Raw genomic sequence first — 254,708 nt, forward strand, 5'->3', positions numbered from 1 at the left:
TCCCGCACTCACCAAACCTCGCAGCCAAGAATTCAGCGCAGTCGTTCCGCTGGAGGCAACCAGTCTTCACACAGGGCTCGTTGCACTGCTCCCGGATGGTCGTTGAGCTGCTCAGCATACAGTCAACTGCATCTCTTCGCTGCTGGCCTCCGTTGTCGCGATCTCACCGCTGGCAGACAGTTGTTGTAATCGCACCGCTGGCGCGAGTTGTTGGGAACTCGGCGCTGACGCCCGTTGTTGCACCTGGGTCGCAAGCCCCAAGGGTAGCGTTGGCCTGGCGGCCTGGGGTACAACTGGAAGCATCCGAAGGTCCCGGCAAAGCATGAGTCGACTAGTAACAACAAAACAACTTGTTTATTCTAACATCGCAAAGAGTTGGCGGTCAGGTTGACCGAAGTTGAGAGACGGGAGTGCACGTTACTCAACAGAAGAAATCGGAGCCTCTTTTTGGCGTCCGGGGGCAGCTGCTTTTATACTCTCGCAGTTGAGGGCAAGAAGGAACCCCTCTATAGACGAGCACGTGACTGTGCCGCTCGGGAACAATGGGATAAGGTGGCGCAGCCGTCGTGTCGGCGCCGCTGGGGCACAATGGGAGGAGAAGGTGGACGCATCCGTCGTGTCGGCGCCTGTCAGACCCCCTCGCTTCACAGTTGTTGGGAGCTCCTCTCCCCGGCTGCCGCGCTTCGACAAGCGTGGGCACCAACATGCACATACACACACACACGCACATGAAGACACGTGGCATTGGAACATGCCTGGACGCGCTTGGCGGGGAGGCGTAGCGGCGGCGCCGAACGGGCCAAAATGTCTGCCGCTTTGAACGAAGCCCCGGCGTCCGTTGCATCCGCGCCGGCTTTACCGCGCGTCGTAGGCGAAACGTAACACTACCCATGTGTCGGTTAGGCTCCTCTGGTCTCCTTCAAGCCTCTGGGTTCAGGTATAGCAGGGAGGAAGTAAGCATGTCCGCAATATAGATCAGAAAGAGGCGATTGTAGGTTTGGTTGCAGAAAAGTAGGGAGACCACAAACAACGGAGGTGCACGAAAAAACAAAGTGCACAATAGTGATTCAGAAAGTTTGATGCTGGAAATTCTTTGTTCGCGTTTTTGTTTTAAAGAATGCAGCAGATCCAATGAATTGGAATCTATATATAGCGAAGCTTTGTGCGAGTGCACAAAGAATCGGAACAGGAGCACATGCACGCACGCGCAAAAGCGCAGCCGCACACAAATTATGCCGAGCCTTTTGTTAAGCGGAGTTGCCTAACACTAGCGAGTCCGACGGACGTCTTGAACGCATCATGGTTTCAGTGGCAGCATGCGCATACGTACGTAGCGCAAATGGAATCCATTCTACGCGCACGAAGCGTTTACGTCCTCAATACCATGCAGCTGCTGATGCGCGGAGGCGAGCGCCATCTTCTGGTCGTCCTATTCGGCGACAGAACAGCCGCGCAGCTCCCGCGGTCATGAAACCCGGAGAGGTTCGCAAAGTAAAGCTTTGTTTTTGAATAGAAAAGCAATAGATAAGGCAAAAAACTAAAGTAATGTTTAACAGTCTCGGAAGAGAAAAGCAGTTTACGATAGGTAGCGAGGCACTGGAAGTGGTAAGGGAATACATCTACTTAGGACAGGTGGTGACTGCAGATCCGGATCATCAGACTGAAATCATCAGAAGGATAAGAATGGGCTGGGGTGCGTTTGGCAGGCATTCTCAGATCATGAACAGCAGGTTGCCATTATCCCTCAAGAGAAAAGTGTATAACAGCTGTGTCTTACCAGTACTCACGTACGGGGCAGAAACCTGGAGGCTTGCGAAAAGGGTTCTACTTAAATTGAGGACGACTCAACGAGCTATGGAAAGAAAAATGCGGGGTGTAACGCTAGGGGTAAGAAAAGAGCAGATTGGGTGAGAGAACAAACGCGAGTTAATTACATCTTAGTTGAAATCAAGAAAAAGAAATGGGGGGGGGGGGGTCATGGGCAGGACATGTAATGAGGAGGGAAGATAACCGATGGTCATTAAGGGTTATGGACTGGATTCCAAGGGAAGGGAAGCGTAGCAGAAGACGGCAGGAAGTTAGGTGGGCGGATGAGATTAAGAAGTTTGCAGGGACAACGTGGCCACAATTAATACATGACCGGGGTAGTTGGAGACGTATGGGAGAGGCCTTTGCCCTGCAGTGGGCGTAACCGGGCTGCTGGTGCTGCAGATGATGATGATGAGAAAAGGCAAAATAAGAACAGGAGCTTGGTGGCGCAATCAACCGCCGCGTTTCAAGAGGGGACGCTCATAGCATCCATCCATCCATCCATGTATCACCGCAATATTCAGCGGGCTTGGCGAGGGGTAATTTAAGGCAACAACGTCGGACTGTCGACTAGGCAGCAAATTTTATCACGTTATCTCTTTTATCTCTTTTACTTTCTTCAGCTTGTCAACATTTATGACCTAGTCAGCGCCTCTAGCACAATTTTTGCAATTTTACTTTCTTCTGTGCTTAAAGACCCAACTTGAAGCTTCGAGCCTCCCTCTTGTATCTGCTGTTGAGTACGTAACTTTCTTTTAGCGCGAGTTGATTAAGTGCCCTTCCAGCGTCACTAATAAATTTACTGACGTCCCTGTTTCTTCCGGCTTGGCTCTTTCTATTTGATTCTTTTTTCCGCACATGTACTGTTCTTGCCGCCTTTCTTTGAAGCCATTGGGTCTACCACAGGCAGCTGCCAGTTCCTCTGTGAATCCTTTCACTTAAACCAATTATTATCATTATTATTATTATTATTATTATTATTATTATTGTTGTTGTTGTTGTTGTTGTTGTTGTTGTTGTTGTTGTTGTTGTTGTTGTTGTTGTTGTTGTTGTTGTTGTTGTTGTTGTTGTTGTTGTTGTTGTTGTTGTTGTTGTTGTTGTTGTTGTTGTTGTGCAGCGCTTTGCGATTCTTAGATTAGCTCTCAAGATAATCGACTAAAGCTTTAGTCGCGTTTAATATTTTTATCTCCACCAACTCCATGAGGTCACAAGCGAAACCAGGTAAACGTTGCAGTCAACGCCTCCGGTTTGTTTGTTCAACAGCAAGAAAAACGACAGATAGTGCTTCAATGTTCCGACTGAGAGGGCGCCATTGTGTCTCCGTGACAGATGCCACGCATGCACGCTGCATTTCAGTGCAGCTGAGAGAAAGTCCACCACCACGCGAAGACCTCTTCAATGCAGCTAGTATAACCTTTTGTTTTGAAAAATAACTCTCTACTACTATGGAGAAAGTTAACGAATGCTCGCACGCCATGTTAGACTGTTCGACTGCATTCGAGTGAGCTGTATTTGCTTGATATGTCTAGTCAGGCAGTATTGCTGCCAGGCAACTGTCCATTGAAATCGCACAGTCTTTTCTTGTATTTTTCTTGTAATTTTGGTAATTTGATATTCACATCATGCAAGTTTTATTTATTTGTTCAGGTCACGCACCTAAATATATCAACAAATCTGAATATTCAATTGAATATTCGATTGAAAGAATTCGATTACACTGGTGAAAACTTTTTTGTCACCGCCAGGCCCTCGTCAATTAACAATGCTTGAGTGCCTGGCACACCCATGACGCTTCCGTAGTACTACTGCAACTAATAATAATAATAATAATAATAATAATAATAATAATAATAATAATAATAATAATAATAATAATAATAATAATAATAATTGTTACACAAAAAATATATATTCATCATGAAGCCCTGTGCTTGTATGTACAATTATATGAAACGTAAAGAACTCACGGTGGGCCGCTAAAGTTGGACGACAGAGGTTAAGGCCGGTGTACGACCATTTCAGAAGCCTGTTTTCCTTTTCCGCGCTTTCTCATGCATATGCATGAACAAACTTTAATGGAGGACGCAGTGAGTATGATTCGAACCTCTTTAAATGCATCAGCATTTCCACGCCTACCCAACGAGAAATTTGTCCGTCTGTCACGCATGACGAATGCAATGGCTCGTATCCCCTTAAACAATGGCTCATACCAACGTAAGGCAGAGGCTACGAGCGCTCAGCAAAGTGAAGCTAACAGTGCATACATTAATTAAAATCTCCCGTACAGCACAAAGAATAGCATACGTTTCAATAAGGAACAAACTGAAAGCGAGCATCCGAACCATCAATAAAGCATTGCATACACCCCTCAGCAATTGTGAGGGTGGTTTTGCTACAGCTTCGTTGGACATCCAGGTCGATAAAGACCTATAAGAGTTGATAAGGGTCGGCTCATGTTCGATGAGGTTGACAACGACCGATGAGGGCTGATAAGGGTTTATGCTGGTCCAATCAAGTTTCAATACATTGATAATGACACCGGGCTGCGTGGACACGAGCAAGCGGCACAACGCTTACGCATGCTTACACAACTTCCGGAGGAGTTTCTGCATGAATTTTTTTTTTTCGGGAGATTTCGTCTTAAGAAATTAAGATTTATCTGTGTAGCCTTGACCGTTTGTTGCAGGCCACGCCACGTTCAATTAAAAGAAACTCATCTCTTCATTTTCAAGGCCGCACAACGCCCGTTCGGAAACTTGCATAGATGGTGGTGCCAGATTTCCCTTTAGGTAATAGGGTAAGAAACTCCGTGGCTATGAGAGCCTGCAACTGTCGCACTAAATTAGTTCAAAGCAAGAGTACTTACAGAGGTACGTGTGGACCCAGACCCAACCACAAGATGTATTTCTGGAACCGAAGATGTAGCCGTAAAGTGATGCAACGCAGTCGCTTAAGAGAGCAACGACTGGGTACACATTATTCTTCACACACACAAAAAAAGAGCTCCTAAAACGGTAAAAATGCATATACTTGTCAATACTTGTCTACAACGACGTGTTGCGTGTATGGCTCCGTTTTCGCGACTGCTCATGCGCGAATGAAAAGCCACCCCGGACATGTAGTGGATCGTTTCGAAACGCATGAATAAAGATATTGCGCAACAAAGTAGGACTGCGCAACTTCTAACAAAAGCTCAACTTTTGCTGCCGCAAGCCAAAATGTGTCAAGTAAATATCGAAATGCTATTTCACTGCCGGAATCCGCTGAGCCCTCACTCTTCAGAAGAAGAGAAACTTCATTTGCGACTGTAATATATTGTTCCGAGGCATCATCTTCATCAAAGTAAGAGTTCGGCCACTATTCCCCTTGGTCTTCATAAAAAAAATAAAAGACGCAGTTTCGCCCGAAAGGCTAAGCATCGATTGCGACAGCAATTGAGCACACAGTCATACTAAGTAAGGATAGCACTTTGATCGGCCGCATCAACTTGTAAACGTTCGATTGCTAGCTAAATTAATAAGCATGGTGTCAGCAGGCACAGCAAACATGAATACACCACACTCGATGACAGCGGACACGCTGTATACACGCTGGCGTGAGGAAAGGCGGCAGCAGCAGCACGGGAAGTGACATTCGTGCTGTCTATCGCTTCAACGCAAAGCGAGTGCCGAGGACAGCACGCACACATCTACGAGCCGTCGACATACCTAGACTCTGCCCCCAACAGAGATTGCTGTCAAGCGCGCGAGCGCACGCAGCGCCGCCTCTTTCACGGCGCGACTGCGCATGCGCCCTGCCCTAGCGGATTAGTCGCAAAACGTTTTGGAAGAGACGCGCGCGCGCGGCCGCGCGGCCAGATATCGGGGGAAAGTACCCCGAAAAAAAAAAAAAAGCGCTTGGACGCGCACTGTTGCAAACGTTCGTGCCATGTACCGCGTTGAAACTCGACTGGTAGCTCGACGCCGGTGCGGTGCCAAAAACGTGCGCAAGACTGCAGCTCCACTTTCAAACAGAAAAGGGCTAGGGCTTCGTCCGGACTGCACCGTGAACCACGTAGTTGCCGCCTTGCATTGAGGGCTGTGAAATTTATCGATAAACCCCTGCGTTGCACTTCGGCGACACTTCAAAAAGACGTTGCGGACGCAGTCTTCTTGCAGCGTCGGCCCACTGTTGCTGGTGGTGGCAGTGTGTGCCTGACTTCATGTACTATTTCAAGGCTTGGTAACGTTGGGTCGATAGGAGACCGACAAGACGCTGACGCCGACGGTTGGCCGAATATTCAGCACTGTGTCACTGAGACCATTTGATCGTAATAGGCCGACAACGACACAACCGACGGGTGCGAGTTGTCGTATAGCGCGACAGGCTTTTGTGTCGACAGCACCGACAAAATCAGCGTGCCGACCGTGATAGCTTGACCGAACCCTACGTGATCAACCATCGAACCGACAACGCGATAGCTGCAGCTAGTTCACTTGTAAATATAATTATTAGCGCTCAAAATGCGTCGACACGCCTTCGAAGTTGAAATGCACAAGCTCAAGTCCTCTCAAACAGTGCACGTGAAGTTTGAGTCAATGTTGATCCTGTTTAGCAAAGTTTGGGTTAGGCCTGACCCCGTCGAGTTCGTGCTACCGATGGAGATGGACTTAAAAAGTAAGCAGTCAGGACGAAGGAAACCGCTGTTATAGTTAGGTTGCGGCCCTATAGCGATTTGATAACTACTCTTCACTTCGCACGGCACGTACACAATAAGCGGCAAGCGGCGACACAGCGCTGTGCCAACATCTTGTACATTGGTCACCGTTCCCGAACGCTGCCGGTCGCATTCCCGTAGATGGTGGGTGTGTGTGTGTGTGTGTTGTTATGTTGACATTTCTTAATTCCAAAGAAGCATTGTTTACCTCTGCGTCAAACAGGAAAGAAGAGACAGTGCATTCGATACAGCAGCATAAACTCGCTCAGTTGTCAACGGTGTCAGCGATGGCATCCGCCTTTTCGCGAGAGAACTACACGGCATATAAGTGGGGACTTATGCCGAGCACGGTTGTCTCTAATAATACTTCATAGCACGCGCAAACTGTAAGTATACGATGAAGTTAAACAAAAGCGAGAATCAGTAGTAACCGCCCGTAATATATATGTGTCTGGATAACAGTTGCAGTTGTTTAAGGGACTCGGCTGCTCATGCTGACTCGTTTGTATGCTTTGCTGCGTTTTGAGATTATTTCACATCAGCGATGCGCTGTTTCTACAATAACCCAAGCTTACAGCGATCTGAAGTTGTAGAGGTAAAACAATGCACCGCTTTGGCAAATCCCACGTGGAAGGCTGCGCTCGGAGGCTTCTTGAATATGCGAAATGGTTAGTGAATGTGTAACAGGAATACAAAAAGCGATGTGCAATCGCAGACATCAGCGACAACGAACTCAATGCAGCCGCGTCGGCAGACGGAACTCGGAGTGCCTTTATCGGCCGCGCTGTTGCCACAACGTTGTGGTAACAGCGCGGTCGCTGAGTGCGCTGTACAGCGCACTCGGGCCTGTTCACCCACTATACTCGATGGGTGAATGACATGCTGCCCCGGAGAAACCATTAATAATTAATGGCGATCCACGAACCGCACAACCGACGCACACTGAACATTGGCGCAGGTACACAAATCAACCGGCGAAATCCCCGACACCCTTCCAAAACGTTTCCAACGGCGTGCGTCAGAGGGAAGCACAGGAACATGAAAGAGGCGGAGACAACGCCGCCCTCATCTCAGCCCCCCCCCCCCCGGCACCTCGCAACCTTGGGTGCATCGCGCGAGAGAGAAGACGGCGCGCTTCCTCTTCTCATTCGGCCCTTTCGCGCTGGCCAGATTGAGCCGACTATCGACGGTTCCCCTCGCACGCTTTCACTCGCACGTACAGCGTAGGGCGCGCGGCGACGCTGTTATCGCCCTTGGACTTTATACGTAACCTCACGGCGACGCCTACGGCAGAAATGTGCTTACAGTGTCTATATAATTGCTATCGCAACAAAACTTAAGTTCTGCCGAGCTGCTTTCACATAAGTTTCACCATGGCGCGCGACCGATCGTCGTGACTTATGGCGGTCGTATGCAAACCACCACGCGGGCGCTGGTAAGTAAGAGACTGCTTAGACAAACTGACGTGTTATATTTCGCTTATACATAAGCATCATTTTACAATTATAAAAAAGAAGAATACAAGACTGAAAAAAGTTCACGAAATTACAGTTCAAAAATCTTGTGGTGCTGGTGCTGCTGGCCGCCAGCACCAACACCACAAGCCCGCTTGATCTTCTGCTGCAGGTTCCTCGCCAGCACAGCTGCGGCGCTTCACCAGCGTCTGCTCAGCGCCAGATGGTGTGTTGGAGACCATGCGATAGCGGCAGCCATGGACACCGACGCTGGCTGCTCGCTACGGGACGACCCAGGGAGCACCAGCCATGAATTTCTGTGGCCCGAACCCCGGCACGGTCCTCCGGCTGCGCTCACCCACGAAGCGTTCCCTCTCGATGACGTCGTCACCGCTGTGCTTGCGCAGGTTTGGCTTCCGGAAGGAGCTAGGCACGACGTTGATCCAGCCTCTCGCACGCCGTCCTGCTGGTCGTGGCGCTCGGTGCGGCGTGCGCCGCGCGTAGGAGCTCCTCCCAGCTGGCCATGATTTCGCTGGCCAGAGCAGACGATGTCCGGCACCAGTGGTCCACCTTTCTGGGCGAGACGAAGCTGCAGGAGTCCTCGCCGGATGCCCCAGTGCCGACGAGCACGTGAAGCTGCAGGCCGGCGCCTGGCATACGCGCGCTGTCGCGTCATGGCGCTTTGACGAGCGAGCAGGGCGCCTCGGACTTGCAGGGAAATGATTTCTTGCTGGACGTTATCCCCGCTTAGCACGCAGCAGATGAAGCTTCCAGGCGCGTGCCGAGGTTCCTTTTCTTTTTTTTATCGTCGTCTCGATCATACACACATGTGCGCGTGATCATGCACGAGAAGAAATAGGAGAAATACTATTTGTGAAAAGCCATGTGGCGAACTCTGTGCTGTATCTAGAATCAAACATAGCAGATTTAGCGTCGATATTTCCGCTGCCAACAATACAAACATTTTCTTAGAGCATATGAACATGTTCCCGGGACAAGTTACTCGGTGTTTGTTGTACAACCGGCACTATTTTGTTTCTTTATTCTATGTGGCCAAGATACAAACTCCCCCAGGTCGTGTTTACGCAGTCTTTTTAGCAAAAATAAGCGTTAACCTACGATCACTTGAGTGCGTCACTTCAATAAGAACATGTAATACTTGTAAGTTTGATAATGTTTTTCCGAAGAATGCTAAATTCATAGCCAAACAGACACTAGTCGGACTCTTGAATAAGTATCTGGAAGATTTTCACTCATAGGATGTAGTGTCCACGGACGCCTCACAGAAAGATGAGAAATTGGCCATAGGCATTTCCTCTGAAGCACTATCATGGAGCTTTGCTATCCGTCTTCCGGATTATACTCCAATTTATGTGGCCGAATTCATAGTCATGTGATTGGCCGTATACAATATTCCGAACAACGCGCGTGCCATATTATTGCTCGCAGGCTGTCTGTCAGTTCTTATGTCGCTAGATAGCACAAATAATTCACGACTGCGACGGTCGCTACACGATTTTCATTCAACCTCATGGTAAAGAAATTCGGTTTTTGTGGATACCTGCACATTTGTGAACTAGCACTTAATGGGATTGCAGACAGCTTGGCAAAGGCATCGCTTGGTCGGTCAGTAGGCTTCTTTATACCCATCCTTACTCTTATGGTGGTGACAAGATTCCGAAGACGACGACAAGTCATATATGTAGAAAAAAATGAACCCCTCCTTGCTGCACCGGATAACGGGCATTTAGCGTTCCCTAGGAATGTCCGGTAGTGTCCCTCTCGGCAATGAGAAGTTTCGATCACACTATTAGGATGTCTAATACTAAACAAATAATTATATAATGACATGGTTCTGAAAGAAAGGTTTACTTAGAGAATCCCCTATTGCCTATGGGCATTCCTGTCTCGGTGATAACATTTTATCTTTTGGTGCAAGTGCCCTCGATCGAGCCCGAAAGGAAGTGCGTCAGATTGTGCACGACTACGCCATTGCTACAGGGGATTCTCTTGTCAAACACCTTTTCTTCATTATTAACAATGAATCGCATTATTTTCATAATCTAGCATCTTCCTGAAAATTGACATGACCATTTTTCAAGAAAAAAATAAACCACTATTATTTAAATATAAGTATAGTACTGATCAATTAGTTAAAATGAAGCAAGAACTTCATATTATGTTTCCATTGTGAACCATGGCTATTGCTCCCTTCGTGGGTATGTGCCATAAGATGAAGGGAGAAGAAGTAAAGGCTTGGCTTGTTTCATCTATCATTCTCCAAGAATTTTATTCATCTATGCCCCCAGCATTTACGCCTCATCCGTTTAGCATGGGTACCAAGACATATGGGACTCACTTTAAACGAGTCAGCAGAAACACTAGCGACGGCATCTCTTAAAGGCCCAGTACTGAGGATCTTAAATCCTTCGGCATACACCACGGCTGCAAGATTTTAAAAAACTGTGTTCAAGAAGAACATGCCGAAGCATGTGTATTAATAACACCGATTATCAGCACCTTAGATTCTCTTGACACAGCAGATGTTGTTCAACAAGAAAATTTGAAGTTTCATTGACCAGAATGCGTTGCCGAATAGCAATGCTTAATTATTATTCCCACGGGTCTGGCTCGGAACCTTCCCGTCAATGTTTTTATTGCAAGGAACTTGAAACTATGGAACAATTCTTTATAGAGCCTCGTAGGCTCGACGTGCACAGAAAACGACTTCTAAAAGGTCCCCTTCGCCAACTTGGATTTGTCCTTAAGCTCCCTGTGATACTGTCTCTTGGGGCGATGGCACTAGGACACTGCAATAGGAACGTATGTGATGCCATATTTCATTTTGTAAGTGCAAGAAAGAGACTGCCATGTTACTTTTATCGCTTTACTTTCCTAAATATTAGGACAAAAATATTAACTTCAAATTTTAAAATATTATAGCCTGAAAATTGATATTAACGATTATTATTCGTTTCTTATAATTGTTAAAATGCAAAATTCTGTTTAAGTAATTTTCCCTTGTTATCTACTGCCGCCAGATTCATGGCCGATCCCTCGTAGTGGGTTGAGTCATATCCGTAGGCACCAAACAAAACCGAAACGCATGGTTTGAGCAATTAACCTATAGTCGAAAGTCTAAAGCAAAACGAAAGACAGGGGTCTGAGCCCAACCTAAAGCTACAAAGCACTTATTTCCATTTCATTTTATTTTCCTAAAAAAATTAATAACAGTTTCTCCACCGCCCGATTCATGGTCGATCCCTCAAAGTGGGTTGCGCCATTTCACTGAGGAAGAAGAAGTTAGGAGCCCTAAGTGCAAGGCCTGCCCGCAGTTGCTTGAGAGCCTCTTCAAGAAATTTCGCCATGTGCGACGTCTACATTCTAGACTAGAACGCTTGAGTTGCGTGCTGCAAGGCGAAGAAAGTGATATCTCTAAGTTGCCGCTTGGTTTTACAGGAAATGCTTGTGAGCGAACGTATCCACCTAGACCAGGTAGGCCACGCAGTCTCCAGCCTGATATCGTAGACCAAGTACCTTCCTCGGTTATTGCTAGGCTTTGTTTGCCTCGTTCCAGTTACTTCGCGGTAGGGTAGCAAGGTTTTGGTCTCGCCTCATTTCAGGCTTCTAAAATAAAAAGAAATGGGGGAGCGATGGTGGACTCGAGTAACCGTCTTCAAGCATAGCATCCTGATGCTCGAATAATTAGGCCATGACCGCTTTTTTTTCTTTATTGCATTTTTAAATAGTCATTACAGTTACACGCTAACATCCCAGTGACAAAACACTGTTGAAGGATGTTCACCGATCTCAGACCATGCACGAACTCGCACCCAATTCTCTCGGACCAAAGCCAACCATCCCTTTGAGACGTTCGGCGTTTGTGTCACGTGCCCGTTTATCGTATTATTCTGTCGCGGGAGCTAGCTCTTTGAGATGCTTTGTTAGACTACACGACCTTCGGGATCGGCCCGCTTCTCCGCATTTTTCCTTGCAGAAGCTTGCGCTACGTGTAAGTTGCGCGACATTAGATACCACATTCATGATCGGGTCAGGTTGATTCAGTTTTAACGTTTCTTCGCCGTGCTACAAAGGCTTGTCTTCGTTTTGAAATAGGCCACATAACATAGATATAGGTACGTATGACTGTATTCAAGGAGCGAAAGCCCCCAGATTTTCTCTCTCGCGCCCGCTCTTACTCGCGCCTGCGCACAAACGGCGGCCGATTCCTGAAATACTACGCCCCACTGTGCTGCCTAGCAATTGCAAAGTCACGGCCGGGAAAGGAAGTTTTGACGCAGGCTCCGGCCTAGGACCTTCGGGCTCTGGTCGGGCTTGAGCTTCAGTCGGCCCCGTAATAGGCCCGGCTATAGTATTTCTAAATTGGCAAGACTGTCGACTGTAAAAATTGCCACCCTTGCAGGATTTTGGGTCAGTGGCGTCTGTCGGCCAACGGAAAAGCAAAAGGCAGGCCACGACACAATAGCGGTACACTCCACTGTGAATGTATGTTAGGTGATGGCCGAACTCGCGCAATAAAATAGAAGGACGCTCGTAACGGTGCACGTTAAGGGAAACCCAGTTGGTCAAAATTATTCCGCAACCCTTCCCCATACGGCATGCCGCGTAACCCACTGCGCAGTTCTAGGAACACGTCATTTATTTTAAGGCATTCTTCTTCTATTCGTAATGTTTCTAGTCGCCGCATACACGTAAAATTAGAAATGCTATTTCATGCTGCTTCACAAAAAATGTTTTGACCCATTGCGGTGACTTAGCGGCTATGGCGTTGCGCTGCCAAGAACGAAGTCGCGAGATCAAACCACGCCGCGGCGGCCGCATTTCGATCGGGGCGAAGTGAAAAATCACCGCCCAAGCCCTCCGTGCAGATGGTTCACCAGCAAAACTGAAACGTGCGGCCCGGTGCTTATCACTGGGTTATCCCGACGGTTCGTTAAACGACGGCTTGGTAGGCAGCCAGATCCTCAGCACGCAGTTGCTGCTTGCGCTCGGCAGCACAAGCCCGTTCTTGTGCTCAGTTTGCAGCATCGGCACGGAGTAGACGAGCTCGTTCCCGGTTCTGCTCGTGGCCTTGCTGATCGAAAGCTGTCTGCTCCTCAGGACTACGTATGACACGTGGTCTACTCATTTCGGAGCCGGAGAGGAACTGCTGCGCACGCTCGTTTGCGACGGAGAGCAACGACGCCACTACTGGTGCAGCCAATCGCACATCTCTCTTTCTTTCTTTCTTTTTTCGCGCATGGGCATGGAGTTGCGCCGGAGGCGTTTTCGGTGTACAGGAGACAGATGGATGCACGGACGAATCGGCTATCCATACACAGCTTCACTGTAATTGGCAGTTTCGCCCGAAGGCGAAGCACTGAAAGCGATAGCAAAGTATAGCACTGCGCTGAGGGCGTCCCAAAACGCTGGCGGAATGAAGAGCACCACCAGCAGCATTGCAGGCCTCGATGGTGCGCGAGATGGAACCGAAGGAAAGCCAGTTCGCGTTTGTACGCGCCCAAAGAAAGGATTAGACAGATTTAGATTGACGTTTCCTGTCAGTTCCACTCAGACCATTGTATAAGCACCACCGTGTCCCAGATGCTCTGCTGGTATGACACAGCTGATGCCTACGCGGGAGCCAGAACGCTGCCCTGGCTCCGGAAGTAGCGATTAAGCGGAACGTGACGGTGCGTCGCCTTGCCTTCATCGTTTTTGCAGCCAAACGTTCTCTGGAGAGCTTTCAAGCCTCCACGCGCAGGCCCCGCATGCACGTTGATATTAGACACCATAACGTTGATACGGTGACAGCACGACGTTGCCAACGGCGGTACCGACGGCGCTAACGCGCAATAAAAAAGTCGCAGTTTCGCCCGAAAGGCGAAGCATTGATTGCGATAGCAAATTATTAGGCAACTATACGATGTAAGGATAGTATTATCGGCCGTGTAAACTTGGAAACATTCGCTCACTAACTGAAATAACAAGCATGGTGTCAGCGCGCACAGGCAAGCAGGAACACATCACACTCGATGACCGCGGACCCTCGCTGCCAAAGCGCTGGCGTGAGCAAGCGCGGCAGCAGCAACGAGCGAAGTTACCTTCGTGCTGTCTATCGCTTCAACGCAAACAGCGGCGAGAAAACACGACGCACAAAACTATGAGCCGTCTGCAGATCGCTTTCAATATACGGCGCGCGCGACCGCGCGCCGCCGCGCAAAGTACGCAGTTGCTGGCGGAGTAGGAGCCGCTCCCCACCCCCCTCCCTCCCGAGCTGCCTCCCCACTTTTCTCCATTTTCCGTGCGAGATTGAACTACGATCGTCAATGCCCCTTGCGCGCGGTAGCAAAATACGCGAGTACCTGACGGAGCCCAACGAACGAACACAGCATAATTAGCAGATTTTTCTTTTAACGCGATAGCGTTAAGGAGCTCGTGTCGCAGAAAAGCCGGTGTCGTCGGCGTCGGCGTCCGCGGCGTTGGCCGTGAGCGATAAATCACGGCAGGCACTTCATAAATAAAAAGCAACTTCCAAGATGGGCTGGGTGGGAATCGAACCAGGGTCTCCGGAGTGTGAGACGGAGACGTTACCACTGAGCCACGAGTTCGATGCTTCAAAGCGGTACAAAAGCGCCTCTAGTGAACGCGGTGTTACATTAGAAGGCTCAGGCGTGCGTCGCTTGCTGAGGCGCGCATTTCGCTGTCGCGCCGAACGCTGCGTTGCTTGACGCTCACCGCGTCCGATGCGGGGCGCGTTGTCGCTGCGCCGTAGCCCAATACCCCTTGGCGGGTCGACGGGAACGCTGTCGCGTTCCACTCTTGAAGGCGAAGCTTAAGCGTCCTCCAATTTTTAAAATGTGGGGTGTAATTCCCTCAAACTGCACAGGGACGCGGTATTATCGGGGCTCCGGATTCATTTCGACCATCTTCCTGTTGTTTAACGGGCACCTTAAATGTGAGTACAGGAGCATTTCTTGCATTCCACCCCAGGGCAACGCCATAGAATAAAGAACCAACCTCCGTGGCGTTTTCGCCACGGAGGCGACGCGGCGGAGGCTTGCTTGAGCTAAAGGATGGATGTATGGATACGTGTTATGAGCGTCCCCTTTGGAACCGGGCGGTGGGTTGCGACACCAAGCTTTTGCTATTATACTGCTTAATGTCCTACCTATAGGGGGGGAGGGGGTTAAACAATAAAAAATAACGCTATGAACTCCCACAACCAAATTTTCTGATCCTCTATTGGAACTGTGCTTTTGTACGTCTCCGTTTTTGGTCGCTTCCCTACTTTTTTTTCACCAATCTTCCAATCGCCTCTTCGTAATCCCTATTGCGGACATGTTTACTTTTCCACTGTTCTTGCTGAACCCAAGGGTTTCAAGGAGGCCAGTGGTGCCTAAATCGATTGCCCAGTAGACGTCTTCACATTCTAATAAAACATGCTCCATAGTTTCCCTAGCTTTACCGCAGCAAGCACATGTTTCTTCTTCCTTCTTACATCTCGCTTTATAGGTGCGTGTTCTAAGGCATCCCGATCTCGCTTCGAAAAGTAATGAGCTTCCCTTTGAGTTATCATAATTTTTTCTTTCCTGATTTCGCTTTTTCCTCGTAAGTAGTTACTCATGGCAGGTTTCTTTTCCATTGTCGCCACTCAAGAGATTATTTCAGCCTCTCTGACTTTCCGCTTGACGTTCTTTGTTGCTGTGTTGCCCACCCTACAGGCCGCACACTTGCTGGTAAGCTTCCTAGTTATCTTCCTCCACTGTGAACAAGCTAACAATTAGGGCGCAAGCGCCATCTGTTTCTAGAGCGAACTAGTCGAAGGGACCGCTTTGAAGGTATCCCCTGCTTGCTCTTTTTTAATTCTACGCTAATTCAAGGCGGACTTGAAATCGTGTGGGGTTTACAACGCACGACTCCAACGTGAGCGATCCAGGATACCATAGCAATTTCTTTTTTGTCTCCCTCGCGCAGCTTTACACGTTTTATACGCGTACGGAGTAGTAGAACGTCGCACTCTAGCGTAAGCATACATCAGGTAATTCCAGTTTATTCTTTTTCATTGAAAGTTCACTTTGAACGCGTACACGCAATTCAATCAGCGCCTGCGCGCATAATTAACGTTTTGGAGCGGTGTGCGCCGATTCCAACTCGTGCCAGGGTCTAGCTATGAACGAAGAAGAGGCCGCGCGCAGTGTTCCTCGTGCAACGGCTCGCTGTACGAGTGGCTACGCTTCCACTGCAGGCGAATTTGTGGACTCGTACTTTGACGTGCAATCGTCGGGAAGCATCGGGAGGGAGCTTCTTCAATGATCTGATCAATGGTGGGCCGGAGCACACGGAATTTCAGGTACAGATGGACTCCGCGGATAACACCCGTGGCCAGGTATGCTTTGGCAGTGGCCCCAATACTCAAGGTCAAGTTTATGAAGATTAAGCAGAGGCTGCTCTTAGCTCACGAGGCTATCGTTGCTGGAGAGCACGAAGATGGCCCCGAGATTCAAGAGGCACTGTGGGAAGCATCTAGAATGGCCTCGACTTTGCAGCATGCTGCGCAGGTGATGCGGAAGGAGGCCCTGAACGTCAAGGCTCGGGTAATCGCTGTGAAGCGCCGACACGCTCGCCTTCTCAGCACAGTCTCCCTCCCTCGTCGAAAGTTGCTGATGAAGAGACGCCGTCCTCGGATGTCTAAGCCGGCATCCGCTGTAAACAACCAAGATCCTGCTTAGAACCGAGCCACCCGTAGCAACACCATCCTGCTCGGGCTCCTAGAACCGCAGACTCGGAAGCCAGCGTGCCCCAAGTGAAGTCAACGCCGGAGGCACCCGGCGCCTCTCATCGGACTGAACACAGACAAGAAGTCACGCCAACGGGGACATGCTCGCGAGCACGGAGACGCTCCCAAAGGAGAACATGCATCCCTACTGCGGCACGGAACATCACTTTCTGGCTTCGAATGGATTTCTCGCTTCTTCACTGCACCATTAAATGTAAACTTGTTCTTATATACTCGTCTTTGTAAGATACTGTGATCAACCGGGGTCGCTATAACGTAAAGCTATTCCGATTGTTCTTATTCCATTTCCGACATTAGCGCTTCGTGGTTGGTCGCAAATTTTTGGGCCACGCCTACTTCGCCTGTTTGTCCCACAAAGTCACGAAAGCCGAAAGAACACCCCGTCTCAAAATGAGATGAAATAAGATGAAATGAGACGGGGTGTTCATTTGGCTTTCGTGACTTCGCTGTTTATATGCATGAAAAGGCCGAACATCAGAAAGCAAATTATTTCCGATTCTACGCTTTGTCATTAGGCCTCCGCGATCGATCAAAATATTTCGAGCCACACCCAGAACGCCAGTGTCACAAAACCGCGAAAACACGCCACATCAAAGCGATGTGTACGCATTAAAGGTCCATTATTGTGCCGAAGAAAACTGAATATTCTTTCATAGTCTCATACTGCCCCGTGTCAAAAGGAACAGAAGATGGCTGCCGGCCGATAGCTCTGGCGCTGCCTGTTCGGAGCCACCGGCCGAATTTCTTTGTGTATAATAAAAATGAAATTCGGGACGGAACACGAAGCGACATATGTTTTCTGACTGAAACACCATTCATTTATTTAGCCTAGGCCTGCGCGCAACGAAGTTGCGTAAAACGGCGTTTGCTCACTTATTTCTTATGGTTTTCCGTTTGATTGCTGCAAATACAATTCTTCTTGATCGAAAGTGCATCTCAGAAGCTGAGACCTCCATTTCAAGGAAAGGCTACGCGCTTCGTAGAGCCAGAGTCCTTCCATGTTTTTTCTGGTCACGAAACTGCCGCCTCAGTTTCATATTGGCGGCGAGGAGTTACGGAGTCGCCATCTATCGGAAGTGCCTCGCTGGCGTAGTATGAGGGATCACGCGGCGCGCTCCTCATAGGTTTTGCTGTCAGCGCTCACTCAAAACACCACGCGCGAGCTCTCCCGGACATTTCTGGAAGTACTTTCGAAACGAGAGAAGTTGTTTAGTGTCTAAATAATAATCATCGGCAAACTGAAAGCACACAATCGTTTACAGACTCTATCTCTTTACCGAATACGTACAGCGAACGCCACTGCGCGCGGTCGCCGCGATGGAGTCTCCCGAACCGGCTTCTTGCGTGAAAGGTAGGTAAACGCTGAGAGCAAACTATGTGAAATATGTTCTTATAGTGTTTGTATAACTAAATGGAGCGTAATAGAAAGAAGCCTCAATGCAGTGATCGCGCAGATTCGCAGCGACCGACTGCGCGTCTGCATGCTTGTCCGCGCACTGTATCGCTTTCTTCGCGCGCGCGTTCTCGCACCGTGCCATGAGCTTTAGGCCGCAGAAAATGAGCATTTGACAGTATACAAGCAACCACTGTTGCGTGGGAGCTATCAGAGCTGTTCAAAAATAACTTCGTTGTAGAGACTTCGACGCCTACAGGGACTATGCTGTGCCGTCGCGACGATTCAATCTTTTTTTTCTTCTTCTAAATTCTTTGACTTGTCAATATTATTTTTCGAGTTGCGTCGCACTATATGTGTATCGGTGTTCTCAGCGTGCAATTTCCCGTTGATCCTTTTTTGTAATCCAGTGCATTAATGCTTTTTTTAAATGTGCTTCTTACCACTGCCTTTCCACTCCACTGAACTTGCCAGTATCTATAGCATCGACAAGTTCATAGACCAAACTGTCATGACATTAGTCGGGCAGCGGACTCGGGCGAGCGTCTCAGTGCGCGTTTTCAGAACATCGCAGACCGGGCGCCGTAGCAGAAATCTTCCTCGCGTCTGTGCTTGCTGCATAACCGAGTTGTAGCCGATGACTGTTTGCCGGTTTTATGTTTCGCGCGCCAAGCCTCACGCAGCTTCATGTCGTGCGGCTACGTGTGAATAAGGCTGACACCGGCCTCCGTTACGTGCGTCCGGCCCTGCGGCACCGAGCAGTAGCCTACCATGTTGCGCGCCTTCAAAGGCACCCACTCCCTATTGTAGTGCTTTCAAGCGTTGTAAAGGAGACACTCGAAGCGGGAAAATTTCGCCACTAAATGAGGACCGCAGCGTACGAGGGAATTCAAACTCGTTTTCAGCTTGCTTCGGCGCTCCCGAAGCAGCCGACGCGGCCGCTGTGTCCACGTGATCCCTCCTAGCACGTCACGCCGACGGTGGCGCCAGCTTTTCCAGTGGTGGAGCTCGAGGCCAATAGCGCCAGCGCCCGCCGCTAGAGGCGCAACCGTGCATGAGAGGGCATGCGAACGCCGCTGCCGCTGTGGTTGTGTGTGGGGCAGCCTCGGTATTCTAGCTTTCTCAACTTCCTCAACCATCGCTTTAGTTTCACGTAACTATTTTTAACATTGAATATAATTAAATTACTGCCTGAGCGTGTCTTCTGCGATGATATGAGCGCACGGGACGAAAAAAAAAGCCGCTCATAACATGGAGCTTGCGGTGGTCTCAGACCGAAAAAAAAGAAAGATCTGGAATTTTAATAGCCAGAACCGCGATACGATTATGAGGCACGCCGTAGTGGGGGACTCGGGATTAGTTTTGATCACCTGGGATCCTTTAAAATGCGCCTAAATTTAAATAAACGGGTGTTTTGCATTTCGCCCCCGTCGAAGTGCGTCGTCTGTACACGGCCGGGCGGTCTCGGTCCGGATTTCTTCATCATCGCCGTTCGCCTCAACGCTTCGGTGGGCTCCGCTTTTTAATATTTGCCTTAAATTAAACACCGCGCATTCGCAACAAAACGCCAGTGGTCCCACTTATCACCAGATGAGTAAGCGCCAATTCTCCGTTGCGCATAGCGCCAGATTGTTCGCCGAGCACAGCTGTTCAGTTTCTGTTAAACTGTGGCAGAGAAGGACTCTGTGGGCAGTATCTTATAACGAGATCAAAAGAATGAAATTGCTATTGCAAAGGGCTGCTACCGTAGAATACTTCATGACAAAGAAAAGCGAACTGAGCTGCTCCATGCGCTTAAGATTTCTTGCAAAGCGATGCCATTTCTGAATAAGATAATGCAAGATGAACTTCGCTACTAAATGTCTTCGGTGCGGCTTTTAACAACGGATTAAGGCGAACCTGAAGTGTTAGGTTCAGTTGAAACTAGCTGTAATTAGGCAATTGCCTTAGCAAGCAGTCGTTTAGAAGCGTCAGTAAGCCCAGCACTTATTCACGCTGCTCGTGGTTTCGACGCAGAAACGACGAGACTAGGTATTTTGGTTCTTAATTCGCAACTATTTACAATGTGTTAAAATGTTGCAATCACCGGTCCTGATATTCTTATCATGGTCGAAAAATGAAAAAAAAAAACAACTTTATAATTCGATTAAGAAAAGAAATAAAACGTGTTGGTGCAAAAACAAAATACAAGCACGATCATTTATTTATCATGTAAAACAAGCGGAGCGAAATACAGATAGTACAGAGGCGTCCGGTCATAAATGGTCCACCATTCACAATGCAAGAAGTTTGTTAAAAGCATCTTTGAAACGGCGTTAGTCTTCAGCGTCGGCTTCTCACGCTCCAGGGACACGTCGTCGCCGTTGATGTTGAAATTGTACGCAGTGACGATGTCCGAGGCGTCAAAGTGTTTCGCGCACACACGCGTATACTTCGATTCGAAATTAAAACCGCCACTTTCCTGCCGCGGTATGGCCCGCTTCCATTTCTCGCGCTGCTCCTTGTTATTAGGTAAACAGAACAACGACACCTTTTCGGTCGTGCCCTTGTAGCCGGAACGGCACCCAGGCACGCAACACGTGTTCGGCATCGTTGTCCCACCCCGCCACTTCAACCAAACAGCCCAGCACTCGAAAAATAGCGCAGCACATGCACATGACGCACCCGATCGCTCAGCTTGCCTCGCACTGCGCGCGCGTTTCGGTACGCGAACGATGCCCTCTGTGGCACAGTGGCGCCGCGTCGCGGCACCTTTGGGCAGCATATGAACCTCTCCCATAGCGTGACGGCGGAGTTTCGTGACCAGAAAAACATGGAAGGACTCTGGTAGAGCTATGGTCCCTAGAATATTCTAGGGACCATAGCAGAGGTGATCAGCTGTTTCCACAGTGGCTGCCATCTTGTGGGCGCTGGACGACATAGATGGAATGCAGAATCGGTGCATATGTTGCTATGGCTTTTAAAATTGGCCTACTTATATTTATTTAGAAATGTATTCCAACCGCTTTTGCGTTCAAAGAATACAAAACGTTATTTCCAGAAGCGCGCAACTGTTCATTTATTAAACGCTTTTGACGAAAATGAAGTTCATAATGTCCCATTAAGGAAAAAAGCTATGCAGAAACCACCGGAGATAATTATCTGAATGATTATTGAAAATGATTTTCGTGGAACGGTCGGAGCCCCTTTATTCCAGGGCCCCGCTGGCCTCGGCCGCCCACTTGACCTGTCTTATGAAGGCCTGTTGTCCCGCCAGGTCTGAGATGGTTAGCTGTACCCGGCTGTACCTCCCATTGCTCCATTGTGTGGCGTGTTTTATCAAACGCGGGAGATTCAGAATCCCATGTAACGTACTGTAATGTTGGTATGCCGCCGCACCCACGGGAAGTCCGGCCTGTGGCGAGTGGGCAGGCAACATGGCATTCAGACCGGGGAATACCCCGGTCTGAATTATGCGCCAGCTGGCGGCTTCCTCTCCACTGAGTTGTGGGTCCGTGGTTGTGGGTGAGGGGGAGTTTTTTTTTTTTTTAACGCTGATGACCGAGAATCTCTCGGACATTCGTTGGATTGGAGTTATTACGGTGGCTTCCCGGGACCGTTCCAGTCGAGTCTGCCCGATTAATAATACCTCGGGCTAGCGAATCGGTCAGTTCGTTCCCTTCCAGGCCCATGTGACCTACGCACCATACGATCCGGTGATGCTCGTCGAATTTTGCTGGTACTATTGAGCGACTTGTTTTGGTCACGTGGCCCTTAATAATACCTCGGGCTAGCGAATCGGGCAGTTCGTTCCCTTCCAGGCCCATGTGACCTAGGCACCATACGATCCGGTGATGCTCGGCGAATTTTGTTGGTATTATTGAGCGACTTCTTTTAGTCACGTGGCCCCTGAGAAGCATGCGACATGCTTCTTGTGAGTCTGTGATTATGGTGACGCTCTTTTGTGTGCGTTCCGCGTGGGCGAGGCCCATTGCCACGGCGAAAGTTTTGGCAGCCGCCGGAGTCCCTGCTCTAACGGATGCCGTAAATTGCTGCTGGGCTTTCGTGTAGACGATTGCCATTGCGTACATTTTGTTCTTTTGTGCTTCGCTGCCGTTTGGGTTTACGGTCGGATACATGACTGCGTCCGTGTATATTGTATTGTAGGTGGGTTCATTTTCATACATTGTTCTAATATATGTTGTGTGCGTGCCTTGCTTTATTGTATTCCGGGTACTTGTTTTTGGGTATGGAGAAGCCACTGTTATTAGAGCTCGCGTTGAGTTCAGTAGTGATACTACGTACGTGTTCGCTGATGAATTGTGGGTGCTGGGGTACACGTGCCCTTGTCAGTAGGGCCCGTTTCGAGTGAGTGTAGCTCAGGCGTTCCGTCTGGGAGATTAGTCTGGCTTGTTTTGGCTCTTTGAATGTGTTATCCCTAAGGCTAGCAGACGCTCTGCGGACGTCCCCTTGAGTAGTCCGAGGGCCGCTTTATATGTTGATATTATTATGATGTCTACTTGCCTCTTATCATGACTAAGGAGTGCTTATCATCACTAGTGCTCGGACGAGCCTTAGCGTGTCGTGTTCTTTCATGCCCGCTTTGCCATAAATTACACGGCGGTTCATTTGTGCGATGTTATTTGTGGTAACTTTGAGTGTTTGGATGGTGTGGGACGTTTTCCCGCTATATACTTTGGAGCCAGAAACCCAGAATCTGCATCGTCGTGACTTTTTGGACCATGTGTCCTTCCATAACGATGTTGACAGGTCCGTTAGATATGTAGCCCCTCGATTTTTCGGGGGCACATTTGAGGCCACTGCTCCTTGAGAATTTGTCTACTGTCTCGGCTGCTTGTTGTAGTACGTGTTCTTTGTGTCCCAGAGGGCCCCTTGCTGCCTAAAGCGTTATGTTCACGTACAGTGTGTAACCCAAATCACGGATTTGGTCCAGCTGCCACGCCACACATGTTGAACAGCAGAGGTGAGATTATTGACCCTTGGGGCGTTCCTCTACTGGGCACCCTGAACTCATTGGGAAGCAATTTGGCCGATGCCTGTTGTGGCGGTGCGGTTGGCGAGAAAAGCCCGCACGTAGTTGTACCGACGTTCTCCGCATGCCGTCAGTTCGAGTTCCTCCAACATTGTTTTCTGAGAAACGTTATCAAATGCACCCTTGAGGTCTGGTGCGAACACTAGTCTTATCTCCGTGGGCGATATTCGATATAACTACTTCTCTGATCAGTAAGAATTCGTCTTGATAGGATAGCCCCGTACGGAATTCTATCATCGTGTTTGGGAACCATCTTATTTCTTCTAGGTACTGTTGTATATAGTCTTATTTGTGCTCCTCGTTCGAACGGTTTGGCCAGACAGGAAAGGGAAATGGGCCTCAGAGCGCCCATTATGGAGGTCTTTTTAGGTTTGGCGATGATTTTAGCGTGTTTCCATTCCAGGGCAACTCATTGTCAGCTTGAGCCAGCTCTCACCATTGAACAGTTCTGTGATTCTAGTCAGGGCGTCCACGTTTCGATGCATCGCGTTCGCGATTGCATCTGGGCCGGGAGCCGAGTTTTTCGTGGCCGCTCGAGCTGCCTCAAGGACTTCTGCATATGTAAAAGGTTAGTCCAATTTGGAATTCGCCTTCCCAAGATATAAACGGGTCTCGTTTGGGGCGTCTTGTTTAGCGATGGTCCTGTGTATCGTTCTTTCAGTTTCTCTATTGGTTCTGCGTCTGTGCCTGGGAAACTGTCCGATACGATTTGAATCGCTTTGACAACTCTTTGGCGAGGATCCGTTTTGGCGACGATCTTAGCGCTCCGTCGCACGCCGCCGCGATCGTCTATCGAAAAGGCCCCGCAAGCTATAAGGCGAATCTGACCAATCTAGACGCCAGCACCGCTACGCTCACTTCTGCCTCTCCCGCGTCACACCGGCGTGACTTAGCGTTGCTCGGACCAATCTGGTTCTTGTTCCTTAATGAAATGGTGCAATCCACTATGGGGTATCAGCCATAAATCGGGAGGGAATTTTTAGAGCGCCTCTTAGGCGCCCGTTCCTGCTGCGAGCGTCGGCGTCCTTCGTAACGAAGGGAAGGAGCACAGCGAAGAATGAAATGGCGAACGCGGAGCGCAACGGGGGTGAAAGACGGTGAGAGCGAAGAGAGCGCGAGGCGGAAAGCGAAGGAGATGACGAAAGCATGAGAAGCGTATTGCCGCGCAAGACAGGCTCGCGGCGACAATGGCTACGAGATGGCGCCAGGGTAGCGCAAGTCGTCTGTTCACCGATAACGCCATCGATACCATATATGGAAACAAAGCACTACATGAGCGGAGGTCCATCTGGGGCGGCTGCTGTGAATCGCGCCCACGCGTCACACACGCGCGGACTCTCGCGATCTGCCAATTAGCTAGGAAGTTGCGCTACACTTCGCTCCATTTGCAACGTGTCGCACAAGACAATGTCCATGCCGGCCAATATATCGCGACATGAAAACGCGTATAGAGCTGCACTCAAATTTTGCATTGGGGAGTATCGTAATCGTCGGTGCATTTTTTAGGAAAAGGTGAAATGACGTAAGTACCTTGTAAATGTGAATTAAATGTCTACTGTTACAGATGTGAATGACCAAATATTTAAGTATTACGGTAAAAATGATGTGAGCATAAGAAGCAAAAAGAACAATAAAGGGATAATAAATGATGATGATGATGAACACCTTTAGCATGCAGTCCTTTTTGTCTTGCACAGAAAGTTGCAGAAGGCTTCACAAACGTTCCTGTGGCTGTAATCCAGTACGGTAGCCCCAAAGGAAAGAATTACAGGAAAAGACAAATTCAAGCTAAGCTTTTGGAAGGGTCGTTCTAAAAATATTTTCCATTGAATAATGAAACGGCAGCATGTCAAAAAGAAGTGCTGCAGAGATTCGTTCTCATTACATAAAGGGCACAAAGGCGATATAGCCAGGCCAGACCTATGGAGGTAAATGTTCAGTGGGGCGACTTGGCACCGTAGTCTTGCAATCGTTACTTCAATTTTCCTTAAGGAACACCATTTGTTGTTCCAAGGAAAATTGAGATGTGGGAAATCAAATGTTGCCAACAATGATTGTGCTAATTTATTTGCAGTAGTATATTTTCAGAATCGTGCCGCAGTGATGAAAGATGACATATGTAAAATGGGGATTATAGGACCATCGTGGCATGCTACTGTGAGTGCATCTGCATATTGGCTTAAGGATAGATATTTGTGGCCTGGCACCCACCAACCGAACGAGACGTAAATGCTCTGGGAGAAGAGAATATAAAGTTTCTAATGAATCTGACAATTTGGATGTGGTTAGTGAAGAGCATACAGACAGGCAATCAGTTAAGATTACAGCTTATGACAAAGATCATGGTAATTTGCATAAATCTAAGACAATTTCCAATAATTCCACCTGAAAGAAAGGCATGATATCAGGTAGTCGAATGGAAAAAGACCAATTTAGGTGTGGTGATACAATGCCCACACCTGCCTTTTCGTCACAGATGGAAGCATCAGTTGCTATAATGGTCTCTGTATCGAGGTGTGCAAGATGGTCTTCCAAAATACTATTCAAATATTGATTGGGAAGATGTTTAGCATTATTTGGAAAAATATCAAATTAAATTTTAGAACCTAGAACTAAGGAATTTAGTAAGACTGCCTCGCATAGGTGAACATTTAATAGGTCCAACAGTTTTTGTACGAGAACTTGAGGGCAATGCGAGTAATACTATTGATAGTTAAAAAATGAGGCCAGTTTATGACGAAAACATATTGTGATCTCCTCTGTGGTGATGCATATATCTTTAGAAAAGTTTGTACTGTTAGGATATGAAATCAAATGAGAAGGCAAGCGTAATTCTTGATAAATTAGCGACAAATTTAGGAAGCCCAAGACACAGACATAATGCCTCTCGTTCTAATAGAAACAGAGGTCCGCCAGAAAACAAAACGCAGTCAAACTCTATTATCGGGCGAATATACATGCAATAGATCAGGATGGCATGCCGATGCAATCCTGACTGATTGCTGCCAAGTCTACACAACATTCCTACTGCGCGCGCTCCCTTTGAGGTAATGTGCTCTATATGTGGACCCCAATTAAGTTTTTCGGTGTATAAGAGACCCAAACATTTGAGCGAATTTGCCTGCGGGATACCCTCTTGTAGATAAAGAATTGAAACTTGTAAAGGAACGCTTTGAGGGAAAATTAGCATGGCACTTTTTCCGATATTAAGAGAGATTAATGCCATCAGGACACAATTTAAGGCTACTCCTACAGGACTGTAGTGTTTGGTACAATGCATGTATATCTACCAATGCAGCAAAAAATTTGATACCATCGACGTATACGTACACATGCACATCCTGTTGCAAAGTTAAAGTCAGTAAAACAGCAAAGAGGAATGGCAATAGGACTGATCCTTGCGGTAGACCTCTTCACTGTTTATACGATAATGAAGTCTATCCACCTTGAGAGCAGCAGAGTTCCCTGCCGTTTAAAAATTCACAAAACCATGTGACAAAATAATTCGCAGACCTGCATTCTAAGTGAATAAGCCAGCATATTTTTTTTCTGCCTTTTAAACATTGCTGCCGTGAACTTAACAGTCTCTCCAATTGCGGGGACACTGGTCTTTGCAACGCTGCTTTTCTTATCTTGTAATCACGTGAGCACTGTGTTACACCAAGGGCTAGAAGATGCACTTCTAGTGGCGTGCACAGTGCATTGAGACTTCTTTATGGAAACTTCTAACAGAAAATTAATTTATGGCCTTTTCTTTTACATTATACCATTGCTGGTTAGACAAATCAGCGTGCAAGACCTTTTTGAATGCGCTGAAATTAACAAAGGTATCTGAATGCATGCAGAGCAATTTGAGTCAATGGCCATACAACCAGACCACTCGTAGACGCCGCTTAGCCCTTCTCTCCCGGTGATCTACTTTTACTCCGACAGCTCGGCCCTACTACAACCCTCCCCACTTCTGCACACTCTTCTCTCCTCAGCTGTTCAGATAAGCGAAACGTGTCAAAACAGGCAATGCTATTCACTTTAAAGCCAAACAAATGGAACCGCTTGTAAATGAGGAGAGCATTCGAGTGGGCGGTTAAGGAAACATTGCATGTCACCGCCGGCGCTTGCATCGGTGGTGACATAAATTTGACGTCGGGAGACTGGAAAAAAATCATAATGTAACAACTTTACGTCATAGCACACCAGGGCCGTTATTCCATAGCGAAGCCTTCCACTCAATCCTATGTCATCCCATTATTCACCGCTCACGGCCAGCTGATCCCACAGATAACGTGACGGAGCGTCACCCCGACTACAGATGAAGCGTGAAAAGGCAGTGGCATCAGAAAAGGCATTGCTACAAAATGGCACCCAAGTATTGAAGCTTGCAAAGGGGCTACTAGGTCTTCCATGACGTAGTGAAGGTAGCACTACACAGGTTACAATAAAAACAGGAATGAAAGAGGCAATTCGTTGAGAAATGCTTCTTTCGTTCGTATACACTTTAGCATAACCTATGTTCAGATAGCATTAAAGAACTTGCATTTTCATTTAATGCTGAGATTAGTGCAGCCTGCCCCCTTCAAATGCAGGTTTTTCTTGCAAGATACTGGCTGCCATGTACATTCTCTTTGGATTTCAAACTATTGAAGCATATGTGTTGTATCCACTATATTAGTAGTTAATAAAATACCAGAAAGTTGGCTTGGAGTCATTTTCAAAGACTACATGCGATCACGAGATGCCTGATCTCAGCACTTTTCCTGCACAGTTATACCACAATTCATGCAACATGTGGACGTGTATATTTATTGGAAAAAATAAAATACAAATTTAGTCGCGTTCCTTTAATGTCAGGTAATAGTAAAAGTAAGGATGCTCTAGAACTAATGGGGACTTATAACACTATGAAAAGAGGAAATGCCTGTGTGAGTGACACTTCGATGTTGCCATATAGCTACAGGATATCCTTCCCGGATTGTGCTGATGCGTTCTGTCGCATTCTGTCTGCACAATTGCACTATACAAACTGTGTCGATGTATGTTTTTGGACATGATGCACTCGGTAGGTTGTGCTCGTCCTGTCAAAAGGCAGTTTTAGCATAGTTACCGTCTTACCACTACCGGCTACCACAACAACGCATGCGTTGAGCTTACCAGGCTCTGGCATTTACCGGACGGCTCCCACCGGTTACCATGACTGCATAGCAACATGGTGCTTTGATCCTATTCGCTCGTGTTACTTGCTCTCCGTCACAAGAGCAAGACATAAATAATGAAATCAGTTGTCGCTTAGTCTCATCTCATGCTGAAGACAAAGTATAGGCCCCATTTCATTATTACTGAGGGCAGTTCTTTGTTTTAACATTGCTAGGCTAGAAGGAAGGCATCGGGGCAGGAAAGTGTGCCAATTTCCACCTAACAGATGGCGTTGATCAATGCTGCTCAGTCTTGTGGTTGGTTTCCTGACACACCAGCTGCTTTCAAATGAATGGGCCTGGATCAACGTTGCTTGTAAACACTTTTACTGCAAAAACACAATGACCTCCATCTTCAAAGCAAAAACTAAGCACTACAAACAGAGTTGCCGAGTTTCAGAAGTGCTTCTGTGTGTGCCAGAGCCAAGCAATGAGGCCACAAGGAACACAAGTTTTTACAAGGGGAAGCAGTGATTTTGGTAAAATTATCTGCATCTTCTAAGAGATGCACACTTGCTAAAATGCAGAGACAAAGCTGTGACATCAGAAAATGCAACCTCTGCTAGAACACAAAGCAAGATTAGAAAGAAGAAAAGCTATGACACTACATAACAGGAATGAACTGCTTAAATAACAATGCGCGCCTTGGAACAAAATGTAAAATCAAAACAAAATGTAGTCAACAGTGCATCACATGCTCAAGTAACAGTGGGACAAGGTATCATTGAAAACAAATGAAACTGTATCTTTCATGCCACAGCCATTCCATGTCACTATGCTGTTCTTCAATACTGCACGCCTTTTCCCGAACCTACATTGGGTCAGAAACTTAATGCAAGTGAAAGGACTGCAGTCGAAAAACGGGCCAGTAACAACTGAATTAACTAAGCACAAGACAGTACGGTACTGGCTCAATGAAGACTGCAAGTCAAATAACATCATTAAAGTCTAAAAGATTTTTCAAGAAACCACCACAGCCCTCTCTACACCACTGGCCTTAAAGGGGGACGAGGCACTTCAAAAAACATTTTCACTTTTTAAACAACTTCAATGAAATTTGCACAGTTATTGTATTTTTATGAGCTGATTTGAAAAATGCAATTATCTTTTTTCTATGATAAATATTTTTTATGATATCCAAAAGAGGATGTTCTTTGTTTGGAGCCTAATTGGCTAATTAGCCGCAACTTGCACGGCAATGTACAGCACACGGACTCTATTGTGAATGTTCATAGTGTGTTGTAAGCTGTAGATTATTGTTTTAGGCCATTTTGAAGCAAAGTTATAGGTTGTCAAACTTAGTCATAAAAAATGCTCACCTTGATAATCGAAAAATATCAATATGGGCATGTTTTATGACTAAGTTTGACAACCTATAACCCTGCTTCAAAATGGCCTAAAACAATGATTTATAGCTTATAACACACTATGAACACTCACAATAGATTCCGTGTGCTGCACGTTACCGTGCAAGTTGCTGTTAGTTAGCTAATTAGGCTCCAAACAAAGACTCCTCTTTTCAATATGATAAAAACTATAAAAAAAAATTGCATTTTTCAAACCGGCTCACAATATACAATAACTGTGTCAATTTTATTGAAATTGTTTTTTTTAAGTGCCTTGCCCCCCCCCCCCCCCCTTAACTTCGACTTACGCAGAAGTAAAAGATTTCAGTGCTGACAATGTCAGTTTCCAAGAAGAGAAATAACTGTCATTCTCTTTCCATCTTCTAGCATTCCGGTACAACTGCATAGATTCACACAATTATAGCCACTATAACTGCTGCATCAGTTACCAGACATTCGTTTCTGTTATTTGGAACAAGATTAAAAAGAGCAGCCAGTGGCCTACTTTCAGACTCCATATAAAACAAATGAAAGCTTCCCTTATTAAAAGAAGACTGCCATCATCGACATAAAATACTTGCAATACATTGATTTGAAGCCCTGGATGTTTAACAGAGTTGTGTGCTGAGGTTACATTTCTTCCTGGGTGCATATAAATTTAAAAACAATATTTTAGTATTCATTCATGCATAAACTATGGCAAATAAGTTTCATGGTACTGGTCATAGAAAACTCGCCATTAAAAGCTCTCACTGCAATGCACAGGCATTATTGATGCACTTTTGCCCATTCCTGCACATTTCTTTCCCCTACCTACATAAGAGTCGGCAAAAGTCTACTCACTGGCCTACACTTATAATGCAAGAGCAGTGTTTCTTGCACTAGAAAACTACTTTCTCTTGTGTGAGCATTGCTTGCTTGATCTTTGCTTCCTTGCAAAGCAGCCTTCAGACATAACCAGGAAAAAAAGCAAGTAGTCACTTGAACAATGCATAAGCTCGTGCCTTACATCATCATTCTGCAAACCTTTCCAAACGGCGTTGCTCTAAAGAGGAAGCCACAGCGCCTAAAAAGCATGGTTAACTTAACCACCGAAAGAACAGCAAATTTCACCATACTACTTGCTTGTACTCTGCTGTTCCACAGCTCAAGTGCACCTCAAGTGCTCATCAGCAATATCCAGTACACCTGCTCAAAAAAAAAAAGTTTGCTGACCACACGTTTAGCATCACATATAACAGCAGTGAGCAGAAACAAGTTTGCTACATAACGAAGGCCACACAACACACCAATGCAAGGAAGCAATAATGTCAGACCGGAGGGGCCTCATCTTCAAAGACTGGTCACGTTTGTTGCTATGCGCTGCAGGCCTATTAAACCTCCACTGCAATGATAAGACACTGGTGCTTCACAGGGACAAGTTTGCATGACAAGAGACTACGCTCTTAGTGCACAATGAAAAACATACTGTGCAACAACATTCATTAACACGGCATAAAATCAGGCTGCTGTTCTCGTCCCTGAACAGCACGCAAGAGTTCATCCTGCTGTTCGGGGACGTGGCCGTTTCTATCAGATCTGCTTCACAGCGTGTGGTGCACGAAGCTAGCGAAGGCCCCAGCAACTGCCAAGATGTGCTGGTGCCGTTCATGAAAGCTGTGGCAACATAAAAGGCCAATTTTCTAAAAACGTAAGAAGCGTGTCTCGGCTACAAAAGGAACGATCAACAGCAACAGCTCTGTCATCCACTTCCTTATCTTGACTTGGATTTAAATATAAAGGTTCCTCTCCCTTCCCTCATTTTTAACCAAGACAGCACACTCAAGCAAAACTGTCGTTGAGAAGCTTCTCAGACTCTTTCTTGTGTGTGTGCTTGCTGCCCGTCGCCGTTGATGGAGAGACAGCACGGCCCACGTACCTGTAACAGACACACAAGCTGTCGCTTAGCAACAGTAACTAGGGAATGAAGAACTCCTTCCCCCATTCTTTTATCACTTTCGTTTGACATGTCCCAAGCTACTTTGCCCTTTCTGAAAGCAGACTACTACACAGTGTACATTGCAATTCCATGGATAATTTCTATCCCTCCCATATGCATGCACACATGTGTGGCACAAACAAGGAACAGAGAAGAACCATGGAACCGACATGCACTACTTGGGCAAATGTTCGCACTAGGCACGAGATGTTATGACCCTACTGCCCATCAAAGAGTTGCCAGCTTCAACCTCTGTCCATCTCCTATTGATGGTTTCAATTGAAACTACAACATGGGCGCAGAGCACAGTGGTCATTAGCCCAGCTGAAAACAGCAACACAACATATGAGCCAATGCGCCACAATTCAAAATACAGTGCGATCCTCATTAGTGTGAACACCACATTAACAAACTTTTAATAAATGCCATGCTTACTGCTTATACAGTTTCAATGTAAAAATATTTCAGTACTGCGAACTCCAGATTACTTAACTTTTCAGATTAATGATCGTTATTCTATTTCAGGGTCAGGTTAAACAAAAAATTATAAGGTTTTATGCACCAAAACCACGATCTGATTATGAGACATGCTGTAAGGGGGACTCCAGAAATTTGGACCTCCTGGGGTTCTTTAACGTGCACCTAAAGCTAAACGTTAACAATGCCTCAGCACTATGAACTTATATTCTAAAATCCGGGGATTCTTAGATTTCAGTCTATCCTTGACAGCAACCGAAGCAGTAGGCTAGGGACAACATGGCAGAGAAAGTGTATGCCTTGCAACTTGCCCCCAGGGAGGTGTGGGTCATGAGCTCTGAAAATTTGAGACGATGCAGGAGGAGAAAAATGCGGGAATGGGACTCTTTCTGTTACAAAGGTAAGACACGTTAGGCTGAGTGAGCGGGGAGGCACAGAGGTGCGGGAGTAGTTCTTTGCAAGGGCAGGGGGCCCCGCACCAGAGTGTTCATACAGCAGACCCTCGTGGATAAAATTCCATTACATACGATTTTCTGGCGGCAACGTTCACAATCGAGAACACAAAAATTTACACAACTGAGTTACGCTTATTTTTTACCAGTTCATACGTTCCCAGAAAACACAATCTTTCAGCACCAACATTCAGTACGTTGTCAAACGGCTATCGTACAATACATTTTCCAGCCGTTTGATCTCATGTAAACATGAAAATATGCGAGGTGCGCACAATCGAGAACAGTACCCGCCCACCACAGCAGCTTCACCGCAATACTTGGCCGCCTATCCCGCATGAAAACACCGGCATGCACTCAGTTTCTTATTCCGATAACAGCAAACCTACTCCCAGGTCACTGCACGCCACATCCACAGCTATTGCTGCCAACCCTACTGCGATAGGCATCTCCACTTATCTGTTTTACAGTGAGTGGGGTGTAGTGCAGTCGGAAGCATACTGCACGGTTTTAGTAGGTGATTACCCAAACGCGCCGCCGTTCCCCGCTGCAGGCAGTGCGAGGTGAGAGCCACGTTTCACTTTGGCAGCATACGGTGTAGCCCGCTAGCTCAATTTCGCTTAGGTTTCCCGTCGCCATCTTCAAACACTATGTAATAGGAAAATAACGAAATGCATCTCGGGTTGCTGGTGCAGCAACGATTCGTGCAATGCTTCACATCATGTCGATGTAAACTACAGCTGGGGGTGTCAAATTTTGAAGTGCAGCTCTTAGGTGCCCGGTTCCTGCGTTAAGCGTTGGCGTTGGTGTAACCATGCAAATGCACTTGTGCCACTACTCGTGCATTCCTCATTGTCTTTTCCAACAGCTGGCTCTGATGCTGCTCATCATGCTAGCATTGCCATATTGTCCTCCCCTCCGCAAAGGTGCAGAAGGCACTGACCCATTGCCAGGCGGTGTGGCGATTTCAGCCTCAAACTCTTCGTCTCAATATATTGTGAAATGAAAACACTATGGATGGGCGAATAGTGAACCTCGAAGCGAATTCGAAGCTAATAGCGATTTGGTCGAATAATTTCGAATCGAATGGTTCGAATAGTATATACCACATATTTTTAAAAATGAGGATTTTTATCATGACCCAACTGATTTACACCGCTTTTACAGAATTAGAACACATGTAGGCACAGCATTTTGTGAAATTGACAACTATTAACAGTTGAATTTTATTCAGGAATCACACACTGCTTTTCTTTACTGCATTCACAAGTTTTCATGCAAACCTACCAGCTGCTCCACGTGGTCTGGGAGCAGCAGTTCCCCCCAGCTGCTAACAACATTTCCTGCTGTTGAAAACAGCCTCTCGCTCCTTGCCTGTGTGGCAGGAATCGAGAGGTACTTTTGTGCAACCTTGGCCAGCGCTGGGTACAGCCGGCTGCCGTTGCTCTTCCACCATTCCAAAGAGTTTTCTGACCTTGGAAGCACAGGGTTAGCCAAGTAGTCTGCCACTTGGGAAGGAACACTTTCACGTGCATTATTTTGCACTATGTTGGAGCTTAATGAAGAAAAAACACTCCCCAGAGTGTTAGCTGGAAGCTTCTCCATGTCTGGTTAAAAGGTTAACAAAAACCCGGGGCACTTCGCCGACCAAATAAAGATTTAAAAGAAAAGAAGACGTTTCGGCTCCCACACGGGAGCCTTGTTCACAGGTAAAAGGTGCAAAAGGTTCACAGGTGCACTCCATGTCTGGGCAAACAGATGTCCGGGCACAATTGTTTTGGGCTGGCATGAGCTCATTTGCTGCAGTTGAAAGTGTGGCTTTTGCCCACTTTTTTTGGCTCTCTTCAGTGTAGCAAATGTTTTTGTAGTGAGGGTCAACTAGCATTGCATTTGCTGGAACATGTGCCATGTTTAAGCCAGAGAACCTTGTTGCAAGACTGCACAGATGGCTCTTTCCAAATGATGCTGCTTCTTCACCTTCAGACACATGCCGATGCAGCACCACTTATGTACAATGCATTAGAGGTGTCACTTGAGAAAGTGTAGGGTAGCGGTCTGCGCACAGCTCGGTCGTTGCTTGGTCTAGGGGCTTTAAGACTTTTTCAGCTGAATTTCCATTCTTTGGAGTTCAAGTTGTCCACATCACATTCGCAAAGTTCAACTGAAATAGGGGCACGAGTGTGACGAGTCTCTCCATCATGGGGTACTCGCTGTTCCAGCGTGTGGGGACATCTTGAATCACTTCATGCTGGACGACGTGCATGTCCTCTTGAATGTCCATAAGCCGTGCATGTGCACGCACACTTCTCTTATAGCGACCCACAGTCGCTCGACACTTCGCACAAAGCTGGGAAGAACTTGCCACTTCTCTTTTAGCATCATTCATACACAGCTGCAGGGTATGCGCAAAACAGAGTACTCCTGACCACTGCGATTTGGCAACAGCTGAAATGAAGTTCCTGCCGTCGTGAGTAATGACAAAAGTCAGGATTTTATTGGGCAGACCCCACTCTCTGATCACGTCTTGGAGAAACAACTATATTTTCTCCAGTATGCTCCTGTGGCATTGGTTTGCAGGTGAGGGCGTATGCGTGCTGTTTGAAGTCGTGATCCATCATGTGGGCTGTAACACACGTGGCCGCGCGTTGCGTCAGCCTCATGAATGCAATCGTCGCGACGAGAACAGTACCCCGCAATGAAAAGGTGCCCCGCAGCTTTTGCAACGCTACCGCGCCCGCGCAAGGAGAATATGCAACATTAACGAGGAATCTGCAATGCGAGTGTTTGCCGAAAAGAGGAGGCTGGTTGAAAAGCTGGCTCGCAGCTTCAGTAAGTTTGAGGCCACTGTCGTCGCTGCTAGGCTGCCGCAGCATCGAACGAAAATAACACTTTTGTTGCGCGAAGTAAATAAATACTGCACGTTTTTTCCCCTTTCATCACACTCTCTCTTCCGTTTTTGACAGGTAAGTGGGCGATCTCATGCTATTTCGGCTAAGCAGTACTACCATTTAGTACATACTTTTTCCGAGCTCCGGCCAACTAAGGTTTAACGAAGTTTGACTGTAGTTTCATATTATTTTATGCTTAGTATCGTTTACTGCTCTAGTGCAGCTTCAAATATGTGACCACTAGTCGTGCTCATGAAATGGCCAGAAATCACCAGCAAGCAAGAGCCACAAACGCACTCACAGCATGAGTCACGAAATAGTACCTTTTTTTTTTTGTATCAGAACAATAAGCACCGCGTCAGCTTTTGGGAGTAAGGAATTGCAGAGAAAATATACTGTTACTGCATGTCAATATATTAATTCATCATTATTCATCATCAGTCTATTTTTGTGTCCACTGCAGGGTGAAGGCCGCACCCAGCGATCGCCAATTACCCCTGTCTTGCGCAAGCCAATTCCAACTTGCGCCTGCAAATTTCCTGATTTCATCACCCCACCTAATTTTTTGCAGTCCTTGAGTGCACTTCATTTCCCCCTCGGCACCCATTCTGTAACTCTAAAGGTCCACCAGTTATATCTGCCCTATGCATTACATGGGCTACCCAGCTCCATTTTCTTTTTTCTTTTAATGTCAGCTAGAATATCAGCTACCCCCGTTTGCTCTCTGATCCACGCCGCTCTCTTCTCGTCTCTTAAAGTTATGCCCAACATTGTTCATTCCATCACTCTTTGTGCAGTCCTTAACTTGTTCTCGAGTGGCTTTGCTAACCTCCAAGTTTCTGCCCCATATGTTACCACCAGTAGAATGCAATGATTGTGCACTTTTCTTTTCAATGACAGTGGTAAGCTCCCAGTCAGGATTTGGGAATGCCTGCTGTGTGCAATCCAACCCATTTTTATTCTACTGTAAATTTCCTTCTCATGATCCGGGCCCCCTGTGAGTAATTGACCTAAACATACTTGTGTGCAGATTCTAGAGGCTGACCGGTGATCATGAATTCTTGCTCGCTTGACAGGCTATTCAACATTACCTTTGTATTCTGCATATTAATCTTAAACCCCACTCTTAAACTATTTAGGTTAAGGTTCGCAATCATTCGTAGCAATTCATCCTCAGTGTTGCTGAAAAGATGGCGAAATGACGACCTAGTGGCTGAGGTGGATGAGAACGGGCAAACAGATTGTGTCTTCTTTGATTTTAGAAAGGTGTTTGACACGGTTTGTCACTCATTGCTCCTTCAAAAACTTTATGAGGAAAATGTTAATCAGGAAGTGTGTCACTGGAGTGCCAATTACTTGTCGCAGCGTCGGCAATGCGTAATACTCAACGGCGCTACTTCTCCTTGGGTCGAGGTCACATCGGGTGTTCCTCAAGGGTCTATTTTAGGGCCGCTATTGTTTTTAGTCTATATTAACGATATTCCTGCCGGGATATTTTCGCGTTTACACTTGTTTGTCGACGACAGTGTAGTGTATAGAAAAATAAATAATGAACAGGACTCCATCGATATGCAGGCTGATCTTACTAACATTGTCTCATGGTGTGAGAAGTGGAAAATGCAACTAAATACAAAAAAATGTGTTCATGCGTCTTTCACGAAAAAAAAGGAAAATAATAGAAACCCGTTATTTTTTGAACACTGATATTATTGACCAGCAATCTATGTATAAATACTTGGGTGTGCCGTTTTCAAGTGATTGTTCTTGGAACGCACGTGTGAGCAATGTAGTTGCAAATGCTGCCAGAGCGCTAAATTTTATTCAGCAAAATTTGAAATCTTTACCTTTTGCCCTAAAAAATACTGCTTATATTTCATTCGTTCGTCTGATCTTGGAGTATGCGTGTCGTGTTTGGGACCCTCGCCAGAAAACCTTGATCGACCAAATCGAGAGAATACGAAACAGAGCGGCAAGGTTCGTTCATGGGCCATACAAGCGAGAGGAGAGCTGCACTGCAATGAAAAGTGAGCTCGGATGGGAAGCGCTCTCGCCTCGCCCAAGGAAACTGCGATTAAAATTGCTATTTAGCATATATAATAACAAAACTGAAATTAATAGAGGCACTTGTTTTAAACCACCGCACTATGTATATAAGAGAACAGATCATGACTTTAAAATTCGAGAACACCGAACTAGAACGAACCTTTATGCCAATTCATTTTTTGCCCAAACTGTAACAGAGTGGAATCGATTATCTTGTGACCAAGTGTGCTGTACCAATGAAGATGTTTTTTTTTTTTTCCAAGTTGTAACCCCCCCTGCTTGCACGCCCCCGGGCAAAGCGGGGTATCTCTGAGTAAAGAAGGAAGAAATATATCTGAATGAATTGTTGTACAAATGTGGTGTCACTTATGTTTAAAGAGTTATTTGTCAAGGTAGTCCTGAAGCAAGGAGTGAGCGTGATAACTAGCAGACCTTACAACACATATATGAGATCTTGTGCTGCACTTTAAGATGATATATGTATTCTGCTTCTCACGAGAGTGAAAGCTAGAGTTTGTAATAAGACCGCTCCCATAAGTTAGAAGTAGAAAAATAGTGGCACACAACAATATTATATATAATGGTACACAACATGATTGTATAATGAGGCAGAACAATTCATCATATTTAACAAAGAGTTCTGTGTTTGTCACGTCTAGTAAAGGAAAAGATGAGCGCTCAGTATGAGTCAACAGCAAGTGCAGACAAGAAGACGTGATTTAAATGAGACATGCCATTGAAAGCGATCTCAAGCGTTCCTGTATACAGTGGTGCCATCTAGTTAAATTGCCTGAAAATGAACCATCTCAGTAATGACTCAGCACAGTAAATGAGAAAAAAAAAAGCCATCAGCTCTTTCTAAAATATATATTTATGGAATTAACTTTACACATAGTCCACATATACGTGCGACAGGCAAATGGTTATTTTTGCATTATATTTCGAGTACTTTTAGCGTTACATAAATTTACTTTTAGCCATTCTGGAGATAGTTACATTGGCCACAATGTATTAACACAATGACACCCTTGTGATAGCCAAATTTTTCACGCCACTTTCTCTCTAGAGTTATTATACTAACTCTATGGGTTCTAAACATGTGCCATGCTCTGTGCACCGGCTGTGCAAGCTCCACCCAAACAGGTGTCACCTAGCAATGAAGGCGCATTCCTTGCTTCTTTCACCCTTCTTTTTGCACTAAGTTATTGCACCAAGCCTACAATTTCACTGAAAAGATTGCTTACACTTTCCTTCCTGAAACTTTCAACACTTCCTGTGTGTTGCTAGGCTCTTGTTTAGACATCACAACAGAACATCTCTGTTGATCATCCACCTGAGCCACCCATCGTGCGGTGCCTAGAATGGTCCAGCAGAACCACAACATATACTGCACCAAAAGAGGTCAGAAGCATGTTTGCTGGGCAACTGCGTCTGCTCATGCACATGGCGCAGCATGCACGTCAGATAAGACAGGGGTATTGCACATGCTTACAAATTGAAGCTGCAGTTTGGATTGATCTGAAACATCCCATTAAAAGCTCTGCAGTAGCTGCAGTGCTACACCATACACCATCAAACTTAATAATGCTTCAATAGCGAAAAAAGTAGCACTTGGGGTGATCCACTAAGCATCAACAAGTCCTGCTAAACTACCTGAAGTGCGAAGAATGTGCACATGCCGAGGCCTAACTATACCGCAGTTTTCCCCTGCAGTTTTCCACACCCCAGTCATGCGTTCGGGCCAGAGGCAGTGCTGGCAAGGACCACTTACTGGATGGGTTTCTGGTGGGCAACCACAGTCTGCAGCCGTGGCTGGACAAAGTACCAGAAGCCCTGATTCTTATGCTCCTCCTGGACCCAGGAGATCTCGGCGTTGGGGTACCGGTCAACCTCTTGCTTCACCAGGTCAAACGGGAATGGGCAGAGCTGCGCAGGGACAGCACCATGATGTCAACTGCAACTAATCTCGGTTGTGCCCTACAGCGCCTACGTTGTCTGCCTTGCTGTCTCCTGACTACTGCATCATTATTGCCATGCTTAACTCAAACCAACTAGCCAAATTTCGCACACTTGTGCAGCCTACTCACATTTATATTTGAACTGCTCAAGGCCATAGTATGTATGCAAGTAACCTGGAGCAGAAGTCCCCAAAACTGAAACGAAGAGAGAACTTAACCCAACTTTATTCTATTCAATACAAATTTAAGTTTGTCTGCCACTGAACTAAGTTATCAAATAAAGTTATGGCCCATGAAAGAGAAAGAGTATGTGTGTGCATGCATGCATGCACATAGAACAATTTCTTTTCTTCATGTTAAGCCACCACTCCATAACACTCAAGAACAAGCACTCCTCATCATCAATTTTAGCTTTCACGAAGGGGAACGGCACTGCTGCAGTTAGCTTATTTTCACTTCTTTTGTTTTGCTTTCTCTGCCCACCCTGCTCAATGTTATTCCTGCAATTCATGAACTGGCCCCCATTGTTCCATGACATTTGAGGGCATTCAACGAAGTCACTTGCTTAATGGTGGGTGTCATCCTGCAGCACAAATAGCAGCGAAATTTCAGGAACCCACAACAAAGAACACTCCACCTTTTGAATGGGATTCTAGATTCTCTTCCATGTATGTCCACGTTTTCATGTAAATGTTACCTAATGAATGGGCAGGCAAGTTTGCTACAATCACAAGACAAGTTGCAGCAGCACCCCTTCAATATGCAGGTTGCAGAAAAATACACAGAAAAGGCAGGCAGGTTACCTGTTCGACACGGGTGATGGCCACTTCAGAGTCGAGGTTGCGTGCCCTGCGCTCTTTGGTGAGTTCGTAGTACACCTTGCCCGAGCACAAAAGGTGGCGGCGCACGGCCGATGCGTTGTCCTTAGCTGGGCCACTATCTGGGATGAGCCGCAGGAACGATGTACCTGCAAGCAAGCCACAGACGGCGCTGACCTTTTAGCAGAGGATAACGTCCTCTGATGGTGCTCTTTTTCTCCTATGGCTACCTGTAACTGATAATCGCTATTTCATGAACAAAACTGAACAAAGCAAAAAAAGAAAGCAAACAAACTGCAAATCTTGTGCACTACTACAAGCTGGAACTATACTGGCACCATTTTTTTAAAAGCAAATAACTTTCTTAGCCTCTTTTGGCTGCTTTCATGGTCGGTGGCAGTCAGTGGTTGGTGGTTGATGGTTGGACTTACAACACAAAGGCAGTGAGGGAGAGGCACGAGCTCTCACACAAAAGAGTTGTGGGGAGGGGGAGGGGTCTGTTTCCCGCGAGTTTTGTGGAGCCCACGGCAAGGAAAACGTTCGTTCAATAGCTTGTCTGTTTGTTCAGGCTATTTACTTACATTACAATCGTCTTCGATGGTTTCCACACAGTTATTTTTCTCTGACTTGTATTCGGTGCACACGCAGTGGTGCTAATCATTGAGCCAACATTCTAAAATTGCCTAACGAAGGGCTGAAGAATAATTTCATTCCCCTTTGCCCATTTGAACACTCGCAGACACCTTAGCACAAAGATGTTTCCGCACTTGGCCCCATGAGTGTCCAATCCGCAAGACCAGGTACAACACCCACAACCTCAGCAGCCATGGGCTTTCGTTCACTGACTGACTGCAATATAAAGTTTGGTTTCTATTTATCGCTTGTTTGTACAAAAGAAAAGGATGAGTTTAGTGCTTTGCTCTCTGTGTCATGAGAAAGAGCTAATTACACCACTAAAACGACTAACTGATAAAGGCGGTACCCGACACGAACTTGAGCGATGTGAGCACTGGGTGCAACTGTATTCCTCCCAACATTCCAGAATTCATTAATAAAATCATTTTAAATTTTAACTCCTTTGGTGATTACAGAAAATGCAACATAATGGATTACTGCTACCAGCAGCACTAGTACACTATACATTGCAGTGCGAGTCAAGAACCCACATACCTTCAGTCATTTCACTGAAGTGCGATTTGGCCTCTGGATGCCGAAGCAGCGACTTTGGCGTCAGAAGGATGAGCTGCAAAAAGGAAAAGTAACAGCCTTCACCTCTTGGAGCAGAGTCCACTGTCTCCATGTTAACCAACTGTTTATGTTTTTGTTTACCGGACTGGGCTTCCGAAGTGGCCTTAACTGACATGACAGCATTTGTATTTTTTTCTTGTTTTTCACCACCAATGTAGTGCTATAGTCGCAAAGTAGGAAATAAAGCAAGGCTTTATTACACTACAAACAAAAATCTGGGATAAGCCGCAGGAATAATGGTGGCAAAGTTGACCAGCTCTACTACAGTCCTAAATCATCGGCTACATGTTGGAACATGACAAGGCTTGAGGAAAATATATATCAAAATCAAAACACTGCATAAAAACACGATGGGCCCCTTTCATTTGCAAAAAAAAAAAAAAAAAAAGGGAAGGAAAGCAAATCGTAATGCAGTGCAGGAAATGCAGCTAGTAGCATCACTTACATGGTCCTGACAAACGCAGGCCAATTAGGGTGGCTCAATTTCAGCAGGTTAGCATATGTGAGGTCCAAGAAACCAAGGGACCATTTTGGTATAACTCAGTCAGGCCCCCAACGTATTATTTGGCATGGCCATAGCCAATGAGAAGTGTTCAAACACAAAACCATAAAGACAATCCAACAATCACTCAGCTGGCTATGGGCAGTGACGTGGCTGAATGCCACATTATCACACTACTAGCTTCTCAGTTTATAAACCGCCCTTGCTCCATCAAACAAAGAAATCAACTCATAGAACAATCCTGGCAGCCAAAGGCAATAGACATGGTAGTTTCCTTTGCACTCTCACAAAGTGAAAGGAAATGCCACCGATCACCTGATTTTCCTTTCTCACATGCCAGCGGAGACAATTATTGCTGGCATGCAAGGGGTTCAAGAGAGCTCTGTCTATACTTGTGGATAACTTTCTGTGGCAATGAAGGGAAAGCTATGGGAGCAGAGCTTCCACCCATGTGTTGCAGTGTCAATTAGACAGGCAGCGTTTGGCAGCGCTTTTGGGTTTCTCGGAACTCGACAAGGCTTCCACGTGTGATGGTTACCAGTTCGCCCAGATGCAGAAAAACCGCAAGACAAACAAACTTGAACGCTCAGAGGTGTGTTTTGTGTTATTTAGCTGTTGCAAATAAGCTGCTTAGGTTTTCTTTTTCCCCGATTAAACTAAAGCGTATGAATATGTAGGAGTACTTTCAGATGCTCTCACTCGTGCATGCTTTGCCTCCGTAGCTTTCCCTTCATTGCCACAGAAAGTAGTCCGCGAGTATAGTGAGTCTATGAGGCGTTGTATTTTCTCGTGTATGTAATCCACCCCAAAAATTAAGAATGGATGCTGTACAGAAATTTTACCTTCACATCACAGCTTCAGTCACAGCAATGCAGACGAGTGCATTGTCATGAAGCTGCACTGCCTATCAACAGAAGGCAGCAGTAGAAGTGGTGATGATTTAACATAACAAAACTAGCTTGTCCCTGGAGCTTTGCCAACAATTAGGCTGGGTTAATTTTTTGTAACAATTCAGATGTCCACTCAGTTATTTACAGTTACAGTAACAGCAAAGAAGTAAGGCAACTCATATGTCCTTCAACAAACAGAGCTACACAAAGTTTTTAATTCCAAACCAGTTTCCTTGTAGCTGTAGATAGGGTAGCGAGAACATAACATTGATTAAATTCAACAAAGGATTTGACTGTTCAATGGCAAAATCTTGCCATCATTTTAATGCTGAAATCTCGAACACACTACTTCTTGCCTGTTTTTTAAATGGTACCGGAGTGATGGTTATATTCAGAACAGTGTAGTCAAACAGTGTTATCAAAACCTCCCCCTCAAGCTTTGCAATAAAGCGCCTTAGCCACTGACTTAAACAGCAGCTATGCCACCACAGCCACCAATATGCTAACTGTGCCTACGCAACCAATAAACCCCCCAATTCTTTGACAACCACAGAACATTGCTACACCCACACCTAGTCATTGGGGGAAAGGGCAAAGATAGACTTCTGGTATACATTTATATTGATGTGAGCATTAGCTTGGAGCAGTGGCAGTAGAAAAGCATTCTCGACCCTTCCTGTCCTTACAATTTAAGCACACTCATAGCCATAGTAGGTCTACATGCTCTCATATATGTGCCTTGTGCGTCTGTTATGAATGCATTGCCTCTTGCGCTGCTAAGAAACAGCATAACTTTTGCTCGTAAGAACATCAGCCACAACATCAGCCACAAGTCAAAAGCTGCTGCAAGTGACAAATGAGAAAGCACAGCTTGTATGAACCAAAGAGTTGCCTCATAGTTTTGCCTAGAATCTCTAGATTGGTCGAACAGACTGGCAGACATAAGGAAATGCTAGTATCTAAATACAAGGCAATAAGCATGTACAAATTATTTAAAGAACACTATCAAGGTCATTTCATCATCTATGGTCAGCTCATGCCAGCTGACTCTTCCCTGTGCCTTCCAGTTTCCTAATGTTATCACTTTGTCTAATCCTCTGTTTCCCATTCCTTGGTACCTGCACTGCTATTCTAATAGATCACCGTCATCTCCTTTATGCATTATGCAACCTGCCTAATTCTTTCTCTCAATGTTGAGTAGTGTCAGTTACCTACATTTGCTGTCTAAACTGTAGTGCCATATTCCTATTTCTAAACGTCACACCAATTATTTTTCATTCCACAACTCACTACAGGGTCATTAGTTTCCTTTCAAGGAATTTTTTAACTAAGCAAAATGATGCCTCTGCATATGGGATGGCAATGAATTACAGCATCACCAATAGCATACTTTATTTTTGCTCAACAGTAAGGGCAGAATTTGCAACGGGGGCGCAGGGTGGCATGCGCATATAGTAGTGGAGGTTGCATGACCTCGAGTTTCGGAGACCTTTAAAGCGAGCAGCAGACAAAGCGTTCAGTGCCCGCTGACAGCCCTTACCACGATAACGTCGTCCCAATGTGGGCGACACTATCAGTCGCGGGGCCCGAGTGGGCGCAAAAGCGTGCTAGGCTTCACTTCGTACCGCTGATGTGAATATATCGTTGACACGGTATGAAACCATATCTTTCGTTGCCGGCTTTCAAATTCAACAAAATTAACTTTTTTTCTCAATCAGATTTGCTTTTTCAGATTGCACAATAATTTAAAAAATTTAGCAGTTCCTATCACGTAGGAAAAATTTATCAACAACAGTACTTATTTGCATAAAAGGTCGAATTTCAATATAACGAAACAAATTGCCAACTTTACCGACTTCGGTATACTATTGAGGTTTAACTGCGTGAGCATGTAAGTGGTGAAGTGTTATATGTTCATGATGATTGGTTACTATCTAGAATGTCACTGGAAAAGCATAATCATCAGTATCCAGGTCATTCTGCACATCTTTGCTAACAAGTTGCTGCCGAACAATATTAAAGTGGGATGGCCTATACCCTTGGTGGCCATGGAGGCTTCCCTTTGATTACACTGCAACTCACGAATTATTTTAGTGCAGCTTATTATTAAAATCAGATAAATGTCAGTGCTCTGCACCACGCAGCATTTCACTTTCTATATACTGACATTATGTGGGCTGCCACCTTCCAGCACCTAAAGATTATACATAACCCTACCAAATTGTGGTCATAGTCTCTTCACAGAAAAATATGTACATTTTCCTTTTCCTCTGCAGACTGGTGGCAGAAGATCCATCGATATACTGGTATATTCGGTAAAAGTGTGGCGTCTGCTATGAGCCAAAAGGTACAAGTCAGTACTCCTCAGAAGGACAAGCATCTCTCATATCATGCAATTACAGCATGTCTTTGGAGAATTCCTATGGCTGATATTGAAAAGGCTTTCCTTGGTGCATGCTTGTCTGATTCATCCACTACAACAGAATGTTTTTGCCAAAAGATTTACAGAAAGCATTACTAAATCCCCAAGAAGAACTTGCCATCCTGTGTGGAACTAACTGGACAAATAACTACCGTGTGTCTGCTAAGCAAAGGAAAGCTTCTCCAAGTCAATCAGTGGAATTCATCTTTACTTACTGCTGTGCTGCTAGCTGCAAGTCAGAGGCAAAGAGAGAGAGGTGCAAGGTGTTTGATTTCACAAGATCCTAGTGACCCTCACATTTGTGAAAATTTCCTCTTTGTTTTGGCTTCCTTTAAATGCAAAACATGCGCTTACGCCTTCGATCACGAGAAAGCTTAAGTAGCGAACGGGGCTTTTAGAAATTCCCTTCTGTGTTTACAGTGACAGGCACACAAGAGTGTTTGTGCAGTAGCTGTGGACTGTGAAAAGATGTACAGAAACTAAAGCTGTAAGAACTGGAACCATGTGAGTGTATTTGAACAAACATTTTACTTTTATGTCTGACTTCCCCTATCCCCCCGAACACACACAACAAGAATAAAATTGTATATATGCTTGAGATAGGATGGCACGTAGCACAATGTTGAAGTTAAAATACCACTCAGCACTGGCCTGATGCAAGGACATGGTCAGATCTGTGGTGCCAAGTCCAGCTGCTTCTGGACTCAGATGCACCGATGCACATACTAGTACATACAGTCGAACACCGCTACAACAAAATGACCTGTAGGTTATGGTGAAGAATTTTGTATGTCCCAGCCGAATTCAAACCTGTCAAGTGCATTGTGAACATCTATACCACGAAGACCCTTACAACGAATTTGCCAGCCCAATGAAGTAGGCGACCCTGAGGGCTTATTCCTTCCTTTACAATGAACGCAGATAGCAGTGCCACCACTTCCCCCTCTGTTGACGCCACATAACGGCGGTGCATGTAGGAAGTGCCACCACATGTGAGGGTTCAGACATCACAGTAGAGCTGCGGTGAGTTATATAACAAGGAGTTATTAGGTAACAAGACAAACCAGTTATGAGCAAAGTTAGTGCAAGCTCCCCTGCATATAGTGTTAAATTTTCTTTACAAAAGCGAACGATGCTGAAAACAAAATCTCAATTCTCTTTCCAACCAGAGTGTACAATGCTCTCTCTAAAGAGATTCCTAGCCGAGAATGGTAGCCCAGTGGTCAAGTAGCTCCTACATGTTATGAGCTAACTGTCCTGCACACGTAGAAGATGCTGAAGTGTAGAGCAAACAAGAGGAGGACGTAGTGAGGTCTATTGTCTGCCATCTTCGTTGTTGCAGCCACATTTCTAGTCTCCTTGCACATAGTGTAAATAAACCCCCTTTTCTGTAGATCTCCCCGTAACATTTTGGTGGAGGTGCGGGCTACATCATGATCCCATCACGGAATTTCGCAGCGGACATCTTGTGAGTCATTTGGCCATGTCGACTGAGAGGCCCTTTGCTTCAGCTACCACAACACCGATTGTCTTGACCAAACTCCAAGATCCTGGCTCCTTCTCCGGCACTGACACCATGGAAGTCGAAGAATGGCTAATCAAACACGAACAAGCCAGCAAGAACAACTGGTGGTACCGGACTATAACGCTGGCAAACATCATCTATTACCTCAAGGGAACTGTGTTTGGTTCCAAACACACCAGGAGGAATTGACCATTTGGGACACCTGCAAACAAAAGCTACAGCAACTCTTTGGGAAGCCAGTGGGATGCCAGCGAGCAGCCAAAAAGGAACTTTAGTGCCCGGCCCAAACAACTACTGAACCGTACATTGTGTACATTCAAGATGTATTAGCACTCTGCCAGCGAGTCAATGACAAGATGCCCTAAGTTGACAAAGTCAGCCACATTCTTAAAGGAATTGATGACGCCTCCTTTAAGAATGTGACTGGCTTTGTCAGCTTCGGGCCATTGGGAAAGCACAGTAAATAGTACTATAATGGGGGCTATAACTGCACAACTTATCTTTGACAGTGCCAGCGTAATAACACAAGAAAAAAAAAGTTGGTTTTGTTTAGGTCGTTGTTAGCACCAGGCGTGTTCCTCGCTCTTATTTCTTGTTGTCTTTGCCAAAGGTATATCTTTTTCTAAATGCTTCCACAAGGTTAAATCAATCATTACATATTAATCGATCAATCAGTTCACACAGTTTCTTTTCCTTTTCTATGCAAGCCCATTCTGATCTAAAATCCAGTTTAACTCATACAACAGTCCATTCTAAACATAAGGGCCCGTAGGAAGAAGGCTAGCTGACTGCTCAACAGAGTAATAAACACTGTATAGTATTCCATTCAACTGCCACCAGAAGAAAGGCAACCACTAGCCATTATTAGTGAATGGCAGCCATGGCTGAAAGGAAAGCAAATGAACTCGCTGCAGCATTCCATGGAGCATGCGTCAAGGAACCTCAATAAAAATTACCAGTGAATCTATCAATTAGCAGTATAGCCTCAGCCCTTCATTCGGGGTTTCCTAGTGTCTAAGCCCAGCAATGGTGAGGATGACTGTGTTGCCAGGCAGAAACCATGCTCATGCATTGAGGGCACAGTGAAACCAATCAGCTGAAAAAAAAAAAGAAAGAAAGAAAGAAACTGCAATGCCAATACTCACTGGTTTCCTGAAGGGTAAGGTAATCTGCCTCCGCAACACATGGAAGTAGTTGGCAGGCGTCGTGCAATTGGCAACAATCATGTTGATGTCGTTCAGCTGACGCATGGGAAAGTCCTCATCGATGGTCTGTCAGCAGAAGAACGCAGAGCCACAACTGAGAGGGGGTGCCACTAATTCCTCCCAAAGCAATGCAATGCTGTACTATATGTGCAAAATTTAGAAAGAATGTGGTTTCACAACCTAACCTGTATCAATCGGACAGCACAATTGGCTCACCTTCAACTGTGGCACATGTATGCTTAAGCATGGGTGTTACACGGCCCTCAAATTCCCAATCATGCAGTATGACCTCAGGAATGTGCTTCATTTACTTTTGCCACAGATAAGTACAGTAGAATCTCACTTAATTGAAACTCCAAGGGGAGGGGAAATTTATTCAAATAAAACAGTTCGAACTACTGAGAGCTCTTTCAAGTACAGCGCCCAATCAATTATGCGGTACAGCGCGCAAAACCAAAAGCGTCACTGAGCTTGCATTGAAAAAGTCTTAGCTTTCCTCCATCAGCACATGTGCTAGAAGAAGCCTTGGGTTCAGTATCCAAGGGCAATAAGATTGCTGTGGGAGTGAGGGAAAATGTGCGAGAGTGAGCCAAGAAGATAGTGGCTTGACGCGAGCCCAAAGTTGGAGATGACGTGGTCGAGCGCATGCTAGGAGGCGGGTGTAGGTGAGCACGCAGTAACGTGATCAAGCGCACGCTGGGGGCTCCTTCCTGCTCCTTCTAAGTCGGATGTGAAAGGAGGGTGTGCACTGTTCTGCTTATAGGTCTCAGCTTCCTGTATGTCTTTCCCCATTATTTTTACACCAAACATTAAGGTAGCTAATCACAGATCGAACCTTCGCCTTTGGCTCAGGTTTGTCCGAAAAGTTGTGCATGGGAGCAAGAGATATTGTTTGAAATAATCTTTGCATGGTTTTGGGAGTTGGAACTAATAGACGCTTTTCTCTATTCTAATATATATAGGACTTTTCCAGGACCAACAGAACAGTTTGAATTATCTGTCACTTCGTATTGAATTATCAGTATTAAGTAGCTTGACCTCCAGCACCATGTTCCACTTACTTTTAGCGCTGATATTACGCCAACACTGAAGCTCGGTAAAAGATCTCAAATGGATGCTTCAACCTCAGAACAATTTTCAATTAAATTTTTTCCACATATACGGGGGTGTCTTGCAACTCTTTTTCAAAATTCCCCACACTTTTACAGGCCTTCCATGACTTCTGGAGTGAAAATTCCCAGACTAAAAGAACTTCAGTAGACAGCAACAGATCTTTAACACAATTTTTCTCACAATATAAAAAAGAAATTCAGGAATCCAGAAGAAACTTGAGGCAAAATTTGCACCTTATACCGTGAGCCAGCTATTCTATGTACTGCCTTCAGTCTATTTACGCTGACGTCCAATGGTTGCAGCAAGATAGCACTGCCACCCGGAATAGCGGCCATGTCTGTGTGGATATGGTGCAGTTGTTCCTTAACATTATCTGACAACTGATTGCGGAACCTGCCCACAAAAGCCAACGCTGCTGATTCTGATAGCCGATATGAATATATCCAGTTCACAAAAGTGTGACAGAAGCTGGAGCCACGTTTTATGCAGATACAGCCCACCAGTTCCCTAACATTACCCGTCAAGTGGCTGCGGAAGCTGTCCACAAAAGCTAACTGACGATGCTGATGGCGATAGCCGATGTGGATAGATAGAGTTCGCGAATGTGAGAAAAGCTGAAACCACGTTTTGTGGGGATACAATGAAGTTGTTCACTCCCTAACATTGTCCATCAAGTGAGTGCTGAAGCTGTCCACAAAAGCTAACACTGGTGATGCCGATGGCGATAGCTGATATGGATAGATAGAGTTCACGCAGGTGAGAAAGAAGCTGAAGCTGCATTTTTTGCAGATACGGAACAGTTGTTCCTTAACATTATTCGTCAAGTGAATGCGGAAGTTTTCCACAAAAGCCAACGGTGCTGATGGCAATAGCTGATATGGATAGAGTGAGTTCACAAAGGAGGGAAAGAAGCTGAAGCCGCATTCTCATGTGCTATCAGTGGGCGGAGCCTGGAAGCTTGTGCACGCGCGCACGCGCTTTGACGGCTATTGGCAGTGTGGGTTGTGGAAAGCGATGGCGTGGCCCTTATATGAATGTTTTCCTTTTTAAAATATTCTTTTCAGGAAAACAGGTGTGGCCTGTACATAGGCACCGCACTTACACATATTTGTATGTTAATGAAGTTCATCGTCATTGCTCAAAGACAGCACTTTATTGCTGTCTATGAAGAACCACAACATGTTCTATGTACGGTCTATGGTGCATTTGATATTCTGCATGTATCAAACTCTGCTACAATTGCAAACAAAATGATGGCCTAGGCTAACCACTTCGCTAGTTTGTCCTGCAATGCATGCAATTCTCCAGAATGCAAAGAACACTTGGTGCGACTTGTCGCTGCTAGCTAAACACGTAAAAATAAACTTATTGTTTGAATGCACTTTCGTAATAAGATTGAAAGTGGTGCATCGCTGTCATGCTATGTGACATAGAGTTAATATAACCAACTCTAGAGGAAAAGCTCCCCATAGCGCCCATTATAGCACTGCATGGGCCGTATTTTTCAGGCCCGAGCCCGAAAGTGCTATGTGGTGGCTTGCCCGAGCCCAGCTCGGTAGTTTCAAACCTTACCCGTACCCGGCCCGGACCCGAAAGACTTGGGCCTGGCCTGGCCCAGCCCGGCCCAGTTCAGCCCGTTAGCCCATGAACTTAAGCGAAGCATGGTCCAATCCTTGGTAATTGTGAAGATACGATCTTCAGCACAGGACATTTTCTAGAGATAGTTTTCACTGTGTCCACGTGGCTGAGCCCACTCAGTAGATACTTAGGGGAACTAGCAACACCGAAGCATATAATCTGGGACTGCAAGCAGGACAAGCCTCCTCCTAACCTGATGGCCTCTCCCTGACCCTGAAGCAAGGGAGGCCGTCGTGAGCAGTTCTAGCCTAGACACACAACTCCAGGCCATAGAACGAGCTGAAGAAGTCGCTATCAAACATAAATTTACGGCTATCTGGCCCACCTGAAGAAACCACGCCTAATCACCCCGCCTAACGCTGATGAAATAAAGTTTTTCCTACCTATAGCAAGTAGTTTTCAAAAGTCATCAATAGCATATGCGACCTATTAAGGGCCTGACGAAGACCCGGACCTATTACAGGACGGATCGATGCCCGAGCTCGAAGCTCCTTGGCCCGAGCTCGGCCCGGGTCCGCAATAGAGATAGCTTGCCCGACCCAAGCCCGGCCCGAGCCCATGCAGTGCTCTAGCGCTTATGTAATGAAATCAGTAACTGCAAGGGCACCACCATGTTGCTACTCGGCAAAGGTGTACAGGCATAGACGACGAGATATGATTCAGATAAGACGCGCAATCACCGTATCCTAAGCCTCCTTCAAGATGGTAGCACCATCTAGCCCAGGTGCCTGCAAACACATTCATTCATGCACCATAAATTTACATCAAAATTTTATAAATAGCCATCGGACGCTTATGAAAAATATACGGAATGAACTTTACACAGTGTTAATACTTGCGTGCTTTGTGTAAATACTTGTTGTCGCATATTTCTGAATAGATTTGGTGTTATGATATTGAGAGGTAGCAACATGATGGTGCTTTTGCGGTTGCCACTTTTTTTGCCTAGCTTTTTCTCTAGTTAGTATACTGACTCTATGCTATGTGAGAACTGGTTCTGTCAGCATCCATGTTGCCATCTTGCGATAGCAATGGCAATGACACTGGCTAGGCTGACTGACAGTAGACTATTGCGAATGCAGTTTGGTTTTGGTTTCGTATTGGATTGCACAGGCCAAACAAGTTTTGGGTGATCTTGGGAAAAAAATGGTGTGCTATATAACCAGTTATATACTAAAATTCATTGCGAGCCACTGTTTTCTCTTTAAAACCTTCCCAAGTCAGGATGAAAATAGGCATTTCGACAGATGATGTGTGTTTGAGTCATTTAGCGCTGTAAAGACAGGCACTCCCACTATCGGAGTCACCAACTGTGGTTGCCGTTGGGGCCGGGCGCGTGCACGGTAACGAGCCAAGTTCAAATTATCTGGCAAAGGCTAATTTCAAGATTGAAATAACGAAAATTTTGTCTCACAGAAATGTTTGGGTGCCAGCCGAGACCTCCAGTAAGGATCGAATTAACTGAAAGATTGAATTAACTGGAGTCAAATTATCAGAAGTCTACTGCAATAGCCTTTTGCTCAGCCTAGCACTGCAGCATAATATCTACTCAAAAAGTGAGTCATGGCAACCCTGTGTCAAGTATACTGGCGCAAGCAATTTGCTCTTGAATGTCATACTTCGGCCACATACCTTAGACGTACACACACACACGCACACACGCACGCACGCATGCACACGCACGCACGCACACACACACACACACACACACACACACACCATATAGACTCGTGTAAAGGCCACAGCTCCAACTTGGCAGCCCAAAATTTGGAGAAAAAAGATTTCCAACAGAAAAGCAATTGCGCTTGGTGATCCAATGCCACACGCGCACTGGCGAATTTTTTCACGACGCATACTTCTGCGTGCCGCTAGTAGATGGCAAGAGCTGCGTGTTGACCTCTAATGCAATTGTACATTAGGGGATCCGGGGTGCGCACTAGTCAAGGCTATGCTGGAACCATTTTGAACAAAAGGTTTGGTCCCGTGTAAACGCCACACCTTGTCAAAATTGTAAGAAAAAAAAAAAACACTGTGGCCCCTGCACGAGTGTCTACGGTACCGTGCATGTCAGTAACCACTAATCACAGCTGTAACACTTGAGAAGAGAACCCATATGTCAATCCCAGATAGTATTCCTTGTTATTTCTTAATATGAATGCAGAAGGATGTCTCCGAGCTTAATGCCCTAGCCATGAACTCAACCCCCTAAAATTTCTATTCCATAAAATGTGGCCTATTACTGCACGTAAGGTTCGAAGTGCATTCCTAAAGTATATATATATATATATATCTGCCGGACAGTTTTGAATGCATGAAGTAAAAGAAAAACTGCAAGAAATATACGTTTGATTTTATGAGTACCAACCATTTCACGGGCAATTTAGAGAAACTGTGCTTTGATATTTATTGCTGCATTCATATTTGCTGTATTTATCGTCAAAGCAAAAAGCACAACCTGGATATTACACGAGAATTATATGGTATATTGTGAATCCTTGATGGTACTCACTGGAAAGACATCGGATTCTTCACTGCAGAGCTGGAGGAAACGTTCAGGCCTGCCGCTTGAGTGCTCAGGACCCTGTGTAAATTTAAAAAAAGATTTCCTGAAATACTCTGCAGGGGACTATGGAGGGGGCAGCAAAGGAATGATGGGGCATCACATCAGAATTTGTACGCAACCTGAGAAAAATGAAAGCTAGCACCAGGAAGTTGCACCATATCATAAAAAAAAAAGAAATGCATGTTGTCTACAAAATATTTCCCAATTTAGGTGTAAGGCAGTGTTGTCTGGAAGATTATTCAATAATTAAATAGCCGGAGGAAGTGCTGTTGACTTAAAAGCTAGTGTTTAGTTATCCCCATTAAATTACAGCACAAGTGTATAAAAATGTACAACGTCTACTAAAACAACGTCCACTATGGTTCAAGAAAGAAATTTATGAATTACTGCAATGACAACATGTGACAAGGACTGCCGATACACAGTACAAATTAATCTTTTTACTAGTACAGTCAAAGCTTGATATAATGAAAACAAATATATCAAATTATCAGATATAAAAATGTAAAAAAATATGGTTGTCCATGCTTCATTTTCATGGTGTAGTCCATTTCCTGCTATAACGAAACTGAATATGCGGGAGCCGACATGGCATCGGTTTTAATGAAGCAAATTTTAGTTTCCACATGGCTCAAAATATGTAATATGGAAACAAACATCTAAAAAAAAAGTCACTGACCAAGTTTTCAGGTGGCTTGCTTTTCAGACCTATGCGATTATGCTGACTTGAGTCACCTACCCCTAGAATCAATGTTAATGGCAACCTAAATTTCTTATGTTACATGGTGTGCTACTCAATTTTTCAGACATTTTTAATGTCTAAAAAGCTGCCGCATCATTGAAAAAAATTATCCATGGAAAGTAATATGTGACGGGTAAACTCAGTGAGTTGCATTTCACAAGAGTCAAATTTCTTAAAAATGTGTTGATAGGGAAAAGGGAAATTGATTTTTTTCCAAGTAATTCATGACATTGGAGGCTATTATGTGCTCTCGGAGCTTAGACGAGATGCAGGTATCAGTAGTTGGATAGTAATAAACAGGGGATGCGCTATTGGCCGATTTGAAAAGGAGGGTTACCCTTAGCTTTTTCCCAGTTGCTTGAGGAACCTGTCTATGCTCCAGTGTTGTGGAGCTGGCACCAAGTTTCTCATTATGCCACTTCAGCTCTGAAATCCCCCCCTAAAATCTACACTGAATCTCATCAACCACTCCAGGCAAGGGGAATAGCTGCCCTCCACTTTCTGGACTCAAGGTCGAGTGTGGTCTGTGGTCGTGTGGTAAAAATAAGGTGGCGGTGGTTACCACCTGTGTGTCCATCTACAAGGAAAATTCCCCGACAGATGGCACAATGGCTGGCGATGAGCTACCCATCGGTAATCAAACACAAGAACACACACATGGGCTAGACTCGCAGCCAGTAGCGGAGTTTAGGTACACATGTGGCCCCCTCCAAGTCTAAAAGATTGGTTGATGACTGTGCTCAGCAAGAGATGCAATAGCAACTTGAACTGTCTCTTTGAAGCTCCTAAGCACTCGACATTCAGGTACACGTATGCACATCTAGGCCAGCAGCTTGGCTTGGTTCGACCACAGCCAGCAAGCAAAGTTGCTGATCCAATGCGACCACACCGATTGCGTGGTTGTGTTATTGACGGTGCAATGCAATCGTTTCCGTGCCATGTACAGGTATGGCAAGGCGCCGATAGGCCATCAAAATCCACCAAAGACCATTTGCCAGCCCATAGGAGGCATCACGCTTGCATTTCTTTCACATAGACATGATCTTAACTTTATAATTGCAATGTCAATGTGTCTGCTGATAATGAATATTGGATATAACAAAGGCATTTACATATCGGATGCAACTTTGTTGTAATGAGGTTTGACTGTATTAAGTTAATCATGTTACTAGGCTTTGAATAAACCACAGGATTTCAAGTACAAGCATTAGCGATGTTGGTGTACCGACTACCGTACCATCCAAAATAGAATCTAAGACAACTTCCTCTGTCCCTTTAATTAGGTATTTCAAAAAAAAAAAATTCTAAACAACTGCATGTCCTAATCATGACTACTAAAAATTGAGGCAACCAGAGCCATTTAAGTACCGTAGTTCAAAATTTATTTTAGTTGGGACTAAAAAAAGGAAGATCTGATCAGCAATTCAACGAGCACACTACCACCTTTTTACCACATGACCACAGACCACACACTACCTTGAGTCCAGAAAGTGGAGAACAGCAATTCCCCTTGCCTGGAGTGGTTGATAAGATTCAGTATAGATTTCGGGGGGATTTCAGAGCTGAAGTGGCATAATGAGAAAATTAATGCCATATTCACAACACTGGAGCATAGACAGGTTCCTCAAGCAACTGGGAAAAGCTAAGCTAACCCCCCCTCCCTTTTCAAATCATCCAATAGTGCATCCCCTGTTTATTACTATCCAACTTTTGATACATGCATTTCGTCTAAGCTCCTAGAGCACAGAATAGCCTCCAATGTCATGAATCACTTAGAAAAAAATTTCCTTTTTCCTTATCAACACATTTTTCAAAAATTCTACTCTTGTGACTATATTTACTTGCATAATGATCGCACTTTTTTGCCAGAAAAATTGACGCGAAATCAGGGGTGCGATCATTACGTGCGTTAAATTTCCCGCGAAAAGAAAATTTCCGTCCCGCGTTTGCTGCGGGACACCAAAACAAGAATGGCGGCCGGCGGAGCAAGCCGAACGCGCCGAACGCAATTTTTTTTTTTTCCCGTGAGTACATTACGTGCACTGAAACAGTTTCTTCCGTATCAGTAATGAATAATATCGTTAATATTGGCAAGTTTGCGGCAATAACGCAGCCATGTCCACTTTGAGGGGACAGAAACAGATAGGCACGCTTAGCTGCCAGTGACATAGAAACACATGGCCAGCATGCTGCAGAAATTGCGGCATCTGTCTTCGCTACTATCCTAATACAGCACGTTTCCGCTAAGGGTGGGTGAATATCTTAGCTGTGTTACAAGTGTCGGCGTATGAATAGGGTACACTTTTAACGTATCAGTGTAAACGTGGCTACTATCGTTGCCGCTCGCGATTTGTTGCACGCCCACGAGTGCAGATGAGAAGAATCGAAAGGTGCCTTTTTTGTTGTTGACCACAACCATTATAAAGCCTACACATAATTAAGGCAAGTGTGGTTGCAGCTTTTTTTAAGTCATGGAAGTGCAGAAAGTGATGAAAGTAATGAAATGAGGCATCTACTTAAGAATGTTTGGTGCGTGCAGACTGCTTGGTTTGTCTTGAGTCGTTCGCGTAGCATTCGACAGATGGTAAGCGCGATCATTATTAGCTAGACTTGGCACACGACATATCGCTGCGGCAAGTTCGGAGTGCGATCATTACACGGGAAATAAAAAAAATCGAATTTTGACGACAAAATTCAGGGGTGCGATCATTATGCGAGTAAATACGGTGAAATGCAACTCACCGAGTTGACATATTACTCACCCATAACATATTACTTTCCATGGATAACGATCTTCAAATATACGGCATCTTTTTAGACTTTCAAAAGGCATTTGACTACATTCTGCATAACCACCCACTCATAAAATTAACTTGCTGTGGCTTGCTTTCTAACTTAACTAGATTGAGGAATTCCTTGAAGACTGTACTATACAATTCACCTCAGCCAATAACTGCCAATAAACACCAATCATCACTCATTAATGCAACATCAGGAGTTCCACAGGGTGATAGCCTATCATCACTACTACTCCTAACCTACATAAATATCTCCTTACTAAATCAAACAACAGACTTTTCATAGACGACTGCATCGTATACTTGGCCATCCAGAGCCCTGACAATAACACCATTCTGTAGGATGACCTTAACACAATCACATAATGGTGCAATAAATGGCTTATGCCCTTAACTTATCAAATGTAAACTAATCTCATTTTCTCACAAACATGGTATCATCCACCACACCTTGTTCCTGTAAGCATTGGCATTTCCTATAAGTACTTTGGCATTCATATGACACCATTATTATCATGGGCACTGCACATCGATGTTATTTGCTCCAAAGCTTCCAGAACTCGGGTACCTCCAACGAAATCTGAGTCTGCATCCACTGAAATAAAAAAAAACTGGCTTACCTCACCTTCGTCTATCCAAACCTCGAATACGCATCATCAATGTGGTACCCCTGACAAGCTTGTCTAGTAACTTATAAGCCATTCAAAGTCGCGCTGCTTGCTTTATCACCTCACAATACTCACCCAAAATCAGCATCACAATTCTAAAACTGTCCCTACGTTCCGACACTCCAATTGCATTGTCATATTGCCTGTCTATGTCTCTTCATCGTGCATGCTATCATTCAAAATTAAGGCACACATTATTGAAACCACCTAACCTAATCTCAACCAATCCAATTGCACGAATACTTAAATGGCCAAAAGTAATCTTGTACAAGCTCCTTTGTTTTCCCAATGCTATAAGTGTTTGAAATTCACACCTGACGACACAGTATCAGGCTCTGACCATACACCTTTCAGGAAAAAACTGGATGATCATTTCGCACCAATCCCAACTTGAACCTGAATTGTATACCTTTTCTTTGCTGTGTTAATTTGCTTTATGAACGAGAAGAAAGGAAACCGAGGACCCAACTTTTATTAGGCATATCATAAGCCAACAAACAAAGACACCAAGGTCACCATAGAGAAAATTACTTGCACTTATTAATTGAATTGAAGAGATGATAAATACATGGAAATGAAAGTGGATGAAAAGCAACTGGCCACAGGTGGGGCATGAACCCACGTCTTTGCATCATGTGTGATGCTCGTGATGCTCTCACCAATTCATCTGCTGCAGCAAGAAGCTTCCATGTGCCTACTCGGCGAGAATAGTTATGGCATGAGACGACACCGACGCATGTCAAGCTAGTGATGTCCGAGAGATTCGCATTGTTGCATTCCTTCTGTGCAGTGTTTTGAGACAGTGACGAGAAACCAAAATGAAACAGAGTTTGTGAGGGACTCCGGAATATGATGCCGCCAGAACAAAAGATGACACTCACTTCGTGCTGCCTGCAGCAGGGAACAGCAATGCATTTGGGCTATTCCCTATTAAAAGCGTGCAGTACAGTTCCAACGGCACTATGCCACACGTGACGTAAAATAGACAGGTAAAGATTAGAAATGTGCAAATAGTCCAATATTCCATTTCGAATCAATAGCAGCCGTTTGAATAGTTTAATTCACAAATTGCATATCTAATACCATTAAATTTCTCGAATATTCAATTTTTAAAATATTGGGACCTTCGGTGAATGGCCCGGTGGTGGTCAGTGCCTTTACATGGGCAGCATTCCCACGGCACGCAATCTTTATCAGTGCAAGGTTTGACCAGGTCCACCAGACCGATCAAAATGATTAACGCTACACGAACAGAGGGCACAACAAAAGAAGCACGCGTGGAAAGCACGGAAGCGTGTGTGATGATTGGCCCAGGCCGATCAGCGACCAGAAGGCATGATGATGGCATCGAATATGCGAATTCAGTGTTCATGCACGTAGATTCACGCAGTCTGGAGCCTTCTACCCACATGCGAGCACACAGACTAACTTGGCACACAGTAGTTGCCAGCTGATCGACCGTGGACCTGAGTGCTGCATTAGCAGCCGTCAGGCTGCTGTGGCGGGTGCTCACTACTCTCGATTGCAGGCACCTCGTGCCTTTTCTTGTTCCCATGGAATCTAGTGGCCGGAAAGCATATACAGTCACAGTTTGGCGATGTAATGAATGTCGGCTCTGATAAGACCCTGTTTTCAGGGAACGCATTAACTGGTAAGCGTAAATGAAATGGATCACTTTTCGTGTTCTTGATCACGAACATCGCAACAGGAAATTGTGCGAAACAGGATCATATCAACGAGGTTCTACTGTATACTAATTTGGTGTTCCCCTAAAACAGTGGACTGTACTGTGCTATGCTCAAGAAGCGATGCTATCCTTCGCTCAGTGGAGCTGAGGAAGAACAAGTTGAATCCTGGCTCAATACAAATGATCATGCGGGACAAGTAGCGCTGCATACCATGCCCTCCATGCCATGAGGCAGAAGCATGACGAGGCCACTCTGCCGGACCCACTTGGCTTGCCCGCTGCTGATGAACTGGTCGATGATGCACTGGGCAGTGTTCATGAAGTCCCCAAATTGGGCCTCCCACATCACCAGCGCATTGGGGTTGGTCATCGAGAATCCCAGCTCAAAGCCTGAGGCGGAAAAGTACAATTCATGGGGGCAAGAGAACAGAGAACAAACACCAGAAAACAAGAAAAGATCTACGCAAGAAGACTGCAGGAACTAACAAAATTATGCATGTACAGGATAGACCACTCTTATGGAAACAAAGAGAGTTCTATACCATCAATTGCCGCCGGCATGTGACATGAAGGCCTGCAGACTACCTTTTTATGCAGAGACGTCTGCCTGAAGCTTCGTATGACTTTTTCTGATGAAGTTAAAGAAATGTAGCAATTATATTCGCTTTAACTCTACAATTTCAGTGTTCACTTTAACTCTTTCATTACCACGACTACAGAAACCGATCAATTTGATCATAAGTTTTTCGTCGCATGCTTACACATTTCTATTGGAATTATACTAGCAACATTATGCACCATGCGAAATAGTGAGTGAACTTTAACTATTTGTGATTTGAAAATTTTTGGCACGTAAGAAATAAACATCCTACTGGAAGTATCGTAGGAGCTAGCCGCCAGTGCTCCTAGCACTTCAATAAAAAAGACCTCAAATTTGAACTTTGGCCCACTCTGCAACAATCTTTAAATGACAGCAGCTGTGAAGTTGGCCGAAGTTGGTGAAGCTGTGAAGTGTGTACACAGAAGCTTCCCTCGGGTTGTCAATTTTCTGACCCAACGTATGACTGGACGATGTCTCAAACAACTGTAGATGCTTATCAGCATGTTATTTTGATTGTGTTCAACTAATATCAAGTGCACTTTATTTTCCCCATTGTGGATTGCTTTTATCCATCAGAGCTTATACAGAGTATTACAAATTATTGCGAGGAATCCTTCCCATCTTATGGGATTTTCACTTACACAAGAACACTCAAGCAACGTCAAGATTTCGGACCGACCTTCGGCAGAAGCGTGACCTCATGCGTTACTGTATAATATTGTGCAACACTCCACAATACTGCATAACACTGTACAGAAACTGAACAAAGCACATGGAGGCTCAAGGTGTACTAGACCAGCTTGATTGCACAGAAGAAATGATTGAACACAATAATCAAGCATGAGGAGGCTTCTGCATGCTCCCCAACCCAACCATTGTTGTGCAAGCCTAAAGAATTCAGAAAAGCACAAATCAGGCACCTCCTGCAATGAGTAAAAACAAATGCACCCGGTACAATAGGAACTTGCCTGTTTTCACATTTGTCCCGCATAGCATGGGCGTCACTATGTCTAGTATTCACGCCAACAAATGTTAATAATTTTAGAGCGCAGCTCTCAGGCGGCCGTTCCTGCGGCGAGCAGCGGCATCGTACCTTGTAACCGAGCAATGGAGCACAGCGAAAGAGGAGAGCGAACGCGGAGCGTAGCTGGCGATGAAAGACGGCAAGAGCGAAGAGGGTGCAAGGAGGAAAGCGGAGGTGGAGGGCATGGCGAAAGCGTGAAAAGAAAAACACAAAACGAACTATGGTGACGATGGCTAAGAGATGGCGCCAAAGTAGCGCGCTTTGTTAGGGTGCCTCAACGCGCTCGCCCGCATCTGCTCTGTTCTCGGCGGTGTGCGAATCGAGGCGCTGTTCGTCCGTCGCTTGTTCATCAAAGCAGTGCATGAGCGGAGGTCTGTCTATGGCGGCTGCTGTGAATCGCGCCCACAAGTTGCCTATCGTGACACATGGGAGTGCCTGGAAAGGCCTTGACATATTACAAGCCCATACATAATTGCACGTCCACTCATGTTAAATAGGCAGTGAGAGGCATGGCTTGCAGACGAAGGAAAGGAGAGCCAAGTGGCTCTCCTGGACCAAGCCCAGCGAGCCGTTCGCGCCAGTGGAGCCCTGGACCAAGGGCCCAACTACGCTCGCCTACTTTTCTTTTTGAAAAATAAAGTTTCTTTCCCTCCTTCCTGCCTATCGAGATCTTCCAATTAGCAAAGCAGTCGCACCACACTTCGCTCCGTTAACATGCAGCACGAGGCAGACTGTCCGCACCAGTCAATATATCGCGAAATGAAAATGTGTAGAGAGCTGTGCTCAAATTTTGCATTAGCAAGTATTGTAATTGTCAGTGAATTTTTTTCTCCGTGATCTGACTTACAAAACTTTGGAACTAGAAACTAGGTGCATATTTCAGATATTTTTTTTTTACCCTCAGTACTTATACCAAAAATAGCAAATTATTAATTTCATGTGTGTTCCTTGAGGTGCTTCTTCGAAGTTTCACATAAGAATTATCAAAAATTGTCTGTGCAATTATTACTGCTATATATACATTCAAAAATCCAGTGATGTATTGTATTGCAACCTATGGGGTGATCATTTTTAAGTTTTCTGGAACTTATAAAGATCACCTGTAGCAGGTAGCACAATTCTTGTCCTTGAGCTCGATTATTCGAAGAGGCAGACATTGCTGACACAGCAAATAGAAAAACAGTCAACTAATTAACAAAACAATCACTAATTAATTTAATTGCATTACGGCATATATTACAATTTATGAATTGCAGTTGGTGAGTTTGCAAAGTGCCATCATCATCATCAGCCTGGTTACGCCCACTGCAGGGCAAAGGCCTCTCCCATACTTCTTCACCCCCCCCCCCCCAACCCCGGTCATGTACTAAATACAAGGCGTATCCGCTTGAAATGAATCTCTAGGATGACACTAGTTTCAAGATATTATTTTTCCCAAGTGTGGGATGAAATACACGGGCGTTCCAGTTACTTTTGTGCTTGAATACATAAAAGAGTGTTTTGTTAAAAAAGAAAGTGGATCAATAGTGCATCTTTACGGTGAGTTTGATGGTGCATATTTCCAAACTGGTGTCATTCTGGTAATTCATTACAAGTGGATACGCCTTTCAAACTCACCGGGTACAATTAGTAAATTGCAATATGTGCAGTAATGCCATTAATTAGCTCATGATCTTTTTAAACAAGCTGAATATGCATTTCGATTTCTCATGCAAGCAATGTCAGTCTCTGAATAATCCAGCTCAAGGACTAGAATTACGCTGTCTGCAACAGACGATATTTAAAAATTCTGAAAAACTTGAAAATGATCACCCCATAAGGTTGCGACTACTACGTTTTGAAATAAAATGTTAAAACATAAAAGCGCCGAAAAGGAGCACATTTCCAGCAGTAACAAAAGAGTTAACCCTTTCTGGTCCGAATTTTTCAGATGAACTGAATTGTTATATTACATGCATTTGAATGACAAATGACCACTCGAAAAGATGTTCACGGGTTGGGCTTCCAGACTAGGACGACTCATGTGGGTTTCCTTTGTAGCATCATTCAGCTCTCAGGTGGATTACAATTTTTCATTTCATGCCTCTATGACCAAGCATGTACAGACTGGGAATTATAACAACATCTGAGCAGTGCACAAAACACACAAATGCACATATAAAATATACGGGGGAAACAAACAGCATGTAAAAGGGCTTACCAAGTACACCATACTCTGATAGGGAGCTGTTGCAGACGGTGTAGGGTGCCTGGTCTGGCCAAAGGTGACACAGAGGCCGGTAGGTCGTCTTGTCGATCGTCTGGTGGTGCAGCACATGATGGCGGTGACTATCAAAATAGAGGCAGATTATCTCAAAGCCTCGAAGACAACAAACAATAGAATGTGGGCTGAATGAGTGCAGAAGGGAAGCCGAAAGCATAGATTTTCTGTTAATCATAACTGTATAAAGTCAACAAACAATGAAGCCTAGGAAAGCATAGGGGAAATCAGCTGTGGTTGGAATGTAGAAAATAATGAAGAAGAAGGAAATGAAAGTGGACAGAAAGATAACTTGCCGCTGGTAGGAGCCGAACCCACAACCTCCGCGTTACATTTTTGTTGCACCACCAATTGTGCTACAGCGATGGCCACCAATCCGGCCACTATCTTGGGTGCATATGTCTACTATAGATCTACACCTAGGGCTGTTAGCCAGCCCCACTCAGGACCTTGGTGGGTGGATGTGGACCATCTTTGTTTTGCCCGATGGCGTCACGCAACACGTGAAATTAGAGAGTAGGAATGTGGCTAATAAACCTTCGTATGCTACCTAATGGCATCAAGGCTGCCAGATTCAAGACCCTCACTATGAATGAACGAGCGAAGAAGGGAAACCGAGCGGCTGGACTTTTTTTTTGTTAATTATGACCATATAAAGCCTAAAGATAATGAAGTCAAGGAAAAGATACCCGCCTGCCATGGCCCCGAGTGATGCTGGCTAACACTCCTAGGTGTAAATCTAGTAAACAAATTCCCAAGATAGTAGCTGGATTAATAGCCATCGCCATAGGACAATTAGTATTACAATGCATGCATAATGCTGAGGTTGTGGGGTTTGGCTCCCACTGGCGGCAAGTCATCTTTTCATCTACTTTCATTTCCCTTTTCTTCATTTCTTTTTCTATGTTTCAGTTTTAACCACAGCTAATTTCCACTGTGCTTTCCTTGGTAATGCTTCCTTGGTAATGCTTTCCTTGCTTTCCTTCATATGGTAATGTGAGCTGAAGCAACATGCACTCGAACACTTTTCAAGCCAGTGTTTTTCGGTCGTAGATTGCGTCGATTGGCGGTTGTAGAGATGAATACAACAAGAATGCCAGCGATAGGGGTACGCAGTGCCAAGTTATTCAGACGAGGAATTTCAGAATACAAGAAAAAGAATGCACTCTCAACTCAAATTCTGTGCGGTCTTCTGCCCCCATTTCTCTCCCCCACTGCTGTAACACCTCACTGCTAAGGATAAGAGCCTGAAGCGCCTACGCAGCAGAAGTTCGCACTCTATGGTTGCCTACATGTTCCACGTTCACGGATTCCAGTTACTACAGTGTGCTGATGATACTGGTTGAACAACCAGGAACTGCGCAATGTATCTTTTCTTTAGTTCAGCTTTAGTTCAGTGCAGCACCGCAAACAACAAAAAGGGTGTGGCAACAACGCTGCATCGAGGTGAGGAACCTGCACCCCAAGAACGTGCAAGATGAGGCAGCGAGGTGACAAGGCTGATCAGGAGCATAAAAAAGTGAGAAGAGAAGCGTTTGTACTCAGAGGCTGGAGGTATGCCACTATACCAGAGGCGAAAGAACAGCCAGTGCTCCTGCCTAGTTTTGTGGTTGTAGTAATTTTTTTTTATGGCTGTATCTGTTTGTGTCACTATAAAGATTATAGAAAACAAGAATAAAATAAAATTATTAATCTATTAAGTTTTTGCTGAAATGCAGTGGTTATCTGCAACTTAGTTTTTAAACTAATCAGGGAGCAACAAGTTGTGACATCGATGATGGTTCTGGCAAGCGCCGGTGGGCAATGATGCGGTTAGCAAAGATGTAGCGATTTGTTCGAGTGATTAAAATATTAAATATTTTGAGAGTGCTGCTTTTTCCTACGCTAGAAACACCTCCAACTGTCAGTCTACGCAACCTGCAACAGAAAGATGGTGGCTTCAAAAGTGTTCGAGGGCCCCTTAATGTAACCTTGGGCTGCATTGGCAAATTTTCATTGGCTAATTGCGCTTCATGATGCCCACCATGGCAATTATTTGAGCATGGCACCACTACGAGGCAGTGGCACCCCTGGTCTTTTGTTTTGCACCTTCCCGGCTCACTGAGCCTCTTTGCACGGTAAGGGTGGCTTTCTTGGTATTGTAGAAGAATGATTTATTAATGCTACAGCTCATTTTTCCCTTTTGTATCCCTTCAAAAGCATTTGCTTGAGTAGGGATGCTCGAGAAATCCTGCATTCCCTCTGGCACTGAAAGCTCATCCAGGGCAAGGGGGCAAAGAGGGGCGCACCTGAACGTGCCCCGTTCAACATCCTGCCCACTGAGGCGCACATGGATGCCCTCCTTGAGCAGGGAACCAAAGGCCATGGCTTCGCCCAAGGCCCAGTCGACCGTCTTCTGCTCAACCATCTCAGCGCGCGCCTTGAGGATACGCCGCAGGCCCGGGTGGATCTTGAAGTTGCCCGGCGGGGGCGAGCTGAACGCCGTGCCTATGTGCTGCAGGACATCTTCAGGCACACCCGTCGGGTCGGACTTGATAGGATCACGTTCCCCGAAGAAACCTGCATTTCGTGTCGCTAATGATTACCGGACCCACAAAGACGTGCACTAGCTCTGAATATTTCTGGATTCCAAAAAGAAACATATGGCGACAGCTTGCTACACCCATGTTTTGCTATTTCCAATCAGCCATCGTGGAAGCTAAGTCTGTTCCAATCAAGAGTACTGAAATCTATTTATTTATTTATTTACAATACCTCAAATACCCCTGCTGGAGAAGTTTTACACGAGGGGTCTCACGAGTACAAAAATTAGAAAAAACAATACTACTGCAGCATTGTGCAATACTTATACTACCACACAACTTTTTAAGCAAATGGAGGAAAAGTGTACAACGTCCTGCTGCATGCGATACTTAGTGCTATAATGTGCCCATTACTTGATGTTTGAGGAAGTACATATTGACAATGACACCCTTGTAAGGTTTCAACACTGGATAACCTGGCACAGTATGAAATCTAACACCGATTTACTAGGCACGTGGCACTGGAGAGCAGTTTGTGATAATGCTGAAGCAACTTGAATGCCACAGCCAAAGAGGCTATACTTAAGATTAATTTGGTTAATCTTTCTCCATGAAGGGCCGCTGAAAAGACTGGTCGCATTTGCTGTGTCATATTACGTCCTCAGGCCCAGTCGCCAAACAATGAACCAGCAGCGCAGGACTCAGCGAGATATTAAGAGAGCCTGAATGAGATATCACGTAAACTAAGTCTATGAGCAGGACTGTTCACCAAGCCTGGTGAACCTAACTCCGAGCTCTGCACCTGATGAAAACTTTCTGTGGCAACACAGCCAAAACTATGTGTACACGCTTGCATGTGCGTAGCTTTCTCTCTTGAGTTACTACGCTAAGTAGTGCCAACGTTTGCTGGCAGTTTTACAGGACCAGGAAAACCAGACATGGATACCACAAGGCCAGAAAACTAGGAACACAAGAAACAAATATCTTTCCTAAGCAAGGTTTTCATTTGTTATGAAATACATCCTGAACGAAAAATAAAAATAGGCGGTACAGTTTATTTTACAGTACGTGGCTTCCAGTTGCTTACATTTGCCGACTACATGCAGATGTGCAGTAAAAACATGTGTGCTTCGGTTCCATAGCTTTCACTGCACCACTTCACACTTTTCAACATGGGAAGAGGCAGCCCTTTTTGCCCCTGAGCAGAACAGGTGTTACACAAGGTTGTTCGATTTATCCAATGGCCAAAGGCACATCGTTAGTCGGACAGTGGTAGGCCATTAATTGCCAGAGCCAAGTGTAATACTAATCATTGTCAGCGTATCCAAAGAAATATGTATGGTTAACAACTTAGCAGAGTGTAAAACTCTTTGGGAAGTGGAACAATGGAAGCTGTTGGATGGCATGCTGTTTTCTAAATTAGATTTATAATGGGAGGCCAACAATATTTTGCTACCTTAATGATGTGCAACGAGTCAACTGGGCTCCAAAGTTAGTGTTTCACATTGAAGTTACCGGCAATAATTACAAATGAGTGCAAGATGCGAACGATGCAAACTTCAATTTCATCGAGCAATGGTTCGAGTGGAGCATGAGGTGCACGGTGCATAAACTGCAATGATGACAAATGAAAAACCAGGAGTCGCGAACTTCACCGCTACAGTTAAATTTAAAATCTGGGGTTATATCTGCCAACACCACAATATTATCATGAGGCACGTCATAGTGGATGGACTCTGGATTAATTTTGGCTGCCCCGGGGTTCTTTAATATGCACCAAATGCACGGCACACAGGCATTTTTGCAATTCGCTTGTATCGAAATGCAGTCGCCATGGCTGGGATTTGATCTCACAACCTCGAATTTCGCAGCACAACGCCAAAGCCACTAAGCCACCACAGCGAGTCCCTCATCGCTACAATAGACTGCCGCTGATTGGACTCCAGTTAAAGATTTTTCGGTTGATTCGATCCCAACTGAAAGTCCCGGACAGGGCCCATGCATTTCTATAGCCAAACTTTCATTGTTCCGGTCCTAAAATTGGCCTTTACCACACAATTCAATCTTCACCAGTCTGCATGCATGCACCTGACCCCCTATGGTGACCCCATTGCTACCCTTTAACGGCACTGTGTCTTGGCAGAGTTTAGGGGACAGTGAATGCTCTGAACACAGGTCAAAACCTCCCATCAAAAACACCCATTTTTGGCCTGCCCTAGGAATATTTTCAAGCAATAACAGTGGCTCACAGTGCTCGATTACGGTGTTCATCCGATTCTAACGCGTAACTTTTATTATTTTCCGTGGAAACTGTGCCTCAAAACCGTGCTTGCTGCATTTGTGTTAGTTAATTCGAGTTTTAATGGCACAAACGCGACTAAGGCCATGCTGCGCAAGTCACAGGACAGTACAAGATCCAATGTTAAGGCAGCAATAGCTGCGTTACCTTAAAGTCTATGTAAATATCCAGTTTCATCTAAAAACTCGAGCAAGTTTCTGAATGGCACTAGCAGCTCATCGCCCCAAAATAAGGCAGGGTGTAAAGGTATATGCAAGTAATACAAATTGTTGACACGTTTCCACCTCTGTGTTTCAGTATGTGGACATGACAAAATTATGTGGTTTACTGTAAGCAATTTATTGCATTTCTCGCGAGTTGGTGGGTTTTATTTTCAAAATAGAAAATTGTGCGTTAGATACATGTGACCAATTCGAAGTCGACATAACATCACCTCATAGAACCGTTCTTGGTGTCTGCATGATTTCCACTCGCCAAGCAGGGGTTTTGTCATATGTAACTTGTTATTTATGCACGAGTTCCATTCTTGTTGCCATTTTGATGTTAGGGTCTTGCAAACCACTCAGATACTGCCTTTGTATGGAAGTGTTATGCGAGTTATACTTTTGTGCGCTGCCATGGATGTGCTTCTACCTGCCGCTTCATTCCCTGGTATCCCAACATGGCTTGGGACCCAGCAGAATCATATGGTTCCTCCGTATTTCTTATAAAGACCATGTTTAAGATATCGCCAAGCAGGGGTTCAGACGAACAATTTAGGTTTAGAGCGCTCGGGACACTTAACGAATCAGTATAAATAATAGCATTCTTCTGCTTGTCGGTAGTAATTTTCTTAACTGCCATCCATATCGCATAAATTTTGGCGGTAAAGACTGAAGAAAAATTATTTATCCGAATGCTATTTTCCCAATTTTTTGTTAGAATCCCGACGTCTACGTATTCTTGTGTTTTAGAGCCGTCAGTGTAAAATTCCATGTAGTTTTTATATTTTTCTTGAATAGCTCGGAACTCTTGTATTATGTATTCTTGTGGAATCTCTTTTTTCTTTAGATGTGCTAGTGTCCAGACACATAGCTGTGCAAAATTGCACCACGGCAGCAATCTTGGTGGCCTTTCAGCAACCTGCAGGGCTTCATGAGGAAAATGACAAGTCGGACAGTATTCTTCGTGTCGTAAGATGAGTGGCCGAATCATATCCGGTTTATTTGTGTAGTGTACTCGTGATTTGCACTGTGTTACGACATTGTATCATATATGTTGTGGTGATGACCACATTCTTAATACGTAGCAAAGTGTAAGTAGTGCTCCGCGGTGCTGTAATGAAGGCTCCTTGCAGTCAACATATAAACTTTGGACAGGCGATGTTCTGTAGGCACCGCTCGCCAGTCGGAGGCCGAGATTATGAACTGGATCAAGTCGCTTAATGTAGGACTGCCTAGCTGCACCATAAACTGCACTACCATAGTCGAGGATGCTACATACAAGGGATTGATCTATACGTAGTAGACATGTTCGGTCAGATCCCCAGTGCTTGTGCGATAAAACCTTGAGGATATTTAGTGCTCTATTTGCTTTAACTTTAGTTGCGTTAATGTGGGCCAGGAAATTCAGTTTTGTGTCAAAAGTTATGCCTAAAAATTTATAGTCTTCTTTGACCGGCAGCATTGTACCATACAACGTGTGGCATTTGTGTGGTTTGCCACACAGCACGGCAGTATTGCAGCGAAGCCGACTTTAGGAACTCTGCCTTCATTGTGCAACACATTTAAGACCCTTGCCCAGTTTTCTAGCTAAAAAATAGGGTGTGCATTAGATTTCTACTTTGTTTAAGAGTTTTAATGTCATTTTAATTTTCTGCTTTGTACACATCTTGTTTAATATGATCCACTGGATAATTCCATCAATTTCCTAGGTCCTGTCAAGGCCGATCTCCCGTCTCTCTACTTCGGTCAAACCTGACCGCCAACTCTTTGCGATGTTAAAATAAACAAGTTGTTTCGTTGTTACCAGTCGACTCATGCTTTGCCGGGACCTTCGGATGCTTCCAGTTGTACCCCAGGCCGCCAGGCCAACGCTACCCTTGGGGCTTGCGACCCAGGTACAACCACGGGCGTCAGCGCCGAGTTCCCAACAGATCGTACCAGCGGTCCGATCAAAACACCGAATTAATGGAAGTCGACTGTACTACTACCAATTCTGAAGTGTGAAATATAAATATGTCACATCCATTAATGGGTGCTAATAGGTCTACTCAGTACATGTGAACAACGCGTACAGTTGAGTCAGTCAATGAGATCACTCTGGCAAGCAAATTGATTGTTACAGAGTTAGCACTCCTCGTTCTGCAATAACCGACACAAGAGACGTTGTCTACTCTCGTCAGTGCAGCGACCTGCACAGCACTACAATTGCAGCAAAAGTTACCCTGGGCCAAACCTGAACGGATCCTTCAAAAAGTTCAGGTTCAGTTCAAAGGTGGCAGAAAGCATATCCGTTCAATGTGGTTCGTATTCGGCTGAAAATAACGGTCCAGCTCTGATTCTTCGTTAAGTTCCGGCTCGGTTCAACACTTGGTGGCTGTGAAGAATGTTCGCGACATTCAATTTGCCCCTCATACTCTCGCTTTCGCTGGCAAGACGATTTCTCAGTTTCTTGAGAGCCGCACCGGCACTGCGAATAGATTTGCATCGACTTGACACAAAACTGTAACCTTGGTTGTTAGGATTACCATGGTGGTGGGTGGCAAACCGTAGCAGGTGCTCTGTGGTTGTGCCAGCTACGAATAGAGCATAGTACACTGCTCCCAGTGTCACATGAAAGAACATATTCCTTATCTTTAGCTACGCAATGTCTGTCTGTGTAGACCTAACCCATGCAGTTCAGTAAACATTGTGTAAGTATTCTGCGAAAGGTTTCCCATTAGACCCGAAGGGTGAAGATTCATATTTCTGAAAAGCAAGTCTCTACAACTATTCATTACTTGTCCGTTGTTAGATTGTACTTTGATTGCATGAATAATAGTCAACCTTCTTCGTGTGAGCCTGGGTGTCACTTATTCAGCAAGAGCATGGCCTGCCATAATCAGCTTTGACTGCACTTTATCTGCAGTCATAGCACACAGTATGTGGCTTGCAAAGCAGTAGTTGCAATCATGATATATTCAAGCCCCTATATATTAGCCTGACCTTGATACTGTAGACTGACAAAGTCTAGAAGTATAGCTGCCTCACACAACAACTACGGCATGCACTAGTCCTGTGACTGTGGTCGGAACCAAAGGAAACCCATGAATCTTCCTATCAGTGGGTTAGAGCATTTCACAATGCTCCTGAAGCACCGTTACTCTAACCGAACTCAAGCAAAGCAAAATGAATGAAAAACAACAATGCATGGCATTTAGCTCAAAGCAATCAGTACATGCAAACTTTCTTGCAAACTTTCTTGCAAACTTCTTTAAACCAAAAGTGGTCTGCTGCAATGTGCATCTCAAATGCCTACTGGAACCAATGTGCCCAAGACAGCGTGCTTCCGAGTGCATGCTTCCAGAAAAAGCAGGACATGGTTACTAACTAACACTTATTATGCAATGAAAGACAACTGTTATATGGCTCATAAGACATGCCTTGATTTTGAAGTCGGGCACCTACTCAGGCTCTCTGACGTAGGGGTGGAGTTGGCGGTATAAGAAAGCCTTTCAAAACCTTGCACAATGTGAAATGTAAGACACAAAGGTTCGTCCATTCGTCAGTGAATGGTGAAAGTAAGCTGCACTGAATGGCAGATAATACAGTGGTGCAACAGCCATTTGACCTTTTGGAGAAGATGTTGGCACAGTATAGAAGATGCATATATACAGCATATGGTCTCAATATTAACCGAAATAGTCAATAAATATTGTCGAGCCTTTATGCACGACAATGTGAGATTAGGGATAAAAATTACCATACTAGTTTCATCAATTTTCGATAAAATGGCTTTCCCTGTGTGTATACATATTAAAAAAATTACATAAGGACGTGTAAAGAAGACTAGGCCCTATGTAGCACAAGCACGACTAAACCAAAGTTACAGCGAAGATGTCCAGAGATTTCTTTTACTTCTAAAATAAAAAATCTCTTCTGAACAACTGTGCTTTGGGTCATGTGAAAGCTGTTTAAATGACAACCATGTGATCTGCTCATCCGTTTCTGCAGAGTTGCAAGGAGGGTCCTCACTAATAAATTATCTGACAGCAGTTGAGTAGGTGTATTATGAGGTATATTTTTACAGCAGCACCATTATGACCTATGCTAAACAATGTGCAACCGGAGATCATCCGAGGCTTCTTTTTGATCCGAAAGACTCCTTGAGTGAGCTCTGTGCCACACTAGTACAAGGAATACAGAACTGCAGCACAAATGACATCAACAACAAGACAGTACAGGGGCAGTACATTGGGACTTCTGCCGGAGAGAAATGCAACACAACAAATGGAGGACCAATGCATCTCCAGGATGATGATAGCGCGTTTCAGGTTTTGGTTTTACTTTCACTTTTAACAGAACCAGGTTTTCATTCTTTTCACTCTTTTGGTACAGGCTCGGCATAATTTTCCACTAATATGCCATTGTGGAGCAGGATGGCGCATAGGAAGGCTCTCGGCGCAATCTGGCACAATTGATACAGCTGTTCCACAACCGATAGTACAAATGCACTACATAGCACACCCTCTCTACACTTTCAATAAAGCTGCTCGGCTATACAGAAGGCACTGTAAGTGTGTACACTATTGATATACTTTCTCAATTGGGGCAGGTGGTGTGAACGTCCAAAGCTAGTGTTTGGCATTGAGGTCCAACAAAAACAGTGCCTGCTGAAGAGATGGGAGAGAGCAGAAAAACAAAGCAAAATAAAACTGCACCACTCCAAGGCGAATCGAGCCAGTCCCGGTTGTAGGACTTGTCCGCTTTCTCGGCGTTCTTGTAGGCCTCTGCCAGGATGCTTTCATACCGCTCCTTTTCCTCCTGCATAGTTGAAATCAAGGTCACTGCAGCCACTCCAGAACCACTGTTAGGAACAACAGTGGCTTATGTTCAAAGATGCTGATTGATAAACCCTTTCAGAGTCACCACCAAAGATGTACGGCAGCATCTGAATGTATGAGAAAAATAAGCCCTTTCGGAGCAAAGTGGCAACTAAACCTGCTCCAGAGGTGCTGCATAACCTCTAGAAAAAATTTCTCCTGTGCTGCTGCCCCCCCCCCCCCCCCCCCCCGGCTTCCACCAAAACTGATTTATCACTTCCCTCTGTGGTGTCTGCCATTGCGGTAGTTCGGGAGTATTTCCGCTTCGCCTAGTTTACTGCCAAATGCTCACACTCGCACTTGTGCACTTTATAATCAGCATTCTCGTGCATGTCGTTTTCAATTAAGGGCGTCGGCAAAATGGATTTCTATAACTTCTTATAACTCAAAAGCATTACTGCGAGATGCTCACTCTCATGGCTTTACTGCAGGCATGCGATTAGTTTGTTCACAGGCGGGCGCTCTCAAACCAGCAATACTGCCCTTTGTGTGTCTCTTTTTGCCAGGTGCACGAGGACTGCCAAAATCTAGTCTTGCAATCTAACATATGATTGCTACAGGTTTCTCATTAGCTTCGTTTTTATGACAAGTGCAAATTACTGAACTTGCTTGCAGGCGCTCACATGGCATGCCTCACTTTCGCTATGGCTGCGCATCCCTGGGGCTGTATTATTGTCATTTTCCATTCTTCTGGCCCTTCAACATTGGTTCAGACTTGCATTGGAGGCTGCCACACCCTTGCTGGGATGGCAAGCTTGGCGCAGTGCATGATAAATAAGGAAAATGAAATGGAACATTTAAAAATACAGGCCCTAGTTGTGCCAAACTTATTTTAAAGCATAAAAATAAGTGGTGTGGATATTATTACACCAGTCAAAATTATTTATGGGAGTTTTATCCATGTACAATGAACCATGTATAAAAGTGCCGACATTTAAAAAAATTTGTTGCTTTACTGTCACATAAAAAATTTATTCGCTAGTCTTTTTTTCTCAAAGTAAGTCATTCTGAAGAATTTAAATCTGCAATAAAAAATACTTGAACCTGGAGAGATGCATTTTCAGATAAAGATGTGACCCTCAACGGGTTCAATAACTAGGGCTGTGCAAATATTTTATAATTTCGAATACCATAGACTTTCTCATACTCATATTCAATTTGAAAACTATATATTCGAAAATTTTCGTATATTCAGCTTGATACGAATATTCTAAACAAATTTATAACGTTTATTGATGAATGTGCGGGCACAAACACAGTCCTTGGTGTTCTATCTAATCTGCATGTCTGATTTTGGGCTCAATCTTGTGATAATTTCATGCTGCTGGCAAAATTTCGCCTGTACAGCACGCTCAGCCACTGTACAGCTTAGGTGTGCGGAAAAGCCAGCCTATCATTAGCAAGGGGCATGGGTTTGCAGACAGTGAGAGTGCACTTAAGAGCACAACAAAAGGCTGCTCAGTGCAGCACAGTCAATGACCTTTTAGCTTTTCTTCCATCAGTCTGGAGAAGCAAAAGTACTGCAATGGCTACTCTGCCACATGGCAGCAGCTCCTCAGAACTGACTTTATTATGCGACTACAACTGACAAGACGAAGCTACTGCATCATGTACGTCGGAGAATATCGCCACTATCCTGTCACGACTATGGAGTGCTGCTTTGTTTCGGTGTTCCCATGCTGTTGGAGTGTGCTCCCCACAATGCTATGGCTCTTTTAAGGGCCTTGAGACTTATTAGAAAAGTACCACTAGTCCATTTGCTGCCTCAATGATTTTTGTTATAAAACGAGTTTATTGCACATTTTTTTTTCATCTACAATTCCACAGCGGAAACACCAATGACTTTGCAAGACTACAAAGTCTGCACCTCTTGCCAGGTGACGATACTAGATCATGAAAGCTTGTGTAAAAATGTGCAATTCCATTTTATACCCTTGCCACTTGCAAGTAGAGGACAACAAGCTGTCAAGAGGGAAACAACAATACCTCAATCTCCTTCTCCGAGACGACGCCTTCGTCGAGCAACTTGCGTGAGTAGATGTCGAGGAGGGTTGACTGCTTGCGGATTTTGGTGTACATGAGAGGCTGTGTGAACATTGGTTCGTCCACCTCGTTGTGGCCGTTACGTCGGTAGCCCACCTGTGATCCAAGCGAGAGCAGATACAAAGCCGGCAATGTGTTACAGCAGAAAGTTGTTCAGGCAGCATACTAAACATAGAGATTCCTAAATACACTGTTATTTGGAGCAATATTAACTCCCGGCAACGGGAGCCCTAACTAATGGCAAACACCATGTCGGACTAGAGTGGCAAAATGCTCTTTCTCAGCATCAGTTTAGCAGAGAGAGAAGACTTCATAACAGAGCAAATTGCAATGAAAAAAAAAAAAAGCTGAATTTCTATTCCTCCATTGTTATCCACCATTTTCTAGACAGACTGCTCCAGCAGTGGCAGCCCTGCACAATGCTGCAGATTTCAGTTGTTTTGTTCATTCGAGTTAATTTTCTGCAATAGTCTACAAAAGCTGGTGTCTTATTTTTTTTTCTCCAGAATGCAATTCTTTCGTTATTCAGCAATCAACAAGCCACTGCCACAATTTCTAACATCACAAGAAACTGCTTCTTGTTTAAGTGTTAAGGAGGCATACTTTGCATAAATTTTTGGCAAGTAAGTCTTTTCAGTGGTTTACAAATGCTTAGAGAATGGAGTCCCAAGGCTAAATTTTAAACGGTGAGAGCAAAGAATATTTTTACAGCTGACAATAATGGCTGCCAAAGTTTCACAGTTTCAGTGCTGGATCACCTACTCTGTGCTAGGAGTACACAACTGTTTGTGTGATGTCACATTGTTTTCAGAAACAGGCAAAAATAGATACTGTATTTTTCAATCTATAAGTCGCACCTCCCACTTTTTGCGAGTTACGAAGAACAGAGTGGCATACAAGCTGCACCGGTGTACAACATGCAGCTATTTTAATTCTGTCGGCATTATGAAATGCAATTATGCACGATTGTACACTAATCACAAAATGTCGTACTTACTCCATTTCAGGGCACTAAATTTCCGTAAACGAAATTTTTACGAGCCGTAAATTCTAGTAGAAAAACTTCAACCAACATTGGGTGGATTCCGAAAACCAGCAGTTAATGCACTTCACTCAAAGCCATCGGAGGCCTCTGATGATATTCTGAAGGCCTCTGAATAACTTTTATTAGATGTAGGCACACCACCGGCATTACGTCTGTGGTGTGACATGCACGTGAATAACATGCAAATGATCATAACAGACTGCCCGAACCTCAACATGCCTACAACAGTTAAATGGCAATTGGAAGCGGGAAGCTCTGCAAGTTCTCTCGCAGGCAACTGTTAATGATAACCGAGCAGTGCTTTTTGTCATGGGTATATCCCACGTGCCACAACGTACAATACAAAACTGTAGCACCCTTTTCTTATTTATTGCGTCAGTTCTATGGGTTGAACCTTTTCGCTGAGAAAAATTAAACGAACAGCAAACCAGCACCCGTAACCTCCAATTACACAGGCACCCATATCAGGGAGGCCAAGCTGGCCACCACTGTGCTGCCTCCCAGGCAAGCCCTAGGAGCTAACATATCTCGCCACAGTCACTCCACAGTTAATACGAGGGCGAATCAGAATGTCTCTGCCCCTATTTTTCTTTTTAGCCAAATTATGGCATGAGTACGAAGTCAACATATCCATTCCCAGCAGTGGACCTTTCTTGGACTGGCCCAGCTTTATCTGCCAGTAGCTCCGCGGCACGGCGCCATTTTCAGTTGTTGAAGTTGGCGGTTGTGCTTCACACGTCCTTGGTACACGAGCAACGAAATACAATTAATTTTCTATAGAGCAAGGGATGAACGCCCATAGAAATCCACAGGGAAATGCTGCCCACACATGGGGAAACGTGTCTCGCTTTAAGAAGTGTGAGGTGGTGGTGCTGCAAGTTCACAAAAGGCAGTGAAAACTTGCATGACAATGAGCGTTCGGGGAGGCCGCACGAATTGCCAACTGACGACAACACTTCCCGCGTGGATGCAATGGTGAAAGTGGATTGGCATGTGCCCCTCAAGGACATTTCTTGGGAGCTTAGCATTTCATATGGGAGTGTTTACGACATCGTTCACAGGTCCCTAGGGTACTGGAAGGCTTCATGGCGGTGGGCGCCTGAGCAGATGGATGACATGATGAAAGGCAAGCGAATGATTGCTTCACTGAAGCATCTGCAATGATATGCCGAGGAGGGTGAAAGTTTCTTGAACTGCGTTGTTACTGGTGATGAAATGTGGATACTGCATTTCACGCCGGAATCGAAGAAGCAGAGCATGGTGTGGAAACATCTGAGTTCGCCTGTGACGTAAAAATTCTGTTCAGTGCCATCTATTGGGAAAGTGATGTTAACAGTCTTCTGGGATCGCCAAGGACCGCTCCTGCTGGATTTCATGCCACAAGGTGCAACCATCAATGCCGACAGTTATTGTTCCACACTGTCAAGTCTGCTGGCTGCCATCAGGCAAACATGCCAAGGGATTCTCAATGTGGACAACGCAGTTAGCCTCCATGACACTGCGAGGCGACATGTGGCAATCAGAACCGCCGACAAGTTCCGGTCATTTCATCGGGAGAGTCTGGACCACCCATCGTACAGTCCGGACCTCGCCCCTAGTGATTTCCATGTTTTCGGTCCACTGAAGGAGTTCCTGGCAGTACAGCAATTCACATGCAATGATAAAGCCAAGACAGCAGTCCAACAGTGGTTCCACAGTGAGCTGGACGAATTCTAGCACAGGGACATCTCAAGTTTAGTGCTGCGACGGGGCAAATATCTGAACCGGTGTGGGAACTATGTGGAAAAAAAGTGTGAGGTACGTAGAATAACACGCATATTTGTACAGTGAAACCTCGAGATAACAAACTTCAAGGGATTGCAGTAAATTGTTCGTTATTCTTAAATATCATTATTGTGAAAGCCCCTAAATTAACCATTTTGCACATCAACCCATCAGTTCATAAGTTGTCACCATATGAGCTATCCATGAAAACGTCGCTGTTGGCTCTCGGCATGCGCTGTTGCTATTTTCCATTGATTCCACCGCCATGCACCACTGAAGCACCGTATAGTAAGAGTGACGCACACAAAACAGACGCTCATGCAGCAAACACTACCGACAAAAGGTAGTTACATGTCACCTCCAAAGCGCAATGTTTCTTGCTTTTTGTTTGTTTTTCACATTTCTTGCCCTGGGCACCGCAGCTGTCTCGCTGGAGGCGGAAACCTGAACTAAGTCAAAGCGCAAGCGCAAGTAAACGACACCATCTGGAAAGTGCAAAGTGCGAGCATGTGGCATCTCCACGAGTACGGAGGTTACATTTCACCGCGCGCGTAGCTAGTATGGCCGCAGAAAGAAGTGCGAAAGAAAGAGGTGTGTGCAGAAAGAAGGGTGAAAGAAGGAAGAGACGTGCCTCCGTTGCTAGGCGACACTTTTCTGGGCAGAGCATGGGCGCCCAAAACCTGATGCGTTGTCGCCTCCACTCGCCCGCCAAAATGTACGGTGCGCCAGTGCAAGCACACAATGAGAAAGGTGCCGTGCTGCAACCGGCCTCCTCTCTTATGCTTCTTTCTGGACATGCTGTGCCATATAGTGGCACTGCCAAGAAGTCTGTGCATGGCCTCCAAGATTAGAAGCGTGGCGCACCAGTGCCTGCGAACACTGAGAGTTGTTCCCCTGCTTGCTGCACACTCAGTGGCACACACTCAGTGGCACACACTAAGTGGCACACACTAAGTGGCACACACTCAGTGATCCAAATTGGCGGGAGGTTCATTGAAGAGTAGCAAATACCCAGTGCATTCATGGCGCAGCTTGCTAAAGCGTTGCGAGGTTGCTGTACCTGAGGAACGCTTGTGACGTGGGTTCTATTCTACTTAGCATAACAATAATTTATGGTTTCTCATTGTAGAACAGTGCATCCCCAGTGGCATATACCTAGTTACCCAAGTTGTCATCAAAGATGTTCTGTGAAGAATGGTACCCACCTACTCACACATACCCAGTAACCCAAGTTGGCATCAAAGAGTTTCTTCGAACAGCGGTGCCTACTCAGTCCTGCATCTACAGTGATCCATGTTGGCACCCGCCACAGTGGCTTAGTAGCTGTGATGTTGCGCTGATAAGCACGAGGTCGTGGGATGAAATCCCAGACGCCGCGGTGGCATTTCTATGGGGGCGAATTGCAAAAAATGCTGATGTCCCGTGCATTGGGGACAAGTTAAAGATTTCCCTGGTGGTCAAAATTAATCCAGAGTCCCCCACTACAACTTGCCTCATAATCAAATCGTGGTTTTGGCACGTAAAACCTTAAAATTTATTCATTCACCCATGTTGGCGTGAAAGAGGTTCATTGAAGAGCAGCACATATGTACTCATTGCCACATACTCAGTGACCCACATTCATCTCAAGGTTGATTTCAAATCCTGTTACCTCGTCACGGCAGCTTGGTGCACTACTCATTCGACCACTGACTACACGTTGACCCAAGCAGGTGGAAAAATGGTTAGATACAAACATACATAGTTTGATAGATTGAAACATATGTATCCCCGGAAAGCATGTGAGATACCTGAAGAATGCTACCACATTAAAAAAAACGCTCTCATTGGTCACGCCAGCATGCATGGTCTTGTGCATATACAGTCGAACCCGTTTATAACAAACTTGATAGTTCCACGAAAAGTGGTCATTATATCTATAGTTCGTTATACATGAACTCAACCTTAAAGTGCTTAAAGATTAACTGCACTGAAGCTAGCGTTAGCAGTTACAATTCGGTAGCACTATAGGCCCATTTAAAACGTCCATTTAAAGAACGAAATGCAGCATTGTGTAGCTCTTTCAAAACCGTGCCTTGCTCTGATCACCTGTTTTCAAAACTGCAAGCACAGCCGTCATTTTTTATTCCGGAGCTTGTGATATATTTTACTACCAGCAGGACATGACAGTATTCTGCACACGAGAGCGAAGTGTCCTAGTTGACAGGAAGCGTGAACTTCGGAAACTACTGTGGCACACCGCTATTCCGCGAAGGTCTCGGGCACAATAGTCTCGACATTACGACTGCACGTCTGTCACAGAAGAGCCGTAAAATTATGTTACCTATGTTGCTTCAGGCAGAAAAAAAAAAGCGATGTCCGAAAGGTAAAACGTCACCACAAACCGTTATCAGCAATCAGCAATGCATAGATGAAGCGCTGCTGAACCGTGATCTCCTGATAATGGCGTAGTAACTGCCAATCCTTTGCAACGTTACGTCACGGCAGCGCGTGATGAAGCATTTTCACTGACTCGGGCTGCGTTGACATGAATGTTTGAGTGCCCGTTGTACCCATGACGGTAATACATAGGTGGTCGTTCCAAATCGTTGAAACATTGAAACAGGTGTGATGAACATGGTGCTGCACGGACAACTGCATAAGAGAGTGACGCTGCTGTGGCATCCGATATTGCAACAGTGCATGCCTCGCACCATGTTGTTTATGCTGTACATGGCACGCCTTCTCCCTGGAGACGTGCCTTGGAAACGCGTGACCACGTTTGACTATCTTTGCAGCTTTCAAAATCCATGTGAGGCAGTTGCTCGCGATCATCTTGAAGGCCATATCATCTAGTGCTTGGCGCATGCTGCTGTGCACCCAGTTTGGTCGCACTTCCATGCTTTGGCACTTTACCTGTGCCCTCTTTTTACTGTGACTGGGTTCAAAGCGTTGGTTGTAGTAGTACTGAGAGTTTAAAAATGTTTGCTATATCTGGAAGCAGTTTCCATAGGGAGGTTCGAAAAATAGTAAATGCACTGAAATGTGGTTACTATAACCAACAGATCATTATATCTGAGATCGTTATATGTGGGCTTGACTGTATAAGTTGCACCATTGTATAAAACGCAGACAAAAATTTTTGGAAAAAGACTTCGCTTATAGTCCAGAAAATACTGTACTTGCATGATATCAGCTGCACAATGTATGTATGCAGGTTCACACCAGTACACACTGTGCATGTTGGGGAACCATTACTGTTCTACAGTTAATTACAAAAGTTTTCAAAGCCCAGAAATTGTGAAAATTTGATTTCCTAGCAACATCACCACTCATCCTAGGATTCAGGCAAGTAATGCGGTAGTACGTTCATATTTGCCTTAGGCATCAAAGACAATCGTCCCAGAGTCATTAGGGTATGCTTAAGGGACGCAGGTTACAAATAGTTTAGTCAACATCCAACTGTGTGCTGCAAAAACTTCTACGGTTGGTAGTATTTTGTACAGAAGAACCCCGCTCATACGTTTTGGAAAAAAATGTGGGGTAAAGCATACTTACCTAAAGTTATCTATGTAATACAAGCTCGCTTGCCACCGCAGAAAGCAGTGAAAAACTGGTCCAGGACAGATCCCTCCCACGACACAGAAAAGCTGCCACCGCGAGGCAGCTTTCGCAGCGCGCATTTTTCTGCTAGTGTGTATGCGCCTTAAAGCCACTTTATAGGGCGGAAGTTGTGCTGCAGTGAAGCCACACCTTAAGGCAAAATTCGTGTACGTACCGTATTTATTCGCGTATAACCCGCACCAAAATGTGAAAAAACGCGTTTAAAAAGTGGGGGTGCGGGTTATCTGCGAATTTTTTCCTTGGGAGGGGGGGGGTCGGCTTCACCGCAATGTGCGGCGGCCTCCCCGTGTAGTCCGCCATCCCCATCGTCATCGACGCTTGTCAAGCCGATGAAGGGCCAACGAAAGGCCAGCATTGTTGAGCCTCGCGTTAGGCGCTGTTTAGTGTACTTACCCCAGTTTGCACTGTTTGCCTGCTTTGTTTTGGCATCATGAGTGCGACTCGACGGCAGTGTTTCACAGCGAAAGAGAAGCTAAAGATTATAGCCGCTGCCGAAGAAATCGGCAACAGAGCTGCTGCAAGACAGCATGACGTCGACGAGTCGTGCATTCGCGACTGGAGGAAGAAAAAAGAGAGTCTCGAAGCAACGAACCGGAACAGGCGAGCGTTTCGGGGTCCGAAGACTGGCGCGTACCCCCACCTCGAGACGCAGCTTGCGAAGTTCATTGAGGAGCAGAGAAGTCGTGGCCACGCTGTTTCGACTGAGATGGCGCAAATGGAAGCCCTGAAGTTGGCCCGGGAATTGAACATTCCACGTGAGTTTCGTGCAAGCCGTGGATGGCTTCAGCGCTTCATGCGAAGACATGGATTTTCTATGCGGCGGCGAACAACCATGTGCCAGCGGCTTCCTGAAGCCTACGAGGAAAAGTTGTTGAACTTTCAACGATATGTGATCGCACTTCGGAAGGAGCACAGCTATTTGCTGTCTCAGGTGGGAAATGCTGATCAAACACCTGTGTACTTTGAGATGCCGATGGACACGACCATGGAAAAAAAAGGGCTCCAAATCAGTCAGCGTGCTGACCGGCGGAAATGCCAAGCTGCGCTGCACAGTCATGCTATGCGCTTTGGCTGACGGCACGAAACTGCGCCCGTATGTGATTTTCAAACGCAAGACGCTACCTAGCATTCCACTGCCCCCAGGAATCGTTGTGCGTGCGGAGTGGCCTAGTCGGTGACTGGCTTCGAGTAATCTGGAAGCGAAGACCAGGTGCCTTGCTGGCACGCCGGTCGATGCTCGTACTAGATTCCTTCAGAGGCCACTGCACTGATGCGGTGAAGGCTCGCCTTGCCGAGACCAGCACCAACCTCGTCATAATACCTGGCGGCATGACGTCCATGCTACAGCCACTCGACGTGTGCCTGAACAAGCCGTTCAAGGCACACGTGAAGCGGCTGTATGCCCAGTGGATGGCCGACGGCATGTACGCCCTCACACCGACGGGACGCGTGCGAAGGCCTGATATTCCATTGCTGTGCCAGTGGATCGTGGATGCGTGGAAAGCGATACCGGCCGATTTGGTGCGCAAAAGCTTTAAAAAATGTGCGATCAGTAATAGTCTGGATGGTTCCGAGGACGACTACGTCTTTGAGAGTGGCGATGAAGCCTCGGATGGCAGTAGTGAGAGCGGCGTCGATTAAGAATCGGATAACCAGTGACGTGGTGGCGGTCGTTTGAATAAATGTTCTGAAAACGAAATGATCACTGAGTGTGAGTTGCATCTTTCTAGCGCTCATTTTTTTTTTTTCAGGTAAACGTGCGGGTTATACGCGAGTTTTTTTTTTTTTTTTTCCGCCGAGTTCAAAGTTAGGGGTGCGGGTTATACGCAGGGGCGGGTTATACGCGGGTAAATACGGTATATGGTGGGGTAACTTCAAGGTTAAAGATTCTAGGAAAAAACATCACCTCATGTTCAAATAAATATGGTACTGACTGTTTCTTTTCTGCATCCTCACCACCAAGTTCTGTTACAACTAGAAACTCAAAATACTGTGCTCTTGTCACTGTGTTTGACAAAATACAAGTTGGGGTCTCGATTGCTTTTCTAGGGGATAATATAATATGTGCCGATGTTCAACTACACAGGGTTCATGCAATGTTTTTATGCTCGTTATTATCTGACTGAACTTGATATCGGAGAACCTCATTATTACATACAGTTGTGGCCACTGCTAGAGAAACACGGGAGCCATGGCATCACTCTATGGTGAGCCCCAATATTGGCGCTTCATGAAGTCTTGTGGCGCATGCGCAATCAAAGCGCTTGGGTTTACTATGGCAAGTCGTCTGCCAAGACTTCATGAGGCGCAGTTGGTGGCCCTCCGCAGAGTACTGCCACGAGCACCCGTGTTCCCGCTAGCAGTGGCCGCGCCTTTACCTCAGGGGGACGAAGTACAGTGCAGTCCATTTATAACGATACCACATATAACGATATATCGGTTATAACGATGGGTCAACATGAGAGTGTCATTTTATGCATTAGGTTTATGAGGAAAAAAACCATTTATAACGATAGGTTATTCAACGCATATCGGATATAACCATCAAAATTTTGCCGTCTGGACGGCGTTTTCCGTGCCAAATAATCGTAGCATTTGCGTTGCTTGGTTCCCTGAAACTGAACAATGTCGAGACGAGGTGATGTTTACCTCCATAAGTTTGTATCTGCCACCATTACCGCGCAGCACGTCTCGTCCCGCCCGGGCACTGGAGAATAGCTGAGTAGGTGCAGCGCGCCACAAGATGGTGCTAGCTGCTTCATGCGTGTCGGCCACACTCGCTCCGAAAGAGAGAAAAAAAAAGCGAAAAGCAAAGTGGCGTGGGGGCACCCGTCCCGCGTCTCTCTCTCTCGCGATGGCAGGCTGACGCCACCGAAGCAGCATGCAACCAACGGTTCAACCATGCTCAACCCAGTTCAAAAATGGCGCCGACAAAGCGCAAAGCTGTGTCGCTTGACACGAAGATGGATATCTTGCAGGACTCTCGATGCGGCTTCAAGGTGAGCGCCCTTGTGAAGTAGTATGAGCTCGCCCAGTTAACGATATCAACCATCTTGAAAACCGGGAGCACTGCGATTGTGAAGGCAGGAGCTACCAGCAGCCATGCCGATCAGCGGAAAAGGGTTAGAGACCCTTTGTACGCCGATGTTGAAGAGGCGCTTTACCAGTGGTTCATCACCAATTGCTTCAAAAAGGCGGGCTTTGTGCGTAAGGACGAACTTCCCCAATCCACTGAGACCAACACGGTGGAAGCCGCTGACATAACCGAGCTTTGGGAGCTCGTTCCTACTGGTGACACAGGTGGTGCGTCGAAGGAGGAGTTTTTGACTGCAGACAGTGCTGCCCCGTTCTGCGATGAGGTCACCGACGAGGCGATCACCAAAGATGTGCTGTCTCGACAGACGGCAAAGTTGTGCGACGGTGGCAACGGCAGCAGCGACAGTGACAACGAGATTGACAGTGGCTCCTTGACCCTGACCACGATGTCCACGCAAAGTGCACTGTCGTTGATCGACTCCTTAATTGATTTTACGCATGCTAAAGGATTGCCGCCAGTGTTCGCGCAGCAGCTGGAATCCATGCACACCGCGGTTGTGAAGCTGAAGCTGCCGCAAAAGCAAGTGCAGATTTCGGACTATTTCAGCGTGTCTAACCCTTGACACAGTCATTGGCGCTAGAAATAAAGTGTTTTTCCCGGCCTACTTTCTACATCATCTATTCTTTAGAGCAAGTAGCGAATTCGAGTTCGGAGCTGCAAAGGTATGTTCCGAGTTTTTAAAAAAAATTTTTTTTTATAACTCCAGTCCAGATATAGCGATCATCGGTTATAATGATCATATTTTTTGTCTTTCTTGATATCGTTATAAGTAGACTGCACTGTATAACTACTCACTAAACAGCAGTATGTACTAACCAACAAATAGAAATTAAGCTATCTTTACGTGCTACGTTGCCAACAACAACAAAACATTTGATGCTGCAGTACGTGTTGCCGAAAATACACACTAAGAGTTCTCGTTCCTTTTCTTTTTTTTCTTTTTTTTCCAAAGCTGTGATAAACGATTCCAGCTCTTTCTTATAACCATGTGATGAAGGACAGGCAACACCAAGCGGCATTTCGAAACTCTGGTAGGGAGCACAGACACAGTGGAGAATGTGTCGACTCGTCCAGCTTTCCATGACACATGTGTATGCGTTTGTACAATAATATACTTAGTCAGAATTGGTGCTACTACTTCGAATATGGTTCCTGCTGCTGTTGCATGCACAACATCGCCTACTAAATGCAAGCCGCCCTTCCACTGAGATGCTTGCAGTATGGCGCTTGTTTGCAAGTAGACTGCACCCACAATTCGTGCAAGTGTTTGCACAGCGAGTTGTCTTCATGTCCATGCTGCTCCTGGCTCTGCGTGCAGCGCATGAGTGTGGGACGAAAGTTTTAAGCCAACACAATAGAGAATGATGGCGTGTCTGCATTATCGCCTATTAAAAGTGCGTAGTACACTTCCGACACCCCTACAGATAATGCCAAGCAAATAGGCAAAGATTCTTATCGTAATATGGATGGATCATAATGGCACAACTGTTGGGGGCTAAATTCTTTGCCAAGGCTGCCGCCACACCTGCTTGCATTTCCTATTTTTACTGTACAGCCATGACTGCTCCGATGCCGAAACCAGAATCATGGATAGACTGGTTTCTACACTTTCCAAAAAGGTGGAAAATGTTTTGCGGCACAGCACAGCATCAGCGATGCCGCGAGTTGAGGCAGTTCATTCAGCCTTTTCGTAACAGAGTGATCAAGATATGGACTAATTGGTTGGCATACGACCAGCCACTATGGCTTAAGATCAACAAATACATAAGCCTCTATGAAGACTGTGTCAGGATTGGTTGCTACTACATCTTAAATGTTAGTACCTTTTAAGCATGTACATATTAATGGGGTTTTAGTTACCTTGTTCTGCGTTATTATTCTTTTGTAGCTCACTTGTTTTGATACTTCTTTTCATGGCACCCTGTTTTCTGCACATTCTCTCTCTCTCTCAAGTAGTATGCTTGACACTTCCTGACACCACTGCTAATTTTTTTTTCTTTTTTTTTATGAGCATTCTGACTACTGCTGTTGTAGCTTGTCCATGACTAAAACTGTCAAGTAGGTGCAGCTTTATGCCAGCATTCTTACCAGGTCAATGACGCAATCCTTCCCGTAGCGACTGCGCCACTCAGCAGCCACCGTTGACACGTGCACGACAGCTTCAGGATCATCGGCATTCACATGAAAGATGGGTGCATTGACGACACGAGCAACATCCGTACAGTAGGGAGACGAACGTGCCACCCGGGGATCAGTGGTGAAGCCAATCTGCACACAAACACCATTTGTTACATCACTCTACAGGTTCACTGAAACCTGATTGCTGAGACTGTTTAACGACTGCTTTCCTAACACAAAGCCTCATTGTTAGAACTGTTCAGAGGCCCTCTAAATATGCCCCAACACCATGATGACATGAAATAATAGCTTGAAGCCACCATTCTGTCAATGACAGTTCATCCAATATATGAACAGGAAAAGCAGGACTGGTTGACTGATTTGTTCTGTGTCCCAAAGCTGCACAATGAGGAAAGAGCAAGTGGCCAGCACAGCTTGAAGCAATTCCTCCTACCCAAGTGCCAACACTACGTGGTCCACGAGGGATGGCATTACTGCCACCATGCTTTTTTACCGAGATTTCAAGTTAGGCTACAAAACACAGAGCACAGGGGCAATGGCACAACAGGATGTGAGTCATGGTTGCAAGTCAAGTCAGCTACTGACGAAGTCATCCACACTGCACCTCCCTCTGCGTTCACATGAACCCAGTCTTATCGAGTCAGAGAGCAGTGCCATTGCTCCAAGTTAATGCGGGCCATGCATGATGCTGAGAAAGACTCAGCAATTATGTCTGCGATAATGTAACAATTCTGTACTAGCTATTTCGCTTTGTGTTTCGTCAGTGGTCTGAGATGCACTCTGCCTTCACTACAGCCAGGATCAACCAGTTGTAAGCAGTGGATAATAAAGAAATAGAATCAAGCAAAAGGAACTGCTACACTATACTGCCCCATTACATACTTCTAATGTCTTTGGTCTCGATCAATGTAAAGCATCAGGTTGTGCAAACACACAGATTATTACATCAAACTGGAAGCGATGCCATACAATACTTTTAGAGGAAGGATGCATGTTCAAGCAAATTCAAGGAGCTATACTGCCTTCCTAATGTAGCTGGGCTGTCACTAGCACGCAGCACCAGTGCCTCTTGCGAGTTTGTTCCCATGCATGAGCATTCAGCTGCCTTGCCTGGTTGTTGACGACTATGTGGATAGTGCCATGGGTAGAGTAGTCGGGCAGATCACTCAAGTGGAAGGTCTCGTAGACCACTCCCTGTCCAGCAAAGGCTGCATCTCCATGTAAAAGGATGCTCATCACCTGGACAAGAATCAAGGGGCATGCATTAACCATCACAAATCAACAGGCGACACCAATCATCACGCACAAAATCTTGCCTACACTACCTCAAGGTCAAATTTGGTGCACAACTGCAGCAAGTCATGCAATGTGCCCTTCTTTAAATCCATGTATTTGAATCCCACTAAGCAAGAAATTGCAAAAAAAAAAATGGCTGTATAACAATCTTTTTTTTTTCTCATTCCGTAATCAAAGTAGAAAGGTGAAAATCCACACAGTGATGATGTCATGTTTGAAAATTGTTCTTAACACTTACGTTGGAAAGTAAGCAGCATCTTATAATAAAACTGTGTTGTTGTAAAGACAATCTGGCTAGTTACAGTTTAAGCTAACTGAGATACATGCACATACAGTGCATATAGAGCTCTTTTCCAGCAGCTAATGAAGTTAAACCTTGATATAATGAACTTTAATATAACAAAAATATCAATATAAAAAAAGTAACTTTTCATAACCTCTTGTCCATAGAATGCCATGTATTCAGAATCTCAATGTAAACAAAATGTGTTTGTATGCGATTTCAATGTATAACAAAATTTCACTGTTGCCACAAAGGAATGCCGAGACAATAAATGGAAGCTTCCGTGGACTTAGATTGCCAAATGATTGAATTACAAGCGGCTGCTTGCCGACGCAGCTCTCAAGTCACACCCCGCGCAACAAGAATCACTGCCGAAGTGTAACCGCATCATGTTGCGTATGAAGTCCAAATGCACTAAGATCCTATGATGCCCCATGCACAGTGTGCTTTAGGTGAGTGAAAGTGTGCGAGAGTGAAACAAGAAAGATAGTGGCTTCATGAGTGCTGCCTTACTGCGCGAGCAAAGAGTAAGAGGGGGAGGGGAGCAAGCTCGCGCTAACCCGATGAAGCGCGTGTGAAGGGGCTGTGAAGGGGGGGTATAGTGGGGGGAGGGGGTAAGTTGACCCGCATCTTGGCTCTGGGTGCGCATGGCTGTAAGCACGGCTGAGTGTATACACGGTTGCACACCATGCTTTACAGGTAATTTGCCGTGTGTGCAAAGGGTGGGCATGTGGCGACAGCATGGCACCATGTGAGCTTTCTTCCCGCACGTTTAGTATTGGAGGTTACATAATCTCAAGTTTCGGTAGCCCATTGAAGCGAGAGGCAGATGTAACATTCGCTCCCCAGTGCCGGCACATAACCTCATAGAATCGTCCCAGTGCGGGCAATGCTATCAGCTGCGGGAGCAGAGTGCACACGTAAAAGCGTAGCTGGCTTCACTTAATTCGTAGCGCCGATGTAAAGATATTGTCAACGTACGTGGCATGAAATTGGATCATTCGTCGCCAACTTACGCATTTATCAAAATGAATTGTTTTCTCATTAAAATTTAATTTCTTTTATTGCTTAATAATTCTGAAAATTCTGCGGCCCCTTCCGGGTAAGAAAAATCGATCGGCGACTTAACTGCATAAAAGGTTTAATTTTAATACAATGAAATTGCAATACAATAAAGCAAACTGCCAATATTACCGAGTTCGTGATATCAAGGTTTAACTGTATAACGAAATTTCACTGCCACGGCAAAGGAATAAAGAGGCAATAAATGGAAACTGCCATGGATACCTTTCCTCTCCTAGCCTGGCTGTGGACGTGCATGGCTGTCTGCCCAGCTGAGTGCACATGCGGCCCCTGAACCCTATCTTGAAAGTTGTCTGCGACGGGCGCAAGGTTGAGTGAACCAAGATGGCCGCCATGGGTTCATGTGCACTGCCTACCCATGCATTTAGTGCTGGAAGCCACGTAATCTCAAGCTTCAGAGACACGTTGAAACTAGAGGCAGACAGAATATCCCCCCCCCCCCCTCTGCATGCCGTCATGATAGAGTTGTTCCAATGTGGGCAACTCTATCGACCACAGTGGCAGAGTAGATTCAAAAGCGTCACAGGCTTCGCTTTGTACCATTGATACAAAGATACCGTCAACACAGCATGAAACCGTATCTTTGGCCACTAACTCTCAAATAAAACAAAACAATTTTTTCTCATTGAGCTTGGTTTATTCTGACTGATAATTTGGAAAATATTACAGCCCTTTCTGTGTAGAAAAATCTGTCGGCATCTGTACTTATTTGCATAACAGGTCAAATTTCAATATAAAGAAATTTCGATATGAAGTGTAGCGCCAATTTTACCAGCTCCATAATACAGTCAAACCTTGTACGAAGTTGAATTTGCAGCGAAAAACTTTTTTAAATCATGAATTTCGTTAATTCAAGGTTTTAAGGTTTCAGAAAAAATAATTTCGCAATTTCCCAGGACATTCCCGCGAGATCTTGTCAGTAAGCACTTATAAAGAAATCGCAAGAAGGTCAGGCCATAATGTCGTGGTTATGAGTGCCAGCGCATGCAGTGCAGATCTCGCCAAGAGTAATGTATCGGCATGGCTCATGGCTGTTGAGATCTGCATGTGAAATCTAGGAAGCCATGGCTGATCGTGCTTAGTGCCTGCAGCCATCATCAGATGGCGCCCACAAATTAGAAGCAAAAGTGTGATTTAATGAAGCAAAACTTCATTAAACAGAAACTCACAAAATTACGTCGTTAAATATAGAAAAAAGAGTTTTCATGGAACTAAGATAAGGTAATCAAGATAGTTCGTTACACTGCGAATGTCGTTACACTGAGTTTCATTGTATCGAGGTTTGACTGTATTGAGGTCTAATTTTAAAATATTTTTGAATTACCACTGGGGTCCACATTCCCATTACACACTAGGAACAAAAACGGTTTCAGCAACGGATCTAAGAGATTGGGCTCTCACAAAATTGCTTTCCCAGAAAGAAGAAGGTTTAACTTTGCCCATCCCCTATGCGCAAGCAGTCTGCATTCCTTCTTATAAGCTAATATTGCCACGTGGTAGTGACGGTGAAGGAAGCAGAAAAATTGTGAATGGTGAAACTAGTGTTTTATTGGGCGAACCTGTGCCCTCAAAAACAGGCTACACTCAAAGCACAAAAATAGCAGCGAACACAGTCGGCGATCGGCGAAATTCTGGAAATATTGAAATAGAGCAAAGCCCACAGTGATAATCAGTTGAACCAACGAGTACAGTAAACTCTCAGTTGTACGAACGTCGGTTTATCAAATATTTCAGAATAACAAACTTTTTAAAAATCTCCGGCAGTTTTCTTATAGATTCTATGCAAAAATGTTTCCCTTAAACGAATTTTGGAACAGTCAACATTTCAGTTTAACGAACTCGCTCAGAGGACCAAGGCTTGCACTGCACTGAACTGCAGGCACAACCGATGCCCGCCCTCATCAAACCGCCGCTCCAGCGGCAATGTAACGTCGCTGGCGCTACAGTGCCCCTGGGGCAAAGCGGCGGCGCGGAAAATGAGTGGTAACGAAGCATGGCTTCCGAGATCGCCTGCACAAAACGAGCAAGCATGTAATCTCAGAGGCCATGATCAAAGTAACATCGCTGGTGCTTACAACGCCGCCAGAGCAAAGCGGCGATCTGTCACACCACAAACTATGTGGTGTGTGTTTTTTTCCGACTGGGTAGTCGTGGCATGGTCGTCGTCTCTTTCTTTCCGGTCTCGTCGGTTTCGCGTGTGCATACAAACGACCCACGTGGTGTGCTTTTCATTGAGATGTACAAATTCCATTTCACACATTTCTAACACTATGGATGCCATGTCCTTTAGCTGCATGAATTTCACTTCAAACTTTTGACTCTGTATGCCATGTCTTATGTTGGTCTAGTGAATATTCAGTTTAGTGAACTTTCAGTTAAGTGAACTATTTCCTTCTTTATTCTTTATTCAGACATATCCCCGCTTAGCCCGAAAGCGTTGCAGCAGGGGGGTTACAAGCATGAAAAGAATACATCTTGATTCTCACTGCACACCTGTTCACATGACAGTCTATTCTACTGAGCGATTCCACTGGTCCCTTGAAGTTTACTCAAGTGAGAGTTCACTGTACTTTGCAACTAGCAAGCATTCCCTTTTTCTTACTGGCCTTGTAGTAAGTCCTTGCAATGTGATTAATGTAGGAGTGTATGCATAGTGATTTTTGAGACCGAACTGAATATGAATCAAATAGTGCCAGATGCGAATTGTTTCAAATAGTATTAGAGTAGTTTTCGAATAATGAACAACCGTTACCCCAATTAATACAAAACGATGTTCACATCCCAGTATTCTTAAAGTTAACAAGTTACTGTTATTGCATAGTACATTATGAAGCGTTGTTTACAAAAAGCCCACATGTAGCATTAGAAGCAAGCAAGTAGTTTCTTCGCATGCACAGGGTTTTTCAGAGAGTGTGAATGATCGCTGTGCAGCTTGTAAACTATGGCTACCTAAGTGACGCAGCCTGCTCCAATACGCATTATCACTTTTATGCCCATACAATGCCCTCGGGGGTCAAGATTTACCTTACTTTTGCTCCAATTTTATGTTTATTTGGGCCCAGTTGACGTTCAGAAATGTTCTAGAAGTATTTGTATTAACGAATAGTGACTATCTGATTTGGAGATTGAATTGAATAGGGCATTATTCTATTAGTTACTCAAAAGTTTCGAATATTCGCACACCCCTAGATTAATGTTATTTTGAGAAATACTCTGGGTACAAGAGTGGCACTTGCCCCCCGAGTGCTGACCAAACACACCTTCTTGCCTTGAGTGTCGCCCCGGTAAAATTGCTCGGCACGAGTCTTGCCTTGGACCACTGGATCCACACCTACAACAGCAAAAAGAGAAACAAATGCCTTGCATATTATGCACACAAATACAACAAGTTCCACCACAGAAGTTCAAAGAAGCCAAGGGTTAACTGGGACATAGACTGGAAATGATAAAGAAATTTCCAGTGCTTAGTGGAAAAAAAGGTAAAAAGATAAAAAGCAGCAGAACAGAAGGAACGCTGGAACCTGTTGCTTTTGATCGTTTTGCTTTCTTTATTCTGCTAAGCACTGGAAATTTCTTAATAAGGCCACAGTTCCAACTAGCCCAACTTTCTGTATTAACTATTTGCGATCAACAGTGGGCAAAAGAGGCAAGTGTCAGGCTGGTGCCAACCTTTTGACAAAAGGACTTGGGTTACATCAGGGTTATCCTGATGACAAGTCCCCTTTGTCGAAATGCCAGTCCCAGCCTATGGCTCGTCTTTTTCACTAACTGTTAAACATTAAAATCTGTTTCCCTACAGGTCACCACGTCCACTTAAAAAAATGGGGTGCCAAAAGTAGCAAGGAATATGGCACCACCATAGTTGAGAATGCAATGAAAACTGAAAAAGAATAGAGAAATAGAGACAAGGATAGTGTATGCATTCTACATGACTTCATCGCAACACAGTTGTGCAATACATTGAAGCATATACTGTATTGCAGTGAAGAGAAGTGTGAATTTGTGCGAGTACAAAATTTAACGTGCCATTAAAAGCAATATATTAATGCTCGGGAAAGTTTAAGACATCAATATTATCACGAACAGAGCTTTAATAATAAAAAAATTGAGGTAAACGCAGGACACGGTTAGAGACTCCCCCGGGACATTCAAGTACTAGCCCAACGATGAAGGCACTCCTCATTATGATTCTGTCACTAGTCCTCAACCACTCGTAATAAAAATATGATTGTATTGCATTATAAGACGAAAGAAAATGTTAGTTGTCTATTTCTGTTTGATTTTTAGAAAGAAGAACTCATTGGCGTTACCCTTGCAACGACAACAACACGGGTGGTCGAAAGACTTTTCTCCAGCATGCGCCGCCCACGCTTTCATGTTTCAGTAGTTTCGTTACTACACAGTGCTGTACTGGTTTTGCTGCCTTGTGAAACTCACATAAACTGTAAGTAGTAGAGAACGCCGTGAGATGTCAGGCATTTGTGTTTTGTGCAGAAAACCATATCACTATCTGTCGGGCGCAGTTTTACTAATCGGCAGCAGTAAAGGGGGGGTAGTGGCTTATGCAAAGTCACCACTCTCCACTCGGGGGCGGGCAATTTCAACTGCACTAAAGCATGCGGATCCTTCAGATGCAATGTTCTCGTCTTGTAAACAAAGTCTTTTCTTGGCATGAAACAAACGCTGCGAGGTCTCCAGAATGGTATTTCACAGTCTACAATGACTTAGCATTTGCCTTTAGTGTCCCTTTAATATACTTTGCCGGCACCTCCAGGACACTAAAGCTGGAACCCGGACTGATCCCCGAGTTGGGAGCTCATCAAGGCTATTATAAGATTGACTGCCCTGGTTCCAGATTTGACCTCCCCGCTGCCCGTTGGGTGCCCTGTTGGAGATCCTCAGCTGCCGGCTTTATTATAATTTCAGGTGCTCTCCTGAGGCCTCTGTTTGCCGGTATAATTTTTTTTTATTTTCCCATGCTAAATTATCTCACTGTAACACAGTATGTATTGCGGTGAAGCTTGCTGTAATGGCGCATTGGCCATTATGGAACGTATACAAGACCCTTGCCGAAAATGCATCACGTAAAGTGCAAATAAGCAAGTTCCAAAGTAAAATTCTGTGGCAATGAGAAGTAAAGCATTACAAAGTCAAATATGCTCCTGCAACTAAACAAACATAATACCAATGAGTTGCGTTTCACCTGTGCAGCAACATCATTCAATGACAGACATTCAATGACAGTCATTCAACAATGGGCGTGTCCTGATTAGCTCAACAGGCCAGAGAGTGAAGCATTGAACGGATATTACTCTTCCTTTTTTTCCCGAGAGAAAGTTGTGCAGAAGGTTGACTAGACTGCAAGAAGACATGACGTTCAATAAAAATCAAAGCATGCAATTTAAAAATGAAACCCGGGATTGAAACAAGTAAACAGGACAGTGTTTATCCAGTTCACTCATCTTTACTTTGTTTGTCTTATTCTAATTCGTGCACATCGATATTCTTCAGTACGGTTCGAGTCGACTAGTGCAGTAAAACACGTTGTGGGGCTAGTTGGTGCATAGCTTTCAATAGGTGAAGCGCCAATAGTGACGGCACACAAGAAGTAACACAGACAGGACAAGACGACTAGTGCAAGGATTAAAGTTTCCCTTATTTGGAAGATGTCCAGAGAATCTAGAGGGCTAGATAATATTACTGCTAATGGGAGGCACAACACAAAGAGTTATCTAGCCTCCCAAAGCAACCACAAAATTCAACTGGCAAATGACAGGAAAATTTTGTGGAGTCAGAGCAAATGCTATGATTACATCAATGTTCTGGAAGCTGTTATGAAGACCTGCAAATCACTAGGTGGCTGCTGGAGGCAAGATGTGTCTGAGCAGGACCTCTTTCAGGCATGCAAAGGCCATGAAGATCCAAGCCTGTCCCTAAAGGTGGTCTCCCAACTTCTCACCCTTTTCCAGCCTAAACTTCAAACATTCTTTAATTCACATACATTTTCTTTTGCAGCACAGTAACAGCAACAGTAAATAAAAATTTTGTACAATCAACTCTTGTTACTTTGATCTCACCAACATATACAAAATCCGAATTAGACTTACATTCAAGTTTACCAGTGACTTAGAAATTCTGACATACAGCAATATATCTGTAATTTAGCCTTCATAAATTTGCAAAACGTAATAAGTTAGGCTCGCCATCTGGTCTTGTCCAAGGAATGCCTCGCCTAGGGCATCTGGTGCTATTTACCTAGGTTGGAGGTGTTTGCCTGGCCACCAACTAATTTGTACAATCACTGAAGTTGCACCAATGTAGTAGCAGTGCTAGCATACAACCGGAACACTGCAGCGCCATTTCAGTTAAACCTCGATATAACAAACTCAGTAAAATTGGCAATTCACTTCGTTGTATCGAAATTTCGTTATACTGAATTCGACTTTTTATGCAAATATGTACACTTGCCGATAAATCTTTCTTACACAGGAGGGACCACAATATTTTCTAAGTTATCGGGCAATTGAAAAAAGCAAATTTGAATAAGAAAAAATTCATTTAGTAGAATTTGAGAGTCAACAACACAAGTTATGGTTTCATGCAGTGTTAATGATACCTACAGTGTGACAGTATGAAGCAAAGCCACCCACGCTTTTCGCGTGCAGCGGGGATTAAATGTTTCGTCTGCCTCTCGATTCAATTCGTCTTTGAAACTCAAGATTACGATAGCGTGCGGGAAGACAGCACCCATGATCCCCTGCCATCTCGGCACACCCACTCTTTGCGCACGTGGTGCCAGATATATGCGCTCAGCCGTGCTGACAGCCATGGCAGCCACAGCCACGCTAAAGAAGGAGACACACGGCAACCTGCTCCCCCCCCCCCTCCCTCCCTCCCATTTACCCTTGCTTGCACGGGAAGGCAGCTCTCATCAAGCATCATCTTTGTTGGCTCACCCTCATACACTTTCACTCACACCCAAAGCATACAGCGTGTGGGGCAAGATGTGATCTTATCGCACTTGGACTTTATACGGAACATGACATCGCTCTGCTTTGACGGTTGCTCTTGGTCGCACGGCACGCAATTCAAGATGGGTGTTCACAGGCAGCCACTTGCAATTTAACCATTTGACCATGTGCATCAGCAGTTTTCATTTATTGACTCGGTATCCTTTCACAGCGGCAGTGAAATTTCGTTCTACTGAAGCCGTGTATAAACACATTTTGTTATACAGTAGACTTCCGTTAACTCAGCTATAATTAATTCGATCTCGACCAAAGCTCCCGGCCAGCGTCCATTCATTTCGTGAGCCCTTTCGTTATTTCAATCCTCAAATTAGCCTTTGCCGGATAATTCAAACTTGAACAGTTAATATGCCTGCGCTTGGCTCCTACACGACCCCAATAGCAACCCTTTTACTGGCAGCGTCTGTCTCAGTAAAGCTCAGAGCTTAGGAAACAATGAATGCATTGAATGTGTCAAAAATTTCCCATCAAGAACGCCTACTTTCGGCCTGGCCTAGGAAGGTTTGCAAGCAATAACAGTAGCTCACGATGTTTGATTATGGTATTTACCCGAGTTGAATGCTCACCTTTTTTTCTCCCGAAAACTGGGCCAAAACCCACAATTGCAGCATTGGTATGCTTTGTTGCATAACACGACCGTATTGCCGCGAAGCTGACTTCAGAAAATCGACCACCACTGTGCCACACATATTAAACCCTTGCCCATTTTTCCTGCTAAAATATTGAGCGTGTGTTAGATTTCTACTTTGTTTAGAAGCTTTAATGTTATCTTTACGTTAGTTTTCTACTGTGTACACATAGAAAGCGGGTGCAGGTTTGATTTGGGACATGTTAGGATCGGGAAACTACTGCCAAATGAATCAGTGGTGTGTTTTGACGTTTTTTTCTGCATCTTGTTAAATTCGACCCAACAGATAATTCAATCAGTTTCGTCGGGCCCATCAGGGTCGAATTAATGGAAGCCGACTGTATCATATTTGTCCGCTTTAAATGCTCACAGCGATGCAGTTTACAGAACTTCAATATCTGTTTTTGCTTCAGAGTTATGAATCTCCAAACTTACTTTTAAAAAACTTTTTGTGCGCAAGCCAACAGGGACGAAGAAAAGGAGCAACACAAGAACGAGCGCTTTCTAACAACTGGTTTTATTTTCGAAGAGCCACCTGCTTAAATACCCTTAAAAATAAAAAATAAGTATTCTTAAAAGTAATAAAGGTAAAAAATAAGTTCGAAAGTAAGGATGATGCAAAGAAAGAATGTAGTGTTAAACATCCGCGTAAGAACCACTTTGTCGATTGCGCGAAGAACGTCGTGTATCAGATTCCCATGACGTGTGGTCATGTGTACGTAGGGCAGACTGCGAGATGCATTAATACGAGACTAAGGGAACACTTGTCTAGTCTGAAAGGTCGCCCTAGTACACATTTGGCAATGCATTGTCAAGAACATGATTGCTCACCTTGTCTTAGTGGCAGTGACATTTTGTATAGGCCTAGAAATCAAACCACGAGAGAAATTGTGGAAGCTCACTGGGTTGCAAAACAAAAGGAAAAATGCATCAGCCATCCTTCCCTTTCATTGTTGGATAAAGAGAATTCGCTTCTGTCGTCATATCTTTAACACATTTTCATCGTAAGTGCTCGTTTTATGCACCTTGTTTTATGTTGACCGGGTGGCGCTGTTCTGCAGCATTTTATCACAAGTGTTGTTATATGCACTATAGGCGTGCTCTGTTGACTAGATCGCGCGGATCTGTGGGTATTTAAGCAGGTGGTGCTTCGAAAATAAAATCAGTTGTTAGAAAGCGCTCGTCCTTGTGTTGCTCCTTTTCTTCGTCCCTGTTTGTCTGCACACAATAAGTTTTTAAAAATGAATCTGTTCCAACTAGGCCGACTCGCAGTTATTCTGCAAACTTAGCGTGTGCTTTTCAGTTTACAAATTTTGGGCAATTTCTGGCAAATATTAAAGGTGCTAAATCAAAATTCTGCTTCCAAGAGCAGCTGCAATTTAACTTTTTCTCACAAATGCAACAATTTTCATTGAAACTGGTCAAACAGTTGTCTCATAAAAGCAATTCTGTGTTGTGTACTATATGCATTTGAATGGCCACAACCACATATGAATGGCCACAGCCAGAGTTGTCCCAGTACTAAAGCTTCTGTTAACAGTGGCACCGAGGTTCTGCTATAGTGGCCCTTCATGATTTTTTGGGCACAGTGTCAAAAAAAAAAAAGAGCCATTTATAAATGTGTGCCACTACACACCTTCCAGATGCGAAGGGTTGGCACAGACCGCAAGCTTGATATTTCGGTTTGACACTCTGTTCAAACGCTCATGGCTCATTCCCAGGTGGTACTTCACATCCCCAGAGCCCTGCAACAGACATGAGAAGTAGAAAAGGCACACATATGTCATGCTTTGAACCAGTCTAGCAAGCAGCACAGTAAGAAAAACAGACAAAAAGCAGGACCAAAAATGCCACACGTGCACCCATCATAAGACGCATAAGGTATAACAGTGTTGCCAACTAGGTGAATTTTTCTTTAAATGTAACTAACTTTACCTTGTTTAGCAACAAAGATCTTCTTATATCAAATATAAAGGGATTTTTAAATGAATTATGAAAGCTGCTTAACAGAAGCTGGTTTCAAGTAAAGTCAATGGTATCATGAATGTTTGTGCTTGGCTGAAAGGCACAAGAGAGCCTGTTGTTGAGCATGGACTTCCAAAAATCAGGATTCCTACTTATTGGCAGTACAGATATCTGTGCAATGGCGAGTCAGCAGTTGACTTTGAATGGTCAGGTAAATGTGCAATCTCTGCAGATGGTCAGCATTTTTTTTTTGTCTTCGGTTAATAATCCTGCTTTCCTATCCTTGAATACAGTACCATTCTTTTTTTTTCCCCTTTACATACTTGTTTCAGCTACTCCAGCTCAATTGAAACACCCTGGTCCTGAGTGCACAATAAATAAGCAGGCATGTTCAATACTATGTTCATTAGAAAACAATTGAATATTTGAATTTAATTTATGCTTTCACTATTTTCACCATTTGACATCATTCAATTCAATTTTGATATGAGCTCAAATTTCACGATTTGTGCACCCCTTCTTATCGGCAATTCCCAATCCAATGTAGAGAAAGAGGGCAACACAAAGTGAGCAAGCTCCAGCTCAGCGATGTCATAAGCAAGCAGTGCAAGAACAAAAAGGTTTCCTAAAATTGTTAAATCCACTGCCCCCCCCTCCCCTTCACTCTTTGAACCTGAAGCAAAAGAAATTTCTTCCTGTTACAAAACCATTCCTCGCTGGTAGTAAATGTGCCAAACTTAGTGTTGGCTTTATCAACGTGTCAAACAACTGCATCACCTTTTACAAGCAAATATGCAAGTCTGGTAGTGAGTGCAGTAAGCACAATGCCAGCGACAAGCATGCACTTGCCAGGTTTGCAACAAGTCTCACAAAACACAACATAAACAACACAAAAATCACAAAAAGCCAATGCAATGCGGCATCAACGACTTTATGAACAAGTGCACTGTGTTGCACTGTCTTGCTCTGATTTTGTGCTCTTGTCTACGTGCAGCGCCAACTAGCCTCTTGATTTATGAGCATGATGAGTTTTAAGTTTCACTTTGTGCAGCCCATGTTAATAGATCTACTTCTCTTTTTTGCCGCCAAATTTAGGCACACAGAAGAGCTCATGATGGTGACCTTATGTAACTCAGCATTTCCTTACTGCACAGGGGAGGTCATGGTGACCATGTGCCCCACCACAATGCTAATGATATTGTCAACCTGCTCACGATGGCACGCTGGCAGGAAGGCAGGCAACAAATATACTTTTCATTGGGAAACTTGTGCCCACTAAAAAAAAGTGGGCAACAGCAAGTGTGACCAGCACTTTTTGTGGCTGCTGGACAGAAACATTCAACATTGCAATCAGACCCTACCTTACACTGCCTCCTAGTGCGTTCTAAGTTAACCAGTCATAATTGCAATCTTAAGCTCACTACAACCATTGCATACTATCCGGTTATACACGCCTGTGCTTCTAAGGGGCAATACCGTGAACAACGGTATCGTGAACAACGGTACCGTGAAGAACAAGAACCATGAGGTAAAAATGACTAGTACATTGAGCACGTCTCGTGCAAGAATAGAAACAACCCTGACAGCAATGCAGAAAAATAAGTGCTAAGAAAAAGAACATGCACTAATTTGCTATTTCAAACATCTGTGGCCTGAGGTTTACCACATACAGAATAACAATAAAATTCAATTTTGGGGTTTACGTGCTAGAATCTGATCTGATTATGAGGCCACAGTGGAGGACTCTGAATTAATTTTCACTGCCCAACGTTTTTAAATGTGTACCTAAACCAAAGTACACGTGCGTCTTCTCATTTCATCCCGTTTAAATGTGCCACAGTACGAGTTCACTTAAAGTGAATGAAAAATGTGTCTTGCATTGTACAAGCCCAGTTGTACATTTGAGTCATTGCAATGCAGCAGACTTCCATTAATTCGACTCTGGTTAATTACATTTTTTTTTTAAATTCAATCTCGACCAAAGGTCCCAGCCGGTGCCCAGACATGTCCCAAATTTCCGTTGTTTAGATCTCAAAATTGGCCTTCACCGCATAATTCAAACTTGACGGGTCAGCTTCGCCCCAATACAGCTACAGGCCATAGTAAGCATTTCTTAATTATACAGGAGCGCACGCACTGTCTCTAATCACAGTATGAGCACCTAGACATCTAATGAGCATACTAGCAGCCATTCATAGTTGCTTCTGATGTTGTCGTGGCAATTTGAGTCTTCATTTCGCCCGTCATGCGCGTCTCATATTTGCGACTGTTAATCGGGCCTGTACGTGTTCCTTCATTATACACATGTGCATGCACTGTACACTGATAAGCAGAGAAAAAAGCCATCTGTGTTTTGGGAAAGCTAGTGGAAAGGAAGGCAGTAAGATGAAAAAACTCAGATAGTCAAGGGGACATTTAATGCGACCAAAGAGTGGGGGTCTATCTAAAACTCTGAAGGCCAGCCAGTAAACTTGTTAGGCATCTTAGTGCTCGTACTGCGACCGGAGACTGTGCATGTGCATGTGTAAATTAAGAAAATACGCTATGTCCCATAACAATGGCACCTTTTCTCGCTTAATACACTTTACCGCATAACACAGCTGCATTGCGGTGAAGCGAACTATAAACGCAATACTGCTAAGTGAATTAACGGGATGTATTGCCGTTTTTTCTGCCTTTTCTTTCATTCAAAACATAGGGTATTTAGACTAGTCTCATCGGTCCCGTCAGGATCGAATTAACAGAAGTCAACTGTACCACATGTTCATTTTGAGCTGCAATAAATGTCTCACCTCATCAGCAGGCTCCAGTCCGCTGAATTGGGTAAAGATCTGCTCAAGAGGTTTGCGGCAAACATTTGCCAGGACGTTCAGGCGTCCCCTGCACACAACAAGCGCGTTGCAGAGGACATCACGATGATCTAACCCTCCATGCTTCTTCATATCCTTGCTTTTCTTCTTCAAGTGCAAAATAACAATGAACAAAGAAGCCCACCACCACCAAGGAAGCACACCAACCCACCAAACTTTGAATTTTGTTCAAATCGTTACCCTTTCTTGGCACAAGACTACAATCAAGATCATTCGGAACAGTTTCATGTATTAATCCTTTGGCACACAATGTTAGGTTAGTTGAGGACAAAAAATTTTAAAGTTCTAAGCTTGCAAAAATTAAGCAAGCTGCATATTCTTAATAAAAGGAAAATCCAACATCCACTCATTTGTAGCAATTGCTACAAAGGAAAGCCATATGGGTTCCTCGAAAGAAAAGCCTCACAGTTGAATAAAAATTCGTCCTGGTCCGGGACTCGAACCCAAGACCACCGCCTTTCCAGGGAAGCCACTCTACCATCCGAGCTAATCAGGCGGCTAGCAGATGGCAGGGCAAAGTCGAATTTGTCGACAACACGAAGCAAAGGCAAGTGTTTGACGTAGTACTTCTTGAGCACCATGAGCATTTATTTGGTGCATTGAGATCGTCAGGGCAGTTAGTCCTGCTACATAGTATATTTGCAGGAAGGCACGTACCCAGGGGGGGGGGGGGGGGCAACCCAAGGTAACTTTTCTATGCAAATGAGGAGGGGAGGTGCCTATACTAGTACAAATGTGAACAATGTCCACCATTCGCCATAAGACACGTAAACCCGCAAATGAGAGCTGAAAAAGAGAACTGAAATTTAGGGGGCACGTTTGTAGTCTAACGTGCCACCTAAATATGCATTACTCTAAGAGGCCTCTCTCAAAGCAACTACAGGCAGACTTAAAGCAGCATTCTCGGGAAATTTGTTTTGGAAAGCTAAAGTACTCACCTATGAGGCATACCCATCACGATACTTTCAATGCCGAGCTCACTCGAACGGTCAATGATGGTTTTCATGGCAGGAATGAGCACCTCACAACCTTCTAATCCGAACCGCTTCTCTGAAACCCACTTTTTGGCCAGGAACTCCTCGAATCTGCAATAAAAAACCCACAGTAATGAGGGCTGCTGTTTAGTGCCCTTTGTAAGTGGCATCGCATTTTTGCTTAGGTTCAGTGAGCAAATGCTAAAAAAATTATGTTCTGGGGTTTTACATGCCAAAACCATGATATATTTACGAGGCACACCGTATTGGGAGACTCCGGATTCATTTTGACCACCTAGGGTTCCTAACGTGCATATAAATTTACACACATAAACTCTGTTGCATTTCGCCAACATCAAAATGCTTTATACATTTATTACAAAATTCTAGCAATCTCAAACCATGGCATCATCTAGTTTAGCCTGTGCAAGTTAAGTGTTTGCTTTCGTTTCCAAGAAAACATATAACAAAGCATGAACTACTGAACAGGGTTCTATGAGCAGCATTTATGGTTTCCGTGAACACCTTGATCCATGACTTCACCCCCTTCCTTTTCATTTAGAACTTCTTTTTTAAAATTTATTAAGCAAACTTTGCATTACAGCTTTAGTTTTCTAGGCCTTCACAAATTATTACATCCTTAATTCAGCAACCTTTGCAAAAAAGACTGGCTGGGAACTGCCATGCAAAATAAATGGTTACACTTTACAGTCAAACCTCGATGTAATGAACCTTAATTTAAGGAAACCCACAATGTAACTAACTGTTTTCATTTCTTTGTTTCATTGAAAACCATGTACTTTTTTTCTGCAATCTTATAAAGTAATTTCACCACACGGTTTCGATGTAACATCTTCAGCCATTTCAAGCATATATACTTGTAGCTTCTATGGCTAGTAAATCTAGCAAAAAAAAAGAACTAGAAAAATGTTGGCCGAGGCAGAAGTCATCATTTGCATGCATCCTTCAGCCTGAAAAGCTTGAGCAGCAAAAAGTGCCGTTTTGCAAATGGGATAATCGGGTTCATTGAAGCCTGTGCGCCAGAGAGCAGTATTCGGGAAACATCGCTATGCCAACTGTCGCCTAAGTGAAGAACTAGGAGAGGCCGCATGACATGAGCGTATTGTTTCTCTCTAAAGAAATTGTGCTTCTTTCGTGTGAATGATGATGCCCGTTTTGTAATTTTGATTTTATGCTTCTGCCTCATTTCTTGCCTTCTTTGTCATTTGGTTGTCTGCTCCTCTCCTCCTTTTCTGTTTACTGGAACTTAAAATACTGCTGTGTGCGCTATAAAAATTGGTTGAAAGTCAGCGCTTCATCCGTTTCCTTCTTTTCGTCCTGTCCCGCGTGCTGTTACTCTTATTTTAACTTGAACATGTATTAACTGGCTTAAGTCAGCATTCTTTTGCCATACTATAACTGTGCAGAGCATTGCTTCCTTCGTTACTCATGGCTGCCTGTCTACAAGAAAAGGTGACTGCCAAGCACAGATGAACGCACTTACCAGCTTGGCGAAATATAGCGCACCGCTTTTCCGAGGAAAAGTGCGGGAAAATCTACAGTGATGTGCTAGTGGCATCCACTCAGTGTATTCATTTTTTACACTTCTATATCTGCTCCTCAAGCCAGCCAGAAGAGGGCATTTGTGCAATGATGGCTTGAATGTGAGTACAGTAGAGCCTCATTGATACAATGCCCCATTACGTACAATTTCCCAACACCAATGTTCGCGATCAAGAACACAATGACCTAATAGAATTATCTTTTACCGGTTCATACGTTCCTGGAAAACACGATTTTTTGGCATAAATGTTCAGTACATCGCCAAAATGTGATGATATGATACGCTATCCAGCCGCTGGATTCCATGTAAACAAGAAAATGTGCGAGGCGCACACGATCGAGAACAGTAGCCGCCCACTGCAGCAGCTTCACCACAATACTCGCCTGCCCGTCTCACATGAAAACATCGGCGCACACTCAGTTTCTTACTCTGGTACCTGCAAATCTCCTGCTGGGTCATCGCATGCCACATTCACAGCTATTGCCGCCAACCCTATTGAGATAAGCATCTTCACCTATCTGTTTTATAGCACGTGGGACGTAGTACTGTTAGTAGCGTAATGCATGCTTTAGTAGGCGATACTAATCCAAATGTGCCATCATTCCCTGCTGCAGGCAGCGCAATGCGAGCACCACATTTCACTTTGGTGGCATCTGGCATCACCCACCAGCTCAATTTCATTTCAGTTTCTCGTCGCCATTTTAAAACACTATGCAGTAGAAAAACAACAAAACATGTCTCTGGCTGCCGGAGCCAAACCAGCTCGACGCATTGGTGTCTTGTACTTCGTGCCATGACAATTCGCACAATGCCTCACCTTATGTAGATGTCAACTACAGCTGAGTCTGTCGAACTTTTTATTAGTCTCTTCAGATCGTAGGTTTTTTGGTTAGTACGTTTTTCTCGTTTTTTTTTTCCAAAACGTATGAACAAGGTTCTACTGTAGATGCAAATGCCAAGTAAGGCTGATAGGGGTCCTGCAGTTCAGGAAGTTCAAACTTGCTGTTGTCAGAACTACTACGCGTATCACTGAGACTACAAGCTCCTTCCATTAATCTGATCCCACATATCACATTGAAGACAGCGGTAACTGATGGGGAATGATGGCATCCTTGGATGGTTGCTGCGATTCTCTGACACTGAAGGCACACTGGATCCAAATCCGAGATTTCTTGCACCAACCAAACAGCCAGCTGCTTTTCGTAGCAGTGAGAGGGAAGGAAGTGCAAGCTGAGGGGAACTTCTGGTAACGCAGCCAGTGTTGCCATTAATGATACTAGTCCTCGGCGTGAACCGAGCAAAAGTTCCCATTCACCAGGGCAACCATGGAAAAGGGCGAGGTCACATGACCGGAAAGTGACCAGATTTCTTGGATGCCCCAACAGTAATAGTACTGAGTGTTGACGTCAGGAGTCAAGTGATCAGAAATAATTATCTGAATGTAGCCGGAATGCATAAAGCCAGCCTTTGGGAGTGCTGTAGAGCACTCAAATACAACCATCTGAAGATGCCATGAGTGTTCTTGGTTTGTTTGCTTGCTTTAAGCTTGTTTGCCTGTCTGTTTGCTGTGAAGCCCAATGTAACGTAAACACCAAAGAATGGAGAAACGTGGACATTCAGTGGCAAGATTTGCAGGTACAAGCTTGACAGGTACAGGCTCGACAGGTACAGGCTTGACAACGGTAAGTGGTTTGGATTAAGGCAGAGTTTTGTCATGATGATCATAATGATGGTCCCATATTAAGAGACTGTGCCTAATGCTTTTTGTGCAGTTACCACAACTATCCAAAAACCACTTTCCCTTTCAGTGGAATTATTTTGTTTAGAGGAGAAAGTTTGCAACTCACTTGGTGGACCGAACAACACGCGACAGCAGCAGGCGCTTGCGATCCTTGCTGAGCCGCATGACACCAGGCGACTCAAACTTCTCCCTAATCCAGTTGCACTGGTCCAGGTCATTGATGAACATGTATTCCACGCCAATACTTGTGCAGTACACGTTCTGGAACACAAGAACAGAGCACAAACAATTAGTCAAAGATGGCAAAGATTTCTCCGTCATGTACAAGACAAAGCTGACACACTCTGGACAGGATTGCCAAAATTTCCTTTGCTGAAACTTCATAGATGAGAAGAACTTCACTTTGGCCTAGTTGGTGTTTACTGCATATCATATTGACTGCAAATAAAGACGGGCACAGAGGGAGGGAACACATAAACAGCACGGGCGGTAACTTTCAACTGTTTTATTCACGGCAGCCCGTGGGCATATATAGGCATATAGAACATGCGCAGATCGCAGCAAACAAGAACACTTATCAGCCTAGCATGGCAACCAATTATAAAAAAAATCTATTTCCGATTGAAGCAACTTAATGGAGGTGTCACTAACACAGTCTTGGCCTTTCTTTTTTATGTGAGGCGCCTGAATGATCGAGCCAGGGAACACGAACAAAAGTTAACGAAAGATGAATTGGTGCACTTGCCTGCACACTGCAATGCCTGTCGCTGTGCACCTCTTTTTAAGGAGATAAAGATTCTGGGGAGAAGCCATGACCAGACTGCACGCGAACTGATGGAGGCTTATCACATAAAAAAGAAAGGCCAAGACTGTGTTAGTGACACCTCCATTAGGTTGTTTCAACCGGAAATAGATTTTTTTTTAAATTGGTTGCCACGCTAGGCTGATGAGTGTTCTTGTTTGCTGCGATCTGCGCATGTTCTATATGCCTATCTATGCCCACGGGCTGCCGTGAATAAAACACTTGAAAGTTACCGCCCGTCCTGTTTATGTGTTCTCTCCCTCTGTCCCTGTCTTTATTTGCAGTCAATATGATATGCTTTGTAGATGAGGACTAGAGGGGATGCAGTTAATGAAGAAACATTAAAAAATTAAATTGTGGGGTTTTACGTGCCAAAACCACTTTCTGATTATGAGGCACGCCGTAGTGGAGGACTCCGGAAATTTCGACCACCTGGGGTTTTTTAACGTGCACCTCCTGCGGGGACGGTAGAGTATCCGTCTCCAGTGCAAGAGGACCGTGATTCAAATCCCGGTGCCGCGCAATTCTCCACCGGGAAATACAAAAAAAAAAAAAAAAAACGTGTGTTGAGAAAATTGCACAAACAGGCCTGGAGTGCGGCCTGATCCCGGTGACCAGAACCGGTAACGCACTCTCTCACCAGAGCAGGATTGGCCACCCTGGTGCAGTACTTGGCCACAACCTCCTATATGAATACAACAATCAAACCCCGGCCCTCAGTCCCCAGCAGCCGCGAAGCAACTGACCACGGCGGCGGCCAGATCTGTAACGCTGCAGAGGGTGCTAAGAATACCTGGCTCCGGACAGGCCGCCATTGGAATCTGAACCTGGCAACGTTTAACGTTAGAACGCTATCTAGTGAGGCGAGTCTAGCAGTGTTATTGGAGGAATTAGAGGGTAGTAAATGGGATATAATATGGCTCAGTGAGGTTAGGAGGACAAAAGAAGCATATACAGTGCTAAAAAGCGGGCATGTACTGTGTTACCGGGGCTTAGCGGAGAGACGAGAACTAGGAGTCGGATTCCTGATTAATAAGGAAATAGCTGGTAACATACAGGAATTCTATAGCATTAACGAGAGGGTGGCAGGTCTTGTTGTGAAACTTAATAAGAGGTACAAATTGAAGGTGGTACAAGTCTATGCCCCTACATGCAGTCATGATGACCAGGAAGTCGAAAGCTTTTATGAAGACGTGGAATCGGCGATGGGTAAAGTCAAAACAAAATACACTATACTGATGGGCGACTTCAATGCCAGGGTAGGCAAGAAGCAGGCTGGAGACAAGTCAGTGGGGGAATATGGCATAGGCTCTAGGAATAGCAGAGGAGAATTATTAGTAGAGTTTGCAGAACAGAATAATATGCGGATAATGAACACCTTTTTCCGCAAGCGGGTTAGTCGAAAGTGGACGTGGAGGAGCCCGAATGGTGAGACTAGAAATGAAATCGACTTCATACTCTGCGCGAACCCTGGCATCATACAAGATGTAGACGTACTCGGCAAGGTACGCTGCAGTGACCATAGGATGGTAAGAACTCGAATTAGCCTAGACTTGAGGAGGGAACGGAAGAAACTGGTACACAAGAAGCCAATCAATGAGTTAGCGGTAAGAGGGAAACTAGAGGAATTCCGGATCAAGCTACAGAACAGGTATTCGGCTTTAACTCAGGAAGAGGACCTTAGTGTTGAAGCAATGAACGACTATCTCATGGGAACCATTAAGGAGTGCGCAATAGAAGTCGGTGGTAACTCCGTTAGACAGGAAACCAGTAAGCTATCGCAGGAGACGAAAGATCTGATCAAGAAACGCCAATGTATGAAAGCCTCTAACCCTACAGCAAGAATAGAACTGGCAGAACTTTCTAAGTTAATCAACAAGCGTAAGACAGCGGACATCAGGAACTATAATATGGATAGAATTGAACAGGCTCTCAGGAACGGAGGAAGCCTCCTAAAAACAGTGAAGAAGAAACTAGGAATAGGCAAGAATCAGATGTGTGCGTTAAGAGACAAAGCCGGCAATATCGTTACTAATATGGATGAGATAGTTCAAGTGGCTGAGGAGTTCTATAGAGATTTATACAGTACCAGTGGCACCCACAACGATAGTGGAAGAGAGAATAGCCTAGAGGAATTAGAAATCCCACAGGTAACGCCAGAAGAAGTAAAGAAAGCCTTAGGAGCTATGCAAAGGGGGAAGGCAGCTGGGGAGGATCAGGTAACAGCAGATTTGTTGAAGGACGGTGGTCAGATTGTTCTAGAGAAACTGGCCACCCTGTATACGCAATGCCTCATAACCTCGAGCGTACCGGAATCTTGGAAGAACGCTAACATAATCCTAATCCATAAGAAAGGGGACGCCAAAGACTTGAAAAATTATAGACCGATCAGCTTACTGTCCGTTGCCTACGAAGTATTTACTAAGGTAATCGCAAATAGAATCAGGAACACCTTAGACTTCTGTCAACCAAAGGACCAGGCAGGATTCCGTAAAGGCTACTCAACAATAGGCCATATTCACACTATCAATCAAGTGATAGAGAAATGTGCAGAATATAACCAACCCTTATATATAGCTTTCATTGATTACGAGAAAGCGTTTGATTCAGTCGAAACCTCAGCAGTCATGGAGGCATTACGGAATCAGGGTGTAGATGAGCCATATGTAAAGATACTGGAAGATATCTATAGCGGCTCCACAGCCACCGTAGTCCTCCACAAAGAAAGCAACAAAATCCCTATAAAGAAAGGCGTCAGACAGGGAGATACGATATCTCCAATGCTATTCACAGCATGTTTACAGGAGGTATTCAGAGGCCTGGAGTGGGAAGAATTGGGGATAAAAGTTGATGGAGAATACCTTAGCAACTTGCGATTCGCTGATGATATTGCCTTGCTTAGTAACTCAGGAGACCAATTGCAATGCATGCTCACTGACCTGGAGAGGCAAAGCAGAAGGGTGGGTCTGAAAATTAATCTGCAGAAAACTAAAGTAATGTTTAACAGGCTCGGAAGAGAACAGCAGTTTACGATAGGTAGCGAAGCACTGGAAGGGGTAAGGGACTACATCTACTTAGGGCAGGTAGTGACCACGGATCCGGATCATGAGACTGAAATAACCAGAAGAATAAGAATGGGCTGGGGTGCGTTTGGCAGGCATTCTCAAATCATGAACAGCAGGATGCCACTATCCCTCAAAAGGAAAGTGTATAACAGCTGTGTGTTACCAGTACTCACATATGGGGCAGAAACCTGGAGACTTACGAAAAGGGTTCTGCTGAAATTGAGGACGACGCAACGAGCTATGGAAAGAAGAATGATGGGTGTGACATTAAGGGATAAGAAAAGAGCAGATTGGGTGAGGCAACAAACGCGGGTAAACGACATCTTAGTTGAAATCAAGAAAAAGAAATGGGCATGGGCCGGACCTGTAATGAGGAGGGAAGATAACCGATGGTCACTAAGGGTTACGGACTGGATTCCAAGGGAAGGGATGCGTAGCAGGGGGCGGCAAAAAGTTAGGTGGGCGGATGACATTAAGATGTTTGCAGGGACAACATGGCCACAATTAGTACATGACCGGGGTAGTTGGAGAAGTATGGGAGAGGCCTTTGCCCTGCAGTGGGCGTAACTTGGCTGATGATGATGATGATGATGAAATCTAAGTGCACGGGTGTTTTCGCATTTCGCCCCCATCGAAATGCGGCCGCCGTGGCCGGGATTCGATCCCGCGACCTCGTGCTCAGCAGCCCAACACCAGATGAAGAAACATGGCAGTGAAGTTGACATTCATCTTGTTTCTGGAATTCTTATTTCATTTAATGCAATCCCTCTCATGGCTAATTGCTGCTTGCAATAGTGCATCACAATGATTTCTTCTAATACAATTGTGGAATTTGTCATACCTGCAGCACAAGTTAACTTGCTGCGTAGGTGCCCGATTTCCGTAGTCTCTCAGTAAACCTTCATGACAGAAAATAGTTACTTTGCTAAAATGTTGCTTACAAGAAAAGGAAGAACAAACTGGGCAAAACAAAGGCAGCTTGGGTCATTGTGCAAGCTACACATTTTTTGAGCTGCCTAGCAAATCCGTGCTCAAAGAGAAGATGGTAGCTCCAAATCTCAGCAGGATTTCACCTGGATGAAATAGTTGTTCCAACAGGGATAAGTTGGGCCTCGGAACTTTTTGGTAAAGCATGCAACAGTCCAGCAATATCCGTGGAAGTTGGCAACCCCAATTCCAGAAGACGTGGCAGCAAAGCTTCGTGGCAAAGGCTTGACAATTCATGCATTGAGCATCTTTATAATGCCTACAAGTTTCGGAAGACCACAAATGCTGATATTGTAACAATGCTGAAACAACAATTGCAATATAGGCTGCACCCGTTTGCTCTCTAATCCACACTACTGTTTGCCTGTCTCAATGTTACATCTAACATTTTTTGTTCCATCACTCATTGCGTAATCCTTAATTTCTTCTCAAGCTTCTTTGTTAACCTACAAGTTCCTGCCACATATGTAAGTACTGGTAGAACGTAATGATTGTACACTTTTCAAGGATAGTGGCAAGCTACCGGTCATGATTTGGTAATGCCTGCCGTATGCGCTCCAACCCATTTTTATGCTTCTGTAAATTTCCTTCATGATCAAGGTCGACGAAGTAACTGACCTAGATGAACATACCCTTGCACAGATTCTAGAGGCTGACTGTCAATTATAAATTATTGTTCTCTTGCCAGGCTATTGAACATTACCTTTATTTTCAGCATATTGAAGGGACCCTAAAGGCAAATACTAAGTTGAGGTGTACTGTTAAAATACCATTACAGAAACCTCGTAGTGCTTGATTCCATGCCATGACTTAGTTTACGAGAAAATTGCATCTGAAGGGTCCACATGTAAATCTTCAGCGCAATTCAAACGGCCTGCCCTTAATAACCTGACCATGAGTGGGGAGTGGTGATGGCGCATACCCCATCACCGCCCTTTACTACCGTTGGGGAGTAAAACGGCACCAGACAGACAGGGCTACGGTTTTCAGTGCAAAATGCAAACGCACAGCCATGGAGAAACCAAGCCAAGACCGAGCGTTGGATTCACCACTGCTCTTGGTCAAGTGGTGTGGACTGTTCCCGAATGCCACACCATCACATGGATGTGGCATTCTCTGCTAATTGCAGTTTGCCAGAGTTTCACGAACCAGCAAAACCAGCACAGCCCTTCGCGATAACGAAACTGCTGAAATGCGAAAGCGTGGCTTCGTGCGGAGTGGAGAAGACAAAAACTTTCGACCACCTGAGTCGCTGTCAAGGGTAATGTCAATGAGTTCTTTCCTAAAAATCAAATACCACTTGACAAGTAACATTTTCTTTAATCTTATAATGCAATACAAATATCTTTTTATTATGATTGGTTGCCTCATAATGAGGAGTGCCTTCGTCATCGGGCTAGTACTTGAATGCCCCAAGGGAATCTCTAATCATGTCCTGTATTTACCTTAATTTCTTGATTACTAAAGCTCTGTTCACAATAATATTCATGCTTAGATGTTCTTGAGCACTAATCTATGACCTTAGCTTGACTTAATATTTGCCTCTAGTGTTCTTTTAATCTCCAACACAACTCTTACACTTTCTCAGCGACTCTTGACTTATACATGTACTATAGAACCTCATCTACAGTTGCCATAATCACAGCCACTTCCAACACATCACAGGGGATTCTACATGATGATGTAGTCTAGCCACTGCTGACAAACAGCAGCCACAGGCAGTGCCAAATCCGTAGGACCCCCCCCCCCCCATAAAAGCTATATAACAACACACAGTTCAAGTGTGGAGATAAAGAGTAACAAAAGCATAGTGGGCAACTTTTCAAGCCTTATCATGCTACAGCAGCAAAAATAAAGGTTCAGCGTCAAATGTAAGTAGCACAATTTAGTCGACCATCTCCCTTGGCACCGCTGTCATAAAAACTGCCTTTCCCTCCACAGCTGATAAGCTGAATCGAACAAAGCAGATTTCTACAATCCTAGCATGCTACAAGTACCATAGCTGTGTTAGTGTACAATTCACTGTTTCTAGAGCTGTAAAGGCTAGCTGAAATGGTACACAGCTTCAAGGATGATAGCGTGTTTTCCTTGTGTGTTGTGCATCTTGAAGTTACCCAGACACCTAATGGCAACTTTATTTCAATTTATCAAAAAGCATCAAGATACTGTAACATTTCTTGAAGGGTGCACAACATTCTGGGAGGGGGAGGGGGGGTGTTGAAACAGACTTTGCACTGTACAATTTGATGGGCAATTTGTGAGTGCTACGATTAGCCCTGCAGCACCTACCATCATAGCTGCCAAGTTTGGCTACTCTGAGCTTACACACCTACTTAATGAAAAAAATTTCAGCTCCTTCACTGCTGTTACATTTGCTATATTTGACATAGTTATCAGGCTCTGCAGCAATACCACAAAATTCCGGTAATAATTGCATCTTGCAAGAGCAGTCAATTTGCACTATGGCAATAGTATTCATTCTTCTACACTTCATATCACTTCTGTCTTACACGATAAAATAATACCTAGTAATTGTTCAATTTTATCTCTCACATTTGCATTGAGCAGTGCACAATGCATTCCTGTGACTATTCTGTTTCACCACTTTCTTAGCTGTTTTTCTGATTTGTAGCCTAGAATAGTTCGTTTTCAGTTGTTGTGGGGAATTTTTGTGGCTACTTCTTGAGCTTGTGAACTGGCAAGCCTTCTCTCATCACCACTAGTCATAGCATGTGGGCAGTCTGCAGCGGCATGTGTTGCATCCAGACTTGCTTCAGGAAGAAAGAACGAATGCAACTAGCCTGCATAATCTCGAGATACCAGAGCCACCAGACTGCCGTAGCTACCAGCTGCCATAGTTACTAGACTACACAAGTGTCTTTTCTCCCTGCGTATGCCTTTCACCAAAAAATTACACATGCTGAAGAACACGTGACAGTAGCTCCATTTGTTGAAGAGCGAGGGTATCACAAATTCTCTGCACCCTACGGAGCTCTGACGAACTGGGACACACTACTATACGGATCAGCAATAGCTCCAGTCAAGCAAATAGAAGCCCTTCCTTTAAACAAAAGACACTTTTCAAACCTTCTCGGTAAAATAATTAGGGTCAAAAAGTAAAGAAACAAAGAAACAAAAAAAAAAAGAAAACTGGCTATTGCCACGTGGACACGGCTACCATGGAGTTCTACCTGTAAATAACAGGAGGTCCAAGAATTTTCAAAAAATACCGACTTTTTGCATCGCGGCTGCACGTTCGTAAAAGTAAGCATTTCCTTTTACCCCACAAAAACAAAGATTAATAAAAAGGCTTATTTAGCCTATATAAGTTTCAGTGTTCCCATGTACACAAAAAATATTTTTTCTCATGATTTCACACAGCATTTGTACCTTCCATACAGAAAATCGGGGGATAAAAAAATGGCAATTAAAACGGTGTGCAGGTGTAGCACGAGCTCACACTTGCAAACTGTAGGCCTAATAATAGCATTGAAACTTCCGAATGGACTAAGTTGTAGCAATAGATAATGTTGAAATCGTCACAGTCCATTACAAAAAAGGATTTTTTTCTGTGGTTACCTCGTCATGAGCTTTCCATAGAACAAGCTTTCTTCACTGCGCAGTGCTTTCCCACAAAGATGATGGCGAGAAATAAATGAGGCCAGAAACAGGGACATACCAACACACAGGACAGGTGCGGTCCTACGCATTGTGTATATGCATGTTGGTAGCCTTTCTCTAGTACTATATTTCGCACTGTTTTTCCTTGACCAGGCCTCAAGCCACAACTGTTGTTGTGCTGCATTTCTCTTTGGTAAAATTTCTTATTTTGCACTTTCTTCGCATGTTCACCGGAATGTCAAATAAACATCAAACGGCTTACATAATGCAAGGGAAACCTACAGTATAGCAAAGCTTTCAGAAGATGCATCACCACATGATCCTAAAATTAAAGAGCGCAAAAAGCTGCTAAGTCACATGATGAAACCATAGCAGTTCTTGATCCTTTCCATGACACAGGAAATGACGAAAAGTGTGCCAATTTTCACAGAGGTTTCCAAAAATGTGGCCTCATGACAACTATACTCGCCACCGGCTATACGGTATAAATTCTGGTGACGACTATACTCATAAACAGTAGAGAAAGTGTGAACGCTACCTCAAGCAGGCCAACCAATCGATTTGCAGATGATTGGGAAACAGCGCAGACAATGAAATTGGCGACGCTTATTAGCATTTCTTTTCTTTTTTTCTTTAATGGCTTCACATACTCAAGCCACTTCCCAGAACGCCAAGAGGCAAACCACTGAATGACAAGTTTTGGCAGAACGTCTTCGCCTTGCTTCCTCCTACTGCAGAGTAATCTACAGATTATAATTTTGTCTCACTTAGAATCACCAAACTTTTCGCCTTTGGAACCGCTTGCCTTAGAAAGTCTAGCACACACAAAATGCCGCCCACCCACCTCTAGTCGCCGCAGTATCTCCCGCAGCGGCAGGGTGCTCTCCTCGCCACCAATGAATGTGGTTGCAGGAAGCTTGAACAGGCGATCCATGTCTTTCTCCTCTGCAGGGGAACAGGAAACGGGGAGGGAAGAAACGAACCAAGGGAGAGACCAAGGGCACCCGCACAATCAGAAGAGTGCAGAACCAAGCAAAGCTGTGGGCAAGGCCAAAAGCCAGCCAAAGAGCTCAAACATGCAAATTCCAACTGCATTTTCTTCCACAGAACATTTAGTACATCAACTTCTTGCCACCAATCACAATGCGAGATCAGCACAGGCACTGACACTTATGAAAGTGCAGAACTTATTTACATTGGGATTTTCGTTTTTAGAGCCATAAAATCTAGTACATATTTGACAATGGCACAAAATCATAGAACACGAAGAGAAAGGTTTGAAGTGAGTTGCAGATGATTGGCAGCTGTGACAGACACAAGAGTACAAAATGTGGGCACTGTAGCACTGAGAGCAAAGCGAGATGGGCTCCAGTGGGGCTAGTTTCCTGGCCCCCCGCCTCGCTTGACCCCAGCAAAGACATTTAACAAAGTTTTGTTTCTCTTTCTCTCTCTTCTACGAGTTTTTAAATCCCACTATAGGAGCACTATAAAAAATTAATGCTGAAACATATGTTAACAAGAGAAAAAAGTATTAGTAAGCAATGCCAAAGATTTTTTCACGAAAACTAGCAACTCAACATGGAAGCTCTCCAAGACAGATGCACACCTCCGTGAAATACAATGCTGATGCTGAACAATCAGTTCATTAGCAAAATTGATGCGAGACATCTCTTACTTCCTTTTTTTCTGCAACATAACAGTCTTCTGCCTCGAATTGAGGGGATTTTTCAACTCAAGCACTTACTGCAACCATATGTGTGCTGCTACGTGAAGTTGTGTCCATGCCCTGAACTCAAAGGCAGCTTTTGACACTCCTGTTCACATTTTACTGCATTTCAGCCTTTCCTAGTACCTTTGTGGTAAAGAAGCAGCTAAGTAGGCAACAGGCATTACAAAGCCCCTTTCATGTTTACAAATTAAAATCAGACTGGATGCAATTTCTCAGTCATTCTATGCCTACAACTTTTCAAAGACCATCCACATGTTCCCTTATTCCACTGTTAAAGCATAAAACTATGGCAAAATTTCAGTAAATGCAAATCGCTTAAATGGAATTGCCGCTTAAACAGAACAGCCTTATGGTTGGTTGGTTTTCCATTAAGGCAATGCAAATAAAAAAAAAAAGTGTTAAATGGAACCACATCTTTTCTAAGTCCAGGTAAACAGAACTAAAGATATCAACCAAAATTAAACTAAGCGCCTTTCCTGCCCCCCCCCCCCTTTTTTTCCGTGTTTTCTCGCCATTTTTCTAAATTTTTGCTAAGGTGACTTTTGCTGGCTTTGTTGGCTAGTGTGGCTCTCTTGTGGCGGTAGCTTGATGCGATTTCTTTTGTGTTGACAATGTCAGTGAGCTCAGAGTTTGCTTAGCATTTCCGATGTAGGTATAGAAATGCCCACACAATGTGCTCACATTAGAGACAAAGATCAAATGAAAGGTACTGAGGACTTCAAGAGTGGTTGCTTTAATAATTGTTTTTTTTTAACTAAATGACCTTTTCTGTTTCTGTAATTACATTCTTTTGCTGCTAGCTCTTGTCAGCAACTGCGTCAAAGTAGAAAATTTGTCACTGTCACATCATTACCTACCGTCGGCAATAAAGTATCTGCCACTTTCAAAAGATTATATAGTGTATCCTTGAGCTCAAACTTTTTAGTAAACTGAACTCCTAATAAATGTAACTGATTTCCCTGGTGTCCCTAGAGGTTCTGTTTCCTTAAAGAGAATTCACTATATCGTGACACACACACACACACACACACACACACAAACACACACACACACACACACACACACACACTTAGATTCAACATTCAACATGCCCCCTCATGATGCCAAATAATACGAGGCACCACAATGAACTGAACAGGTTAATTTTGACAAGCAGAAGTGCTAACTAGACAAGGACGAAGGATTACAACGGAAGCGTGCTCATCTAGTTAGCACTGCTGCTTGTCAAATATGAACTTCCACCCAACTCAGCCAAATTTCCCAACTATTGCTGAACAATTTACAATAAGTTTGAAGTTTCAAGAAGCCAAGATTACAGGGAGTCTCATCCAGAAATTTCGCTTCACTGTGTGTCTGCAGAAGGGGGGGGGGGGGGGGACATTGTAAATGACTGAACATTTAGTCATGAGCATTCCATAATTTGGAAAATTGAACAAATTATCCAATGGCACAATTTTCCCAAGGGCACACCACACTAGTGGAAGTGCCACCACCTTTACATAAGACAAAGAATGAGAGGCATGAGGGCTTAAAAAAAAAAAGAAAAATGTATGTACAGCGTACAGGAGTGTGGCAAAGACAACTGTTTATTGCAAAAGTTCGCAGTGATGAGGCGAGCGCTCAATTTTGGTGCAAGAAAGTGGTGAACCACATGAAAATATCATGCATAAATATCATGCATGCACTGTCTTGCTAATAGTATTTCAGGAGCCATGAAAACTGTATTTCGAAGCAGCTGGCCTAGTTACCCCAATAATTTACACAGAAATGACACGAACAACAAAGCACACAAAGGAAAACGGTGGCCCAAGGAGAAACAATCACAATTTTTATACTCGATGCAATCATCATCATCATCAGCAGCAGCTTAATTTATGCCCACTGCAGGACGAAGGGCTCCCCTGCAATCTCCAATTACCCCTGTCCTGCACTAATCGATTCCTGCTAGCGCCTGCAAATTTCTTCATTTCATCACCCCACCTAGTCTTCTGCCATCCTTGACTGAGCTTCCCTTTTTTTGGCACCTATTCTGTAACCCTAATGGTCCACCAATTATCTAACCTACACATTACATGACCTGCCCAGCTCCACTTTTTTCTCTTAATGTCAATTAGAACATTGGCTATCCCATTTGCCCACACCACTCTCTTCCCGTCTCTTAATGTTACACCTAACATTCTTCATTCCATTGCTCCATTGTGCAGTCCTCAACTTATTCTTAAGCTTCCTTGTTAGCCTCGATGACTCAACGTAACGTAGTTGCGTAAAGAAAAAGAAATCCGAGGGCAGATGGTACCTCTACACAGCCCGCTTTCTTTCAGGAGGGTAAATTAACACTTGGTGCCCCAATTATCCACTTTTCTTTTTTTTTGAAGCACCTTGTTAAGATCAGGGAAGAAGGTATCTTCTGATAGAGCCCAGCTTTTCCTGGAACCTTGTTGCAGCTTTGGTAACACACACACCAAACTGGCGAAATTTCTGGATGAGAATGGGACAGAGTGGTGGTGTATCACAGGCTGGATAGCAACTATGCACTTGCTGCAATAAAAATACCTCTGGGCTTCACTAAAGCAATCAGTCATGTTGTACAAAAGACAAAAAATAATCTGGAGGGTCAAAAGTACCGTACATGCTCAACAAGACAGCACGTTTGAAAAAAATATATGCACAAATCTTACAAACACAGACCATCATTTATCACCAAGCGTGAAGTGGCTAAAGATGCTCATACGCCAACGTCAAGGAGAAGCTTTAGGTTGCCGACATATGGCTACTGGATAATGAACACTCGTGTTCAACAGCTGCCTAAAGATATATTACTTAAAATTTTCTGCATAAAATGAAGTCAGAAAAAACATAAAGCTGCAGTGACTCACAGGAATACATTTTACTCTCACTTTTACAAATGTAATTTTACATTTTGCACAGTGCACAGGCTCAGTAGATGGCACAAAACAATAACTAAAACAGACTATTGCATGCATTCAGACAAAAATGTGCAAAACCACAGCGTCCAGCATGCTCAGGTAGACAATCTTTAACAATGCCCACTTAAAACCAGATCCCTGCTCAACTTAGCAGAGAATAGATACACCAATATATGGTATTATCTTTCACTACTCCTTGTAATCTAAACAAATTATGATTACTGAACAACATAAAGTGTAGCTCAAAAACAGGAATGAGCATGCATGATATGTTCCACAGATGATGGACAGTTTTGTCCTACATCTTTGATATGCCACATATAAAATGAATAACATCTGTCCTCCTTAATCAAACATCCATGAACAATATCAATTTTCTGGTTTCAGTTTCAGTTTATTATTCGTTCATAACAATTTGTTACAAAAAATGGTATACAGACAAGGGTCCCAAAGTGCCTGTATATGTTTTTTAGTAAGCATGATAAAGTGTTACTGCTCGGAAAAGGCCATGTGCAAAGGCCCTTCATCTACAACAAGGTTGGACCATAAATGTAGGAGAGGAGGGGGGGGGGGTTAAGGAAAGTAAGTTCCTCAATAACTCTGAAAGCTATAGTGGGGTATTACCAGATAGAATAAATTGTATTTTTATGATGCAAAGATAAAATATAAGCAAAACTCAAGTCCAGCTTCATCCTGTTAGCTTCTATACCTAAGTACGTTGTCTATTTAGCTGGTTATTCCCGTTCAAAACTCAAATGAATGGCTACTTCAAACTGTGAAAGACAGACGGCAAAGCCCTCAACTCAATGGCCTGTCATCAACTGTTGGAACAACAAAATAAAAACCAGGCTAGACAAAGGCTCTACGAAGAAAGTATAGAACATAGCTCCAACAAATAAATGGCTACAAAAACAACATGAATATCTGTTTAACCAAAGCCAGACAACACCACAAGGCCCACTGCCTTACCAAGATTGTGGTTGGTGAGAAGGATTTCCATCGGATCAACTTTGGCCACAGTGATGCCCAGGGGATCAAGGGTCGCATAGAAGTGACCCCGAATCTGTAGACGGAGGGCGCGGGGAAAGAAAGCACAGCAGGGGCAACCGACAAAGTAAAAAACAATGCCAGGTTCATATGAGCAAGGTTGCTTTTTCTTATCTTATTGAGTGATTGGTTGATTATAGACCGATTGTAACAGGTTGATCGATAGACTGACTGACTGAAGTTTCAATGTCCTAAAGCCACACTTGAGATATAAGGGGCTCAACAGTGTATGGTTATGAACTAGTTTTGACCACAACGGCCTTCCTAGAACAGTATGTTGAAATTCAACACACGTGATTCTTGTACTCCACTCCTACTGGAATGCAGATATAATGCAACTATGGCAGCAGGAGATGAGAACCGTGACCATACACACAGCAGCAGAAGACGACAGCTACTGAGGCACCAGGGTGGTTAGAATGCAGTTTGTCAGTACTGCAAACCAATGATTGGCTAACACATCATTGGCCAATCTCTGAGTCGTCTGAGTGGTGAAGATGGCCAGATCAGGCACAAAGACAAAAAAAAAGTACAATGTGGCCCCTCATGAATGGCTGAAGAGCAGTCTCCCCCAGTTTACCGTTGACCACTATCAAAGCATGACTGGCTGGAAGTCAAAATTGTAATTCACAGGGCCATGTCCGGTGGTGGAAAAGAGAAAGAATAGAAAGAAAACCAAAGAACCAGTTAATACAAAAACGGAACAGCAAACATGCACAACAGAATGAAGAGTGGTAATAGAACCATGAAAAAAAAGGAAACAAAACCACTCAACAGAAGCATGCACTTCATAGCAGGTCCATGTTGTAAAGGGAGAGCAGTATACAAGAGGTATGCACAATGAAATTGTGGACAAGAGGTCCACTTGTGGTGTTCAACCAACCTCAGGCAGAGATGAGATAAAGAGTGTACTCAAAAGGACAGAAAGAAAGTCATTTTTCCTTGAAATCATACAAGGAGGTGAGTGTTCAGTTGATGTACAGTGAATGAAACCTCGCAGAGAGATGTCCAGGCCTCGCCTGCCCAGGAGGCAGCTATTCAATGAACATAACAGCAGCGTATCCTAAACAAAATAAGTGCGCATTTGTAATATGCAGACCAGAGCTGAGTTATCATTTCCATGAAACGCTAGGAACAGACAACTTCAAGGCTGAAACATCCTCACAGCACCTTTCCTAACAGAACTTGCCACGAACCTAGCTATGGTTGGCCTTCCTGAAATATTACCCAAGACAATTCACCTATCAATGTACGCTGATGATATTTGTCTTTGGTCTCATGCAGCGACTAGTCTTCAAGTGCGCGCAAGAATTCAGCGGGCAGCCACCCTAACCTGTTTGTATCTCCGCAAACAGGCCTTAGAGTGTCCATCAAAAAATGTGCGTTAATCACGTTTACGCGCAAACCCATGGCACCGTACCATGTTTCTCTCAATGGCCAGGCTATCAAATACCAGAAGTCTCACCGCCTTTTAGGTGTGATTATTGACTGAGGCCTTTCGCGGAGCCCCCACTGCATCTACACAAAACGGCGACTAATTTCGATTGTGCATATACTGAGGTTCCTGGACAGAAAAACTTGGGGCCCATCGGTACGGTCCATGCTACAGCTGTACAGAGCACTGTTTCTGGGCTTTTTATGGTACAGCTTGCTGGTTCTGGCGAACACATGTAAAGCAAACATTCGTACCCTCGAAAATTTGCAAGGCCAGGCTCTGTGGAGATGTCTTGGATTACCACGATGCGCTTCGACTCATGCAACAATCATGATTGCTAGAGACTACTTGGTTCCAACATATATAACGATTGACAGCCTTAAAGCACACATTCGACATCTGTGTCGCGTACCTAGTCATTATATTGCTGCCTTGCCAGCACAAAGACCTCAAGCCACATTTTCTAAACTTGTTGCGACACATCAAGGCTACCTCCCGTCGGGCTTTCACCAGCAGCAAGACCACTGTTAACCCTGTGGTTCCTAAGACAACCAAAAGTACGCCTCACGATTCCGGAAATGAGATAAGACCCGTCATTCAACAGTGGCTCTACGTCAGTTCACACTGTCATTACTGAACGAGGCGTATGAACAAAGAACGCACATTTACACCGATGGATCTGTCTCAGCCACCACCAGCTCCACAAGCGCTGTTATCATCCCGCCCTCACAAATTACAATTGCTTTCAAAGTGTCCCATATAACGACCTCTACGGCAGCAGAACTTGCTGCTCTACGTACCGCTGTTAATTACATTGCACAAGCCAAACCTCGAAAGTGGGTCGTTTTTTGTGATTCAAAGGCAGCCCTTCAGAGTATGCAGTCAACCTTACGACGCAAGACCCACGACCAACTGGTGTTTGAGACCAGAGAGGTTCTCCATCAAGCACTCATAAACGGACATGACATCTCCCAATGGCTTCCGGGGCACTGTGGCATCGTCGGAAATGGCTTTGCTGATGATGCCGCCCAGCCAGCCCATAAAGAAACCCTGACACTTCCTATACCCTTATCAAGGACAGATGCTGCGAGGGGTCTTCGTTTGCTTGCTCAAACCAAGACTGAAGCTTTGTGGAACACCCTTATTTTCTCCAACTGCTGTCTCCACCGGTTGGATCCCACATTGAAGCTGCAGATTCCATCGAACTTCTCCCATTGTGATGCAACTTTACTGTGCCATCTCTGGTTAGGGGTGGCTTCTACGAAAGCCTACTCATTCCTTATTGGAATGTCCAACACACTAATCTGTGACTCGTGCAACTGTGAAGAGACGAGTGAGCACGTGTTGTGTTTTTGTGATCTCTATGACAACAAATGCGACATTCTTCAGAGGGTGTTAAACCGTTTCGATAACAGACCATTTTTAGAGACTAAGATTCACTGACCATGGCCCCATGCGTTGCAGGCTTACAAAGCGATGCGGGCACTGCTACATTTCATGACAGCGACTGGCCTCAGTGAGCGATTACAGGCGTGAAGTTATGGGCATCCGCATGCACTCATGCCGATAGTACCTTCTTCCATACCACTCCTTTCTTTTCTTCCCTTAAGCCCCTACCCCTGTGTATGGAAGCAAACCGGACAGTCTCGCTGACTTCCCTGCCTTTCCTTCCTTCCTTTTCATCCTTCTCCTCCTAGCCACAAAGATGATGGATAGGTAGTGACTGGACACTAGCAACATGAATTTGATCCTAGGCTAGATGGAGGCAACTGAGCACTTAGTCTCCATTCGGTATAGCTGAAGTAAAACATAGCCCACCTAAGCAATTACTGCAAGAGCAAAGTGTGCATCTGCCTCGGTCACTACCTGCGACTCTGGATGATGTCGGGTTAGTGTTAGCGAGCCCACAAGGGTACAAGACTTGGCCGTACCTAGCTTGTAATTTCGAAGCACCACCTCGGGCGAATGCAGCTGCTCTCGATTTAGGGGCGAGTGTGAGCTGGGGTTGACGATTCCAAGAGGGTCGAGCGAGGCAGCCAGGTGTCCCCTCACCTGAGCACAACACACAGAATACAGTTCACAATGCCACGCTCCAGCTAGCAGAGCAGGCACGTGGTGGTCACGCAAATCGGAGCCTAGCTGAAACACTACTTTCTCCTCAACAAGTGTTGCCAACCTACAGATGTTGGGGTTTAAGCAGAACGAAAACTTCCACTTTGACAGCAACAACTTTGTCCTCCACATTTTAAGGTTTAGGTGCTAGCATCGCAATACTATTTAGAGCATGTACCAACTGTGTGAGGTGAAAAACATTTGTCATTATTATTGTTTATTTTTTTATCTTTCTTTCTAACCAATTCCTTTGTTTACCTTCCTTTCAATTTGATACAGACTGACTCCACAATTCACTCCTTCCATTTAATGATATTCTCAGCAGTTTCTCAGTACTCTGCACTGGCTAAACTTAGTCAAAATTAACATTATGCTCAGTATGTACCTGAATAATGCTTATCTTGATGCTAATTAAATGTGTAACACAATGCAATATTTTCAACCGGGTGCGCAACACCTCATAGCAGGACCTGAATCGAAACGCTAGTGTTATTTAGCCTTGCATTGCAGCAAGTCAAAAGGCACTAAAAACCAAGACTGGAGATTTGGTTGTTCATCACACAGTGTCTGCTCCTGAGGTAATCAAACAAATTTATCATGAAACAATGTACACCAGTGCAGCCGAACTTCACAAGTGTGGTTATACGATTGCTTGACACATGGCATTCTTTTGAATGACGCGATGGCCTATGCCGTCGAGTTTTCAATGCGAGAAATATTTAAACGAGCTGCCATGAATGATCCAACTAGGCACACGTCATAATGGGCTACATGTAAGAGGTTACGGCTATACAAAGAAGGATGAGGTTCAATTTGTTCTGGTAGAAATAAAAAAAAAGAAAGCTGGCACAACGGGAAGGCAGAACAGAAAATGAGAAACAAAGGAACATGCTGCATTGCAGAGCACATGCCAAAAATTAAGCAAATAAAAACAAAACCAGTCAGACACCACCGGTCAGCAGCACCATCCGAGTTTGACGTTTCTTGAGCTGTAGTATACACACAGAAAGTACTGCTTCCTACCAAGTACTAAGGCTGCGCTCATTTTCAGTTGCAACCTTATCCGTGGGCATAAAGCAATGTGTGAGGACCAAGAACAGGCATAGAGCACGTTTCTTCACATCCAAGAGAGCCGCAAATGCTAAAGTCAGATCCCCGAGGAAAGCAGCGAAAGGGCTGTGTAGGAAAGCACTGCGGGAGTACTTTGGGACTTGCACTATTCACAGCAATGCAGCCCTTGACCAGTAACATATTGGTTTTGTAGCATTAGTGGAGCAAAACCAAACTGATGTACATGTTTGGGAAAGTTAGTTGTAGTGATCCATTATCATGTGGTATTTTGTACAAAGCTAGACAAAGCATGTGAAAGGACAGACCATAAAAGAAGCGGGTGTTTATCCTTTCACATCTTTCATCTAGCTTTGGGCACAACACTGCGATAATATAGATAAAAACCAACGCATATGACAAAAGAAGACATTTTATAACTGTGATGCAAGCAAATCCCGCCAAGTCTATTATTTTTAGGCGCAACAACTATTAAACCTGGGAGCTGCCTGCCCTCATTTTGGCAGTGCACTATTTTGCAGCAGTAGAGACGCAAGAAGCAGAAGAGAGCACCTTTGGTTAAGGCTGCTTTGTGTGGAACCACATTTACAGCTAGACCACCTGTGGCACTCTTGGAGCCCTAGACCTCCGAAACCCAAGAATGATTTATCGTTCTCGTGTTCCGTGTTTTAGTACATAAGCATTTGCGTGCCAGATGGCGCAACTGGCGCACTGCTATATCGACCGGAATTAACTCTGGTGGCCCGCCTACTACTTCTGAAAAGGCATGTATACTCACCATCAAAAGAATGCGAAATACAGGTTCCATGCAAAAGTGCCATTCCTGCTCAGTTTCAGCATGACTGTTGGTGCGCAAACACTGCTGTTGAATGCAACTGAATGGATGCTAAGTTTTTTCGCTGGTCCAGTACCCTGCCAAGTTTTAATGCTGATAGCACATCTATTCAACTGCATCCAGGCAACTGAGTGTGCAAGACAAACGCTGGCTGAAGGCCATGAAAAGGCACTCGGCATTGTAGAACCCATGCTGTGAAGAATGTGTGGAGCTGCAGCTACCATCACAGAGTCCAGCAACAGAACACCTAGGTAATCTTTTGAAAACAGGCAGAGTATAATGCAAGAATCCCTTTCACTTAATTCCATTCCTGTGCTACTGTTCACCATACATGACCGGCCAATCCTGGTGATAGCGTGGGTCGAATGCTGCTAGGGCCACTGATGAAGCACAAAACAAAATAGCAATGAAATAGGATCGTTGCATTATTCCAGCCCAGCATCGCTACATCTGCTGGTGCAGCAAGACACCTAGGCTGAGTGATGTACAGAAAGCTACACTCACACCCTTTACGAAGTTGCACCAGCCTCTTCATACTCTCTATTCTAAAAAAAAAATTTTCAAATTGTGCCAAAACCACGATATGATTATGAGGCATGCTGCAGCGTGGGACTCCGAATTAATTTTGACCAGCTGAGATTCTTTAATGTACATCCAAATCTAAGTACACAAGCATTTTTCCATTTCGCCCCCATCAAAACATGGTTGTTACGGCCAAGATTGAACCTGTGACCTTGAGCTCAGCAGGACAATGCCATAGCCACCAAGCTACACTGGCGGGTCCTCTATTCTCAGCTTTTATACGCAACTCATTTCAAAATTTGCAGTATCAGAACAATTACTACATGATGGTTTGGGGTTACAGCTATAGGTGACAAGCATGAGACCAAGGACTACACCGACAATGAAAGTCGAACTCCTTGTGGCCGTAGCTTGTGTGAGGTCAAGTGCAAGCTACGCCACAGGAGTCGTCAACACTATTAAACACAATCCTACAAGCACTGTAAGGTGTTTAGCAACAAGGTTACATTACGTTCCCCCTGAAACGCATTTTTGGCAGAAAATGAGAGGAACCTTGGGAACCTGCTATCACAGGTTTCATCATTATGAGTCTAGGGCATGTGTAAAGCCAATGTGAACTCGGTCAAGTTACAAAAATTCGACAAAACAGACGTGGCTTGTTAAACTACTGACATGATCACCAAAGGATTTCTAAAGCTCAGCTGAGGGTGTGGGGAAAGTAAAAATTTTAAGAATAACAAATTAACTAAGAAAGGTTAGCTTTATTCTCATAAGGCTACAATGTCTAAACAGCGTTGCAATTTTAGCAGACATTCTGTTAGGTCTATATGATTTCATGTCTTCTTTAGCTACAAATAAGGTCTGCTATAGTCTGCTATCTTTCAGCAGATAGACTATTCGGCATATTTTGAATGCTGTTCAGTGGCTAACAGCAGTGACAGCAGAATTTAAATATTACTACGAAATATTCAGTCGTATATGAATGCTGCTAACAGATACTAAGTACACATAGTATCAGGGGCACAGGCATTTCAACACAGCCATGCACAGTAAGCTCCCTTCAGTGAAGCATGAGAAATCGAAACATATATTAAACTAATTAACAGAAATGCACTAATGAACGTCCTAATTACATTACACCACATATCGCAATTTATGAATTGGAGCCTGTCAGTTTGCCAGACATACCCACTTGAAATGAATTTCCAGGATCACACCAGTTTCGAGGTATTTCCCGAAGTGTGGGACGAAATACACGGGCGTTCCAGTTACTTTTGTGCTTCAATGCATAAAAGAGCATTTTCTTTAAAAAGTAAGTGGAACAATAGTGCAATTTTATGGTGACTGATGGTGCATATCTATAAAGTGGAGTCGTTCTGGAAATTCATTCTGAGCGGGTACGCATTGCAAGCTTACTGGCTGCATTTCGTAAATTGCAACATGTGCCTAAAGTAATTAAGAAGATAATTAGTGAACTTTTGTTAATTAGTTGAGTATGTGTATGAGTATGCCTGTAATGTCTGCCTCTTTGAATAATACAGCTCAAGAAATAGAATTATGTAATCTGCAATAGGCAATTTTTAAAAATTCTGTTATACTTAAAAATGATCACCCTGTAACGTGCCTTTCCTTATCCATCAAGGCAATGTAGCCAGTGTGCTGATGCAACCAGTTGCCAGGTGTTAAAGCTGTTGTACTTGCAATGCCAGCCAACCTATTGTCTTCACACGTGCTTATGCAAAAGCAGAGAAGAGTTTGTGCCGCCATGAATGGACTGAAGACAAGTTAACAAAACTTGCTGTAGAAGCACGATACTTTCAATCACACTGGCAGTTTCATCACTACACTGTCTGCTGCATTGATAGATGAAGAGAACCATTATTTCAAATGAGCAAGACAAATGACAACAACTCCTTGGAATCCATTCAATATTAAGTGCCAGTCTTACTCCTTGACACCTTGGTTGGTTGTAGTGCCATGCTTCCATACATGTGAGCAAGAAGAAAGTGTAGTTGTCGGCCACTTCCATCACGCAAATGTTCTTTACTACATCCCTTGCCTTAACACATCGTTTTACTGTCCCATAATGATGTAAAACAATAAAGACCAGAAAAAAAAAAATGCTCGCACATTGCATGTACGCAAGAGACAAGGCAAACTACAAAGGGGGCTGATTATCAGGAAGCAAAGAAAACAGAGGGAAATATTAAGCTGTAGGTTAACATAGATATTATATTTGTGCTTGCATCAAAGACAAAGCACAAGAATGTCAAAGTAAAGGCCAGTGGAAATTGAACCCACAACCTCAGAAAATCCTGTCCGTTGACGTGCCAATTCAGTTATGCCAGCAGGTCTCCCCTTGCCTTTACCTTTGTATCTATGTGTGTAGTGTGAGCGTCAGCCAATGCTGCTGTGAGGATGGTAGGGAATGTGGAACTGCAGGCACTACGTGCTACAATTTTAGAAAGATCGACATTTGAGCAAGCTGGTAAGAATTCATCTTTGACTCGAGCAGCGCAAAGAAAAAAGGAGGGATGGATAGAGCATCGGTGCATTGTCGTCTTCTATTACCTTCCGTGCAGTGCTGAAGTCAAAGATGGTGGAGTTAGAAGTAGGCACATGCCTTGCAACAACCTAAAGCAACAGAACAGCCAAACCCAAGGCCCTCATGGCGAAAACTGCAAGTAGAGGGAAGTGAGCTATCGCTCCCTTAGGCAGCATCTCATTTCCCCCCCTCATTCTCCTCGTGGACATTGCGCAAAGGAACTAGGTTCCCTTCTACGCGAGGAAGTGGCATCACCTGGTAGGACCGAATGATCGCTTGAACAGAAAGGTGATCATCGATGTCCCTCGGCGCCACCTGTGTGCTCGGAAGTTTGGACGGGCTGGGTGCCGGCATTGTTGCAGGAGCTACCCGAGGCACGGCCACTGTTGACATGGCTGAAGCCAGGGCAGGGGGAGAGCTGTAGGCCTCGCCCGGGCCTAGCCCAGCCGCGGCAGCCCGGAAAAAGACATCCCATGACTGCATGAAAGAAGATTACAGAAACAAGGTTTTGTCAACCACGCTAGGTCATACCAACATTAGCCCTTTGTTCCTTTACATTGTTACATGGACAAATAATTTGAATGGCTTCTTTTAGGCGTTATTTATTGTCCTAATTGCTCAACATTGTTCATGAGAGTTCATTTCAAGGTACAATGAACACTGTTGCAAAGAAAAGGCTAAACATGCTTCTTTGATTAAAAGAATTAGGAAAACAAGTGCACTAGCCAGAACCATCTAAGGAAATTGGAGATGAAATTGAATAGAATTTAGAGATGTGCTACAATAGGCAAATTCTGTTTGAACAGAACGCAAGTATTTGAAAGAAATCGGCTTTGAATATCATAGCAGTACTGAATATACTTTTTCGTATAGAGGTGTCAATGCATAATGGTCAAACAGGCAAAACATGAAAGTGTGTCCAAACATTAAAATTTTCCTAATTGAATCAGTCATGACTAGCAAGAAATGCTTCACGTTTAATAGCAAACTGAACATGGCCAAATAGTTCAATATATATAGAGAAACAACAATCGAAGATGAAAATGGATAAAATGGGCCAATTCATATAGCCTAAACAAGAAAACAATCTGCAAGTGGAAGTGAATGCACACCCAAATGGGCGGCTGGCTGATAAATGACATATGACAGGCTAATGCAAATCCTTGTTACCCTGACAATGAAAGCAATGAACCAAAGTAGCAAGCAAGATGTGAGGCACTTTAGTTTCTTATAATGTGCAAGGGAAAATTTTCATTCACAATGAAAACTAAACAGAACTTCCCAATACTACATGTCAGATTTAGTCATGATGATGTGTGATGCCCCCCCCCCCCAAACACGCACACACATCACATCACACATAGTACGGAGATCCTTATGCACACACATTGCTAATAGTGGTGTAAACAATAGATTCCACCAAGGGTATAAGATTCAACTTTACATGAATTTAATCATCTGCAGGCAGCATATAAAACCACAACAATCTTGTTCAAATCTAAGCAAACTATCACAAGAAATTTCAGCCATTACTCACATTGTGCAGCAAAAGCAGTTGCTGAAGCAGAAATTATGCCCTCCACTCAAAACAGATGTGAAAGGAATTTCAGCTGCTCACAATGACATTAACCTGTCCACATGCACGAAAGAACTTTTCAATTCTTTCTCTCAAATGTAATATTGCCATGTGTCACACTTTGCAAGCACACAGGTAGGCAATATATGTCACAAATTTCTGATAAAGGCCCAAAAAGACTAGAAATGATAGTAAAATTATTATCGCCCTTCATTAACAGCAGTGTGCCATGGAACACCTTGTAGACCGCTGCAAACAAAACTGAAGTGGAGCCTTTAAACTGGAAAGGGGCACATTGCCAACTGTTGCAAGAAAAAAAAACAGTCCAAGCACTGAACCAACAACTTTAGGAAAAGACAGCTCCTGCACCTGACAATAGACACCTAGTTAGTTGTGGGTGGGTGCATCTTGGCAGCACGTAACTCCTATGCTGCCAGAAAGGAATGTGCACGGTGGGGAGCAAAGGTCGTGGCAAAACCTAAAAAGATGTCTTCACAGATCCTCATGGACCTTATATCTCTGCAGGTCCCCTTTTGAGGGCACTCAATTAGCACTACCAAAAGCCAATTTCTAGAGAAACTGGAAGCAGCTGCAACAGCAGACGTAACTTGCCTTCTTGATACTTGCGTAGAGCCAGGAGAATTCATATCTCAGTAGTGCAACGAAATTATTTTTACTGTGAAGCTGAGCGATACCCTCACCATGCTCATACTATTAGAACAATGTAGCCACCAGCATCCTGGGTCAGTGCTGTAGTCCATTCCAATGCACGGCAGTCTTCCCTAGCTGCGTGCTCACAAAGCGAAGCGCTCCAGACGCAATAACAGGGATTTGGCACTTCTGTCTAAAAAAGCCGGCATGACGTGCACTTTTAGCTATTTGTCAAACAACGGGTGCACGAAGCAATAGGAACAAAAACAATATACTTACCCGCCCTAAATATGCCGCACAACCTTTTTTTTTTCGGTGCCTTGCGCAGCTAGTTAAGTAAATTTTTTAGAGGTTTACACTTCAGCTATCCCAGTTTGACCAAGGCCACTTTGGAAATTCTTAAAAGGTCACGTTTGAAATATATGGCACTCCCAAACCCGACAGACAAAAAAAAGCGTTGCTGTGGCTCCTTATATTCATATGCGATTGCACAACTTCAAGAAGATTGCCCAGCACTCAAATGCATAGTTGCAAGCAATACGAGTGGGAACATCAAATTTGTTTTCAAGAAACAGTTACTCGTGATGTTTGAACTCGAATGTTACATCTTAACATGCAGCAAGTAGCTCCCAGTAACATTTAGCAGCATTGAGCACTTTTGTGCTGGGAATGTGCGTCTAGCCACTGCAGCATTTTGAAATATTTATTTTTTTCGCTTTCTTACTGCTTGAGGGGATCCAAGTTGTCCTTTTAGCACGAAATGAGCTGGTAAGGCTGTGAAAAAATACCAATCCAAATGTTACTTACAAACAAAAGTGCGAGAAAAAGCATAAGAATAAATTTGTTCAATGTGTGAAGTGTGTTCCATATACCATTGTCGTACAATAGATTCTACGCAGAACAAATGGGACACTGCCCGAATATATGGCTGCAAAAACGTAACCACAACGATGTAAACAACCTTCCAGCAGTTGGGTTGCGACTGATTGCAATGAGTGTGGGTGTACATGCTATGTTTCACCAGTGCAGTGCGATGGGCAAAGCCGGAAAGCGGCCAAAACATGAGTTAGTCGACGCAGCTAATATTCAAAACTTAGTGGACAAGTGTGTAAATCCCCTAGCACAATTAGTATTGAAACTGTCTTTCTTTAATCGTCATGCACAGTGCTCAGCAACTGAAACATGATACTCATCGAACTTGGTGGCCGGTGTTTCTTACATCACCGGTGGGTGCTATACGATGAAAGCAAGAGCCTCTGTGATGCACTTTGAACGCGTTTGACCCACCAGCAATCATCCAACGCTCACCGGTGGCGCAAAAAGTGCCAGCCGTCATGCAGGCAGATTATTGCATTTAGATCGCTGTTCAGAAGAGTATAGGCTTGGGCTGGTTGGTAAAACATGGTTACACTGGAAGCATAGCGAGCAGAAAAACGAACCACAAAGACCAGACAGGACGAGCGCTCGTCCTGTCTGGTCTTTGTGGTTCGTTTTTCTGCGCGCTATGCTTCCAGTCTAACTAGAACGCTGTGCCCTGTAAATGCGCCACCTTTGACATATTATGCCCTGGATGACATATGCAAGAGGTCCATATAAAAATGTGCATGTATCTCGAAATCAAGAGTTGGATGTCAGCACCGAGTGTTATTGTTATGCATGTCCTTGTCTTTCTAGCACTACTTAGGATACTGGTATCAAGCAGTGGCTGCCACCCTGGCAAACTGAACTGGACAGTTGATTTCTACTATTACTTTACGTAGGGATACGGGACCCATGTCTTCGGAGTGAGGCTCTATGCAGAAGCTCGCTAAAACTACTGGTACACACATTTGGTGCTTTAGGTCCAACTACTAGATGCACATCAAATGCGAGAAAACTAAGTGGGCAACAGAAAGATATGCTCCCAGTCATTTACTATGGCTAAGCTGAAGCTGTAACGAAAATAGACTCCTACTTCTCAATGGCCATTGAAACAGACGCCCTCTTGGAGTCCTGTTTGCCGAGCCCGTAATAATCATTGACTGCACTGTAAGGCATGCTACACCATTTTAAGGAATGTAAAGTAAAAGTTAAAGGAGAAAAAAGCACAGCACAACTGCCGATTGATGAGTAGAGTCAACTCGCCATGACAATGGTTGCACTGCCATGCAGTTTTGACACCCAAATAAATAATACACAATGTCTCTTGCTACTCTGTTTCAACAAGAGCAGCAAAAGGGATTCCCAGTATCAAACCTTATAGAGAAAAAGAAAAAAATATGCAGGTTTTCAAGAACCTCCACACTTTTTAACAATTTCTTTCAATTTTCTCATGGCAGTGAAAAGGCTAAAAGAATGTGTTTTGGGGATAGTTGCTTCATACTTGAAGGCTTAACAACGGCACACCTTAAGATGGGTTGGAAGAAGGCAGACACCTGACAAGCACTAACTCGTAGCTAGATTACTTAAAGTAGACAACACACATATACAGAAGCACAGAAGCAAGGAAGAGTGTTGCCTGCTCCAAATAATCTTTAGCTACGAGTTAATGTCTGCCCTTTATCTGCCTTCTTTTGTCCTATCTTAAGGTGTGCAGCTGTTATACATGCAAGCAGAGAGAAAAGAAGACGGAATGAACTACATACACAACTATGTTTTATTAGAACTAAAAATATTAATGGCACAACTGCGCTTACAATGAGAAGTGGGCACACGTGCCCCATCTCGCAGTCATCAAAACATAATTTCAGTAGAACAAGTAAAATGTGGAGGTCAGAAAGGAAAAAAAAAAAAAAGACATTGAATATCAGAATGACCATATCTGCTGCACACACTTCCTGAAATAATTACTCAATCTGCACTGAAGAAATTGTAATATGGGACATAACTGAACTGCTACCTCTTCGTTGTAACCCTGCCTGACTGAACCAAGCATTCATCAAGTTTTTCCAGAAAGGCTGACAAGGAGTTGAGAATGCAGGCTTTCTGAGCAGGACAATTCCAAATGCAAGACAAAGGAGATTTCCAATGGTAAAACGGTGTTTCTAGTTTTTTACCTGTGAACAAGGCCCTTGCGTGGGAGCTGAAACGTCCTTTTACTATTAAATATTTACTTTGGTCAGCGTAGTACCTGGGGTTTTTTCTACTCTTCACACTGTAATGCAAGATCAAATAAATGTGCTTACAACGAAATATGCAAAAATTTAGGGCAAGTTTGCTGTACTATCAGCAAAAAATTGAAATCTGAACAGCGCAGCATATGCCCGAAGCATAACTGAAGGTACAGTCTGCACCGTCGGCCAGTCATCACCAGAGACAGGCGCAAACATCCAGTTTGTGCATAAGGTGTAAGGATGCTCGTGCTACTTGATAGTTTCACTTATTTTCTTCGATTTTCATTTTCTCACTCTAAAATAAAAAAAGAATCTACAAAAACAGGAGCAGAACTATCGCAGTAGGGCGAGCATCCTTGAATTCTGCAGGCAAACCTATGTAAGTGCTTGTCTCCGATGGCTGGCTGACAGCATGCATGTTTCAGGCAAGCGGTTGGCTGTTTGCTTTTCAATTTTTGCTGTTAGTACACACTCGATAAGCGCAGCCTTTCTCAAAGGATAAAAAGTGTCATCACATTAGATTACCAGAGTTGCCTATTTCATATGCAAGGCTACGCCCAGCTTGCCAGGTCACTCACAGGGCTGGGACCAAGGAGCCCCCCTACCAAAGCTGATGTGGTGGAGCGCTAAAATTCAAGCTAGACCAACAGTATTGACAGAGTGCTTCACAAAACATGCTAACAAACTTCTTCCTTGTCAACAACTTTTAGTTGATAAAAATTACCATAGGTTATAGGTTGACATCTGTTCCCACAAACACCTCTATTCATTACATCGCCGCCCCTGTTTCTACTTCATGCCATGTACAAGTAGCCTTGTCTTTACTCAAAAGCAGTAATGCTTTGTTTCACCACTCACAGTTTCGTTTCATCAGAGTGACATAAAAGAAATTGCAATAAACAGACACAAACTTACATACATACGGGCAGACACATACATCTGAGAATTTATTTCATCCCACAACTACTCATCCCAAACTTATATTCAGCACAGGACTGAGAACTTGAAGTGGCAAAGTCGCAGGATAGGCTCAAAGACTGACATGCAAATGACTAGGTAATGTTCAAGAGCCTGGCAAGGCAACACAGGTTTCTGTAATTGGTAGTAAGCCTCCTTCTTGAAGTTTTCCAGGAATGCAGGCCAAATAGTCACGGCTGGTCACCCAGATGATGAGAAACAAATCTCCAGATGAATCAAAACTGGGTTCAAGCACATACAGCAGGCATTCTGAAGTCAGCTTACCATTATTCTTAAAAATAGAAGTATACGATCAGTGCATTCTACCAGCATTGACCTGCAATAAAGAAACTTAAAAGATGACAAAAACTTTAGAAAAAAAAAACTAAGGACCATACTAATGAGTGATGCTCCAGAAACTGAACTCATGTGATGCCACCTACCTAAGTGTGGACCTAGATGACATAGAATAAAAATAAAAACATGCAAAAAGCAATGCAACGAAAAAAAGTAGGTGTAACCTTATAACAGACACGAAGCCAGCAGTATAAATGAGAGAGTAAATAAGTGCGGCTGATAATGTAGTTAAAATTAAGAGAAGGAAGTGAAATTGGGCAACGTAATAATAATAATATTTGGGGTTTTACGTGCCAAAACCACTTTCTGATTATGAGGCCCGCCGTAGTGGAGGACTCCGGAAATTTTGACCACCTGGGGTTCTTTAACGTGCACCTAAATCTAAGCACACGGGTGTTTTCGCATGAAATTGGGCAACGTAATGCGTAGAACAACCTGCACTCTGTTCAAGTGCTAGAATGGTTTGTCAAGGAAAGTGAAATGCAATTGACGATGGAAGAGAATTAGGTGGTGTAATGACATAAAAATTCCAGGCTTAGGATGGATCCGGCTGATGTAAGACATCACTGGGAGAGAATGATCGAGATAAGAAAAATTCCAGGCTTATGATGGATCCGGCTGATGCAAGACATCACTGGGAGAGAATGAGATGAGAAAAGTTGCAGGCTTAGGATGGATTCAGCTGATGCAAGACATCACTGAGAGTGGCCTTCGCCTTATTTATACCTATTTTATTTATCAAATGAAACGTTTTTGTTTGAGTGATATTCAATCAGATGAGCTTACTGTTTGAGATGCTTTACATAAACTAGACACTTACTGCACAAGCATTCAGGCCCTACCAGTAAACTTAGCACTTTTTTAAATAAAGCTTAGTTGTGAGTTTGTCAATTGTACTGCGTAGTCTGTGCTTTTACCAATAAGGTCAGTCCTTTTTAAATCGGCCAGTTATCTGACCTGCCAGGCTATTTCCCCCTAGAGGATAATATACTGGCCTAATTACTTCCTGATGCCATAAACAGTAACATGACTAAATCCAGTTCAAGAAGGCGGCGCGCCCACCCGTCCGTCGGCTTACATCTGGTGACAGCCGTAAAAGAGGTAACGTTTCAAAGGTCAGCAGAGCTAGCCCTGTTTCGCAACCGCTGTCCCCATGCTTTCAAGGCGCTTCAGTCGAGCATGAAGACGGCGAAGAAATTAGGTCAAAGCTCGTCAAGGACAACCACGCCGTCGACGGCTCTGCAGGCGTTCACCTGTAAGCTTCCGGCGGCCGTGCGCAACGGCGACAGTCGTCACAGGAGACGACCGTCTCGGCATTTACGTAAATTCTGTCACAGTCACCGCAAAGTGACCATCCATACACTAATTACCCTCAAACAGCGTACAGCGCAACCTAAGTAGACCCCGTTAATGGGAAAGGGGGTGTCGTCGTGAATTATCGTCAATTGGTATTGCCAGAATGCAATTTCAAATCGCGCAATGAACGAAATTTATACGGCTCATTATTGAGAACATTGAGTGGGATAGATGAGATGGTGCATACCACAAAACGAGGTATGACATACGACAAAGCTACGGCGCTAGTTTCGAGCTGACACAGATGAAAAACTAGCGCATGGACAGCGCATGGGTTGTTTCTGTTCAGAGGGCACCACGAATGACGCAAGCGGTAGTGCGCCTAGATTTCTCGTGATCGAGCTGCACTTCGGCACTTAGACCACAACTAAGGAGGCTGCACACATGGACTGTGATCTACTCCCCAACAAGCTCCCGGAGGCAACACCATAGCATAGTGACGCGCCGGAAAATGAATCACACGTGCGACACGCTAGTTTGTCCCCTTAACCCCCACGTCACCTCCAGGGAAAATGCCGCCAAGTACGGCAGTTTAGCACGGGACTGTGACTCGTAACAAGCGTGACAAGAAACAAGGAGACAAATATTCGAATACGCACTGTCCGCCTAGGATGACCACCCTGCGATATACGCAAGCTACGCGTGCCAACCTCAGCTGTGTAGGGCATTCGTCCAGGTAGTATCGGGCAAGGTATTTATAGGTGCCGCCGGCAGCACGATTGCGCAGGTCATAAAATGATCCGGTTCGCAAAGTCTCAACGCACCTTGTGCACGGAGTTTGGGTCCTTGGTCCAGGCTCGGTACATCTCCTCGACGTATACAGACGAGCTGCCGTTGAGGAACGGCTCGGCTGCAGCGCGGGTCACATAGCCCCGCGCGGGCACCTTGAGCAGGTGAACGCCGAAGTGGCCGGTGTTTGCCAGACGCGCGGCACCGCACCTCTCGGACAGCAAGGCCCGGGCGAACGGCGTCAATGACGCGGCTAGAGTCCTCGCTCGATCCATCGCCGCCGAATGAATGAATGGTCCGCGACCCCCGACCAGCGGACACGGACGCAAAACCGCGCACACCTCTTGGCGCAAAGAGCCCGCTACAGTCGCTACAGTTGCCGCTCGCTTTACGATGTCGCTGCTGTGGGTTGTGGTAGGTTATAGTTTTGTTATTACGTTACATCCTACCGCCACTCGTTTGTATCATTGTTGCCAGATTTGTTTCTGCGAAGCATAGAGTTTCAAAATGAAGTGAAAAAACTCTATGTTGCGGAGCTTAACAATAAATAGAAACAAAACTAAATGCTTTTTTCTCTCTCTGCGTTTTTGTAGCTTAAATGCATTTAAAATCTGCGAATTTCACATTCATTGTAGTGTAATAACTCTTTAAACAGGCACAGTGAGGCAACATCAACCACTTCATCTGAAATCGCATGTCTGAAACAGTCTGAAATATCTGAAAACCATTTCTTAGCCATATTTATGAAAGAAATTGTCAAACTATAAGAATCGTGATATGAGACAAAGGTTGTCAATTGCGTCACATCAGCTCAAGCATGGGGTCTATGGTTTCAAGAGGAAACTCTATGGTTCGAAGCGTTTATTTCATAATTAGGTTCTCTTTATCTGTCGCTACAGCTTTTCAGTAAGCCATTGCGGGAAAAGATTGGTACACGGAGCATAGAAAAAGAAAGACAGATATTTGGCTGGTCGAGCAGTCAATTTTCACTCTGCAAAATGCTTGAATATCCGTCAAAAAGAAACTGCCATGTTATAAACTTCTGGTACCGCACGGGCATGGCACGGGTGTAGGCGGTGTAAAGAATGGACTGTAACCATAAAGTAATATAAGGTAATATCAGCAATATGCCGTATGACGTAAAAGTTGAACCCAAGGTGCTGCTTTCGGCCTTGATATGAGCACTTACTCATTTTGCCTTTGCTACAAGCGGTGAAATGTGACGTATTCGAAAGGCAACCATCACGTAAAAAAAGTTGTACATATTTCGAAAAACATTTTTGCAACACGTCCTTAGAATTATTAGCTCACGTTTAGAAAAAGTACTCTCAGTTGGCAAACATTAAAACCGAAACTGAAACTGTCGAGCGCAAAGTGTTCGTTTTGCTGTAACCATAAGCTGGTTCCCTGGCGCCGGGCTTCTCGGCCATTTACCGCAGAAAGACGACGCAGAGGTTGGGCGGGATCTCACGTGGCCCCTCGCGATTGTGTCTTCATCTTTACGTGCGTTGTCGTCCCTTCTCGCGACGTCGCCAGGCGTCCTGCCGCCTCGCTAACGCGATCAGCAGCTCACGTGGTGACCGTGACGTCGTGCTGTCGCTGGAAGGCGCCGAGTGTTGTTTACCGACGGCGAGTCGCCGCGGCAGCTTTGCCTGAGCTATCAATCACCGCGCACACGGGCACTGCGACTTGGTTGAGCTGGGCTGCTGCGGCACACCAATCTTGGACCCGTCATTCCAACCCCGTGGCTGGAGCGACAAGCATCAACTGAATTTTGCAGGCATCCAGAATTCCGACGTGTCGTAGGGCCTTGATCGTCACGGTAGCATCATGAGCGGTTATTACCCTCCGCCGCACCAGAAGCAGGGCTATCCTCAGGTCAGTACCCTCCTTCGTTCACTGCGTAAGCTGCCCTCTTGTCAGGTACAATCGGCACGCATCTCAGCACAAATTCCTTTGACATTACGGGCTTGTATAATGCTTATTGCGATCGCTACGTTCTTTTCTGGCACGCTTGTCGCGTGAAAACGCGTCTGTCAAAGCTGTCGGCAAAAAGCACGAATCGTGAAACGTATGTATACGGCGTATAGAAAAAAAGAAAGAAAAAAGAACGTCATATTTTAATATCTTCACGCGGATATTAAAATGTACGTAGCTATGCCTTTGTCTCGCTTTACTGGCCCCATTGCTGCTTATTGTTTGGCCCCTCTGTGTGATATCAAGCCGTCAAATGCGTTGTCTCTGCAGTATATTTGAGCGCAGATAGGTCCACGAGTTGCGCGGGAAAAAAAAAAAAGTAAATAACTACGAATATGTTTTTCAGTGATTTCGCTGTAGGCGCATTTTAAACCGTGATCGTTCCGATTTCTGACGCGCTTTGTAATGCTTCAGTCACAAGGGGACTTACGATCGCGATTGAGCCTGACGGAAATTGAATTTCTCGATCACAAATTTGTCGATTGACTCCCTTTTGCAGCTTGCCAAAGGAGCCCAATCACGATCGAGAAACTCAATCCAAAGCGCCCCTGTGACACCGGCTTGTATATCAAACACAAATTTTAGGGAGTGGAATGCGAATGCCTGCTACATTACCATGGAGAATACCTTCAGCAAGCTCGGCAGGCCGACCTTCGTTGGCAGTTTGCACGGCTAGGTTGCTTCAAAAGAACAGACTGGTGGGCTAGTTGGTACTGCATAACTTGTAAAGCGCAAATGAACGACAGATGGAGACGAAGACACATGTGTCTTCGTCTCCATTTGTCAGCCATTTGCGCTTTACCTCAAGTTAGGTTATTTCATCTGTCGGGTGAACGTTATGTTTGTAGGCCCATATAGCCCAACATAGAGATTTTTTTTTTAACGCGCTGTTGGCGCTGAGAATATTGTAATGAATAAATAAATAAATATGGACGTTCACGGCTGCATGCTTCATTCAGATAAGCAGTTCTCTCTCGCTCTCTCACTCTCTTTTTCTTTTTGGCTCCAAGGCTCCGATATTCTTCAATGAAATTTCAAAACATAGAGTCAGCCATGCGCGAAATGCGCCTCGAGCACTGTTCCCTGGTGTCCTTCATATTTACGTGGCCACTGCTGTACCAGCTCATCTGCATTCCCATCTCGTCGCACAGTGGTATAAGGGTCGCTTATCAGCGGTGGGAAAGCGAACAGCTCACTGACAGTGTTTAAAGCTTTGTACGAAGGCATTGCAAGAATTTTGTGTAAAAAACACCTCTTGTCACACTTGCTTAAAAGGCAAGGTTGAACATTTTAGAGGCCACCGTGTCAAGTGTTGTCTTATATGCGGGGTGAAGGCGTTAAGCGGGTCTAACTGCATTGTTCGTTGCCCACCTGAGACGAGCTAAAAAATCGCAAACCAGCACAAGACCGGCTATATGAGCTGGAAATCTGAGAGTAAACCACTTCACCTGGTCAGATATTATCAGCTGGAATGACAAACTTTTTATTGAACTCTGTTGAAAAAGAAACGCAGCTAGCTTATTCAGAGCTCTTAAGCTGCTGCTGACTCATAGCTGTCGTTCCTTTCTTCGAGTCTTGAAATGTTTCCCTTGTATTTTGAATGGTTATCTGAAACCGTACACTCATGTGGAATTGGAAAGCAGTTGTTTAAAAAGCCCGTCTTTGTCTGCCCAAAAGGAAAGGTGCATTCGGATCGCATGCTGAATTCGAAGTTCGGCTCACTTGACAAAATAAGGATGCGTTTCCATGGTGTGTGTGTGTGTGTGTGTGTGTGTGTGTGTGTTTTGCAACAACCCTGCTGAATGTTTTTCTCTTTCTTGGGGGGGGGGGGGGGGGGGCGGGGGGGAGCTGGATGGCCATGGCTGCTTTTTTTTTTTTTTTTTTTTAAATCTCGTTCCTTCGCAGCTCCTGCGCTTTGGGGTTTTCTTAACCTGCCTTCGTGGATCCAGCGGAAGCACAGGCGCTTGTGCTTAGATACATTTAGGTGCGGGTTAAATAACCCCGGATGGTCAGGATTAATCCGAAGTCGTCTACTACGAATCGTCTCCGCTGCTGGTTTGGGACGTAAAACCCGTGCATGATAAGCTCTCTCTCTCTTCCTCTCCATATCACGCTTACCCGTATGAATTTCTTTTAATCCCGCTACTAAATTACGCAGGTGTGTTTAATTATGGCATATGTAGCATGGTGTAGTTGCAGCCACAACTGACGATGCGCCACCAGTGCAGCCGAAAAAAATTTTTTTTTTTTTTTTAATAAATGCGCCATTATAGCTGCCGGAGTAAAACACGGGAGCTGTGTAGGGGTTATCAGTTCAGTGGAGCGCCGACATATGGGGGGCCGAAGAGTCGGAGAAAAGCGCGATAAGGTCCATATTGCTCTCGGGGGCTGATATGGGCTTCAGCTGAAAAGGGGTCGTGACAGCCGGCATATCAGTACCGTGCAAGGACGAGCCGATATAGGAACCGGTATAGGTTGGCTTCGTATCAGAGCTCTGCTTGCATTTCTCGCCTATATGCATGAGGCGATGTTTCATTATAGTCGAGTGGCGATAAGTAATAGCCGACCTTTCTCATCTGTAGAGCTGCTGATGTGTTGTTCGCAGCCACCCACGGTCGTGCTATATATCACTGCTCGTAAACTTGCGCGCACTGTCTGAACGTCTACCGCGAGGACCCCGAGTACGAAAACGCCCGTGTGCTTAGATTCAGGTACACGTTGAAGAACCCCAGGTGGTCGAAATTTCCGGAGTCCTCCACTACGGCGTGCCTCATAATCAGAAAGTGGTTTTGGCACGTAAAACCGCATAATTGAATTTTTTTTTTAGGACCCCGAGAAAAAAAAAAGAAAACGTTTTTCTCGACGCATGATTTCGCTGGCCATGCATGCCCAGTGGCTCGGATCAAGTGGCTGAGCGTGTACGTTGTGTGTGCGCAACGAATGCGCTGCGTATTCTGCCTGCAGGCTTCACGTGTATACATGCGAACCGCGAGCAATGTCTTCATTACGTCTCTCTTGGTATCCAGAGTCCGTACTCGCAAGACTTCTCTTGGGTATGATGAGCGTGAATACGGGCCCTGATTCGCTGAGCATTCGTAGACATATGTGTTTGCTCTCAATAACGATAGATTCAGTGAGTAAAGGGGAAGACGAGGCTTCGCTGATTGTTCAGCAAGTATTGGGTGTCACACCACCGTGTCATAACCTGGCTGGATTTACGAAAACTTTAGGAATATTTCGTGTAGTATCACTGTAATAGATGACAGCGCTCGTGAACCGAGAAAAAAAAAATGCTATCCTCTGGGGCGGCAGGCTGAAAAGCAAACAAGCCTATTCGAAGAACACAGGACATTTTGCCGGGGCGAAGAAACATTAATAATAATAAAGGTCGCGTGGTTTTTTGTCACGGCAAAACTGTCGCCTGACGTCTTGATACGACAAAATAAGGCTATCTGTAGGCAGTTTTTTGGTCGCTACAAAAGGACATCAGATCCTCCCGACAATGTTCTTGTCGTATTTTTGGGCATTTTCTATCGTTTCTTTTTTTTTCTTTTTGTCTTTTCAAGCGGGAACTAACGAGTAAACAGATGTAACACCAGGGCGGGGATCGACGAAGTCATTAGTTGCGCTAAGACGTTTTGCAAGAACGTACATCAGCCGATCGCGGAAGCGAGCCATCCAAATGAAAGAACACTTTTACGCGAAATGAAAAAAAAAAAAAGTGTCAAGATGTTCTATCTCGTTCGACTATCACGAGAGGTTGGCGTGTACGTACAACCGCTCTTGCACGCAACGATAGCTCTTTCTTGACATCCGTTTACTGCATTTATTGGCATCCTCCACGGAGTCTATAAAGTTGACATCGATTGACGTAAACGTTGCTCGAGTGACAGGTAACAGCGGCGCCAGGAGTCGCATGTTGATGTTATACAGCATGTATAACACGAGGCGCCGAAATCAAGCGTGTATGTTTTCCTTCGCAACTTTTCCTAGGAGCGACACTACTTTCAGACCCTTACTAGAAATAGCTGACACAACCAAGCTTGCGCCCGTCGGTTGAACAAAATGTAAAAAAAAAAAAAGTGGGCTGTGTTATAGTTACCGTGTTTATAGCGTAATTTATACTTTAATAAGCATGACCGTTGGCGTACAGGTTGGAACCTGCGCATAAATCCCTTGAGTCTGGACACACCGCAATTGCTCTTGTCAATCCATGCTGATTGCCTATTTTTGTTCTGTGTTGAGACGCCGTTGACTTTTTTTTCCCACTTCGCCATTCTTTGTGTTCTTCATTCATTTAGGCAACATCATTTATTTTAATTTATTTGTCGCGGAAATATAAGAAGCAGTAACGAATCTGCTCCATCTTCCCCGATGCGAGGACCTGCATATATGCATCAAAGTCGTACTGTTATAAACAGACCGGTGGCGGCTTCCTTGGAAACGACAGTATCTTTTGCTTTGGTTCATTGCCTCCGAGATCGCGCGCGCAATCTCGGAGGCCATGGTTATTCGTCGCTACTGCAGCCCAGACGTCGTTCGAAACCTCGGGAGCCACGCCGCAGGAACCCGAGGTGATCGTTAATTGAAGGGGACAATTAGGAATGCCGCAGAAACGAGGAAGTCAGTACGGACGGTGCCGCTACGTGGTGCTGAAACGTATATTGTCCCTGCGCTTCCTCCGGCCTTCGGACATATATAGATATCGACCTTTCTAAATGGCCCTAAAGTGCTTCGTTGCTTTCCGGATGAAAGCAGCTGCCGCGAGGCGCAGCTGTTGCCGCGTGTGACACACTGTCGTGATTTGCTTCGCTCATTCGAAAAGGCAAAACGGAAGGAGAGCACTTGTTCGTTCGCATTCGGTTCCGTTCGTGCCGGTCGCCGGAACGACGTTGGAGTCGTTTGATTCTGTGTACTCATTTATATTGTGGTCGTTTGTTTACTGACTCTTTATTCGTGGTTATTCAGTCGCTATAGAGAGAGATGCGTGGTTGAGGGAACAAACGTGTAAGAGAAGCACTTGAAAGTATGCAGAGTACCCCTATACTAAAGGAGCAGATGATGGCCACAGGCGACTAGCCGTGGCTTGCACGGGTGGGGCTCTGCGATGTAGGCTGCGGAGCTTGCAAACGGTGCCACACAACACCAGGGGCAGAATAGGCAAAGAAATACAACCACGAGGCGTCGCTATACACTCTCCAGCTTTGTGTCCTTCGTGTCCTGTGGCGCCGCTCGCAAACTATATATTTTATTTATTTATTTATTTATTTACAGCATACTGCAGGCCGTGTGGCCCAAGCAGGAGGGGCATGGTAACAAATAAAAGTACATGTATAAAAGGCAGAATTGCAAAAATATGAAATTCAAGAAATGAAACAATATATGACAAACCATGCAACCAAACAATGCGTTCTGATTGCGAAGGCTCGAAGGCGATTTCAGGCTAAGGTGCATGGTTCGTGGATTACCGATTGTTGAGCTTTACCGCGATGGCTGAGTGCGTATATACGGCACTCTGCTGTTGATCACAAGGTCGCGGGTTCGATTCGTGACCGCGGCGCGGCCGTTGTCTGATGGAGGTAGAATGCAAAAACGTCCGTGCCCCCCACCATGTCGTCCACCATAACCCACCGTGCAGCTTCGGGACGTTAGACCTCATAAATTAATATTCACGGGACGGCAACTTTGACTGTAAAGATGTAATCGTACATGGGCTCAAACATTATAGGGCCTGTTTTGTTCTCCTTCCGACAAAAAAAAATTGAACGTGTGGAAGTCATTGTCGTTGCAGTATTTGGTTTGCACCGACATAGGCGCTACGTGTCTTTAGCGAGTGCCGACACAGTAGTTTACGCACTCGCGCATACCGAAGAATTGCAAGAACTGACGTGTATACGCCGGACATGCGAGTCTCTACCACGTTGCCACCACGCCTTAGAAACCGTTGTGTTTCTGTCGATCGTGCGCAGACACAGCGTGAAAAGATCGCAGGGTGATTGACGCGGGTCGTCATGGTAGACCTGCACGTTGCTATACAACACGCTAAAAACACCGACGCGGTTTTACTTGGATCGCTTGCCCTACTCCAAGAATCGACCCGCTGTTTCTTTTTGTTGGTATACTATATTACATCGGCCATTCCTTGGCCGATGTAATAGCGTCTTGTAGATCGCCTGCCGTTAATTCTTTATTTAGAAGTTTGCGCATGTGTGAAATCGGAGCATCGAAGTCTATGAACCACCCAAGGAATGCCGAAAAAATCGATTTGTGTAACCACATCGATAGCGATCTTGTGAACTGACTGACCTGGCGTATGGTGTTCGAGGTGGAATGCAAGAATGCTAGTGCACTGACTTTTCCATGCGTGTGTTACAGGGATTACAAGCGCTACTATACTTGTATGCCATTCAGAGCTGCGATTTTGTAGCGATGCCTTTCGCTTGATTCTATGCCTTTCTTATCCAGCGTTCACCGCCGCCTGATCCCATTGATAACGCTGGTGGAGCGTCGCTCTGACCACTTATGTAGCGTGAAAAGGAATAGCATCAGAAAGGCATCGCTACAAATATTGTCACTCGTTCAACGCAAGAAAAAAAAGAAAGAAAAAGATTTCGATGTTTGGAGTAAAAGTGCAGCTGAAACGGGGAATTTTGAATTTCGTTCCTAGAAATCCACAAAAGTCAAATTACGTGACGTCAGGCATGACGCATTACGGGAGCGTTCTGCGATTGGGCCGCGAGATGTCACAGCTAATTGAGGCGACTCGTACACCAATGAAAATTAATATAGAAATTCGTATATGGCTTGTGCCTGCACCGTCCTGCGTGCTCGCTGCTGCGCAACAAAAGTTATTCTGGAGCAGCTGAATCTAGGTGACGTGGAGGGGGGGGGGGGGGGGGGGAGGGGGGAGGTATTTGGTAAGCGGGCATGTCCATTTTGGCTGCTGCTGAAGTGCTGATTGGCTGAGCCCCAGTACGAGCGAGAACGAGGCACGCCCCCCCCCCCCCCCCTCTGCCTCCGTCTGCCTCTTTCTCGCTGCTCCAGCCTATCAGCGGCGTCCGAAATGGGCAGTCTACTAAGTAGACACTTGCAGAATAGCCCCCCCCCCCTCCCCATATAGAACTCCCGTGCGTATTCCCCCGCCCAGTATTTCACCAGTTCTTGTGACGTGGTTTCGGCTTTTCCTTGTGGGCGGATTTGTGGCGCCATATATATCCTTCATGCTGTACACCACAATGAAGTTTCTCCAGGAGTGCTGTTCTGGAAATTGAGAAATTCCGTCGCGTGTTGTCAAGCTTATTGGTAATGGCTACATGTTGAGGCAGTCGGAGAGGCTGTAGCAGCCCCCTAGGCCATCGCAATCGGTGCTGACAAGATGGCGAATTCGACAAAATGGCGGAATTCGTCAGTGTCCAGAGATGATAGCGCCCCTGGCCTTACTATCGTGCCAGTTTACTTACGTTGTGGCCCCGACTCCAGAAAGGAAAGAAGCAGCGCCACATTTCGTCGTAAGTGGTCAGCGTGGTTTAGTATATAGCGATCCTGGACGATTCCCGGTGTAAATTTTCACGGCTGTGTGCTCTCAGCATCCAGTCAGAGGTCAGGACTCTCCAGCTATTTTTCTTCAAGGAACGTCTCGTCGCATAAATCGCTGCAGATCTGTCGTATTCGGTGGAGTCGCAGTAGCGCTTCGAATCGAGGTTCATTTGCGACTTTCCAAGGTTGACGTGGCGTGTCAAGCGTTGGCGGTGCCTTGCGCTAGACTTTTCCGCTGAGCACGCTCGCATCGTGGGCTAACCACTGTCTTCGCAGAAGCAGTTGTTTCGACACGTAATATACTGCAAGGGCACTCTTGTTAACGGGTGATGTCCCAGTGTACCTTGTGGAAGACGAAACTACGCCTCCGGCCTGCTACGGTAATTTGTACATTTAGTTTTTTTGCCTTTCAAAGCTTTGTGCATTCGTTGGGTTGGGGGACCAGCGCTGGAAAAAAAAAAAAAAGCTTTGTTCATGACGAACCAACTTACTCCAAGATAATTCTGCTGCGCTTATTGTTTGCGATGATGATGATGATGATGATGATGATGATGCTAAAGCTTTGTTTGGCCGAGTGACTAATTGCCCTATATATAGAGTAGAGGGTTTGTTGATTCAGGGAGTATTTCAGTAGAGTTACTGCACATGGCTCCCGCAGGAAGCTCCGGGAGCCATATGTAGCAACTCTACATTCCACCGGGCCAGCTATCGAGAAATGCACTTCACATCACGCTGAGAGTCCGACTTTGCCTATAGCGCTCTCAAGGTCGGCCTTCGCCCAGGGACCAATCCGCTCCTCAAAGCTGGCCACTTGTCCCCCGGTGCTACCGCCGGAGGGCGCAAACTGGAATGCATTTTTTACATATCCCCTGTGGCAGATAGTATAATTCTTGTCCTTCAGCTGGAATATTCGTAGAGACGGACATTACTTGCACGAGAAATTGAAACCCATATTCGAGTAATTAACCAAAATATACTAATTAACTTCATAATTGAATACTTTGCGGCACATATTTGCAACTTACGAATTGTACCCGGTGAGCTTGCAAGACACATGCACTTGAAACGAGTTTCCAGGATGGCACTAGTTTCGAGACAATATTTCAGAAAGTCTGGAACGAAATACATGGGCCTTCCAGTTGCGTTTGTGCTTCAATGCATAAAATGGCATTTTGTTAAAGAAGTAAGTGGAACAACAGTGCGTTATTACGGCACGTTTGATGGCGCGTATCTCCTAACTGACGTCATTCTGGAAATTCATTCCAAGCGGATGCGCCTTGAAGACTCGCCGGTTACGATTCGTGGATTGCAATATGTGCCGTAAGGTAATTATTTCAAAGGATGACTATTGAATATTTGTTAATTAGATGAATACGTGTTTCGGTTTGTCGTCCAAGTAACGTGCGTCTCTCTGAATACTCCAGCTCACGGACTATAATTACGTCATCTGCAACAGCATATTTTTAAAAATTCCATAAAACTTAAAAACGATCATCCTGTATATTTAGGATTTACGAGCCTCAGCCCACCCGCCTGCATATACCGGCATTGGGTCATTATATATATATATATATATATATATATATATATATATATATATATATAGAGAGAGAGAGAGAGAGAGAGAGAGACATTGGTAGTGGGTCGATAGGTGTACCTGATCTTAAGGTTATTTGCTCGCTTGTCGCAGCTCTGTCCCTGGCAAGAGCGCTATATCTCCTATACACTCTACAAATCTATAGGCTGAATCGATTTTTTTTTTCTTTTACAGTTTGCGCCTCCGGGTGGTCGAAGTTTGTCCGATATCTCTTTCACCTACAGCGTCGTTCTGTGTGCTTATATAGGGGCATTGTGGGCGCCTAAACATTCGTCGCTGCACTGGCAACGACATTGCGACACGCCCGCGCTCGACACTCAGGCGCGTAGCAGCATTTCGTACACACGAGTCAATTGACCTCGCGTGTGTGCGCTTTGCGACGCTATTTCGTTTCCGCTGCGAGATTGTTGTCGGTTCTTTTTTCGGATATATATATATATATATATATATATATATATATATATATATATATATATATATATATATATATATATATATATATATAGTCGCCGTCGGCTATTATGTGGGCCCCGGGTTTTCCCTGCTGCCATTGTCCCGCGATACGCGACCGGGGTGTACACCCCCTTCTTCTTGGCTAAACAGCGGCCTTTCTTCCTCGCTGCGGCCTCATTGTCTTCGTTACCCTTGGTTACCAGCCCTCGTCGTCACCCCGCGGACGTGCCGTTGTGAAAGCTAGTGCGCGTACGAAACGCGTTGCCGCTCGTTTCGCCGACTGCCGGCGCAGTTCGCAACCGCGAGCCCATGATCGGGGGCTTTCGGGAAAGCGCGGCGTTGCAGTGCCTCCTTGCGGGGGACGTATTCTCGCACGAACGCCTATCGGCGATATCACTTTCAGTGCGCGGTTGGCTGGTTGAGGAGCACTGCGCACACATGCATGCCAAAGTGATCGTCCGAGAATACGCGCAAGTTGTGGCGTGGTTCTCGATCGGGCGAGCGCGCAACGCGGTGGTACTTAAATTATGGGGTTTAACGTGCCGAAACCACTTTCTGATTATGAGGCACGCCGTAGTGGAGGACTCCGGAAATTTGGGGATCTTTAACGTGCACCTAAATCTAAGCACACGGGTGTTTTCGCATTTCGCCCCCATCGAGATGCGGCCGCCGTGGCCGGGATTCGTTCCCGCGACCTCGTGCTCAGCAGCCCAACACCACAGCCACTGAGCAACCACGGCGGGTAACGCGCCGATACTTAACGCTGCGGTCAGGTGGAACACCCACCATTCGCGCCGTTGCGCGCGATTGACGAAATGTAAGCCCGCAAATCCATCGTGCGTCTCCGTCACGGCGCACGAGGGTGTGTGTCGTGGCGTGCACCCGCCGCCGTGGTTCCGCGGCTGTGTGGCCGCATCGTTGCTGAGCTCGAGGTTGCGGGTTCGATCTCGGCTGCGGCGGCGCCGTATGTCGATGGGGAGCGTAACGCAAACACGCTCGTCATTTACTTCGATTTACGTGCACGTTAAGGAGCCACAGGTATAGTCGAAATTAATCCGGAGTCCTCCAGTACGCACGGCGTGCCTCATAATCGGATCGTGGTTTTGGCACTTGAAACCGCAGATTGTTGTTGTTGTTAGCACTAACTGTGAGCGCTAGTATATGAAGTCACCTTAGGGGGCGCTACGTTACCTGCATGCTGTCCTCCTCGCCTCCACCATGCAGACATTCTAATTGGCTTAGTGGATGGCTGCTATGAGCGTCCCCTTCGAAACGGGTTGTGCGGCTTGCGCCACCAAGCCCTCTTTCTTATTTTGTGGAATGTCTTACCTTTATTATTTATTTATTTGGTGGCGCACTGCGTTTCTGCGCCACCTGACGTCGCTTTTGTTATCCATTGTTTATACTACACACACAGAGTTCAAAAGTAAAACGGACGCCGGCCAAAAACATGAAAAAGAAACGAAAACACGTTTTCGTTCACATACGGGGGGCTTATTCAAGATCATGTCCGTTTTACCTTTGATTATGATTTGATTTAGGCAATCCCGACCAGACGAGTTCTCATCGAGCTCTGGTTTGGCCATTGTAGATAAGCGTATGCTTCATACGCTCAGGACCGTGTCTGCAAAGTATACTACAGCGCTGCGCGTCCGCGAAAACAGCTTAAGTTTCAAACTAAACGCTGCGCGCGACCTTCTTCTCGAGGAAGCTGCGCTCCCAGCCAGAGAGCCAAGTCACTCGCACAAATGTCATGGCGTAAAACGCACTCCTGGCTACGCCACTCAGCATGAAATGCGACTTCGGTAAATCCTCCAATGCGGAACGCGCAACGAAAGCCGCCACCCGAAATGCGTCGCGCAGCAACAAAGGAAGAGAGAGAGAGAGAGAGAGAGTCAACTTTTACTGACCCCAGTAATCGCGGGGAGGGCGCATGCCTCCCTCCGCCTATAGCAGAAGGCCGATATCCTCTGGGTCTCAGCGGCTGCCTCGGCCAACTGGACGGCCCAGAGCTGGTCTCGTTGGTCTGAGCTGAGCGGGAGGGTCTCCCACTGGTACCGGTCTTGAATTTTGCGGCCCTCGAAAGGAGCTGCCTTGGAGCATGTCCATAGGGTATGTGGCCGACGCACCCTGCCGTTATGTAGTTCGTATTGATCGTGATATTGCCCTGGGTAGAAGCTGCTATAGGCCGCCGGGTTCGGGCGCGTGTTTGTAGGAGGCGCCCGGCCACCCCCTTTTTTTGTTATCTCGGGATGAGCTGCTGGGTACCGGGCCCTTCCCAGCCGATAGTGATTGGTGATTTTTCTGCGATATCAATTATATGAGCACTACAGGCGCATTTATGTCGTCGGCGTCGCCGTGATGTTCCGTAAAGTCTTAAGGGCGATAAAATCGTCGCCGCGCGCCGTATGCTGTATGTGCGAGGGAAAGCGTGCGAGGGTTAGCCGACGATGGCGGCTCAACGTTGCGCGCGCAAGGGTGGCAAGCGGGGAGGAAGCGCGCAGTCTTGTGTCGTGCGCAAGGCACCGGGGGGCGGCGAGGAAGGGGCGGCGGGTAAAAGGGCGTGGGGAGAGGCCCTTCGGGGATATGCAGGAATCTTGGAAAAAAATATTTGGTAACAGATAGCATGATGCCGCCGTAGTAACCAGATTCATATATCTGCCACAGGCGATTCTATAAGGACTGTGTATGTGTATAAGGACTGTGTATAGGTATAGGAACGCTGTGTAGAAAAAGGTTGTGTTAGTTTTGGAAACCCGAGTGGATTTTATCATGGTCTCTTAATCTCTGGCGTCGACTCTTTGGCGTTGCGCTGCTGAGTCCGAGGACGCGGCATCAAATCCCGGCAGTGGCGGCCGTATACTTCGATCGGCGCGGAATGCAAGAACGCCGCCCGTGTATTGGGTGCGCGTTAGAGTACCCCAGTTGGTCAAAATTAATCCGGAGTTATAGCGTGGCTCGGAATCGTATCGTCGTTTTTGGCACGTAAAACCCCATAATTTAATTTTTAACCAGGCGCCACTGCAAATTTTGGTTATAAACTGGAAATTGTAAAACGCCGCCTATAGGGAACGAACTAGATGCATGGTGTGTGATACAAGACCACAGAGTTGCAGCGGGAAGAGGTTCCGCGATGTATTTGCAGAGTTACCCGTAAACGCGCAGCGGGCACTGGACACAGTGAACGTGCCATACGTAGTGCCGCTTACGCAGGTTGTAGGCAACACCGGAGAGCTCATATACCACCTTATCAGCGTGGGCCATTGTACGCGCGAGGTATAAGGGTGCGCGTAAAATGCTGCGATGTTTTTTTTTTTCGCTAGCACGTCACTGAGGACGAGATAAGCGAGGCCAGTTGATGTATAACTAACCGACCGCATGGCGCGCGCGCACGCACACACACACACACACACACACACACACACACACACACACACACACACACACACACACACACACACACACACACACACACACACACACACACACACACACACACACACACACAAAGAAAAAAAAACAAAAGTGTCGCAGTTCAACACGCGTGCCCGCGATGTGGGCGAGGTTATCTGAGCTCTCGCGCTTCGTGTTTTTCTTTTCTTTTTTTTTTCCCCGCGTGCCTGATATGTGAGCCATACGAGCCAGGCAGCTCGTAGAAACAGCTGCTGGCCAATCGCCGTAACGAACTTAGTAATAGCGAAGGCGGCGGCCAGTGACGTGCCACATAAAATAAATGAAGACAGAAAGAAAAAAGGGCTACAGAAACTTTGATTTCGGAACTTCTGGCATGTTTTCATAATCTTCCGCCACTAATGTAGTGCCATTCCTTTAGCTGGAAGGCTCCCGATTCCTTACGCGAAATATACATATCTTTCCTTGATTTTTTCTTTTTTTTATATAGGGAACTAAAAAAGAAAAGTCACTGGAGTCCGCATTGCGATGGGTGTTCAAGCTCTTCGAAAGCACTCTCTCGAATGGCAACCTGGGCCGCACGAAATTTGTGAACCTGTGTCGTGCAGTCCTTGTCGTTTTTTCACGCTGTCCGCTCGCAGTTATTGAAGAAAGCACCCAGGCTGCTCACACCGATTGTAATTCGCCCGTGATACTTGCTCTCCGTAGTGACAAGAAACAAATTGTAAAATCGGCCATCGCTTGCTCTCACCTCACGCCGACGACAAAAAAGAAAGAAAAAGCAGTTTTGTCGTTTTTGAGATGGGTGTTTGATTCGACTCTGCTAGGCCTAGAGCTGTGTGGCCTAGACGGACACCGTCAACCCGAAAAAATGTGCCGATTTCTATCTAACAGATGGCGCCACATGACTGTACAGCGTTGCCAAATGCCGTTTTAAGCCTGAAATGCATGGAGCGATATTTCACGACGAACTCCCGCGCGGAAAAACACTCTGCACGACGCACGCAGAGTGTTCGCCGCATCAGTGTGAACAGAAAGAGTACAAAAAACATTTTGCTTGCACCATTCCAAGGTGAGGCCGCACTTACTCAAAAACAGATAGTAGGCACCATACAATGCGCGTATTTAGGCGGCAATGATTAATTTCTGCTCGTCAGTTTGTGTCGCCCTACAAGTTGTCCGCCATTGCAAGCAGACGAACCGCATGCCGAAGCATGACATTGGGAGCAATTCACTGCGCGGATTGGCTCATGTTCCCCGCGCGTTGGACACGTCGTCGTTCGCCCGTCTATAGAATATCTGGCTCGGGGTGCTATTCATAGACATCTTCCAGTTCCGCCATATTGTAGAATTCGCCACCTTGTCAGCTCTGATTGGCACAGGGGGCGGCTACGCGTTCTCTCTGACCGACTAAAAAAATGACAACCATTCCACTCTGTGAAGATGGAATGGCGGCAAAAGCTGACGACAGTCAAAGCTCTCAAACGAAAAGCAAAGTGCTTTCGCTGCCATTCCATCTTCACAGAGAGGAATGGTTGCCCGGGCTCGCCGTTGTCGTTTTCGTTCAGCATCGCGGGAACGTTATCCGTCTGTGGTCGTTTCGCGCCGGCGCCGTTTACATTCTCGATGCTGTTCCCTCCGGCACTCGCATGTTGTTCTTCGGATGTACGAACTATACGTGTCCGCCCCATAGATAACGCAGCTGTTTTTAGCGCCGGTACCTCTCCTGCTTATATACTGCGATAACCTTGACGTCACGCTATTGTTCACTGCGAGCGTTCTAATAGCCGCCGCGGTTGCTCAGTGGCTATGGTGTTGGGCTGCTGAGCACGAGGTCGCGGGATCGAATCCCGGCCACGGCGGCCGCATTCCGATGGGGCCGAAATGCGAAAACACCCGTGGTACTTAGATTTCGGTGCTTTCTGTAGTTGTCTCTTATGCTGCGGCTGTGCGGCTCTTATACCGGTGAGAAGATATCCCTCCAAATTTCATGTGTGCTTTAAAAAAAGCGCTCTTGGCGTAGAGCTTTAAACTTCCCAGCACTGATACGAAGTTAGCAAGCAAAATCAACGAACCTACTCACTGAAAAGCCAGTTACCGACCGTTCCGGCCCGACACTCGGCTTCTTTTAGGAGGAAATTGTCCTGGGGATGGGAGCCCGCGCCTTGCCAGTCATTTCGAATCCTGTGGGTGCAACAAAACCCTGAAAAAAAAAGGGGGTCTGGGTCGCTCCCCATTGCGGCAATTACGTAATTACGTGTGAAGTATTCGCCACCGTTGCGGTGAAATGGATGTCTCTCCCCAACCCGAGGGGGGTGGGTCCCCACCCAATATGTGCATTGGGACGCCACATGGGAAATAAAAGTCCCTTTATGAAGCCGAACTAGCGACCTAATGGGAAATGGCGGCCATGTTCAGACCCCCACGGGTCACGTTTGCGCTCACGAGTGTTTCTAGGGGCTTTCAAGGCGCAGGCTTTTACTGCCCAAGCATGTCCCCCGAAGAAAGCCAAGTGCCAGGCCGGGGGTCGCTTGTGGCCATTTCGGCGAACCGGTGAGTGAGCGGCAGCAGCGAGAAACCGCGATTTCCTGCAGTCGAGGCGGGCAGTTTACCGCGAGGCCACGACTGCCGCTTTTGCCCTTCTTTCCTTTCTTTCTACCTTTTTTTTTATGAAGGCGTTACAAATCAAATCCGAACTGCCCCGCTTTCGGCACTGGGGTAGCTCAGTGGCTACATGGGGTTGCGCTGCTGAGCACGAAGTCGCGGGTTCGACTCCGGCCACGGCCACCGCATTCCAGTCGAGGTGGAATGTAAGAATGTCCGTGTACCGTGCTTTGGTTGCACGTTATAGAACCCCAGGTGGTTAAAATAAGCCGGAGCTTCCCCTCATTGCGGCTTCACTCGTAACACGCTGTGCAGTTTCGGGACGTTAAATCCCCGCAATTTAATGTTTTCTTTATTTTTAACCGCGCCACTCTTTGCAACCCCCCCCCCCCCCCCCCCCCGAAGCTGATGTGTTTGAGCGCAGGATCACATTTCTTTTTCGCAGATGGTCAGCCATGCATTATACTCGCAGTTTCACAGCCTTGTGTGTTTCGTTCGTAGCCGGTTGCGCAGTGCGACGTCAATGACACGCCTTTTTTTTTTTAGTAAAGGGTATCATGTATTCAGGGATCGATTACGGCGTAAGAGAACGTTGTACGAGGAGAAGGTGGTTCCCTATTCTCTAGTGTTCCCTCACCAGAAGGTGCCCGCGATAGGCGCGCTGCACGAACAATTTGTACATGCTCGCGCGATCACCTTCAAGAGGTCGGCAACTGTACCGGTTAAAAGTCAGCCGAGTCACATTTCTTTATCAGCTGTAGCGCGACCGTCCACCGCTTGTTTCCCTGTTTTGGTTGCATGTAATGAACGTTTCCTAATTATTGTTTACATTGCTCACACGTCCGCACTCTTTTAATTAACTGCTTGCTCTCTTTGTATAAATGATTATGTAGCGTAATCATAGGAGGTCACGCTGTTATGTTTTTTTCTAAACGCTGGGTCTTCCTGCTGTAACATTTGTTTGACATGTGACTCCAACATGGTCTTTGAGGTAAACTTGCAAGTAAGCTTCGTCTTGCCAGACAGAAAGTACTGCGACGTTCAAACGCGTTATTTATTTATCTTTTTTTCGTGCGGTAATAGGGCGCGGCTAAAACTATTTCTAGGTCTCCTGTATGTACATCCTGCGACAGCTCTTCGCGCACTGCATGCTGCTGTGACCAAATAGCACGGTACGTGTAAGCACGCATTCTACTGCGTCGGGACTATTTGTAACGCAGCGCGACCTTCTAGTGCGATCCGCTCCTTGCAAGGCGGGCACGGACGACTCCACGTTGGGGTGGAAAGTGCGTATATAGCACGATCGTTTGTCCCGAGGGAGCCGGCCAAACGACGTTCGGAGACGTGTCTAACGCCGTAGGTGAATACACATATCCATTCTGTTAGCGGTCACCCGCTTGACTACAGGCGCTGCGCCGTGTGGCCTTCTCGTCGCTCGCAGTGAAGAGAGAAGGGTCGACAACCGCCGTCCCGCTTCGGAGCTGCCCGTGTCTCCCGAGAACATGTCCGTGCCGGGCCAGTGCTGCATCGAGTACTGCCTTCCGCACTGGTGCCTGCGGAAGCTGCAGGGCCGGCGCTCCCGCTCCGCGGTGTCCTACCGCCTGCACGTAAGCGCCGTGCCCGCGCTGTCGTCGAGGGCGCCTCCGAGCGCGCATTCTTTAACGTTCCTCTTCTGCGTGGCGTCCTCCCGCGGTCAGCTAACCATATTGTGTGCTGTACTCCGCATAGTACTTCGAGTTGCGATGTTTTCACGCTCGCTTCTGTATTGCGGCTTCATTGATTGGGAATGCGAGGAATGCGACGAGAGGAGGGAATCTCGCGCGTACGCTTTATCGCCTCGATCGCACTGTCACGGCGCGACTTTGATGAAGAGACGCAATCGCTTGACGTTCGGGGCGACAGTATTTTGACGCCACGGCTACTGCGATAAAAGACTGAACTGCACAGTGCGGTCTGACATCGAAGGTTGTCTTTTCTCGCGGTTACCGGGTGTCTTCAGAAACTGCTGCCAATGAACTGTGGCAAACTAGACAGCAGACGACGCTTGGCCGTGATCAGCCACATCACCGCCGCTGGAGATGCTTGAAGGCGTCTACGCGCGAGACCACCGGCCGCCTTTATATACACGCCATCGCGCATATGTCGCCGCCACATCGTTGTCAGTCTGCTTGTTACTACGCGCGTGCAATATACTTTCTGTACTGCGACGAGAGTTGCGAGCCGCTTTGGGTCGACCTCTCCGTGCGTTGTGTGTGGCTAACGTTACCTCTGGAACGACTGTCTCACTGTCTGGCTCGTGCTAAATACGCCGTTGTCATAGGTCTTGCAGGAACGGCTGTAAAGGAACTAGTAAGCCACACACAGGGCCCGATTGCTATAGCGCAGCGGTGGAGAAACATGCAGCTTCTTTAAAAAAATTAATAAGAAGGCGATGGAGAGAAGGTGTAGGTTAAACAAGATTTGCAAAAGATTGGACGAAATCGCACATTATTATGAGCATCGGAAGAAATCGCAAGAAATTGAGTGAACTTGAACAGATTTCCACACGCTTACGTAGAGGGAACTTCATCTTTCCTTGCTGTCGCAGTAAACGAATCTAAAAAAAGGCCAAGCGGTATCTTTGGAATCAGCTTCACCATTTTTCTCTCTTCAGTGCAACCCGCGATACGGTTGGCGTTTTTCATTGGTTGGATGAATTTCCATTGCTGGCGGCTCCGATATGTTTCAATGCTACGTCTATGTCGTTGGCACGAAAGGTTTGCGGGGGCGCAGGCTGCGACCAGAAGCTGAATTACCCCACCACTTTGTGCTTGCAGGCAGTACGTGTATAAGCAGTGACACGATAGTTGAAGGCTGCAAAGATTAACAGGAGGCTGCGTAATATGTAGCCTTTTTGTGTACATCCAAAACTTCCGGAAACTTCTGGCGTCGGTAGTACGTTTTTGTCTGAAATGGAAAAATTGGTACCTACCTTATTTGTAGCACGAAGCCACAGGGGAAACCCATACCGGTTTCTCCGAAAGAAAGCCTCGCAATTGAAGAAAATTTTGTCCTGGTCCGGGACTCGAACCCGGAACCAACGCCCATCCGGGGCGGTCGCTCTACCATCTGAGCTAACGAGGTGGCTACACGATCACAGAGCGAGGGCGAATTAATCAACAACTCGAGGCACTGGGACACTGAATATGGAAAATCAGCTATGCGGCAGCACGCAAAGTGGAGGAAAGTACATGAAAGGGAAACATTGGGTTGCATCCACCCGATCTGTAGGCTTCCGCTGAACTGATTTGCCGTATTCAATGTCCCAGTTCCTCGAATTGTCGATTAATTAGGCCTCGCTTTGCGATCGGCTCAGATGGTAGAGCGATTGCCCCGGGAAGGTGTTGGTCCCGGGTTCGAGTCCCAGACCAGGACGAATTTTTCTTCAACTGCGAGGCTTTCTTTCGGGGGTTTCCCCTGTAGCTTCGTGCTACAATTCGGATGGATGCCAATTTTTCCCTTTCATGTACTTCCCCCAACTTGCGGGCTTCCGCAGAACTGATTTGCCACGTTTTTGTCTGTTGAGTTACGCATAAGCGCAAGCACAGGACGATCAGATTTGGCTAGCAAATAGGTCGTCGACCTCACATATACGAAGAAGCGCACACGCTATACGTAGCTGTATCAACATTGTAACCTTTATTTTATGTACTTGGCGCACTGTAGTGATATGTGACTGTTGCAAATTAAAATAAGTAATATATGCAGAATGGGGAATTGGTATGTCAAATGACATTTTTTTTTCTCTTTTTTCTTTGTGACCGATTGCCAAGCGAAGCTTGGTAGCATTCGAACACAAAAGAAAAATACAGTCGACTCCCGTTATTTTGGCATTGGTTAACTGAAATTTTTTTTTAATTCGAAAGCAATGGAATGTCCTCGCAAGAAACCGTATACATTTCAATGGCAGAAAAAAATCGTTTAGTTTGAATTCGAAACCATGCGTCTTCGCTTAGTTCGACCTCCGCCGACTGGATGATAATGTGCCTCGAAAGCGACAATTGGCCTCCACGTAAAGGTGCTCATAGCAGTGCACACGCTAGCACGCGTGTGGGAGTTTGTGCTGCCCGCGGCGATTGCCAGCAGTTTGAAGAAATGTGGCTTTGTTGTCTAAACAGATGTCGCGTCCCGCATGCGCCACCGAGTGCGGCTTACGTTGATGCTGGGCTCAACGCTGCAGAACGTTTCTTCGCGCTCCAAAGCTGAGGCAGCGTTTAAACATGTCGCTGCGTGCTGGTTCAGTCGCGCTTCAAGAGGAAGAAACAAAAATGCATTTCTGACTTCTTGAAAGAATAATATATACATTTGAATCGCTTCATTTTGCGGCCGTTTGTTAATTCGACTTTTCGGATGATCCGACCACATTTTGCGGTACCGCAAGGGTCGAATTAACGGGAGTCGACTGGGCGTCAAAGGCATCTAGATACGAAGGCCGACCCAAGTCTTTGTTTGGAAAACGCGTGATTGGCTGAACGTGAATACGAAGATGAAATGCGATGATTATACTACGTAAAGAAGAGTTTTTAAAAAGTTAGATCCGTTGGTTCGGTGTGTTCAATAAAAATACGCGTGTATAGCACCGGAAGTGGATTCAACTTGCGTATATTTACTGCAGGGCATGCAATAAGAAGACCGCGAATCCGATATAGTGTACAACAAATATCTTCCATTCGCCGCACGGTGTGCTAAAACCACGTGAATTAAAGCAATGTCCTTCAAGGGAAACTGAATGTATAGGAACAGGACACCTAATTTTGTTGGCTTAATGTTTACCTGAGTGCAACGGCAGCTCTTTTCGAGCCATGTGGGGTTAGTCTTTGCAGAACACACGGCACGAAAGCAATGAGAATTCTCATTACTTTCTTCATTTGTTGCATTCTCATTACGAATCGATGTTGTAGAAGCAGTACCTTGCTCCTAAAGGAGCAAAGCAGTGCTTCTGTAACCCTATGGTTTGGCATGTTGGTTGCTAGGAGAGAGAGGTAATAAATACCCTGCTCGAGAAGAATTGCCGACACCGTGCGTTGGAGTGGCCTTCGCATCCCCTTCAACCATGGTGCGCACACACATACGTGTATATACAGTGTCTCTTCTTTTTTTTTTCTTTTGCTGCATCAAATTTTTAAGAAATTGCCTATGGCAGATAGCACAATTCTAACCCTTGATCTAAATTACTCAATGAGGCGGCCATTGCTTCTACTTAACTGAATAATTAACCTAAACACGCGAATTAACTTTTTAAGCAATTGTTTCACGGCACATATTTCAGTCTATGAATTATATAGCCGGTGAGAATTGGCAATGCGTATACACATGCCAGCATGACTTCTGGGGTTTCGAAACGAGAAAGCGTTTGATTCAGTCGAAACCTCAGCAGTCATGCAGGCATTACGGAATCAGGGTGTAGACGAGCCGTGTGTAAAAATACTGAAAGAGATCTATAGCGGTGCCACAGCCACCGTAGTCCTCCATAAAAAAAGCATCAAAATCCCAACAAAGAAGGGCGTCAGGCAGGGAGATACGATCTCTCCAATGCCATTCACAGCGTGTTTACAAGATGTATTCAGAGACCTGGATTGGGAAGAATTGGAGATAAGAGTTAATGGAGAATACCTTAATAACTTGCGATACACTGATGATATTGCCTTGCTTAGTAACTCAGGGGACCACTTGCAATGCATGATCACTGACCTGGAGAGGCAAAGCAGAAGGGTGGGTCTAAAAATTCATCTGCAGAAAACTAAAGCAATGTTTAGCAGTCTCGGAAGAAAACAGCAGTTTACGATATGTAGCGAGGAACTGGAAGTGGTAAGGGAATACATCTACTTAGGGCAGGTAGTGACCGCGGATCCGGATCATGAGACTGAAATAATCGGAAGAATAAAAATGGGCTGGGGGGCGTTTGGCAGGCATTCTCAGATCGTGAACAGCAGGTTGCCATTATCCCTCAAAAGAAAAGTGCCTAACAGCTGTGTCTTACCAGTACTCACCTACGGGGCAGAAACCTGGAGGCTTACGAAAAGGGTTCTACTTAAATTGAGGACGACGCAACGAGCTATGGAAAGAAGAATGATGGGTGTAACGTTAAGGGATAAGAAGAGAGCAGATTGGGTGAGGGAACAAATGCGAGTTAATGACCTCTTAGTTGAAATCCAGAAAAAGAAATGGGCGTGGGCAGGACATGTAATGAGGAGGGAAGATAGCCGATGGTCATTAAGGGTTACGGACTGGATTCCAAGAGAAGGGAAGCGTAGCAGGGGGCGGCAGAAAGTTAAGTGGGCGGATATTAAGTTTGCAGGGACAACGTGGCCACAATTAGCATATGACCGGGGTAGTTGGAGAAGTATGGGAGATGCCTTTGTCCTGCAGTGGGCGTAACCAGGCTGAAGAAGAAGAAGGAGAAGAGGAGGAGAAAGAAGAAGAAGAAGAAGAAGATACACTTGGAACGAATTCTCTGGGCTGCACCAGTTTCGAGATATTAATTTTGAATGTGTCCGACGAAATGCATTAGTGTTCCAATTATTTTTGTGCTTCGCTGCATAAAACAGTGGTTTCTTTTTTAAAAAAAGTAACTGTAGCGCCAGTGCATTTCGTCGGACATGTGATAATTATAATTAAATTGAATAATCAACGTGGCTGCACTTCAGTTCAGCGCACTGAGTATATTGCTATACACACGACCCCTTCGTTGAACTCGCTACTGCATGTTTTTAGTTGATGTTCTAACGCGCTGTGTTCCTATAGCGAAGGCGAAACAATTCTTTCCTTTCTAGTAATGCTTGCAGTGAATGATTAGTCTGTTCGTGTTATTTCAGCCCGCCAGTCAGCCCTCTTTACTAACAAAGAAGAAAAGAACGCGGCGTGGATGATTGTACAGTGAACTGATACTTAATGAATGTGTAATTGTGAATACTGATGAGAAAATGCCCACATATATGTAGCGTGGTCTCACTGCATCGACATCTTCCGAGTAGCCTGTAGCGGTTTTGACACGTTTTCCGGTGTTCCATCATAGATGCATAATTCCTGGCACAGGCGGTATGTGTGCCTTGCGCTTTCCTCGATTTGGCTGCACTTTCTTCGCTATAGTGCACTCATATACGGGCGCCCGTGGATAACCACGCAGCGCGAGTTGACGTATCGGGCTCTTGGGGAACCGTAGCCACTTATAGTCGCTTACATAACGTCCCACCTTTACGGCGAATGTTTGCGCCTCGGAGGTGCTACGTCATTTTTTTTTTCTTATCGCTGTTATCTCCTTAGCTGTAGCACTTGCGAGTGGCAACGATGTATGGAGGCCGGAGTGGGTGCGTCTCGCTCGTCGTAAATTGTGCAGCGCGTATGCAAAAGGCCGGCCTGAATGCAAAGGGTTAGCACACCATAAGATGAGCCTTTACAAGCGTGCCCCGACAAACGTCCTCGATAAAAATGGTACAGGTGACCTACGCTGCATCGCAAATAGAGTACGAGAGTGTAGTATGGTCTGTGAGCAGGAAAAGTCGAATTTAGACTGCCTTCTAGCCAATTGTATACGGACGATAAAGAGAAACTCGAGATCGGGATATATGTATGCTCCCTTTCGGAACTCTCTTGGCGTCCGAACAGCGGCGCTTGAATGTTCTCGCGCAGGAAAGGGCAAGAAAGGCTTACATAAGTTTCCCGCATGAATTTTCGTCTATTTTTGAATGCAGCGTTTTTTTTTTCTCTCTCTCTCTTTGTAAACAGGTCGGTGTCTACTTTAGGATGCGCAATGTGCCGCCGCCATATTCTTTTTTTTTTCGTAACCGTGGATAACGTGTTCGGACCGTTTTGCGCCGTTCCGCATAGGAAGACGAAATCCACTACCCAGCGATCGAAAGACAACAGGAACCTAAAGAAAATCAACGGGTAATCTACAACACAAATCGTGCGTGCACCGAAAGAAGTAAATAAACGGAATTTCCTATATGCGGTGGACCCTGGCCGTGATGCGCAGCCGTCCGACTTCGCTGCCAGACGCGCGAACCGCTCGGCGACGCTTTTATGCGCGAAGTGCGCGCCACAACACGCAGACTATACTAGAAGAAGAATAGAATAGCTTTATTTCCATCTACTTGATGGAGGAGGCTGCAAGTAAAAGCTGCTCCAGTAGAGGCAGCTTGACGAGGCCCGCAGCCCCCCCTACAGAATTTTCGGCAACAGCATACATGCAAACACATATGCATCATATATATATATATATATATATATATATATATATATATATATATATATATATATATATATATATATATATATATATATATATATATATATATATATATATATATATATATATATATATATATATATGCATACATATATATGAACGTCTACTAAGGAGCCGGCAGCAAAATAATTAGCCTCTGTAGACACCGTTGCGGGGTCGGCACACGTGTTACTCCGCGAAGGTGGCTATCGCTAATGATGAATAATGATTAGAACAACAAAAATAATCGAAAGAAAGAACGTGTCGAGGACAAAGAGGTCGACGCTGGCACGAGCAGAAGACTAGTGTACGGGCCTTGCGCAAGGTCAACAACTTTGCAGCGTCGGACTCGCAGTAGAGACGACGAGTTCTTGTCGTCGCGTGTCTCCAGTCTCACCGCGTGAAATCCCCATCCTGCTGGGCGTGTACCTTTGGAGACTTACTACTTGTCTGCTTCTTGCTGAACAACGATTCTGCATTGAATTCTGCACGCGTACCGGTATGCGAGGTGTTGCGTATGGACGGTGACGTTAAATGTCCTACGCTTGCTGATGATGACCACTTTAAAGAACCACCTTGCTATTTGAAAATTATTATTTTTTAAGGGTGTTTGCGCACCTCAACCGGTTAGCTGTCGTCTGGTGAGAAATCGAGGTTACGTCAATTTCTACGAAAAAAAGATCCGGAGAGCTTGTTTCCGGTTTAGAAGGTGGTGTAAAAGCGCTGAGCTCCTAATATTTTGTTGCCAGTGGCAAGTTTTTATGCTATGGGCGATAACCTTGAGAGCTTTAGTTCAATAAGTTGGATGTCCATATCGATCTATCAAAAAAAAAATGGATTCGTAGACGCCTCAGTTTGTGCTGTCGCCCTGAATAATACAGCAATCCGTCGCACAATTTCAACGCCGTATGCTGGAGATTTGACTAACAAAACATTGCTGTCAGAGGGTTGTGCAGAATTAAGACTGGAGTGTTGAAGCTTACTTCGAAACAGGTGATTATACCAAATCGTAGTTGTAGAACATCCAATTTCACCGATGTTATATACGTCTGCGGTTGTAAAGCTTCCTCTTTGAGCCGCTCTAATTGGTTTTTATTTTGGCAAGTCGTTTGCAAGTTCTCGAATACACATATGTACAGAATTATACCAGATGATCCAGCATTTCTTGAACTCGATTGCGTGTCACGTGATCGAGTTGCCATTATTCGTTGTGATGTAGCCCTTTGCCTGAACAGCATCGCCGTACACAGGCAGCGACTACAGCTTTGACAGTTGTGACAACAATGACAGCTTGAAACAGGAGGTGTGGGTGTGTTTGGGGGTCGTTGATTTAGTGCCTGGGAGAATGGCGGGGGTCACGTGTTTAAATGACGTCGGTGCGAAACGCACCCTGCTGGGCGTCGGTTAATGAGGTCTGCTGTTCTTACCGTGTAGTCACAGCAGTGAACTTGTTTCCCTGAAAAGTTACCGTGCATCAGTAATCACTGCCTCCCCGGTGATGGAAAGCCATGGAGTCGTGTTTGGAACAAACTCAACACGACGTCAGTGCATGCTTCCTCCAGCCTATCTTGATCGTGTTCTCTCAGAGGCACTCTTTAAGACTACGTGGCACTTTTAACCTGTAATTGTTCAAGGAAGGATTAACGCTTCCACTTGGCACATTGTCCGCTGCTATGGCGGCTGACAGTGTCAGAAATGTTCGTGCGAGCCTGTACATCAGGATCACCCGTAACGAGCCATTGTGGAGCTGAAACTTGGCATACTTCGACTGATACCAGTTCCAGCCACGCCGTAAGCAACACCGCTTAGTAAAACTAACGATAGTCTGTGCCAGAGTTCTCGAAGAAGCCACCTCCTCCCGCTTCCGTCCTCCTTTCCTCACTCATTGGATCGCTGAATGACAAAACTTGTATTTAAATAAAAAAGCAAAGATTCTATATCCAATTAGCATTCCATAAAAAAAAAAAACGAAAAACGGTTGGAGCAGTCAGGGTCGGCGTGCATGCCCCAGTCCTTTCCTCGTAGCAGATAACGCTACGAAAACGATGCGCGATATTGTACCGCCTTCGGGATTGGTCGAGGTTGTGACGGAACACGTTGAAACGTTCCTGCGGTGTTGTATAAAGACAGAACAGTCCTCGAGCCGTCGTCGTCGTGCTTCGGATGTCACGCACAGGCTGCGCCACCCGCACAGTTCCTTGCTTTACACAGACGCGTCAAGGTCGATGGTCGCCAGTCTTCGGGCTAAAAGGGGTCCACGACCTAATTGTCACCGACACCAGCATGGCCGGTTATGGGAGCAGCGGATTGACGCGCGTGGAGAGAACAAACATTGTTAATGAAAAACAGTTTTTTTAAGGAAGAACAAGACACAATTGGAATATATTCAACAAAAATGAAATTTCTAATTAATTTTATAGAGATGCGATGAGGAAAGAAAATAATTCTTTAACTTTACAATTAAGAATGAATGTCTGTTTTTCAGCGCTCGCTGAAAAGATTGCGTCCACGCCGCCATCAGTTGCAATGCAATGCAGCTCGTGTGTATGCAGAGAGGTGCGCTCGTAAAGTTCACCTGTCACTGTAACGTCCCTTCACATGTTTTGTTTCTCAACGTTTTGTCTGAGTTCTCGTGTCGTTGCGAGGTGTGTTTCATCGTGCTATACGTGTTCAGTCGGAAGTAGTATGTTATGATCGCGATATAATTTTCACTTAGCAGCCTTCGTTCCGCTGCGCTTGCCGACGGGCTCGGCATCCGACAATGCGACAAGCACTCAACACCCAAAGTTATTTTTCGATGCAAAAACATCAAATGGCCCCATTGAGCGAAAAAAAAGAAAGGCGTATGTAGCAGCGAAACGGTACCTCGATTCCCATTTGCTACGCCGCTATGTCACGTGCGCACCCCGACTGAGCAATGCGAGCGAAAAGGCACGCTTGCTGCTCCACTGGCGCGCCAGCTGTTGCGTGAGGGAAGAGGGCATCATTGTGTCACCCTCTCTCTCGGAGGCCTGTGTTATACGCGCAAGCTCTCGACTGCGTTCTAGCTTCGCCTCTGTAATCGTTCTAAGTAAATTAATATATAAATAAACTGGATAAATTCGAAAGAAAAAACGTTGGCGGTAGGTGAGTTTCGAATCTACGACCCCACGCTCAGAGCCCCGAGTTTCTTACCCACTGGGCTAAACGAGCGTCTCCTAGGTAGCAGGCATATGGGCACTGCTTTATGACATCATGCTACTGGGACTGAAATTTCCATTGCCAAGCACGGCGTGACGAAAGCGGTGACGTCAAAATCGTCGCAGCTTACTCGGGAGTGTCCCCATTAGATTCTATGGCAGTCGAGCAAGGTAGCATAAGGTGACGGATCGATGGGCACCGGCCTTGTGCTATCCAGGAGGCATTGGCCAAGCGTCTGGACGCGCTCGTTTGCCCGCTAGGAGTTGGTAACTCGAAGGACTGCTCAGCGGCGTTCAGTTGGACGTTGATGCTTTCGCATTCGCAACTCATAAGTTTATGCGTTCGATTGCGACAGCCGTAGGGTTGGCGTTTCGCGGCATCGCCTTCAGCGCTGGAGCTCGAAACGGCCATCGTGTCGAAATGCGGGACACATGAAAATGCTGCCCTAATGTCAGGCCACGAAAATAAATTTCGCATCTTTGACAACTAAATGGCGTCACTTCCTTTTTTAAAAGAGATATGGAGTCACTTTATTTTTGTTCCGCCCGAATTGTTCCTTCGTCACACAGATTGCGCTAAGCCCCATGAACCGCCGATGAACCGCCATGTTGCGAACGTATGGGCTTCTGTGGAGGCTTCGCTACCAGGTATACTTACCTTGTACACGTTGGTTCATCTGGTAGCCCTCTGAAGAAGTCCAAACGATCGATGCTGGATAGCCAGCTACCTGCAAAATGCTTCGCATAACATCTATTTCCGCAGTGCGTCGGATCTGTATTTTTTTTTTTTTTCCTGCGTGCAAAAGCTACCGTGCCGTCCCATCGTGCGTGAATCATGGCGCGCTCTAGCGAACTGACGCTCACGAAGACAACGCGTTCCCCCAGTCGCGACTTCGTCGCGGCGTTTCCGTGATCTGCTTTCGAGGCGATGTCGAAAGCGATGCGCGCATGGAACGTCAAGCCGATCGCAGGGCATGCGTGCGCGTTCGACCAGATCGACCGCGACTGACCTCTTGACGTCACGGGAACAGTGCGCTGCCGCCGAGCACCGTTTCACTGAGTAGCGACACCATTTTCTCGCAGAGTCTTGGCGTTGTTTTGACGCAAGTGTGTCGGTTTCCACCGCGGAAAAAAAAAGACGTTGGCTGCTGGGGCAAGTTTCCGCCCGTCGCAGCCAGGCGCTCCCACCACCGGCCCGAGAACGATGACGCTCGAAGCCTATGTATACGCGTGGAGAGTGATTTCCTTGGATAGTGCTTCACAAGGAAGTCGATAAAGTCGCGCCTAGTAAATGGAGGATGGGAACGCGTAATGGGGTTAGCTGCGTGCTGGGACGGTTGTGTCCGGGAGAATGACGCAGTGCTTTGCCAATGCGGCCACGAAGGTGGGAAATGAATTGCGGCTTTCGACATGTACCGCTGTTGCAAATGTGGAGGTTTAGCATTGAAACCCCGTGGCCTCAAAACGTATTCGTACTTGAGTTGTATCAGAATATTGCGATACGCGTACCGTGTCGTTCACTTCTCACCGGGGACATGCTTGCTATATAGGCATGCACTTGTGGCGACGTCTGTGCACACACAGACACGCACGCACGCACGTCAAACGTAGCAGGCGAGACACCGGCTGAGACAGCATGGCCAGAGAGAGAAAGAAGTGTTCAGAAACCATCGATGATGATCGTCAATGTAAGCTACTACATTGTACGGGTTTTTTTCGTCTCCAAGTAAGCTAAGTACCTTGTGCAGAAGCGCTGACCCAATTAGGCCAAAAAGGCTGGTGTGTGATAAGAATGACAAAGATCCGTTCGTCGGATGCGCGGTAGGGGTGGTCTATCGTATTCCGCTGTCATGTGGTAAAAATGCTACATGGCCAAACCGGAAGATGCATCAATGAGCGCTTGAGAGGAGAGCAGAAATAAGTGTCAGAGTGTATCAGGCGACAGTTTTCTTGCTTTTCATTGCAAAACGTGTCCATATCGGTCATGTCGCCCACCTCTAAAAGATGCCACTATTATAGATAGGGATAAGAGCGAGTGTGTAAGCTTACTAATAGAAACTGAGCAAATGCTTAATGAGAGCAGCATTCCGGGCAAGTTGGTATTCCATTAGTTAAATGATATTGCGCGACACTAAAAAACGACACGGGCGTGAGAGAAGACGACACACCAAGCGCAAACTTTCAACTAAGTTTATTGTGCCACTGCGTCAGTTTTATACATGGCAGGCAGCGTAGATCGCGCATGCGCTTACAAGGAAATGAAGAGCGAATTCATGTAACATGGTTACGAGTCATGTGATGCCGCGTCCAAGAAACTTAATTCTTTTTCTGTGAGAGCCAGAGACGGGAAACTAACACACGTGTCACCCAATTTTGCGATCATCTGCGCTTCAGATATTTCACGGATGAACTGCGTGCTGCCACGGTAAACAATCATGCATTGATCCTCAAGTGGCTTGCATCCATGATCGCGACAGTGGATCGCCAGCTTGACAGCTGGCGAATGCATCAGCAAACCGTCACTGTCATTGTCCGCGAGAGAGTTAGATTATTTGCGCATGCCATGAAAGCTGGCCGCATTTGCAATACGTCATTTAGATTTTCTTATGTTTTCCTGATGTACCGGTTTTAGATTGCGTTCGTGCCGTCGTGTACGTGTGTCTTCATGATTGACATCGCTGTGCACGTGGTTGTTTGGGTGCATAAGTATGACCGATCCCGGAAGTAAATGTTCGTTGTTGATAGTTGGCACTTCGTCTTCGATTCTTCTTGTGTCCGTGTTTTGCTGGGCTATCCGTATACATTTCCATGGTGACCGACCAACATGCCCATATCGCCACCCTCGCCGCCACGGGAGGAGATGGCGGCGGGAGAAGAGGAGGGCAACCCTTTCCGAGCGCTCCACCACAGCGTATAAACATTCAGACGCCGCAAAGTTCTCGAGCGACAGCACGTGCCCAGAGGCCCTTACGTGCATGTTACGAAGGAATGTCTTTAAGACGACATTTCACAAAGTGGGGGCCACGAGCGATTTCCGGGTCCTCTGTTATCGGCGTACAGTGGCCACCTGCGGACTGCACCAACATCCACAGCTGCTACCTTGCGGTAGCCTTTTGCTAGGTTCCACATATGTTTTCGTGTCCTATAGCGCGCGGACCTAGCATGTAGGATGAACTTGCGGGTTCTCATTACGGCGTCGGCCTGTGCGTTGTTTGTTTTTGCGAAAGATATGGCAGCCGCATCTGCCGATTGACCACTCTAGACAAGTGGGGTTCAGGCTGTACAAGCGTTCCCTTCGCATCCCAACACTGACGAGCCGGTGAGGCGGTGTTGTGCTGCGTTCCGCTCCGCCGTCGAAATCCCGGCCGTGGCGGCCGCATTTTGATGGGGGCGAAGTGCAAAAAACGCCCGTCTACCTTGCATTGGGTGCACGTTAACGAACACCAGGGAGTCAAAATTATTCCAGAGTTCCCCCACTACGGCGTGCCTCATAATCAAATCGGCATTTTGGCTTGTAAAACTCCAGAATTTAATTTGTAAGGTGCACAATTCACTCTACCATGACGTCATGTGGTGCCGCCCAATAGCATCGGGGCATCAGCGGGAGTCGGCGCGCCATGGTAGTCAAGCCTGCTCAGCCTGTTGGCGTTCCATGGCCTCCGCAATCGGTCGGCGAGCGGTCTATAACATCGGAGGCCATGGCGTCGCTGTTGTGGTTACAACAGCTTCCGCGAGGCGACCGTTGGCACGCCGACGTGCTCGTCATGTGATGCGTCGTTTTTTATGATTGCGCAACACCTGGCCCGCCCGTGGAGGTTCGGTAGTTAAAATAATTGTAAAAGGAAATGCTGTAGCGCGTTTCGCAGCACTCGCAATGTATAGTGGGAACGCAAATCGCGCAAATCACCGTCATCGCGGCACTCTCTTCACGCCACTACAGTGTACTAGAATTGTTTTTGCACTGTTTTTCTGTGTTTTGGCATACTGTGTGTAGTTTTGAAGGTGATCCCTTTTACTTGGCGTCTTTCCTACCTGTTTTATTCCTTTCATAGAAATGTAGGATGTCGTTGTGTCTCATACTCGCACATGAGTCTGACGTTCGGGAGCACTTCATCATGTAAATAAAAAAAATCACGAATAAACTATGCAAATGTAGTTGCGGGGAGTTCGCCAAACAGAATGAAAGAACGTTGGACAAATGTTTATCGCGAAGAAAAGGTAAATGCAAAGCAGGGAAGCTCTTTGGATTTGGGCTATGTACGTTTATATTGTTTTGCCTTCTCTTCTACAACAGCTGCTGAGGAACTAGGCGCTTGACGTTGGGTCGCGGATGCCGCGCTGCCGCTTTTTTATGAATGCGAACCGCAAAAGAAAATGTGTGCACCTGGAATCCAGGTTGATTATAATCAATTCGATATCCTTTACTACGGCGTTATTTCCAGCCAAGTTTTCCGTCCGAATAATTTCTGGTTACGTGGCAGCGTGGCTCAAACCAAATTTAACGGCTTTACGCCACTACGTCGGTGTCTACAAAACATTTGCTGTCAGGTTAATAAATCCGTCTAATGGGCGTTGAGATGCGCTAGGAGCGCACATATAATTCATCTATTATATGAAGTGAGTTTCGGAGATGCATCTTAACATCCGCCGAGCATTTGCACGTCTTCATTTGACTGCGACAGAAAATGATTATCAAAATAACATGCAGCGCCGTCCGTTCCGTACAGCCCATGTTCCTACAGCGCCATCTCGTGCTATCTACATGAAGCGTCTCAGCGGCGAGAGCTTCCTGAACACATTCTAGTACACTGTCTACTACATAGAGTTTCCTACAAAATTGAAACTCTATGGTCTACTAACGCCACGTCCTGTCTACGCAGTGCACAAAATCGCCGCATCGTGGCGACGCCGTCGGTGTCGCGCAACAATCTTTCCCTGGCGCGTTGCAGGGCCCCTTTGGAGCCCAAGTTTTATACCGTCGAATTTTCGCCCATTGCATATCTTACAACCTCCGGGAATAGCCCGGGGTGTTTAGTGGCATTTGACGGAATATTTATTTTAGCGTTGCAAATGCCATAATCTAAAACTGATCAGTTTATGAGAAGTACGTTCGCAGCGAAACTGTTTTAATCCGATGTATTTGCTGTTAGCGGTGAACGCGCCCCGCCAGTCGTAAAAGGCGGTGAGAGTCCGACGCCTAAAAGGGCCGAAAGAAAAGCTATTCGCGTTAAAAATTACGCGAACCTCAGGCGCTCTGGGAATCGCTGTAAGCGTAGCAAGCGTTCTCTCTTTGGTGTTTGCGAGAAGCGCTGTTCTTGTCTAGCGACCGTTTGCAGGTATATACAGTGAGTTGTCGTTCTAACGAAGTCATCGGAATAAGAAATTGACTTCGTTACAAGCTTTATAAGCAGAGCGGATATAAAAGATTCCAAGTCATGTTTGGCCTATATACCACATCCAGCAGCGCGGGAGCTTGTGAAACGTATATCGACACAAACGCGCGCTCGATCGACAGTGCGACACGAGAGTGGCGAAATTCTGTTAGACGTCCGTCAACAGCTGCATCGTCTGTCGGTTATCGTCACGCGATACAGTTAGCTCCGAGAAATTGTCGCCCCGTCGGCAGTGCTATTTGTCCCGGCAGGCTAGTACGACCAAACGCAGAGTGTCATCGTGTATGCTGTATACCGACCAATCCCGCGTCAGAATTTCCTGTTTCGTAGTTTGTAAGTGGTATACTGCCAACGGCCGAATTTAACCCAGTCTAAATACATGCGCTATGGTAGGCACCACAGAAAAAAATCGAATAAAGCGATTTCGTTGTACCGAGGATTTACCGTATATATGGACCACACGACGAAGTTGTATACGTTTTCACCGGGAAGCGCATCACTGAACGAAAACGTGTGGCGCTCGAACACGGGCCTGACAGAAATCAGTGTATACAGCGCATATTCTACACACTGAACCGAACTCGTCGGCACGAGGTGTTTCTTAACGTATACTGGTTTGCAACCATAAAAAAGCACGGGATGCTATTGTGGATGGATGGATGGATGGATGGATGGATGGATGAATGGAAAACTTTATTGGGGTCCTTTAGGGCGCGCACTAGCGCGTAGCGAGCCGCTCCCACGTCGGGACAGAGAGGCCGAGCCTCTCCGCCGCGTCGCGGACCCGTTGGACAGCCCATGGGCTATTGTGGGCATTGGCAAATTCGGCCATATTGTCAAATTCTGTAACGGCGGCATTTTGAACCAGTCAGAGACGTCGTACGTAGCATCAGCCCTCTGAGCCAATCATCGCTGACAAGATGGCGAATTTTACAGTGTCGCGGTATTTTTCCAAGTCCAGAATAGCACTGACGGTCCCGTTCCGCTGCTGTGTCATGGCACTGCGTACCGACGCCGCCCGGCTACGCATTTAAGAACAAGTGTGCACTGGCGGTTAATTGGAAGCCGCTCCAGGCCATTCTTTGCTGTGTATAGTCAACGCTGCTCCGCTTCGCGTTTCTGGTATAGAGATGTTCACTGTATAGAGCTGGCATCTGCGCTCGGCTTATGATGGTTGCCCTGGGCTGCCTCGGTTTGTACTATCTCCGGTACCGTTCCATTGTGGAAGACAGCAGCCGGCAAAGTGGGGGCGAAGGGCCAAAGAAAGCCTCGCTTTTTAAAGGAGCTCGCTCAAGATTTTGCTTTTCATTTGTCGCCTACCACGCATGGGACAATGATACAGCACGTGGCACAGCAACGAATCCCTCTCGTAAACATGATGCCATATAGCCGCATGCGGCGCACGTGCAACTTATCCGCTGAGGTTGCGCTAATGATTTCCGTCTCTGTGGACATTTTCTTTTCGTCGCATTTATTTGTCATTTCTGCGAGGCCGCGGGTGCGGGTCTTGCATTCTATTCGCATCTACTTTGCATATTCGTCGTTCTCTTGATAAGGGTGCCCTGGCAGTATGCACAGTACATCAAGAGACCTTCGCGCGGGAGTTGTTATAAAGTCTTGCGGAAAATTGCGCTGTAAAAATCATACGTAAGGTGAAAAAAAAACAACCCCAAACCGATATGTTGACGGAATGTTTTGAAATGAGCCAGATCGTTAGACGCGCATACATATATTGTGATTGCCAGTAGGATACGATTATTCAGAAATGGGACAGTTAAGAAATGGTCACGTGCTGCTCTCACATTTACTGAGGCGCATCGGTAAAGGTGAAAAATGTCTGCATTGGCTGCTTTACTGTAAGAAGTTAGGCCTCGCTCTGTATCACATCTCTCCCGGTCATAGGTGTTTGCCACTGTTTGTATTCGGGCTTCAGAACACGTGCTTCATGGACTGTTTGCGAGCAGCCGCACATGGCACGTGTCCTAACCTTCCTGCAGAACTTTTGAGCGGCTGCTCACGCACGTTATATAACATCTAGTCCAGCGCGGATCATAGCTGCGTCCAAGCAACTGTCGGAAGGGTGTGTAGGCGTATAGATGCTTCTTTTTTTAAAGTTCCGCAACTCCTCTTCTCGAGCGGGGCGCGACCTTTTCCTAGGGGGCTGTGAGGGCGCTGCGGTCGAGCTTTGCGCCAAGTGAGCGGCGCTGCTCTGCTGACGTGTGCACGCTGGTTGCGGTTGTTTGCGCTGCCTGTTGTGGTGGTAGCCGATTTTATTTTCTCACTGCGTGTTCCTAGTCACCGCCCGCGTGCACGTTGCCGGCTGTAGAGGTCTTTTGCGCCCAGTCCTAGTTCTGCGCTCACGGAGACCCGAGTACTTGCGACAATGCGGGTCACCGAGTATTGATATTGCGCGCACCACTTAGGTTTGTAGGCCCACTTTTTTTTTCGCCTCCTGGGAAAAACCTTACTCCTGCTGCCATATTGTATGCCATTTTATACAACTTCACGACAACATGCCGACGCGTTTCATGCCTGTTTACACCAGCAGGTACAGGAAATCTCCTACAAGCGGCGCTTACTTCTCCCCGCCGTCAGACCTGCGTTGTTACTTCACAAGTGGCAAATAGCCATTTCTTGAGCGGAGAAAGGTTTTGGGGAAATTATGCGAGGTTTTTGATGTACACAGTTCCAGGAAGGTGATGTATTCAGTCACACGTCGCATATCCTATGAGCGGCAAGGTCGTGGGAAGAGAGCGTGGGGCATGGACATGCAAAAAGAAGCTGTACGCTTCCTTGTTTGTTTCCAGACGTTCCAGTTTGCTTTGGCTCCCACCCAATAAGTAAAAGGTCGCCAAGATAAAGAAAACTGGTGCATGATGCAAGTACCAGAATCACGTTGCGGCCTGTTTGGAAAATCTCCGCGAGAGTCATCCTTTCCTTCAACCGTACGCTTCAAAAAAATAAAAAATAAGAAAAAGATAAAGAACGGGAAAGTAAGCAAGAAAGAAAAGAAAAACCGGTGGAAACCAGTACTGCGCTCCCGCTTTTTTGAAATTCGAGGTCGGCGAATCCGGTAGCGTTTTCCGTTTTGTAACACGCATGCACTTTTCACACGAATGAAATAGCAGGAAAATGACCATACAGAGAAAGCGCAACGGGAGGGTGAAAAGGCCAAACAATAATGATACACTTGGAGAGAGCCATCGACTTTTGTGTGCTCGTAACGAGCGCTTTGCTTTAGTAAAGGTGACATATTTTTAATTCTGAGTGCTCCTTATAACTTGTGCGTGAGTGGTAAAGGTAGGGTGCTTTTCTTTTTTTCTTGAGCGTTAATTTTGGAATACTGTTGAACCTAGAGCTAGCTACAAGGCGTGTTACGGTCGCACGAAGGGTATCTACGTGATGTTTTAAGAGCATGCATATTCGGATCGCGGAATTATCTTTTACAGTATTTTACGACAGGTGAGTGCACCAATGATATCTGGAACATATACCATCCTCCAAATTTCTGCAATAAAAAGCACAGCTCCACTGCTAGCTAGCTAGCTAGCTGCCGTCTGAACAGAGCGGCTGTCAGCTGTGGATGCATCTGACACCAGATAGCGCCACAAGTTGCCCGCGAGCCCTGCATTGGGTGCACGTTAAAAGAGAACCCCAGGGGGTCAAAATTAATCCATAGCCCCCCACTGCGGCGTCCCTCCTAACCCACTGTGCAGTTTCGGGACGTTAAACACCACAATTCAATTTATAGTTTTACAAGTACTGGTGAGACTTCACAACGAGTTTTGGAATGTTATGATGAGTCCGAAGATAAACGAACCAGCCCCTTGGGCCCAGCACGTGCACCGTGACAACACAGACAAGTCGACGGAAAGGTGAAACCAACCTGGTTTGGACACTTGCTCAGGAACATGTTAGAGCAAGGGACAACTATAGTCGCTATTCCACGGAGGACGGAAAAACCGGTCCACGACAAGTGTGGAGGAAGTCGCATAGTATTTTTCGCGGTAGCGGCCATGTTGTCGGGGCATAATGGCGGTTTTGTGTGCTGCTCCTTAAGTCTCGTACCGTGGCAAAGGTGCCGTGTGTGCAGGTTTGCATTAATCGCCGTGTTTTGTGATGCCGTGTTAGCGAGACCGTGTTCTCCCTGCTGTTGTTGCGGCGGCAGGTATCTCGATGCAGTGAGAAGCGTGAAACGAACGCGCATGCAACGCCGTACACCACGTATTTTGCCGTCTTCGGTGGATTCGTGTCAACGTGCCGCCTCAGACCGAATCCGCTGTGCTTCAGAATATGTACCATAAACGCTTTGCAGGTCAGTGACAGTTGTGCAGTGTTCCTGCTTTTGACAGCGGACGATGCATTTGTGGCACGCGAATACAGCCATGCGGATTGGAGAGAAGCGGCAGCTGTGAGTAATTAACGGACGGACACTGTTTACAGCAGACATCTTTGCGCCCGAGGGGCGCAGGGAAGGGAAGGTTGGCGGATGCGGTGCAAGATTGAACAAGGCTTAACAGAAGAACGGGCGCCTGCGCGCACATCGAACGGTTTGTGCTCGCACGTGGCGGGCCCTGTAACTGCACGCACACGCGCGTACTGTTCGGCACTGCGCGGCGGATGCCGCAAAACTTTCGTTTCCGTGAAGCTTCACTTACCGTGAGAAAAATACACCTCAAGCTGCTGTCTAGTATCTGATCGTGTTCTCTTCTGCTGGCCTCCTCGTCGACGCACTGTGGCCATGGTCGCATTTCAGCGGTGCGCGGCCGCCCGCAACTTGTTCAGTAATGCAAAACAATGCCTCAAGCCACGGCTGGCGTATTTGTTTGTTTTAAACTGCGCAGGTGGGCTATAGGTCGATGTGTTGTGATGTACGTAGCCCGTGCAGCCGGTCATCGGCTGTGTATTCTTGCAGTGCAGTGAGAATAGTACAGATTTATCTCCACAAAAGCCGGCAAAAGTGGCGGGAACCGTGGCTTAATTTGCGGGCTTCACTGTCAACTTCTTTGAACGCTATAGAGCACAATACTCGGACGACATGACTTTGGCAACGGTACCGCGGTACCATGCATCACGATTGAATCCGTTGACCGGATCGCTACGGGGCGTGCGCGCCCGCACAGCCAGACGGAGTTAGGGCAATCCTAAAGCCTCTCCATCAGCTTAATTCACAGCGGTAGTAGTATGTAGGTGGTTTAGACCACCCTAGCGGGGTTGCGCGACGTAGGCGAGAAACGTTGACGAGAGAATCTGCCCCGACAAGATGGCGGAGTAAAGTCGATTTCCGGCGTCACGGAGGCTTCACAACGAGTGACGTCAGGGCCTCTCAGTTTTTTTTTTCTTCCTTTATGAGCCGTACAGTCCGCCTCACAAACTGTTCAAGAATTGCCACTTGCACATTTTGTACATGACTGGTTGACACGCAATCGACCTCGCCGTCGCCGGCCATTTGCCGCCGATACCTCAGGTCGGCGGTCTTTCTTTGCACGGTCGTACAGCTCCTTGCAACCAGTTTTTCAAAACACTAGGCCTTTTATTCCCAGCCTTTACTCGCTGCTGGCCGATCGCAGAATGTTTTGAGAAGCGCGATCACCGGGTGCTTACAGCCCAGCTGCGTACCATGGCCAGGCGGTTCGCAAGACCTGTGGCGTCTCCCACATAACCAGTAAGCCATCAGACATGAGAGGAAGTCATCGACGGGAAGATTCGAGGCGTCTGACGGAACAGCGACGTGCCGTTGCATGGCCACATGTTATTTATTACGGCAGCATATACTTTGTTCACCGTGCACATTACCGCCCGTAAGCGGGTCAGATCCTCTTCCTCCTAACTTCTTCGCACGCTGTCGTGCGAAGGGGCCCAACATCGGTGCATACGCTTCGCGCGCGGTACGCGCGCGGTGACCACCCTCAAGAAAGCATTCGAGAGCTTAGTGAACTTCCTTAAGGACACAGTCCTGGCGACGCGACTAACAGTATGTACTGCACCGCTCTGTACATGTAAAGCCCCTCCATACGGCGGTGGCGCGTAGATGCAGGGGCTTTAGGTACATGTGCGCAGCGTGTTATGTGTTTTATGTACGCTTCTCCCCTCCCCCGCGGCTGCGCGGACAGTTCAGCTGCCAGTGCAAACGCGAGACGGTTACGGTACACTGTAGTTACGGTGCCCGCGGCCTCCTTTTGCCGATTACTCAACAGTAAAGACCGCGCGCGGGACACCGCGCCCTGAGAGGGCGCCAGAAATTGCGATCCGTTTACCATCCTTATACTCTCTCTCCCTCTCTCTGGTTTCATCGCCGCGTTTAGGTTATAGAGTTTCATAGATCATCACTGACGTTCCGGTGCACGGTGAAAGCAACGAATGTGTTCCTGCGCCTGCGACGTCTCTTCGCGTTCATTCGTGGCGTCGTCCGGAAAATGTCGAAAGCCGGCTGCTACTGCCTGCACGGTGACACAGTTCCGTGTCGTCGGCTCGATAAATCCGTTCGCATTTATTGAATTTATATACATGCATGAAACAGCCGAAGGAGAAAGGTGGACACGTGAATCATCTTGCCATGTCACGTGCGAAACATCTCTTCCATGCACGCAAGCAGACGGAAGCTTCGCGGAAGCTTGCTCTGACGCACGTCCTTTTCTTTGTTCTTTCGAGTATTTCTCGGTGTCTTTTTTTCCTGGTATTTTCCTACAATCTGGGGACTCGTCATATGCCGGCATGTGTTCACACTGCAGGCAGTGACCTGATGGATGCATAGAAATGTCTCCGGAGAGCTGTGCTGTTATCGATGCCACTCGTGCAGTGTGACCTCCACCGTGCCATAGTTGACGAGGACTACTTGAAGTGCCCAACTGTCATCACGACGGGCACCGCGAATGAAGCTTGGCATGGTGTAGCAGTGAAGAGGTGAATGCTTGCGCATTATCGAGATCAGCGTTGATAGACAGCTCACCGCCAAAAGGCCGCTTCTTTTGTTCTTTTTCTTCTTTTTTTCTTTTTCTGCCGGGAAAAACAAAGCTGCTGCGGGCTGAATGTTCGCTATTTTATTTATCTTTATTTGTACATATTGCAGCCAAACATTTATAGCTGGCGTAGGAAAATAACAATGAATTTCACATGTACACTATAACTATTAAATAGCAGTAAGAAATTCATCTAAAGAGCATTCGCGTACATTCCCGGCCAAAGCATTCCAGCACTGACTCGTACGAGGAAAAAAAAAAGCTGTATAAAAACAAATCTGAACGAGAACTATACGGAACAATATTTAGAGCATGATATGGACGAGTATTTGAGGGGGCTGAAAATGAAATATAATCCTGTGAAGAACAACGTGGTGAATTTGCATAATTGTGCAAAAACTTCAAACAATCAAAGGGGGACGTTTCTGGAGTGTGATTAAGTTCAGGTTACAAAGGTTGGAAGAGGGTGAAAAATGTCTATTGTAGCGACGACAGATAAACCTTGCAGCCTTTTTCTGTACTGATTCTAACAATTTGACATCTTTTTCATGATGAGGATTCCATGTGATAGCGGCATGCTCCAATATCGGACGTATTAGGGCTGTATAGGTTAGCAGTCTCGTGTGTTTTGGTGTGGATCGGAGCGTGCGCTGCAAATAACTGAGGCGTCGAAGAGCTTTCTTGCGTGTTAGTTCAATGTGCGAAGACCATGACATATCGTGCGAAAAAAGAACTCCAAGATATTTGTATTGGTTAAATCTGTTGAAGGTTTGGTCGTTAAAGGAGTATGTAAAATGGGATGTAGAACGACGCCTTGAAAATGATAGAAGGACATTTTTGCTGATGTTGATGGTCAAATTCCACTGTTTGCACCAGCTGCAAAACCTTTCGAAACAAGTGTTAAGAGCGACGTGATCAGATGGACATTTGATGACACGCCGCGGTATATGACGCAATCAGCGGCATATAAGCGGATTTTTGAGGAAGTAATAGAAGGGAAATCATTTATATAAAGTAAGACCAGGACAGGGCCGAGCACGGAGCCTTGTGGTACACCTGAGGATACACCTACTGTCGGGGATTTACTAGAGTTAAAAAGTACATATTGTGATCGTTGGGAGAGAAAGCTAGATAACCAGTTTACAATATTAGTTATTTAATATACTTTGACGTTTATGCAAGAGTTTGGTGTGAACTACTCTATCAAAAGCTCTGAAAATCGATAAATAAAGCGTCAATTTGGTCACTGACATCGAGAGACTGGCCTATGTCGTGGGCGAATTCTACGAGCTGTGAGACTGTGCTGAGGCCTTTTCTAAAACCCTGTTGAGAAGCAGACAGGATGTCCTTAGACCGCCACCTTCGTTATCCTCCAACAGTGTTCACGAGACGTCATTCTCGGCATGGACTTCATGAGCCAACACGGCGCAATCATAGACCTGAAGTCAAAATCGATAACGCTGTCGGAAGATCAAGCGATACCGCCGGAGAGCTCTCGTAGTCACCACGCCTTGAGTGTGCTCGAAGATGAAGTGAGCATCCCGCCGTGCTCCAGCATTATTTCCGTCGGCACCGAAACACCCGCTGACGTAGAAGGCGTCATCGAGGGCGACCAACATCTACTGCTCGACCGTGAAATTTGCGTCGCAAGAGGGATCGCTCGACTCCACGGAGGGAAAGCGGAAGTTATGCTCACCAACTTCAGCCAAAAGTTCAAGCACATCAACAAGGGCACGACAATCGCGTACATCGAGGAAATTGTGGAAACCAGCAATGCCTTTGTGCTCTCGGATTCTGCCGCATCTACCCCGATGAGCATAGTCCCCGAACCAGACTTCGACGTAAATCCAAGTCTTCCTATCAGTAAGCAGCAACGGATCAGAAGTCTTCTCCGACGATACAAAGACTGCTTTTCGACGTCATCGGGGATTCGACAAACACCAGTTGCAAAGCATCGCATAATAACTGAAGAGTGCGCTCAACCACTCCGCCAGAGCCCTTACCGAGTTTCGACGCGAGAACATGAAGCTATTAGGCAACAAGTCGACGAAATGCATCGCGACCACATCATCCAGCCGTCGAAAAGCCCGTGGGCATCTCCTGTAGTCCTGGTGAAGAAAAAGGACGGAACCCTAGCTACGCTTCTGCGTCGATTATCGTCGACTGAACAAGATCACGAAGAAGGGCGTGTACCCCCTTCCACGGATAGACGACGCATTGGATCGGCTATGCAACGCTAAATACTTCTCGTCGATGGACCGCAAGTCTGGCTGCTGGCAAATAGAAGTCGACGAGAGAGATCGCGAAAAGACCGCCTTCGTCACGCCAGACGGCCTCTACGAGTTCAAGGTCATGCCATTCGGACTGTGCTCGGCGCCTGCAACGTTTCAACGCGTCATGGACACGGTGTTAGCAGGATTGAAGTGGTAGACGTGTCTTGTTTATTTTAATGACGTCGTTGTCTTCGCCGGAAATTTCGGCGATCACCTAAGGCGGCTTGCGACATTATTAGAGGCCATCAAGTCGTCAGGGCTCACTCTGAAGCCGGAAAAGTGCCGCTTCGCTTACAATGAGCTTCTATTCCTAGGCCACGTCATCAGCAAATCTGGAGTACGCCCCGATCCGCAGAAGGCAGCTGCCATCGCAAAGTTCCATCAGCCAATCGACAAGAAGGCAGTACGCAGATTCCTTGGCATGTGTGCCTACTATAGGCGCTTTGTCAAGGACTTTTCACGCATCGCGGAGCCGCTAACACATCTAACCAAATGTGATGTCGAGTTCAAGTGGGAAACGCCGCAGGCCGACGCATTTCAAGAACTCAAACGACGCATGCAGTCGTCGCCGGTACTTGCACACTTCGACGAGGACGCCGATACCGAAATCCACACTGACGCCAGTAGCCTAGGCCTCGGTGCCGTCCTAGTCCAGAGGAAAGACGGACTTGAACGGGTGATATGCTAGCCGGTCGCTGTCAAAAGCGGAATGCATTTATTCTACGACTGAAAAGGAATGCCTCGCCATCATTTGGGCTACAGCAAAATTCCGCCCTTATCTCTATGGCAGGCCATTCAAAGTCGTCAGCGACCATCACGCGTTGTGTTGGCTAGCTAACTTAAAGGACCCTTTAGGATGGCTGGCGCGGTGGAGCCTCGGACTGCAAGAATATGACGTCACCGTAATGTACAAGTATGGAAGAAAACACTCTGACGCCGACTGCTTATCACGCGCCCCCATCGATCCCCCGCCGCAAGACGACAAGGACGACGACGCCTTCCTTGGAATAATAAACGCGGAAGATTTCACTAAACAGCAGCGAGCAGACGCGGAGCTAAAAGGCCTCGTCGAGTGTTTGGAAGGGAACACCGACGTTGTCCCTAGGGCATTTAAGCGCGGGTTGTCTTCGTTCACGCTACAAAACAACCTGCTCGTGAAGAACTTCTCACCACTCCGCGCCAGCTACCTTCTTGTACCGTCAGCGCTGCGTCCAGGAGTACTACACGCCCTACACGACGATCCAACCGCTGGGCACCTCGGATTCTCCCGGACGCTGTCGAGGATGCAGGAGAGGTATTACTGGCCACGTCTGACCGCCGACGTCGCCCGTTACGTCAAGACATGCCGAGACTGTCAGCGACGCAAGACACCATCGACAAGGGCAGCAGGATTACTACAGCCGATCGAACCTCCTCGCCAACCATTCCAGCAGATTTGGATGGATTTGTTGGAGCCGTTTCCGACGTCAACATCCGGGAATAAGTGGATCGTCGTGGCGACGGACTATCTCACCCGCTTCGCTGAAACTAAAGCTCTACCAAAAGGAAGCGCAGCCGAAGTGGCGAAATTTTTCGTCGAGAACATCCTGCTGCGACATGGGGCCCCACAAGTCCTCATCACCGACAGAGGAACGGCTTTTACAGCAGAGCTCATCCAAGCCATTCTGCAATACAGCCAGACAAGCCACAGGAGGACAACTGCCTACCATCCGCAAACTAATGATCTCACGGCGCGCCTGAACAAGACCCTCGCCGACATGCTAGCAATGTACGTCGATGTCGAGCACAAGACGTGGGACGCGGTCCTGCTGTATGTAACCTTCGCTTACAACATGGCGGTGCAAGAAACAACACAGATCACGCCGTTAAAGTTGGTTTACGGCAGGAACCCGACGACGACGCTCGACGACAGGCTGCCGCACGTCACTGACGAGGAGAATCTTGACGTCGCTACCTATCTCCAGCGCGCCGAAGAAGCCCGACAGCTCGCCCGCCTACGGATCAAGAACCAGCAGCGTACAGACAGCCGACACTACAACCTCCGACGACGCTTCGTCGAGTACCAGCCCGGCGACCGTGTGTGGGCATGGACCCCGATACGCCGACGAGGACTGAGTGAGGAACTATTATTATTGAGACGCTATTTCGGACCGTACAAGGTCATCCGACGTATTGGCGCACTGGACTGTGAAGTAGTGCCAGACGGCATTTCGCATTCACAGCGGCGCCGCGTACGATCTGAAGTGGTCCACGTGGTGCGTCTTAAACCCTTTTACGGACGCTGACGAACTTTCCTTATTTTGTTGTTTTCTTTGCTACGAGTGCTTCTTTATTACTTTCGTTTGTGTGCAAACGAAAGTAATAAAGCAAGAGGCTCCAGGTCCGAGTCGGAGCGGGGAGAGAGAAGGAACCGAGGGCCGAGGGGAACTTTTGGTGATGCCCGACTGAATGCCGCCGCATCACATAGCGCCACGACGAGCGAGAGCGAAAGCCTAGCAAACAATAGTGGGCTACGAAAGCGACCACTTCAATGGCCGTCGCATGCAAGACGGTGCCAGTGCAGCACGTTTTCAACAATATATATATATATATATATATATATATATATATATATATATATATATATATATATATATATATATAGTGTTGACCGCCTAATCCAACCTAGTCTAGTGATGTTGGCCTAAACGGCAGAACTGAACACCGGCAAAAGCGCGCGGACGGAAAAAGGTCGCGTGATCGGAAAGCGGCCAGATCTCGCGATTGCTCCAACGTCGCCGGTGGGAGGAGCATTTCTGGGCGCTCCGAAATGCGATCCAAAAGAACTAACCGAATCTAGTCGGAGCGCCCTTATCGACCACACGAACAAGACGACTACCTCTGGAGTGCTCCGAAATTACCACCCGAAGATGCCATTGGGCATTTTTTTAACGCGATAGCGTTAAGGAGCTTGTGTCGCAGAAAAGCCGGTGTCGTCGGCGGCCTTGGCCGTGAGCGAAAAATGGGGGCAGGCAATTCATAAGTAAAAATAACTTGCAAGATGGGCTGGGTGGGAATCAAACCAGCGGCTCGGGAGTGTGAGACGGAGACGCTACCACTCAGCCATGAGTTCGATGCTTCAAAGCGGGACAAAAACGCCTCTAGTGAATGCGTTGTTGCCTTAGAAACGAGCCGTAGAAAGTTATACTGCGGTGTATATCGGTAATTATGAGCATGTAAATTACAGAAGTCGCAGTTAAACGCCCAGCGAAGTACGTTCCCGCTACATTTCTTCTGCGCTTGGCCGCACGCAGAGCCATCTTGCGGCAAACACAGAAGACCCCCTCCTCGCAATGTACGGCGCTGCCCCGACAGGTGGCGCGCCACTCGCCCGCGCGATCCGCGCGACGCGGCTCCTCTTTCCGCTCACCGCGCGATTCCTAGGTGCAGCGTCCGACACGGGACGCCTCTGACGGGATCGCTGCGCCGTAATGCGTCTGGTGGGAAAGCGTCCCCTGCGATGTGTGCCGGGCTGCTGGCGAGGAGTCGTGCGCCTGCGTGGTGCTCCCAAGTGAGGTAAAGGACGATCCCATCGAGGCGTCAGCCCCATGATCGCGTCCGCCTTCATGGCGCGTCGCGGCCCGGCTGTCCGTGCTGATAACGACGTTTGGCTCGCGTAGATCGTTTCTCCCTCCGAGGCACCGAGTTCTCTGGTTCGTTCCGCTTGCTCAGGCGTACGTTTCGTCTTTGTGTGACTCAAGAGCATGCCGAGCGACTGAGTGGGCGGTGCGAACGGGGTGCGATAACGCTGTCGCGTTCCACTCTTGAAGGAGAAGCTTAAGCGTCCTCCAGTTTTTTTTTAATGTGTGACCCTCTGCAGCTATTGTGCTTTGCTTTGAGAATAAGCGCCAGCGTATCAGCTGTGCATTCGCACTAAAATGCATGGTGTCAGGATTGGGGGCTCAATCCCATCGCTCGTAACCCGTTGTCAAGATTGGAGTCCGGCATGAATTCGAAGGTAGCTGGCCCATGCCGTCGTCCAACTTATCCACGCTGAGGACGTTGATGAAGGGAAGGACTGCTTCTAATCGAGAACGAGGAATACGGGTTTATTTACAGTATTTACATGCAGTTCATCAGGCTAGCATTACTGCGAGAGAAAAAGTACGTGAGTCTAACACCACTGCTTGAGAGAGTGTCTCAGTCCAACATGACTGCTTAAGAAAAGTGTCGAGCATCCGCACAACAGCGGCTTATAAGCACTCGGTCCCCCCTTGATTCCAAGGGGACAGAAACGTTCGTCTAGTCATTGTAAACACGCCGCCTCTCCCCGGGACGGGTTACACACACACACACACACACACACACACACACACACACACACACACACACACACACACACACACACACACACACACACACACACACACACACAGGTGCCCGGTCCGAAGCCGACGTCGGAGGGGCTTCGTACAACTCGGAGCCGATCCGGGTGGCGCGCCTGGGTAGCACGTTGTCTTGCGTCTTGGTCAGCGCCTGGGAAGGAGCCTACGACGACGTTCCCGCGGCAACTCCCCCACCCGTAGCAGATCAGGTCCGCGTTGGGGAGTTCGGTAACAATAGTTGGCCAGCCGAACTCATTCAGTCACAACGGCGACGAAGCTAGAGCGTAACGGTGGCGGTTTCAGCACAAAGCCTGCTTCGTCATACGCATCCTAGCTGAAGCGACGGAGAGTGGAGGGCGCGCGTATTGTTCCCGACACAAAGTCGACTTTGTCACGCCGTGGCTAGAGGTTGGCGGCGGCGTGCCAAGATGAGGTTGCCACCGCTGGCGTAAATGGCTGGCAAACTTGCACTGCAGCTGGCCGTTCTTAACAAGGAGTTTAATGTTTATTTTTTTGCTTTTCGCGCTCCGCCTGCGTTACCACCGGGATCTGCCGATTGAGATCTATGGATGATAATAAATATTTAGCTTTATGAAACCGTGCAATAAACGGAGCCAGGAGGCACCCTACGGGAAATACTCCAACCACGTTACTTTTGGTAGTTAAACGATCTTGGAAATACCGAGGGGCTTTCCGACAAAGTTTCGTTACGGTGGCTAGAGGGCCACCATAGTTTATTCGTGAACCTCTTGAGATCGCTAGACGGATGCCGATAACTTATCCCGTTTTCTGGGAGTTCTGAGAAACAACATACTGGTTTGTGTGTGTGTGTGTGTGTGTGTGTGTGTGTGTGTGTGTGTGTGTGCTTTGACTCTCTGCCGAGTAAGTTCTGTACAGAATAAACGGTAGTGTATAAATGCTGTAAGTGAGCGGTGAGGAGGACACGCGGAAAACGCGCGTGCATGTGTAATTGTATGGTCGTCCCTAGAATAGTCCTTGTAAGTGTTTATGAGAGCGTGTTAGGGTTACTGGGGCGTGTCATGGTGACTGCAGGCGACTGTCGAAAAATAAAGTACACTCGTGTTTTTCTCGAAAAATTGATGAACATAGATTTTAGCCGTTCGATGAACGGGATGCGTGGAAATATTTTTTCGTGAGCTACGCTGAGCCAGTGGGCCCTGTCATATGATTTCTCTCCCTCTGGTTCTTTCTCTCTCTCTTTCTCTCACCCGTGCTTACGCAAAGGGGGGGGGGAGTGGATCCGCATATAGAGGATGTGCTGTTTTCGTTCGCCTAACATTCGCAGAGACGTCATATATGTGTCATAAAAAAAAAAGGGCTCATGCATGCTCGCCCGGAGATTGCCTCGCCACACGTTCCGTTTTTGTTTATTTTCTTTGTTTTTTTGCTTTGTTCTCGATCTGCGACAACGGTTGATGCGCGCGTGACATGGAAAGGCGCGCGCATGTTTGCCTCGGAGCGCGGCGTTTCCCAACGCTCGCTGCGCACAAGCGCCCCAGCGCGTGATCACATAGGGACAGACATTGGCGCGATGCTGAACAAACTCCGCGGGATTCCCGCAGCGGCGAAGGGCCGGGCGCCGCTCTGGTTGCGTTGTGATCGCAGAGACGACGCTGGGGCAGAGTGCGTGTGGACCGCTCCCGAAAGAAATTTCGGGCTACGCCGCTGCCTGCATGCGTGTGCGCGTCATCCTGCTGGCTTGCCTTTGGCGCCAAGATACGCTATGCGAGGAAGTCGACTGTGGTGGTGGTGGGGCGCAGGTTAAAATAAAGAACTGTTCAATTTCGGTTGAAACGCATTGCTTTTCATAAAACGTTATTACTGAAAGTTATTATATCTGAATCTGTAATGCCCTATTTTCGGCGCATTTTTTTTTTTCTGTCGACCACCTAACACTAATGTCTGAACATCTAGCTATAGGCCAGAATGTTTTCTTTTTTTCTAAATTCAGGATTGTTTCTTAGAGCCAATGTGCAGGTGCAAATAAAATTCTAGCAGATAGTACGCATTAAGGACAGTTCTTTAAAAGTAGTTTCATGTTTCTTTGCACCACCACTGTTAGTGAATAATTTCTCAGAAACATTATAATTTGGCTATATTTAACTGCATTAAAGGAAGAAAAAAAAATGTATGAAAATGTTTACTGAAAGTACAATGTCCCATCATTACAAAAATGCAAGTCTTGCACCAATATGTGCAGCATTTAATTTCTGCAGTGATTTCCCACGCACCTGGTTTCCTGTTGTTTCGTGAAATTCAAATGACCTAAAAATATTTTTGCCCAAAATGTTTTGGATGTGTATTTCTCTAGACCTTGTAAAAAACTGGCATTCTAAAGAAAGAAATAGAAGAGAATCAGGTTTCCAACCAGTGCATTTGCTCTGGAATTACTCTACGCCAGAAAGGTTAACAAAACGAGCTTCCCAGATGACGCAGCAACATCCTCAGGATGTCCCGAGTATGCTTTTAAATATGTAGGCTTGCCTTAAAGGTTAAACAAACAAGCTTGGTGGTGTGTGCCACCACGGCCTGTTTCAAAAGGGATGCTCGTGTGACCATGAACCGGTGGTGTGTCTGTTATTCTCTCAGGGTGCGTGTACAGGGACACCAGTGCACAGCTCTGGATCGTGCCTATGCACATCTTATTAGAGAGTTTTAGAATAGGGGCCCCAAGAGTTTGTGGCCCCAAAGAGGTTTGCGGGTGTTAGCATTGGGGGCACGCAGGAGTGAAGAGTTTTAGATTAGGGATTTGCGTTTGCAGATAGCGTCTTGCACTGACACCGCCACTACGGCGTCAAAGAAAAGCTATTAGAAATAATTAAATAAAATATACCGTTTTATGATGGGAATAGTAATTTTGACTTGTGTGTATTTACGTTTAATCACAATTTGACGTAGTAGTTCTGCGGAAACCCACAAGGTGGAGAGAAGTAATGAATAAAGGGAAAATCAGACATCCACCCGTTCGTAGCAATTGCTACAAAGGAAACCCAAACGGGTTCCTTGAAAGAAAAGCCTCATAGTTGAAGAAAAATTGTAGTTTGATTTGGTTTCCTTTGTAGCAATTGCTACGAAAGGGTGGATGTCTGATTTTCCCTTTATTCATTAATTATAATTTAGAGGTTATTCTATAAGCAGCAAACAATTAGTTGCGCTTGGTTTGCTCAAAACTAACTTTACGTGCCTTCACCAGCTAATCACTTGCATGGAGTTTGTACTTACAATAGGCAGTCTTTACTTTGTAAACACCTAAATGAACAATCCATGGAACATAGAATACATTGAATCATTTTACTGTTTTATTCTCAGATATTTCAACAATTAGAATAACTTTTCTCTGTGATACTCTAATCAAAAAAGCTCACGTTCTGCTATTTGTTTGTGCTTTGATACAAGAAGGGGCATATAATTAAGTTACTTATCCTCTCAGTGGTTTGTATGTACCCATTTGCTGCTTATTTCTAGCCAGTGATCAGATTCTGGGAGCTGCACGAGAGCAATAGAGGATACTAAGCACAAAATAATGTGAAACTATGCTATGAAGTGCAACAGCATTAAGCAAACATTATAACATATACAGAGGTCCAACAGCAGCCATACAAAATGATAGCAATTGACTTCAAGGAAAACTGAGTCGTGTAGACAGGTACTCCAGATATTGTCAGTACCTTATTTAGTCTACGTTTGTTGATTTGTGCTCTACATGAAGCGTGCGGTTGAAAAAGGCCACTGGGAAAAAGGATGTTCCACATCCGCTGCCATGACCATGAATGGTGCTGGCTTACCCTCCCAGGTCTAAATCCAATAAACATAACACATATGGCCAAGAAAGTGGATGGGCAGGCAGCCTCCATTGTAGCTCAGGTGGTAGAACATCGCAAGTGTATAAAATTTGGGTTCAGCTTCAATTGACAGGAAATTGTCTTTCTCTCTGCTTTCATTTACCTTTGCCTTACCATCTCTGCATTTCAGTTAAAATAAGTTAATTTCCTCAAAGTTTTCCTTGGCTTTCTGGTTTGTTGGCTTTGTGTGGCTGTAACAATATAGAACACTAATGTAACTGCAAAATATTTCACTTCTGCCAACCTTGCCAGTCAGCTTAACTTTTGATATGCATCAACACATGCAAATCACTTGCTGCACATCACTTCGAGCAGAAGTTTAGATGGCAGTCATGACTTACCTTGCACAGGTAACATTGAGAAACCTACTCAGCAATATCATGTGCAACAGCCTGCTTTGTAACAGTAGTCCTCCGAAATGTTATGATGATAGTGGTCAGTTGGTCCGCACAGATACACAGAACTAAGTTGACAGATGAAAACTCGCTAAGTTTCACTAAGTTTGGCAGGCATCTCAGCAGCTGGTGATCATAAAATTTATGCGCCATGGCGGCATGCGTGCAGTTTCCAAAGCCATGCATAGGCATTACAAAGGTCATTTCCTCCAGAATTGGTAAGACTAAGTCATAGCTAACTCATTATCTAACTAAGTATGCATGCATAGTTAGTTATACTAAATGTAGGTCTATGGTACTTATTGACATGAAGTGACACTGCCATCTGGCTATGTGTACGATCTCCCTTATCACTCCTCGTAGGGACACTGGATAAAATCTCAGCTTCAAGCCAGTCAGGTTAACCTTGACGAATTCTACAATTCGTTTAACTCACACCTGTTGGGTTCATGTATACAAGGTCCCTTTTCTTCTCTTCATTTCTTTTGCTGCACAGCACACTTAAGTGGCAGTTTTGTGTATTCTACAATAAATGATTTATGGAAGTCATGTACGATAATCAGTGACACTGCTAGCAACGCATTTGTTTTCAAGGCATTTGTGCATGTGACCTTGATTCTCAAGCAGGATGGGCAGAGCTCCCTTGAGGAGAGGGGCATACAGTCTTGTTTGAAATTTCGGCTGTTCTTGTGCCGTGTAGCAGTCACATTCTTTGCAGACGTGATCGTCAGCACATGATCTACGTACGGCACTTGTCTGTTTGCAATTCCCAAATCTGGTGTAGGGCCCTTTAAGATGATAGTATATCACTTATTTCTTTAAAAAGCCATAGCAGCAGCGCTACCTAAGAATGGGGTAAAGCCTATTGTGAAAGGTAATTCATTGAAAGAGGGCCTTGTTTCAAAAGAATGTATGTTATAGAGTGTATAGAAAAACATGCCATCATTGTTGGAAATTGGTATGATACTTCTTGGTCCAGTGGCTCAGGTGAACCTTTCAGAGGTTCTTTTTTTCCTTTTCATTTACATTTCATTTCAAATTTTGGATTATTGCACCGATTGTATCCTCTGCTGAAATCAACTCACCTGATCATCATGAAAGATGTAGCAGTTCATTAAAATCTGGTTACATATGGTGCAGCAAGTTCAATTTAACCTTAAAGTCAGTTAAACTTTCTTTCAAAACAGCAATGCACAATACAGCTTTATTGAGGGCACAGGAATAAAAAAAGACTGCAACCCTGTAGATGGGCAGAGTATATCACCTAATCGACGTCTAGAAAAAATGACGATGGCAGCATGCGCATAGTGCATTTTATAATTTCTTTGCCTCATTGTTGCCGTTCATCCAGGCTCCCATGCCCGGTGCCATGCCAGGGGCTGTGCCGGGAGCCATGCCGTATGACCCTCCACCACCCTACTCGCCAACTGCTCCAAACACATGCCAGACTGCACAGCCCATGGAGCACCCGTCACGGCTGTATCCGGCTCCTGGCCAGCCATACCCTGCACCAGCTCCAGGACCATACCCAATGGCCTCGTACCCACAGCAGCCGGGCCTGTCGCAGCAGGCTGTGTACCACGTCCCGGATGCCTTTGACGCTGGGGCCCGCTTCACGCACAGCAAGCCTACCATTCCAGTAAGCTGGCATTCTCATTTGCTTGTTTAGTTATTTCATTTGTTGCTCTGTAACTTAAGCAGGTCAGTTTGGCAAAGAATGAAAGCATTCTGTGGAGATTGCGAGACAGATGTTGCTGCTAGTTCATTCAAAGGCTTACACAGTACAGTCAACTTCCATTTATTCAACATCAGTTGACTGACCCTGTTGGTTCGATTGAGTGCATTAAAAAATTTTGATAAATCCCCATACTTTTTTCTTTGGAGCAATAAGCAAGTTATTTCAAGTATTATTGTATCAAAAGGTCAGATGACTAGAATGTAAAGAGTGCTGCTGATGGGTGGATTATAGGCGCAACATATCCTGTCAAACGTACCAGTAGGGGTATTTTCTCTTAAACGTTGCAGAGAACGCGCCGCCGACGCTCCTAGCAGTGCACATTCAATACAAAAAAATAAATAAATAAAGGAATTGCTTCACACATGGAGCGCAGGCGAACACTGGAGGACAACACAGAAGAGAGGATCTCCGCAGTAGGTTTAGTGGCTACGGCGCCAAGCTGCTCAGCATGAGGTCACACGTTTGACTCCTGGTGACAGCAGTCACATTTTAATGGGAGCAGTATGCACTCTTGGGGCGCACGTAGGGGAACCCCAGGTGGTCAAAATTAATCTGGATGACTCCACTGCGGTCTCTCTTGGGGCCTCCGACATTGGAAATACAAGCTCCATCAACTATCCAGCATGGATGAGGGAAGGAGGGAGACCAATAATGGCACGGTAAATAAACTAAGGGGAAGCGTGAACCGTGAACTGGAACTGACTATAGAGCTTTGTAAGTGGCTTTCTTTAGTTGGAAATATCTTCCAAACCATTATCCCTTTCAGGCTGCTGATGGTGTCTGTACAATTTGTGTGCAACGACAGTGCTGACCAGGTGTTGCAATTTATGTCAAGACTTCAAAGGGACACTAAAGGCTAATATTAAGCCAGGCTGAAGTGACAGATTAATGCTAGAGAAAATCTAAGGCATCAATATTATCGAAAACAAAACTTTAGTAAGTGAGAAATGGGCCTGTAGGGCACAATTAGAGACTCTACCGAGACATTCAAGTACTAGCCTGATGACGTAGCGACTCCTCATTATAATTCTGTCATTAGTACTCAACCACCCTTAATAAATAGATCATTGCATTGCATTATAAGATGGAAGAGAATGCTACTTATCTACTTGTATTTGATTCTTAGAAAGAAAGCTTTTTGGTGTTGCCCTTGACAACGATGCAGATTGTCGAAAGGTTTCGTTTTCGCTCGACTCTGCGCTGCCCGCACTTTCACGTGTCAGTAGTTTTGTTATCATGCAGTGCTGCGCTGTTTTTGCTGGCTCTGAAAACTCAGACTACAAATAGCAGAGAACAAAGCCCATTGCGATGAGTGTCTAAGATTGTGTTTATGAGGTGGCGAGTGCTTTCCTTTCCTCTTTCTCACTGTCGGCTCTGTCTTGACTCAATTTCTGGCCGCGCTTTTGTGTTGTGTGTACAAAACCGTAGCGCTGCCTGTTGGATGCTGTTTTACTCACCGACGGAAGTAAAGGGCGGTGATGGTGCATATGACATTGCGACTTCCCACTCGGAGGCAGGTGATTTCAATTGCACTGGAGGTATGTGCACCCTTCGGACACGATTTTCTCCTAAACTAACTCTTTTCTGGGCACGAAACAAGCACTGTGAGGTTTCTGGAATGGTATTTTAACAGTGTACGTTGACTTAATATTTATCTTTACTAGTGTCCCTTTAAGGCATTTGGTATAGCGTCCACTTCAGAGCACAAGTTCTGGCTGTCATTGCAAGCTTTTTCAAACTAATAAGTGTCTCTTAGAAGTTTATTTGTCTGCAAGTTTCGAACTCATTGTTTAATTTGAACAACAGGTAACTTGAAATTATTTTGCGGGTCCTGACAACGTGCAATCAACAGGTCGGCTGTATTCATGTGATCGTCATATATATGAAGTTGGTAAGATAGTTTCATTATGTGTGAGCATGCTGGCATACTCTAGCTAATTTGTTTCCACCATATGGCTTGTTTTGTTATTATATTCTTGTGTATCTATATTTCATGCTATATTATCCTTAGAGGTGATGGATTTTTTTTTAATTGTTACGAGCACTGTGTGACAATGCTTGGTTGAAAGGGCCCTGAATCACTTTTTTGTTTGAAGTGGAGAAAGGCATTTGAAGTGATAATAGGCTATTTCAGAAATACTTTGCTGCAAAAAGGTACTTCAAAACGTTCAGTAGGACCGGAGTTATTGGCAATCAAATACGGCCTCCGCTGTGCTCCTATTCCTTCTTCAATGCCTTGCACTCTGAAGGCTACGGCGTGGGCGTGCCTACAAAGCTCCGCCTTCTAAATGTCACTGTGGTGCGCAGTTCAAATTAATTTTGGATCTAAACGTAGACGCCACGACTTCCGCCTTTGGTGCCTATGATGCGCTAAACATAAGCCAAACGCGGTTGTCCTCAGCAAGCCGCAGTGCACTTAGCCAGTGGACTCGTGGCGAAACCCCGCGGCGACCACAGTATCTAAGCCATGTAGCTGACTGCAGCTTTGTCAGCTATCGGCTAATAGCGGCTGTCTAAATGAATAATGAGATAAAGCGTCCAATGATGAAACAAGGTGTTCAGAAGAGAGTGAGGACAGGACCTTCTGTTGAAAAGAGCGTTTGAGAGAAAGGTGACTTCGTGATATGCTTGTAAGCTCCAGGCACCGCGTACGACCGCAAAACTTGGCTGAGATGTTCACAGCAGCGTATGCTACCCGCAGACTATTGTTATTTCACCAAGCCCAAGGGGTGGTTCAGGGCCCCTTTAGCTGGCTATGTGTTTTATTTATTCTTGCGTAGCATTCATACTCTTCATGACTTTTTAACTTGATGCTATGCACAGTACACCACTAGGGTGTTAGCAGAGGCGTGGTTAGCACTTGAACGACATAGAAATGGTGGTCTTGAAGGAAGACTCATCAGAATTGCTGGCAGTGTAGGTGGGGAGGTGGTTCCAGTCAGAGGCAGCCTTTGGTATGAAGGAATTTGTGCACTGATTTGTGTGGCACCTGGGTACCTGGACACTCAGACTGTGGCCAATGCAGGAGGAAATGTATGTAGGGGCAGCAACAAGCTCACGATTTAGCTTTGGACTATGATAGAAGATTTGATGAAAGAGGCACAGTCTGGCACCTTTCCATCTAATTGCTAGGGTAGGTAGTTTGAGAAAATGCTTGATTGATAACACGCTTGCATTGCGGGCACAATTGTGCACAATAAGACAGGTACAGGCGCCGACAAAAGTGGTACACTCCACACAGCAGGAGCCGGAGCATTGGCAAACTGCATCGCAACGGCATCTACAGGTAGCATCTAGGATCGAGACAGCCAATGGGTGCCCTTTATTATCTGCAGGCATGTTGCTTGACTCGTGTCAATGTAGATGGCGTCGCGATGCAGTGTGCCACTGCTCCGGCTCCCGCTGCGTGGAGTATACCACTTTTGTTGGCGCCTGTACATCGATTTTGAATTGATTGAAGGGAAGAAGATAGGGTAGAACAGGGATCCCAAATACATGAGCCAGATTCAAGTTTTTACCTGATAAAAGTTTTGTCGAGAGTTAGTTTTAAAGAGGAGAAATTATGGCAAATGAAACTAAGGCTACAATTAGTGTTATTAATTACGTAGTCAGTGTTCATTTTCCATGAGAGCCTATTGGTAATATGGATACCAAAGTATTTATACGAATTAACTGAATCTAGGAGTACACACTGTTAAGCACATATGGGCAAAGATCAAGAGGCTGCCTGAGCATGATATTCTCATAGACTTGCATTTACTAATATTTAGCAACATCAAGCATTTGGAACACGAATGTGAGACATTGTTAATATTGGTTTGAAGGAAGACATTATCATCAGGGTTGGTTATTTCATGGTAAATAACACAGTAATCAGCATATAATCTGATAGATGAGGAGAATTCGTTAGACAAATCATTAATAAAAATAAGAAATAGCAATGGTCCCAGGAGCGAGCCCTGTGGTACTCCTGATGTGACAGAAGAAACGGGTGTATTGCACTCTCTAGCAGAAACAAATTGGGTGCGAGAGGTTGGAAAACTTTCAGTCCATTTTAGCACATTCGAGTCGATGTTAAGTTGTGTTAACTTTTAATGGAAGAAGGTGGTGTGGGACAGTGTTAAAAGCTTTACGGAAGTGAAGATAAATGCAGTCAGTAAAGTATCTTTTAATTTTAAACTGAAGTATCTTTTGTTTTTACCCTTCTCTTACATCGTAACATCTCTTGGTGTTAGATTTAAGCTGCCTTCACACAGTGCGTTCAAAATACCACCTGTCTCTTTTATTTCAGTTTTTAAATTGTGTATCATATATAGTTGAATTCTACTTGCACGACTGGGTTAGTTGAAGAGACAGGTGCATGACAAACCACATGTTTTTAGGTGATAAATTTCCATTGAATAATTTTAATTACTTTAAGGTGTCTGTTATGATTGTGAAATTGAAGACATGCCTACTCAGTGGAAATCCCTGAGACTTGCACTTGTTTTGAGGATGTTTGACTCCTATCTTGGGGTAAAATGCATTAGAAATCCATCTACCGAGTGTTGTAGGTATTTGAGGATGCAGCTTCAAATCGCCATAGACATTACCATTCTCATTATTAGAGACCAGATGTTTAGGCACTAAAAAGTGTGAGCATTATATTTCCCCTTCATAATCTTCAGCTGTATATATTCATCATCATGGCCAGTGTCATGAGCTTGAGCACGTGGCCCTGCTGAATAAAGCGTCGAGGTTTAATAGCTGCCTCGCAAGTGGTGGAGGTTGCTCTCGATCCCTTGGTCCTCTGCACCATCAAGTATCCTTGGATCTTCGTTCAAGTCGCCACTTGCTCCGCCTTTCCGCCACCATGGCCAAAGAAGAGCAACCAGGAGCCTCCTGTATCACCGTCTCTGCCCAACCGGCCGGTCCCTCAGTAACCGTAACCACTCATCAGCATTACCTTACCATGTTCGCTGGCCTCTGTGGAGATGACATTGTAGGTTGGCTGGACAATTACGACCGAGTGAGTCACTTTAACCGGTGGGATGATTTTCATAAGCTTCGAAACATCACCTTCTAACTCACTGACGTTGCCAAGACCTGGTTTCTTAACCACAAGAGCACCTTACTTGACCGGGCAGTGTTCAAACACCAGCTTCGGAAGATTTTTGGCAGTCCAATCTGCTCTCAGGTCGCCAAAAAAATGCTCGATGGACGCGTGCAGCTTCCTGGCAAAACATAAACATCTTATATTGAATGAAGATGTTCTCGCTCTTTGCTGCCGTATTGATGCCACCATGAGAGAATCTGATCGCGTTTGTCACATCCTAAAGGACATTGGGCACATTGCATTCAACGCACTGGCGATCAAGGATCCCACAATCGTTGACGATGTCATCGTGACTTTCCAACACCTGGACGCACTGCAGGACATCCGTTTACACCCTGACGCCTGTGACACGCGTCCTTCCTCAGATACGTGCCTGCGTATGCTTATTCGAGCTCTCATACACAAAGAGCTCCAAGCACATGGCCTGCTCACTCCTCCCATCACTCAAACTCAATCTTCAGTTCCTGGGCTGCGCGACATCATCAAAGAGGAACTCTCCTTCATGGCCTGTGCTGCAAGCTGTGCCCCTCCAACACTGTCGGCCTCGTATGCTCAGGTTACGGCCATGCAGCCAGCCATCATTGAGACAGCGCCTCCTGCCCCTTGTACCACTCATAACCTCCTCGTGTCTCTAGCACCTCGTGCACCTGCCCCTGCAGTTTACCCTACCTGGCGTTTGCCCCGCCCAATTGGTTATTGCGGTATTCGCGGGCATATAGTATTGCGGTTTTGACGAAAACACCAACAGGACGGACGCCATGGCTATGGTGCCCACAAAAGAGACCCGTTGCTTTCTCTGAGTCAGTACCAGTGCTGGCTTGCTCCACACTCTCCCTCCCATCTCCAACGCTCGACATTGCCCCTGCAACTGGCCACCCGCACCCTTGACTACTGATTGGAAAACTATAGATGGTGCAGTTTTTGGAGGGAAAGCTGCATGGCTCGCACAAACTACAATTCTTCAGAGTGCCCAACCAATACTTTAATAGCGTCTCTAGGCGTGACAGTTCAAGCATTCATTGATATAGGAGCTGCTATTTCCATTATTCACGCTGACTTGTGCTCTCATCTATGCAAGGTTACTACACCTTACAACGAACCTCTTCTACGTGGTGCAAATGATGTGATTCGGCCATCGGCGCAGTGTACCATTCCAGTGTCCATTGATGGGATACGCCACCATATTCAATTCACAGTGCTGACTTTTTGTGCTTACATGCTTATTCTAGGGTGAGACTTTCTTCCATGTCTGCTTTCATCTCGTGCCGACACCTTGTTCATTTAACAGGCACCAACAATTTAGATGACTTATACCAATTGCACCTTTGCTTAAGAACTGGTGACAATTGTGTGGTGCCACCTGGCTACAAGCAACTTCTTGTAGTTAACTCTGACATCACCAATAGTGACATTCTAGTTATGCCGTCAGCCTGTTGCCTATCCAAAGGGATTGCACTAGCACCCAGCCTTGTTCGCTTCACCAAGGGTATGGCCACTTTGGCTGTACTGAACATGGCCAATGAGCCCATATTGCTCCCTAAAGGCCCTGGTGTCACATGCATCGTCGACACTCAGCCTGCCTTTGTGCTTGCCTTGAATACTGAAGTTTGACAACCACCAACAGCTATAGGTGCAGTTCCTGCTTCCGTTCTTGCCAGTGCAATCAGCACTGATCTGATGCCACAGCAGACGGAGAAGTTACTGGCATTGTTGTCCAAGCATAAAGCTTCCTTCATTGTGCATTCTCTGCTTATGGGAAAGACTTCTACAATGGCTCTACACATACACACAGATAGAACTTAATCATGCATTGTCGACCATATTGAGTCTCTTCCACCAAACGTCAGATCATTGACACCCACGTGGCTGACATGCTGAAATGAAGCATTGTCCATCCCTCCTCGAGCTCTCGGTCATCACCGGTCGTTTTAGTGCGTAAGCAAGATGGGTCGGTGCGTTTTTGTGTAGACTACCATGCTTTGAACAAAATAACCTGAAAAGATGTATATCCATAGCCCTGAATTGATGATGCACTAGATTCATTACAAGGCACGGAGTATCTCTTCAGCCTTGATCTACGCTCCGGTTACTAGCAGGTCCCCATGCACGAAGCCGACAAGGAAAAAAACTGCCTTTGCCACACCCAATGCACTTTACGAATTTAATGTAATGCCTTTCGGCCTATATAACACTTCCACAACACTTGAGCCAACGATTTACACTGTACTACGGGGCCTAAAGCGAAAAACTTGTTTATGCTACCTGGACGACATAGTATATTTTCGTCAACCTTCCGTAAGTATTTGCAGTGCCTCGACGAATTCCTGACGTGTCTCTCAACTGCTGACCTTCAGCTGAATGCAAAAAAGTGCCACTTCGCCAGTAAAATAATTAAAGTACTCGGACATTCGACCTGACCCCGATAAGATTACCGCTGTTCTCTGCTTCCCCAGACCTCAACGAGCCAAAGACTTACGTGGCTTTCTTGGTTTAGCTTCGTATTTCCGGTGCTTCATATTTAACTTTGGCACCATAGCTGCACTGCTCCATCAATTCTTTGCTTATGGAGCTCCCTACGTATGGTCGGATGAATGCCAAACTGCTTTTTACACCCTCAAGCGTGCCCTCATGTCCGAACCTGTGCTTTGTCATTTCGACTGCACCACACCCACTCTTCTACACACTGATGCCAGTGGCCACAGTATTGGCGCTGTTCTTCTGCAACATCAGGAAAATTGGGAAGAATGTGTGGTCGCATTCAAGCTTTGCCTTTCATCCATGTCACTCTTTTGGAGCCTACCTCCTGAAACTTTCTGTTCCGTGGGAAAGGGGGAGCAGGCTTTCGACTCCCCAAAGCCGCCCCCCCTTGGCTATGCCAATGGAGCAAGTGACCCTGCTGAATAAAGCGTCGAGGTTTAACAGCTGCCTCACAATATATAGGTGCCAATTACTGTCCTTTAGGCATGGATAGGCTCAATTAATAGGAACTTGCACTGTGCATCTGCGGGTAAATTATTGTGAGGAATACAGCCCACTGAACTGCCAGTTTGTGGAATTCGCTTGATTTTCTAGATAAATCAGAATGAGGCAACTTGCATAGGTGACAGCATTTATCAGAAATTTAGTGTGACTGGACACCATGAGAAAAGTTTTGAAAGCAATGAAAAACAAGCACCATCTCAAGATTTTTGCATTTCGTGTTGTGTTTTTTCACTGAGTATTAGCTTGTTTGCAGAAAAGAAACGTTCAACGTCCATCGAAGTTAGGGACACATATTTGTTCGTTGGAACGTTCAGTGATTCAGTGCCCTCTGGAATTCCGACTGAGTGTTTGCTGGTCAGAACCTTTCTCAGTTCTTTCAGTACCCAGAACCCGGCAGTTTTCATCCAAGAAAGGCTGACATTCTGAGCTAACTCTTATCAGCAACTGGTCTCTCGGGGATGAGGCAAGCTTTTCCTGAACGTATGGAATGAGCCCCACATTTTGGGTTAAATTTGTGCCCGAGCATTCAAGTGTCTTGATGATGTCGGCTAAGAATGTGAAGTGATCGCCTGAGCACGCTAAGTCACCACCTTCAAGTGTATCGTCGCGTAGTGCAGTTTGAGTCCTTCTCAAAGTGATGCTCTCATATGCTGCAAATGTGCTAATAACAGCCTTTACACTAGGAAAATCTCTGTGGTAATGTACTAATCGGCTGCCTTCAGCCAAGTTCCCCAGCTGTTGATTACATTGCAAACAATATAAGGCTAGGACAAAACATGGAAGAAGACATGTTTAGGCTCTGAGAATCCAATATAGGCACCAACATCAAAATAGGCACTTATAGGCACAATAAAAGGGCCACTAAAATGTTTCTAGACCCATAGTTCATGCTTATGTTATGTTAAGTAGGCATGATAAGGATGCAAGGAAAAAAATAGGCATTCTGCATAAGGTTCCAATCTCTACTCAGAGTGTCTGTTTAGGTCCCTACTTACCTTGCCCTTCACCAACCCCTCTTTCACCTTTCTAGCACATTTATTCCAGTGTGTGAGCTACCAGTGTGGCACGGGAGATGAATCCTTGTGCTGTCCTAACCATCTTACATGCAGACAACAGCAACTTTGAGATTGCCACCTTCTTTGATGTCAACAAACGTTTCTTTTTGCAGTGAGACAAGTTTACAGTCAATTACCATGTAAGAGAACAAGAAATAAGTGGCGACAATGGTCAGAGACACCATTCAGGCAGTTGGGTTTCTCCATCAGGTGAAGTCTGATGAGTGAGAACACTAAAAAGCCATTTATGGCCATTGTGGAGCAGCTTCAAGGGGCAGAGTCATTAGCGAAGCTTTCTGTGCAAGATGTCATTAGGTGCCACTGCTAAGTAATTGATTTGCTTGCGCCCACAGGGCATGTGCAGTCTAGGAGTGGCTGGCTGCAGGAGAGTGACTTGGCTGCAGCCAAGTCACTCTCAAAGTGGCATCCTAGTTCCAAACATAAACCTGCTATGCATCTATGTGTCATTTTAGTGTCACTGAGACGAAACTAGCAAGCAGCCACACAATGCTGAAAACTTGCTAAAGACTAGTGTTGTGGAAGCACTCCCCAACATTCACATGCACTATCTGATCCAAATTCAGTCAGTAACTGAGGCTGAAGATGGTTTTAGTCAACACTCCTAGGAAACAGTGGTAAAAGAAACAATGTAACAATTTTGGGATGAGTGTTTTGATTCTTGTGTTAATGTCGCTGCTATTTGTGAAGTCGCCATTATGTCCTCATGTACCTCACGCACCCAGTATTATGTCCTTAAACAGGCCTCCCTCTTGCAATGTGGCACAAGCGTACATTTACTGCTGGTGCTTTTCATGGCTTGTTTCGGGGGATTGATGTCTCAAACATACTTAATGGACATGTCTTGAGCACCCGACCAGCTTTGACTCCGCAATATTTACTTGTGCTTTAATGTAACTAAGAATTCATTGGTGGAATTTTGTTTATTTGCTAAACGCACATTGTGATTTGTCCATTCAAGTAATGTGTGCCTCATCAAGTAATGCAGCTGGAGTGTTGCACTACAGCAACTGCCGTAGGCAAATTTGTTTGTGTGTTAAAAAAAAAATTATGTGAGAGCAGAAAGTACATGTTGCAGCACATGCATAGAGAAAGTATTTAACTCTTTTCGTTTCCATGCCATAGGAGACTGATTGATTTGATCAATAGCTCATCAACACAGTACCAAACACCGACTCTGGGCATCGCCATCTACTGTATGGATTGATTTCTGCGCTTTCATTTTTCGGTCAGATTTGCCCATCTTGGGCACATTGGGGATTCATAAGGAATAAAACTTTGACTGATTGTGTCACCAAAACTTGCGTCCAGTGCTGGTCACACTTCTCAAATCAGTGCAAAATGTCCACTTTGGCCATCTCGGCCGTGCAGTATCTATATGCTGGCAGCTGTGACAACTCGGCAGATTCTCTTCGGCTGCCTGATTTCCTGCTCCAATGGCATGGCTTATTTACAGAAGTCTTAAACATTTGCACATGCTCCAAAATGGCCATTGCATTCATTTTTATTTTTCAATAATAAGGACTGCAAATTAATATGTGCTGCAGGGCCTCAGTTTTATTCTTTTAAGAAATGTCATATATGCTTTCTGTTGTGTGGAGTTTTCACTCGGACTAAAGCAAACGTAAATAAACAATTCAATTCAACTTCACCTTAAGCTCCCGTAGAAACTTGCCATATTTTTTCTTATGCAGTGTCTGATTGTGCAGCAGTTTGCTTTAGCATCGGTGTAGTGCTGAGCCAATTTTTGTTGCTCCACAAAATTGAAATTGCTTTCTGCAGCCCCCTCCCCCTGGAGTTCCTCCAAATGCTGCTCAGCTGGCTGCCATGCAAGGCAACGCCGTAGTCCTGGGTCAAAAGAAGGGCAACTTCTGGACCACTGGCGCTGGAGGTGGCTACACCTTCTGGTAGATGCCAACCACAGTGCACGGGAGCCTCCACCAATGCTCCTGCTGCTGTGTCGACAGTCGCAAGGCTGTTCCCTTTTATTTCCCTTCACGACAAGGAGAGCACCCTCATGCAAGATTGTGGAACGACCTCTGCCATGTCAGAGTTGAGCGATGCTCCAGTATGCCCTCCTGGCGCTAGGCTCACTATAAATGGTCTCCAGGTGCTGCAGTTGCTTTATGGGGTTCCGAGCACTCAATGCTGTTGATCTAGAAGTAGAAAACAGCGCACACGAGTGAATTTTCATGAGTCTACATGTCTGCTTAGACTCTAAACAACGGCAGTGTCTTTCATGTTTCAGCACAGAGAATCATAGCAGCCTGGAAGCCAGATTTAGTGATCTTCAACTGCATGATGGGCAGTTCTAGGGTAGATTCAGGTACAGTCCGTGCTCTGCTTCAATTGAGGTGCCAGCCTCAGCTAGCCCAGCCGGCAATGGCATATTGTGAACAGTCTGTACTGCTCTGTTTGTCCTGGGACTCTTTGATGACCTCGGGGATTCTTCAAAAGAGTGTCGCAATATTGCAGCTTTCCCAGTTGTCTTGCATGGTGTCTTTCAATTTTTCAATCTGTAGCAATCAAGTATGGAGAACATCTTTTCACAGCTTACTTTTGACTAATACTCTGGATAGAGAACATGGAGTGGAGCCTCCTTAAGAAGCAGGAAAATGTACAGCATCAGTCAAGAACTTTCCGGCTCTTAAATGTTTGGCATTTTGGTGTTGTTGTATGACAGCCTACTAAGGACCATATCTATAAGCAGGCTTCTTCACAATTTAATGCACAACAGGAAGTTGTTATGCAATCCACCCAGCCGAAAAACTTTGCATACACTATTGTTTCCAGTAGTTGTGACTTGTGCAATGTTGCTCTAAAAGAATGCAAGGCTCAATTCTTTCATGTAACATAAGCACAACACAGTCTCTGGAGGCAATCCTGCACGAAACTTGTATATTTTCTAGATTTCGTTACAAGGGATGTTACTTCATGGATTGTAATGTAGTTAACAGCACCCAGTTTGAAACACCTCAAGGTGACATGTTGTTGTGTAAGACTTGTAATGACGATCGCAAATGCCCCACTTGGCTTGCGGATTGCACGGTGTGATGACAAGGGCAGTCTTGACCTAACCTTCTAGATTCTTTGCCCAGACTTTTGACTGGTGCTGTAAAAGACTCCTTGCAATTTGGTCTAGTATGTGACTCTGATACAATCCGTACGAGGCAAAGAGGTCACAGGAAGAGACTTCAACTGATAAACACTAAGCATACAGGGGAAACCGCAGCCTAGAGCCAGGCTTGTCTTGTTCCTGCTGGACTAAGGCGTCCCTCTTTCACCCACTGTTAATTGATTCAGTCCGTTTTTGACAAACCTGTGTGACTGTGTAAATGTTGCAACTGGCACTGAGAAGCTTCAGAACCTGTATCTTTTTAGTGCTGGTTACGATGTCTCGGTCCTGGATTACCTAAGCGCCAGCTAGCTCTGCTCCCTTCTCTAGTTTTGTCACAACGCAGCAAAAACTGCTGCACTGCGAGTGTTAAATGAAAGGCAATTTCTTGCGCCATTTTCTTCACTAATAATCGCCCAGATGTTTTTGCAAATTATGTGCAATGAGACCTTTGAAAGAAAGTTCCAGCATTCTAGATTGGTTCAGTGTTTTGCTTTAGTGCCTGTTTAATATGTGTCTAGCCATCCCACAGATACTGTGGTAGTCACAAATAATGCTAGCAGGAGCCAGACCAAAACAGTGAGACAACTTATAGAAATTACTGTTTTTGCACTAGTGCACCCCGCTCAAAGTGCAATAGACCCTGTGTGGAATTCTGTGAGCAGGAGTTCCCTGAAGCACATCTCTCGCTGGACGCAACAAAAAATGGCCAGCTATATTACACTGCTTAATTTGAGCTGGCCACATGTTGGCTCAAAGCACTGAGCTTCAGTAGTATTTCAACCAGAAGCTTGATCAAACTAATCGTGTCACTGTAGACATGTGGCAAGGGAAGCCTGTGGAATTTCACTTGGGCATTTTTGTGCCTATGTTATACCACAAAACTTGGGTCTTGCTTCTTTCTTTCATACGTTCCACAGTGCATCCTTTTTGTGAACTTACACTTGCAGCATAGACATGCACTTGGGCATTTGCTAGAGGAACATAACTTCCTACCAGTGCTCTTGCTTGACTAATCATTGGCACTTTCAACAGCTCACGTTTGTTAGCTTACATACAAGCTAGTTGCAAAGTTACCAAACATCTTGGATGGAGCCATTCAAGGATATTGTGTCAGAATTGAACAAATGTGAAACTCGGGCTAACTAATTTTTTCTGCTCCCTTAACTGCAAATTGTTTCCGACTTACCTAGTCTTTCACAGCCATCTGTGAGTTCTAAAGAATACAAGATGCAATGAGGTGAATCTGTTACCCGTTCAGCAGCCTTGGTGAGGTCCTTGTCCTCCTCCAAACTGCTGTGCATATACCTATGCTGCAGAGTGTTGGCGCACCCATGTCCAATCATTCGAAACCAAGCCTGCAAATATCAGCAAAGAGCTGCACATTGCACTTAGCCTCAGTCAGTGTCATTCACTTACACTGATACAGCGCTTCAAAGGCCTGGAAATAGCTTGATGGCTTCTAATACCTAAGAAAAAGTAGAATTAAAAAAAAAGAACTAGTGTACTGTGCATTATTATTCTTGTAAATAAGGAACCATTCATTCATAGCTAGCATCCTTTTGATTTGTTACCCTTTATTTCACTACAAAATTAACATTCCTAAGTCAGAAGCAAGCAACAACAAGTGATGGAAAGGAAAATTAATAGGTATCATGTTGAGAGATGTTAGAGTAGTATGGATTGGCAAAGAAATTAGATTTAATGATATCCTAACAGGAATCGGGAGAAAGAAATAGCAGGGTATGCACTGGATAGGGCACATATCTGGCGGCCTGTTAGAGAAACAAAATGACGACCAAGTGATAGGGAATAGTGTCTAGACAGCAAGAAATTTGATGGAGCAACAAGATGCATAGAATGCACATGACTGTAGCAAGACAGGTGCATTTTGAAAGCTTTAGGAGAGGCTTCTGTCGTGCAGTAAACTGTTGTGCTGTAGGCTTTTATGATGATGACAAGGAAAGTTCTGAGGCTTACATTTTTAATCAATGTCTCACCTTCTTCAACTTCCTCCTCCTCTTTCATCAACAGTAAGAGCAAGAAAGATTAAGAGATTTTTTTTCTGTTTTCATACAACTTTATTTGTGTCAGCAGGCAGTCTTGTTTTTTGTTTGTTTTTTCTTTTTTCCATGTTTACAAGTACCATGTGCTTGCTGTTGCATACCGTGCAAACAAAATTACCGTCAGTTTGTCATCTGTTTTGCTAAGTGAGTCACATAGAAGACGCTAATTTGTAAGGAGCACCTTGTGCATGGTAGGGCTTCGCAGTCTGGAAGTGCAAATGAATTTTTATCATTCCTTCTTCTGTGCCATACATACTACTCCGCAAGAGTATTTCAGACATGAGACGCAGTCTACACACATTATCTTGGGTGGTTTTGAAAGGCATTTACTTATATTCTTGGCTGGTTAGCACTTGTATATTGTGCTGATGTAGGTTTACTCATTAGCACTACATTCAGTGGTGGCAGCTGGGCAATTTGTTTACAGAATCTACATTAGCTGTGCATCGACTACGCGGCAACTATGCGGATTGACCAGTGGAGCAAAATTTTCAGCTGGCCTTCAGGACTGTGACTTTAGTTTTTTTGTCTCATGAACAGCATGCGGCTGGAAGATCACATTAGGTGGTAGCTGGATGCATTGTCAAGTTGATCCTGAATATTGTTTACTCATGCCAGACACCCTTGTTGTGAGGGGCAGTGATATATGTGACTCGGACTATTAGCTCAAACAGTGTGTGGCACGATCATGGACAGCTGAAGCAGAAACCAGTTAAAGCCAACTAGAATGTATTTTTTCATTCCAGCTTTCATCGCTTCATGCTATGTTGGCATGATTTTGATTTGCATGCTTATATTGAGGAATACCCCTTCTTTGGCGACTGCGTATGTAGTCGTGCAAATTTAGTCTCGAGTTAACTCATTACCTGTGAGAAGTGCTCTGGTCCACACTTTCCTGTCAGTGTTTTACTTGCCCACGATAGTACAGACCCTAGGCAAAAACAGCTTTCCACCGAGGTTGGGTTATAGCTGATTTCCAACAATTCATTTCTGCTCAATTTTATCGGCGCTAATCACAACAGATGGAAGTAGGCTGGTGCTTTACTTAGGCCAGTGGGTCTCACCATCAGCACAAATGGTGTCGTGCATTTGAGACACCTGCTGTGCTAAGCTGAACTTGGCTTTGTGTTTAAATAAAATAGAACCGAGAGTGTTTTCTGTTAATGCTGATGTTTCTTATTGTGTGTTTTGGATGTATGTTTCGAGTCTTGGCCAAGAGAGCAATTAAGCCGGGTCGTCAGCATGTGTCACCTGTAGTCCTAGGTCACTGTGGCAAGGAAAGCACACGTCGCATATTGTGGCGAGGAAAGCATACGTCGCCTTGAAGGAGACGAGTCCTTGTCGAAACGTTGGCTCCTGCATTCACTTTTTTCACGTTTTGCTCGTAGTCCTAAGAGTGTTGCGAGTTTTGCCAGGCAGTTTAAGGCAGCCTCCGAAACACACTGTATTGCAAAATGTGCAGTCTGTACAGAAGACCTACAGAATTCACCAGAAATACATTGCTTGGCATTGCTTGTACACTCGAGCAGCGTGTGTCCTCATGTGTGCTCAGAACACACGACATGCACAGTATGCAGGCAGCTTTGCAGAGCAGTGTTTTGTGCTGCTCGTGCTGCACCCAGTATGAACACATACGTGATAAAAAAAAAAGGTGTATCGTCAGTTTTTTTATAGTTATTTGGTGTTAGCACTACAGACATGGGTTATCTTGGAGATAAAAAAAAAAACACACTTGCCTGTTTTCTCTTCATCCTTTAAGGATTTCTCACTGGCTGGGTGCTTGCGGAGTGCAGGTTCCATGGTTTGTTCCATGCTTGGGGGTGATATCATATCCTCTGTATCATCCTTGGTGTCTCTTGAGTTTTTTTTTTAGGTATATGCTGCATGCTTTTACTCACTGTTAGAGAAACGTAGCGGGTATACGCACAATGCCACAGCTACTTATAGTGCAACTGCTCAAATTTACATTTCGTTTTGGTTGTCGCCCAGATGCAGTAGATCTTAAAAACACCAGGGCATAAACCACAACAGAGCACAGGTTTGGCTCCCGGCTTCATCTTTACCAAACCCATAATCCTTTTATAAGATGTCTGTGTACTGTGTAGTTCACAAATTTGCATGAGGCACGAAATGGCACCAGCTGGGATTGTACTCAAGATCAAAATCGGAGGAGACAAGTGGGTGTGATATGCAAAGTTTGTCTGTGTACTTTTACATTCTGGACGCTTCAGAAGCAAAAAGTGGTGCCACTTTCGGCAGATCTGTCATGAGCCCTTGCTGTTCCCATTGATTGTTGCTGCGGGCCTGTCTTATTTCCTCTAACTGGTTTATTGCACCAGTTAATAAGGGGAAGAAGGCCACCTGCCAAGATACTGCACTGCTTAATTGTGTGTGATTTGGGGCCAGTCAGAGAGGTGCTTGCTTTTACTGGGTAAAGGTCAATTGCTATTGTCGCAGTCTGTTCAATAAAAGTTGTTTATTGTGATTGACTGACAGACTTGTCATGTCTTCTTCCTTCATTTCACTTTTTTGTACCATAAAGAGTGCCGTTAAAGATGCAAGGCATCCATTAATAGCAGCAGTGTCATTGAGGTTGGCATCCATTAAGGTAATTGCTTAGTAGTTTCAGTCTGTCATGACACACTGGTGGCCCGTGCCTATGAGCTAGAATTGTCAAACAGTTAGTAGTCCCAATCAGATCGCAATGCAAATGCAATGGAGCCTTCACAAAGTCCCGTGAGCAACTCGGTTTAAGTGAAATGTGGACACCTCTTGTCAGTGTTACATGTGTATGATTCATCACTGGGCTGCAATGTACCAGCAAGGGGTTTTCCCACAATAATTTTTAAAATTGGTTCATTATTAGAGGAGGTAGGAGAAACTGCGCTGTTGTGTCGCCATGCTTCCAGGAGGTAAGCTTCACTGGCAACATAGACACTCTTTCCCTTTGCCTCTACCAGCACACACAAGCAGGATTGTACAAGGTATTCAAAAAATGTATTTCAAATAAGTTACTTGGTACCATGGTAAAAAGTATTTGAATATACTGCTAAACGCTGAATTCTGCGAAGTATTTGAGTAGAGCACAAAATATTTCAAAAGGTATTTGCAGGATACCTTTTATAACAAATTCGAAGTTAAAAATGAATTAAACTGGGGGGGAAGAGGGGGGAGTTGCAACATTTCATATGGATACACAGGCTGTGAGAGATGCCATAGTTTGGGGCTGCACAATAATTTGGACTGCCTGGGCTTTTTAACTTGCACCCAGAGCCTGAAGTTGAAAAGGATTCGAAGAAAATCATAACATGCCTCAGTAATAAGATTTAGTCCAGGGACATGTTTGTCACAGTGAGTAGTTTCACCTGAGAAACGAAATGTAAACGATGCTAATTTCTACGTGCTATTTTTATTGTATTATTGATAATATAAGCCCAATGTGGCTTTGGCAGGCCTTATTCTTGTACCTTCATTGAATGCGTTCAATGAATTATTATTCCAAATTTTGTAATCATGCTTATTGCTTTTTATGTTTGACCATCCATTTATCAGGTCTCACTGCTCAATTATACACAAAACCCTTTCATTCATAGTTGCATCTATTTATGGACCTTTATTTAAAGCTAGTAACTGAACGCACAACTGCCCGATTCTCGCCCGATCCCCCATTGTTGGTATGTGCCACGTTTTGAAGTCGCAACAATAACGTGGTATACCGAGAAGACTTTACTAGCTCGCAGGAGGAGTCGCTTTCGAAAATTGCGATCTGAGGTGCAACCTTTTATACATGGTTTCAAGCGACCTAGCTGCACCGTGTTGTGCGCGCCCTTTGCTTCCTTAACTTTAAAGTGTACTGCAACTTTCACGTATGGCGGTCATCTTCCTTGTATAAATAGCTCGGTGTTATGGAGAGTTTACATTTACTTGTCTATGTTAGTAGGTAGGTAACTGATACGTGCGACGTGGTCGAATTCTAAAAAAAAAAAAAACGCGTCCGATTATGACAAGTGCCTTAATAATATTGGAATCTACATGCAGGTAAAAACAGGCTTTAGTAGAAATCCACGAAAAAGTAAAATATTTTTGAAAAATCACCGCCCAAGCACTCCGTACAGATGTTTAACCAGCGAAGCTGAAACGTACGGCCCCGGTGTTTATCACTAGGTTAATCCCGGCGGTTCATTAAACGACGGCTTGGTAGGCTGCCGGATCCTCGATACGCAGTTGCTGCTTGTGTTCGGCTTCTTGTGCCCGGGCAGCAGCATCGGCACGGCTTAGACGAGCTCGTTCCCGGTTCTGCTCGTGGCCTTGCTGATCGAAAACGGCCTGCTTCTCGGGAGTACCCGTGGCCTAACCATTGCGGAGCCGGAGAGGAATACCTCGATGTGCGCCCGCTCGCTTCGGAGCGCGGGCGCGCATCGAGGCACCCTATAGAGTGCCTCGATGAGAGGGACTGAGAGGGTTATAGAGAGGGATGAGAGGGACTGCTGCGAGCGCGCTCGGCGGCGACGGAGAGCAACGACACCACTACTGGTGCAGCCAATCGCGCGCCTCTCTTCTTTTTTTTCCTCGCATGCGCATGGGATTGCGCCGGAGGAGTTTTCGGCGTACAGGCTACAGACGGACGGACAAATCGGCTAGCCATACAGCTTCGCCGTAAAAGAGGCAATGTGATGAACGCCTACGCCGTTCATTCCGTGCGTGTGTCTGTGTCGCAAGGCTTGCGATATAGAGCGATCTTCTGGCGTTCGTTTGTACTTGTCATGTACTTGTCATGTTTGTACTTTCTTTTATGTAGAAACCTGGGCCTGTATTAGCAAAAGCAAATGAAGGACCAGTCTGAGCAATGGAAAGGCACGTGCCCGTCGAGTTCGGATCCGTCACAGCTTCCAGATAACTTCACACATCCAGTAGACATGCAGAAGATGGCACACATGTTATACATCAGTATGTCCATTAGATATCCAGATTTGTCCGGAAAGCGATGTGTGGGTGTTCTGTAGATAATCGAAAATGCATCCTGAACAATAAAGTTGGACGCTGTGTAGATATCGGGGCTGGATATACGCAACATCTGATAACCCCCCCCCCCAAAAAAAAAAGAAGAAAGAAAGAAGCAAAAACATCTAATATCCACATCAGCCACAGTGACGTCCACAAAACGTCCTTTGTACAACGTATGACTCCGTTATGAATGGTGAGGATTGAATCGTACTATTACCGAGCCCAGCTAGAGGATCCCCGACTTAACCGTTACCACCAGCATTTTTATTGGGAAATATTTTAATGGTATCACTACCTCTTGTGGCAATCACTACCTCTTGTGTCGCACATATTTAACGACTATGTAAATGATGCAGTGAAATAAAAGGTTAAGACACAGACTTTACTAACAAACTAATGTGAGCACATAACGAAAGACTGCCTCTGTCTCTTGCATATAAAGTAGACACTAAAAATACGAAATAAGGCAATTTCCTGAAAGGCGGAACGAGCATTTATCGTAACAAGGATACTAAAACATAAGATTAACCAAGTAAACTTACTAAAGAATAAATATGGAATGAGACCGTAAAACATTCAAAAAGGCAGGTAGATTAGGCTTCTCATAAAAAAAGTTATAATAATGTCCACATAGGTGACGGTCGACCGCACTGTCTCTAGCGAAATAAAACATAAGTGTACATCATGAAACCTCTCATAACAAACAAAACCAGAATTCATATGTGGAGACATCACAGCCTCGTTTAACTAGCCCCGTATAGAGGAACAAAAATGTAATGGAACATAGACGAGAGCAACAGCTTGACTACATTTGCGCAAACACGACTTTGTATGACGGAAAAGTGTTAGGTTCAACCAACAAAAGAAATGCCAAATATGATGAAATACCCAGTAGCCTGATACGACATAAGAAACATTTACATATGGGAACACATCAGGGCACGCAATGGGCTTCACACCATCAGCTAAATTTAAACAAAAAAAGCAGCAATGAGTAAAATCTTGGTGAAGTTTGCCTCTAGCAAAAAAAGTCGCAGTTTCGCTCGAAAGGCGAAGCATTGCTAGCGGTAGCGTGAAGCAGAAGTGCAACTGGACGACGAGACAAGCGAGGACGAAAGTTGGTCCTTGATTGTGTCGTCGTCCAGTTTCCTTACTTCGCGCTACCGCTTTCCCCAGTAGTCATGACATGCCAACTAGTCAATATTAGACAACCACACGAAGTAAGGGCAGTAGTTTTACCGGCCGTATAAATTGCCGTAAACATTCACTTACTAATTAAATTAACAGGCATGGTGTCGCGCGCGCACAACCAAAAGGGAACAAATCTCACTGGCGTGATTAAGAGCGCGAAGAGAGGGGACCGAACGCTTCTGCTGCCGCTTCTCTGCCGGAGATTGCCTTCAAGATGACATGGCACGGTCCGTGTACGCGTTCAGCAACGCCAACAGCCAAGCGCAGTCACGGGCGGGCTAGCGGAGGATACGCGCGCTCGGCTGCGCCCCCCCCCCCACCGCTTTTTCACCGTACCGCACGCTTTATCACGTGTCCTCCAACGTTGGGCGCGCATCAAGCCGCCATCTTTCCCAGCTTTCACTCGATCCCAGCAGCATACGCTGCGCGAGGCGTGATATGACCTTATCGCACCTGGACTTTGCACAGAACCTCACGGCGACGTCAACGACGACTGCGATAATTCGCTTGGGATGTCCAAACAATTGCTATTGCAATAAAAAATTATGCGAGGTATAACATGAGCTTTAATTAAATGAAGGCGCAGAACATGCAGCGATATCCTATAAAGAAAGCTGTTGGCCAATCACCAATGCGTTAATGTAAATATAAATGGTGGAAGAGAAGCAGGCGACCTCATGCAGAATAAGGGTGCAAAGGGAGTTAATCCGCGAAGAAAAATGCAGAGCAAAGCTCTTACATCGAGCATACAAACAAAATATACTGGGTATAAATATGATTCTCAATCTTAGAAATGAAGACTTGTAAAAGGCACAGCAAGGCTGTTATCACTAAGAAGTATCCGTCAATTTTTGTCTCGTTTTTCTTGACTAAGCAGTATGCAGTCCAAGTATAATCATGGTATACTCTAAATTATTCTAGTGAAATAATTATGCCGTATTTTTTATGTGAGGGAGACTACGGCCAATCCAGATGTGACTTCATGGATCGTAATAAATACCATAACTTCAAAAAAATAATGCAGTTATTAGCTACCCGGTACTACATCACACTTGATCGCACCAGTTTCATGAATTTTTATCAATCTTCGCCTGTTACCATTTCTGTTAGCCGCGTATACATGGTAAGGCTAGCCAACGCACGTTCACTCCATGTCGGCTGCAAGAACACAGAGCATCTAAGCTTCTAAGTTGTACACAAATATTTCTCGCGCAGTAGTGTACCAATATAGCAAACTTCGGCTTCAGTGTTTTCGTGCTTTCATATTTGCACTCAAACATTTGTTTCTTACTGGTAAACACATTTTGCCAGGTGAACTATCTCCGGCTTCTTTCCTTTCTTTGGGGGGGGGGGGGGGGGGGCACAATTTCTCGCATCGGGCTTACCGTTCTTTTTCTCTTTGTTCTCGAGATTATCTACTCCACTAATTTGTTGACCCATACACGGGCTTTTGTTCTCATGGGACATAGCGGCCAGAAAACGTATCATAAGGTCGCAGTTTGGCGAGCACTGAACGCTGGTGCCGAAAAATCGTGTTTTCGGGGAACGTATGAAGCGGCAGAAAATGAGCAGAACTCTGTTGGGTCATTTTTTGTATTTTTGATTGCGAACGTTGGCGCCGGGAAAACGTACGTAACGGGAACGGATCAACGACGTTCTACTGTACACGTGTAGAACATTGTACAATCAGCACCACTTGATTTAATTATTCAAATATTTAGAATTGTGGGGATGTGAACAACCATATAGATAAAAATACATATGCAAGCATTAGGTACCAGGCATTTCACTCGACATTCTAAAACACCCACTTAAATACCTGTTTCCTAGCTCATCGTATTCTTCTACTTGTGGGTCAACAGAACATTTGTTAAATTCCAGGGGTACATAAAATGATCTGGATCATTTTCCCCCATATTTCTTGTTAGCGATTAGTCTTATACATACCTCTCGAACGCACGTAGGTCTTTTCTTGTGATGCTTCTTTTAATATGCCGATTTTTTTTCTGTAGGTCATACAGAATTTTTAAAAGTTGCGTTTGGCGCATAGTACAATTCTAGTCATTGCTCTGGAATACTCGAATAGGCGGGTATATTAATTGCACGAGAAATCGAAATTTACAATAAGGTAATTACCAAATTTCGATAATGAGGTTTTAAATAATTACTTTATGGCACATATTGGTATTTACGAATCGTAGCCGGTGAGTTCACGAGCCGCGTCCACTTGAAACGAAATCTCAGGATTATAGCAGTTTCGAAATATTTCAGAAAATGTGCGACACAGTACGTTGACGTTCCAGTTACTTTTGTGCTTCATTGAATAAAGCGTCGTCAAAAAAAAAAAAAAATAAGAACCAGCAGAACAACAACGCATTTTTACCGCAGTTTTAACGGCGCATTTACTAGGTGTTCTTTTTCTAGATGCAAAAAAATTTTTAAATTAGAAAAATATAAATCACGGTAACCTTATGTCTACCATTTGAGTGTAGGGTTTGGCAACCTCTATACACAGAGCAATTTCCGCAACTGCGTGCGTAATTAGCGATGTTACGGCAATTAACTTTCTAATTACCAACAATAGGTGGCTACAACAAATTAGTACTTTGAAGCCCGTCCTCAACACTACCTATACCAACGGTTAAATTTTGAATAGCGGATTCCATGTGGGAGCTACGCGAACAATTAGTTCTCCTTGACAGGCTCCTTGAAACCGAAACTGGCTGGAAAAAGAGCGTCTGTGTCGTCGATGTCGCCGACCCCCGCCTTTCGTCACGTCTCCGAGGTCACCGCCGGTCTGGCCCCGCAAACAGCTTGCGTTATCTCCTTGCTGTCTGCGGCGTTGGCCTAGGGCTTCAGTGCCGGCGGGCCGCCAAATTTACTTCGTCAGGTCGTGTCGCCGACACAGCGGCAGCCGTTGCCTCGGCTACAAATGGCAGCCACAGGCTTCGGCTCTCGCTCTATAGCTATACTGAGCCACGGTGACCCGAACGCAACGCATACGCTAGGAGCACTCTGGAAGGCGGGATGTCTGCGTAGCCACGACACATTTGTGAGCGTCCATGATGGTCGTAGTCCGGCATTCGAACAGACAGGGCACACCTGCAGTCATAGGCGGAGAGTTTTAATTTTTCCGGGGGGGGGGGCGCATACGGCGTTCGGAAATTATATATAATTATTATACAAATTATTATATGAATTATTATATGGGTTCCACACACACACACACGCACGCACGCACGCACGCACGCACACACACACACACACACACACGCACGCACGCACGCACGCACGCGCGCGCGCACACACACACACACACACACACGCACACACACACACACACACACACACACACACACACACAAGCATTTCTTGCACTTGATGAAACTTCGTGGGACCTCGAGGAATGGACCGCTGAAGTGCCGGCGTTATATGATTATATACAAGACAATTTCACAGCCTGAGTCCTCTCGGTGGTGTAATCTTCCTTCGCCTAATTGTCGCATACTTGGATATCACTAGTACTGCTTGGTCTTTCCGGCGAAACTGCAGCTTCTCTCCCTCTCTCTCTCTTCCTTTTTTCTTTTTCTGTGAGTCCGAGTATAAGCGCCGCTGCGCATGAGCGCTGTTGATTCTGATTTCGAGTGAATCCGGCTTGGCCTCATTACGGTTACTGAGTGAATTATACAGGGCGCCCCAACTATCATGAACCAACATTTTAGAAAATAGCAGTTGCGTTACTCGAAGAAAACCTAGTGCATACTATTCCCGGTACGGTGGACTAGCCGCCAGTAATTTTTTCGTTACTGAGATTTAATTCGGTAATTGCAATTAATGATATAACTCGAGAAGGGCTGCCCTAATTTTCAAAGTGTCAATGACGCATTTGTAGGCACCCAAAATGACATCTAACTGCGGTGTTTTTAGCGACGTACTAAAATTGCGTACAATTTTTCCGACTGGCAAAGCAACCTCACGAAGTATGAAAAATACCACGTGAGTTCGCTCACACCCGCATCCGTAAAGAAGCGCCCTCAAATAAGCTGATTGAAAGCAACTGCACTGCCTGTCACAATCCCGAAGAGACAGCTCATCACCTTGATAATGGTACGGAAGGAGCATCAACAGCCGGTATCACGGCTTCGCAGATTGCTTCCTCTCATTTCTACGTCGCACTTATTATCCGCCTCTCAAGGCCGATTGATCACATTGATAACAAAAGCCCCTTGATAACGCGGCCGAAGCGCCGCTCTGACCACGCACGAAATGCGAAAAGCAATGGAATAGGCATAGTGTTTCAAAATCCTTTGTTCGCACCGCATCGAAAGGGTGCGCGCGAAGCTATATTTTGCGCCAGAAACTTGCTTCGGACCAAAGCCAAATTAATGTGACCATTTTATTTTTGATGAAAATGTATACGTGCTGCAAAAACAGGTTCGTGTCAAAAAATAAAAGCGAAATTACCAGACCGGGAAGCGACCAACGTGTAGAGAATAGGCAGAACAGATACGTTCCAGAAAGTAAATATACCACTTCTAAATGAGCCGAATAGGCAATCAAGATGTCCGCAAAAAAAAAAAAAAAAGATTTCAGTGTGCTCTTATCAGCTATGAATTCGTAAGCTCGTGAACACCAGCTACTGCCTAGAGGACGTGTTCGAATAGGTCTCATTTTGTAGCTACGCAGTACTGTGTCCGTTTTATCACATTTTCAGAGGCTTTCTTGATGACCGACGCTGGAATTCTACGGCAGATATCTGTTATTCTTGTCTTGAGCTAATCTGACGTCCGTCTCGGTCCTGTAAGCACGATGTTTCACATAGCCCCAAAGAATGAAATCGAGTGGAGGGAGGTCAGGTGACCTAGCTGGCAAATTTACAGGCCCGTGCCTGCCAATCTATTGCGCATGAAAAGTCGCATCCAGCTAGTTTCGTGCTTGGCTGCTGCTGTGGGTGCTCCATCTTGCTGAAACCACAGAAGTGGAAGACGTGAAAGCGGGCCTTCGCTGATAAACTAATCCACCATTCCTTTAAGGATTCCGTTCACGTAACGCTGTCCAGTCAGCGCGTGATCGAAGAAGATGGGACCGATTATAGCACCGTAGTAAATTTCTAACCACACATTGAGCGACCACTGGTATACTGGTGCCGATTGCGCTTTACCCAGTGTGGATTGGGGTCCCTCCAATAGTGGGTATTGTGCAAATTTATCTAGGCGTTTCTGCGAAAATTGGTTTCTTCTGTGCACATGATGTTGCTCAAAATGTCCGGTGACTCATCGGGCTTTGGAAGGGCCCAATTCGAGAAATCAAGACGATTTTACAGCTCTCTATCTTCAAAGCATTGGTTAAGGTGGTACGGGTGAAAGGCCGTTATTTTGTAATCCTCCAAACTGATGGCCTGGAAATTAGTGCGTGGGCGGCCACGTCCCGCACGCTAGCATGAGGGTTTGCTGCCATAAATGCTAGAACATCCGTGTGCTAGGACTCAAAGATGGGTTCCTCCGCCGCCGTTTCTTGAAGCGGCCGGTTTGTATCAGGTTTACATAATTTCTGATGATAGTCGATGCGTTTGGGGTACCGCCATACTTCCATGATTGACATATATGCGCACACATATATATTGCGGGTTCCTCTTGTTGCCATTTGCAGATCCTAAGGCAAGGATCATGTTTACCTTCTACTCATTAGAGAAAGACATGGCGACTGGGACGAAACGAAACGCCCTTTAAACCTTTGCACTGACGTCGATTCGCTTTTGTGGTGATAGCTTTTGTGGAAAAAAAACACCCATCCTACGCTAAGACAACAGCTATCCCAGCTTGTTTCCAACTAGCCCCAAACACGACGTGTTACTTTGGCGGGGGCCCGGCAGATAAGGCACTAGCCTGACGACGATGTTTTTTCCTTTATTTCCTGTATTTCGTTATGCATAACGCATAGGGAGCCTGTTCGAGGGCTCTAATTTATCATCTGGGTGGGAGCTCAGTCACGTGGTATTCTGCATATTTCGCGGGGTTTATTTATGAGTCGGAAAAATATTAGTACGCAATTAGTACGTCGCTGAAAATACCACAGTTAGATGTCCCTTGGCTGTGCCTACAAATGCCTCATTGACAGTTTTATAATTGGGATAGTACGTTTCGAGTTAGGTAATTAATTATAACTGCCTAACTAAAGCACAGTAACAAAAAGAATACTGGCAGCTACTCTACTGTACTGCAAACAATATGCACTAGGTTTTCTTCGAGTAACGCATTGCTCTTCTTTTAAATCTTGGTGCATGATAGTTAATTGATGCATTCTGTATATATTCATGACTGCATGCAAGTAACGATGTTTCCATCCATAATAAATGTTGTAAATTATTAGAAATGTTTTTTTTTTCATGAGTCGTTAGCATTGCTCACTGGAAAGAGAAGCAATACGAAGACAGAATATTCACGTGCATTTCACACGCCATTGATAAAAGACTCTGCCGAAGGGTCACTGAAGTATATATATATTTTTTATGGTCAGAAAAGCGCGCAAAGCCATTCGAAGCGTGAACATGCAGCAACTTATTCATTCTCTAGGCATAGGCTATCCATACCTTGAGAGATAATTTTTAATTGGCCAGCTAGCTCCATCTGTTTCAAAAATATAATAAACTTTGTTCTGTGCATACATTTCAATATATTGTGTATTGTGTATTGCATTTACAGTGGAAACATAAAACAATGTTGAAGTGAGAAAATACGTATGAGGCAGCCGCCGCTAGTGCTTCTAATGCGCGTGTCCTCTATTGTCAGGATTTGCAGAAATTAAAGGCCATGCACGTCCGCGCCAACAATGATGCAGTAAGCCTGTGAAATTTCAAGTGAAAAGGTTGATGCAAGTCAAAAGAACCTTCAAATGATGTGGGTGACAAAGCTCTGATAATGGCACTTTAGGTGTGTGTGTTTGGGGGGGGGGGGGCTTCGGCATCGCCCGGGTGGGGGGAGGCTGAGCCCCCTCCCCCGGAAAACTCCGGAGGAGGCTCGGGAACCCCTCCCTAGTCGGCGCCTATGCCTGCAGTCATAGAGACGCAATGCAAGTATGCTGTAACACCGTGAATGAAGCCGATTATTCTGCGATACTACAGAATTCTGCAAGAACCTGCAATGTACCATCTAGGCCGTCTGCAGGTGTTGTTAAACTACAGAATTAGTCACGGCTAACTTTTGTGGTTTTTCACAACTTCTCTTCATTTGTGGAAGACGTTAAGGATTGTGGTTTCGGCCATCGCACTAATTTAATGCGACCAGCAGAGGCTGAAGCACGCTGAAATGGCATTCTGTATATTGTCGGAAACGTTGGCGCAAGCATTGCATAGATAACCATACTGAGGCCGAATTCACGAAGCTTTTTTTTCGTAAGTGTTCTTGGCCATTGGACAGCCGCCTTCGCTAATTTATTTCATAATACCCCTAAAGGCCCCCGAAGGGGTATTACATAGGGGGAACCGATACATGAAAAAATGTGAGCTTTGCGCGTTACGGAAAAAAAAAAACTAAAGTACACAAAAGTAATACAAAAATTTTTAGAAAAAAAAAACACAAAAGTTATACAAAATTACGATGTCTAGCAAAATACACAAGTAAAACAATATACAAAACACATTAGTCAAATAAAACTCAGATAGAAAATACAAAACTGTCTGAGAAACCAAATTAAGGGAATTCAATAGGCACAATGTAGAGGAAGTAAAACGAAGTATTGCTCGAAACTGCGTCAGTTGTCACATTAACAAATTAATGAGACATGAATACACTTGTACAATGTGCACGCAGAACGGTAAGACAAATGATCAAAACAATATATACACTGAACAACGTATGAAGAAACAGTACATGATGGATATTTACACGTAACTATCGCGTAAAAGTTCCTGAAAGATTGCGAAATCGCTTTGAGTAGCAATGTGTGATGGTAGGTTAATCCATGCAACAATTGTTCGGGGAACGAAGGAGTTAGCATAGTTAGCTGAGCGACAACTAATGCGTTTTATCTTGAAGATATGGTCTTTGCGTGGAAAGAAGGCTGTCGCTGGTTCGAAGACACGGTGAAGGTGCGGATGATGATAAAGTTTGTGCAGCAGCGAGAGGCGGGCAATTCTGCTGCGATGAGATAAGTCGTCAAGCTGAGCGCGAGCTTTTAGTGCTGAAATGCTAGTATAGGGTGAATAATCAGAAAAATGAAACGGGCCGCGCGGTTTTGCAGTGATCCGATTTCTTGGGTGATATATGTTTGACAAGGATCCCAGATAGGTGATGCATACTCGATTTTGGGGCGTATTAATGTGATGTATGCTAGTCTGCGTAGTTTAGCTGGAGCATGCTTAAGGTTGCGTTTGAGGAGGCCTAAGGAGCGGTTAGCTGATGCCAACGTCAGGCGGATGTGGTGATGCCACGTTATATCAGACTGTAAGTGAACACCAAGGTACTTATATGAACTTGTAAGTTCAATTATGTTGTTATATATTACATACGATGTTGGAATACGGTGGTTGAGCCTAGTAAATGATAATAACTTTGTTTTAGCAGTGTTAAGAGTCATCAACCATGTTGAACACCATGTCTTAATAGCGTTAAGATCGGTTTGAAGAATATCTTTGTCATTGTCGCATGAAATTTTTCGACATATTACGCAGTCATCGGCAAAAAGTCTGATGTGGGAAGATACACAGTTAGGCCGGTCATTAATATAGATTAGGAAAAGTAAAGGGCCAAGAACGCTGCCCTGCGGAACACCGGAGGTTACTTTGGTAGAAGAGGAATTACTGTTGTTAACAGACGTATATTGTACTCTGGATGAGAGGAAATCCCTAATCCATCCAATAACGGTTGGGTGTAACGGTTGGTTGGGTTGGGGTTGGATGTATGTTGAGGTTCATTAGCTTCAGTACCAGTCTATAGTGAGCAACGCGATCGAAAGCTTTAGAGGAATCCAGGAAGATAGCATCAACTTGAAACCCTAGGTCTTGGTTTGAATGTAAGTCATGTAAAAAGCCGGCTAACTGTGTTTCGCATGAATAACCACGACGAAAGCCATGTTGGTAATCAACAATAATTTTGTGGTCTTCTAAGTAGTTAATGATTTCAGTATACAAGATGTGTTCAAGTAATTTACAAATGATACTAGTTAAGGAGATGGGGAGGTAATTTAATGGGTGAGTTCGGTCTCCAGACTTAAAAATGGGTATGACTTTTGCCACCTTCCAGTCATGCGGAATAGTGTTAGTTGATAAAGACTGCGAGAAGAGTGCACACAATATAGGTGATAAACTAGGCGACAAATGTTTTAACACTTTATCATTAATGCCAGTGTGATCAGATGCGGAAGAAACATTAAGTTTATTTAGTAAAGAAGAAATACCTGCTTCGCTAACAATTATTTCTGGCATTGATAGGTTAATGAGATTGTCAAGGGTTGGTGATGATGTGATGTCTTCCTGTGTAAATACAGACGAAAATGCGCTATTCAATAAATCGGCACACTCCGAGTGGTGGACCATATCACCGTGCTCATCAACTAGTGTTAAATCGGTATAGGTCTTCGGGTTTATTACGCGCCAAAAACGTTGAGGATTGTTAGTGAGCATAGAATATAGGTCATGGGCAAAGAAATGTCGTTTAGATGATTTTAGCAGTGACTGATATTGTTTATCGCAGGTCTTATAGCGGTGCCAGGAATCTGAGTCGCGGGCATTATCAGTTTTATGATATAAACGCTTTTTCTTGTTATTACTTAATATTAATTAATAATAATATTATTAATATTAATATTATCATTAATGAAACGTCCAACGTCAGGATTCGCTGAAAATTTATCTTACGAAAAATTCTAGCCTAAGAGCTTTCTTGTGAATACGGGCCCTGGACCGTAAATGTCTTCGCCACCGATGTTTTCGCAAATTTGCTGAGCCCGTCCACCCGACAGTCACACTGTGTGCACGTGTAATGATGCCACTGCGGGAATGGGTTGCTCGAATAGCTGGCTCCACACTATTCTGTGGCGCGCAAATATCCTTCACAGCTCAGTGAGCAGACGTCGAATAAACTTGGCTATTCTCGCTGACAGCTTTCTGTGGCTATATGAAGTGAAAGCTACAGGGGCGGAGCTTCTGCCCACGTGTTACCGCGCCAAGTAGTCCGCCAGCGTTTGACAGTGCTTTTGGTTGCTCGGGACAGACGGGGAATCGACGCAGCTTCCACTTTGCGACGGTTTCGAGCTTCCACAGACGCGGAAGGGAAAAGCTGCAAAATAAACAAACGTTTACACTCAGTGGTGTGTTCTGTTTTATCGAACTGTTTGTAGTAAGGTGTTTACGTTTTCTCTTCTCCAGCTTAAACTAACGTGGATGAAAACGCGGGACTCTTTTCAGAAGCGCTCTTACTTGTGCGCACTTTGCCTCCGTAGCTTCCCCTTCATGGCCACAGAAAGTAGTCCGCGAGTATAGTATCCAAGCGTTGATTCAAGTGGGAAAGTCAACCAACAGGAGCGCGGCACAAGAGCCGCCTTTTGAGCGTGCGCGGGTTCACCTAGGTAGCAGCGTATAGAATAGGCTAACGCTACTTGTCAGCGAAGCGCGCTATTTATTGCGCAGAGCTCATTTCTTGTTAATTTTGTTTCATAGAATAAGCGTATTTAGTGACCGCCAGCGCAATGATTCAACATTATCCACGAAGGCGATGTTATAGTGCGGCGAAGAGCTCGTTTAGGTACTTGCAGAAAGGAAGCACTTAACTTGTGGGGTATTACGTGCCGAAACCACTTTCTGATTATGAGGCACACCGTAGTGGAGGACTCCGGAAATTTCGACCACCTGGGGCTCTTTAACGTGCACCTAAATCTAAGCACACGGGTGTTTTCGCATTTCAACCCCATTAAAATGCGGCCGCCGTGGCCGGGATTCGATCCCGCGACCTCGTGCTCAGCAGCCCAACACCATAGCCACTGAGCAACCACGGCGGCTAAAGGAAGCACCACGGGTGTCCCTTTGTGGGGCCTTAGTAAGGAAAATTAATTGACTCAGCGCCCTGTTGCGGCAATAAAGGCTTCCTTGTTCAGGTGAGGCACCTTTCTGAATTCTAGTCTTAGACTAACAGAGGGAAACCTGGTGGCTGCATTCGTTCGGCCATCATGGGGAGGGCGGGTAGTATAAATTGACATTTTGTACGAATTATTACGTCTTCGTTGAAGAAATACTGTGCTGCTTCTTTATTGCCACAGCAGGGTCAAACGTGCGTATGCCTCGAAGGATTTCTTGAGTGTTCAAAATTTAGTGCGTATTTTTTCAGTGCGGAAATATGCCCCTACTTTCTAGAGTATACGTGTATCACTACATCCAGATTACATCTGGAGAGTAATCGTCACGATCGATTATTCTTTAATATTGAAATTTTTTTTAGTGTTTTCAAAACAAGCCGCACTGGAGCCCTTGGCGGCTAAAAGGAACGAATTGTTGCGGCGGCATAACACATTTGCAATTATAGTGCCATAACCAAGAAGAAGAATATAATGCGGTACATGTATATAGCAAGCCAAGTGGATGAAGTTTAGCCAAATGCAAGCAAAGTATGGCCCACTTTTAAACGTTGCGCCTAAATTGTAATAGATGCAATGTAGCCGAAACATGTGTTTATTAGAAAAAATTGGTCGAAGTGGATGATCGATGAAGCGGATCGAAAATCGATGGACGAGAAGTATTTAGCTCCGTGCAAGCAGTCCAAGGCGTCATCGATGCGTCGTAGTGGGTAGACGTCTTTTCGCGTGATCTTGTTTAGGTGGCGATAATCGACGCAAAAACGCCAGGTACCATCTTTCTTTTTCACAAGGACGACAGGCGAAATCCAAGGGCTGGCTGATGGCTCGATGACCCCGTTGCGGAGCATTTTGTCCACTTCTGATTGGATGACTCGACGTTCAGCATGCGATACACGGTAGGGAAGCTGACGAACATGATTCGTGTCTCCAGTGTTTTACACTATGAACAACAGATGCTTGGCCTAGAGGTCTGTCGCCGAAATCAAAGATGTCACTGTACGATTCAAGCAGGAGACGCATGTCCGTGGCCTGTGCCGAGGTGAGGTCGGGTGCAATCATTTTCGCGAAGTCATGCGTTACGGAACCAGAACTGTGAGCTGCAATTGGCGCTAATAAACCACTCTCGACATCCAGACTCTCAGTGTCAAATTCGGAAACACGAGAAACGCTGACCAAGAACATGCCGTCCGGATTCACTTGAGGGCACAGGCTGAAATTCAGAAGCGGTAGAACGACGTCGTTATTAGTAACCGTGACCAGCGTATGCGGAACAGCAACGTTCCGGTTCAAAAGCACATCGATTATGGGGCTAAGCACATATTCACCGTCAGGAACCGGTGGCTGGGCGGTCAAAGTGACGTCAATAACTGCCTCGGGTGACAGACTCACACCGTGAAGCGAGAACAAGTGCAGTGGGGCAGTGGTCGGAGCATCGGCGAGTTGAGGCAGTTCCAGCAGAAGAACGCCGGTCGCGCAGTCGATGAGAGCAGAATGATAAAAAGTCCAATCCAAGGATAACGTCGTGAGGGCAGTTGTCGATCACAGCAAAGAGAACAGAGGTAGGGCGGCCGGCTATACTTAAACGCGCAGTACACATTCCAAGAACAACCAGCACGCAGCCGTCGGCTACACGAAGCCCTCGGGCAGCTGCTTGGGTGAGGATTTTCTTTAAAAGGCGTACGAAGGCTAGCACTCATCACAGATACGTGGGCTCCAGTGTCGACGAGGGCTTAATTGGACAGGTACGCCGTCTATTTTAACGTCAATTACACTTCTCCTTGTGGGCACAGACAGATGATTTGCTGCAGTAGTAGGCAATGCAGCACCACCTCCGAGGGCTGCATTTCCTAGTTTTCCGAAAGGGTGCGCCCAAAAGCCACATGGGACGAAAGGCGACGTGGCTGCGGCGAACGGGAAGATGGGCGACGTATTTGCGATGAGCGAGACTGGTGTCCGCGCGGCGATGGTGAGCGGCTGTAGCACGTGTTCCAGAGGTGTCGGCGCTGTTGGACTCGGCGGTGGGTGAAACATTGCGGGCATTTCCATCAAAACGGCTCAGGCTGCTCGGCGTGCGATGTGTTGAGGGCCACGAGTTACGACAGTATCGGGCGACATGACCAATATGGCGACAGGTGAAACATACCGGCTGGTCGTCCGCAGTTCTCCACACAGTCGGGTTGCGATAACGCAGAGAGAAGCGTCGGGATGGAGCGAAAATAGTAGAAGGGCGTTCGTTAGCTCTGGGATTGGCGACAGCAAAGACAGAATGTAAACCAATGTTTTTAATTTCCTGGCGAACGATGGCTTGTATACAAGCCATCGTTCCCCTAGTATACGAGGGGAACTGTAAAAGTGGTTGTATCAGGGCTACGCGAACAGAAAGCTGCGGGCGCCATCGCATCCAGTTCACGTCGAACGATTCACACCACGTCCTCTGATGGCGACGCATGCTGTTGTACAGTTTGTTCTTCTCACGTCGACGTTGCGCAGTATTGGGAAGTCTGGCGAATGGTTACAAGACGCGTCGGCTTTTGGCCTGCTCGAATTGTCGGCACTCTTTAATGATAGCATCAAGTGTAGGGCAGCTTTTGCACATGAGCAGATTAAAGGCGTCGTCAGCAAGGCCCTTAAGAACGTGCCCGACCTTCCCAGCTTCTGTCATGTTGTGATCGGCTTTACGACAAAGTGCCAGCACGCCCTCGGTGTACGAGACATAGACATAGACATAGACATAGGACATAGACATAGACATAGGACTCCATAGGACATAGGACATAGACATAGGATTGGGCACGGGAGGCCAGTTCCTGCTTTGCAGCAATTTAACGGCCGGCTGGTTTGCCAAACAACTCTGCCAACTTCTCTTTAAATTTGCATTGGTCCTAGCTGGTTAGCTCCTCTTCGTTGTTTTCGTACCACACCTTTGCCGGGCCTCTTAAGTAGAACAACAGGTTAGCTAGCATAAGCGTAGGGTCCCATCTGTTGATTCCACTCACGCGTTCATATACATAGCCACCCACTCTTCAACGTTGGCGCCATCGGTCCCGCAGAAAGTTGTGGGACCCTTGGGTTGCACAACCACAACCGAAGGTGACAGGGACGTAGTTGGCGACGGTGACGTCGGAGACGGCAACGACGTTGATCCCGCGTGCTCACCGTCATTCATGGTGCGGACGGTGATGCGACGTCCACTGCGGAGCTCCGTTTCCAGCCATGGTACCCCGCACCTCTCACCAATATGTTACGGAGTATAGGAAGACTTTATTTGCAATATATATACACGATGATTCAGAGTAGTTAAGATGGCTGACTTTGGTTTGGTTTGGTTTGGTGCCTGTAGATTTAGCACAACCCACTACGGGGGATTGGCCATGAATCGGGCGGCAGTGGGTTGACATTCAACAACACGCAGCAGCTAGCGTCCCACGATCTTCTTCTTCCTCTCTTCTTTCATCCTTCCGTAACAATATGATACGTTAGGCAGATCTCGTTGCACACACACGCACTCACACACACGTACACACGCATACACATACATACATACATACATACATACATACATACATACATACATACATACATACATACATACATACATACATACATACATACATACATACATACACACATACACACACACACACACACACACACACACACACACACACACACACACACATACATACATACATACATACATACATACATACATACATACATACATACATACATACATACATACATACATACATACATACATACATACATACTTCAGAGACCTTGAAGTGCCATATGTGACCTGTAATCGACGACATAGTACAAACACCCAACCCTGCGTCTCCGTCGGTCGGAAAGCGCGCGACTTCACGTGTTCTCGTCTCAACCTCGCAGCACTTTCGAGAGCAGAGACCGTGCACGTGAGAGAACCGGTCGACGGCAGGGGGCTCCAGGCATGCGATGATCCCGGTCGTTCACATCGGTCACCAATCACCCCCACTCGGAGGGGCCGAGGGGGGGGGGGGAGATATAACGTAGATCGGATTGCCATCGGTGTTGTCACTCTCTTAAACTTTCTATCACTCTTCGTGTCTTCGACTCGCCTCGGACACGTGGAGAACTCACGGCACCGCCGATACAGAGCGTTGGCAACGGCGTTCTGCCAATGACGTTGCGAAAAGCTCGTTGCGATGAGGAACGTTTACGAGGAATAAAATTAATTGTCAAAGTACAGTGGCGCAGCACACGCCTGGAATCTCTAGCAACTTGCCTAATGTTACCAGTCTTCGCCATTATACTTAATTGAGAACAATATTCTCCAAGGCCCCCCTTTTTTAATCTCGCGCAGTCACGTGGTGCGCGAAAAATGCGCGCGATACAGGTAAGAAAAAAAAAAGGACAGAAGAAAAAGGCGAAAGCCACTGCACGGCCCTTCCCAAGACCCCTACGAATCCAGACTAATTGCATCGTTAAATTTCTTTCTTTTATATTTCACACATTTCAGTTGACGATATCCGATTATTCTTTTGTCATTGCTATTTATCTGTTGTCGTTGTTATATCAAGAACCTCCTCTGAAACAGCTTCCCGAGAGAGCACGCTCTCAAAGGGCGTTCTACGGCATTTTAATAAAAGCAGGCCGACTAAAAGTTGCAGGTGGTTGTATGCGGGACAAACAATTTGACTCAGAAGAAGCACACCTGGCGCTCTATGACTTATTATTAAGAGGGACGCTAAAGAGAAAAGTAATTGGAGTCGTATCATTAAATTACCTTTCTGCCATACCACTGCTCCCAGGGTACGCCAGAAAAGATGCTAAAACGAAAGACGCATAGCAACGCCGCATTGAAGTTCCCGTACCTACTGGCGGTGACGTCACAAATCTTGGCGGCGCCTGCTCGGGCATTGTTAAATTTTCATGGTTGAAAAATGACTACATTTTATTCTAGAGGCACCGAAGGCGGAACTCGGCAACTTTCTAGAATATTTACTTAGCCACAGTGGCCCAATTACGACAAGATACGTCGAAACATGTGACGTGAAAGCCCGGTATCGGGCTTTCGATCGGCCCGAAAGTGAAGTAAGGAAACTTTGTACTTCGTTTTCTCTTCTGATAGCCAACTTATTACCGCGAAATTAAGAAATAGTGTTTTGAAATAATACTTTATGGTCTGAACCGCTTTAGTATTTCTCTTTAGTGTCCCTTTACATTTAAATGAGTCACACCGACGGAGCGTAGTTATTCTATAACCGTTGTATGACCAAACAAATGTTAACCCTGATTGTGTGGAATAAGTTGACGTGCTTCAACTGGCCCTGAGGGATGGGGTGTTGTGCCGTTTTTTTCTCGGTACCTCCGGGGTCCCGTTTGTTCTTAGCGATATGTCAACTCTTGCGCATATTTATTTATTTATTTATTTATTTACTTATTTATTTATTTATTTATTTATTTATTTGGCCTCCACAAAAGATACGCGATGCACCGTTACATGTGGCGCCTTCTGCATCAGCACTCGCTGCTATCGAATATGTAGTGCCTTTGTTCGTGCGTTGAATTAGCACGCACCCTGATTGCTATCTGCCACAATCTATGTGCCGCCGATAAATGAACGGGCAAACAGTCATAAAAGATCAAGGTATGCGCTCGCTTCTGGAATCGACGGCCTTACACTAATGCACCTATTACGTGCCTGTCTGGCATTTTGCCGGGGAAAAGAAAGAAAACTCCACTACACAGGTTGCATTTGTTGACTCCTTTCTTTTTTTGTCACTCTCTTACGTTAAACGTTTCCTGTTGCAAGAATGGCTATAATGATGTTGCTTAAGAAGCCAAAAAACGACAGGAATCCCATGTGGAGAAACGAAAAAGAAGTAAAATGTAACGTTAGCTTTCGCAACCGAATTTAAAGTGCGCTATGAACGAAACGTTTCTTGCGTCATCCATCTGCCGAGATGTTTACGTCGGGAGTGGAACCTGATACGAAGCAGGGAAGGACTCAATAAAAGCGTAGAGAAAACACAGATCCTCGAATAACAAAATAACAGCGACGAGCTTTGCGACTTCAATGTAAGTTTGGCCGGTGGCAGTAAAAAAGATATATTAAATTGTGGGGTTTTACGTGCCACAACCACTTCCTGATTATGAGGCACGCCGTAGTGGAGGACTCCGGAAATTTCGACCACCTGGGGTTCTTTAACGTGCACCTAAATCTAAGTACACGGTTGTTTTCGCATTTCGCCCCCATCGAAATGCGGCCGCCGTGGCCGGGATTCGATACCGCGACCTCGTGCTCAGCAGCCCAACACCATAGCCACTGAGCAACCACGGCGCGTGGCGGCAGTTTCGAGTGTGTCATTAAGTTTACTCCTCATTTTCGTATCACGGATACTAAGTGAAGAAAAAAAAAACGCCACCCAAAGCACCTGAAATATTCTTTTATGTGCACCATCCGATGAAATACCGATCAGAGTTCAGGGGTTAATTCCCTCGAACGCACAAATTGCATCCTCACAGTTGTGCGGTACTCAATCTGATGCCTTTACACGCCGGGTACCCTCGGCTGATGTGTTGGGCCCGCCTACGTAGCACGTGACACCAGTCACACAGGCAAAATAATTATAAGCCAGGCAAGATTTCTCAGGAATTATATTTGAACGGCAGTCTTCTCTAAGTTCAGTTTCCCGCTTGCCCGAACTAAGGAGCGCTTAACAAAACAAGGTATGTGTCCTTTTTTGCGCATGCGGGAAATAGTCTCGCCTTGATGACAGTGGACTGCAAAGGCGACTGATACTTTGAGAATCGCCTTTCTATAGTCACGTTATCGGAGGACAGGGTTGAAGATCGCGAGCAATTGTGCCCTTCGGACTCATTTAAATTGTTTGCTTTTATTATGACGTGCACTGATGTCTCAGTACACGGGCGTTTGCGCATTCCATCTACATTAAAGTGGATGGATGGCCAGGAATCGGCCTCGTGCTGCTACCCATAAGTTTGATGATTACGTGGTTACGAGGCTAAGAAGAGAAATTACCTGCTACGAGAACCGCAACCGTTGCGCTGACACCGTACACATGGGAACACGTAACTATTTTGTGAAGAAGGCACGCTGCGCGGCCACCCTGAAATTGAGATCTCGAGGGTGAAACAAACAATCAATCAATCAAACAAACAAACAAACAAGGAAGGAAGGAAGGAAGGAAGGAAGGAAGGAAGGAAGGAAGGAAGTAAAAAAAGTGGCTAAGAAGAAACGTTACCTATAGGCAGGCAGGTTAATAAACAAGGATATGCTTTGGCATACCTTGTTTCTTCTAGAAAACAAGTTATGAACTCGGCCATTTTAAACCACTATAGAGGACTTAGGCGAACCTATTCCCGACCTCACCGAACACTAAATAAAGAAGAATCGGTCAGTTGGAGGCAAATACAAACTGGCACGTATCCCAATTTGCCCATCCTCAATAAAATACATCCTGCGGCATACCCTCCTCGCTACCCATGGTGCTCAGCTAAAGCCACCCTATACCATATCACGTGGACATGTCAGGCAATCACTGCCGTACCCCCCATACAACACCCTACAGCGGAGCGATGGGAGGAGCTGCTGGCCAGCGAGAGCCTGGAAGATCAGCCGAGTCTGATTGACCGGGTCCGCAGAGCAGCAGCCGCAAGCGGAGCCCTGGACAGCGTGCCCCACCCATCGGAAGCCAAGTACCTCCGACCACTCGGAGTCTCTCCGCAGCAATTTCACTGCAAATAAATAAGTTTTCGCCAGCACCACCAAAGACTATTCGTTGTCAAATCGCGTCCACCAAAGGGTATGGCGCTCTCCGACTTGGTTAACGTTACGTGCGTGGCATTTTTTTTTGACACGGCATGCAGCTGTGTCAGTGAACACACGAAAGGACCAACCAGAATCTAAAAAACAGAGAAAAAGAAACACAAGATGGAACTCGGCGTGTTCGCCCAGCACCTACCACAGCGCGAACGTCTTTCCTCCTGCAGCACCGACGAGACACATTGTGTGGTGCCCCGTCGATCGTCTTACACTGCCGTCGTATAGGTGATGTGTGTTGTTATTGTATGCTTCGGCGCACCAGAAAAACGACGTCACAAGGCGGACCTAAAGTTCCGCACGTCAACCACTGCATTCCTGGGGAAGATTTCGAGGGGATATCCTGCCTATCTTTAAACCGGGTGACCGCTCGAACCCTGCCAGCTACCGCCCAATTTCCCTCGCAAGCAACCCCTCAAAAGTACTTGAACGCAGGATAGCCTCAAGCGTAATGAAACTCCCGGAAGCAATTAATTTTATCCTAGGCGCCCGTTCCTGCATTGAGCGTCGGCGTGCCTCAGCGCCGTACCTCGGCGTAACCGAGCGAACGAGCACAGCGAAAGATGAAAGCGAACGCGGAATGCAGCGGGGGATGAAAGAGAGCGCGATGAGGAAAGTGGAGGAGGAGATTATGGCGAAAGGGTGAGGAGCAAAGCAGGGTGCCGCGCGAGGCTACGAGATGGCGCCATAGTATTTATAAAAAAATAAATTATGGGGTTTTACGTGCCAAAACCACTTTCTGATTATGAGGCACGCCGTAGTAGGGGACTCCGGAAATTTAAACCACCTGGGGTTCTTTAACGTGCACCTAAATCTAAGTACACCGGCGTTTTCGAATTTCGCCCCCATCGAAATGCGGCCGCCGCGGCCGGGATTCGATCCCGCGGCCTCGTGCTTAGCAGCTCTCCACTGCCACTAAGCGACCACGGCGGGTGCCATAATATTTATTATTTGATTGTATGCGCGACGCGAATTGTGTAGTACTTCCTAGAAGCCACGCGATTACGCTGCAGCCTTCGACGAGTCATGTATAAAAGCCGATGCCCTCATCCCGGAGATCAGATTTTCGCCGATCGCCGATCTTGCTCGCCGCTATCGTTGTGCTTGAGTGTTCATTGTTTTGATGGGCGCAAGTACCGACAATAAAGAGTTAAATTTGTGACTCACAGTTTCGGGCACTGTGTCGTTCTTCACTGTCACTACCACGTGACAATAGTCATAATACAATATAGTGTCAGCCAGCTCTTTCCGAACAATGAGCGACACAAACGGTGGAAGTGCTTCGTCTGCCGCAGCTGCTACGAGCTGCCCGAGCAGAGACTCAACGGCGCCGACCTCAGAATGTAGAGGTGCGCGCCGCCTAAGCACAAGCTAAGCGCCGTCGCCGAAAATAAAGAGTTGTCTGCAAGTGTACGTACATACATGTCTCTCTCAAATTCTTTGCCTCAATATATACCGCGGAACGAAAACAAGTGTATGTAGAGCTGCGCTCAAATTTCGCATTAGGGAGTCCGTAATTTTTTTTCTACGCATTTCAGCAGGGTTTACGAAAGCACTTATTATGTGATTCCCAACTCGCCGAATTCACCCACAGCATTCTGCAAATCATGGATAGGAACCTGCAGATCGACGCCATATTTTTTTAGATTGTTCGAAAGCTTTTGACAAGCTGCCACACAAGCTCTTACTGGAAAAAGCTATCTACGATTGGAATCCGCAATAGCTTATACTCAGATGGATAGAACAATTCCTATCCGGGCGCACACAGTACACTTCCACAAACAATCACTGCTCACCTCTTACTGATGGCACTTCGGGCGTCCCTCAGCACGCCTGTCTGTCTTATTTATTATTTCTAATCTATGTGAACGACTTGCTTACTAGCAACATTGTAAACTACGACTATTCGCAGACAACTTTGTAGTTTAAAACACTGCTAACTCCTCTGACGATGTTCTTTGGCTCCAACGTGATCTCGATACCATGTTGTCATGGTGCCAAAAATGGCACATGCCTCTTAAGTTATCGAAATGCAAATCGATGTCTTTTACCCCAAAAAAGAACAGTCCCCTCCAGTCTACTTTTTTATTATTATTACCGAGTTAGCTATGCCAACATCAGCACCGGAATCTTGCATAATCTTACCAGTACCGAGGTCTTCATATGACGTTATCGCTTTCTCGGGTAACACATATCGAAACAACACGTCGCAAAGCGGCACGCTCACTCGGATATCTACAATGAAACTGGAAAAAATTCACCGACGATTACGATACTCCCTAATGCGAAAATTGAGCGCAGCTCTTTTTTTTTATGAGGTTTTACGTGCCAAAACCACTTTCTGATTATGAGGCACGCCGTAGTGGAGGACTCCGGAAATTTGGACCACCTGGGGTTCTTTCATGTGCACCTAAATCTAAGTACACGGGTGTTTTCGCATTTCGCCCCCATCGAAATGCGGCCGCCGTGGCCGGGATCCGATCCCGCGACCTGAGCGCAGCTCTGGGCGCGTATTTTCATTTTGCGATATATTGAGGCAAAGAATTTGAGAGAGGCGTCTAGCAGAGTCGGCAATCGTCGAAAATCTGATCTGCGGGTCAAGCGCGTAGGCTTTTATACATGGCTCGTCAAAGGTTCCAGTGTAATCGCTGGTGTCGCGTGGCTTCCAGAGAGTACTACACTATTCGCGTCTAGCATTCCATCACATTACAAAACAACCCAAAACAAACAATAGAAACAAGTGCGAAGGAGACCAAACTAAGCAAACCAAACAAGTGCGAGCGATAGCCGACGCGAGCAGACGATAGTACGAAACTAGTGGTCCGGATGAGACCAGATACGAGTACGCATCAAGCACGTTCGGTCCCGCACGTCACTGAAGGGGCCGCTCTCATTGGTCTCCGCCGTTCGCGGCTCGCGTCTTTCCCCATCTCTCGCTCCGCGTTCGCCCTTTCATCTTTCGCTGTGCTCGTTCGCTCGGTTACGCCGCCGACGCCGACGCTCGCTGCAGGAACGGGCGCCTAACGTAAGGCTCTTCTGGCATAATAGACAGTTTTAGTTACACGTACGTAGAGGCTTCACGTACGCAAACGTGAAAAGCCTACGTACCTTACGTGCACGCCGTCTGAAACGCTTTTAGCTACACGTACGCGACGCACGCCAAGAGGGACCCCGTAGCTCCACCTATGTGAACACGGCGGTAGCCAATTCAATCCTGTCGCCGTGTTTCGATGCGAGCCGTCCGCGCGCGCGCGGCCCGCTATCGTTTGTTCGTGATCTTGCGGAACTCCCGCGCGAAGCTGTCTACGTGCGCAAGAAACGCACCCAAAGAATTGAATCTCACGTACGTCCGTGAGACGCGCGCGCGCCCGCTACGTACTACGCATGCGCACTGCTGACACGTAGAAGCTCTACGTACGCAAAGCCTCTACGTACGTGTAACTAAAACTGTCTAATAACGCAGGCTATCAAGCAGGTCTGAGCATCTCTTGTGAATCTACAGAGGCTCTTTGGGCAAAAAAAAAGGAAAAGAAGAAAAAATGGCCACGCCTGCTGCGGCGGTTATGTATATAGTCCGTCTCATTTCAGCTGTCCGTCTATTTCGATATGGCATTCGTATACTTGAACACTATAATGCGTGGTTTAAGCGGAATGGAGCACCACCATAAGATGGCAATAATTTATTAATTGTGGAGTTTTGTAGCTCATCAGGTGGGAGGTGAAAACTTATTCGTCGTTTCGCTGGATGCTATTCAAGCTGTTTGAAGACCCCGCTTTGCACAAAAAAAACACCACAAGAAAAAAAAAACGAGAAACAGCGCGACCCAACTATCTTCAGCTTGCTGAGTCTTGAAGCAATATCGTTATTGTATTTTGTTTCCCTGAACAAAAGAAAGTACCTTCTATAGCGCTTTAATTACCCCTGTTTTGTGCCGATCGCGCCATACCTCAGTATTATTGGCTAACGTCATCATCCCTCCATCGGAACCTCTGGAAACTGCAAGTGCGTTTATCCTTATCATTGAACCCACAGCGTTACTATAAAATACCGCTGGTTTTGAGCTTCACTCGTTACATGATCGGCCTAAGCCGGTCGCTTCCTTTTAACTTTAGATGTTGAATATCATAAGTTTTCATTTCTTCTGTAATACACGCCGTCCTCTTGTTATCTCTTCACAGCGCCAGAAAGTGTCAGAGGGAAACAATCAGAAGTAGAACAAAATAATGAAGTAGAGTAAGTAGTGGCACCGGTCCCATCACAGTGCTGACGTCATGTGTAAGTATAGGAGACGCGGACCGATGACATCAAAACCTGCTCTGCCTGGCCTCCCCCGTGGTGGACCGAGTCCCATGAGCTTCATCGCTGCTCGGGTGACCGGCCACTTTCATCGGCCATTGACCAGAGCAAGAAGAGCGGGAGACAGCCGTCTGACGAAGCCTAATGTGTGCCTTATGTATGTCAAGTAAGTCTGGGCGGTTTGAGATGCTTCTTATCTTACACCATGTCCAAAGTGGAACGCATCCGCCGCCTGGCTACTTTATTCCGCTTATCCGACTGGAGATCAGCATCCTAAATTACTACGATCTTCGATCAGCCGAGATTAAAAGCGGTGCATCTACAACGGAAAAACCTAGGCCAATGTCACCTTCGAAACGTTATCACCTCAATGTTGGTGTACTGAAAGCATACTAATTTACTTTCACCGCGACGAAGGCAATAACGTTACAATCATTCTGACACTAAGCGCACTTGGTTTTATAGAACTCAGATATATAGATAGCGTTTCTTTCTTCTTAAAATAAATTGAAGGAACTTTCCTACACAGAAAAGGAAGCTAAAAGCCTCTCTCCTTCTCTGTCATTGTATGTGCGTCTGTTTGCTCCTGTTTTTATGAATAAAGAGATTCGTGACCATGGACGACCATTTGGACTATAGCTGGATGCAAAAGCGTTTCTTGTGTTGCACAGAATACACTATGTAGCATACTTGCTTTGCTCACTTTGTCGCTAGCATTCTGCGTTCTACTCTCCTACTTCGATGATCGCATCTTGCGCTTCACGTGTTATGCTACGACCTGCCGCGGTTGCTTAGAGGCTACGGCGTTGCGTTGAAGCGCGCCGATGCGGGATCAAATCTCAGCCCGGCCCGGCCCGGCCGGGCCGGGCGGCCGGGCGGCCGGGCCGGGCCAGCATCGAAATGCGGCCCAGCCCGGCCGCATTTCGATGGGGACGAAGTGCAGAAACGCCCGCGTTCCGTGCTTTGGGCGCACGTTAGAAAAAAAAAAACAAAACAAAAAAAAAACAGGTGGCCTAAATTAATCCGGAGGCCCCTGCTGTGGTGTGCCTCGTAATCATATCGTGGTTTCGGTGCGTAAAAACTCAAAAATTTCCGTTTTATGTTATTCAGTGAGCGCGATCTACTTGGATGTTGTGGAACGCGTTAACTGTGCTTCGTCAGATAACACGGACGACACAATTTTTGAAAGTGGTTGAACGTTTCTTTGTCTTGGCTGATACTGAGACATAATACTCTGCTATACAAAAGTTAAAATGTTGCCAGCGGATGGCAAAACGTGGGTGAGGCTGCAAGACCCACAAGTCCATAACTCGCTATTAACATGCAGATAAGCCCTCTTAAACGTCATCATTGTGCAAGCAACAGCAAATACTATATATAGTAAGCCAGGCGCTTTCGCCTAGTGTGGCACTGATGCTTTCAAAGGAACATATAGCAAATAACATAGTTTGTTCTGGATAAATTGGGGTTAGTATATATCCAGGTAGCGTAAGAACTGGGACGTCTCTGATTAAATCAAAGCAAGTTATCATGCCACAAATTGCCTGGGCCCGTATTTACAAAAATCTATTACGCTTAGCTTGTTCGTAAGAGCAAGTTCTGGCCGGTCTAGATGCTGTACATATATTAGCGAAGGCGACTCACCTGCAGCAAAGAATACTTACGAACGAAAAGTTTTGTAAACGTATATATACGAGCCCTGATCCTTGTGCTCACCCAGTAATTTCCGTGACCTCTCCGCAGCAACAATGCCTTTTGCTGCAGAATAGTTCATGACAGAGGCTGCGAAAATTGCCAAATATTTCCAGTTCTGTCAGATTATCGGATAAAATCTGAAGCGGCAATATATTGCCATTGTTTGCCTAGTACGCTGTTTGTGTCGGCTCTAAGAAACTCAGTTAAACTCATATTCGGGCTTTCACGAATATTCGAAATTCGTATGGATAGACAGATGATTGTAGCCGTATCTCAAAAATTTTGCAATGTGCGCTCGACCCTAACGTAATGCAACACTGTTAAACATTTCGAACGCTCTAATTAAATTAAGCAGAGTTGCGCATACGCAAGTGTCTCACACGGGGCTTGCTTATGTGCGAGACTCATCTCGTACATTTTGTGCGAGCGCGTTCACTGAGTAGCGCACGTTTAAAATGTACGCGTGGTCCTATTAGCGGCTTGCGTCGGTTATGTTTGTCGCCTCGTTCCCACTTAAATGGCAATCAAGTGGGTCGGTCGTGACTCCTCGCTGTGGACACAAGCACCTTTGTGCACACGTGGTGAACGGAGAGCAGAAAGCCTCGCGTCAACGACACAACAGCTGGCGCGGTAGAAAGTTATATTGCCAGGTCGATGGTACGCGAAGCCCCCTCGACGCACATGTCGCAGTAAAGGGAAGCCCGTGGCGCTCAAATTCGTCCCTGAGGGGGCGACACCCTGGGTGAATGACCCTCTCCCCCCTCCCTTTCCCTCTTCCCCTTTCGCAGACGTGCAGATCTCAAAAGCCACGTGCCACTTTTTTTACCCTTCATCCGACGCGCAGCTCTGTCGTGATGTGCTGATCAAACGTCGGTTAATAGCCCAGGAGATGATGAGTTAGGGAAGGCGCCGTAAAGGTCTTGCAGTGAAGAATTTCACTTTCTTGTTGGACGAAAGTAGAGGCTATTCTAATTTTAGTAAGCATTAATCCCCTCAAGTGGCTATGACATTGTGAGGTCACGGATTCAATTCATGGCATTGGCGCCCACATAACATCGGGTGATCGAGACAGGGGCGTAGCCAGAGAGGCCGGGAGGGGGGGGGGGGGCAGGGAGGTTGCTATTGGCTGGCAAGACGAAGTGCCGAGCGAAGAGAGCAAGTTTCGCAGCTGTCGGTGTTCTCGGATGCGGACTCGGAAAATGTGTGACGTGCCTTGCCCGAGCTCATTCCCATCATCTTGCCACGCTACCTTTAGGGAAGCCGCAGACGTCATTTTGTGATGGGATATTGCCCCAGCTTCCATTATAGGCTTCACTCCCGCAACTAAACCATCGATCCTGGTGTGGCCCGGAGTGCTCCTCCGTGTACCGGGAATCACAAAATAAAAGAAAAAAAATCGGAGCTGTCACCTTCTGCGCTTAAGGATATAGAAATTTCCGCACTGTGCGAATCGGTGCAAGCGAAGCTTTGGTGAGCTGTCAAGACGAAACGGCGCATCGCTACAAGATACACGCACGAAAAGCCCCAGGGGACGAATTCACAAAGCTTTTGTTCGTCGGCCAGTCGCACCCGCTAGTTATATGTCCAGCGCCAGGATTGACTGGTACCTTCACTAACAAACTGTTCTAGCCTAAGCACGTTTTTTTTTTGTATTTACGGGCCCTGATGCGTGGCTCATTTAGTGAAGCACCACGTGCGCCAGATATGCTTGTTTCGGCTTGGTCTAGGGATGGTCGATTAATTTTTCCCTTTAATCGATTAATAGATTTCAATAATGCAGGGATTTATCTCTATTAATTGATTAACCGAAATTTTCGCCGGGCACATTGAAAAAAGTTCGAAGTAGAGTTATCTACGTTTTAGCGACCCTATTTTAATGTTTCAGAGGCGTAACTAAGTTTGAAATACTAGTGTATAAATGTTTGATAAAGGATAAAATTTAACTTGTTAAAGACTAAATATAGTTGGTACTCGGGCTCTTGAAAATATAAACAATATATGTAATAAAATGGCACTTATTGCAGCATTAAATAAGATACACGACACTAGTGAATACCTGTACAGTACAGTTAAATAAGAAATAAGAAAAATGGCAGAACTCAAAGATGTAGTCCAACTGAAATATGAAGCAGTATGCACGGGGGAAAGTAACACTGCCGGTTTAAGATTTTAAGCCACATGTTCTTTTCTACAGAGAGAAGGAATGTCAATTGGCTGGGATGTTTGGGTGAAGTTAACGCCTAATTTGAACGGCCACGCTACCAGCATGCGAGAATGTATGATCGGACGCTATAGATTTGCTGCTGTAATCGACATGGACTGCATCGCAACCGGCGCGTATGCTGTGCCACATCTGGAGTGATCTGGGAGTGGCACAATGATCAACGGCTGGGTTACTATAGCGTGTCTTTAATTTCGAAGCCTCCGGCTTCGGGCGGCGTGTTGGTGAAGAGAGTGGAAGCGCGCGGCTCGGGCATCACTGGAGACTCGGAAAGAAAAACAGTCGACAGTCGCTCTACCACAGCCGCGCAGTCACTGCTCAAAATTTTCGCGCCACTCCTGTCAAACTCTCGAATACGATTAATCGAATTGGCCTAATCGATTAAACTGATTAAAGGAAAGGTGGGCATCGATGAAGGACGATCGTGTTGCAGGATACAATTATTCGATGAATCGATTAATCGTTCGTCGATGTTACCAACTCCATCGTGGTCACACCATGTACACATCTTTTATCTGCTTGGCGAAGCGAAATGGATGAAGTGGGCAAGTCCGAGGGCTATATATAGCTGAAGCTGGGCGTTGAGAAAATTTATTTGGCCCAATTATTCGGAGCTTTTTAATCAACTAATTATTCTATTCATCGGATTTACGTACATGAGCTTAGAAATATGAACCGGGGAGATATATGCATAAACTTGGGAGAAAAATTTGCGCGGATCCCACGCACTGTAAGAATCGACGTGAGTGAAGCTTTCTTTGCTGTTTGCATTGATCGACGACAATTAGCGGCGATATGTTGGCGGCTAATGCTTAGTTTCTTCAGCGTTTAGTACAATACGAGAGTCGCGAGTTCATGGTAAATGTTATCTTGAGTGTACCGCTGCTGTTTGTCCTCGTAGTACACAGAACACCCAGCGAGACGTGTTTGCTTGAGGCGCTGTCGTGTGCGATTGTTCATAACTTATGAGAAAGTTAGTACTGTTATTTCCTCACACGGCACATCGCATCTTTAATTGAAACTTTAATTGAATTAGGGGGGTTCAGGTGTCAAAACCACAGCCGGATTATGTGGCACTGCATAGCGGCAGAATACGCATTCTTGCAGGCTACAATTAATTTTTGACACGAAATAGTTACCAGTTCAGTGAAATTATCTCGAACGTGTGCCTGTTCTGCAAAGCAGCGCCTAGAACACTAGCACTAAGCTACGGGAGAGATCGGGAGCCGCGATGCGAGGGCATTTCGCAGGCAGACGGCACACAACGACCGTCTGAGTGATCGAGGCTGCTCGCTTGGCTTGCACGTTTGCCCTTCGCAACGACTTCGTCGAGTAAACCGATTGTATTTAATTACGGGCGACCTAAGTGTACAGTGTTACTCGTTTTGGCAAAAAATTAGCGCTCTTGGAAGAGCTCGGGCTGGATCGCAAGCGGCGTCCACCGAGCTGGGCCTACCGGCCCTATCGCTGGATGTCAGCGGAGCCGTCAGTGGACAACGCGCCGATGTGAAGTGTTTTGTCACATGCAGAGGCATAGTTTCATTGACAGTGTTCGCGTAAAGCGAAACAGCATTGTGCAAAGTTGTTTGTTTCGTATTTCTCGACGAGTATATGAAGTCCTCCGGTGCGCTGGATCTAAGCGGAGCTTACGCGCCGCTCGCTCGCTCGGACGCACGCACCGCGTGCCCCGAATCATCGTATTCTGCATGCCGGAGCATGCAGCGCCGCATGTCGGATCGGATGCCGAATCGTGCCGTGTGTTAGCCTAAATTTATCCAGTTTGTCCACAATCGCAAACGGAAATACCTTTAATAAGCAAGCTTATTACTACAGCGAATCTGTATATGGCTAGCCGATTCATCCGTCCGTCCTTCGCCTGTACTCCGAAAACTCTTTCGGCGCAACCCCATGCGCATGCGCGAAAAAAAAACAAAGAGAAAGAGAGGCGTGCAATTGTCTGCGGCAGTAGGGAAGTCATTGCTCTCCGTCGCCGCCGAGGGCGCGCGCAGCAGTTTCTCTTCGGCTGCGAAATGGGTATGCCACGCGCCATGCGTACTCCTGAGGAGCAGGCAGCTTTCGATTAGCAACGCCGGGAGCAGATACTGGAACGAGCCCGGGCACAAGAACAGGCTCATGCAGCCGAGCGCAAGCAGCAGCTGCGTACCGAGGATCTGGCAGCCTACCAAGCCGTCGTTTATTGAATCGTCGGGATTAAGCCAGGGATAAACACCGGGGCCGCACGTTTCAGTTTCACTGGTTAACCATCTGTACGGAGTGCTTGGGTGGTGATTTTTTTCCGTTACGGAATCAATAGTACACAGAAAATTAAAAAAAATAATAATTGATACCTTCTGTTTTGCGGTATACATAGCTTCCAGTTGCTCACATTCGCGAACTACGTGCAGATGCACAGTAAAAAAAAAAGAAAAAAAAATGTGTGCTTCGGCTCCATAGCTTTGGCAGCGCTGCCAAAGAAAGTTTTCGCCGGATATAGGTACATTATCTGGAGGCTATCCTGAAGCGTATGTGTACAATCGATTAAAAGCAACAACTGACGTACAAGAAAGACCCCGATTTATATAAGGTTATCAATTCATACAGCCTCGGTAGAGTCTATAGCGACATGATATCACATTATATGGCTCTTGCACAAACAAAATTATCAGAACAATTGTTAGGACAGTACCTTACGGAAGCGAGCTGAAGCAAGCAATCAGAAAAGGTACTATGGCCATCTGTGAATGCTAGAAGTGCGCCAGCATTTTTAATACAATATGCTGACTCGATATTATTTTATTAACTACTTCGATACACCAGTTAAGAAATCAGTTACTCTTACGAACACGGAACGGCGTATAAAACCTAATGCCTACACTAACTACGGCAGAAAAAAACCCAAAAATATTATGCCCGAGATTTACGTAATGGAAAGACAAAGGAAAGAATGGGGGAAAGAAATGAGAAAATGGTGCATGATGGTTGTCTTTAGTGACTAACCTTGGCCATTATCTACTACATTTATGACGCATCCTTTTTTTTATTCCTCGGCTAAATGTCAGGGACAACTTAGTATTACTTCGGCCTTAATTTATTGTACGAGTTTAATGCACGTTGCTTGCTATCTATTGTATTCCTTGTGGAATACTTCTACCGTGATCAGCTATCGTGCCGCTTCCCTCAATGCAAATGTAATGAGCGTACAGTGCCTTGAGGCGACTCGATGGTCGTTCGCTGAGCGTAGAAACACTACTGGAACACCGTCCCACCGATCCTCGGCACAGAAGGAAGTGAAGCCGTTTTTTTTCGCTTTCTGAAAATGACTGGTTAGTGCGAGCGCCTTTGACTGCGTGGTGGTGTTCACGCACGTGCACACATTAGCCACATTCGTCTCTCACTGCCTTCTTCATATACCCATTACCACTTCGTCCAGCGTATGGTAGCCAACCAGACGCATTCCTGGTTAACATCGAAGTCTTCTCTCTTTCCTTTCTCTCTCTCTCTCTCTCTCTCTCTCTCGCTACCTCGAACTTATTTGAAGAGTACTTTATTTCATTAATATATTATTACTATAATTAATGTTGCAGTTGTGCAATGCTCGCATAATGTTGCCCAGTGTGAGAGATATATTAATATGGGCTATTCTGTGGTTGTGCTGCACAAGCTAAGAACTGACAGTTGGGCGAATTGGAACGGGCTGATTTTAGAAACGCCGCGAAAGAAAGAAAGAAAAAAAAAGAACACGGACACGAAATGACACGATACACAGGCGCTTTTGCTTTTGTGTCATGTCTGTGCTTTTTTGGTGCGCCGCTTCTAAAATGAGCCACACTAGCTAACTCGTCGACAGACAAGCACCATGTGCTTAGGTCGACCAGCAGCGCCCGTATTCACAAAAAAAGGTTACAGGGACGCCTCACTTCGTGAACGCGGGTGACGCGCAAGCGTGTGGGTGCTGTAGCGCACGCGAAGCTATCGGGCCTCGGTGTTCATAGACGCCTGGACTGTCCCCACCGCACATCGCTTTCTCTTGGCTCACGTGGCCGTGACATACGCAGCAACCGAAGGAGTAGAAGGGCGCCGTCTTCCCACCGGGAGTACGCGCGCTTCATCCCCCCCCCCCTCCCGCTTTCCTCCCTTGCGCGCGCGAGATTGAGCCGCCATCGTCAGCTCACCGTCCCACGCTTTCACTCGCCCATACAGCATACAGAGCGCGGGGACCATGTTACCGCGAGACGAACCCAGTACATCCATACTGCACGCAGAACTCGTAGCAACTACCAGAGAAGGCCAGCCACGGAGGAAAGAAAATACAAGAAGGAAGCGTCACGTAATTCCGCTAGCCTCGGCAAGCAAACCTCTTCTGAAGCCGCCCCTCATGGCCCCTCCCGCTATCCGGGGCCTTGTGCGCGGTGCCTTTTGGGTAGGATTGTACCTACATGGTTGTCGAATGACCATTCGAGATTGTTTGGTACGTGGTAACATTTAGTGGCGCCTGCTGTCACAGACATGGAGGGACGTAGAAAATGGTGGTTTTATGCTACTGCGCACGTCGTTATTTGCTTCAAATGTCTTGCCTTCAAACGTGGAAAAAGGCTGGGGTATGCCTGGCCCATGACGACAGAATTTTCAAACCGTCACTTGCGCTTACCAGCGCGGTTAGTGGAGTTGCCAGCGCTCTCGCCTCGAAACACGTCCAAAATGCCCAAGCGTGGACTATTGCTTCGTGAAGTCAGCTGTTGTGCACCTTGAATTGTGGTGCGTATTTTCTTGCTAATTTTTGTCCCGCTGTCTTGCACCTAGGAAGAGACGAGATGTTTTGCGGGATACTTTAGAGCGCAACCCGTTCCTGCAGCGAGTGTCGACGGTGGCGTAACCGAGCGAACGAGCACAGCGAAAGATGAAAGCGAATGTGGAACGTAGTGGGGGATGAAAGACACGAGACGGAAAGCGGAGAAAGGGGGGGGGGGTTGCAGCGGAACCATGATGCGGAAAGCGCAAGAGGGTATGGCGAAAGCGTGAGGAGAAAAGCGTAGTGCGGCGACGATGGCTACGAGGTGGTGTCGCGCGTCGTCTGGGAGGTCTGTCGGTGGCGGCTGCTTTGAATCGCGCCCACGCGTCACCCACGCGCTGTCTCTCGCGATCTCCAGATCAGCGAGGCAGTCGCGCCGCACTTGGCTCCATTTACAATGTGCTGCACGAGACAGATTGTCCGCGCCAGCCAATATATCGCGAAATGAAAACACGTATAGAGCTGCGCTCAAATTTCGCATTAGGGAGTATCGTAATCGTCGGTGAATCTTTTTCGCAGGTTTTTTTGTGTGTTAAGTTGTGACTTTTCTGTTCTCTACTTTTTCAGTCTAACAACCTCCCCCCTCCTACATCAATCCCTCAGGGCGAATGTAGGTATGCAAATAAATAAATAAATTGGCGACATTATTGCGATTACCATTATTTTTTAAGATGGGTGACAGCGCCGACGACCGGCAACAGTCTTAAAACTTATTCCTAGGGGTGGGCAGTGCAATCCAGACGAAGGACAAAAGAAACTGGATGATACATCCTTCATCCGGGTTGCGCTGCCCACCCCTAGGAACATGTTCAGGCACCAACTCGCCCAGCTTGCTGTGTTAATTCAGTCTTACAACTTCTGCGCCGTCGTTGTCACACCACCGCCATCACACCGTCCTTGCCGCTGCCGTTGCAGGAAGCGGCAAGGTCGCTATTGCATGCCCAGAGACAGGTCAGATAAATACGGACCTAGGACAAAGCTGGTGAAGTAGCCGAAATAACTGCTGCGGATGTAAGCATGTGCGGCGTTCTGACGTGCCCCGGCACTATTACGCGTCGACGGGTGTTTAGGTGGGTACACGTACCATCATCTTGCTTACTGCTTCCTTGTGATCTGCGCACGCGTTCAGGCACGGTTGGTCTACTTTATGAAGGTATTTCGGTCAGGGATCGGAGTGGCGACTTCATGGTGTGTATGTACTTTGGTGGTCGCACACTACGCGATGAGGCCCGTCAAATGCTTTTCGTAGTTCCTCAGAGTGCGGATCACTTCACTGCTTGCATAGATCAAGTTCCGCCTGTATATTCCTTGAGAGTTGTCAACAAGGAATGTTCACTGATGGCCGCTCCAATGAAAGCATTCTTGCACTGGAGGCAGTATACGAACTACAAAACGCTTCTGAGGATGAAGCCTCCAAGGCAGTGTAGAATGCAACATTCCGTTGGCGTATGTGCCGTGCACAATGAACGAAATATCTGAATAGTCAATTTATTCGTACAAATTTTCTGAGCAGTGCGTCTTCGCTTGAGCAAGAGGATCGACAAGGTATTCTCGAGCATCAAGCTCACTGCCTGTCGTCCGCATGCAGAGTGTGAAGAAACTGGCTCACGCTCACGAGCCTCAGAGCGCAACTCGTATGCAGTTGGCATTGACTTTATGACGCGCACTGCAGAGAAAAGGTTGTCAAGGCAGTCTTGGAGAAGCCTCCTCGTAAAAAAAAAAAAAAAAAAAAAAAAACATTAAAAAATGTAGTACCGTTCATTGCCCAGGAGAATTTCTTGCAGGTGAAGAACTTTAGCAGGACGTTCTTGAAGGCTGGTTGGTTCATACTTGACGGAAGGTTAAAGCTGCGTGAAAAAGAAAACGAGTACAAGCGTAAGGAACACACAACACACCACGAGCGTTGACTTCCAACTGTTTATTCTTGATAATGAAAGCATAGGCTACTCCAAGCACTATCCCAGGCACATATAACCACATCGTCACTCACACTTGTGCAGATAAGAAAAGATGGAATTCTTCAGACTAACTGTGTAATACTGCTGGTACCGAATAAACGTGAGAGGGAAAAAAAGATCTGAACCAATCTATTCTACGCTCAAAAATTGAGAGGTCAAAAGAAACGAAGACGGCACATGTCTTAATAGTAACCAAAATGTAGGCGACAAGTGAGGGAATGAAAAAGCGTGATGGTGCCTATAAAACATGGTTAAAACAAGGTGAACACAAGTGACGCAATACGGGGGACAAAAGATAACCAAGATGTCAGAATGTACAAACAGCAATCAACCAAACTAAAGGCGAAGGTGACACTAGTAAAAACCTGAAAACTTTTGAAAATGGGATGAGGGAAGGGTAATAAAGCACGGTTAAATATGGTGCAGCTCAGCCTGAATTCGTGAGCGATTACACGCATGGAAACCACTAAACAAACCGCGCACGAAGGTCACCAATTTTTTACAAGTGGCTTCCCAGAAAAGCAATTTCTTCCAGTAAAAGCGAAACAGACGGCGTACTGACACTTGTCGCTAGAGTTTATGATGTGAAGTGCTTCGACAATCTCCCTTTCGGTCTGGTCTCTCGATCTGAACAAAAGGTCGTGTTTTCCAAGATCGGTTTGCAAGGAGTCTTTTGCTCACCCTCACCTTTACCTTTGCATCCTTTGTAATGTTGGGCTAAGGTGTCTCCGGAGTTATTCTTTACATCCCACTTATGTTCCCGTGCGCGTTCATTGAAACACCTAGCCGATCGTCCGATATAGAACCTGTCACAGGTGAGGGGAATTAGATAAACCCCACAAATACACTCAGTGAACTGCTTATCGTGCTTCGTTGTGCGCTGAGGCCTACTCTTATTTTCTTGCGTCACCAGAGGGCGCACTCTGCTGAGTTTACGTGGTGCCGAGAAGACGACTTTGACCCCGTTACGGCTCGCCACTTTCTTTAATGTTGTACGAAACGCCATGAATGTGGGCCATAACAAGCAGTTTATATTTCTTGAAAGTCTATTTTTGTCTTCTTTTGTAACTTTTTAGTTTCTGCAAGATACGTTCACACGTGCCGGTGATAAAATTCTCAGGGTATCCAGCCGAAAGGAAGCCCTGCATTTGTTTATTGAAGCTAGGGCTCTATAACGTAAAACTATTCCAATATATTTTTATTCCAATCTCCCGACGCCAAATTTGCGCAACCGCCGACGCAGGCATCGGGCGGTCCCCCGCAGGGTTGTCTGAACAGACCAATCAAACGCTCTCCTCGTTCATAGGAGGTCACTTTTGTTTGCTTGAAAAACGAATGACGTTGCCTACGCAGACCGGCTTGTCTTATCTAATTGGCTCACAAGAGGCAAGAAGCACGCTCAAGTGGAGAGGGATTCAATGGGGCCGAGCCACTGCACTGAAAATCGATAACCGGATGAAAAGGGTGGTGCCGGCGTCGGCGATTGGTCCGCTTTCCCCTACTTAGCTTGTAGTGGCTCGTCGACAATTGCGGCGGCATGCAACGGAAGCTTAAACGGGTGGAGACATCAAAATTTTCGTTCATGCGTTTGTTGATTCAAACGTTGCGTCATGCTTCAGGGAGCACGATACACACAGCGGGATTCATATATATCCGATAAATAATTTAATAATAGCATTATTATACCTAGCGATTTCGGTTTCGGTTTCTGGGCGCCGGGGGATGCTATGACGTCACAGAGGAGGAAACGCAACATGGCTTGGTCACGTGGGTCACAAAAAATAGTGACGTAAAACGATGCTGCGTCGTCTGCTCGCGCGTACGCGTGCTCTCCCAGCAGAGGTAAACAACTGGCGATTCGAAGTGTATGTCGCGATTATTAAAATTATTGCGAAGAGCGACAACAACGGTAAGAAAATATTGCGGCTTGTGAGAGTCGGTGATTCATTCCGAAGCGCCGTAAGCTGTAGCTTTGGAGTGAACCGGAAAAGGCCAGCGACGATATCGGCGGCGCCGAACGATCAGAGGCAGTGAGGCTGCCGTCGGTGCCAGAGCGACCACTCCTCGTTTGCTGATTGGCCGCTTCGCCGTACGGCTGCCGCACAAGTGGGTCCCGGGCCCGTCCTCTCTACGGCAAGGAAATCTCGCCGTTCGCGAGCAAAACCGCCGTCGCACGGGGGCCCGCAAACGGCGTGCGGCGAGACTGCGTGCCGGTAACGTGGACGGGCCCTCACATTGAGAAAGGCCAAGCGAACGAGAGACCGCTCCGAGCTGCCGAACCATGCGACTATGCGAGGAGAGAAGCGGACAAGACGAACGCCGCATATCCTGGTCCCTTTCGGAGTCGGCCGGCTAGTGTTACACGCAGTTTGCCGTTCGCGGGCCGCCGTGCGGCGTTCGTGTTGTCCACTTCTCTCCTCTTGTGTCCGTGTCTGCACACCTTACTCCTTCTTTGCATTAAGAAAGGATTTCTATATGCCTGTAGCTCGGTCATAGTGGAGGCTATGCCCAGTCGCTCGGCTCAGCAGGCTCCGTAATCGGCATTTCATCGCTACTCATCATACGTCACGTATTTGTGCTGGCGTGCTATGACGTCAATATTTTCGTTCCTCCTCTGTGACGTCGTAACTGCCGCGCTAGCGATGGGTCTCGACCACGAGGAGGAGTTTTTAATGACTTTTTGGAGCTGAATTAAAATTATTTTGAAATGATTGCAGCGTCCAATACCTCGTTCTGGGTGTGCTTGCATACGGAAACAGCCTACAACATGCTTTTTATAGCCTCAAAATTTGGTGTCCCAACCACTTTAAGAATGACGCTAAACGGATCCGCAGCAAAGAAGAGTTGGCAGAAAGAGATCGTAAACGTGCCGAAAGTGTTTGAAAACGTTACACGGCCACGCAAGAAAGTTTTATTAGACGCAAATAAACCCATGCTCTCCGGCAGGTGCGAGTAGCCAGTACCTGAGCGATCGGTGGCAGCCATCTTTTATTTCTTTCGGAACGGGGCAGCGTGCGGCTATTCAGAAGAAAATTCAGTTTTGTTCGGCATATTAATGCATCTTTAACGTGTACACGTCACTTTGTCACGGTGAGTTTTTGCGGTTTTGTGACGTCGCTTGAGAGGCAGGTGAAGTGGGTGCAGCCCGAAAACTTTTGACCAATAGCCGAGGGCTAATGGCGGCAAGGCGTCGAATCAGAAATAGTAACGTTTCTTTTGCTCGGTCAAATCATGTATAATCAGCGTGTACACGTCATATCAGATGGGGAGGTATCGCGGTTTTCGTGACGTCGCGTGGCAGACAGGTAAAGTGGGGGTGGTCCAAAAAAGTTTTTCACTAATATCGAAGGACGGATTGCAGAATTGGAACAGAAAAGTTTGGAATAGCTTTACGTTATAGCACCCCCAGTTTCTATTTTATGCTCGCAGGACTTTTCCAGGGCGGACTTACAGGCTAGGCTTGTGATAGCACGTTTAACAAGCTTGGAATGCGCGCTTTCAAACGTCAGCGTAGTCTTCTTTGTCCTCGGATTGCAAGACCAACAGATGTGTTTGGCAGCGAAATGAAGTTTTAGCTACGGGAACTGTAGGCAGTTGTCACTGGCCAACACACGGGTGAACGTAAGACCTCCGGAGGCGGATTAAAATATTTGCAGATTGAAATCAGCGGCATAATCAAGGTTATCCTGTGCGGACAGATGAAGCATGACTGGATAATCGACTACATATTGGAAAATGCGCGACCCTTGTTGACCAGGAATTGTTGTTCAACCCGCTGATCGAAGGCTGATAGAAATATGTCGCAGAGAATATGTGCAACCGAAGAACCAATACAAATCCCAGCCTTCTGCACGTAATATTTTCCATTAAGTAACCTGTACTTTGATTATCAAGAATACTGCAGTTGGCAGTCTGCGCTCGTGGTGTGTTGTGTGTTCCTCCTACTTGTCCTGTGTTTTTTTTTTTCGCGCAGTTTCAACCTGCCTTCAGGTGAAGAACCACTGTCGCAGAAACAGCACGACGGGCGAGCTTGCCTTTGCGCTCAAGTGAGGCACTACTGCGAAGTCGGGTGCTCACTCTACATACACACGAGAAGTTTGTCGTCTGCCCCTTATCCCGCTTGATTTTCACAGCGCACAGCAGCACAGCTGGCGCTAAGGAGGGAGGAAAAAAAAATAGTTGAACCAAGGAATTGGTTGTAACCAGAAAGTGGAACGTGTATTCTAAGAAGCAGTGGCAGCTTTGTTGCACATTCACAAATGCAGGTGCATAAACGCAAACAGCCTCGTGTCAATGACAGTTTTGCTCGAAGGTCGAAGCAATGACAGCGATATCAAGCCCGCGAGGCCTCTGTTGCTGCGTAGCGCAAGCAGAACAGCGGTGGCTACCAGGTGTCATATCCGACGCGACGTTGAGCGCGAATGTGGCGAAACTGCGTCGTTACGGTGCGAGCGTCCATACAATCATGCTCAAAGGTGAGCAGAGGCGCGGAAAACGACGTGGGCTGACGCGGCGGCACCAAGCGGTATATAGTCGGCTTCGATAAAGTGCCGCAAACTCCGTCGCCAGCAGGTCGACGATTGAGTTAAGCCGCAAAGGGCAGTTCCAATCACTAGCATGTTTAATACCTTTACGGTTGTCCAGGCTACCAGTCGTGTTTCCTGCTGGATTACTCGGGGATAAAGCAAATGACACCAGCATGTCCACATTGCGACAAGTGTATGTCATCAATTAAGAGCCCACTTCCTTTAATAAAGAAAACCTTTCTAACTTTGACGAGTTTTGAATAGCTGAACTGAAGAAAAAAAGGATTAACGAAGACAGACAAGAACGTCGCTGTCTGTTTTCAGCTGTTCAAAAACTAGCTCAGTTAAATGCTATTGACTTCCTAAATTTCTTTTCTACTTTTCTAACCATTACGTAGGCACAAAACGGCAATGGGTCACCATGGCCATGGTCACCATGGTCACCATTTTTTTTTTTTTTTTTTTTTTTTCCTTTGTTATCTGTATTTCCTGTATTTTCTTTTCTTTTTCGTGTGTGTGAAAAAAAGGAAAAAAAAAAAAAAAAAGGGAAAGAAAAACAACCACTGTATTGCTGTCAAAGTGGGGGCCCGTGGCCTTGTCAAGCTGTCCAACGGCAGCTTTTACTACGGGTCCCCGCCATCATCTGTACCATGGTGGCAAAATAAAATTTGAATTTGAATTTGAATGGCAAATGTCAGGAAATTTGCGTGATGATGATTGCGTGACGTACATACATGGGACAGGTTTCTACTGAAGTCAGGGTGAGAACAATTTCGTGTTAAAAATGCTATTATGACACCCCAAATTTGTCGTCCACGAACAGGCTACGCGTGCTTTGCAGGCTGCGGTGTCTCGTTTGGGCCCACGCACATCGGCAATTAGCACGTGCTTTACAGCAGAGCACCTACTCGGAACCCAGAAGTTTAAAAAAAAATTATGGGGCTTTACGTGCCAAAACCCGCCGTAGTGAAGCAGAACCCCCTCGGGCGCCAGTGCTTTATAACACCTCACGTTATTACGTCAAGCTTTCCGGACACTATACCGGCGCTGTTGGTTTTAATTTTCTCCGGTCCCTCCTTTCCTACCTCTGGTTATCGGAGACTTCTTCTTGGAGGTGACTAAGCGTTTACCATGCGGTTCAACGGAGGTGTTCTGCGAAGTGTGCAAGAAGAGAACGAAGACAAGCAAGCATTTTAGCCTCATCAGTAGAGTAACGGAACCTGTTTATCTCTTGATATAAGGGAGCCTTCTGTTAGCTCGCAGGCAACGATGCCTCGTCTTTCGTACCCAAGTTCTACCCGTCGAGAAGGCAGGCACGAAATCACCTTCAATGACATCTTAGTGCCTTATCGTTAGGGGTGATGCCTTTTACCTTTTGGTTCTACTGCGCCTCTGCCAACAGTCGGCGAAAAACAAGTGATTGCTCGGAAAGGTCGGGCACGCCCTAACCGCAACAAAAAATAACGGGAACGAACCAAATCTCTCGGTGCAATGAATTCCACGGGGTGCATGCCACGCCGGTGCCCGCGACATTCCTGTCCTTAGAACGAACCATGTTGTGATCGATCTCGAACGCTCCAGAGAGAGAGAGAGAGGGGGGGGGAGAGAGAGGACTTCTGAACAACCATTCAGAAGTGATCTCTCAGAAATCCCCGTGACTGATGTAACGTGTGTACATGACAGCGCCGCGATCTCTTGCCGCCCACGTCAGCGGCCTCTCCGGCAGTCCCGAACTGGCCGCGCGTGATAGCGGCCTCATCGGCATTCGGCCCACGGACGGTCGGCGAAATGGAGTCCCCTCGCCCATCCCCGATTGTCTGCATTCGTTTCAATTCTTTGCGACCTGCCGGGCTGCTCGAGCTCCACCGCAGGTAATTCTTGGGAACGGCGTATACGGAATCTCTTGCGCGGCGCGTTTAGCAATTTGTTTTTCAACGATACGTCGCGCTTTACTCGAGCTATTTTTAGCGATGCGGGAGAAGAAAACAGTGTTGGAAGGTAGGAAAGGAGGGACCGGAGAAAATTAAAACCAACAGCGCCGGTATAGTGTCCGGAAAGCTTGACGTAATAACGTGAGGTGTTATAAAGCACTGGCACCCGAGGGGGTTCTGCTTCATTCTCAGAGCGGCCGGACCAGGACTGCCTTCGCGTCTTCCGAACTGTGCCGTTGTCATGGTTGGACCAAGAGCGAGCTAGTCGTATCAAGCGAGTTCTTTTTTTTTTGTTTCACTGCAAGCGTGGCATACGATCAACGCTTACCGAGTGCAAAAAAGTGTTTGCTTACGCATCGACGGCCCACAACAGGCGGCGCTTAGAGCTCAAGAGACGAGAGCTCCGATATTGAAGCCTTCGCTCCTGAAGCTGCTGGGCCACATCCGGTGCCGTTCGCTTACATCGACGGCTTTTCTCATCGATTAAGCCTGGGAATACTCTACGTCCTGCTCGAATTACCACGTCGCTGATCCCTCTTCGTAGCCCGTCTTCATCGAGTTCTACCGAACGCTTTATCGCAAAGCGCATCCTGAAAGAAACTTCTCTAAATGGAACTCCGTTTCCCCATCATGAGCGGCAGCCACCGGCCTACTCGGTGGTGCGCTCTTCTCCTTGTGTTCTGCCTGGGCACACTGCCACTATGCACCCGAGCTTCGGCCGCAACAGGTGGAAACTCCAGCGGCCCGGCGGCTTCACCTTCGAGCAGCAGCAGCAGCCGCCGCAGCTCAGTGACGGCGATGGAGTCGGCGCGGCGCCTGGTCGGCCAGCTGCTCCTGTCGGCCGACAACTCGCCGTTGCTGCGCAAGATGCTCCGCGCCGAGGTGTCACCGGCGTGCACCGTCGGCATGTTGGGATTCATGCGGGCACTGCGAAGACTGGACCCGTGGGCCGTTCGCCGTGAGTGCATCCTGGCATCCTACGCTCGCGTCTTTTCTTTGTCTAACGTTCTTGGTTCTCCATTCATGTCCCGCGCCCTCCTCACATCTACAGCACCAAAGCTGTTTAAGCCCTCCAGCTGACCCGACTCAGTTTTCTGGTGCGCATGGTTAAGGTTCCTGCACTTTCCTACGTTATTGACTAACAGAATTTACAGCGAGGGTCATTCCCCAGGCAGCACTGTATAGGCGAAGCCAGTGCTATTATACGCAAGAAAATGTGACCCGATGTAGGGCGTGCACAGGCGATGCTTCTTACGCTGCCATTGTCTCGTTTGCACACGGCGCGTGGTGCGCGGAGGCAGCAAACGCTAAGTAACGAAGGTGGCAGATCGGCCGCAAGCACTCCGTAATGTAGGTGTTCAATGGCATGGATTAGAATTTGTTCTGGCAATCGATTATTAGCCTTCTGCGGCGAACCAAAGCCAATAACGCTTGCCGCAGACAAAGAAATCAATGTGAATACAAGTTGTAAAATTACAGAGGCCCTCGTCATGCAAGCCAACTCCGTAACGGGAAAGCCTCTCAGCTCAGTTAAGCGGAGCACGTTGTGAGGGGCGTTTTCGGCTTTTCGTATATGACCTCACGTACGTTGTCACCTTTTGATCGCTGAACAATCGAATGTTTATTAAGAAGCCGGCGATGCAATAGTCGCCAATATTTCAAATTTCATATCATATTTTTCGACAACCCCCATGTGACACTTGCAACCGCGGAATACAATGGCCTCAGAGAGGCGTCCACTTTTCATTACACCATCTCCGGGCTAAGCGCAGTTTACAGTTGCACTATTGCCAGGATCGGCCTGCTTTATTTGATGAGAAACAGACTGATCAGACGGGCCAAATCCAGTGAAAGAAGGCTTGGATAGGCTTCACTTTAGTAAACGAATTCGGCGCTTGAATGCCTGCATTTGTCGCAGCGACTGGTTGCGTGTTCATCGCTTAATTCCGTAGAGAACAAAACCGTGTTTGTAGTGGTATCACATTAGTAGGGGTAGTATAGACGGGGGTGCACACACATAAACCGATTGGTTATATGACTGCTGTCTTGTATGCGAGCTGCTCGGCAAGGCAGCAGCAGCCACGGTCAGTAAACATCCATGAGCGTTCGCCCAAGAAAGCTTCGTTTTATAATAAAGAACCCTGTTGTTCGGCCCACCTTCCGAGCGTCGTTCGGTGACTTCTCGATTGATCAGACGAGGCTGGGCGGATAGGTATTCTTTCACAGG

The 254,708-nt window shown here is 45.8% G+C and overlaps 2 protein-coding genes across 3 annotated transcripts; one reads left to right on the plus strand and one right to left on the minus strand.

Annotated features, from left to right (window-relative positions):
• Positions 1-28,679: 28,679 nt before the first annotated feature.
• Positions 28,680-138,031, minus strand: Ogdh (oxoglutarate dehydrogenase Nc73EF). The gene is made up of 22 exons (XM_075684325.1): positions 137,674-138,031; positions 129,176-129,397; positions 123,770-123,890; positions 115,545-115,645; positions 106,332-106,486; positions 102,885-103,031; positions 101,869-101,956; positions 98,748-98,856; positions 92,716-92,786; positions 87,904-88,032; positions 86,743-86,922; positions 75,089-75,241; positions 72,941-73,043; positions 65,508-65,778; positions 63,160-63,287; positions 59,546-59,724; positions 53,386-53,457; positions 48,066-48,191; positions 41,504-41,576; positions 40,319-40,482; positions 39,329-39,483; positions 28,680-31,637 (listed from the first exon to the last, which is right to left on the minus strand). Exons 1-22 carry the CDS (start codon positions 137,911-137,913, stop codon positions 31,541-31,543), a joined length of 3,084 nt encoding a protein of 1,027 aa, XP_075540440.1. The 5' UTR covers positions 137,914-138,031; the 3' UTR covers positions 28,680-31,540.
• Positions 138,032-139,068: 1,037 nt separating this feature from the next.
• Positions 139,069-208,472, plus strand: LOC142575200 (DAZ-associated protein 2-like). Of its 2 annotated transcripts, none has more exons than XM_075684343.1 (3): positions 139,069-139,516; positions 191,260-191,547; positions 202,579-208,472. In XM_075684343.1, exons 1-3 carry the CDS (start codon positions 139,469-139,471, stop codon positions 202,705-202,707), a joined length of 465 nt encoding a protein of 154 aa, XP_075540458.1. In that variant the 5' UTR covers positions 139,069-139,468; the 3' UTR covers positions 202,708-208,472. The 2 variants fall into 2 exon arrangements, with proteins under 2 accessions (XP_075540458.1, XP_075540452.1); XM_075684337.1 differs by lacking the exon at positions 139,069-139,516 and adding an exon at positions 156,704-156,823.
• Positions 208,473-254,708: the final 46,236 nt, after the last annotated feature.

Source organism: Dermacentor variabilis, chromosome 1, assembly GCF_050947875.1.
Source record: "Dermacentor variabilis isolate Ectoservices chromosome 1, ASM5094787v1, whole genome shotgun sequence".
Lineage (NCBI taxonomy): Eukaryota > Metazoa > Arthropoda > Arachnida > Ixodida > Ixodidae > Dermacentor > Dermacentor variabilis.

Excerpts from the sequence above, each read along its gene's own strand:
- Ogdh (XM_075684325.1), bottom strand. The coding sequence starts at position 137,913 with ATGGATCGAGCGAGGACTCTAGCCGCGTCATTGACGCCGTTCGCCCGG. Across the intron at positions 115,646-123,769 it reads GCTTCGAAATTACAAGCTAG|AGGAGAAAGACATGGATCGC; the intron begins GTACGGCCAAGT and ends GTTCCCCTGCAG. Across the intron at positions 103,032-106,331 it reads CGTGTTGTTCGGTCCACCAA|ATTCGAGGAGTTCCTGGCCA; the intron begins GTGAGTTGCAAA and ends TTTTTATTGCAG.
- LOC142575200 (XM_075684337.1), top strand. The coding sequence starts at position 156,719 with ATGTCCGTGCCGGGCCAGTGCTGCATCGAGTACTGCCTTCCGCACTGG. Across the intron at positions 156,824-191,259 it reads CGGTGTCCTACCGCCTGCAC|GCTCCCATGCCCGGTGCCAT; the intron begins GTAAGCGCCGTG and ends CCGTTCATCCAG. Across the intron at positions 191,548-202,578 it reads ACAGCAAGCCTACCATTCCA|CCCCCTCCCCCTGGAGTTCC; the intron begins GTAAGCTGGCAT and ends TGCTTTCTGCAG.